Raw genomic sequence first — 225,000 nt, 5'->3', positions numbered from 1 at the left:
TCAGCTCGTTCTGTATGTTACAGAAGCACAGAGACACAAGACCAGGCGGAAAGAGACAATCGTTCGGTGAAAATGAGAATCTGCGGATGCAACATGTGGAACACGGAGAGTGGAATATTTAAACAAACCGGTTAATGTAAAAAACCAAACAAACAAAAAACCGTTACAATGGAACACCGGGGCTGTGAGCTCGGTGCACTCTGTCAGCTAACTGTTAGCAGAGCTAGTGACATCTCTGAAAACATCTGACCACTTTTGCAAACATGTTCTATGTTGACAACCTGACCAGACATGTAAAGATTAGGCCACGACATTCGCGGCTAAAACACTATTAAAAGTGTAGTTGGTGACAGAAAAATGGGAGGACAAGAGCTTCCTCAGCAAAACCCCTTAGTGATCCCTTATGTGTATCAGAACAGCTGAGATGCATTTTCTCTTAACACCGGAAACACGCTGCGTCAAAAATTGGTCCACCCCAAGGATCGGATCTCCCAACACAGAGCAGTATAGTGTACGCTGTTAAGTGCCAGGAGGATAGCCATGATTTATGCATTGGAAAAACCAAACAACCTCTGGCTAAGCGGATGGCACAACACAGAAAAGCTAACTCGTCAGGCCAGGGGTCTACTCACACCTACAGGCCAGTGGCCACTCTTTCAATGATCCTCGACAGGGAGGAACACTGGTTTGAGCAGGGAGTCAAGGAGACCATTTACTTGAAAAGGGAAAGGCCATCTCTTAAATTGAGGAGGTGGACTATGGGTGCATCTTTCACCATCTTACAATGCTGTGACTGCAGCCGTTTCCCAACTCTCTGTGAATGGTACTCATAGCAACCACTGATCAATGGGCTTTGATCAGTGGTTGTTGATTAGTGGTGATGAAAATTTGGATATTAATGATCAAGAAAGTGACCTCACGCCCATTGTTCGTCAGTGGTGCTAGTTTCAGTTATTGTGCAAATGTACTGTTTAAAAGGATGAGACTAAAGAAGTCACTTGGATGAATCAACTTTTTGGGGCTCTTGGGCAATAGTTCTCCAGGTTCTCTGAAGGCCTTTCAAAGCTTTTCTTTGGATATTAGCTGCTTTTTCACTCAACTATTAATTTAGTCCAGTCCTTGTACCTGTCCATTTTCAAAGGATTTTTTTTGTTGTTGTTTCTTGTCCACTTAACACTGACCTATGAATCATTGAAGCATAAAAAAAGTACCCAAGTCAAGGGATGACCCAGTGTTGTGTCTACATATAACAGACAACTTAAAGAAAAAGAAAAAAACAAAGCAAAAGCAGCCTGTCACAAAAAACACATAATTTATTTCTACTTCCTTCACTGGCCCTAGCTGTCAGGAAGGCATTCTCAAGCAAGAAAAATAGAGAGAAAAAAGCTGATTTATCCCAAATTAGACATGAACTGAAATGAAATATGTGGTAAGAGGTCTTATGGAACGATTAATCCAAATTTCAAATTTTTTGTTCAAATCATCACTTTCATGGTCAGAAGAGGTACAAAAATGAGTACCTACAGCCATTTGTAAAACTCGGTGAGGCTCTGGTATGGTTTGAGGCTACATTTCAGCCAATGGTGCTGGGAATTGTGTCGATGAATGATGGAATTATGAATGCAGAAAAACACTGGCAGATTTTGATCCACCATGCAATATGAACTGAAAGATGACTGACAGCTTTATTTCTCAGCATAACAATGATCCCAAACACACTGCCAATGAAGTAAAAACTTAACTGGATAGAGAAACCAAAAGTGCAACATTATCAGTTAGTGTTGTGCGATATGACCAAAAATCTCCTGATATAACCCATCTGTTATCCCGATAATGACACATATCACAATATAGTACATTTTCTGTAGATTTTGTGATTATATGTGTTGATTATATAAACAGAAGTAATATTTCTTGTTACATTTAAATTAAATCAAAAGTGAAACAAATATGAACCTCACATGGCGTTAACCACATGGCGTATTGACACAAACTAGATGACCCGTTGCACTCATGAAAGCGCTTCCCTGAGCCCTCCAGCTATCATTACTGTCCCTGTATGGTTGTCAAGAAACTAACCTCTGCAGACACTGACTGCAGAGTGTTCGGTTTCGGATGCAGTGCACCATTAAACTCTTACAAGGATGTGTTGTTCGGCTCATCCACATATCTGTTGTTCCAGCGTAGTATGCTACGTTGCTGATTTCCTCCAATACTTACCCGACACTCGTAATATAAAACAGGCAAATCGACTCATGGTGAAGTGTTTTCGGCTGGGAGTTATGTACCTGGAATCGAATGTTTTGACCAGTGCCCAAAATCATATAACGAGCTTCTAAAATTTTTTTGGCTGGTTCTTGTGTGGTGCCAATGAAAGAATATTTCAGTTAATACTGTGTTTTGTGATAGAGTATAAATATGAAACAATAAGCGTTTCAATATCATCCTCTAATATAATTCATCATATCGCACAGCCCAACTGTCAGTCATAGATTGGCCTCCCCAGTGCCCAGATCTCAACCTTATTGAAGCAATGTGGGATCATTTTGCCAGAGAATGGAACAAAAGTCAGCCAAAGAAGAGCTTTGAATGTCCTTCAAGAAGCCTGGAGAACTATTCCTGAAGACTACTTAAATAAATGGTAAGAAGGTTTGCCTAAGGGAGTTCAGACAGTGTTAAAAAATAAAAATGGTTATACAAATTCATTATACCATATTGATATTACCATATATACACACGATATAGATTTTCAAGCTTTTGAGAACTGCACAAACTCTATTTTTGCCTTGTATACTGCATTGCATATTGCAAATATGCGAGACAATATATAAAGAAAATAATTTGCTGCCCCTACTTTCAATTTCCCTCGAAAATTATAAAGAAATGAGGGTTGGTTCAAAATCTTTTTTGCACAGTAGTATACACACAAACACCTGCAAGAAAATGTCTAAACCTGCTCCATTACACTTACACAAATAGCTTTGATTAAATACCAATATTTCTTTTTAACCTGCTATCAAAATGGCTGCCATTAAACAAGTCAATTATTACATATTTTAAATTGTGCTGAAATGCTAGGCACTTTTTACTGTTCATAACATTACACACATACTTTTAGATCAGTTTGATGAGTCAACAGAGGCTAGCTTTAGCAGCTTTCTTTCCTTACAGATTAAGATCCACTTTGATTACAGTACATGCCACAGTAACATTTAAATCTTACTGGACAGTCCGTTGCCTACCATTATCTCTTACTGTTTTTAAATGAATTTTCTGCTCTTCTCACTCATTTTTCTGTACTTTCTCCAAATCTGATCATTGCTGGTGACTTCAATATTCATATGGACAATAATAAAATCCCTCTTTCCAGAGAATTTACCTCCTGCCTGGAAAGTTTTGGGCTTCTACAGTACATAAAATTTCCTACCCATTCCAAAGGTCATATCCTGGATTTGTTCTGTTGTTCTGGCATTACCCCCACCCATTGTAAAGCCACATTGTTTCCCCAGTCTTATCATATGTTTATTTCTTTTGATGCAAACATAACCGCTTCCAAAACCTGTATCTCTTGTAATATCACTTTTAGGAAAATTAGTAATATCAACCCAGCTGTTTTTTCATCTGCCGTCCATGACCTTCCATCTATCCACAGCTCCTCAACCCCTCATGAACTCGTTTGTCATTATAATGTCAACCTTCATAGCCTTCTTAACATATTTGCTCCCCTTAAACATCCAACTGTCTCATTTTCCCGTTCAGCTCCATGGTTTACCTCCGACCTGCGTCACCTTAAAGCTAAAGGACGCCAACTCGAACGTCTATTCAAGAAAACCGGACTTACTGTACATAAAGAAATGCACAATGATCATGTTTTGTTCTATAAGGACTGCATTGCCTCAGCCAAATCTGCTTACTACTCTGGTTTAATTAGTTCTAATGAAGGTAACTCCAGGTCCCTCTATTCATTATTCAGTAAAATTACAAAACCTCCAGACACATTCCCCTCCCACATGTATTCTGTTGATTTTTGCAACTCTCTTATCTCTTTTTTCACTTCTAAAATCTCAGACATTCACCGTCAACTTAACTCTTCAGGAGCTCCTGACTCTGAAGTAGACTTCCTGGTTCCCCCACTGTCTTCCTGTCAGTTATTTTCAAGCTTTACTCTTCCCTCCATAACTGATGTATCTAATCTCATTAAAAAATCCAAGTCATCCACCTGTCAACTTGACCCTCTCCCCACTGTGTTAGTTAAAGCCTGTCTTCCCTCGTTAGCACCTCTCATAACCAATATTATTCATTCCTCCCCGAACACTGGAATTGTTCCTGAAGCACTGAAAACGGCTTCCGTTATCCCAATTCTCAAAAAGCCTGGTGCAGACCCCAATAACTTTGATAATCTTTGCCCTATATCAAATCTCCCCTTTATTTCAAAAATTCTTGAAAAATTTGTCGCCGCCCAGCTTCATTTACATCTCAATGACCATAATCTCTATGATCAATTTCAATGTGGTTTCCGCCCCAATCATAGCACAGAAACTGCTCTGTTAAGAATTACCAATGACCTTCTGATGGCAGCTGATTCTGGTCTCCTATCCATCCTCATCCTTCTTGATCTTAGTGCGGCGTTTGATACCATTTCTCACAATATTCTCCTGAACCAGTTAGCTTCCATTGGTATTAGTCACACCCCCCTTGCCTGGTTTACCTCCTATCTCTCAGACCGCACTCAGTTTATCCAACTTAAATCCCATTCTTCAACTCTCTATCCTGTTTCTGCTGGTGTGCCCCAGGGTTCAGTATTGGGGCCTCTTTTATTCATTATTTATATGCTTCCTCTTGGTTATATATTCCGAAAATATAATATAAACTTTCACTGTTATGCCGATGACACCCAGCTCTACCTTTCTTCTAAACCCAATTCATCCCTCCCACCTACCTCCCTCTCAGACTGTCTTATTGAGATTAGATCCTGGTTCTCCTCCAATTTCCTCAAACTCAACAGTAATAAAACTGAAGTTTTACTTGTTGGCACACCATCTATCCTAACCAAATCCCACAGCTTTTCCATTAACATTGAAAATTCTCCCACCCTTCCCTCCCCTCAGGTTAAGAGTTTGGGTGTCATACTTGATAATACTCTCCCATTCCAGTCTCACATTAATTACATAACCCGGTCTGCTTACTTCCACTTACGTAATATTAACCGACTACGCCCCTTCCTTACTCCCCATGCTGCTGCCATCCTTGTCCATAGTCTTATTACATCCTGTATTGATTACTGTAATTCCCTCCTATTTGGTCTCCCTAAAAAATCCCTTCATAAACTCCAACTTTTTCTGCAGCTCGGATCATAACCCGTACTCCGTTAAGTGCTCATATTACCCCAGTTCTTCAGCAGCTTCATTGGTTGCCCATAGAAGCCAGGATAAACTTTAAAATCTTTCTTCTCACGTTCAAATGTATCCATAAATCTGCTCCTTCATATTTGTGTGACCTGCTCCATATCACCACTGTTTCCAGCCCTCTCAGATCATCATCTGCTACTCATCTTACCGTTCCGTCCTCACATCTTATCACTATGGGGAACAGAGCTTTCAGTCGCTCCACTCCCCGGCTCTGGAACTCTCTTCCTCCTGCACTAAGAAATATTGACACTCTTTCCGTATTTAAGACACAGCTCAAAACACACCTGTTTAGACTGGCTTATTCGCTTTAATGCTGATTTTATCTGTTGTCACGCTCTGTTTTGTAATTTTAACTTATTTTATGTATTTTATGACTATTGTTCCTTTTATTAATTGTGTTTTTTGTAAGGTGACCTTGGGTTTCTGAAAGGCGCCCTCAAATAAAATGTATTATTATTATTATTATTATTATTATTACTATATACCCAAAAGAATATAAAATTGTTTATGCAAACACATTTAAAGAAGAAAAGTACTATAGCCCTTGCTATACATGTTGTTGGCATATAAACCTATGGCTGCATTTTTTGTGTGAAAACAATGCTTTGGAGTTAACTTGTAATTACGCAGGATATGTGCTGTTTTACCTGCATGATGCAGCGATAAATGCTGCAGTGGTGATTGGAGGAATGGCAGGGTACTCTTGGTCATAGTGCTGGATGCCTTTGTACCACTCCAAGTACACAATGCAAAACGTGGCCAGAGACAAGCAGATCCCCAGGAGTAACAGGCCAACGCTGAACCACCAACTGGCAAAACAGGTTAAAATGAGGATCAGTGTCAACACCTAAAGCTAGTCTATTCAAACAGAGAACATGCTGCGTCACGAACACATTCGCACCAGTATCATATAATCACAATGTCATTGAAAGAGAAGAAAAAAAACAAAAACAAAAAAAACACCTCTTGGGTTTTGATTTTCAAGCACCTTTCATAACGACAAAGTAGTGCTTGGTAATACAGTTAAAAAAATAAAGAAAGAAAATGTAATGTTTAAAAAAGGTATTCCTTTATAACACCAACACTACAATTATGTAAGTAATATAAAAAAAATTTAAACTGAAATACTGATTTGACAAAAATTATGTGAAATCAAAAAACAATGTGCACAGAGGTGGTGACGCCTTTAAGAAGATAATCCGTCACTTCTTATTGTGGGAAGTTTTCTGTTATTGCAGTTCTCAGCATCTAGCTATGATTAAGTTACAAAAGTATCTGAGTATGGCATTTGGTGGAATTGGTGCACCCCAGAAAAGAAAAGAAAGACTCTTTTTATACAAGGGTATTGTTGCGTCTATCTGCATCTCCTTATTACTACATCATTAGAGTGCAGAGTAGAGAGCAGTCACTCTATATGAGATAAGCTATAGTAAAGACATTAACAGCAGAAAATATACAAGCTAATGTCTGTGTGCACATGCACCAGCTAGTGAACCAAACAGCAGTACTGTTCTATAGTCCAGGCAAAATGCAACAACTAAGCGGACAGTAACCTGCTTAGCTAATAGAACTCATGTTGAGTATCATCACAAATTATGCATTTTCCACCAAATGCAATGAAATATACTGATGTTGATGATATTCAGAAAGAACTACAGCAAACACTTTAAAAGAACAATGTTTACTGTGATTATCTGAGAAATTTTAATAATAGCATAACGCGGAATGAGTGAGCAACAAAGCACATTCACCTTTTTATATCATCATTTTCCATGATGTGTCGGAGGAAGTCCACGTAGTATGTCACAACTACCGAAGCCACAATCCAGAAAACAGAGTGTTTATTGATGCGGGGGAGTGGTTTGACCTCTTTTTCCTCCTGACCTGAAAGATGAAAAAAACAAAAAACAAACACAAAAGCACAAAAATTATTTGTATTAACTCAAGCCCTTTTTAAGGGCATACTTAATTACAGGACACCTCAGAAGAACAGACCGTACACTGTTCCGATGTTTTACTATAAATTAGATGCTAAGTAAAGTTATTATATTAACACACTGCATTACTCAAAGAAAACTGAAGTTATAGAACCATATGACATAAATCAAATCTAACATTTGTCTCATTAGAAGGCATACGACAAATCTCTGTTGTACAAATTCCAGCGTTTAAGCAGCTTCTGAGGCAAAACTGATAGGTTTCCTTCAGACAATCTTCCCTCTCAGAGGGCTATTAATCTCTATAATTTAATGGTTGATTAAACGTATCAGAGATTGTTGTTGGCCGCTGAAGTGGCTTAGCGTGCTACTCCACTGTACAAAGAGTTCACTATGAACTTGACGCCCTAGATAAGTAGCTGCTGTACATCTTAATCAAAGTTAAGCCTAATGGTTCATCCTTCATGTAACATTGGCATAGTACTATAATACATTATCTTGCCATAGAGACCCAGTGATGATAAGCAGGTATGGGTGTCATATACACAAAGCCATTCATAAGAAATCTCAATCTCGGTTATCTTACAGTTTACACTGGCAAAGGCAAGACCCTTGAATTGATAACTGTGAAGGAGTAGAGTGTCCCCTGTATTATGTTGCTGAGCTGACACAGAGTTTCTTCACAGTCTCACAGTCAAAACAATCAAGAATTGGTGGATTTCTGCCAGCTAGGGCCTCAGAGTTGGACAAGTGTCGGTTGTACAAGCTGCCTACAAGACACCATTACAATAAAAAGGCTGCAGTCACAATGACCAGCCGCTGTGTTACAGCTGAGGGAGTTTGCGTTTAATTACCTGTAGCTTAATACAGGGACGAAGTAATGAAAAGAAAGAAAAACGTTAAATGGTTTAAAGAAAGACCAAAAAAAAGAAAAGAAAGAAGGAAAGGTTACTTTTCTATGAACCTCTGCTCGGGTCAGCAGCTGTACTTGTGGCAGACAACCACCATTTGTACTCAAGTGACAGTTTGACACCTTTAAAGTCACAGACCGGGGTTAACTCTGTGGATAACAGTAACGGTGCCTTCCAGCGTAAATGGTTCGTTCAGAAGAAGAAGATTATTAGTTAAAACTGGCTAATAACGTTAGCCAGCATACATTTTCTAAACCTTACTCTTTTCATCTTCGGTACCCGAATCTGCTGGTCGCATAAGCAATTCTGCATCTCTTCTAAATCGATTCCGTAAGTTTGCAAGTTCATTGTCGTTCAACATTTTACTGACGCTACCATTAACTTAACATGAACATTAAATGTTAGCTAGCTGGGTATCAGAAGGCGCTTCCTGTGACACACTGAGTCGCTTTTTTATGACGCACTTGAACGAGACGGTTGTAGTTTTAAAACCCATTCTATAATAAAATAATAAGAATAACTTAATGTTTAATCATTTGACTTTAAAGCGATTATAAAATAGCTGAAGTAAAACGTAAAAAGGTAAATACTTTCAGAAAGGTTAACGTCAGGTATATATTAAATTGGATCTTTCTAAGATACAATGCTTAATCATAAAGTATTCTCAGTCTCTTCAATCTTTTATATACAGATACGACTGTTTTTTCTTATTCTTTACACGTATAAAAATAGAATTTGGCAAAGAGGAATGGGCCGTTCAGAAATTTTCTGTCGTTTTAAAAGGAATATCTATAAAAAACATTTTGTGCCCGTCTTTTATTAGGGAGCAGCTGGAAAGGTAGAGCAACAACCAAACTGGACCACTGGTCTGGAAAGAAATGCACGTCTAGTGTAACTGAGGATTAGGGGGAGGGTGGTCTGATGGGGTACTTCTGATGCCAACCCTCATAACATTTGCAGAATACATAGTCGCTGGCTTTACTCCAAGCCTAATCTTGAATGTGAATGTATACATTTACATAGCTCTGGCAGCAATCTGACACTTCTCTTATTGTTGCTTGTAATTCTGAACCCTAATTTTTTTCTGTTGAGACTTGAGACAGGTTTTTTTTATACTTAATGGTTTGTCTATCACCCAGTTTAGCAGCTATAAATGCCAGAGTCCAGCTTTTTGTCTTTTTATTATTTTTGTAATATATGACTATTGGACTGACATGTTGCTAAAATTCTAATTATTGAAATCACATAACTGCACAACTCCTGCATTTAATCATCTTTAGGGAAAATGAAATGACTCCTCTTATCAAAATATATTAAAATACCTCACTGAAATAAAACTGTGTAACAGTGCTGAACATCGTATGGATGTGACACTTGTATCACAATTTTATGAACCAAAAATAAATAAGTTTAAAAAAAAAAAAAAACTTAGTTCTGTGCAAAACTCTTGAGCCACCCAATCTGAAGAGGCCAATCCATGACTGATAGTGTTTCACTGTTTGTTTGTTTTTCTTTCCCGGTCTGCTTTTACTGCATTGGCAGTGTGTCTGGGATCATTTTCATGCTGCAAAATGAAACCTTTTCTAATCAGATACTTTCCAAATTGTACTGCCTGGTGGATCAAAATCTGATGGTACTATTCTATGTTCTTAAATCCAATAATTTTAAACGATCTCCAAACAAGGCTGGCTGAAATGGAACCCCAAATCATGACAGAGCCATTTAGTGACCATTTGTGATGAGGCTTCAACAAAAACTACTAGGCCAGATGCATCTTTTCGCTCCTGTGTCAAGTCTTTGCTGGTTTTTTTCTCATTCTTAAGGGTGGCTTTCGCATCTGCAACAGATGCCATTTTCTTTTCTATTCCAGTATATTAAAATCCTTCACCTACATCGCACACCATGTCAATCTATGCCAACTTTTCTTTTTGGCAGACACTTTATTCATGCAAAAATGTTATTTTGTCTTTGAAACCTTGTTATTTTCTGCATTTTGTAGATCACATACCCAGGAATGGATTATACTGGGTTTTTCTGGACAGCCTGCTGATTACAAAGTCCCCAAAAACACAATATAAAAATTGGTTCCTTTTTTAAGCTACCTGTGCAGGAACAACATCTGGAAATTCCTTGAGTTAGGTAGCTTTTCTACGCTTGAATAATTCATAGATCAGTGAAAGAAAATGGAGAGCTATACAGACTAGACTGAAAATAAATGAAATGCAGTAAATGTCCAAAGAAAAACTAAGACTGTAAGAACTATTGCTCAAGACCACTTAAAAGTTTTTTTGAGGAAGTCTGGCTCTTTGTAAGTAAAATATAAATAACATTTTACACAGAGCTGTACGTTTCATAATTTCACTTTGATACCAATGGCATGTTATTAATCATATACAGCAGATTAAGGCTTGAATGAATGCATTTGTTTTGCAGTGAAGATGTAGTTTCAGCATTCTGGGGGGTCTGGATTAAATCAACAGAATTAAGTTCTGCTGAGCCCAGGTGGACCAGAAAACATCATTTTAATACTACCAAACTTCAGTTACAGCTTGACTAAAGCCCAAAGTATGTAATATACAATTACAAGGTAAGCAGTGTGATGAATGAGCATCAGTGTTAAACCTGCTGGGATTAGCTGAGCTTCATAAAGCTGGGCAGATTTCCTCCTGTTTGTGTGTGTGTCTGCGTGTGCGTACAGGGTAAAGAGACTGCTCATTCTAGTCGTGCAAAATCAGACAGCATTAAAACTTCACCTGAGGCTGACACCAAGCGTCTTGCCTCTATGGGGCTTCTGTATCCCTGGCCAAGTGAGCCCCGTTCGGGGTGCCGAGGAATGTGCATTAACTTCGTCCCGTGTGAGAGTCTAATTCACCTCAGGTGCACCTCTCCCGTTACCCTTCCCCCACTCGAACATCCAATCCCACAGATAAGGTGCCATTTCCCAGCCTTACCGCGAGCTTGGAATGCGTAACAGAGGAGCCATCTATCACAATTGTCATACATTAAACAGTACTAAAGTTTTTAAGTCAAACAGGAACCAGACACTTAAATCGGTGGTAAAAACATTTTATCTTCAACATCATGTCAACTGTATTAAAAGACAACAATAAGACAATGATGGCTTTGAAATTAAAAAAAATCTATGCAATATGTCAAAAGGAGAAGATGAAGGAGTCTACTTTACAAGTCTAACTCTATCTTTCAAAACTCTAAGCTTTGGATTTTTGTTGATCTTGTTGTTGAAAAGTGCTAGCACTTCTTCCTCCTTCTTAAAATTCCTATCACCAGTGTAGGAATAGTAGGCAGCCAAAATCTGAAAAACATGAGCAAGCTTTTACTTAAGTGTTAATAAAAGATTATAGATCTTTGAAACTTTAAGAGTTTGATATACAAATAATGTGTGTGTGAATGGGTGGATGACTGAATGTGTAAAGCGCTTTGGGGTCCTGAGGGACTAGTAAAGCGCTATACAATTACAGGCCATTTACCATAAACAACTACATCCTCATTTCATATAGCAATGAAAACACTTCATGGCTCACCTTCTTTCTGAGTTTTTTCACTGACATTTCCTGGTCAGGTGACTCTCTCAGTACTGCCTTGATGTTCCCCTTCCAGTTAAATTTACCTGATGAGAAACAGAAATCAGCTTTCAGTACAGACACTAATCACCAAGGGTCACTTTCTCACTCTGAACAAAAGAGGCAACACTGACCTCTGCTGCCTAATCACTGCCTAATCATTTAATAAAGCAGGGCAATCTTAGTCATTGCTAGCTCCACCATACCTTTAGCAGCAGCTTGATCCTCAGTCTCCTCTTGATCATCAGCATCCTCCGTTTCTTCATCAACTGGAAAAGGATGATAACAGAGTTATCTAATAAATGTTGAAATACACACACACTTTAAAAAAAACAAAAAACAAATCTGATCAGACTTCACAAAGCCGCTGATGTAAACATCCCCAATCTATGCTTGAGTGTTAGAGAATACCTAAACTCAGTTTAACCATGACAGTAACAGATAATGTCCAGCACTTCAGAAATCTTGACTCACCCTTTGTTTTCTTGCTTGATGTCTCATTTTCAGTGCCATAGTTGTTATCATCATCACTGGGTTCTTCAGAGAGCTGTTTTCTCTTTCTGTCCTTTTTCTTTTTGCCCACCATTTCTTTCTCCAGCTCTTGTGCGACTGTATTTTCAGCACCTTTTGTAGCTTTCCCATTCTTCTGCTGTCGGGCCTCTTTGCGTTCCCGTTTGTTCAGTTTTTTCTTCTTCTCTCCCTCATTACTTGGGTGGCCATTCGGCTCTTCTTTTCCATTAGTGTGTACTTTGACTTCAGCCTCTGTCTGCTGAGCTGGCTGTGGGGGCTCTGAAGTCTGTCAGAGAGTGGCAGTTAAAGACAATCACTACAGCTATTGTAAACATGCTAGACTCTTTATTTTTATGGCATACTTGATGTTAAAAGGAGCAGTTTGCTTCCACTCATTTCCTGGTAACATTCAAATTTAATAAGCACACATTCACAGACTAAAAACATGAGAACTAACAAGCCTAACTTACGTTATCCGCTGCAGCAAGTATATTCCACACTTCCTCCTGCAGACTGGGGTTTGGTATTTTGAGACTATTTTTCATCCAGTTCTGATGAGAAAAGAAAAATGTGACAGTGAATCAACATTAACGTGAAAACTGATTACTTTGTACAGTTTTAAGTAATACTAACCTGAAACTTGGCCTTCTTTCTCGGTACGTTATCGTAAGTACTGACTTGTTGGAGGACATCTCTTAGCTTTGCACTGACTCCAGGTTTGTTCATGGCTTCGTGGACTTTCTTCAGTAAAAGGACATAAAGGTAGAACAGTTGGCTTTCCTAAGTGATCCGAAAGCTTTGCAGAGTTTTTATTTTTCTTCCCTGAATCTTACCTGGATCCACTGCTGCTGTTTCACATCTCCTTTGTTTGTTTTCGCCTCGTAGCCTTTGCCTCCATACTTCTGATCTTCACTGATGCATTTAATGTGGGTTTTGTAGTCATCGCCCCTAGTAGACAAACACACACAAATCGTTAGCACCGAGGCTGATCTAGCGCCTGTTAGCCTGGGCTAGCAGTGAACAGTCATTAATTACCAGAAGTCTTTTCCACAGTCGATGCAGGACAGCACCTGGCAGCCCCGGCAGATATTTACATGTTTATCAACCTGAGCTTTTTTCAGGGACTCCCCACAAGCGTTGCAGGTGAAAAACACCATATTCAAAGACTCTCCTGTTTGGCTAGAGTGCAGCGATAACGGTCAAAACTGAACCGGCCTACACTCTGCGGCACCGACCTATAAACCGGAGTCGGTTAAACTCTCATGCAAAAGCTGAACGCATGTGACAGCGCTGATACGAGCTAACGTTAGCCAAAGAACGGCGGCAGACCTGGGTCCCCTAAAACTGTAAAACACTACAAAAACAAACCCTCTCCTGGGAAAAGTGGAGGTCAAAGCGGTGTGAGCCGACGGATTAAATCAGTTGCCTCAAAATCGCATTTGAGCGCAAACGTTCAGCGGCTTCGTTATATTCCAAACTTTTCCAAACACACATTAGGGTACCACTACCCGTACCGGAAACCTGATGGGTACCACGCATGTGCGAAAGGCTACTACTTCCGCTCTAAGCATTTTACGATAGTTACGGGTCAGAATATCTGTTAAGATGTTAACAATAATAATAATCTTTTAAAATGTTTGCAGTGATGAAACATTTCGATATAATGTAAACAAAAACTTAAAAAAAAAGATAGTTACGGATCAGGACTCCCCGATCCATACTGCGCATGTGCAGATGTTCTCTTCTTCTCCTGTTTCGTTTAATGGCAGTTTACTCCCCAGTGTAAGAGGATACCGCCACTTGCTGACCGAGCGAATGAGCACTATTGTAAACTGAACTAGCGTCATTACAAATCGTGTTTGTGTATGCGTTAAATTTGATTTAGTGATAGTCGAGTGTGTTTATGATTGTCTGTGTGGAGAGGATTGATTGGAATAGTGATGATGATATCCGCCATCACTGTCAATTGTCAGTAAACAGTTAATCTGTCTGATTAATCTTCACGTGACATATTATTAAATCTGTATTATTAAGTCTGTAATTAATTGGGCACCATTCTTCTTATTTTACCGCGCTGTTATTCAAGAAAGGGAGAAAAGCATGAATTTGTTTATATACGGAGGTATCCATTGTTTAAATGTCCCGGGCAGTCGAAAAAGAGGCAGAGCTGTCTTTTTCTTTTTCTTTTTTTTAAATGAACTTTATTTATAAACAGCAATATAACATGTGAAGCACCATCGTTAATTCAAACATCTAAATATCCTCCATTGAGCGGTACAACGAGATAAGAGAAAACAATGAAGACAAAATAAAAAAAATTTAAACTGTCATTGTAGGATTTGAAACCAAAGGCACAAATAATATGAATTTAAAAAGGGACAATCATGATCATTAAATAGGGAGGTTTCCTTTTAACATAGATTAAACTTTTTAAATAATACAACAACTTTACAGGCTTACTTGTTATTCACAAGTTTCAGCGACTTAGCTCAAAGTTTAAAGTCACTCAGCCATCCGTTTATACATGGTTTAGTTTTAAAGTATCTGCATTTGTGAATAAAAAAAATTCCCAGTAACAAAACCGTTCTAATCATCAAGTCAAAATCTGCATTCTCAGCAAGCATTTCAAATTTTATTACAGTCACCGTCAAATGGGGTAACTGAATTCCCCTGGACTGCAGCCAGCTCCACATGTCAATCCAGAAGCAGTAACCTGATTCACAGTAGAAAAACAAGTGACCCAGACTTTCAGTGTCATTTCCACAAAATGTACACACATCTAAGTTAAATTTCCGTCTTAAATATTCATTGGGTTGGGTAAATCTCATTTATCAGTTTAAAGTTAACCTCTTTTACTTTAAAATCATAAATGAGATTTACCCAACCCAATGAATATTTAAGACGGAAATTTTACTTAGATGTGTGTACATTTTGTACACCCCTAACCCAATGAAAGTTAACCTCTTTTACTTTAGGGGAAAGAGGAAGTGAGACATACTTTCTTCTTATTGCCTTAACCTCCATGGTCTCAAATTCTTTAAGAATATAATTTCTTTTAACCGGAGTAGGACAACTTTCATTTATCAAAATATTCCTGATTACCTTATTTACAAACCTGCTGTCACCAGATTAAACTCCAGCTATTCAGAGCTGTCTCAGTCCAGGAGAGAACGAGGGATCAGAATCTGGAGTCGTGCACACTATTGTTTCATTTAGTGTGTATCCATAAGATTCGTACAGCAGGTCCAAGTTGTGCCTTGAAAACAAGAAAGTCGTCTTTAATAACTTTAATAGCAGGCTTGTACAAAGTGAGGCTTTGTGCTGACATTTGCTGCAAACACTCGTTTTAATTCTGTCACCCTGTTTTGATGAAGAATTCAGTTAAAATCAGGCAACAACGGGACTTTCTTTTATAATGTGTTCTTGTGAATTGATTGTGTATCACATACATTTGATTTGGGTTGCAGTTCTTATTTCTGCAAGACAACAGTCATCTGCTGGCCAAAAAAGTTTTCCAAATACCTCCACGTGATCAAGCCTGGATTTAGAAAAGAACAGCAAAAAAAATCTGCACCTCCTGCTTCAGATGGAATTTTTGTTTGTGTGTTCAGAGGCTGCGGCGGGAGGCGAGACCTTGGCTCATCCAGCTGGAGATCCTGACCAGGAGGAGTCGAACATTACCCTGGCTCTTCCAGGGCACCATGCAGGCTCGGCTGCTGACATTGTCGAGGGAGTGCAGCCGCTGCTGGGATGATATGAACGCCAAACTGGAGTTCATCACAGGTCGACTGCAGGTATGTGAGTCAGACCTTTTCTCTTTTCTTTTAATTGACTCTTTTTTCTCTCTCTCTCAGCTCCTTGTCTCAAAGTGGGAGGGTTTGAAGCACAAAGGGGGGAGCTTGTTGTTTGGTTGGCTGATATGCATGTCCACCTGAGTGAGGTTGACCAGCTGACAGGAAACACCTGCAAAAAACTGAAACAACTGCAGGCGTGGGGTTGTTTTGATATGACATATGTTTGATATGATACATACGTCAGAGACATTCTCCTAAACTGGCCTAACAAAGAACCATGACTCCAGCACGAAACTTACCTTACATAAGGTGAGGCTGAAGTTCATTGATCATTTTAATCAAAAACTTGTTGTTGAAATATTTTTACTAAATATGCAAACATCTGCTGATGAAAATGTGTTGATTTATTGGTCTGTTATGAAGCTATTGCTATTTCTAAAGTGTTTTTTTATCACTTTCTGATGTTTTATTAATTAAAAATTACATGTATTAATTGTTGTGTTATCTTAGTATAGTTTTTTATATGTATTTATTTATAGTCTAGTAAACATATATTTAATTATTACTGTTTAAATGACTAATATGTGAGATGTATTAGTAGTGATGTTGTGCTGAGGTTTAAAATGCCTTTTTTGGTATACTTCGAAATGGCAATAAACCATTGATATATATGTCTATGTGCTCATATTTATTTTACCCTACTCAAATTTAATTTATCATACATTTTATTTTGAAAGATTTAAAATGGTTCATTAAAATGTTTTTAAAAGAACCATTTTAAAAAAGGTTCTTTGAAAAACCATTAAAGGTTCCCCAAAGAACCATCAAGAAATGGTTCTTTGGGGAACCTTTAAAGGTTCATCAGTGAACCACTGAAAGAAATAGTTGAACAGAGAAAAATGAGAATATAAAAGTAATTTACTTCATGAAAAAACTCAGTGCTGTAGTAAAGACTAAACATAGGAGAGATAAATAAATTGATGGAGTTACAAACTAAATCAGGTGATCTTTACCTTGAGAAAGCCCAGGGTGCCATTATAAGATCGAGAGCCAAATGGATTGAGGCAGGTGAAAAAAACTCATCATATTTTAGTAAGCTGGAAAAATGTCAACAGCAGAGAAATTTAATCACAAGCTTGTTGATAAATGGGACTGAATGTTAAGATTTCAGAGGGATTGAAAGGGAAGTCTTCACTTTCTATTCCAAGCTGTACTCCTCAGAATATTCAGCAGCTGATGCTGATAGTTTCTTTAATAAGATTCATAAGCTTATCCCATGTATTGACAAACCTTTTAAAGATCTGTGTGATGCAGAGCTTAAAATTGAGGAACTGGATTTATGGTCATGAAAATAGCATTAAAAAAGTCCCCAGGGACAGATGGACTCACTGCCAATTTTTATCAATTCTTCTGGAAGGACCTAAGAACCTTATTATTTGATGCATTAAAAGAATCTATAGAGAAGAAAGAACTGATGCCAAGCATGAAACAAGGGTTGATTACCCTGGTCCCTAAATCAGGTAAGGACAAAAGAATTTTAGACAATTTAAGACCCATCACCTTACTAAACACTGACTATAAGATCCTGTCTGGAGCTGTATCTGAGAGGCTAAAGAAAGGCATCTCAAATATTATCAGTGAAACACAATCAGGTCTTTTGAAAGGAAGACTAATTCATAATAACATTAGCCTGGTTTTGGACCTCCTTGAATAAAGTGAAAAAAATCCAAGAGAGGGGATACATCATGTTCTTGGATTTTTATAAAGCATTTGACTCAGTTGAACATATGTTCATATTAAAAACTCTTAAAAGCAGTCTTTTGGTTTTGGAGAGGAATTTATGAATGTTATAGAGATGTTATATAATGACAACAACAGCTCCGTTTTGCTAGAATGGTACGTGTTCAATGTTTGAGGTCAATAGAGGAATAAGGCAGGGATGTAGCAGCTCACCACTTCTGTTCATAATGGTTGCTGAACTGTTGTCTATTCTGATTAAAAACAGTCACATTGATGGGCTAACTGTGATGGGTGAACAGATAATAATCAGTCAGGTGGCAGATGATACCACCCTGTTTTTAAAAAATTAGGACTAGATTCCTTTAGCTTTACAGCTTCTCCAAAGCTTCTGGCCTACAGCTGAATATTTATAAATGTGAAATACTGGCTCTGCATGAGTGTCCCCTGCAGTCAATAAGTAATATACAGATCAAAAAAGAGGTGAAGTATCTGGGCATTGTAATTTCCAAGGAAAATAAGAATATCTGTGCCAATATAGAAAAATGTAAGTCAATTTTAAACAGGTGGTTGCAGAGGGACATAACTTTATTTGGGAGGATTCTGCTAACCAAAATGGACCGTCTATCCAGCCTTTTCTCTGTCCACATCTCCAAAAAAATCTTAATTTTAGGTTCATATGGAGGAACAAATGTCATTATATAAAGAAAAATGATGTGATTAAAAACTATGAAGAGGGTGGGGCTAATGCCATTGACTTTGATGTTATGAATGATGTACTAAAATTGAAATGGTTAAGATCTTTCATTGGGAACAAAAATTCATTTTGGAACATTATTCCCAATATGATTTTTGGCAAAATGGGTGGAACAGACGTTTTGTTACGTTATGACTTTGTTTGCAGTTCGTTACCTGTTAAACTCTCAGCTTTCCTTCAGCAGGTCCTTCTTTATTGGAAATTAATTTATAAACATAACTTTACTCCTCACGATACCCCTATATGGAACAACAGGTATGTCTGTCTGTGTAGGAAATCTGTGTACATGGATGAATGGAGATCTAAAGGGATTTGGGCTGTAGCTCATTTTATGGTTGAGAATGGGGTCTCATTAAAACATGAGACATTCTGTGAGAAGTTTGATGCACTGCTAAGAGATATAAATCACTAATAAAAGCCATCCCAGCCCCTATGAGATCAATGATCAAAGAAGATATTGTGCACTCTAAAATATTTACTGGACTGAGTTGAATTTGGTGACAGCAGGTTTACAAACAAGGTGATCAGGAATGTTTTGATAAATGAAATTTGTCTTAATCCGGTTAAAAGAAATTATATTCTTAAAGAATTTGAGACCATGGAGGTTAAGGCGATAAGAAGAAAGTATGTCTCACTTCCTCTTTCCCCTAAAGCAGGGGTAGGCAACTCCAGGCCTCGAGTGCCAGTGTCCTGCAGGTTTTGGATCTCACCCTGGGTAAACACATCTGAATCAAATGATTAGTTCATTATCAGGCCTCTGGAGAACGTCAAGACATGGGCTGTATCCCAATTCAGGGTCTGCAGCCTTAAAGGCCGCATTTTAAGGCCGATTATGTCACCGCGACGCGACGAAGGCTGTCCCAATTCGAAGGCTGCTCGAAATGCGGCCCTCAAATGTGTCCTTCATTTCCCTGAATTTTAAGGACGTGGCGGTGTAGACTTCGTGGCCCAACATATCCCAGAATGCATAGCGCGGCGGTGGGTGTGGATAATTTTGCCGAAAAAAACGGCGGATGAGGGGCGCCCGAAGAGTAAACTTTAAGTAAGTAATGAATATCATGTCACTTATTTATGTTCAAATGTTTAATAACGAAGAACATTAAAACATTACTGTTGGCCAAAGTTATGTGACATTAGTGACGTTTGTACTAACTTGGTTTTAAAGCCTTTACTTTAAAATATACGCCGTTCAATAGCTGACCTTAATCTTACAGAGAATGATCAAAGCTCATGTAGAAACAAACAAACAAATGAACAAAAGATTTTCTCCTTCATTTCTGTCAAACAAAGCTGTATGAAACGTTTCCAGCTGTCATGGTTGCTAGGCAACCTGGGAAGCTCGACGGAGGCTAGACCGTCCCATTTCACAAGCCTCGCACTTCCGGCCTTAGCGGTCTTTGAGTATGCGGCCCTTGTGGACCGTTAAGGCTGCGTACTTTAAGGCTGCAGACCCTGAATTGGGATACAGCCATGTTGAGGAGTTAGCCATTTAAATCAGCTCTGTTGGATCAAAGACACATCTAAAACCTGCAGGACACCGGCACTCGAGGCCTGGAGTTGCCTACCCCTGCCCTAAAGTAAAAGAGATGTGTGTAAATTTTGTGGAAATAACATTGAAAATCTGGATCACTTGTTTTTCTACTGTGAATCAGTGCACTGCTTCTGGATTGACATGTGGAGCTGGCTACAGTCCTGTCGGTGTGCGGGGCAAGCCATGTGGCGTTGTGAGAAAAGGACCCAAGATGCAGGCACTGGCTGAGATGCGAGTGAGCTTTATTTACAGAAGGTGAAAGAAAACAAAAGCAAGGATGGCGAGGACAGAACTAAGACATTACCTAAACTGGGGCAATTAATAAACAAACCTGAAATGATAACATGCAGGGAGAAACACGGGATGAGAAGCAGGGAGATGCAGAGAACGCCAACTAATGGAGACAGACCGACAACCAGCAAAGGCAACCCAACACTATAAGGCTGTGTCCCAATTCAGGGTCTGCACGCTTGAAGTACGCGCACCAGAAGACTAAAAAGATGGCTAAGGTCCACCAGGAGAGACTGGACAGTATAGATGTAAAACCAATATGCCAGCAGTTTATCTCAGTTAACGAGAGGAGAAGGCATGTGTTTGGCTCCTTCACATAGTGGACATTGAGTTGTTGTCTGGGGCACCAGTAGTCCATGTCTGTTGCTGTAACAGTAGTTCATGTTTAGAGTAAAACATCCCAGCTCACTGACTTGATCGGAACAATAGTGCCTAAAATGTTGCATAATTTTGCTAAGAGATCTGTTACTTTGTGGTAATCTTAGATGAGTAGTTTTATGGACAAAAACCACCAGGTCATTCAGTGTTCCCTTAGTGCTAATGTATAAGAGATGTTGGTGTAGTATAACTGAACTAATGTTGTTAAGTCCTTGAAGTCATATTCTTTTATTCTCATGACTTTATTTGAAGCTATTTTTTATTTTTGTATGATACCTGATTCATATGGATTATGGCTGAAGTAAACTAAAGCCCAAAATACTTAGTCAGTCATTTGTTTAATAGCAATTTAACATTATATAATTCACATATAAAACTATGAATTGTAATTTTTAATGGTTTAAAAGCATGCAAAATAGCATATGTACGCAAGTATATTTCTCCTTTTTTTTTTAAATCAAGAAGCAAAGACAAAAAGGAAAAAAAAAAAAGAAACCGGGCAGGGTTCAGTCCCCACCAATGCCAAAACCAAATCTACACCCTTGTCCTGACTGATGACCTGGCCTGATTCTTTTACAACCCGCATAACAAGTTCTTCCACACAGATTTACACCGAAAATCTGTATATTTTTCTTTCTGTTGATGCGTGATCGATATTAAATTGATTAACCATTTCTTTGTTCACAATGACCGATCCCCCATCTTTCATGTTTTCTGCTGTGATTTCTGTAAAGGTTGCTGTGTCATCACTGCTGATACTGTCTGGATTACTCAAGGCTGTGTTATTGTCTTTTTTGTTTTTTGGTGTTTTCGTATGGAAATCAGGCTCCAGTTGTTAAAGCAGGACAATTTCCTAATGGCCTTATATTTTTGGGGCATTTGTTCCTTGCAGCTGCAAGTTTTAGCAGGGAAGGCCACTGATTTTTGGGGGCTTGTTTCCTGGGCAGGCCTCAGTGCTACACCTGCCAAATCCGAACACAGGTCCAACATGTTGCATATAGACTCTATAGTGGTGCGATCTGGGTGACCTGCCTGAAATCTCTCCCACTATTCTTTTGTAATGTTTTTTTTTTGTACTGTTCAAGGAGTTGCCTCACAGTGTTTGCTGTGGCATTTTTCGGATTATACGTGGCTGTGTAATCTTCTATTATGTTTGAATTTGCATTTCTTTGTTGAGAATTTAGAGTCGCTTTGTTAAAGATAAAGGTTTTTTAACCTCTGTTCATAGCCATATATGCTATCCCAAAGGTGTTTTGCCTTCCTATATGAGAATATAGGCTCCGCCTTGTCTTTTGATCTTAACAGATCTTTACGTGCAGGTGAATGAATTTACCCTGACTAAAAGGACCATCTATTTGTTTTTGTTTTTTTCGGTTTTATACAAATCTTTTGGTTGGATTTTCATGCCTGGCTTCAATCAAGTGAGATTCAAATGACCCCATTTACCTTAAATATGATATTGTTTGGAATGTTTCTGAAGGAAAAGAAAGTCAATTATGGTGTTAATGTTCTATTAATCTTGTGTAAGCAATATATACATAAATGTAATTTTTTAAGACCAAACCAACCTTACTTCACTGGAAAAACTACCTGAACCTGCTGTTTAAATCTTTGACTTTCGTTAAAAAGAAAAAGGCTGCATTTTTTGTTTCCTTTTTGGAAGATTTTGATTTAGTGAGTTAATATTCTGTTAACTTTTATGACCCCGTCTTTATGTCTTCTTTTTCTTCTTACAAAGGTTGAAAATTGTATTTTCTGAATGTATGATATATGGTGCATTTTGTTTGTATGTTGATTTTGCTAATAAAAAAAAATTTTTAAAAAAAAAAAACCGGACCGTTTGGTTGCTACATTATTAGTCTTCCCTGTGCAAATGCAATCAAAGAAAAGTTCCGAGCAGGGTGGAAACGAGCCTCATGTAACATTTTTTTTTTACAAGTATGAACCACGTGGTTACTTTTAGCATGTCCTCTCCTTACAGTGACTTTACCCGTTCCATTATTTAACACGGTATATCTGTATAGTGGTTAACGGTATTTATTAGCTTTTAGCAACTCGAAATTCAAGCTACACCAGGAAGTGACGTATTATCATGCCTGTCGAAAAGTGACCTATCATCCAAATAAAAGTTGGAATCCTTTAATGTAAGTTTAACTCCCATCTTTATGGGCTAAGATAATATATAAGTCACAGTACCGAGGAGCAGTTCTCGGTTGCAAATGTAATGCATTCGGGATTTTGTGCTCAATCGATTTACGCCGCTTAATAACATGGGTGGCTAGCGTAGCTTTGTAGCTAAGCTTAGCAGTTTGTGTCCAATTTTTGCATGGGTGGTCTTGCTGCAGAGGCACACTGGATTCTGCGCGGCTGTTGAATCCCATATGTTCGAAACTGCTCTTAGCGCTTCCTGGCTCGCTGGCAGGAGAAATGACAACTCTGGTTAATCACTCGTTGTTGTTGTTTTTTTAAAACTTGTGTCACCTTAGCTCGCTTTTTGATGAAGACTTGAGTGAGTGGTGGAGCCGCTGAGTAACCATGGACAGTTTGTCCAGCCACAGCTCCTACCTCCTCCAGCAGCTTCAGGAGCAGAGGATTCAGGGTCTGCTCTGTGACTGCATGCTGGTGGTCAAAGGTGTTTGCTTCAAAGCCCACAAAAACGTCCTGGCCGCCTTCAGCTCCTATTTCAGGTGCCATTATCTCTTTTGTAATAAACGTTAATCATACCGAGTTGCTTCAAGGTTTCCAGATGCATTAAGTATTACTCTGATCTTTTCAGGTCCTTGTTCCAAAATTCCCCCAGTCAGAAGAATGACGTGTTCAACCTAGTTATCCAGGATGTCAGTGGCATTGGCCAGATATTGGACTACATGTATACCTCCCATCTTGATATCAACCAAGATAATGTGCAAGCACTCCTAGATATCGCACAGTGTTTGCAGGTTCCGAATGTGCAGAGCATGTGCAATGCTTTCCTCAAGCCCTGTCCTCCACCAGTGGAAATGCCTTCGTTTTCGCTCTCAGGCATGTTGGGTTCAGAGCATGACTGCCTGCTTGGAAGCAATCTTCCTAACGATGTTGACCTGCCCTGTCCCTCTGAATCCCAGAGGCCTGGCTTCAGCAGTGACATGGACCACACCAGAAGGATGCCAATTCCTGTGCCTAACAGCAGCTCACACTGTGAAATGGGTAGCAGCTCTCAGGCACCAGTAGAAAAGCAGCTAGTTCATGGGTACAAGCTCCGCAACTTCTACAGTAAGCAGTACTTTAAACAAAGTGCAATACAGAGCAATAGTGCAAATTCAAGCCAGGGCCCTTCAGTGGTGGAAGAGCAGCAGTGTCAACTTGCGATAAACCAGGCAGGCAACAGCACCCCTGTGAACTCAGGAAACACAGTTCAGCCTAATCAGTCTTCCATATCAGTGAGTGTGGACAGGAACCCTGACTCTTCTCTCACACCCTCAGATAATCTAAACACTCCTAACCCAGACTCCTCAATGAACAAGCCAATGCGCCCAAAGAAGGCCGTCTACCTGAAGAAATATAACTATCTTCGGTCTCAGAAGGCTTTGGAGGAGATGTGCACTGAATCAGTTATTGAACCTGTCCTTAGCTGTTCAAAGGAGAGCCTTCAAGGAGAGACAGTGGTCCAGGTTCAAGCACCAGAAGCTCCTGTAGAAGATAGCACTGCAGCCAGAGATGAGGTTGCAGACACAGCTGCAGATGCACAGCTTCCCAGTCCTCCACCTGTGAATGAAGAGGAGCAAAATCTAAAGCCTGTGCCGGAGCCAGCTCAGCAATCGGGACACAAGCAGTACTGCTGTGAGGTGTGTGGGAAGATCTTCAAACACCCGAGCAACCTGGAGCTGCACAAGCGCTCGCATACCGGTATTTCCTGATTTTAACGGCTCTAGAATCACACATTTAAGGTTGAATTATAGGAATGAGGCATAAACTGATCTGTTCTGTTATAGGCGAGAAGCCCTTTCAGTGCAACGTTTGTGGAAGAAACTTCTCACAGGTATTTTCTTTTGTGCTCTTCTAATTTAATAGTTATTCTTAGATGTTCATATTAAACTCAGATGTCAGACGGATTCTGTCTTACAGGCTGGAAATTTACAGACACATTTGCGGCGTCATTCTGGGGAAAAACCATACATCTGTGAGCTGTGCGGGAAAAGGTAAAGTGAATTGGATTGATTTTCATTTGTCTTCTTTTGCCATCTCCCTGTCTCTACTTTAAGCATTTTCTTGGTTTAACTGAGTTTGCCTTTACTAAGACAAAAAGTGCTTCCAAAGTTTTCCCAGGCTTGTTAATATTATTCTGTCACTTGTTCAACTTCACACATAAATAATTGTAGTTGCATAATAACACACTAATGAGGAACTGCTGTGAGTAATTAACAAAGTGAAAGAAAATAGAATTTTCGTGCGTAGCACATAATATACTATAATATCCAATAAATACATGATATGATATTTTCCACTTACCATATAGAGATATCAAAACTGATGATTTCTTTACTGTCCTTTATTATTCATCTGTGTTTTCCAGCTTTACCGCATCAGGGGATGTCCAACGTCACAAAGTGGTGCACACAGGAGAGAAGCCACATCTGTGTGACATATGTGGCCGAGGTTTGTGGCATCTCTCAGCACGAGCAATAATCTCAGTCAGTCATTTGATAATACAACAATCTGAGAATTTGTAATGTCATGCTGCTAAAGTGAGCTCCTGCTGATGTTTAATAGTAGCTTGAACTGCTTTTATTGAAAAATGCATTTCTTGTTCCCTGTTTATTGTTCAGGATTTAACAACTTGAGCAATCTAAAGGAGCACAAAAGGACTCACGCTACAGACAAGACGTTCACCTGTGACCAGTGTGGAAAGTCCTTCAACACGCACAGAAAGCTTCTGAAGCACAAGGCCCGGCATGCTGGGGAAAAACCTCATAGCTGCGCCACCTGTGGTAAGTTATAATGTCACAATCTATTTAAAAAAATATTTTGAAGAGTCTACAACAGGCCCAGTTATTTAACATAACTTTCAGCAATATTTTAGTAATGGAAAATCAAATCTATTCTCAGGTTGGAATAAAAAAAAGTCCGGACTAGAAACTTCCTAGCAGCCAAACTGTTAGGTGGAGCTCGACACTGGTTGGTTAAATAGTTCCCATTTTTGAAAACAAAAAACAGCAAAATGCACAAAAAAGAAAAAGAATATTCAACTGCTAGTATTGTATTTTGAATACTTTGTAAAGTCACTTTAAGTACTTTTAGTGCAGTTAAATCAACACATTTTAGGGTCAACGTGAAAGAAATCCAGATGTGATATGTGAATGTGAGATCAGAGGTCTAATTTGACACCATATTTGGATGCAAACTTTAATGTGATATTTAGAATCCCCATTTACCCGTATGATTTCCTAAATATCATCAATACAAACAATGGCTGTAAGAAACAGTAGCTCTACATAGCCTTATTATTCTCACTTTGACCTTTGACGTAGATTAATCTTTTGACCTTAAAGAAGAGGTCAGAGGTCAGCTATGATATGATATTTTCAATACTGTTATTGTTCATCTATATGCTGACTATACCCACCAAACTAGTTATAAGGCTTTTTATACATTTTCAAACAACAAATCATTCAGTTGACCTTAAAGACCTTTGTGGAAGTAAGCATAATTTTAATGCATAACATAACATAGGCTCCTTGATGGATGTAATTACCATTAACAATGTACAATTTTGCCACAAAGGTAGACCCAACACCAAAACAGCAGCTGTCTCTGTTCCCTTCACAGACATTGTTTCAGTCTTATAGAGCCATGTTTTACAACAATTTGTACTGACACACTCGAAATCGACACTACAGCCAAAGTTGTTGCAATATTATTACATTAGCTAACAAGTCCAGCTGGTCTTGGAATGCAGTGGAAAGCCAAAAGCGTAAATGGCATTTACCTGCATATTCTTTAAGGCTCTTAAAGCTTGTTTTTCTATGACCGCATTTTTCCCCCCATGTTATCATTGTTTAAACATGATGTGCACACGGTGTTATTCATTTGAGATTTCTTATGAATTAATACAGGGAAGTGTTTCATTGGCTCAGGAGACCTACAGCGTCACATACGGTCACACACTGGCGAGAAACCTTACATCTGCAATACCTGTGGAAAGAGCTTTACCCGGTCTGCCATGTTGAGAAGACATAGCAACATGCACTGCAAGGGACCTCCAGTTGAGAGTCAGGTCACTGTCAACTCTGAGCAGACACATAGCGCAGATGGCGGCACGTCATTACCCAAAGCTGTCAGCCACAGTAAACCTGCTGCTGCCAGTGAGCAGCATTTCTCTGCTATGATGCCCCACACAGAGTTAGAGAAATCCTCAGCGCCGGCTCCTTCGCCACCACAAGCAACACCACATATAGAGACTTCACCTCCCAGCATTCAACTGAGCCCAGGATCTACCCCGCTTCCAGAGCTGCGCTCCCTGGTTCCCCATTACCTCCTTTCATCCGGCCACCAGGAAAGAACTGCAACCCTATCTGCCACAGATCGTACGAAGCTGGCCAAACCCCACGTATTGCAGGAAGCGCCATATGGTCCGTATGTTGAGAACGGGAACATGCCAATGGATAGAGGCCCAGCGGGGAGGCCCTACCTGCCTCCTACAGACAATTACTGCAGTTCCCTCACAGGGACAAGCAGGCCCTATAGGTCCAGTGAAGGCCAGTTTATCTCTAGTGTAACTCTGTGGGGCCTAGCAATGAAAACGCTCCAGAATGATAACGACATGGAGCAGTAAGCATGTCATGTCACACAGCATTGCCGGATCAGCTACCCAGTGTACTTAAGTGACTTTTACTCAACTGATTCATATTTCTACCACCTGGATCATGAGGGACATCAAATCAGAAAGGACGGGGCCTTCTCTCTCACTAGTCTGCTAAGTGGAGTAGACCGGAGAGCAGCTAGAACAGCAGTTTGCTTGAGACAAATGATAAGCTGAGGGGCTGTACAAGACCCAGTATAAGATATTATCCTGAACTCTAAATCATGCAAAACTGAGATCTGCAAGGCACTGACGTCGCAGTGCAGCGGGAATTTTCAGGGCTCTGGGATTCAGTGGGATTTATCGTTTGAAAATTTATTGTTCCAAATCGAAATATCCCAGGATGCATCATGCATCAGCTACATTCTTTCATTTGGTTTGTACTGCGCTGCACTTTAAGATGTAAAGAAATGGGCTTGTTACTGATTAAATATTAGTGCAAGATCTCTCTGTGATATATTTATGTAAGAATTAAAGACCTACCCTTTCTGTATTGTAATGTCTCAGTTTTATTTAAAAGGAAGACATTAACTTACACAGCATTTTAGTTTTTCCAGTGTTCACTGTGTAGCAGGCGAATAGCTATATGGGGAAGATATATTAAATTTAATGTTTAGGGTCAGCTAAGCAAATACTTTTTTTGTTCTTGTTTGTATAAAATGAAATATTAAATTTATATATATATATATATATATATATATATATATATATAAGCAAATTTTAAGCTGCGCTAATATTACTGGAAAACTGAATTTCTAGTGCTGTCAGCATTAGGTTACTCAGTGTGCCACTGGAACACACAATTCAGTTATCATTCACTCATGAATGTTTGCTTTATGATGTAAACTAAACACCAATTAGCAGATCCTCACTGTGATAGAATAATACTTCAGCTGCTCAAGCTTCGACGTCAAACGATAAATGTTTGTAACGGCAATGACAAAAGTCATGTTTCATAGTCATCTGTCCCTATAAATAACCCACTATATATCTGTATATAATTTTTTTTAGATTATAATGTCAACTGTAAAATTTTTGTATAACTAAGCTCTGCCCAAGTAGAAATGTATAAAGGTGCTTCATCCACAGCAGCAGCTTTACTGTGCAGCAAAAGCCTGCAGTTGCAAGGTGCAATGCTTAAAGAGGACAACAGAGGGAGCTGTAAGATATGTAACACCGGTGTTCTGAGAAACCATCCTACTCTGACAAATCGTCCTACCCGTATTATAATTTTACGGTGACTTGTGACTAAACCTAACCCTACCTCTAACCATAACCATAACTATGGGCTCAAATAGAAATATTTTGTACTTGTAAATCAGGATTTGTATGTGTAAAAGTAATTTGTGTGTGTGTAAAAAAGATTTGTGTGTGGACTTAGCCAAAATATACGTGTGAAACTCTGCACTCAAGTTTCAAGTTACAAGTACGAATTTTGACCCAGTTTTTCTTGCTTTCATCTGATTGGCCAATGTCATGTCAATCACAATGTCAATCGGAGGGGCCAAACCTGTCTGCGCAGAAACATTGGGTAGGATGTTTTTTGAGGTAGGATGGATTCCCAGAACACCAGCCCACTCTGCTCTCAGGCACCGAGGTATGGGGTATGCTTAAAGGGACTGATTTGGTGTTATGGATCCTGTCGGTGAATGTTGAAGACGAGGCATTCAAAAAGTGATATTTCCACTCACCACACACCCAGTGAACACCAAGCATCAGTAAACATTGTGCAAACGCACTGCAGCATGTCGGGTAAAAAGTGCACTGAGCTTTCTTTACAAGATAGGCAGCTGATAATTGGCCGTCATTGCCACAGTATACAGCCCCCGTTACTCCATGCCTGCTAGATAGGTTGCCTAGCAACACATAGGATCAATCTGTTATCATGTTGTTCATTCGTTGCCTTTACTCCAACTACGATGGGAAAGGTGGCAGGCACTCTGGGTAGAGAGGTGTGCCTAACCATGATGCACCTCTTACATCCTGAGTGGGGTGTCATGCCACAAAAATTAACACCTCACAGTATCCTTGTATCTCTCATGTAGCTGTGATATTAATAATTAAGCTTAGGATAGTGGTGTTTTTTTAAATAACTCACTTTGCTTTGCTGAAAGCGGTTACATTTCACTACACAGAGAAGTTATTTAAACCATGGTCAGCTTGAGTGCATTCTCCCTTTACAGCAGATACCAAAGTGTGAGAGCGTGAAGAAATCCCGTCTGTCCTTCGCAACAGCAGACTGACCCTTTTTCCTAGACTATCAAAGTCTCCCAAATGGAAATTCTATTTATACAGAAATATTTTATGTTTATAAGCTGAACGGTAAACAATCAGAAAATCTTTACAATGATGATGACTGAGCTCATATAATGCTCATATCCAACATTTTCTGTCACAAGTGCAATTTATTGTCGCTCATGTGTCCTCTGCCTTCAGCAGAAAATTCAACAAAAATGGCACAAAAATATAAAACACGGATTACGTTTTGGATGTTTCTTTTTGCCTGGATGTTTACACAAGGGAAACACTTATGTGCACCTAAACCACCGTTCCCATAGAAACCTTGCTTTTCATATATTCATTATATGGCAATAACTACACCAGTTTGACTCTCTGCCAGCTAAACGAGTGACTTTGAGGGTGAATCCTCTCTGCTCATGACCCCCATTTCTCACTCTGTGTCGCTGCTTCCCTCTCCCCTCGTGCTAAAGTTAATCCTGATTATGTACGCCATCTAACTGGTGCAAAATGAGACCCAGCCTAATGCCATTTTACACAGAAACGCTTCCAAAGCCTGTCTTTTGTTCCAGCATCTAATCACGTTTCACTGCTTTGTGTTGTCACAGGCATATGAGGATAGGTTTAATTAACAAGTGAGTGTGAAATATATAAATCCAACCAAATTTGGCTGACTGGGACATTTCATCGCAGAAACTGAGCAGTCAGCTTTAACCTCAGGCGAACAACTCAGTTTTTTTCTTTTCTTTATTTTGCTGCTTTTTGTCTGTATTTGTAGTGACTGTTATCCCCAAATCTTTAGCATTTTTTGGGGGGGATTTTTTGTTTGTTTAGATTAAAAAAAAAAACCCACCCATATATCTCTTCATACTCTTCAGATGAAAATCAACAAATAGCCTCTATTACCTTTCAAAAGTCATGGATGGTTTCACCTGCTGTGCACCACAGCTTTATTATCGCGCTTATGTCTGCATCAGCACCAGAGATGTGAACGTGTTCTGGCAGCGGTTTCAGCCAAGTAGTAATTGCTGTGGAGCTGCGGCTTGTTGCTGTGTTGGATGAGATGGATAAGTGGCTGACCTAGTCTCTGCGCTATAATTCCTCTGTGTGTCACAATATGAAAGAGGCTTAAGCAGAGGAGAAGAATGGTGATTGTTCCTACTGTTGCTTTGCTGCTTCTCTCTGCTGTTTCTCACTGCTTTTCTCTTCTCCTCAGACAGCAGCTACCTGCTTAGCTCCAACCGTTTCACTCCAACCCGGCCAATACATAACTACACAGGCGTTATCATAGCATAGACCGATGCACACAGTGCTACCAGATTAATGTGAAGTTGTCAGGGTCACCTGTTAAGTGGTGCTGTAACCATCAAATGTGTACAGAAATGTGCAGTCTGTGGTTTTAACACACTCACTTGTTCAGTGAGGTTTGTAGTTAAATGCACACTGTGGATATGCCATTTCACATTTATGCTGTCATACCCCCAATTCTCTCTCTACAATCATTATCTTCCTCCATGTCCTGCTTTCTCTTGCACACACACCCACACACACTAAATACACACACGCTGGCCTTTAGCTACTGTACCCAGGTGTGTTTTCTCTCTGGGTCTGCACAATATACTTCCAGTTTCCTAAGATGCGTTTAGACACCTGTCAGTGTGTGTGACAGGTTATTCTTTGTTTCCCCCCCTCAGGCAATGAAATGAGGTTGTTTCAGCACACATACAGTAAAGCTCATGATGGGAAGGAATGAAGAGCTGATTTTATAACCAACCATGTGGCTGGTTGTCCACGCTAATGCCACCAGTTCTAATTTGTAACTCTATTCCAAATATTACAGTGACATGCTGTGAGAAAATTGAGAGATGATTGGCTACATCTGGGATCCCCTCGGGTACTGTGTGTCTATTTGTAGGTTGTTGTGTCCCTACATGTTTAAAGACAGCAGCAGTTCAGTTCTTCAACATGGGTGTGCTGTCAGTAACTAGAGCTTCAAGAAGACTGAACCGTTCCAGGCAGGTCAAAATGTCTGCTCCAGTTGATGAGAATAGAGAAGTAGTTTCACATTAAAAAAAACCCCAAACACATTTACCAGAAGATTCTGTATAGCAGGGGTTCCCAATCCCAGTCCACGAGGGCCGGTGTCCCTGCAGGTTTTAGATGTGTCCTTGATCCATCACAGATTGATTTAAATGGATAAATTACCTTCTCATCATGTCTTGAAGTTCTCCAGAGGCCTGGTAATGAGCTAATCATTTGATTCAGGTGTGTTGACCCAGGGTGAGATCTAAAACCTGCAGGGACACCGGCCCTCGTGGACTGGGATTGGGGACCCCTGCTGTATAGTAATCAGGGTGAGAAAGCTTGAGATATAAGCGGAGCACAAACACTTACAATAAATACATATACTTGAGATATATGTTGTATAGTGGTGAATTTCAGGGACGTCAGTTTATGAATTTATTTACCTTAGACAGTTTGTCTTTGTGCTTTGCGGAGCTAATCTCAGCAGCTGTGGCCTAATATGGCAATATCTTTCATGTTACTGTAGCAAGACAGCAAAACAGTTTTGTGAAAAAAGACAATACACTATAAGGACTGAATCAAATATCATCTAGTCCTTACCAGGCCTTCCAATTAAGTAAATTTAACAGTGTCACATGGTACTACACAGTTTCATTATTCACTCTATTTATATAGCACCAAATCACAACAGCACACACCTTAAGGTACTTAATATTTTAAAGTAAAGACCCTGCAACTATACAGAGAAAACAACAACAAACCAACGACCCCCCTATGTTCAAGCACTTGGCAACAGTGGGAAGGAAAAACTCTGTGGAGGGAGAACCCTCCACAAAAAAAGTTTTTGTATCTGTTTATGTATTTAACATATGCATAAGAGCTGGGGGGCAATTGCAGTTGCTGCCCCATGCCCCCCTGTAGATCCTCCCCTGCCCCTCCACCACTGCTTGGGTTTCCCTAAATATGCTGCTTTTTGCAGTCAAACATCACCACTTTGGTCTTTTCTGTCCAAATGACATTCTTTCAAAAGTCTTATGGTTTGTGCACATGCAACTTTGCAATCCTAAGACGTGCTGCCATGTTTTTTTTGTTGGTTTGTTGGTTTGAGAAGAGACTTTCTCTTGGCAGTTGTTCCACTTGGCACTTGGCAGTTGTTTTACTGCACAAAAGGACGAGATAAACGGTAAAGTGGAAAACTGCATCCATTGTGCTGCTAACAAAACTTTGGTTCTTTGCAAGCATCCACAGAGAGCATGCTAATGCTAAACTAGTCAAGAACCCAAGGTGAAAGTGTTGGCAATTTCTCAGATTTATATTGTTAAATGATGATTATGAATGTGTTTCAGCTATTTTTTGAGTAATGACTCAAACACTGATCTCAACAAAGAGGAGAAATACCTCAGCAAACAAGCACAAACATTTGACCCAAAGCATACAATTAATTTGCATGAATGTAATTTTTTTTTTATTTCTGCTTAGCACTAGTGGTTAATCTCAAAGAGCCGATGAGAATCTAAAAAAGACTTGATAAGGAATCGATTTGATAAGTGATATCAATAATGGAAATTGAATTGGTAAATCTTATCAATATCCATCCCTAACCCTAACCATGGTCTTTTCCTAAATCTTTCCAAATTATCCTATGTTGTACCAGACTGGAATCCTACACTGAAAAAATGTACTTTATATACTTAATTCAATAGTGGACATTGGTTGCACACAACTGTTTTGCCTTGGCAGAAACTTAAACAACTGAGTTAAATCAACACAACTTTTTCATATTGAAACATGTTTAGATGAAGTAAGTTGAGCTCTTGGAATATTTTAATCCTTCGCAATTTTGTCACTTAATTTCAACACTATTCAATAACTTTTAGCCCAGTACTTCTTGGTCACTTAATTACTACATGTTGTCTTTATATTACATAATGTTCAACAAAGTTTATAGTCCGGTTAACATGAGAATTGAATGGATCTATTGAACAACTACCATCCTCCTATCTTCATAGGGGTTGCAGGGGGGCTGGGGCATAACCCAGAAGTGATAGGTTACGAGGCAGGGTACACCCTGGACAGCTCACCAGTCTATCACATAGAGACAAACAACCATTTGCACTTAGATTCATGGGTAATTTAGAATCACCAATTAACCTAACTTAACTCTAACAACTGCAGGACCTTTAACTGTGGGAGGAAATCAGAATACCCAGAGAGAAACCAGTTCAAACTAGCCAGATTGTGGAACCCAGGACATTCTTGCTGTGAGGCAACAGCGCTAACCACCATGCCACCAATCCAGGCTTAACAAAAGAAGGAAAGCTACGATTTCAAGGCTTGATGCAAATTTGTCTATACATTTTTGTCCTTGACAGATTAAACCACAATAGAAAGCAATAGCATACACGTGGTGTGTGTGTAGTTGTCTGCCTCTTATAACTCCATGCCTTCCTCAAACCACGATCCAAAGCGCGCGAGACCGAAATCCCGTGCGGTGTCGCGAGATTTAACATGGCTATATTATTGACTTACTTCACTCGAACATGATATGAACAATTGAATCTACCCTCTCTGCATATCATGTAGTTTCTACACTATATAGTTGCACTTAACTTTAAAGCATGAGGCACTTGTGTTAAATACACGCCAGATGTTTACATAAATCCAAGAGATGGTCAATCCCTTTTTGTCAGTGTAATCTCCTGGATTTGCAGTAATTTTGCCTCCTTTGACCTGCCTGCCTCATTTTAGGGGGTTTACTGGTTGCAAGGTGTTTTATAGAAGGGAAAATATATTCTCTCACAACATTTAGAAAGCAATATAACTGGATGGGAACATAATTTTTGGGAGACAGGAGTTGATTAAATACCAGAGCATCCTTTTTTCCTGCAGATCTGTTATATTATATTTCATTAAATACTAACATTAAGAACAATAAAGATTATTTAGCTGCTCATGTAATCAGATACTTTGTTGAAGCATGGTAGCAAAATAAAAATTTATGTAAAAAAGTGTAGTTAGCTAGTCTAGGTACATTGTGGGTTAAATCACACTGCCGAAACTGCCTCAAATTGTTGATGTGAGACTCTGTTGCTGTCTTTGTTTAGAGTCCAAGTAATAATTCTGTGATCACACACTCTGCAGTGAAATAGCAAGCCTTCATGAAAGCCCATAGCATTAGCTTGCTATATCAAACAGATCTTAACTACAAGGATAAAGTACACATGGGAGACTTCATTCCTCTTGTTCAGATTTTTTTGATTTCCTATGGTGAGAATATTAGCCAATCAGATCCAGCGATTCCCCAATCGCAAGGACAGAACCCTTGAGGCAGAGTGTGCATGTGCGCGAGTGTGTGTTTAGCTATGTGGATGTGGGTGAGAGAAGAAGAGGGAGAAAGCGACAGTGGAGGGAGAAAATTAAAGGGGAAGGGACGATAGAAGAGATGTTGTAAAATTAGCCACGCTGTCAGAGCAGTTTGCACTTGGTTTCAAAGGAAATGTCATCAGTGTAGCAGACTCAGGGAAGTCCCCCTTGCTCTCGATCATCTTGCCTGCAGTGGGACTCTGGCTTTCTCTCTCTCTTTTCCCTCTCTCTGCTGTGGCAAACTCATTAATGACAAACTGCTCCAGCTTCTCATGGACTTGAACAAAATTGCATTCAGACAGCCGAAGGAAATCGCACAAAGTCACCTGCATGCGGGCGTATGAAAGAAAACTCGCATGAATGATGCCCTGGTTTGTGCCTGGTTATCTCGGATTACATAATGTCCACAATCTCTAAACAGTGAGTCACGTTTCCAGTGGATAAGTGATGTGACTTTATTTTATGGGACTAGAGCTTCTGAACAATTATTCCAAAGTCTGGGAGATATAAAGTGGACCTGCAAACATTTGCATTTGTTTGCTTTTATTTTGTTTTGTTTCAGGACATTATAGTTTTTCATTTCTCTTCAAAGGTTAGACCATGAAATTTTATCTACTGTGCCGGCACACTTAATATTGGTTTCCCCCTATAGACAGCTGGGACAGACTCCAGTCCCCCAATGACCCTGAACTGTATCAGCACTTAAGAAAATGGATGGCATGGAGTTAAAATCAAGCTAGACCTAGAAAAAAAATTAGCCTATTGCATAAGACATCCAGGTGTTAACTACCAGCATTTCAAAGCCAAGCAGCAACCTCCATGTGTGACAAATAAAGCCAATACAGAAGTGCCAAAACCGCAGTTCCTCTACTGGCCACTTGACGCTGGCATTAAATAAGTGCAGCACAAAAAAATGCGCTGCTATGTTGTTTAGCTCATCAAAGGCATGGCTGGTATTTTGTCTGTTACTTAGCACTAATTAGCAGATATTTGTATCTGTGCTGGGCTTCAGTTTATAAATGCAGCGCGGTAACCATGCTCATGGTAGATGGTAGCTTGAGTAACTGAAAACTTCACATCACTTTAAAAACTGTTGCACCTGGTGTAGAAATTAATATTATTACTAGTATTATTATTTATGTCATTATTATTATTATTATTATTATTATTATTATTATTATTATTATTATTATTACTACTACTACTACTACTACTACTACTACTACTAATAATAATAATAATGTGTACCTTTTAATTATGTCAGGTTTGTCAGTTGACAATACTACTGCATACATTAACAATGCACTTTTTGGCGTTTTGTTGTTTGTCTGTATTCTTAAGTCAATTAATTTCATGAACTGTGGATGATTTGTCCCATAAAAGTTTAAAATGACTTTACCTAGACAGCTTTTTTTTTTTTTTTTTTTTTTTTTTTTTTTTTTTTTTAGCTTCTAGCTCTTTATTTAGGAAAAATCGTCTTTCAGCTTGTTCACTGCCCTTGCTGTAATTTATTCCCATTAATGCGCGATTAACGGAAATTCATACATCGAGAGGGATTTGCAAAAATATCGATAAACTTCCAGCCAATGACAAAAACAAAGGAAACGCTCGTCTTTCCGGGGGCCAATCCCTGCTTGTCTCCATGGCAAAAAGAAAAGAAAAATCTTCGACTGTGGGTCGGTTTTTTCCGGTCGGACTCGGAATCAGAGCTCAGAGCGCCTCACTGTTATCGCCACAGACACATCAATCGGGTCCTGGTTCTCGGTTCTCTGTTGCTCATATACTCACGCTAGTAGAAAAACAAAAACAAAAAGAGCCCAAAGTACCCTTCTTTTGAAATGGACACCGCCAACCAGGTGAGTAAATTAAAGACACAGGAATGTGTTTGACTGCTGCTCAGCTGATCACTGTGTGTTTAATTGATGATGGAAATTGGAATCTTTTTTTTATTCTCCCGCCTTGTCTTCGCGCAGCTCGTTTCTGCGGGGACGTTTCAAGTACTTAAATTACCTCTGGGATTTATCCGTGTTTTGGAATGGGTGAGTTGGATCCATTTTTTTTTTTGCACTACTTACATTAACCCCATTTTGGCCATTTCAATTAGAAAAAATAGGAAAAAAAACATGATTAGTTACATAATGTAGGGTTTGTGAGCTTTATCGCTGAAGCCCACATTTTTCTACACTCAGTAAACATCTGGTTGTGAAGAAATTCTTGCATCTGTAGGACGGAACTTAAACTTCACCGCATTTGTTAAGTGTTCCTGTGTGAATGGTGCTGTTTTTCATGTCTCCCACACCTTACCCGCAATCTACTCTGCTATGATGCTTTCCACTGTGACTAAAGGGCTTAAGTTTATGTGAGGATTTATAGCTCCGTGAGAACTACACGCCAGGGGAAACCACTATCTTTTCAATTATGCCTACTTGGTGCCAGCCCTGTGCTTTTTGCGCTAGTCCCTGCAAAAAACCAACCAAACAAAAAATGCCCCATTTTACCCAAAGTGAGATGATATAACAGAAATCCACAATACCAATGGGGTGTCCTAGCTCTGACTGAATTAAAGCTTTACCCTTTTCTGTCTAGGCGCCGGTTGTAGCTTCTTTTATTTGTTGTACAGTGCAGTGAAACCCAGAGCCACAAAGAAAGAAAGGAGAAAAAAAGGATTAAGTGAATTTCTTTGATGTGAGTTTGGAGAAATTACTGTAGCCATAAGGGTATTCAGCTTTTGCTCAGATAGGATATGTGCGTGCGGAAGCTTGTCTTTCTCAATTTTGCAAATGCCATCAAAAGTGCAGAGAGTCCTCGAGCAGCAGTCTTCACTCTGGAAAAAAATAAAATACAAGCTGTTTTTCTTTTGCATGCAAATAAAGTAAACTCACTTTCAAGAGACACTTAAGCTGAGATAACACAGATGTCTGTCAGTGAGGTGAGTTTTCAAGTGCATCCCTTTTGGCTGTTTGTAGTGACCTAACTGTGATATTTGGGGGCCAGAGCCAAAGTACCATCTGTATGATGAAGATAGCGCACTGTCATAGTTCCCTGTGTGGGTCTTTGTGCAACTCTTTGTGTGTGTGGGTGTCTGTGTGTGGAAGGAATCACGTGTTGTTTTGTGAGCATGACTGCACACATTTTTGTTGCATCCATACATGCTGACATATTGATCCACTGGCTACCTGGTTCTGTTTGCTTAGATGTATTAACCACGATCTTACGCAAGCCACAATAAATCTTTGCATTTCACACACACACACATACACACACACATACACACACACATACACCCCATGACAACATTATAAAAGTGACCTTTTCTCTCCTGCACCTTTTTTTTTCTCTTTCTCTTTAGCTGAGCTCTCACATGCTCAGCTAATAAGAGAAGGGCAGTTTTTCCAGTGTTTCTGTTGGCCAGTGGGCTCATAAACATGCAAACAATTCAAATTATGACCTGAGTATTCTGATTTATTCTGCAACACCTACAGTTCAACACCAGGTCTTATTCCCATAGTAAGTTTTTCATCGTACTGCAGGGAGTCCTTATAAATGTGTAAAGATCTTGCCACCCTTTTCCAACTACTCAGAGAAAGTCTTAATATAAAAAAGCCACCACATCATGGTAACCCATAAATATATATACGTATTGTTTAATTAAGTGTATTTATTCTCATACTTTTAAAGAAAATAGTGAATGTATTTGCAAAATATGTAAACTAGTATATGCAACTAGTAGCGATTTATCCGAGGTCCCAGTTGGATGTAAGAAGTGAGAAGCCTGCAGGGACTGTTTCCCACTGTCGCCCACCAAGTGACTTCCAGCTGAGACATGATGCTGCTCAGCATCACTGGATTATACAGGTATAAACAATGGGATGAGTATTATCACATGGAAATAAATAAATAGTGCATTGTGGATGCCTTTCAACCTCTCAGTGTGCTGATATCACACTATATTATTTTAGCAGACCAGCACATTTCTGTTATGGTGTTGCTACTTGGTCATGCTTGGCATTTGTAACAGCAACCGCTAAGGCAGCTGTGCAGTGGAAATGAAGCCATTTATATGTTTGCGCAGGCAAATGCACATCCTTAACGTGTTTGTTTAATATTTCCATGTCTTTGCAAATCACTGTAATGCTCACCAGGCATAGAATTTGAGCAGTTAACCAAGATTTTTTTGTGTGTGTACAACTGTAACCAAAGTACTTAAAGTCTTACTTTCAACAACTGCAATGTTAAGGTCATGTAAAGTCAGTGACGATGGCCACAGTACTGTGGGTGTGTTCGGGGTTGAGTGACTGAAAGCATTTGCTAAGGTTAGGGACGTAGTAACACTGAGGCTCGCTTTAAGTGCAGGTCTGAGATGGGAAGTAAATTCTGGTTTTCCACATATGATAATGCACCCCGTTAGATGCAGCATTGTCCAGTATGCATGGAATTTCTGGATGCTGAGCTGTTTTTCCCTCAGGTTGAAGCATGGAAGCATCTGCAAAACCACAAGAATATTGGCAACCGCAGTACTTTTCTGTGTTTGATAATCATGCGTCATCATCTAAAAGCTTCTTTTAAATTTCTTCCCACACTATTTATGATACCAGCAGAAACATGTGCGTCACTTTGATTTGTTTACACACCCCAAGGCACTGAAGCCATTCTGTTGGGCAGAAATTTACATTTATTTAGTGAATGATAAACCTTTGACAAATAGAGGGTTGTATAAAGGATAAGTTAACCTTAGTTGCAGGACACTCGTAGGTTTACCATATTATTAGTCTGTGCTGGATCTGCACGAGATTAAGCATTTATAATCAGTCATGTCTTCAGGGGATTCCGGAGGATGGTTTTACCACTCTGTGTGCGTCTGTGCATGCAGGCTCTTGGCCCGTTTGGCACACTGTCAGGGGCTGGCATATTCTGCTCCAAACAGCTGTAAGGTCCCCTCCTCTCCACCGTGGACCAACTCATGCAGAAGCTGTCCTTTGAGATGTGCCCAAACTCTTCACTGTGTGCGTCTTCATGCTTATGTGTATGCATTTGGTGGAGAGACGAGAGGATGCCAAGAGAGAGCGAAATTGTACAGTTGCTTGAGCACATGATGTAAATGGTAAATGTGCGTTTTGCAATGCACTGAAGCGTCGATGGGTTGTTGTGCCACTGAACACAGAGCAGTTTTACCAGTATTCTGTTAACTCATTGGTTTCCTTTACTGTAGAAAAAACAAAACTCATGCTGATGAGTAGCCTGCAGCATGATTCTAATTTATTAGGAAGGATTGTCCTCTCATCCAAAAACATTGACAGATTGACAGACCCACTGTTCTATGATGCCATCATTAGTACCTTACAGTAAGGCAGTTTAATTTGCCTTGAGTGGTCAGTGCACGTGTGTGTGTGTGTGTGTGTGTGTGTGCGCGCGCGCAGGAAGAGAACAATTCAATTCAATTCACTTTTATTTATATAGCGCCAAATCACAACAACAGTCGCCTCAAGGCGCTTTGGATTTTTTTTTTTATGTTACAGTTGGCTCAACACTTCACCACTGTCAAGTACTTTATTCACAATAAGGTCATTTTCTTCTTTAAAAAAATCATTTTTAATATACAACACAATTTTTGACAAGACAATTTCATTTACAGCTAAATTTGAGCTTTTGAATTCCAGCTTCTCTCATGACCAAAACAATCACGATGTCAAAGAGAGGAAGTGAAAAGTATACAACAGAGTACCTTCTAAATAAAACAGTAAAAGCTAAAACATATACTGAAAAAACTGGATGACACAAAAAGAGGAACTTAAAAAAAGGAAACAGGCTTGTGGAATCAGTGTTTGTTAAAAAATAAAATACAGCACATAAAATTCTCAAAAAAAGTGGGCATGATTTTCAAGCTTAATTAACTAAAAGTCATTATCCTACTTATGTAATTTAATAGTAATAAGCACTGATAATTAAGGAACATATACATCACATTGGGTCAAAACTGTTGATTCCTTTGTCAGAGCTGGAGATGAATTTAATTACTTGCATATTTTTGAGTATCTTTATGTAAAATAATAATAATAATACAGCATAGAGGAAGACTGACAAATAACAGGTTGCTTAAGGTAAACATACTGTAAGTCATAATTAGGACATATTTTTACAGCAAGTATATAGAAGTTTAGAGCAGTAACAGAAATTAGAGATGGCACGATACCACTTTTTTATGTCCGATACCGATATCATAAATGTGGATATCTGCAGATACCAATATATATATATATATATCTGATATAGTGTGTTTTTTAATCAATAAAACTGTTTTTTTTAATATCTTGCTGGATTTTGTATAAGTTTATACTCAAGTTTAAATAAACAACAACACTAAAGCTATTCTGTTATACCTGTATGTAAAAAATACACTGCGCCCAAAATATTTCATAGTTCAGCAATACTGATCAATCTAATAAACTTAAACCTACTCCATCCTCCCCATTCTGGTACTTTAAAGAGTACTTAGCAGAAATGTTAAGCAACCTAACTAATAGGGTTGCAAACTCCCAGAAAAAAAAAATAGGGAACCCCCCCCCCCCCCCCCCCCCCCCCCACCTATTGATGCTTAATCGACGTAATCAACTTTAATTTGATGCAGGGTGAAAAAAAATGCACAGAAATAAATTATTTTTCAAGAATAATTAAATAGATTCAACATCTTTCTTCAACAGAACTGCAGACTGCACAGATGGTATCTTCCCAAAGGAAAAAGTAGTATAGCTTATAGGGTATATTAGACTTAACAGTTACTATATACAGTAATGGACTTCTATATATTTTACATCAGATTAAAACTTTGGATGTAAGATTCAGATAATTATTTATTAAAAGCTAGATATTTTAAATGAGAACAAGAAAGAAAAGTATGTCTTTGTGTCCCCTTTTCCCTGTTCATGCCCTATCGGCCCCCCTGGCTAAACTTTGCTAGATCCGCCCCTGCACAGTTACCAGCCGTCAGCTGCGTAGAAAAGGATCCTGGTGTTGAAAGTAATAATAAATAAATTCTAACAACAGCTTATCAAGGTTAAACGTGCTGCTGTTGTTCAGCCGCTGGATTCCTCTTTCTGGTGCAAAGTGGGCCAAAAACAAAGAAGAGAGACGGACTCGCGACAGAAAAGCCGAACAGCTGATCATTAAGCAGTTTCATGATTGAAGTAGCAGAGGGAGGGGGAGAGAAGAGGCAGTCGCTCCATATATCGGTTGTTAAGCTTAACGTGGGAATGCTTTACAAACATTCAGAGATGAACTTACACACTTGCTTTACTTCTCTCTGGGATCACTTTCTCGGAGATGAAATGCTGGTCCGCTCTATCACGTGATGCACACTGCTCCGAAGTGCTACGGTTATGAGCCGAGTTACGCCGTGCCGCAAGTTTTGTGAGGTGCTTTTTTGATATTTAATGGATCGGATTACATTTTTTATTTCTCTCCGATATCCGATCCAGTAATTTACGTCAGTATTGGACCGATACCGATACGTAATATCGGATCGGTCCATCTCTAACAGAAATACATCCATTACATTGCACTTCACTGAAGTGTTTGGGTAAATACAACACATTGCATCCACCTGGTCCACTGTAGCCCTGTAGCATTAGTGTTGGGATCACCAGGCATTGCAATCATATTTTGGGGGTCAACAGTACCACCCTGATTTATCCTTTGGACCAACCCAGTATCACAGTAAAGTGTGTAATAGACAGGTCCACTTTGTCCATTTAACACTTCATTCACTCCATATTAGCCACCCAGCTTAATCATTTTTGCCGATTAAGGACCCTGGAATATACTACTTACCTTTCTTGCTCACTACCGAGTTCTCACCTTTAAATATATTATCTCCCCCTGCTGGGAAAGCAACTTCAGCATGTATGTCCATTTCACACTTTGCCTCATTAAAACGTGAAATGGACACTGTTAAGTCAAATTGTTGAATGTTGTCATTGTGTTTCTTAAATTTGTAAAGTCTTAGTTCAAGCAGTAGGATCAAAGCCATTCCTTTGATCCTGACCACCTCTCCAGCCATATTGGTTTTGGGGGAGGCTGACGTGGGTTTTATTGTAGATACACTCTATCTGAAAGATCTGTTTCTTGTGTTGTAAGTGTCCTGCTTTTATGATCCTTGTACTGAGCAGGAGGTCACACAAACGCACCCCCATGACACACACACACACACACACACAGTGCCTTGCCTTTTGTAACCACTGGGGGTTTTTACAGTGGGAGGTGCTTGTGTTCTGTTGTATTGTGTAAACTGTAACTCTCATGGGAATAAATTGCTGCAAGGAGAGCTGCTCTTTGAAATATTTGGGCTAGAGACAGGTGATGAGCATTATGCTCCACCGCCTGGTTCTGACCAAAGCTTCCCTCGTTAGCGAGTAAAAGACCAGTTGAAGATTTTCTGTCTTGGTTTCGTTCTTCATGATGAATACGTCTCTAAACTAGCGGGGCCTGTGGAAACACAGACCCAACAGACACACATGCAGAAATGGTGGCACGGCATGTCTGTTACATGTTTTGCAATGAAATTGTGTTGTTTGGAAACACCCTGTACAACAGAAACCATGACAACATGTAAATAAAGTAGTAGTACTAAAAGGAGGGAGGTATTCTACAGCAGATGGATTATAGATAAACGGTACAATATTTATCTGAAACCAGCCAACATAAATTTAATTGTTGAACTGTCAAAAAGTTGAATTTGACTATAAGAGACAATGCTGATTTGAGTGCAGTGTAGCAAAGGATAACATGCCACAGTCTGGGGGTTTGATTGTTCATACTAACATTTAATACCAAAAACCAAGCAAAAGCAAGTTTTGGTGTTTGTTTAATTGTTAATGCCAGTGCTTGGTTTGTTTCAGCACTGCAGCTGAAAAGCCAAAACCAGCAAGGTGGAAATAGAGGTCATTACGTATAATTACGTTAAATGGAAATTTGCTAATTTACAGGCCAAATTTACCAGAGATATAATTGGTTCCCAATTATCTGAGTCTGAGCTGTCATGTATATACAGTGTGCTGGCCATTGTAAGAATTCTCATCTTCAGATGATGCCAACTGAACACTTGAGATTAGCTAGGATTTATGTTGTAATGCAAATCCCCATATGAGTAAAAAGCATGTGACTAAACAGAGTTGGGACAAAATTAGATGCATTGCACATTTCAGTATCTCTCTTTTTCTCTAATCGTTCATTCTTCGTTGACCTGTCACATCAGTAATATGTCACAAGGAAGGCCTTGACAGACAGTTGTACAATCCTTAGGACAAACATTTTTGCAGGGTCATAAGTTCTCTCACACACTGTGTCTGTAATTTCAGAGAGCATTACAACAACTCAAAGAATGTCCTGGAGACTCAACATTTTCACATTACAATCAAATCATTTACATTGTAAGGACTTGAGAGTATGTCTCCACAATGTTACTGCTAAAAAGCAGTAACATTGTAAAAGCACCCCCCCCCCTTCCACACACACACACACACACACACACACAAACACACACATATATACCTCAAAGGAAAATACATGAATGTGAGATGGGGTGAGATTGGTGACAGCTGCTGACAGTTATCACTAGAGATTTGCCAGGTCAAAGATCTGTTTTTCAGCACTAAAAAACTCAGTTGCTTTTGACAAGGGGACACAAGACCAAGAGAAAAAAATGTGTCCACTTGGATTAAGATGTATAATATAGTAGTAAGAAATGTATGCATGGAAAACTCAGTGGTTCCACACAGATAATTTTATAAGCTGATGACCAACATTAGCCCATAACAGCCACAGTGCGGTTAAATGTGAAAGTTTGTAGGCCACATTTTGCCTGAGGACTTAAAGGTAAGACGGGCCTGACATTTTCATTGGAGTAGATATGCTGTTTGGTAACAGTAAATCTATGAGTGACTGATAACAAGCTGGACTGCTCTTTTGTTGGGTCTGTGTACTCTCTGGAGAAGTGAAATGAGTGAAAATTTCTTAACTTGTGTTGTTTTTTATGTGTGTTGATATGTTGACATAAGATTGGCACCATTAGCATTAAGTAGTTATGCAAAAATAGGTTTCTCTTTTTTTATGTTGGTCAGTGAAGCTATACCTGAGCACCTCATTTCAATTAGGAGAGATCATTTGAAAGAACTGAACATGATTTAATAATGTACAGGCCCCCAGTGGTGATGGGGATTAAAGCAGGACCCCATCAGGGTATCTATAGAAAATGTTTTGTTTTGCTTTTACTTTGGGAAATAAAACTATAAATCTCATCTTTAGTGAAACATCTTCTGTCAAATTCAATATTAAACAGATTTCATAGGGAAAAGGTTTAACCTGAATATTTCATGTGCCGATACATCTACATAGAACAAAACAAGAATAAGAAAAAAAACTGTTTTGACGGTACAACGTATGATTATATCTCAAAGACATTGTAATTATGAAGTGATCTTAATTAAAACTCATTGGGTTGTAAGATTTGGGGAGCTTTTAGATGTGATGTGGCCTTTTTTAACCCATCAGGTCGGAGCTGGACCGCTGTACTCTTTAACCCTGTGAAGGTGGTCTGCCATCTTTGACTCAGACAGGAAAAGGTTAACCTGTCGTCTCCTGTAGCCAGACATGCCTGTTCAAATATGACGTCACACACACACACACACACACACACACACACACACACACACAGTGCATGTAAGATCACAGGTACTGAGACAGTATGGTAACGAATACAAATGTCACAAAGCCACTTTGTATTATATAGACTAACTTCAGCCTCTCTGGGATGCTCTGTTTTTCCTTCCCTTGTAATTAGTGACCTCATGACAATAAACAAAGTAGTTGTGTACAACCAAGTTTTTTTTTCAGCATTGCTTGTCTCTAATGCTGTTGCCAGAAGCCAAAATTAGCATATAATTGAAAAAAGATAGTATGACATTTCACAGTTTTTGATTTGTTGTCTAATTTTTAATGTCCATCCATCCATTCGCTTATCCTTTTCAGGGTCGCGGGGGGCGCTGGAGCCTATCCCAGCTGTCATAGGGCGAGAGGCAGGGTACACCCTGGACAGGTCGCCAGTCTGTCGCAGGGCTAACACACAGGGACAGACAACCATTCGCACTCACATTCATTCGCACATTCACACCTAGTGGCAATTTGGATTATCCAATTAACCTATCCCCACAAGCTGCATGTCTTTGGATGGTGGGAGGAAGCCGGAGTACCCGGAGGGAACCCACGCAAACACGGGGAGAACATGCAAACTCCACACAGAAAGACCCCGGCCTGATGTTGGAATTGAACTCAGGACCTTCTTGCTGTGCGGCAACAGTGCTAACCACCGTGCCACCGTGCTGCCCCTAATTTTTAATGTGACATATTAATTTAAGATGTCCGAGCCACTGCTTTAATTAACATTTTACGTAGTACCAGTGTTCTTTTAAACAGTGCAGTATGCCAAACCATAAACTACTGAACTATGTCTAATGCTTCCTCTGTTCTCCTGATACCTGACCCACCATCGTTTATAGCACTGATCTTCACCTGTAACCTACATTTGTAGGTTGTTGTAATGTCCAGCTGAATCTTATGGCCACCTTCATAATCTATCCTTTGACCATGTTCGACCTGAAGACCACTGCCACAGGCACTTAGACAGCACTGAGGTGCTCTTTGTTTCATAAATTTAGGCTGAAATTGAGCTTGCGTTTCATCAATATCTTTAAAAAAAATCTTATATGGGTCTAACTCTGCATGTTACTCTGTTTGTTGTTGGGAGGGAGGACATCTTGTATAGTGTTGTCCTAACCCCTCAGAAGGGAATAACGTTAACAAAGAAGCTGCCATTACAGTTGTTAGAAGCTAACTACATGTGTTAAGGCTGGACAATATGACTTCAAATCCAAATCATAATTAATTAAACTACATTTTTTATACGCCCACATACACATATAAATATATATTCTTCTTGCCCTAATAGATCACAAGGTTTGCACTGATTGATGATCTGACCCTTATTTCCCCCAACAGGCTTTTCTCTGTGACACGAAGTCTGGCCATTGAAAACATCTCTGCCTTGTAGTGTAATTGGATACTTTGAAGAAGTCAGTTTCATAAGGTGGTAATCCCTGGTCCTACTCATTTTAATCATATAGGGCTATATTTAAAGACAGAATCAAACTGTGGGTTTATGATACATTTTCATTGGGCAACCCCGTCTTCAAAGGGACAGTGTCGCCCTAGGATACAGCACCAGGTTCCAGTTGATCACCTGACTGAGTAGCCATGGAGAGACACGAAGAACACCACGAAGAGACATTGTTAAAAAAAAAAAAAAATGAAATTTTCTTGTGGTCAGTCAAGCTTACAGAGCCGGAGAGGAGAGAGATAAAAAGAAAGATGAATCTGGGTGGATCTGTGGTTGGCACAAAGCACTGCCTGTGCAGGAGGGGGATTGGCCACTGCTAAATGAGCTACTGATTTTGTTCTGTTCTGCTGCTATTGAAGATCAGTGATTCACTGAGGGCTTGCAGTCTTTGCTTCTTAGTGTGACCTGATCCTTAGTAAGTGAAGAAGGTGGGTCTTTTTTGTAATGCAGTGGTGAAAATCACAATAAATGAATTATAATCACGTGTGTTTCTGTTGGTAGAAAAAAAGCATGTATGTATGTAATGTGATAGAAAACCTTCAGCTCTGCTCTGCAGCATCTATAGTGCTCAAGTCACACATCAGTGCCATCAACCGAAAAGTCTTATTAGAGAGAGAGCGAGTCTTTGTTGCCAATTAAAAACAAATAAATCAGAAAAATTCGATTTATATTACCTTTTTGTACTGGAATGTCATTTTGAGTGATAGCCATCATCAAGTGTTGCGTAAAAGTTCACATATGTGTCTGTCTGCTTCCTCAAATGTGCTTCTATTTTTGTTACATGTTTGTTTTGTACTTAACTAGCTGCCATAAAATTGCTCATGTTTGCACACTGGCAAGCTGCAGTACTGAGAGCAAGTGAAAGTGTGTGTGTTTGTGTTGGTGTGTGCGTAGACGCTAACCAATGCTTCTGCCTGACTGGAGAGAGTGAGATATTTTTACTCTGTGTTAACATACATACACATTGCATGCTCACATCTAGACCCATCTAGGCAAACACTCTGACACACATGCGCATGGAGCGATTATGCTAATTTGGAGTCGCATGTGGAGCCATGCACATGCAGACATGGAGTTCTAAATAACTGGAAATACTGTATAAATACACAAGCAAATAGAAAACAGATGAGAAAGTCAGACCTGTGGATAGATTTGGAGACTTCCTGATTGTCTGGGACATTCTGGAACAGGTTACACGATGTAATTGGTGTTTCAGCTCTCAGATCCAAAACATTTTTGCTGCCATCTCTTCAAATGGTCTTTGATCCAGTACATTTTTCCAACTATATTTAAAGAAAAAACCATTAGCTACAATAGCTGAACTAGCTTTTGTACTAGCTAGCTGAACGATAGCTGAACTAGCTAACGCCACTGGGAATAACTTTGAAGGAAACTTGTCACATAAGCAAAAGATGGCTATTCATTTGCTGTTTTGTTTACATGGATGAGGCTAACTTTGGTTTGACTCAAAGATAAGCAAATGATATTATTAGTGAGAAGTATAACTTTTATTTGAAAGTGTTATATTTGTCCCAGATACATTTCTATGATTGAAATATAAAATATAATACTGTAAAAAGATCTTGAGCCACCCCTATTGTTCTTTACATTTTTTCTGGGAAAATGAGAAATAAGTAGTAATTTAATGAAATATGAATAGACCTACACAGAAATTGTACATAAGCAAACGTTCTAAGCAGTGGGAAAGTTGATATTTGGTTTGACCACCTTTGCTCTTCAACACAGCCTGAACTCTCTTAGGCAAACTTTCTTCTTATTTCTTAAAGTAGTCTTCAGGAATAGTTCTGCAGGCTTCTCGAAGGACATTCAAAGCTCTTCTTTGGATGTTGACTGCCTTTTGTTTGGTGCTCTGTCAACATGATCTAACACTTCAATAATGTTGAGGTCTGGGCTCTGGGGACGCTTATCCATGATGGAAACTGTTCCATTTCATTTCAAATCACATGCTTTCCATAAGGTGTATCATGTTGGATTAAAATTGGACTTCCGTGTTCATAATTCCATCAATTTTGATAAGATTTCCAACACCACTGGCTGAAATGCAGCCTCCACTGTGTTTCACAGATGGCTGTAGACACTCACTGTTGTATCTTTCCCCTGGCATTCTCTGCACATAGTTACAATGATCTGAACCAAAAAAAAATCCCTGTTTCCTTTTCTTTTCGACAGCCACCCTACAACTAAGACTATTTCTGTAAATGGAGGGCCAGATGCATTTTTCAGGTTCTGTCAGGTCTTTGGTGGACTATTTATTTTTTCTTAAGGACATGGCTTCCAGCACTGGACTAAAAATAAGTGGAAAAAGCCCCCAAAGAAAGATTTTGAAAGTTCTTATGATATCTTAGAGGAGCAGCGCTCCCCAACCTCCCAACCCACTGGTTCGTGAATCATTTGGTACCGGGCCACGAGAGTTGAGGCTTATGTGTGAAATTTATGGTTTTCAGGGTTTTTATAATTTTTATCGTTAACTCAGTTTCCCTGGGCCTTTTCCCGTGTGTTATGAATAAATCTTCTTTTTTTGGTACTGGTTTTATTTTGTTGTATTTATCTGCGACATCTTAAAGGCCTGAAAATATTGTCAGACATAAACCGGTCCTTGGCGCAAGAAAGGTTGGGGACCGCTGTCTTAGAGAATTACTGTTCAAGACTACTTTAAAAATAAAGTCTGGCTGCTTGAAAGCAAAATTTCAAGAAATGAGTGGTGGCTTAAGACGTTTTTACTGTACTATCTTAGGACGTACTAAACTGTCCCGACTTTGAACCCAAACTCCACTGTATTTTATTTCATCATTTCGTTTTTCCTTCTCCTGAGGCAACCACTTTACACTGCACCAACTCCTATTAACTTGAATGGAGCAGGTGGATTGTGTATGACTGTATGTGTTGCATCTGTGCCGAGGTTTGTGAAAATGTCAAGTGCAGCTCATCAGCGAACTCATATTTCAGCTCATTTTTCTGATCCTCACCTCCCCCACTCAGTGTCACCTCAGTGTCACTTCCTCTGCCGCTCTTATCAGGTCCTTGTGTTGAAGCAGCTCCTCCATTTTCTCACGTGATTCTCCTCATTTTTTTCATTTGCATCCACAGATACCATTCTTTAAAATATTATTCACCCCTGATTTCGTTGCATGTTTGGTTCATATTTTTGCTGCTCCCTAGTTATTTTCCTGTTTTTCACAACAGACAGTGTGTCTACTGGACAGTGGGTCGAATTGCTGGTGGTCAAGCCTGAAGCCAGTGTATCAGTTTCATAATCCTCAGCCAGCCTACGCTCCTTCACAGTGCTTGCTCACATCTCCATTTAAGCCCCCAACACCGCTCGAGCTACACTCTCAGACAAAACCATTGCACTCTTATCCACTACCGCTCGTTTAAAACTGTAGATAATATCACAGTTGCTTTTTCTTAATTCTTATTTGAAGTGCAAATATGTCTTAACACTGGTTTGAATGCAAATTAAAATATTCACATTAGTGCTTTTCAGTACCAGTGTTGGGTAGAGGAGATGGCGGCAAACACGGAGATGTTTAAAGGCTTTGTTTGCATTGCAGGCGGGTTTCATTCCTGCGCCCTGGCTTTTCTCTCTTCTTCTCTTTGTATCTGTCTCTCCCTTTTTGCTTTCCCTCTCTCCCCTCCTCTCTCATTCCCCTTCTCTCTATCTCTTGTTCCCTGAGGAGCCCAGCTGGGAGAGGCAGATAAACACATGGGAGCGCGGAGCTTAGCATCCACCCTACTTCCACAATGCCACGCTCTCCTGTTCAAAGGCCCCAGCCAGAAATGAGAGGGGCTAAACCCGAGCTGAAAATCACAGGCAGGGGAGGCAGCTGTAGGAGTACGTATATACACAAGCAGAGAGACAGGCAGAGAGTGATGTTTATCTGGGGCTGTCTTTGATAATTACGATGGAGCATTTACTCTGTCTCTCCCCTGGTCACTTGTTTTTTCTACTGTTTGTTTACCCAGATATGCACATACGCTACTCAGCAAGTACAATATCTGTCAACACTTTGAGCTGCATATGATTAAGCAGCACATGTACATTAGTTAAACGTGTGTTTGTTTGGTTCGGGGGGGGGGGCATGTTTGTTTATAGGCCGGCAAATTTCAGAACAGAACAAAGCTAAAGACAGTGACGCACTGACAAACACTTCAGTGGAGGGATTTCCAAGAGAGGTTGCAGCTGTGCACCATGACAGCTAGGTAAGCAGCAGTCAGCCATCACCTGAGGCCTGAAGCTGCAAGTGGAAATTGGAGTCCCCTGTTTATCATCTGGCTGTAATTTCGGCTCACCTGAACCTGCCAAACCAAGCTGGGTCCTTTGTGACCCTGATTAGCTTGGCAAAGCAGCATCTAGTATTGTGCAATTATGCCCCTGTGAGCTCACTGTTGCCACTTAGCCTTAAAGATCAGATTATACAGCTGGGGAAACTTGGAGAATAACTTCACTTTTCTGCAATTTCATTGAATCTATTGATGGTCTTCATCAGGAGTGTCAGCATACTAGAAATGTAGTAAATACCATTAAAATAACGGAATTCTCGACATCAAATTTGCTACCAGAAAAAGATGATCCAGTATACTTGTTATACGTAAACATGTTAACGTTTGTTGACAGGTATAAAGGTATAACATTAGATACATTATGTTGGTGTACAGTTATATCAATACATTTATATAAATGATAGTAGAAAGTTTTCTACAGTCAGTGGTTTATTTAATGTTGCCGTGGCAATGGCCGCTTTTTTAAACAAATGATAATGTGTTTTTCAGGATAACACAACAGGGATAACACTTTGGATATTGAACTGAAAACTCAGTCAGACAGTCACTCAGTCATTGAACAGACCTGGATGCTGCTCTTTTGTATTTCCTCGCTTGCTCTGAAAAGCACAATTTGCATATTGCCTTCTGCAAATCAGCTATCACTCTTTTGCCTTAAACAAGCATGTCCGACACATGGATAACAACAAAACAGACAATCCACCAAAGGCTGCAGTGAAGAGAAGACTTTTATACACATCAGAGGGTTGGACACAGGAGCATAACTAGACACAGATGTAAACAATAAGGACAATCAGCCAGGGGCAGAAGTAAAGGTAAATACAAGACACTAAAGATACCTGATTACAAAAATGAGAACTAGCTCGACAGAGGGAAACACTTTTTTTTAGAATTATGAACAGTAATGAGAAGGAAAAGGGACAAGAATTAAATTCAAGTACCAAGTATCAATTACAACATATACATAAAGAATAAAACACAGGTTGTGAATAACAATAGAAACAGAAAAACACTAGAAATGACAAACCACTTGGCAGCAGTTGTGGAGGAACTGCAGCCTTGTTAAGATACACTCCCTACAGTACATACGGTGCTACCAACACTGTGACCATTGCATTTCAGAGTTATGATATCAAAAGGTATCATAACGACTGGTTCTGGTTCTAGTTTACGTTGCTGCCACTGACAGCTGTAATGTTCCTGGACCGGAGAGTGTTAGGGACCTTTTGTAAGAAACTGCCCATTAATGAGTTCCCTCCTATACTACGTACATTAAAGGGCTTATTCCTATTTATTTTCAAACAACCAAACTATAATAATAAAATGATACAGTAATCCAGTGTTTGACATAACAACAGCTATAGCACAACAGCTAAATAGACAACAATGCGATCAGTGGTTTGTAGGGCTATCCACGCAATATCACGCTAGCTGTGTGCCACGTGTCGACAGCGGAGCATTGTCGGTGTAGCTCTTCTCTCACACTGTGTGATCTTTAACTTCCCCATATCCATATTTCCTTTTCCTTTTGATTATGCCGCAACAAAGCTTGTGTCTAAATGACTCACAGTGCACTTATGTCACTCAAAGGTTCTTGTGTTGAAGAATACCTAAACTTAAGTAGATGCTGAAATAGACCCCAAAACAGGTTTCCAGGAACTGTAGCAGTCCACAGTTTTGCTGTGCAGAACCACAGGAAGGACTTCCTCCAAGGACTATGAAAAAAGTTCTTCTTAAGAAAAAGAAGGTGAAGTCTCTCTATATCAGTTTATGATCAGTAAATGTGTTTTTTCATGACTTATAAGTAAATATAACTCCACCTGTAACTGCATTCTGGTGTATAAACAGAAAATTAATGTTAAAAAAATGCAAAAAGAAGAAAATGATACTAAAAATCTTGGTTTTTTTTTAAAGCATTATGACACAAAAATTTAGCCTATCAAACGGTCTCAGTGCTACTCAGTTTTTTTTACTTCAGTTTCTACTGGTAGAAACTGATAAATAGCTGCTTATAAACTACAAACCAAATGAAAGAAATGAAGCTTATGGCTACATTATAAATTTGAACAATAACACAGCAGAAGCAGTGAATGAAGGGTGGGGGTGTAAATGAAATGTAAAATAAAATTCATACAACTTTTCTAGTATTTATAAAGTTAGGGGGACTCAGAAATACTGAAAAAATGACATCAATTAAAACATTTTGACACCTTCATTTAATGTCTACAGTTTCATTTGCAAATATTTGCTGAATTTTAGCGGCTCATATGGGAAGCACTCACTGATTTCTCATTGCATGACCCATAAATCTTTTCTTTGCAAGATGAGAAGATATGTGTGCTTAGCCCCTGTTCCCTTCACGAACATGAAAGCATCCATTCAGTGTGGCATAGTCCAGCTCAGTGATCTGATAGTGCCCTCCAGAGGCTGACATTCTTTCAGACAAGCAGAGATGCTGCATAACCTCCACAGCTGCTGGCAAGCTGCATGTCCAGCTGCCTGTAATATGGGAGAGGGGAGGCTAATGCTAACCAGGCGTCAGGTCTGATTATGGTGATTATGGTTGTGAGAACTCTTGAGGCTATGAGAGCTTTATATGGACAACTGGGCTAGGGGAGGAAAGATGTTAAGGGCAGAGGAAGTGTGTGACTATGATTATGTGCTCGCTGCACATTCATGTTTGGTGACTGTAATGAGCAGCTTGTTTTCACTTCATGTGTGTTTTATGCATTTGGACTTATTCACAATGGAAGCGGTGTCGTGTCAGCAACCTTTTTTAATCCCCAGCCATGAAAGCCCCAGGCACATAGAGCAGAACCACTGAGGTACTGTAGTAAGTGGAATTTGACACAATTCAATTAAATTTTTTTTATAAAGCGCCAAATCACAACCACAGTCACAACCTACAATAATACATAAAGAGAAAAACCCAACAATCATATTACCCCCTATGAGCAAGCACTTTGGCGACAGTGGGAAGGAAAAACTCCCTTTTAACAGGAAGAAACCTCCGGCAGAACCAGGCTCAGGGAGGGGCGGGGCCATCTGCTGCGACCGGTTGGGGTGAGAGAAGGAAGACAGGATAGAAGACATGCTGTGGAAGAAAGACAGAGACTAATAACAAGTATGATTCAATGCAGAGAGGTCTATTAACACATAGTGAGTGAAAAAGGTGACTGGAAAGGAGACGCTGGACATAGAAGAGGGGCCTGAAAACTGAAGGCTCTCCCTCCAATTCTACTTTTAAATACTCTAGGAACAACAAGTAGGCCTGCAGTGCAAGAGCAAAGTGCTCTAATGATATGATACCTTATATGGTACTATAATGTCATTAAGATAAGATGGGGCCTGATTATTTAAGACCTTGTATGTGAGGAGCAGGATTTTGAATTCAATTCTGGATTTAATAGGAAACCAATGAAGGGAAGCCAAAACAGGAGAAATATGCTCTCTCTCTTTCTAGTCCCTGTCAGTACTCTTGCTGCAGCATTTTGGATTAGCTGAAGGCTTTTCAGGGAGTTTTTAGGACTTCCTGATAATAATGAATTGCAGTCGTCCAGCCTGGAAGTAATAAATGCATGAACTAGTTTTTCAGCGTCACTCTGAGACAGGATATTTCTAATTTTAGAGATGTTGCGCAAATGGAAGAACGCAGTCTTACATATTTGTTTAATATGTGCGTTGAAGGACATATCCTGGTCAAAAATGACTCCAAGGTTCCTCACAGCGTTACTGGAGGCCAAGGTAATGCCATCCAGTGTAAGAATCTTGTTAGATACCATATTTCTAAGCTTTTCAGCGCCGAGTACAATGACCTCAGTTTTATCTGAGCTAAGGAGCAGAAAGTTAGAATGTCTTTAAGACATTCCTGCAGTTTAACTAATTGGTGTGTGTTATCGGGCTTCATAGATAGATAGAGCTGGGTGTCATCTGCATAGCAGTGAAAATGTATACAATGTCTTCTGATGATACTGCCTAAGGTAAGCATGTATAATGTAAACAGAATTGGTCCTAGCACTGAACCCTGTGGAACTCCATAATTAACCTCAGTGTATGAAGAAGACTCTTCATTTATATGAACAAATTGGAGTCTATTAGATAGATATGATGCAAACCATTGCAGTGCAGTACCTGTAATACCTATAGCATGTTCTAATCGCTCTAATAGGATATTATGGTCGACAGTATTGAACGCTGCACTGAGGTCTAGCAGGACAAGCACAGAGATGAGTCCACTGTCAGAGGCCATAAGAAGATCATTTATAACCTTCACTAAAGCTGTTTCTGTGCTGTGATGAGCTCTGAAACCTGACTGGACCTCTTCAGGAGTATTTAGTGAAAGAAACTTGTAAGAAAGACTAGCCCCTCAAATATTCAAGATGATAAATTGTAGTATTATCCATCCATTTATTCATTTCTTTAGCCTTTTATTGATCTCATTGTACGCAAGGGACTTGAGCTGGTCCCAGCTGGTCCCAGCTGACATAGTGCGAGAGTTTGCCAGTTCTATGGCTTCCTAAAAATATCAGTATGACTTGTGGTTTAACATTTTCGTAGTAAATTTTTTTGTCAAGTACCACATTTGCTTCTTGTTAATTCTGTATCCTTTCGAGAGGGCCATTCCTTATAAAATTGTCCCTTCCTTGTACAAAAGTTGGACATTTCGGAATATTGTTTTCCACCATCATCTAGAGAAAAGTGGAGGAAACTTACATACTTTATTTTTGCTATAATGACTTATAACTCACAAATACTTTTTCTGCACAGAAATATAACTTTAGGTTTAGATTAGGTTTAGCGAAACATCTGGGTTTAGATTTAAAAAGAAAACTTGTTAGTCTGATTTTTTTTCCCTCTCTATGCATGTTTTGTGACTACATATGTATAACTATATATGTATCACTCTGTCACAATTTTCTTGTGTTTCTCAGGGCATAATGCCATTCAACACCTGTTCCTGTCATGCTGTTAACACAAGTGTCCAGCCAACTACAGATTTTTTCTTATGTCACTACCACTAAAAGATCAAAGGGCTGCCAGCACAATTATGCTGCTAATCTGTTTGCTAGACAGGACAAAAGAAAATGTTATATATGACTCATATATACATATCCATAAGACAAAGTCATTTGCACTGATCAACTACTTTTCTGTTTTTGAGGGTCAAATTTCACACACAATAGCATTTCACTATGTGATATGTACTCAAATGCTTCCCAAACCATCTTTGAGTAGATTTTCCTTTGTCCACTTGTTTGTATGCATGCAGTTTTTTTTTTGTTTTATTTTTTTCCCCCAGTGACCAGTGGAATTAAAGTTCATTTAGATTATGCTTCTTCTAATCCTGATGTCCCAGGTAGGTATCTGCAGGCATTATGAGATAGTGGTGAGATTATAAAATATGTCTAAACAGACAGCAGACCATAAAGTGATGATACAGTCTCTGGTACTTAAATGGTGTTCTGCTGCCCCCAAATGGCAAACAAATTAAAAATAAAATCCTAAAAAATCTGCAATGTGGCTTTTCCCCAGCCATGATTTCAATTACTGCTAATCAGTGTTAACCTGTGTAAAGTTTAGCTGGACTTGAGTCACACAATAGCCTGCAAAGTAAAAACAACAGTAGTGTGGAGTGAGGGAATGCAGCAGATGAGTCAAACTGAGTCTCCTTCACATTGGAACTTTCTTCTATGTAAAACTGTAACTTTAAGTTTTTGGTAAATGATTGTTATCGAGCTGAGAAGGAAAAAGTAAACTTTACCCAACCGTCCATCCATTTTCTACTGCTTGGGGGGTTGGGCCGTGGTGGCAGCACCCTAAGTGGAGCCCAGATCTCCCTCTCCTAAGCCACTTCCTCCAGCTCATCCGGGTGAGCCTGCTCATCTGCCCAACCCTGTACTGAGGCCTTTGTTAATGTGTTTGAAGAAAACTGATTGTTCTCTTCTCAGAGTGTCCCCTTTATATTACTTGTAGTATCTTTTTTGGATGAGCATGTGATGCTTTTTTCTTTGTGTCTCTGCAGCTCTTTTCCATCTTCGCATTTGCAACATGTGGCGGTTATACTGGGCAGCTGCAGGTTAGCGTGGACTGCATGGAGAAGGCCAGCAGCAACCTCAGCATTGGCATTGACTTTGGTTATCCTTTCAGGTGATTGGCCTTCATGTGTCTGACAGCCTGCTGACATTTCGGGATCTAAGAGCTTTACATGAAATGTATGAACTGCTGACAGTGAAAGTTAATTGTTCATTGCTTTTGTACTTGACCCTTGCGTGCGTGCGTGCGTGCGTGCGTGCGTGCGTGCGTGCGTGTGTTGGTGTGTGCACCAGGTTGCACCAGGTGTCCTTTGAAGCACCCATGTGTGAAGCCATGAGGAGGGAGCGTGTTTTCCTGACCGGAGACTATTCATCCTCTGCTGAGTTCTTTGTCACCATTGCAGTCTTCGCCTTCCTTTATTCCCTCGTGGCTGCCATTATCTACATCTTCTTTTTAAACAAGTACCGCGAAAACAGCCGAGCACCACTCATTGTGAGTACAGTCGATGAAACACTTTCTCAGTCCTTATTAGGTAGTTTATCAAGAGTACGTTATGCACATAGTCTGACCCTCTATTCGTCCAGGTTGACGTCTTCCATTGACTCACAAACTAACTATTCACTCATTTAAAGTAAGCATTTAAAGTAATGCTATAGTTTTATTGCGCTGAATTCTTATGGACATGATCTCTCTCGTTTCTTCCAGGACTTTGTAGTGACAGTAGTGTTCTCCTTCTTGTGGCTGGTCAGTTCCTCCGCTTGGGCCAAGGCCCTGTCCGATGTCAAAGTGGCCACCGATCCAGATGAGGTGCAGCTCCTCATCTCTGCCTGCAAAGACCAGACCAACAAATGTGGATCTTTGCATGGACCTCGCTGGTCTGGACTCAACACCTCAGTGGTAGGTACAAAAGATGTGGAAATGCATGAAAAGATCAACTAGAAAAGTTCAGTTTTCTGAACATGTTTAAACTGATGTGTGGAAACTGAAATAGCTGAACAGTGTGAACGACTGATGTTATGGTAGTGTATGGGAGATGTAACCAGTGAAAACAGCAAAAATTGTTGTTCAAGCTGAATGAATATGTGGGGGCAGTTATGCCAAGATTATTTGAATGTTTTGATGTTTATTGTAAATTTCTTTCTTTCACTGTCTCTTCAGGTTTTTGGGTTTCTCAACTTTGTTCTATGGGCTGGGAACATCTGGTTTGTCTTCAAGGAGACCGGCTGGCACAAGGGTGCTTCAAAATTTGCAGCCGGGGCGTCTGAGAAGCAGGGCGGCACATTTAGCCAGCAGTCATACAACCAGGGAAGTTTTGACCAGTCAGGGAGCTACAACACCCAGGGCAATATGGGTCAGCCATCTGAGTATAGCCAGGTGGGAGGGCCCACTTCCTACCCCAGTCAAATGTAATTGTCTCTTTTCATTTTGCAATAGCACCTCAGCGTCTTTAAGCAGGGCAATCAGGCGCGATAGAAGAAGACGGAAGTGAAGTTTGTCTGAGCAGAATGCAAAACGGTGGTCATAAAACCAATGTCGGTGTGTCCCAGTACACTCATTGTAGATACAAGTGTTGTTGGGTAAAGTTATTAGATATAGTCTTTTACTCCTTCTCTTACAGAGGTGTTGTTTGCTGAATGCTGTATTTCTTGTAGTCTGAAACACATTAGTAACAGTTTCTCTCTCTCTCTGTGCTCAGTAATTGACATACAATGTTTTGATTGGATGTCTTTTCCAAAGTGGTTTGCATTCTGTCGTGGAAGGAAAAAGTACTCCGTGTTTGTATACTCCAAAGTTTCCAAGTGCATGATGTTTTATGTGTTGTTAATACGCTTTCTGTGAAACAAAGGGGGGTGGGGGAGACATGCATTTTATCTCTGAAAGTTTACACCCTGACTGATTACTAGACGTTCATCAGTTAAGTATTACTACAAGTGTAATTTCTTTTTAATCTAATAAGAAATATATTTTGATAATGGGAATTCACATATCAATTCAGAATAAATTCAGTGATTTGTCTGTGACACAAACGCATTCCAGCTTCATTCTAACACTGGCTATTGACGATGTCAAAAAGTCTTCAAAAACTAAGGCAATAACTTCATTCTGCAAAACATACAGGGAATGTGCAAGAAAACCAAATTGTATATGCAACCATTGCAGCATGTAGTTTCTGTTCCTTTCATTTTCATTTCTTCTGCACAGGCAGCATCACATTGGCATTTTATTTGTAAAGAGGGAGTTGGTCTCCCCTTATTGTTTGCAAGTGGCTGCTCCTGCTACAAATGCCTGGGACTGCTTCCTATGCCATCGTCAGACTGATGAGTAATTCCAGATCCAAGTTCCACCTCTCTAAAGCATGACGAGAGCATCCTCACACACTAATAAAGCCCAGCAAAAAAGCTATAGTGACAACAGAAGACTAGTGAATATTAGATTCATCTGTGTATAACGGCTACTGAGCTATACTTTACTTTAAAAATCACAGTTCCTTTCTGCACCACAGAGGTGTGACTTCATGTATGGTAAAGTCAAAATCAAAGGATAATACGTGGTTGCTGTTTGTTTACATTAATGAGACTTGTGCAACCCTGTTCTTTGAACTTCTAAGCATGTGGCTTGCATCAGTGTAATAAAGTAGACTGAACATCCATGCACTGTATAATAATCTGGCATCCTTGATGACTGTGTACAGGTCAGGAATTCAGGAATTCATCCTAATAAAAATGTATAAATTTGTCCATAAACGACTTCTTCATCTGTTCTGATATCTTGATTTGATCTGTTACCTCTGACCCTTTTCCTTGATTTCCCAAGAACAAAGCAAGGACACACGGCTGTCTTTCTGTTTGATATAAGAAACGCAAACTGAGACACAAATGTATGTGGTGTCTCTGCGTGTAGGTTTTGGAGTGTCACTAGAACAGTTCATCTTTTACCGTACCTTGTTCACTTTCTGAACTACACTATAGAAAATAAAGCAAAGAGCAATAAACACATACATGGATTTCATCATACCACTCTGAAATTCCTAGAAATTGATTTCTGAATGTTTTGGTGTCTTCATAATGTTTACTTAAAAGAAATGTGTATTTAAATAGTTTTATGTACAGTAATAGTACTAACAGTAATGTGTCCTCATGATTTAGTGTGCTTTCCTTTGTAGCACTCAGTGGCCTAAAGTCCAAATCTTAAAATCCAAATGAATACAGAATTATAACATCATAGTCTATGTCTCAGGAATTTGCGCATCAATAATAAAATGAATTGTCTCAAGAGTATTTTGAAATGTAAGCCTGTGCATTTTTAAAGGTCTCTCTCTCTAAAAGGTCACCCACACCCCTCCAAATGATGCAGCAGTTTCCACTAAGACCAGGAATATAATGAAAATTAAAACCACAGTAGTTTGTTTGAACTCTTGCTTTTCTTCATAAGTTATACTCCTAATTCAAGATTTGCAGTATTTGTTTTCTTATTTGTGTGTCTAATATAGTCTGTGTCATCTAAAAACACACTTTACTTTGCTTTTTCTTCCCACGAAGTAACTTTAATTATATGTGAAAAACGGGGCTTTTGCAGTTATCTGCTCTAACATAGCTACAAGTCAGGTGTGACTTGCTTTTCCGCTGCAAGCATGTGGTGCAGAAAACATCGCGTGCGACCAGCAGAGGGAGATATCCCAACAGCTTAACGCTTGTCGCTGACACCAACGAGGAAGCCAACGTCTGGAGCTGATCAGTGAAACCTCCACCGGATCAGACCAGACATGGGCACACTGCACCACCTAAACGCGCTCATCACCGAGCGGCTCACCGCGGCGGCGGTGGAGATTTTCGGGGCTGTGGAGAAAACCTTAATAGACTACCAGGGAGAGATCAGCCGATCCAAGCAGGAGATAAATCAGCTGCGATCACTGCTCTCCTGGCCTGAAGTCAGGCTACACAGATCAGGTGTGTAAATGTAATACTCATTACTTTATGTTAAAGGCTGCAGCTGTTTCACCTCTAGACTTTTCTCGTACCATTCAGCAGATCATCTTTTGAGTGCCTGCAGTGATGAAGAGGCTTCTCCCGAGGGCTCTACCCCACATGTGAGCCCAAAGCCCCAGAGCATCCTGCACATTAAAGAGGAGCATGATCAAAGGGATGCTCAGCAAGGAGCCTCCTGTAGGCAGCAGAGTGATACCACAGTGTCACCTGAGGTTGTGACAAGAGGAGATCACGAGGATCCACCCTTGCACCTATACACTGTATTAACTGTTAAGCAGGCAGCAGCTATCAAAGCTGAGCCACACGGAGATGAGTGTTTAACATCTACCTGCGGAATAAATGCGGAGTCAGAAGTTCAACAACTTAACCCAGAAGGTGAGGAGCACATCCAGGAAAAGCTGGCATCAGTTATTTTGTTCTTATATCAGTCTGAGTGCTGGAATGAGAAAAATTTCCTTTACATTCATGTTGTGTTTCAATGTTAAACAGAAAGGTGAAAGGAAATGTCAAGCAGCCGTCTCTCATGTTCAAATATACTGATAACCGTGGTACTAATTAGATATAAATAATTAAAAATGATGGCAATTTATTATTAATATTTTATTATTAATATTTTAATATAATAACATAATATTTTTTTAGATCCACTGGAGATCACTTATTCTAAGAATCATGGGACTCAACAAGACCAGAGCCAGTATCAGCACCGCTACAACCGTCATACATCTCAGATCATAAAAGTACAGGCGTTTACATCATCTAGACCTCAGGAAGAGGCGGACTGTGACTGTACACTACCTCATCAGCCAGTAGATGATTATAATGAGGCTCCTTCTCTAACCCTGAGCCCCAAATGCAGTCTGAGCAACAATGCATTTACTACAGAAAACAGGACAGATGTTGAAGGCTGTACACTGTCTGGAGAGTCTCAGTCTGTCCACTCTGTAGAGCCAGAGCAGCTTGTTGGTCAGAGTGACCATACTAAAAACATAGAGGGTGTGGGGATTAAGCTGCTCAAACCATCGGGAACAAGACAACAGAAAAGACAAATCTCTGAGTTGAACTCCAAGGACGGAGACAGTATAACAATGGAAGAAGATGGAAATCATTTCATAAGGGAGAGAAGGCACACATGCCCCATTTGTGCTAAGCGTTTTAAAGAGTCGAGTCATTTGAAAGATCACGTGAGAATCCACACAGGAGAGAAGCCTTACCGCTGTAAGGAATGCGGCGTGAACTTCAGGCAGAGCGGAGCCCTGACGTTACACATGAGAATCCACACAGGAGAGCGACCGTACCAGTGCACAGAGTGCGGCAGGCGCTTCAATCGTAAAGGTGACATGGAGACTCACAGGGTGACGCACACAGGGGAGAGGCCTCATTCGTGCTTGTTTTGCGGGAAAACCTTTCAAAGGAAGAGCCAATTAAACACACATCTGAAGATCCATGAAGAGGACAGAACCGATTACACTCACCCACTGTGACTGTTCACAGGAGACAGAAGTGACATGTCTAAAACCCTTTATTTTAATTGCAACTGATGTTACAACTGTAGGACTCAAGGAAGCATGTTAGGATAAAATCATTCCATTTGCAGTCCACAGTTCTCATCATCAGTGTCTTCAACACTTTCACCAATGCAAATCCCTCTCCTAACAACACGTTATTTCTCTGTGTAAAACCAGGTTCTTGGCGAGCCTAGAACCATATATCTTCATTTCATTAGAGACTAACAATATTATTAAACTGTGTCTTATCATTATCATTGTCACATTAGATGTGAGTCATATAACAATCTCTATAAGTAATATGTGCAACTTTTACCCCACAAACTGAAAGAGCTCGTGTGAGCAGATGTCTCTGGGTATCAGTGCAAATGCAAACCAGAAATTCTTTAGTGAAGACAAATTTAATAAAGAAAGCTGCTGTAATGCAAACTGTAGAGTTAAAGGAGATGAACACAATGTCTCAGTTTTAATAGGTAGTTGTCAAAACAAAACTAGCATGTACATTAAAGGGCAAGACAATAAAAATGAATTCATTCAGCTGACAAACATTTTCTACTAGACAATTTTTGTGTCTCCAAAGTAAATAAATTGTCGTTTTTTTGAATATTTTCATTGTGTCTGTTTTTTAAATAAAAACATAAGCATTACATGACAACAGGGGTCTCGAACTCCAATCTCTGAAACCATGTGTGCTTGTTGCAACACACGTAAATATAATTAGTAGGTCATTAGCAAGAGTATAGAACTTGACTGCATGCTGAGGTGGCAATTCAGTCATTTGATTCATATTACAGCAGCTCACGAGTGAATGAACATGGTGCAATAAAGTACTGTTAGAAGTACATTTTTCCAAAAACTTACATACTTAAATTTACTTGAGTACTGTTAGCGGTTGCCACTTTAGCATGTGTAGCATTGTGTAGGTGTCGAAGAAGAGGAATCTGTTGAGAAATTCATGTCAACTATCACAGATGTTTTTTATTATATTTTTAATAAGACGCTATTACACTCCTTGAAAGTTGTTAAATGTGAACAGACTTTTCCTTTAATTTTTGTGGAATATTACAGCAGATATAGATGAAACTTGCCTCAGAGGGACAGTAGGTGGCCCAGAGGAGGAATGTGTTGAAAGTTTGATGTCAACTATCAAGTATGATTTTTAATGATTTTTTGAATATGATGCAACCAGGCTGTCCCAATGCAATGTGTGCGCGCGTGTAAGTGTGCTCGGGTCTGCCATCGGTAAAGAAGGAGAAAAGGCGCTGCCGTAAAGGCTAGTGTAGCAGCGCAAGAAAAGTTAGGCGGCGGCTAAGAGGCGGCTGGCTTCACCGCGGTTTCATCAGTTACACGGGTGACACTAACGGAGAGCAGGTAGGCCTACTGCTCACGCAGTAATCCACGGGAGTTCGTTTTTGGGTTCTTGATTGTCGTTTCTTCAAGTTTTTAAAACTTTGGAAGTCGTTGATGTAGAGTTTTCAAAGCATTGTAAAAGCTCCTGGAAGCGCTCACATGTGAAAGTCACATTCTATTGTTGGCTTCTGCTTTTATACCTGCCGCTCAACACGTCATCCTCATCACCTTGACTTCCAGTGTCACCCAAGCAAAGTGGAGTGATAAACATGTCGGCTTTATTTATTCAGATTAAGTTTCCCGTAAAAAATTATTTCTCATTTAGTTTCACAGTTTCAATTCAAATGGGTTAAAAAAGTATTATTGTAATATTTTATATATATATTTGTATTTTTAATCGTTAATTCATCACTTTATAAACAAGAAGTATCAATAACGAAAACTCATCACGTTAATTAAGTCTGATTATTTCTTTCGTTAAAATGAACTGCGTTAGTCGATCACTTTTTTAAAAATATTTAAAGAAAATATCATCTTCATGCAGAAAAATTAAATAAATAAACGAATAAAAAATGAATATATACAATAAAGTTGCTGTACTGTAAAATATTGTTGCAGCATTTAACTGCGCCTTTGATAAAGACCTTTCGCCTTTTTCCCGTTGTAGTTCAGAGTGAAATTTAGCTGCTTGTGTATAGTGATTTATGCGCAACTTTTGAGGACTCTGAGCACACCTTAAACTATTTTACAAACGCGAATTTCAAACTTCAATCCCCGTACGATCAGGGGTGGTCCTAGCCTGTTTGGTGCCACTCCCTCTGGAGGGTGGTTAGGGTGGTGTCTGAGAGGCAGATGTTGTCCAAGATAAGGACAATCATGGATAATACCTCCCACCCACTCCATGACGTACTGGCTAGCCACAGGAGCACGTTCAGTGAGAGACTGCCAAAAAGCACCACTGAACAACACAGGATATCTGTGGCTTGTGGCCATCTCCCTGGACAACTCCTCCATCTAATGCACTGTAAACATTGCAATAGTTACACCCGTTTTACGCACGCTCTTTTCTACTCTGTAATATTCTTGTCAATTTTCTTGATATTTATTTATAATCGCCTCTGTTCATCTTGATATTTAGAATTGAGTGATCTGTATATATTAGTGCTATTTCTTAAATGTGTAAAATCTGTAACATAATGTATTGTTTGGAGTTAAGTCTGTTACTGTTACTATTTTTACAATTTCGTCTTGGAGCAACTGTAACCCACATAATTTCTTTAGGGATTAATACAGTATTCTGATTCTGATTGTTTCAGGATGACCTGCCATTATCCAATGACACGTCCGCTTACCTGTATCTTTTTCTTGTTTCTCCTCCTCTTGTTTTCTCCTTTTTCTAAACTGAGGACCTGATGGCTTTGAACTTTTCTTGTCCATCATCCATTGGTTTTAATTTTGCACTCCAGTATGAACACCCATCCCCCAACCCGAGGATCACCACAAGATAACCTTTCACATGCTTTGTCTAGGGTTTATTTCTGGGATTTCAAACAAACCAGGATTCAAATCATGAATACATAATGGTCTTGGATTTACAGCATTATGAATGAAATGTGATCCATTTGGCAGCAGTACAGCACTGCTGTAAGCCACGTCGTCTCGTCTCTCTGGACTGTATGTAGCGGAGATGACAATAAAGTTTACTTTGACTTCAGCTGCAAGCAGTCGCACTGAGGGCTCTCGCGCTCACTTTTCGCGTATAGAATTTAGAAAAAACATTGGTGCAAATTATAAGTCTGTATCATAATGTTTGGTGTTTTCGTGTTTGTCGGTTTGTTTTTATTTTGTTGTATTTTGCGAGCTGGTTATTAGATGCTGCTCCAGCCAGCCAGTGAATCCCCCGCCGCCCCGCCCTCTCCTCCCTGTGCCGCAAGCAGCAGGCGCACCTCGCAAACGGAGGGCGCCGTTACTCCCAGCAAATGGGCGATAGAAAACCGATTGGTTTCTATGCCATCCCTAAATTGCGCTGGCAGGATGTCGGGGCAGCATGAGTATGAGCACCTTTTTTTTGCCGATGCCCATGATGCCGCCCTGGGCAACCGTGCAAAAACCGCTACTGGTTACGATTTTACAATAACCTATAAAGGTTAGTATTTAAACTAAATAAGCTGCTGCGTTTATTGAAAATTTCTCTCAGTAAACGATCCAGTATAGCATCATAAAATCAGACAGATGTGACATTAACCAAAAACACCAAAATGTACCAGAATCACGGGAATAATTGATTAGATTAAATTTCCTGTATTTTTATAGCGCTTTACTTAATCCCTATGGTATGGAGGACCACAAGAGCCATGCGCATCGAAATAAAGAATTCTGTGCTTAAATAATGAATTGCAGAATAAATTCTGCATTTGTAAATTCATTTTTGAATTCCAATTTAATAAACTGCATTTCAAAAACCTTTTCCATTTGCACTTTAATAAACTGCATTTCAAAATCCTTTTTCAATTTGCATTTTAATAAACTGCATTTCAAAATCCTTTTCCCTTTCCTGTTTGCTCTGGGATTAGCTGCTGGATTAGCTCTTCGATTAACAATTTCCTTGCAGCTATTCAAATTAGCCACACCATGGGATGTAAGGAGCTCTCTGATTGGTTGGACAGATACAGGCTGTCTGCCTGGATTTTTCTAGCTCATAGCTTCGCCCTGCTAAGAAGCGTGAGTGCTTGTACAAAGGCCGTTCAGCCACGGGATGTACAGTCGGCTTGACACGGATATGTGAAGAATGAAGGGACCCTGCAGCGAAACGGGGAGCCCAACCTCTGACTGAGTGCCTGTTTTCGCAGTCTGACCACTGTTGAAGGTAACGCGCTAACATGGCTAACGCTAGCATCACTGCACGTAGCCCCGTTATTTTAAGGTCGCAGCTGTACAAGCTAGCTACGTGTTTTGTAAGCTGCTGTGCTCTTCACAAATAAAGCTGGAAGCAGCTCAGACTCTTAGAACCAGCACTGAGGCCTGTTACATTTATACAGTGTTAGAGCAATGGCTGCAGCCTACAGTCTTTAAACTAGCGATTAAAATGCTGACAGTAAACTCGTCAGTCCAGATGTTACCACATTACTCTATGGTACTTAGAGTTAAAACAACTGAGACAGGCTGATTAAAATAACAGCTGTCAGTTCTCTCATTCCTTATATCAAGACTGGAGATCACACTACTGATTTCAGCTCATTTAATATGTGAGTGCACAGAATCATTCTCAACTGGGCATAAACGATGATCAAAGGTTGTATATATGATGAATTCATCAAATCCCAGCCTCTAACACAGTGCGCTGAATCTAAGCTTTCAATGTCCAGTATATTCTAATCAATGCAATTTAAGCATTCACTGAACCTAGAGTATCTACACCTGTGTGGCAAATGTGTGGTAAAGCTACAGATAATGAAATTTAATTATTAATACAATATATATCATGAGAAACGAAAGCTGAAATTGATTCAGTTTAGTACTTTTCTCTGTATGCTCTGTGATTATAAAGGCCTCAAATTCTGTGATATATACTGTAAATGATTTTCACAGAGGTCTTAAAGTACTTAAATCACTGCTGATAGTCTGGTTGTTTATATTTTCACGTTTTTGTGGGGCTGTTTTTTGACGATTTGGACTCCTCTGGGAGATGAGGACACACCCACATCTGTTCCATACTGCAGCCGTTGATGGTGTTACAGCTCTGAGGCAGCCTTGGGCCATCAGACACACACACTGGAAAACCAGCACCTGGACTTCATGCAGGAGACGGCCTCATCCTCTACTTAACCTCCTAATCTCTTTCTCCTTTAACACACAATTAAAATCACTCCAAAAGAGTGTAAACTTACTGAGGAAGTCTCTAACTTGTACACATTTGTACTTTTACTTGTTTCCTGAGTTATATTTAAGAAGAGTAAAGTTATTCACATAAAGTTTTTATTCTTCTGTATTTATTCTTTTGTATCATGTACCACAGTCATACTGAACTTTACAGACCTGGTGAATTGGAGAAAAAAAATCATATATATATATATATATACACACATGAATGAATCATTTAGCTTCAGCAGTATTTCTATTCATCTTATGAATTCCAGTCTAATGTCAATTAACTGTTTGAGTTTGGTCTTAAACTAAGAGAATACCATCTGGTTCAACAATCTTTTTATCTTATTATTTGCAAAACGGTTTTCTTCTGAGAGATGCTCCTGAGGCTGAAATTGAGCCCAGAGAAACAACAACAAAGTTTAGTTCCTCTGGGTTTTCCATGGAAAATTCTTTTATCACTCATCCAGGTGACTTCTCCAGTGTCATGGATGAGTAATGAATATATCTCCCACTGGAAACCATTGTGTCCAGTCAATCGACTTTTTTAAGGAGAGCTGTTAGATGCTGTGCTCATGAGGACAATGAGTTTTAACTTGCAGCACAACACAAAGCTGCCATACTGGATCAACGATCAAAACACTTAATTGAGAAGAATTAAATCAAAATGTAATATCCTCATATGATGACACATCACACATGACCCAGCATTGTTCTAAGAATGCAAACTTTCTTATTGGAAGTTTCCACAGCTGCCAGAAAGGGACAGATTTCTGGCTGGTGTTAATGAGTGGTCGTTGCTCTCTCGTTTTCTCTGGAAGTGCTGCACGGAAGATGTAACACCCAGGATAAGCGCTGAGTTGTGTGACCTTGTCAGGAATTAGCCATCTTCAGCTTTCTGGTAAGGAAAAGTGGAACCAGAAGATATTCAAATACATTTCTCCACAGCTGCTGATGAATTCTACAAAAAACAAAGTTTGTTAAAAACATTTGCAGGTGAATCACCACTGATTTATCACTGACATCCATTTACTCAAAAGGCAAGTTGGCTCAGTTGAAAACCATTTGAGGGGCGTGTTAGCGGTCACGTCCAGCGGGTGTGTGGGCGGGAGCGTTACACAGTCGCTCCACCTCAAGTCACTACTGTGCAGACTCTGGCTCCAAATTTGCAAGATGGCAGCCTCCACAAGCGGGATATTCATTTTTGCACAATGGTAGGAGGCGGTGTCAAGTCGTCCATCTTTTCTACAGTCAATGGTTTATATGCTCACTTGAAAACCATTTTAATACTTGACATAATTTTCAGTATATTTACTATTTTTGTGAGTATTCAGTACTTGAGTATAATTTATTCAATTATTTAGTAATAAATATGAAGTAAAAAGTTTTAATCACAAATGTGATTTTTCCAAAACTAATCTTTGCTTAACACTTCTAACCTGTTACTGTAAGGTTTATAATAAAGTCATAATAACCTGATATTTAGAATCCCCATTTCCTTTATGCGTATATGTAGTCAAACAATGGCAGTAAAAAACATAGTGTTAAAATAGCTCTATATAGCATTATTTCTTTAACCTTACGATTAATCTTGAGAAGAGGTCAAAGGTCAGTTATCGTTATGGGGTCTTGCTATATGTTATGACACAAACATAGCAAAGTTGTAAGTATCATAGTTTCTAGGTTCTAAGGCTTTTTGACAGTTTAATAGTGAGCTTTACAAGATTGATTTTCGTGCCAAAGGCTGGCTCACTTATGACCACTAGAGCTGGAAACAAGACCTCAAGCAATTGCTAAGGCTAATTAGCACGGCTAGCATTTTAAAAACATTTGTTAAATGTTGTCATTGCTAACATATAACTGTTTAAAAGCATGGTGAGTAGCGAGAACGCTAAGTTATTGTTAGCTTTGAAAAGAAAAATGTGAAGATGTAACATTAGCATGAGCTATATGCTAATGTTAGTCACCAGATGTTTGCTTGAGTGATTTGCTGCTTTCTAATATCTGTGTTTATTTCCTGGTATACCTATACCTACGTGGTTAGTATACATGCTACATAAAGGCTGACAAAGGCAGTAAGTATAAATGATCATGAATTAACTGTAAATTACATTGCGGTGAGCTCCATTTATATAGTTGTATCACGTGCACACGCATGTTGCAACCGTAACCATGGCCTGCAGAGGGTATATAAATACTGCACAATGTTCCATTCCTCACTTTACACTTGCTATTGGACTTGTTTTGACTTGCTCCAACCTCAGCCTGTGGAAAGCTAAGTTTTGGAAAATATTTTTCTGAAAGCGGATTTTACTTGCAAGCGACAACAAGTACTTCATCTTTGGATCGTTTGTACTTGTTTTTCATCTCGTGAACCCCGACTCCTCGACAGTCCCCTGGACTTCGCTGCAGGTACTTTTAACATTTCTTAAGTTATTTTAAGAGTCACTAAATGACTGTAATAATTTAATAAGTTCCAGTGTGAATGTCAAGTTTTAATGTTATCAAAATATGTGTATTCCAAGATTTTTCCCCGAAAATTGTTTGTATGCTTTAAATTTTCTGGGAGACGTGTAGAAAATATTAACGACTGATGTATGAATTTGAAAAAAAGGTGTTACTTTGATTTGAAGGCTTCAAATTTGACACTTTTTAAATGGTTAAAAATAGCTTAATGGACAAAAATGTGTAAAATGCCCCAAAATCAGTCTCTTTGGTAACAGCATCTTCAGGATGTCATGAGGTCAGAACACACAGGTGTAAACACACCAGATCCCGGTCTTCTCCTAACATCCTGTTCTTCTCCGGATCAAAGGCTTTATTGAAATAAACTATAACTTTTTCCCTGCTACAAAACGTGATGATAAAAAATAATAAAAATAAAAGAATATAAAAAAGAATATGAGAACAGTAATCATAGTGTAGTAGTAATGATGGTATTAAGACCTATCTTATGTTATGGTAATACTTTATAATATATCTTATTATATAGCTGACAGATATATTGTATTACACAGGGATAGCATGTGGTAAAAAGATTTCATGTATCTGTCCTTATGGCAGATACAGTCCTTGTGCACATTCCTAATAATGCAGATTTTGTGTTAAGAGTTTTTATTTGTTTGTTTTTTGCTTGACCATGGTTTTGAGACATACCTGCACAGCTTTGTGTGTTTGCAATTTTCACTTCTGCCAAGGAATTTATGTTTTTAGTAACTTTTGCTTGCCCGTTATTTTTTTGTAAACATCACAGTTGAAAAAAATTGAATTAATCCTGATCAAACTTTGTAGGGGTGTAGAGTGGGGTTATGTAAAATTAGCTTACATCCACTTCAAGGTTAACTTTATTATTGGTCAAAAATGAACAAAAATCTTTATAATTTAGAAGCTATGATTCTTAAAAGTGTGGAGTCTGTGGTCTATATATAAAAGTACTGTGTAAAGATTTAAAATATCACATTACATCTGACCTCTGACCTCTCCTTCAAGGTCAAATAAAGTCAAACTTGTGCCATTCAGTCTGACATAAATGTAGCCTAAAATGCTTTTCTCTCATCATCTGCTGAAACTAACAGATGGGTATGGTGAGTATATCCTTCTCTCATCCTACCCCTCTTCTGATGAAGAACAGGACACTGATATCCAGCGTGTCAGTGAAGGTGGGTATGGTGAGTATATCCTTCTCTCATCCTCCCCCTCTTCTCACGAAGCTTCTCCTTCAACCTCAGTTCTCACCTCCTCAGCAAAGAGAAGCAGAGAAGACATCTTCACTGCAGAGGTAAGTGCAAAGAGGTGCAAGGTAAGTGATGGCACGTTCTGTGGCCCTTCAACATCATCAGGTTCTTTTGGAGTCAGACGTTTCTGGGAAAGGCCTTTTAACCTTTCACTTGATGACAGTGACTCTGACTAGGTAATGTTAGAACTTGTTTTTAAACTTTAAATGTTTAAGTTGGCCTTTGCGTCTTGCAGTGTTTGTAAGACACTTTCTTGCTTTGAGGACAGCTTCTTGTAAATATCCTTTACTTTTTAATTAACTTTGTAATGTTTAAGTTAAGCCTTTGTGTCTTGTGATGTTTGCAACACAGCTAACTAAGAATATCTGACTTTTAAAGGATATTAACTAACACATGTGAAATGTATTGTTTTTTTCTTAATATGTGACATTGCCTGTGTGACTGTAAGGTGGTGTTTTAGGTGTTGTTACTTCTATTTTTGTTAATATCACAGGTAACTGTTTAAATGACTTACATATTTTTTTTCTTAAGCTCTAGCTCACCATGCAGGACAAAGGTAAGTCCGTACTTAATGTCAACACAAATGAGTAGAAAAGGTTTAAAAATGATGTCGTGAACTGACTGTAGTCTCTTGTTTTTACATAAGGTATAGCCTGTGGCTAAGGGATCAGAGGTAAGGTAAAAACACATAACAGAGGAAAAGTAAATTGAACAAATCAGTGATCTGTGAATTCATCCTTTTGTCTTTGTCTTTTTGTCTTCAGGTGCTTTACACCTGTCCTCTCCCAGCATTCCAGACGGCGCTACACAGAGAGATGCTCCACCCAGAAGACAGCCTTACCCCAACCTGATGAGAAGGATGGATGACCAAATGACAAACTGGAGAGTGGTGCTGTGTTCCAGCTATGTAAGTTATCACCTCACATTGGCTACAAACTGTCTTAAAGACTAAATCCTTCCAATAGCTGGTATAAATCATCGTCCTACAGTACTGTAGGTCTAAGTTTATTTATAGTTATTGTGTGTACATGTTGAGTTTAAAATAGCATTTTAACAACATGCTGCAGCTGCCAACAATGGAAATGCTGTTTTGTGTTAAAATTACGTCTTTCTTGTGTTATTGCTTTGCAGGTCAGCTGAGAGTGGACAGAGCTGCACAGAGGACCAAAGATCCACTCTCAGCACTTCATACCTGACTGGCCACAGCACCGCCCCTCTTCACCCAGGGTGAGGAGGGTCCTGACCCCGCCTGCACAGAGGGAGTTGTGAACATGCACTTCTGTGTCGGTGGGTTTAGGAGCCTCCTCACACTCACACGGATGAAGACTGTCACTGGAAGATGTCTCCATTGCATCAGCAGGACAGGACGTAAGGATTTGTATAATATCACAGTTTGTGATGCTTTATACATGTTTTTATTGCTTCATTTCAAACTAGGAGATATAAAATAAACCAGTTTTTATAATAGTTTCTGTCTCTTTAGTTGTTTTCTTAATAAGTTATTTGGAACATCATTGCAACCTGTCAGCTTTTTATTGAGGATTTAGAAAGTTGCTGGTGGCCCAAGTGTGTACAGTGGGGTGTTGTTTTGGTCACATGGTGAAAGGGACCTCAGGGGGAGCAAAAAGAACAACTGAACAATTTTGGGATTCACAGACTTTGGTAATCGTTAAAAAAATGAAGAAAAATTGTTCTGTGTGAACAAGAAGCTCAAATATAAACCTTGCTGACACAAATGATCTGCTATCTGTAAGCAGGAAAATGTTTTCATGAGCCTGGGTGAAGCTAATTTGTATGAGTTTAACCTCCTGGTCCAAAACTTTTAGAAGATTAATACGTTCACCCGCTGATTCTTACTTGGCCTGAATGTTTGAATGTTTGCAGTTTCAGGTCCTAAGTAAGTAAGTACTGTAGAAAGTGAGAAGCAATTTAATCGAGTCCTGGGATGAATTGGGACAAAAGGGTAATGTGACAGACACATTACTTCCCTTCCCTCGTTTAACAACGTGTAAGCAGACTGGTTTAACCTGCAATTTACTGCATGTTGTTAGGCTGCATGGTACAACCACAGTCTGCTAACCACCCGTGGTGAGCGAAGGTTTTGAGGTCTTGCTCGAGCTACTGATGAAGTTTTATTAATGCTTGTTAAGTTTCCCAACCACATTTCATCTCGATGGTCCAAGGCTTACATCTTTAAGCTCACAAATATACTTCTGTAATTAATCAGTAACCAATTTATTACTTTAAGTTGCAGTGTGAGGGGCATTGATGAACATAAATTTGATTTAACTGGATTATGTGTTTAGGTCAAGAGACACAGACCTTCATCTTCAAGAGGCTCTTCTTAAATGTCTGATCACGATGTTTGTGTTTGTCTGCAGCATCACTGCAGCAGAGAGGGTATAACACAAGGCCACAGTCATGTGGTATTCTGTCCTGCTATTAAGTGAATAAAATACTGAAGAAATATCTAGACACTAAATACAGTCACTGGCCACTTCATTAGTTACACCTTGCCAGTACTGTTTTGGACCTTCTTTCACCTTCAGAACTGCCCTAATTCTTTGTGGCGCAGATTCAACAAAGACCTGGAAACATTCCTCACAGATTTAGTTTCATATTGACATGATAGCATCACACAGTTGCTTCAGATTTGTCGGCTGTGCATCCATGTTGCAAATCCCCTGGTCCACCACATGCCAAAGATAATCTGCTGGATTGACATCTGTTATAAGATGAGTATACTGTGGTCATAAAATGATAGGCATGGTCAGCAGCACGGCTCAGGGAGGTTGTACCTCTGGAGAGGCCCCTTCCTACACCTGAAGTTTTTACCAGTAAAAAGAACAGAGGTATCCTCACAGTGTTTCCTAGTGAGAAGGAGAATTTATTCCTTAGACTGTGCAAAATTTCTTTCATGGTTATCCTGCTGCAAGGGTGAGCTCTGAGATGGGCCCAAGCCATGCTTGCTCCTCAGCAGTCTTTATTTAACCTGATATGTCAAACCCAATTATTGTGGAAGACTGCTCCGACTCTGGAGAAGGCGTTATGCTTTCTGTTTTTTTAAATGAGCAGTAATGATACTTGTAATAAATGTAGCCTTTATGCAGCTCTGGAGGCCTGGATTGCTGAATTGGACACTTGAAATCCCACCCTTGAAAACCCCGTAGCTGGTCAGGCCCCTGTAGCCGGAGCAGCAGAAGGTGGCGTAGGCCCTGCTAACTGTCTCCCAGCAGGTTATCCTGAGCAGATGGGAAAACATGATGGCTGGGTGACGGTGAGGAGGGAGCATAGTCTTAAACAGAAGCCCTGGTACACCACCACCGTGTTCACTATTTCCTCCACTCGGCGACACACCCGCCAGGGATCAAACTCTGGTAATTGCTGATTCTGTTCTGAGACACGTGAAGACAGCAGCAACCATAGTCAATTGTCTTCCAGGGGCCAGAGCAGGCAACACTGAGGGAAATAAAACATGCTGGCTGAGGGTAAACCTGAATTCAGTAAAAGTATAATTCACATCAGCAATAATGACACCCGGTTACATCAATCAGATGTCACTAAAATCAATATTCAATCAGTGTGTAACTTTGCCAAAACAATGTCAGACTCTGTAGTCCCCTCCCCAATCAGACCAGGAGTGTCATGTTTAGCCGCATGTTCTCCTTAAATTGCTGGCTGTCTGACTGGTGTCCAAGAAACGATGTGGGCTTTATAGATAATTGGGAAACTTTCTGGAGAAAATCTGGTCTTGTTGGGAGACAATCCCACTTTGGATGAAGCAGCTCTTATTTCGCTATGATGTTAAATTGGGGTGAAACATCATCGTAGCAGCTTTGACTGGCAGCTGCGGTCACGGAGAAACTTGTGTATCTCTGTTCGGGAATAGCAGATAGAGCGTAGGCTATGAGAGGAGGGCCAGGGTTTACGTAGCCAGCGTTTAGTACATATTAAAGTGCAAATGGGAAAAAGGTTTTTGAAATGCAGTTTATTAAATTGGAATTGAAAAATTAATTTACAAATGCAGAATTTATTCTACAATTCATTATTTAAAGCACAGAATTCTTTGTTTCGATGCGCGTGGCTCTTATGGTCCTCCACACTATGGACCCCAAAGCGCTTTACACTACATTCAGTCATCCACCCATTAACACACATTCACACGCTGGTGATGCCGGGTCCTCTGACCACCACCAGTACGCAACCGGTGTCTTGTTCAAGTACACAACGACCGAGACTGTCGGAGCCGGGGTTCGAACCGGCAACCTTTCGATTACGAGACGAACTGCTAATGCTTAAGATTAGATTAACCTTTATTAGTCCCACATGTGGGAAATTTGTTGTGCCCCAGCAGAAAGTGGAAACAGAAGTGCGAATGTCAAGTATGGAGAAGGATACAAACAGCTCATAATCTAAAGCATATTCCACATTATCTGTCAAACATCATGGAAGCAATGTTATACCATACTGCCTGCAGTGGAATCAGGGCACTGGTCAGCATTTAGACTTCAGTCAGCCACTGACTGCCAAGCATTTTCATCAAAGTTTTAAACACAATGATTTCATTTAAAATCATATCAGGGTGTCAAAGGTACTTTTGAGCCTCTGAAATTGGGGGACAGTGCATGAAAATGGCTGTCGTTTCTGAACGGTTAATGCACTTTGTGAAAGTCCTGGAATTAAAGGAAGAAGTGTGACAGCTTAATAAGGGACATGCCATCTGTTGCTGCTTCCTGTATTTTTGAATGAAACAGACACCACGAGGTACAGAAAGTGAAACAAAACACATCACTTTTTCTTTCTCTTCGAACCCACGGTCTGCTTTTCACGAAGCATGTTATCACTTTGTCCATTTTTAATTTTTATTTTTGTCGTAAGACAAGCTGAGACCAGCATGAGCACTCTGAACCAGCAGTATGATGAGAAGGTCCGTCCCCTCATCGACCTCATTGACTCTCTCCGCTCTCTCGGTGTAGAGAAGGACCTGGCGCTGCCTGCTATCGCCGTGATTGGAGACCAAAGCTCGGGGAAGAGCTCTGTGTTGGAGGCGCTGTCCGGGGTGGCACTGCCGAGAGGCAGCGGTGAGCTCAGAAACTTTCCGTACATTAGCAGTGTGAAAGTGAAGCTTAAAACGGAACTGTGTCAAGACTGGCAGAGAGGTGGGGGTGGTGCAGGGCATGTATCATGCAGCAAAACACATTCTTTGGCGACTAGCCTGTTCCTTAAAATCTATATTTAATGACTTGATTAATTTAATGACACGCTATTTTACTTTATTTCATTAAAATAACTAGAACACGGTTTGAACTTTGAGTTGACAATTTCATGACTTTGTTTTGTTATTTTGATTTTTTTTAATGTACCTAATGGTACATTTAAACTAAAATTACAAATGTGACAGATTTTCAGCTGAAGTGTTGCTGGTGATCCGTAAGAACAAATATCAATTGGATCAAATAAACCATCGTTACTAAGATATGAAAACATATGTGTGTGCGTGTGTGTATGAGTTGTAGAGGAAGGAGGTTGGTCTGGGTTTGGGGCCTATTTCCTATAAATTGAAGTTTCAAACAAGTCAAAGGAGGGAAGGAACTGGAGAGCACAGAAAAAACTAGTCTGAACCTGCCAACTCGTTAATGCTGAACAAAGTGCAGCTCTGTTTCAAGCTAACCTTGTTCAGTTTCACCTTTGGTAGAGAAACTCCTCTGCTTCAGACTAATGGAAAAGGTTTAGCCTAGGAGCTTTCTGCCAGAAACTTTAAGCTTTCTTTTCAGTTACATTTATGATTTTAGTTTTAGGAATCTAAACTACCTGGTTAGATTAGGAGCTGCTTGCTGTTAAAGCAGCTCCTCCCTTCTGTCCATGACCTCCCCTCTGTTGTTAAAAACGGTTTATTTTAAAGGGTGAAGCATGGCTGGAAAACAGAATGCTCACAGGAAGCTGATTAGTCCAAATCACTCTGGCTGAAAGCATTTCGGCAAGATGGATTCTCCCCTGATCTTGTACAAATCAAACCGTCTATCAGAGCAGAGTTACTCAAACATAGCATTACACTCCAACTAGAAAAAAAACAACTTTTTACATATTTGTATCACCAAAATCATGGGAGACTAAATGTCATAATAGAAAACATCGGAAATCGTTCCTTAATTTGTCCAAAAGAGAGAGAGAAATTGTCTGACACTCAGTGTTTTAAAACACAGGTATTGTGACAAGATGTCCACTGGAACTGAAGATGATGAGAAAGAAGAAAGGAGAGGCGTGGTATGGAAAGATAAGCTACCGCGACTTTGAAGAAAAGATAAAAAAGCCTGCACTCGTCGAGAAAATGATTCGAGAAGGTGAGTCTACATAATTCTTTCATGTCACTACTAAAAACCACGTAAAACGTGGAAGCACAAAGTAGGCAAGTTAAATCTGTTGCTTAGGCATACGTGACATCATATTCTCTCTTTAGCTCAACTTAAATTGATCGGGAATGAGGTGGGGATCAGCAGTGAGCTCATCAGTCTGGAGATTGCCTCCCCGGATGTTCCAGACCTTACTCTCATCGACCTGCCTGGCATTGCCCGGGTGGCTGTAGATGGGCAGTTGGCAGACATTGGTGATAAGGTATGATACCCTAGTCTCCCTCACAATTTTAAGGCCATTTCTTTGGTAGAAATTTCATCCAATGAAACACAAACCCAGAGTTTGATAGTCATTGGCATGTTACTAATAGTGTTAAAAAGGGACAACACTGACACACCAGTGTGACTGCTGGTTTTTGGTATTATATGTATTTATTGTTATGAGTTTGCTACTTTATCTGGACATTCGTGCTTACATCAGTTAGTTGGTTGTATAGTTCATAACTGCATTTATGCAATTTATGAAATAATATTTTTAATCTTTATACTTTATTTTGAATGGATACTTTCAGATTAAAACTATGATCCAGACTGTAATCAGTAAACAAGAAACTATCAACCTGGTGGTTGTTCCATGCAACGTGGACATTGCAACTACAGAGGCTTTGAATATGGCTAAGCTGGTGGATCCTGATGGAGAGAGGACTTTGGGTAAGCAAGTGTCTCTCTTAAGTCATTTAGTTTCTCTACTGTGGATTCTGTTTCTGCTGCCAAGTGATTAACATCATATGGATGCAGTGAACTACAAATGCAACACATCAGCCTGGAAGTTGGAGATGGGCAACAGATTGCTTTTCCACACAGGCAATCACCCCATGCACATTTCCAAAGTTGTGGCCAAATCACTTTAGCACAAGTTGTAGTGGTCATGGCAAAGCCCTGTTGGTAATTCAATAGAAAATTTGGGCAGAAAAGAAAAAGCAGGTATAAAAAACTGAGCCTACAAATTTGACTCAGGTACACTAATATTTGAGAGGAACAAGTTAAAAACAGGACAGCAACTTCTTGAGAGAGATTTTCAGAAGGAAATACATGTTTTTCCTATTGGTCATTCCATCTTTAGTCAATACAGGCCTCCTGTTTGACCATCTCTGATTTGCATGAAGATTTTGTGGTCCAAATCTTGAACCTACATTACCGGTCAAATGTTTTAGGACACCCCACTTTTTCCAATTGATAATTATGAAAGATATTTATTAAAAATTATGCAGTTTAATGTGTCATTGCACCCTGAAATGAAAACTTAGTCCAAATATGCAATTGGAGAAGAAATCATGGCATAAATTTATAGAAAATCATTTATTCTAAACCGTTGACTCATCAAAGTAGCCACCTTTGGCAGATATAAGATCCATGACTTTCTTTCTACAATAGAAATCAAATAATCTTTAGAAAGCTCTTCCCATATCTGTTGCAGAAGCTCCCATAAATGTGTGGCACTTGTAGGTTGCGTTTCCTTGACTGTTCTGTCCAGTTCATCCCAAACCAGCTCGATGGGGTTTAAGTCTGGAGACTGTGCTGGCCACTCCATGTTTTGAAGCTTACCATGTTTGGTTTTTTTTTCCTGAGGTAGTTATGGCATAGTTTGGACTTATGTTTTGGGTCATGATCTTGCTGTAGTATGAACCCCTGACCAACTGGACACATACAAAAGGGTACTGCATGGTACTGAAGAATGCTAAGGTAGCTGTTTTAGTTCAGGGTACCTCTCAGTCTGTACAAGTCACCAACCCTGGATCCATCAAAACAGCCCAAGACCGTCACACTTCCTCCTCCATGTTTGGCAGTTGATGCCACACACTGTGGAACCATCCTTTCACCTACTCGACGGCGTACAAGGTTCCTGCGTGATGAGCAACAGATTTCAAATTTTGATTCATCAGTCTATAATACCATCTTCCTGTCTACAGTAGTCCAATGGTGGTGTTTCATGGCCCAGGCAAGCCTCTTTGTCTTATTCTGATGTCTTAGCAAAGTTATGCAAGCTAACTCTCAGAAACCTGTCCTCAAATTCAGTTGGCTTTGGGTCTGCCAGACCTCTTCCTATAACAGTTTGCCCCACTTTCAGAGTGCCTTTTGATGGCGAAGGAAACTGGAATCACTGACACCTTGACATGCTCCAACACTGCTTTTATGCAGACAGATTGGGTTGTTGTTGTTAATCCAGAAAAGGTGGAACACCTGTAGGAATTAGTAGCTTTCAAGGCTTGAAATTTGTTAACCCATTTTGTGTTCCCTGAAAAAGACCTTTTTGTATGATTCTGAAATGTACTTTTTTCCTTTTTGGCTAACCTTACTCTTTTTTATTTATTTATTTTTTACCTCTGGCCTTTCTAACCATTCATCAGACCTGAACTACTTGAATTGCAAAAAATAACTGGGAAAATGGGGGTGTTCTAAAACTTTTGACCAATTTGTTAAAAACCCGTTGGATCCACTTACTTTAATCCCTGTAAAATGATATCGGAGGCAGTGTTTTAACATGTACATCTGAATTACTATTAAAGATAAAAGCATAAATGAATGGAGTGACAGCTATATATAAACAATTTTAAGGTAACATGTCAACTGACAGTAAAATGAAAGAAGGAATGCACTGTTAAATAAACAGTGCATTCCTGATGGATTTTAACTGACTGAGTACAAGCAATCACTGCATGACAAACATGTCCAGTAATGTGAAACGCTGCATTTATATGTATCCAAAATGTCTGTACATTTCTGTCATCCACTGGATTTCTTTTGCAAACATCTGTGATCATGTTAAAGATCCCTTTCCTGCTGAGCAAACAATGTTGGCAACATTTGATGACTGGCACCAAGCTCTGACTGGAGCTTGCAGTGATCAATACAAATTATCAGTCTTTTCATAAGGTGGGGAATCCAACACTATCTCTCTCTGTCAGGTGTCTTGACTAAACCTGACCTGGTGGACAAAGGCACAGAAGGGAACGTGGTTAAAATTGTCCATAATGAAGTCATCCCGCTGAAGAAGGGCTACACGGTGGTCAAATGCAGGGGTCAGAAGGAGATCACAGAGAAGGTTTCACTTTCTGAAGCACTAAAAAATGAGGAAGCCTTCTTCGAAGAGCATGCCCATTTCCAGTAAGTTTGCTCTTTTTGGAAATTATGCAGACAAGTGTTTGTGGTGTGTTAGGCTGTGTTGCTTATACTCTAACCTTTTGTTTGTGCTGTAGGACTCTCTTTGATGAGGGTCAGGCCACTGTTCCTAAACTGGCAGAAAAACTCACTCTTGAACTGGTGCATCATATTCAGGTGAGTACTTATTACTGTTTTACCTTTGTAGGTCACTGGGGAGAGCTTTAACCCACTCCAGCTTTGATGTGATTTGTCCATGTGATTTGTAGAAATCTCTGCCACGGCTTGATGAGCAGACACAGAAGAAACTGGAACAGACTCAGGAAAAGCTAAAAAAATTCAGGACTGGACCCCCATCTGATGCAACTCAGAGACAAAAGTTTCTCAGTGATGTGAGTAAAAGTGTAAGCGAAATCAATACGAGCTTCTGGAAACACACGTCCTGTTCATTTAATTGAACCTGTTCTATCGTAGCTTGTGTTAGCATTCGCACAGGATGCTATCAGTCTGACCAAAGGTGAAGAATTAAAATGTGGATACAACTCCAGCATCTTTTTCACACTCAGAAATAAGTTTGAAGCATGGGAGAAAATCATAAAAGACTCTGGATCATCATGTAAGTCAATTAACAACTTTTTCATTCATCAGTTTTTAAGATTCCCTCTGTTGCTTACAAGCTACTATATAAAGTAACTCTAACATTTAAAGTAAAAAACAAATTACTGTCATTAAAAAAACATATTTTACATCATCACTTAACTTTCATTGCACTGCAGTCAAAGAGCACATTCTGAGAGAAGAGTCTCAGTTTGAGCGCATGTACCGTGGAAGAGAACTGCCATTCCTCGTGAGCTACAGTACTTTTGAGTCCATAATCCAGAAGCAGATCAAACAGCTGGAGGAGCCTGCTATCCAGAAACTCAAGGAAGTGTCAGGCATGTTTTTTTTTTCTCATAATACTTGAATCTTACTTTGCAGGTAATCTTTCATTTGGTACATTTTTTGACTAACTTATTATAGTTTTATTGCTTTTAGAGGTTGTGAGGAAAGAGCTGATTGAATTGTCACAAAACAGCTTTGTGGGCTTTCCGAACCTCATCAATACAGCGAAGGTATCGTCTTCTTTATAATGTATTGCTGTGCACATATTACTAAACACTAATGAATATTTATTGACATTTTTTGTGTGATTTAGATGAACATTGAAACCATCAGGAATGAAAGGGAAGAGGAAGCAAAGTCCATTCTGGGGATGCAGTTTAAGATGGAGATGCTTGTTTACACTCAGGACAGCAAATACATCACGGAGATACAAAATGGAATTCCCAAAAATGGCCAGTTGTGCTTTGGTGGGATGACCTCGAAGGAGACGATGAGACATTTTGAAGCATATTACAATGTAAATGTCACTCAATTGCTTTTTTAATGCTTTTGTTTAAAGCATGTGATTCATTGTATCCACATGTAACCCATTGAAATAGTTGACTTTAGTTTTTTTTTTTAACATATTAAGAAAAGCAAACACTGAAACCTCTTTGAGAAAAAAATAATACCTAAAACTTACATCTTTTATATTTAATCACACTTTTAGATCCATAAAATAAGATCTATTATTTTATGGTGTGATTAAATATGCCTAGAGTGATCTGAAATATTTTTTGATAATTACATGTAATTTGCAATAAAACCTTAAGGAACGTTTTAATAAGCGCACTAGAAAATGTCTCAAATTCAGTCCTAAAGCAGTGAGCTCTTTAGTACATCTTATTTTTGTCTTCTCTGCTTACAGATTGCTGGTCAGCGTCTTGCTGACCAGATCCCCCTGGTGATCCGGTATCAGATGCTGCAGGAGTTTGCCAGCGAGCTGCAGAGTAAGATGCTGGACACATTTACGGACAAGGAAAGAAAAGAGTACCTGCTTGAAGAGGATAGTGGCACAAAAAATAAAAGAGAAGATCTTAAGATGCGCCTTGAGCGTCTCTCGCGAGCTCACATTCTGCTGTCTGACTTTCAAAACTTTCAACCAGATTCCTAACCTGGCAGCACAAAGCACCAGGTTGGACCTCACTGCAATCTCTCCAAGTATTACTAGAATTGAAAGGGTTGAGTTTTGCACCTATAATCATTTATAAGAAACACTGAAGAAATAGGAATATTTCTATACAGGTATCATAAAAAACAGATACAGTTGCACAAGGAAGTCTTAAGTGCTAGAATAAGAAAAACAGAAAAACAACACACATCCAGAGTTTTCAGATTTCTGCTCAACTAAATCAGAATCTGTGTTTTGGACAGGAATATTTTTGCATTATTATGTGCTCTGTATCTTCATGTGTTTTATCATCTGTTATAGGTTTCCTATTCATCTTCAGTTGTATTAAATACATAAATTAATAAAATGCAGTGAAACAATAAAACTGATGTTTCTGACAGTATTCATTTTTGCTGAGGCTCCACATAACTGCACTGAACCACAGCTGTGTACATACAGATGTCACATTGCTTCTGGACAAAAATCAGGCCATGCAGTCAAAGGAACTCTGTAAACTTCAATAATGTGGTCATGTTCCTAGAATCGATAAACATGAACTAACAAAAGTTTGAATTAGCCGTCATCTTTCAAGATAAAGTGTCACATTCCCTCTTGACATCTGATTTTCCTCTAACTTTGACCCATTCCCTTTGTGGCTGGTTGAACCCTTACATAGTGAAACTTAGCTGAAATGTATTACAAACGCTTGTGTGCAGTGATTTATGCACAGCTTTTGAGGACTCTGACCACACTAAACTATTTTACAAACGCAAATTTCAAATTTGAATACATAGTGATCTCTCACGGTTTCACAATAGCCCATAAAGGTTAGTATTTAAACTACATAAGCTGCTGCGTTTCTAACACGATTTATTGAAAATTTCTCTCCGTAAATGTTGTAAAGTCAAACAAAACTGGCAAATTAAAGTAAATCTCTACACCACACCAGCCTCTTTTATCCAGTATAGCCTCATAAAATCAGACAGCTGTGACATTAACCAAAAACACCAAGATGTACCAGAATAACAGGAAGAGTATATGTAACCGGTGTGTTCCTGCATTATGTCTGACAATGAAAGGTAAAAAGAAAGACTTCCAAGTAAATAACTTGCCCGCACCAGCTCCTCTCCCACGTGAGAATTGTAGAAAAGGGGAGAGGCCAAAGGGGTACCTCAAATTTATAGGGTTGAACCAAAGAAGAAGAAAGGGATGAGGAAGGGCTCTAACTTATAATCAACATAACTACAGGCTTAGAGGTCCTAAAAGTCAGATATACCAGGGACAGCTTGGGGTTTCAAACACATTTTGTGTAATTATAACAATATGTCATTTATGACCTGATTACATTCACCCCTCAAGAATTACATAAAATCCTGAAGAGCACACACACACACACACAAATACAAAAAATATATGTATAAATACACCCACATTAACAAATAACACATGTGATAATAATAACAATACATGTGATGTCAAACAAATTCACATCACATATACAATGAATTAGATCAGCAACATAACTACCTCCAAAGATTATAAATGATCTGAGACCTGCTCGGCGTCTAGAAAGATCCCAGGACACACTATAGACAAAATGAGGTGCAGTTTACACCACACAAAACAGACCATAATATCTATGGGCATCACCATAAAGCAATCAGACCTCACAGAGGTGCAGACAACTCTGTGATGTGATTTTCCTTTAACAAGAACAATACCAATTGGCAACATACAGTAATAAACAAATTCACACATCAATAACCGCTGCTCGAACAGGTTCAAGCCCAAGAAGTGTTTCAGGTTGAGCCATTGATTCAATCAAGCGACAAACTGGTTTAATGATTCTACCAAAACGTGTGGTAAGTCCCTGATCAATGTCCACTTTTCAGGTTCAAGAGAACGAAAACTGTGTGACAGGAAAGCAGCAAGGGAGTCTGGGGAGGCCCCATCACCAGCCAACCCACCAAGGTCAGAAGCACCTATCATAGGAGGGGTTTGCTGAATGCTATCTATGCCTGGGTCCGCAGCGGACTGCTGATGGTCATCACACTCACCAATGCGGGAGATGGAATCCACAGTACAGGCGGCGGTAGCTCCTGCCATTACCAGTGGTGAGGCATACTTGCTGGTGGATGGTGCCTTTCATCTCCATGTCTGACAGCACCTCTCTCAACTTATGATAGTGAGCCATGGCACTCTGTGATACAGAAAGGATGGTCGTCAGTGAGGTGCATACGATGGAGATATTATCATATAACAAAAAAGCCTGACGCGCAGTTGTGCAAAACTTGACAAAACAATGAAATCTGGGGGGAACGAGATTAAAGTAGCCTAATAAAAACATCATGGAAAAGAAAAGAAAACATAGATGTCTCCTCTTAATTAAAACAGGCTGTAAAAGACATCAGTTGCTCAACAAAACTCTGGCTGAAAACTACCATTAAGCCAATATCACTGGAAAGAAAATGTGTGCATCTCAGTACTATAATCTCTGCTGAAATTCAGAGATTTGGCTGATGCCAGTTGATTGGAAAGCATTTAACAGTACAACTCCATAAGGAACCAAAGTGTACTGCAGAAACAACCCAAAATATCCCAAGGCAAAGAAATGGGATATTCTTAAATGTTCAAACCAATCACATGATCTGAGGCCAACAGAGCTCCTCTTCAGTTACTAAAAACAAAACTGAAGGCAGAGACACACACACACACAAGCCCAAAAGTCCAGCAGAGCATTTAGACTTCAGTCAGCCACTGACTGCCAAGGATTTTCATCAACGTTTTAAACACAATGATTTCATTTAAAATCATATCAGGGTGTCCAGGTACTTTTGAGCCTCTGAAATTGGGGGACAGTGCATGAAAATGGCTGTCGTTTCTGAACGGTTAATGCACTTTGTGAAAGTCCTGGAATTAAAGGAAGAAGTGTGACAGCTTAATGAGGGACATTCCATCTGTTGCTGCTTCCTGTATTTTTGAATGAAACAGACACCACGAGGTGCAGAAAGTGAAACAAAACACATCACTTTTTCTTTCTCTTCCAACCCACGGTCTGCTTTTCACAGAACACGTTATCACTTTTTCCATTTTTAATTTTTATTTTTGTCAAAAGACAAGCCGAGACCAGCATGAGCACTCTGAACCACCAGTATGATGAGAAGGTCCGTCCCCTCATCGACCTCATTGACTCTCTCCGCTCTCTCGGTGTAGAGAAGGACCTGGCGCTGCCTGCTATCGCTGTGATTGGAGACCAAAGCTCGGGGAAGAGCTCTGTGTTGGAGGCGCTGTCCGGGGTGGCACTGCCGAGAGGCAGCGGTGAGTTGTCTTTTTTCCAGCTCAGAACCTTTCCGTACATTAGAAGTGTCAAAGTGAAGCATACAATGGAACTGTATGAGAAATCAAGGCTGGCAGAGAGGTGTGGGTGGTGCAGGGCACGGATGAGGCAGCAAAACACATTCTTTGGCGACTAGCCTGTTCCTTAAAATCTATATTTAATGATTTATTAATTTAATGACAGCTTACTCATTTTATTTTGACGTGACCATTCCATGACTTTGTTTTATTTTTTGAATTTTTTTAATGTACTCAATGGGAATTTTAAACTAAAATTACAAATCTGACACATTTTCAGCTGAAGTGTTGCTGGTCATCCATAGAAACAAACATGGGATCAAAAGATCAATCATGTCTGTGTTATAAAATGTGGCACACAGAGGAAAAAATGACAGACTGTCACATCCTGGGTTGGAGCCAATTCTGTTTCTTTTTTTAAATAATGGATTTTTGGGGGGTTCTTTTTCTTTGTGTGTGTGTGTGTGTGTGTGCGTGCGTGCGTGCGTGTGTGCGTGCGTGCAAGTTCAGTTATAGAGGAGGGTGGTTGGTCTGGGTTTGGGGACTATTTCCTATAAAACAAAGTTTCGAACAAGTCAAAGGAGGGAAGGAACTGGAGAGCACAGAAAATAACTGAAATAGATGGATTCTCCCCTGATCTTGTGAGAATCAAAATGTCTGTCAAAGCAGAGTTACTCAAACATAGCATTACACTCCAACTAGAAAAAAAAACCTTGTTTCAATCTCTTACAATTCAGTTAAAATCTGAAATCGTTCATTAATTTGTCCAAAACAATGGTAAATGGACTGATTCTTATATAGCGCTTTTCTACTCTCTCGGAGCACTCAAAGCGCTCTATACAACATGCCACATTCACCCAATCACACCCATTCTCACAAGCACTTTATCTATACTTAGTGCTATTTTAACTACATTCACACTCCGATGGACGCATCGGAGAGCAACTTGGGGTTAATATCTTGCCCAAGGATACTTGACATGCAGACTGGAGGAGCCAAGGATCGAACCACCAACCTTCCGATCAGTAGGTGACCTGCTCTACCTCCTGAGCTACAGCCACCCCACAATGAGCAACGGTCAGAGAAATTGTCTGACACTCAGTGTTTTAAAACACAGGTATTGTGACAAGATGTCCACTGGAACTGAAGATGACAAAAACAAAGGAAGGAGAGGCGTGGTATGGAAAGATAAGCTACCGCGACTTTGAAGAAAAGATAAAAGAGCCTGCACTCGTCGAGAAAATGATTCGAGAAGGTGAGTCTACATAATTCTTTCATGTCACTACTAAAAACCACGTAAAACGTGGAAGCACAAAGTAGGCAAGTTAAATCTGTTGCTTAGGCATACGTGACATCATATTCTCTCTTTAGCTCAACTTAAATTGATCGGGAATGAGGTGGGGATCAGCAGTGAGCTCATCAGTCTGGAGATTGCCTCCCCGGATGTTCCAGACCTTACTCTCATCGACCTGCCTGGCATTGCCCGGGTGGCTGTAGGTGGGCAGTCGGCAGACATTGGTGATAAGGTATGATACCTTAGTCTCCCTCACAATTTTAAGGCCATTTCTTTGGTAGAAATTTCATCCAATGAAACACAAACCCAGAGTTTGATAGGCATTGGCATGTTACTAATAGTGTTAAAAAGGGACAACACTGACACACCAGTGTGACTGCTGGTTTTTGGTATTATATGTATTTATTGTTATGAGTTTGCTACTTTATCTGGACATTCGTGCTTACATCAGTTAGTTGGTTGTATTGTTCATAACTGCATTTATGCAATTTATGAAATAATATTTTTAATCTTTATACTTTATTTTGAATGGATACTTTCAGATTAAAACTATGATCCAGACGGTCATCAGTAAACAAGAAACTATCAACCTGGTGGTTGTTCCATGCAACGTGGACATTGCAACTACAGAGGCTTTGAATATGGCTAAGCTGGTGGATCCTGATGGAGAGAGGACTTTGGGTAAGCAAGTGTCTCTCTTAAGTCATTTAGTTTCTCTACTGTGGATTCTGTTTCTGCTGCCAAGTGATTAACATCATATGGATGCAGTGAACCACAAACGAAACACATCAGCCTGGAAGTTGGAGAAGGGCCACAGATTCCTCTTCCACACAGGCAATCACCCCATGCACATTTCCAAAGTTGTGGCCAAATCACTTTAGTACAAGTTGTAGTGGTCATGGCAAAGCCCTGTTGGTAATTCAATAGAAAATTTGGGCAGAAAAGAAAAAACTGGTATAAAAAACTGAGCCTACAAATTTGAGTCAGCAGTTTGACCCACTTTCTGAGTGCCTTTTCATGGTGAGGGAAACTGTAATCACTGACACCTTGATGTTCTTTGAAATTTCTCCGTATGAAAGACCTACATTTAAGTGTTATGATGGTCTGTCTCTCTTAAATATTAATTGCCCTTTTCAAGCCATTTTTGTAAAGGGGGTTGTAAGTAATCCAGAAAAGTGGGAACAACGGTTCTGGAATGTACATTATTTTCAGTTTTGGTTAACTTTACCTTCTTTTTTTTTTAACATGTCCTTTCTAAACTTTGTACCATTTCAAACTATTTATTGGACTTGAACAACTTGAATTTTCTTCTGCACACTGATATCTGTGGCAATGTTTGAATATGAACATCTCAAGAACTTTTAAAGATAAAAGCATAAATGAATGGAGTGACAGCTTTATTAAACAATTTGAAGGTAACTGACATTAAAATAAAAGAAACAAAACCATAAATAAACACTGCATTCTTGGTGGATTTTAACTGACTGAATACAATCAATCACTGCCAGACAAACATGTCCAGTAATGTGAAATGCTGCATTTAAATGTACTTTGTCAAAATGTCTGTACATTTCTGTCATCCACTGGATTTCTTTTGCAAACATCTGTGATCATGTTAAAGATCCCTTTCCTGCTGAGCAAACAATGTTGGCAACATTTGATGACTGGCACCAAGCTCTGACTGCAGCTTGCAGTGATCAATACAAATTATCAGTCTTTTCATAAGGTGGGGAATCCAACACTATCTCTCTCTGTCAGGTGTCTTGACTAAACCTGACCTGGTGGACAAAGGCACAGAAGAGAACGTGGTTAAAATTGTCCATAATGAAGTCATCCCGCTGAAGAAGGGCTACATGGTGGTCAAATGCAGGGGTCAGAAGGAGATCACAGAGAAGGTTTCACTTTCTGAAGCACTAAAAAATGAGGAAGCCTTCTTCAAAGAACATGCCCATTTCCAGTAAGTTTGCTCTTTTTGGAAATTATGCAGACAAGTGTTTGTGGTGTGTTAGGCTGTGTTGCTTATACTCTAACCTTTTGTTTGTGCTGTAGGACTCTCTTTGATGAGGGTCAGGCCACTGTTCCTAACCTGGCAGAAAAACTCACTCTTGAACTGGTGCATCATATTCAGGTGAGTACTTATTACTGTTTTACCTTTGTAGGTCACTGGGGAGAGCTTTAACCCACTCCAGCTTTGATGTGATTTGTCCATGTGATTTGTAGAAATCTCTGCCACGGCTTGATGAGCAGATACAGAAGAAACTGGAACAGACTCAGGAAAAGCTAAAAAAATTCAGGACTGGACCCCCATCTGATTCAACTGAAAGACAAAAGTTTCTCAGTGATGTGAGTAAAAGAGTAAGCAAAATCAATACGAGCTTCTGGAAACACACGTCCTGTTCATTTAATTGAACCTGTTCTATCGTAGCTTGTGTTAGCATTCGCACAGGATGCTATCAGTCTGACCAAAGGTGAAGAATTTAAATGTGGATACAACTCCAGCATCTTTTTCACAATCAGAAATAAGTTTGAAGCATGGGAGAAAATCATAAAAGACTCTGGATCATCATGTAAGTCAATTAACAACTTTTTCATTCATCAGTTTTTAAGATTCCCTCTGTTGCTTACAAGCTACTACATAAAGTAACTCTAACATTTAAAGTAAAAAACAAATTACTGTCATTAAAAAAACATATTTTACATCATCACTTAACTTTCATTGCACTGCAGTCAAAGAGCACATTCTGAGAGAAGAGTCTCAGTTTGAGCGCATGTACCGTGGAAGAGAACTGCCATTGTTTGTCAGCTACAGTACTTTTGAGTCCATAATCCAGAAGCAGATCAAACAGCTGGAGGAGCCTGCTATCCAGAAAATCAAGGAAGTGTCAGGCATGTTTTTGTTTTTTTTCTCATAATACTTGAATCTTACTTTGCAGGTAATCTTTCATTTGGTACATTTTTTGACTAACTTATTATCGTTTTATTGCTTTTAGAGGTTGTGAGGAAAGAGCTGTTTGAACTGGCACAAAACAGCTTTGTGGGCTTTCCGAACCTCATCAATACAGCGAAGGTATCGTCTTCTTTATAATGTATTGCTGTGCACATATTACTAAACACTAATGAATATTTATTGACATTTTTTGTGTGATTTAGATGAACATTGAAACCATCAGGAATGAAAGGGAAGAGGAAGCAAAGTCCATTCTGGGGATGCAGTTTAAGATGGAGATGCTTGTTTACACTCAGGACAGCAAATACATCACGGAGATAAAAAATGGAATTGCCAAAAATGGCCAGTTGTACTTTGGTGGGATGACCTCGAAGGAGATGATGAGACATTTTGAAGCATATTACAATGTAAATGTCACTCAATTGCTTTTTTAATGCTTTTGTTTAAAGCATGTGATTCATTGTATCCACATGTATCCCATTGAAATAGTTGACTTTAGTTTTTTTTTTTTTTAACATATTAAGAAAAGCAAACACTGAAACCTCTTTGAGAAAAAAATAATACCTAAAACTTACATCTTTTATATTGAATCACACTTTTAGATCCATAAAATAAGATCTATTATTTTATGGTGTGATTAAATATGTCTAGAGTGATCTGAAATATTTTTTGATAATTACATGTAATTTGCAATAAAACCTTAAGGAACGTTTTAATAAGCGCACTAGAAAATGTCTCAAATTCAGTCCTAAAGCAGTGAGCTCTTTAGTACATCTTATTTTTGTCTTCTCTGCTTACAGATTGCTGGTCAGCGTCTTGCTGACCAGATCCCCCTGGTGATCCGGTATCAGATGCTGCAGGAGTTTGCCAGCGAGCTGCAGAGTAAGATGCTGGACACATTTACGGACAAGGAAAGAAAAGAGTACCTGCTTGAAGAGGATAGTGGCACAAAAAATAAAAGAGAAGATCTTAAGATGCGCCTTGAGCGTCTCTCAAGAGCTCACATTCTGCTGTCTGACTTTCAAAACTTTCAACCAGATTCCTAACCTGGCAGCACAAAGCACGAGGTTGGACCTCACTGCAATGTCTCCAAGTATTACTAGAATTGAAAGGGTTGAGTTTTGCACCTATAATCATTTATAAGAAACACTGAAGAAATAGGAATATTTCTATACAGGTATCATAAAAACAGATACAGTTGCACAAGGAAGTCTTAAGTGCTAGAAGAAGAAAAACAGAAAAACAACACACATCCAGAGTTTTCAGATTTCTGCTCAACTAAATCAGAATCTGTGTTTTGGACAGGAATATTTTTGCATTATTATGTGCTCTGTATCTTCATGTGTTTTATCATCTGTTATAGGTTTCCTATTCATCTTCAGTTGTATTAAATACATAAATTAATAAAATGCAGTGAAACAATAAAACTGATGTTTCTGACAGTATTCATTTTTGCTGAGGCTCCACATAACTGCACTGAACCACCATGCAGTCAAAGGAACTCTGTAAACTTCAATAATGTGGTCATGTTCCTAGAATCGATAAACATGAACTAACAAAAGTTTGAATTAGCCGTCATCTTTCAAGATAAAGTGTCACATTCCCTCTTGACATCTGATTTTCCTCTAACTTTGACCCATTCCCTTTGTGGCTGGTTGAACCCTTACATAGTGAAACTTAGCTGAAATGTATTACAAACGCTTGTGTGCAGTGATTTATGCACAGCTTTTGAGGACTCTGACCACACTAAACTATTTTACAAACGCAAATTTCAAATTTGAATACATAGTGATCTCTCACGGTTTCACAATAGCCCATAAAGGTTAGTATTTAAACTACATAAGCTGCTGCGTTTCTAACACGATTTATTGAAAATTTCTCTCCGTAAATGTTGTAAAGTCAAACAAAACTGGCAAATTAAAGTAAATCTCTACACCACACCAGCCTCTTTTATCCAGTATAGCCTCATAAAATCAGACAGCTGTGACATTAACCAAAAACACCAAGATGTACCAGAATAACAGGAAGAGTATATGTAACCGCTGTGTTCCTGCATTATGTCTGACAATGAAAGGTAAAAAGAAAGACTTCCAAGTAAATAACTTGCCCGCACCAGCTCCTCTCCCACGTGAGAATTGTAGAAAAGGGGAGAGGCCAAAGGGGTACCTCAAATTTATAGGGTTGAACCAAAGAAGAAGAAAGGGATGAGGAAGGGCTCTAACTTATAATCAACATAACTACAGGCTTAGAGGTCCTAAAAGTCAGGTATACCAGGGACAGCTTGGGGTTTCAAACACATTTTGTGTAATTATAACAATATGTCATTTATGACCTGATTACATTCACCCCTCAAGAATTACATAAAATCCTGAAGAGCACACACACACACAAATACAAAAAATATATGTATAAATACACGCACATTAACAAATAACACATGTGATAATAATAATACATGTGATGTCACACAAATTCACATCACATATACAATGAATTAGATCAGCAACATAAGTACCTCCAAAGATTATAAATGATCTGAGACCTGCTCGGCGTCTAGAAAGATCCCAGGACACACTATAGACAAAATGAGGTGCAGTTTACACCACACAAAACAGACCATAATATCTATGGGCATCACCATAAAGCAATCAGACCTCACAGAGGTGCAGACAACTCTGTGATGTGATTTTCCTTTAACAAGAACCAGGGGCGATTCTAGAATTAGAGCTTTGGGGGTGCTGAGCACCCAGAGAGCTGCCCAGCCAGGCAAGATAAATCATATGATTCTTAAATTCATCAAGTCTCTCTGTGCCTGGGTCCTCGTCTTAAAACATGGCATCACTGTTTTGTACATTTTAACACAATTTGATCCCCACATTTGTGAAAGAAAAGCAAAACACTTTTTTGAAAATTCTGTAACAAAACCATCAAATCTGATAAAGGTTATTTAAATGCTGCAAAAGAAGAATGGATTGGAATAAAACAAATATATATCCTAACCTTAATTACTGGGGAGAATAATGAATGATGCTCATAGTAAAAAGTAAACTGAGTGCATTTTTTGGACAGAGATTCACTTTTAATGTGTATGTATAATATACAACAGATACATAAAAACACTCCCAAAACAGAATAAATTATTACAAATAAAAATCTTTACTGCAGACACTAATTTTACTAATTTAATAATACTAATTTTGTGTTGTAAGATTTATGGGTTTCATGCTTTCATAGTGGTATTTGGGAGAGCTTGACATTTTATCAGGTGGTACACACTGTAAAAAGTTTAAGAAACACTGATAAGTTAAGTGTATGTGTGCTTTTGGAAAACATTTAAAGCTGCAGTACAGAATCTTTGAAACAAGCTTAAAACATTTTTAGACACATAGCACTCTTCTCTTTACAGCTCCTCACGTACGTACTGTGGCAGTCATACAGACAACTGGACAGTCCAAATGTTGGCCTACCTGTTACTGGCTGAGGTTTTAGTAGAGTTGTGGCTGAACCACATAAAAATATATTATTAATTTTAATCTCCCCAATCAATTATAATGTTATGTTGGAATGTTGTTAAAGAGGCTCAAAAATGTTTCAAACCAGCTTGTTTTGCAGATTCTGTATAGCAGCTTTAATATAGGGAGAACACAACTTCCTGATTGTGTGAATAAAATCAGTTTTTTTCTCTTTGTCAGTTTAACAGTTTCTGTTGTGCCTGTCACTGTTCCCTGTCTGTTTTCTTACCTGGTTCTTCCTGATCTTGTACTTTCTCCTCACGTTCCCCTCTTTCCTCTCTCCCTCTTTGGACTGACAATCATACACAAATAGATTGTATTCAATTAGTTGATAAATTACATTAATATGAAAAAATACTATTAAGATCACTAACAAAAAGTCCTCTCTCAGTGTACTTTCAACCAAAAGGCAAATAACCAAACCACATGAACATCTAATAAAAGATATAAATATTGAAACACTGATCCAACATTATTCTTGATTGACGGATCATTTGATTTTACACTTTTACCTGAATGTGGCTCCTTTTAAAAAAAAACAAACAACTTCCTTATATCCATTATGAACCTGGCTGTCTGTCTGTACAAAAAAAATGGTAAATGGCCTGTATTTGTATAGCGCTTTACTAGTCCCTAAGGACCCCAAACCGCTTTACACATCCAGTCATCCACCCATTCACACACTGGTGCTGACAAACTACATTGTAGCCACAGCCACCCTGGGGCGTGGCCCCAAAACACACACGCACACACGACAGGAGTTATAAGGTTAATGGGCATTCGGTCAGTTAGCTAGTTAGTATCGATTTAAAACAGGGTGGTAACAACAGTAGGCTACGGAATATTTTAAGTTTTAGGTTTTAAATAGGCTATATGAATTTCAATGGGAGCAACAGGACGGTCAAATGTTGCTGATTTTACTGCAGTGTAGGACGAATTGTAGTGTAGCAAACATCACCGGAAAACAAGTTGTTTTTTTTTACACCCAGGTTACCTGGTGTAATGCTTTTCAGCTAAAAAGAAACATGGTCTGACTCCTACCTAACTGAAGGTTAAATGCAGCTAATATGTCCTGTTTTAAGACAGGCACTTACACCTCCGCTTCCCTGCGTCTCAGCCAGCATCGCTCTGGCAGCAACGGCGCTACAGCCAGAGCAGGGGAGAGTGGAGCTGGAACAAACCATTTTGGGAGGGGGGGAGGGGGGTATCTATACTTTTGTTGTTAAAATGTTATGTCTCAACCAAGTACTGTATGCTTTTTATATTTTTAGCAGTGTGTCACACAAACAGCAAATATTGTCAAAAAAGTAAGAAGTCTTTGGGGGTGCTTTGATTCATTTTGGGGGTGCTTCAGCACCCCCAAAAATGGGCTAAAATCGCCCCTGATTTAAATTTATTTTTTTTCACAAATCATGGTCACAATACATAATGGAAACGTTGCCATTATACACAAAAAAACAAAAGAAACAAAACAAAACAAACAAACAAAAAAAAAAAAGAAACCCCCCCTCCCTCCCCACCCGAGGCTCATGTAAAGAGAAACAAAACAAAACAAACAAAAAAATGTATGTCACACATCTGGAAAATACGTTTTTATATAGTCAATAAATGGGTTCCAAGTCGCAGAGAATTTTTGTTGTGATGGGAGAACTCTGTATCTAAGTTTTTCCAGTGGTAAAAAGAAAAGCACTTCCTTTAACCATTGTATGTATGAAGGAGCCTTATCAGACTTCCAGTGGAATAGAATAAGTCTACGGGCAAGCAATGTAGCAAATGCTATGGCATTTTCCTGAGATTTACTCATTTTGTATTGAGATGGCATAACTCCAAAAATGCCAATGCGGAAATCAAGCACTAAGTTCTGCGCACTGATATGAGATAATGCTTTAAATATATTTCCCCAGTAATTATCCAGGTTCGGACAAGACCACATCATGTGACCCTCATCGCTGGATTATGTCCACACCTGGGACAGGCAGGATCGACTTCTGGGAAGAATTTTGAAAGCCTCTCTCTTGTATAATGAAGACGATGAAGAATTTTAAACTGAATTAAACCATGGCGAATGCAAAGGGAGGAAGTATGTATACGATTTAGACAAGATCTCCACTCATCATCAGATAAATCCACCCCAATGTCTTTTTCCCAATTATTTTTAGTTTTTTCCCAAGTAATAGGCCTTAAGCTCTGTATCAGTTTGTATATGACGGAGATTCTCCTTTTGCCAAAAGGATCTATTTCCAAAATGGTATCCACTTGATTTTTAGGAGGTAGGTACGGGAAAGAAGGAAACAATGTTTTTGCAAAACTTCGTATTTGCAAGTATCTAAACATATGTGAGGTTGGTATATTGTAATCTCTCATCAGAGCGTCAAAGGTGTTAAAAGTTTCTCCTGAAAATAAATTGTAAAAAAAACTTCAAACCATTATTATGCCAAATTTGGAATGCTTTATCTGAAATGGAAGGCAGAAAAAAAGGGTTATAAGCAACAGGGAAAAAATTACTAACTTGTTGCAAACAGAAGTGCCTTCTGAATTGAAGCCATATTTTAATACATGTTCTTACAACTGGATTTGTTATTTTCTGTTTTTGATTTAAAGCTAGGGATGAGGTTAGGAGGGGAAGTGGATTAGACATCAGTTCCATTTTTACCCAAGCCTCACCCTCGCTGTTCTCATAAACATATTTCCAGTGCAATAATTTGGAAATATTAGCCGCCCAGTAGTAAAAGATAAAATTTGGCAACCCTAGCCCACCAGCCTCTTTTGGTACTTCCAAATATGTTTTTTCTATTCTGGGATTTGAATTTTTCCAAATAATTGTTGCTATTAATCTGTCTAAATCTTTGAAACTTGATTTGGTTATAAAAACAGGAACCATTTGGAAAACATAGAGAAATTTTGGTAAGACTGCCATTTTAACTATATTTATTCTGCCTGCCAATGAGATTGGAAGTGTTGCCCATTTTTTAAAATCTTGCAATGTTTGTTCTAACAAAGTGTCAAAATTATAAATCCGCAACTCGTTCATTGTGCGGGTTATATTTATTCCCAAATATTTAAACGTTTCTTTTTCTAATTTAAAAGGGAAGGCAGAGAAATCTTGCTCTATGTTATTAATAGGGAACAGTAGGCTTTTTGAATAGTTCAATTTGTATCCAGATATGCATCCGAAGTGGTCTAATATCTTAAACAATTTAGGGATTGATGCCGTTGGATTAGATATATAAAGCAATAAATCATCTGCATACAATGATACTTTGTGCACTGTCCCGTCCCTAGAGATTCCGGCAACCTGACTGTCCTCCCTAAGAGCGATAGCTAAGGGTTTAATTACTAAGTTGAGAAGATAGGGGGATAAACTACAGCCTTGCCTGCAGCCTCTGCCAAGCTGAAAAATGTCAGAGGTTACATTATTTGTCCTCACTGCTGCAACTGGAGAGGAATACAGTATTTTAATCCATTTTCGAAACAATGGGCCAAATTCAAATTTATTTAGGACCGCATGAAGATATGGCCATTCTATACGGTCGAAGGCCTTTTCTGCATCAAGAGAAATTATTATTTCTGATTTTTCTTTTGGTTCTGATGCATATAAAATATTAAATAGGCGGCGCATATTATAAAATGACTGTCGCCCTGGTATAAAGCCGGTTTGATCAGGATTAATAATTTTTGGCAGTATAAGATCAATTCTATTAGCTAAGATTTTTGTGAGAATTTTGTAATCGCAATTTAAGAGGCTCACCGGTCTGTAGGAGCTGCATTGTGAGGGATCCTTACCCTTTTTGTACAGCACAGAAATTATGGCTTGTTTCATAGTATCTGGTAATTTCTCTTGAAAGAATATTTCCTGGTATACATCTTTGAGTATTGGAGCTAGTTTGTCTATAAACATTTTATATAGTTCAATAGGGAAACCATCAGGTCCCGGTGCCTTGTTACTTTGCATTGATTTAATTACTTTGACAATTTCACTAATGGTTATCTCTCTATCAATTTCTGTTCTGTCATTTACAGATATTTGTGGAATTGGTAATCTATCAAGCATTTCAGCAACCTTTTTTTCATCAACCGGATCTGAAGTATAAAGATTGGAATAGAACATTTTAAACTGGTCATTAATGGTTTTCGGATCGGACGTCTTTTCTCCAGAGGTTTTACAGATTTCAGAAATCGTGTTAGCTGATATGGATTGCTTAATTTGAAGTGCCAAAAGTTTTCCGGCTCTTTCCCCATGTTCACAGAACTTTTGCCTTGATTTGAAAAATAAACGTTCTGTTTGCTGAATGGACAGAATTTTGTATTCTGAATTTAGTAATAATTTTCTCTTATAGAGGTCTGGTGTTGGATTTTCTGCATATAAGCCATCAATCTCTTTTATACTGTTGGCTAGGTTGTTCATTTGTTGTAAGTTTTTCTTTTTTTGAAATGAAACATATGAAATTATCTGGCCTCTAAGATAGGCCTTTAATGCCTCCCATACAACGGTCATCCCTTGGGTTTGATTTGTCTCTAAGAAAAACTGTATTTGCTCAGAGACCATTTTTTTAAATGAGTCTTTAGTTTGGAGTAAAGGATCAAGTCGCCAGGCCATTTTTTGACTTGAGCGTTCATAAAAATTTACATCTAATTGTACTGGACTATGGTCTGAAATAACAATAGAATTGTATTGGCAATCTAAAACCTTGGGAAGAATTCTATTATCTACAACAAAAAAATCTATCCGTGAGTATGACCGGTGCACTGGTGAAAAAAAAGAGAATTGTTTAGATGTTGGATTTTTGTTCCTCCAGGGGTCAAAAAAAGCATAAGATTGCATAAAGGATTTTAGAACATTACCCGCTTTTGAAATTTTGCTATCAGGTTTAGGATTAGATCTGTCAAGTTGAGGATTAAGCACGCAGTTAAAGTCACCACCCAGAATCAAACTCTGTTAAATCTGGCAGGTGCTTTAAAAAGGTACAATAAAAATTTGGGTCGTCCCAGTTTGGTCCATATACATTTGCAAAACTTACTTGTTTCCCATACAACCTACCCTGTATAATAATATATCTACCTCTGGTATCCGCCACAGTTGATAGTGGAATAAATGGAATCCCCTTCCTAATTAGAATAGCCACACCCCGTGATCTATCCTCAAATTTTGAGCTAAATATTTGGCTTATCCATGTTTTTTTTAGTTTAATTTGTTCACTTGATCGGAGGTGTGTTTCCTGCAGATATACAACGTCGGATCTCAATGATTTTAAATGAGTAAAAACCCTTGTGCGTTTAACCGGATTATTTATACCTTTAACATTCCAGTTTATAAAACGAAGAGGCAGATGACTTTGCGAGCTTGCCATTCAGGTACCAAAATGCAGGTGCAGAAAAAAATATGTCCCAACCTCTGGAACCCCCCCCCCCCCCAAAAAAAAAAAGGGGGGGGAGAAAGAGAAGAAAGAAAGAAAAGGGGGGGGGGGGGGGGGAATAAATAAATAAAACGAGCCTCAAAACCCCATGCTGATCTACTATTATCCCTGAGATCGCAACCCTCCAGGCTAGGATAGCACAGTGACTAAACATACTGTTAACCCTCAAACAGCCCCTCACCTGGGCAAATATATAACATTTAATAACTAAACAAAACTCCAAAACTTATATTTTCCACTTTCCCCGTGTTTATTCTAATCAAATGCCCCAGAATAACAGCAATATCTCGAACATATCGAAAAATCGGAACAAAGGAGGAAGGCAGAGTATTCATAATAAATTAAATCAAAATCATTATACCTTCCGGCCTTTTTTGAGTATGGCCCAATTAATTACTTGACTTCTCCCCAACACCGACGTAAAATTATGTCCCTTGAGTTCAAACAATCGCACATATGAAGTCCAACTTATCTCTTCTCACTCGGCTGTACCTCTCACGGCCGTAGTAAGTCTTTTTTGATAAAGTCTATTGCAGCCGCTGGGTCGGTGGTGAAGTGATGCAGAGAACAGCTGGAAACAAAAGTCCAAACTTAACGCCAGTGCAGCCTCGGAGCAAACGTTTTTTTTATTTTTTAATTCAGCTGTGTACATCTACACAGAGCAGCAGTAGCCCAGATCAGCTTATCACAGCCTGTCAAAAATCTACTGGAGTTCTCAATAGAAAGTTTTTGTGAGTTGTGATTCTTTTCCCTACACTCAGCCATTACAGACAGTTTTAGGGTTCCCACACATGCTCAATCCAATTTTAACCGTTTCTGGACTCATTTTCCTGTTTAGAGGAAAAGTCAACTTTCTACAATGTAGGCAAAAGAAAACAGAGCTTTTTTTTCTTTCTCTTTTTAATCCTTCTTTTTCTTTGCTCATGTTCTGCTTACCTAATTCAAGCTGAATACCTATATTAGAATGAAAATTTAGACTAAAATTTTATTCGTATTCCCATCTGCTAGGTAACTTTGCTCAAAAATCGCTAGTAGAAACAAAGAGCTGCTTTTTACTTACTACAGTAAAGTGCAGGTTCAAAAATGAGTACATTTTTGAACCTGCACTTTTTCACTTGAACCACACTGTTAGCCTTTGCAGTAATTTCCATAGCTTAGTACTGCAAAATCAACAGTAAAAAAAACTCTAAAGGATGTTAGCAGTTTACTACTGTAATTTGCATGTAATTGTGGGAAAATTCCATGAGATTACATTATTTTTACGGTAACTCACCGTACTCATGGAAACAGCTGTAAAATACAGCAAATGTAACAATTGGTGATGTTACTGAGATTATACTATTACACCATCCGGATTTCTGTTGTTTTCTACTGTAGATCTAAGAGTAATTACTTAAATTCTCATTCAGAGTGTATTACTGTAAAATACGATTCACTGTGAAAGTAGTATAACATATAAACTACAATATACAGCATAATTTTTAACTTAAGGAGTAAGTTGCAGCCACACTAAAATTTAATTTCTTGAACTGAATGGAACCTCATATATTAATAAATGTATTTGTTTATTCAAACAATGTGAAACATTATTAATACTATTAATTAATAGTATACTTGTAAGGTTAGTATTGTGATAAAGTCGAGTATATTTTAATTATACTCTTGTAGACATTATGACATTATGCTAGTACAATTATGGTGAACAAAAAGTACATCTAAAAATTAATTTCAAGAATACTGTTATGTACTAAAACGGGGGCCAATATAGTCACAAGAAACATTATTAGTATACGTAGGTAAGGTATACTTAGGAAATATAATTGAAGTATACTTATTTTTTGTATGGCCAGCAACAAAAACTAATGGCTACATTTAGAGTAATGTTTAAAAATGACTTCATTTAGCAGGGTGTTCCTTTTTTTCTCTTCTTATTCTTTCTTATACTGGACCTTCATTTGGTTTGTATAAGGTGGTACTTTTTAAGACACCTCTGCCTAACTACAGTGAACTAACCTAATAATATGCTCTGCTATTTTACACAAGTTAAGGTGTCACATCCATGAAACCTACACCACTAACCAGCATCAGTACTACAACTTCACTCTCAAAATTAATAAATTCTGGGACAAGCAGAAATTGTATTTTTAGCAGTGCATTTTGTTGCAGGCCAGACTGCTATTAAATGCACTCTCCTAAAGAAATAATTCCTTTGTAGCACCACTTCGTCTTGGTTCAGAAGAGATGTCCTGATATACGTGATAATGTCACACATTATCACAGTTTAGCGCGTTGGGTTGTGTTTTTAAAGCGATTGTTACGTTTTTAAAGCTTTTTAATGCGACAGGTGCGATAGCCGACACCACACCTTCACCTGACGTACAACGTGACGTATGACGCACACGTCGGGTATTCACTTTCTAAACAACAATGGGGATAGAATATATTGCTCGAGTGGTTAATGCTCCTTTCGCTGGTTGCCAACCACCATTAAATAACAACAAGAAGAAAATATTGATCTGCTTCTCTTAGTTTTGCACGTTTAAGCCGCAAGTCAGACTCAAACAAAGCTGCAAAGCAGGAGAACAACATGACCATCAACTATTCTGTGCCACAGATCCAGTTCGCTGCAGCACAGAGTGATGATGAGACCGTTAACATGTGCAACTTAGAAGTAGTCAGAGGTAACTGGATGTTCAATCGGGTTAAATGCAAGGTTGATTGGATTATATCTGAAGATCATATGCTATTCGTGATAACTCTGCTAGACTCCAAATTGCTCATCCATGCAGGAGTATCTTAAAATTAAATGAAACCACTTAACACTTTTTCCCTAAAACGGACTGACATGGGACACATTAAAGTTGGATCGGAACCAGCTAATCAGTCTGAAGGTAAGTGTTTGTTGTTGTTTTTTTTCACTTATTCGAGAGAAGTCCGAAATGCGTTCTTATTACTGTTTGTTTTGACTTTTAAACTACCCTACCAGGATATTTTTATTCAAATGCTAAGACAAAATGTCAATATCTATGAATGTGGAGACTCAAAAGACTAGTTAGGTAATAGTTGCCGATGGATTTATGAGACTTGATAGAAACTTGGACGTTTGCAACAGGTGAATCGGTGAACTACCGAGGTTGCGCCCAAATGCTTAAAGCTGTTAGCTGGTCCGTGTTTTCAGGTGTGCTTGTACTACCTGTACGGTGCGGAGTGCTGACTAAGTCATGTTAAACCCATAAAAACGTCGAGCTCAAATATCTTTTCATTATTGTGCACTGTTCTCTTGTCGGCACACATTTTCTGTTTATTGAAGCCTTTTGTGAATAATTTTGATGATGTAAAAACTGGGAATTGGTCCCTATTGACAATACTCTTATTTTTTGCATTGCATATGTCATTTAGGAAAGGTAATTGGTCACTGAACTTTTTGCAACTATGTGTATTCCTAAATTTTGTGGCTTCAGTGCACGCAAATTTATATTGTTCAGTTTGCATGTTAAAAGCCTGCCAAGCACCCCAAGGCTGATTATGCTTGGTAAGAAGTCATTTATAAAATAGAGCTGATTAGACCATATTAAAATTCCTGTTTGGCACAGGAGCTTTTCGTGGACACAGGTATCCAGTCTCTGTTTTGTTAGCTCAAATTTCTGTAATTTCCTTTACAAACCAAGGTTGTTGGACATGTGTCTCAGTGAATCCAGCAAAGTAACAATATCAAATTTCACATTACATATTACTGATCAACATAGTAGTCTAGCTACACCAACAGCAGAAATACTGAAGTCAATACTGTAAAGTTTAACAGCAGCACAAACTATAAACTCCAAAATAACCATACGGTTGATTCATCTCCGGTAATTTAATTGGGCTGACTCTTTGTTAGGTGTGTTTAATGTTCAGAATAATTCCCAATTATGTCCAATTATAATATGTTAAAACGGACTTATGTACATAAGGCCATTAATAATTAACTGTACATGGCTATTTGCTTTATGACTATCTAGACAATGTGAAGAAGTGAAGTATTGAAATTATTTTATGTTGCATAATGACAATGACAATGTTGCCCCTATACATTTAAGGACAAAGTTCAATAACCACCACCTGCTGGATGGTGAGTGCAAAGGGGCGTGTAATTGTTGAGCTGGACAAAGAGAACATCTTTGCTGATGCAATGTCAGTCTTCTTTGGTTCATTCTATGTATTGAACCTGGAATACCAGGAGTCAGTGTGTGCAAAGTTTTTTGTAAGGATACACCCTGAAGAGGGAACAAAATGTACCTCCAAGGTTGGGACAAGCAGAAAGACTGGGACCACTGTGAAGCGAAAGGTTGTTCACATTAACCCTCATGTCACAACTTTCCCCGAGCGGCTTACTGAATTTGAGTGGAGAACTTCAAATTAGGTAACTGTTTTTGCCATTTTTAGTGAATTCCTTGTATAATTTAAGTGACCAATGTGTTGTTACCTGTGTCTCCACAGATGATCCATGGCCCATGCTTTCTGGACATTTACACAAGACGAACAACAATGAAGACAAGACAAATTACGACCTGTTAAACAGTAAATGACCGCCTGTTGGGACACGGTGTCCTCTAGCAGCCAGAGATGAATATTTTTGGTACTGATGATGCGTGATAACGGTAAGTTACTGGTTAATATATTGCAGTTTATTACCTTGCAGCGGGCTTAGAGTGACATACCGTGAATAAACGGTAGTATACCAATTTCTTAATCACAGTATGATGTTACTTTGACGTAATTTACGACATAACGACATAACGGTATCTCACTGGCGTCACTGTCGCCAGTGAGATACCGTAAAAAAGGCTACGGTGCGTTACCATAATTTGTCCAAGAGTATTATACCACACCAGCAAAAAACGGTATCATCCTGCAGAACAGTAAGCTACCGTAACACGGCGTCACAGTATGACGCTGGCAACAGTGACGCCAGTATGTTACCGTAAAGTGGCGATGAAAAGTCTAACAGTGCAGTACTTCAACTTTTGCTCAAGTATTTTTAACACTTGTATATATACTGAACACCTGGTCAGATGTGTTCTTTTGCCATCTCTGACCAGTCTGCTGTGGTGAAAAGAAAGCTGAACAAGGCTATCGATCAATATCTGTCACTGATTTACGTCTTATAGTAATAGGGTGAGGAGCCTCGTCATTTGGAAGGGACTCGGAGCAGAGTTGCAACTCCTACACATTAAAATAGCCTGTTGAATTGGTTCAAGCATATTTGGGTCCGTTCTGGACACCACATAGATGAGGTGCTTTGGGCATGAGGGGACACACAAGTACACACTGGAGAGATTATGTCTTTGGGCTGGCTTGGGAGTGTCTTGATGTCTCTGTTATGACTGCTATGTTTAAATTTAGTGAAAAAATAATATGAATAAAATCAGTGAGTGTACATTTACAAAGAGTGTATTTTTTTTAAATGATTAACAACTGTTTTTTTCTGCTTCCTCCCTCAGATTGCTGGTGGCCAGGTTGATGGCTGATGGAACCCCACTGGTGATTTATGCTGCAAGAGTCATCCAGCAATCCTACTGCAGAGCGAGATACTACAGATGCTTCAGGACAAGGAAAAGTTGGAGTTGTTGCTGATGGAGGATTCTGACACTTGCACCAAGAGGGCTGCTCTGCAGAGTCGCTTCAAGGTTTAGATGTGGAGGCTTTGCAGTTAGTGGTGATGGGAAGATGTATTATATGTACTATAAAATGGAGTCTTTTCATTCACATTCATTAAGATAATAAATCTGAGGCCATCAGTCCAAAATGTTACATATCTGTTCTTTGCTTAAACAGGAAATAGACCTAATAATAGACCTATAAGAGCTCATAGGTGCTATATATAGGTTATAATATATAGGTTTATGCTTAGATTATTTCCTTGCAGGAACTTAAACTGAATCACATTTTGTTGAAACTGTTTAAACTACACATTATCTAAATGAGTTTAAATAAAGAGTCTTTTTTGTCTTAATTTACCAGTCCGTCTTAATTGTATCTGTAATATTACTTAATTGAACAATCTGACTTCTTTATTTATTTTTTGAAGAATTTTTTAAATGATCAGCTCATACTAAATTGCTCTACTTTCTTTTGGCTGAGATATAATGTTTATCTGTTCCAACTCCAAACAAAATTAAGTAAATCACTGACATTCTATTTATATTATTGTATCTGCTTTCATCTCTCATGCACTTGTTGAAATACTGGAAACTTTTTAACTATTCAAACACTTGTGCACTTTAGCTCCCCCTTGTGGTTTTACACAAATTTAAAATACAATATTATCAGGACCTTGGTCTTTCAAAGAAGGTTAACTTGGATTTTGGATTCTGTGAAACCATCACTTTGCATTGATTAGACTGTTTATGTGCCTACTATATGAGAAGCTCTAAAGAAAATATCAGTGCCGCATAGATGCAAAACTGTGGTTCGGGGAAATTTAGCAGCTATTATTATATGTTAGTTTAAGCTAAACTCCTGAGAGTGTGTATTCACGTAGTACCAGATACTGATCCTAAAAAAATTGTGGTTTTTTAGGTTTGTTTATTTGCCATTTTTAAGTGATGACAGTAGGGGCAAGAAATTATCTGTATTGTTTTTTTCTCTACTAAGAAGCACATCTCTGCACTGAAATGTTTTGTCTGTGTCAAATCTGAAGTGGTGTTTGCCCCGCATCAGGCTGGTCACACACACACACACACACACACACACACACACCCTCCGGCGACCCTGATAATGATAAGCAGAAGAGGATGGATGGATATGAAATGTCCACTGTGTGTTTAAATCAAGTGTAAAAAAAACAAACAAAAAAACAAAACACGTACATATCATGCGTGCACATTACTATGTCCTGCTTCGTGTGGACACTGTGATATGCAGTTTCCTGATGTCCCAAATCACATTTCCCACACAGCTGCTGCAAAAACCAAAGATGTTGTCCCTTTTCAGCTTTAGAAAGTACAACCAATGAGTGATGTATTGATTTGATGCAGTTCAAGTATTTATTTGAAAATCACCACAGCCATTTAACTTTAAATAGTAGCCTTTGTCAGTCAATTATCAATTATCATTTCATGATTGATCAATGATTGATCTGTTATAAATAATACAAAAGATGGATATGACATCATTCACTGTTTTGTGATTTCCCATTTTGACCCCTCAAGCTGAGCATCATGTCTGCTGACATCAGTTACATAGTTTCAACACCATGGGCATGGGCTTTCTTGTTTCCCTCTACGGAGGACTATAATACAGAAACGGAACATTGTGCCAAAGTAAATACCTCTGAAAATGATTAAGGTATCAAACTCATCAGCAAAGCATTTACTGAAGTTAGAAATCATGAGCTTCACGGTACTTCTCTCATAGATTTACACACACGCATACATACATCGAGAGAAAAACATGCTCAGGATAAGACTTAAGAATAAATATTTTTCCTCTTCCGTGGACAGGATGCTGGATGACCCAAATCACTGTGGTTTAGCAACAGGAACTTTGTGTTTTGCCCAGCTTAAGGCTATCTCCCGTGATCTTGCAAGAAGTAGGGTAAAGTAACAGGAGAAATGAAAGAAATGAAACCTAACCGAACTCACTTAATTGCTGATTTAGGAAAAAATAATTAAAGTGAAGAATTGTAATGCCGCTAGGATAGGCTCCAAACCCCCTTATGCAGAAACCTGAAAAGGATAAGTGGAAGAGGATGGATGGACTCTATGTGCACACTGCACAGTCAAATAACCGCGAGTTAAAGAAAGTATCACTTTAAGAAGAAGCTGCCTCCTCTCTGTATGTTGGAATAAACAATGCGACAACAGGTGCGAAGAAACGAAACTTATAGCAAACTCTTTTCCGGGCTTTTCCGGGTTAAACCAACAATTTTGATAGAGCAGGTTACAGTTCACACTGTCATTTTTACCTTTTCTACAAAATCATTTTTCAGGAGACAAACATTAGCTACCATGAACTCTTTGAACCAGCAGTATGAGGAAAAGGTCCGTCCCTGCATTGACCTCATTGATAAACTCCGCTCTCTTGGTGTAGAGAAGGACCTGGCGCTGCCTGCTATCGCCGTGATAGGGGACCAAAGCTCGGGGAAGAGCTCTGTGTTGGAGGCGCTGTCCGGGGTGGCACTGCCGAGAGGAGTTGGTAAGAAGACACTTATTTCCAGCTGAGCAAACTCACTGTTCATTAGAATCGTGAGTCCAGTATATAAGTAATCCTTTCATACCTTACTTAAATAATATACCAAGGGCGTAGATTTGGCATGGACGGAAGGGACATGTCCCCACCAATATCCAGCGATTATTGAATTGTCCCCACCAATAATTTGTTCTCTTCGAGTAAAGAAAAACAAAACCGAGAGAAATAATTAAAAAAAAAAAACGATCTGTCAACGTCTCATTCACCCAGCGGTGCAGAAAGTGTTAAATTACGTTCTCTGCTGGAATCCTACGTCATGTGACAAATATGGCCAATGTGACTGGCTGTGCCTTTCACGGAGCTCTGTTTAGTTTTAGCAGCGGCAATCCTGCGCTGCGAGGAGGAGAGGAGGATGGCAGCAAAAAAGAACCTGGATATAAGAAAGTATTTTTCAAAGAAACCTGTAAGTCACTTAAAGTCAAGTTCACTCATAAAATCTGCTGTCCATCATAATAACGTTACAGGCTGTGCAAGGCAATACATGCCAACCCTCCCGTTTTTTCTCGGACAATCCCGAATTTCAGTGTCCCTCTTATTACTCTTTCTGGGTTGCAAAATAAACTTTTTTTTAAAAAAATTGCAGGCGAGAATGTAGCTGTGCAAACTTCAAATATCTGAACCGGGGAGAACAGCAAACTCCCAGCACATCGTTTTAGGCTTTGGCCCACATCAGTCTAAAATTGTATGTAACCATGAATAACGTGTTGCCATGTCCACCAGGAGAGACTGGACAGTATAGATGTAAAACAAATAATCTCAAATTATCTCAGTTAACGAGAGGAGCAGGCATGTGTTTGGCTCCTTCACATAGTAGACATTGAGTTGTTGTGTGGGGCACCAGTAGTCCATGTCTGTTGCTGTAACAGTAGTTCATGTTTAGAGTAAAACATCCCAGCTCACTGACTTGATCGGAACAATAGTGCCTAAAATGTTGCATAATTTTGCTAAGAGATCTTTTACTTTGTGGTAATCTTAGATGAGTAGTTTTATGGACAAAAACCACCAGGTCATTCAGTGTTCCCTTAGTGCTAATGTATAAGAGATGTTGGTGTAGTATAACTGAAGTGATGTTGTTAAGTCCTTAAAGTCATATTCTTTCATGACTTAATTGAAGCTATTTTTATTTTTGTATGATATCTGATTTATAGGGAATATGGTTGAAGTAAACTAAAGTATAAAATACTTAGTCAGTCATTTGTTTAATAGTAACTTAACATTATATAATTCACATATAAAACTATGAATTATAATTTTAAATGGTTTAAAAGCATGTAGAATAGCATATGTTGGCAAGTATATTTCTCCTTTTTTTATCAAGAAGCAAAGACAAAAAGGAAAAAAAGAAACAGGGCAGGGTTCGGTGGCTGAATCATCCGTCCCCACCAATGCCAAAACCAAATCTACGCCCTTGTATATACACTACCGGTCAAATGTTTTAGAACACCCTAATTTTTCCAGTTATTATTTGTAATACAAGTCGTTCAAGTCCAATGAATAGTTTGAAATGGCACAAACGTTAGAAAGGCCAGAGGTTAAAAAAGTTAATGTTACCCAAAAATGAAAAAAAAAAGTACATTTTAGAATTATATGTTACTCTGCCGAAATGGTGGGCCAACTCATCTCCCGTGCAACATATTTATTGGCCTTACCAAAAGAAAGTGTCTTTGAGTATAAAATAAAATGGGGGGCGGCTATTTTCATGTCTTTATCTTTATCATAGTGCCACATATACAAAAAGGCCTTTTTCAGGGAACACAAAATGGGTTAACAATTTAAAGATGTTCTGCAGCAATGGAAGTAGATCAAGTCTTGAAAGCTGGTGCTACTAATTCCTACAGGTGTTCCATCTTTTCTGGATTACTTACAATCCCCTCTGTCTGCATAAGGGCAGTGTTGGAACACACTGTGGTACCATACTGTTATAGGCCGTCTCGGGGTGGCCAGACCATAAGGGTGATCCATCCCCGTCCGACCCCAAGCAGCACATCACACAATTAGTAGAATAGAATAGAATAGAATAGAATTCAACTTTATTGTCATTGCACATGCACAGGTACAGGGCAACGAAATGCAGTTTGCATCCATCCAGAAGTGCTTTAGTGATATAGATATATTACAATATATATTAGCAATAATATAGATATGTAAGTATGTTACAGAAATGGGTCTATTATGGTATGTTATAATGTACACAGTATGAAGTATGTTATGAATATTCTATAACTATAAGTATGTACAGGCTGTAGTGAGTACAAGCTATGTACAGGCTATGAACAGGATATAAATATGAAATAAAAAAAAATAAAAAAAAAAACTATACAGAAATCTGAGATATACAGTTATACAGAAATGTGAACTATGCAAGTTATAAACAGTTGTAGGATTAAAAATTATCATATGTACAGAATGATTATTTATACAGAGCTATACAGTAGTGCAGTTAAGATAAGTGAGATATGTGGACAATTTCTACAGAGGTATATAAAGTGCTAGTACAGTTTGATGGTGATTTATTTAGAATGAGTGGATTTAAAACAAAGGAAAGGAGCGGACTATAACTTTGGGGTGGACCTAACAAAAAAACAACAAACAAAAGGAGCCTATCTCAAGGATATATCAAACTTGCCTACTCAAAAGAATTAAACCAAACGACAGGAACTTACCTCTACAACTAACATGTCTGTGAAGGTTCTCAGTCATCCAGGTCATCGTAGTCAAAGGAGCTTGCAAAGAAAAGCGTCTGGACTTCTTTAAGTTACTTGAAGACGTTTCACCTCTCATCCGAGAGGCTTCTTCAGTTCTAAGGTCAAATGGTGGAGAGTCCCAGATATAACCCTAGTGGGAGTGTCCCCCCACAGAGGGACAAAAGGACCCCCTGATGATCCTCTAATCGCCTGAGCCAAGGTGTGGAACTGGGTGTGGGTCCCAATCAGCCAGAGTTTAAGGATAAAGGACACTCTTTCGAGGATGCCAATGTTCACATTTTGGACAGAGAGGACAGATGGTTTGAAAGAGGAGTGAAAGAAGCCATCTATGTCCACTGTGAGCGACCATCTTTGAACAGAGGCGGTGGTTTACGACACCAACTGTCTGCCATCTATAATCCAGTTTTGAGATCCCTTCCCAGACGCCTTAACGCCCACTCACACCCTGGGCCATCTGACCTCAGGAATTCGCATGATAAGGTGGGGCCAGGTTTCACAATGAACCCACCCGAAACTCTGGCTGATTGGGACCCACACCCAGTTCCACACCTTGGCTCAGGCGATTAGAGGATCATCAGGGGGTCCTTTTGTCCCTCTGTGGGGGGACACTCCCACTAGGGTTATAAGAGAGTGATATTATACCCCTTATGTCAAACTCAGTGATTTATGACCCCCTAGAGTGATTTATGGCCCTAGGAAGTAATAAAGTAATAAAGGAAGTAATAAAAATATGATATTCATAAAAATATGATATTCATAAAAATATGATATTCATAAAAATATGATATTCATAAAATATGATATTCATAAAAATATGCTAGTTCATAGCTCATTGCTTTTCCCCCTAACCCTAACTAATTGATTATTTAAGTTTCTTATATATCAAATAGCATTCTTTTATTTTTTTTAATCCAATAAAAAAAAAAGGTTTTAATTTTTTATGCTTAAAAAACGCCATCTGGTGGTGGCTCAGCGTGTGTGCGAGGGCGCGTGCCCGAGGCTGTGTGTCAGGGCGCACGTGCGCGCGCCTGTGTCCCGGACTTTGTGTTTTTTCGAGCTCAGTGCTTATGTGTGAAAACCTGTTAATACATAGTAAAAAGTGAAAATGTTTAGTTAAAACTTGTGCTTTGTAACGTTCAGTATGGCCAGAACTACAGGCTGCATGCCTTGGGGGAAAACTTTATTTCAATTTATATGCATTTGTTTAATCCGAACAAGGCGATTTTGAATTAAACTCAGAATCGTTAAAAAAACTAAAAAGTCTCGCGATCCCCCAAAAACGCACCCCTGCTCCCAACATAAAAACTCTTTTTTTCTCCAAAAAACCCCCGCTAGGGTTCCCCTCTAGTCCCAAATTCCTTATATTCGAAAACAGGGGAAAAATCCTGGAAAAATCCTTAGTCTTTTGTCCCTCCACGGATCCTACCCCATCCCGCACCCCCGCTCCCAACATAAAAAACTCTTTTTCTCCAAAAACCCCCGATAGGCTACCCCTCTATTCCCAAAAAACCTTCCTTATGTTCGAAAACAGGGGAAAAATCCTGAAGCAAAAACTCCTTAAAAAAATCCTCTGCGTTTTCTCCAAAAACACCTCAAAAAAACCCTTCGTCCTTTGTCTCAAATTCACCCTGATCCTTAGACTAAATAACCAGGGGAAAACTCCTGAAAACCCTGCTACCCCTTTTATTCCCAAAAACCTTATATTTCGGAAACAGGGGAAAAATCCTGCTTAGTCTCTTTTCTTCAAAACGATCCCTCTTACCAGCTAAGTTCTCCCTTTCCTCTTAATCGATCCGCTACCAGAGCACAATTTTTCCCTGCCTGTTCTCTCCTCGCTCAAATGGCGAATACTGCTTACCTAGTTTGAAAATTTCCGCCAGAGACCAACTCCGCCTAACTTAGCCCCGCTGCCAATCACAGAACAATGGGGCGGCTCCCTTCGCACCCCGGTTAGCCAATCGGCTCCAGGTCTGATTTACCTTCTCAGCGATAGGTTTATTCTCTTACTGGCATTCAGGATAAATAATCTAACATTTCACCTTAAATTTAACTGTTTTTTTCTCTCAGAAAAAACAAACAAGCTTTTCGTTCACAAAAAACAACCAAGTTTTCTCTCTTTTTCGCAAAGAATCATGGCCGCCAGACCTACCAACCTCAATGTGGTCTCTCAAACTCCCGTCACCAGCTACAGATCCTCTGCCACGCCAGAACTCACCCGAATGCACCTTTGCAGAGTGCAGCCCACAGCAGATGCCAGCCGTTTGGAGGAGAGATTCGGGCTCAACAATGGCGGGTTTTGGGGCTATGCCTTCAGCCTTCCAGAGGGTGAAATATTTTTCTATCAACTCAAAGCGGGTGAAAGTTTTGGTCCACTCACACCGCGGATCGCTTTTACTTGTTCTGACTGGGCTGTTCTCACTCTCATCACGACCCCGGAAATACAGAGAAGCGTGCGGGAAACGAGCTCGCAGCAACCGCGAACCAGAGACCAGCAAACACAGACCCATCGAGTGTTCAGTGAGGCCTGCTCATTCCCGCCATTCACCCAGGAGCCCAGCAGGCATCGGACTGCGAATATTGTCGCGAAAACGGTTACATTTACCCAATGGGAGACAAAGAGCACCCCATTTTGCAAGTGGATATGTAGAGCCAGTCGCCAAACATGCGATCGAGCCTACAAAGATGATTTTGTGCTGGACCTCACAAACACCAACTCCGGTGTTTTCAGCACATTGCTGAGAATTCCGACTCAGGACTGGCTGAAGATGGTGGCTGAGAAGAATACCAGAATATTAGAGCTGTTTAAGCTGAGTAAAACAACAACTCAGTTGGTGTTAGTTGGAAAAAACCAGCCACGCTCTACATAGCCCCCGCCCCTCATCCGGTCCCCCTTACCCCGCCTCCTCCTCACCCTATCCTTTTAAAAACTGCAACCGCTCTCTCCTTCACATCGTGTTAAATCAAGCATGCCTCACCACAGCTTTGGAACCCTCAGCGGTCTATCTCCATCATCCCTCCGACCATCAGCTGCTTCTACACCGCCGCCCAGCCCTCCAATGGACCTGGCCACACCACCGCCCAGCCCTCCATTGGACCTGGCTACTCCACCAGCGAGTCTATCTCCATCATCCCTCCGACCATCAGCTGCCTCTACACCGCCGCCCAGCCCTCCAATGGACCTGGCCACACCACCGCCCAGCCCTCCATTGGACCTGGCTACTCCACCAGCGAGTCCGTTGATGGAGAGCCCGCATCAGGCCTCAGCATCGCCGGCCGCTATGTCTCCACCTCAGCCCTCCTCACCTCAAGGATGGAACTCGCCAAGCCACCCGCAACTCGGTTGGGAATCACCCGACCAGACCCCTTCAACCACCGCAGTCTCCGGTGCATCGCTGTGGGCCTTGGGCGACCCTGTGTGCCGGGCTCTTTTCCGAGAGCCTCAAGACAACGACCCCGCCCTCAGCGAATGCCACGGAGATCATACGGAGAACGATGAGGCCGGGACTCTACTCCCTACTGCTGTGTTTGAAATTATAAAATTAACTGTCAAGTACCTAGTTAACTCTTTGGTAAACAAACACAGGGAGGATGTCTGTCAAGGCTGCCAGATCTCACACCCTTCGCAAATTCGCCATTCCTGTATTTTCCCGCTGGAAAAATATTACTTTTTCAAGCACTATGATGAACTCTGTAGAAGATTATGGAATGGACATTTCACAAACACGTTGTTACAAATTTTGCGGTTAGAGGGTTTTTCACCGCCAGCGGCTCAAGTCAGAGGCGTGGCCCAAGCGTATCTCTTTGAACTCCGAGATGCCAGCGATTTAGAGAGTGCGCTGCAACAAATTGAGTCAAGCATTACCGAAATTACACGCACAATGATTGATAAGGTTCTATACGAGAATTACGCCCTCTGGCTCCCCTAGTTTTCGTTTTATTTTTTATTTATTTATTTTTTTCTTCATAACATGTTTTATTTTTCTTGTTTTCAGCTTTAATGTTTTCCTCTGTTAGTTTTCCTTACTTCCAGTTTTCTTGTTCATGTGTATTGTTTGTTCATTAAATAGTTTTGTGGAAAACCTTTACATCAAATAAAACTTTCTTGGAAAAACTTTACAAGAATCAAATGTAATTATTTCTCTTACTTGAATCAAAAGTGTATTGTTACATCAAATAAAACTAGCCGCTCATCATGAAATAAAACCATAGTTAAACATAACCTCAAAGATCACACATGGCAGAGCAGATTCTATTGAAACGTGCATATTATGACCCATCTCACCCTGGTAGTTTTTGCGGTGTGGAAAAACTGATTAAAAGCATACAGGATGAAACTGGTACAAGGATTAACGCGCAAACAGCCCAAAAATTCCTCTCTGGACAAGACGCTTACACCTTACATAGGGCTGCACGCCTGCGCTTTCCGAGAAACCGTGTGTTTGTCCCCAGACCTCTTAATCAATACCAAGCAGACCTTTGTGATATGAGGGCGTTATCCGAGCATAATGATGGCTATCAATATTTACTTACAGTTATAGATGTTTTCTCTAAAAAAGCCTATGCAAGAGTGTTGAAAAACAAAACAGGTGTTCAAGTCACTAAGGCTTTTGAGTCTGTCTTAAAAGATAGCCAAATCCCTCAAAAGCTACAAACAGATAGTGGTAAGGAATTTTTTAATTCTAGTTTTCAATCTTTAATGAAAAAGCACGGTATAAATCATTTTGCTACAGGGAGCGATCTAAAAGCCTCAGTCTGTGAAAGGTTTAATCGAACTCTTAAAAGTAAAATGTATAGATACTTCACTGCTCAAAATACACGTAGATATATCGATGTGTTACAAGATTTATTACACAGCTATAACACTAGCTATCATCGCTCCATTAAAATGGCCCCGAACCAAGTAAATCCAGACAACACAGAGTTAGTATTTCAAAACCTATATGGCACTTCTTCTCGCTCTAGAAAAAAGCCCATGAAATTTAAAAAGGGAGATCATGTTAGGCTCTCCAAAGTCAGAGGTGTGTTTGATAAGCGGTATGAGCAAACATTCACAAGCGAGGTGTTTACTATTGACCAATGCATACCTAGAGATCCTCCTGTTTATAAAATAAAAGATTATGATGGGGAAGAAATTATCGGTAGTTTTTACGAGCATGAGCTACAGAAAATCGCTCTTGTCAAGGATAAGCTCTATCACATAGACAAAATTCTCGCAAAACGTAAAGAGAGGGGAAAACTTTATTTACTGGTAAAATGGCGAAATTGGCCTGAAAAATTTAATAGCTGGGTTAAAGCCAGTGAGCTTAAAAACATTGCTTAACAAACGTGGGACCACACACGCATCTTGGTAACCTTGGTAACGGGTCAGCAATGACTGTCAGGTCGCAGGGTTTTTACGTCACGCTTCCATCAAACGCAAGTTTGAATGTATTTAAAAATAACACCAGCAGCTGCTTTCGTGTGGATCTCGCCAAGCATCTCGATCTCGATGGGGCATGGGAGGTGGCTCTCGCTGAAATTTCATATCCCTATACATGGCTTAATCTCCCGAATGATAAGGCTTATTTTGAATGGAGGAAAAAGGGTGATGCTGACCAGAGCTCTGATGACGTTGTTAAAACGAAAATACGCTCTGGCTTTTATGAGGATGCTAACACGTTGAGAACAGAGATTGAAGCCTGCCTTAGACGTATAGATTCTGATATTTATCTAAAATATCATCCCATTGTTAAAAAGTTTGAATTCACAGCTGGGGGCATATATCAGCTCAGGTTTTTTCCGCCTCTCGCATATATGCTTGGTCTCCCAGCAGGTGTCTGGCAACGATTCGAGCGTAAATTTGCCCCTTATCCTGCAGATATAAAGGCGGGGTGTTACCATTTATTCTGTTATTCTGATATAGCCGCCTTGCAGCTCGTGGGTGATAGCTACTCCCCCCTGCTGCGTACTGTCAAAATAGAGGGTAATTACGGAGATATTATCACACAGAGCTTTAACAAACCTGACTATATTTCTGTAGCGCGCAAACACATTGAAAATATCCATATTGAGATCAAAACCGATCAGAACGAGCCTGTAAACTTTACCTACGGTAAAACGATAGTAAAACTACACTTCCGACCTGTCAAGGATCTCGCATAACTCATAACAAAAAAGAAATGGATAATAATAGATTTATACGGTATTATGAAACCCAGGCTGGTAACGGTCTCCCCGGCTTTTCAGGTGCACCTGTTATTTACGGCCGCGGAATAGCATCTATTTTTTCTAAATTATTTAGATTTGTAACCCCGTTCATAAAGAGGGGTGTGAGCATTGCAAAACCTCACCTCAAATCTGCTGTCAAAGGCTTTGCTTCAGATATTGTCACATCCTCACTCTCAAATTTGACTCGTTCAAACACACAAGAACAGCAAGAGGGTTCGGGATTGAGCCTAATTTCACGCAGACCCTTGAAGCGGCCCCCTGGCCAAAGGTTAGGAGAGTTTAAAAAGCGGAGGAAAACGGTGAAAAAGAGACAGAGTGGGAAAACCATCAGACGGACAGCACGCAAGCCTAAGACTGATATATTCTAAAAACAAGAACAACTAAGAAGCAAACAGCAATGTCTTTACTTCATGAGAGATCAAGCGAATGCACCTTGAGCGAGTTGGATCTGTTTACAGCTCCACTGACCCAAATGTCAATTGAGGACAAATGTTATTCAGAAATTCTACCAGTAACAGCGCTCACAGATCGGGGCCCCCTGGAATTTTATGTGCCTGGAAATGGCTTACATTACTTAGATCTGAATGATACACTGCTGAGTTTAAGGCTGAAAATAACAAACCCTGATGGTAGTGATATTGAAGCAGACGCTAATGTTGGAATTATAAATTACCCTTTAAACACCATTTTCTCCCAATGTGACGTCACATTGGGTGACAGACTGATTTCACAAGCGAGTTCGACACATGCGTATAGAGCGATAATTGAAACATATTTAAATTACTCAGAGGAAAGTCTGAAAACTCAATTTAGTGCAGGTCTTTTTTACAAAGATACTGCTGGTTCACACGACTCCCATGTTGTGAATAACGGTCCGAATAGGGGCTTAGTCCGCAGGGCTGTTTACAGTGCACGCTCGCGAGAGTTCCATGTTATGGGCCCGCTACATTCAGACATATTTTTCTGCGAAAGACTCTTATTAAATAATGTGGATCTGCGGATTAAACTCACAAGAGCTAACGATGCTTTCACCCTAATGGCGCTTCAAAATGCCAATTACCATCTCAATATTGTCGGGGCCTCATTGTTCGTAAGAAAAGTCACGGTCTCCCCCGCTGTGCGCCTTGGCCATGCCTCCGCTCTGATGCGCGCAAACGCGCTTTACCCAATCTCCCGGATTAATGTAAAGACATTTTCAATACCTGAGAACTCGCGGATATCACATCATGAGAATCTGTTTCTAGGGTCACTTCCCCGTTACCTAGTGATAGGCATGGTTAACCATGAGGCTTTTACAGGTCGATATGATTTATGCCCTTTCAATTTCCAACACAACAATCTAGAGTTTTTGGCTTTGTGTCATGAGAGTAAGCAAATACCAGCCAAAGCGTTTCAACCTAATTTTGCTGACAATCAGTCCGTAAGAGAGTTTTACAGCCTGTACACTGCTACCGGGAGAAACCTGAAAGATCTGTCTTTGTGCATTGACAGACAGGAGTTTGAACAGGGATATACATTGTTTGTTTTCAATCTGAATCCTTCCGATGATACCCAAGCATTGTCACCTGTGATAAATGGCAACTTGAGACTTGAAATGCGCTTCAGAGTGCCGCTGCCTCACACTACTACACTGATCGTTTACGCATGTTATGATTCCATTCTCGAGATCAATTCCAAAAGACAAGTTTTGGTTGATTATTACTGAGGTTTTCACTTTTTGAATCATGAACAATCACCAATTGGACAGTATTATGAGACTCCTGGTGGGCGATAGTTTTTTTGGAGTATATGCAGAAGATGAATTATTAACATTACTCAAACGCTCGTTTAAACGCCCTACATATATGATCATAAATACAGATCCTAGGAACAAACCTGGAACTCACTGGCTAGCTATTTCTTTAGATCAAGATGGAGGTGCTAGTTTTTATGATTCGTTTGGATTCCCACCGGATTATCCTTTTTACCCCAAAAGCATTGTAACATTTTTGAAAAAGCATGCTAAACGAGTATCTTTTCATCAAAGACAGCTACAAGCCACGCTTTCCACCGTATGTGGCCAACACTGTATATTTTTCCTGGCTAACAAATCGCATGGAAAGAGTTATGAGGATATACTTGCTTTATATAGCTCTGACCAAATCAAAAATGATAGCATGGTTTCGTGTTTTGTAAAACGATTTATCAGATGTGTATTGATATGTAAGGCTAGCAATTTTAATCAAACTTCGTGTTCTCTGAAAGCTTTTAATGATTGTCATTTGTGCTAAAAACTATTTCAATAAAAACGTTTCTGGGGAATAAAAAAGTGGTGTATTGTGCTTTTTTTAATTTTGTTAAATAAAAAAACATGAGTGAGAATTAACTTTTTAAAAAATAATAATGGTTTATTTTCAAATACATCAGAAATTCACCCATTTGGGTGACAATACAAATTTCCTGCTTTTCTTGTTTTTTTTCTTAACAATAACATCATCCTCAGATGATGTCTGGTATTGTCCTGTTTGTCTTGAATCTTTTAACGCTGCTATTTCCCTTCTGGCCGACAAGTTTGTAATAGTGGATAGAGGTATTTTTAGATCCGCCAAGGTTCGTGCGAGCAAGCTCCAGCCTGTTGGTTTCACACTTGCACGGGAGCTTGCTAAAAATTTCATCAAGTCCAACATATGACTTCCTGGTATGGGGTTTTGTCTATGCATCAATTCGCCTTCGTCACTCCATCCGATGTTACCTTTTGATGCTAATATTCTACGCATTAGATATTCAGTGTTTCTCTTTGAACGTGGATTTATATGGGTTAAAACATCGTGTAAAACCTTATTCACACCTCCCATGTTCCCCCCCTCTTCGCTTTGTCCCTGCTGATAATCATCAGGTCTCTCACTCTGGCTTCCTTGACGCTCTGCGGGGAGTCTTAGGGTAATCTCTCTGCTTTCATCTGACTTCTGTCTCTCAAGTACTAGGTATTTTTGTAAAAGCACGTTATACCTTTTAATTTTCTCATCGGGGGTTAGACCTTGAGTCTCCAATACACGTCTCATTTGACTATCCAGATCATCCTCAGCCTTGTCTCTGATGCTTACTCGAGAAGCATTTGAATGTGTCTCATTTAAGCGTTTGATCTGCTCAGGCGAGATCAGATACATTTTCTGCATTTTTTATTTGCGAATGGCTCCTATAGCTAAATCTGCTACCATGGGTAACACCGTTGTGAGGAGAGGCAGGAGGAAACCACCTTTTTGAGTGATTAGCTTTCTCTTCTTGCTAACACGCTCCCTTCTGTTGGCCATCTGTCTGATTTTCTCTCTGTGCCGTTTCAACTTCTTATGCTGGCATTGTGTGACTGGAATATTTCCTTTTAAAAGGTTCATACAGATCTCACAAACAGACTGAATAAAATCGGGTGAGCATTCTTGCAAAATAACCTTACGAATTTTAGGGGAGCTTGTGGTTAGTGTTTTCAGCAAAGCAAAGTTTCTTCTCAATCTTGCAGACATTGTTTCTCTTATTTTTTCCTGGGTAGGAAAACACACAGCTGTTCTGAGGGTAGTATCCCTGTTCTCAGTCTTAGTTGCTCTGGACAGGTGGGGGTTAAATCTAACAATAAATATCCGTGTGGCTCTCTCGTTGCTTCTTCAAAACTTTCCAAAAAGTATTGCACACGGCCTGGGCAAATTTGTCTAGCAAGTGTATTAACTTGTAATTTATCACGAGGGTTTTTAAATAACACCATATAAGTACTATTCAGACTGATCGTCCTGCTGTGTTTACCTTGTAAGAACACGTTCTGGGTCAACATCATGACACTCATATTTTTATGGTGTCTGTATTGAGTGAAAATCCGGACCACTTCTGGATGATTAGCTGCTTGAAAAATAACATCGTCCAGTACAATGAGATGACTTTGTTGTGAGGGAAACAGGCTCTCATCTTCAAAAGATTCAGGGAGACCTTCAATGAATTTAATGTTTTTATTTTTCTCCTGAAGCTCAGAATACAGAGGTTGAAAAGATGTATAAACCCACACAACATTGTCAATATGCTTGTTCAAAACATGTACACAGTTTTCCAATACAGATTTCACAAAAAAGGTCTTTCCAGAGCCACTTGGCCCGACAACCATACAGGAAAATGGCACATGAAGTCTGGGATCAAACTCAATTAAAGCAGGCTGAAACATTTTAAAAACAAAACAAAAACAAAAACAAAAAAGAAAAATAATCAATAACCAAAGGGTAAAGTCAGACCCCCTGGCAGCAATCTGCGCTTGTCATAAACAACTCGGAATTTTTTAGGAAATGATGAATTTTGTAGTGAAAATGCTGCTTTATTACGTACGATACTGTGCTGAGGGGCCTCAAGTGTAGACCCCCCTTCACAGTTATCAATGTAATTGTCAACAAGAATCTTTACAGATTCAAAGTTGACCTTCTCGCAGACATCATGTGTTTGTGTGATTCCTTTTGCTTTCAAAACTACTTTGCCTTTTCTGGTCATGTAACCATAACTTTTTGGTCCAGCTGCAACAAACTCTGTAATGAAATCATCCTGGTCTAACTCATTTGTTAGATCACCTAAATACCTGCCTAATTCTAGTTGCGATTGGTTTTCTTTTGTGAGATAAACAACACTATCAGTATCGTAGTAAATAGCTCTTTCTTGTAGCTGATCCAAGTAACTATAGAGTTTGATACGCCCATATGAAGTAGTGAAGGCCGCAATGAAGATGTTATCTGTCGAGTTTGGGAGTGGAGTGCAGAGATCACCGTAACACCATTGAATAAGAGCCACATCATCGCTGACAAAAGAGAAATAGCTCACTTTGTATTTTGGAGAGAACATGAGGTTAAAGAATTCCTCGGGGTCACTCACCAGTTTGCTTTGTGTGAGATTATTTCTCTGGCCAAATTTTCCCCAAAAAGAGTTTAAACACAGTTTGGCCATTTGTCTTTTAGCAGGGTTAAGTTTTATGTTTTCATGGTTTAAAGTGATGCCTTGCTTAGCCTGGTACTCTTTAATGTAAACCTGTTTAGCCTCCTCAGTTACAGCATCTGATGGGTAGCCTGAAGCTTCTTGTTTTTTGCGAAGAAAATGATGTACATACTCTGTGAATATTGTGTTACTCTGTTTCTCAAAGTGCCATACCTCAGTGATTCTACTTATTTTATAGCCCTTTTCTAATGCGAGGTTAAATTCGGGAGTGGTCCAAACCCCTCTGAGTGCTCTCTCATGGTTGCTATGGTTACAAGAACCCTGTTGATTGTTTATTTCGGCACAAGTGCGACAGAGAGTAAAGAGAAGCTTTCCTGACTTTGTTTTATAAGGCAAAACGGGAAAATAGAGCCCTCTGGGTGGGTAAACAACCGCTTTGATAAACCCAAAATAGTTTTTAGGGTCCTGAAAATCTCGAAAGATTATTTTAGGATGACCTAAGGGGTAACTACAGGTGCTGTTTACAAATGGGTAAAGAGATGTGACGTCAACATAATTAATTTTTTCACCGGTTCCAGCGCTACAACGGAGTTGTGCTGGGCTTGTACGGCCTCCAAAGAGGGCGTGGCGAGGGTTCAGAGGTTCTGGTGGATCATAACGTTTCAGAAAGCTGATTACACTGTCATCACTACGTTTTAACTCGGTCCACTCATGCTCCCGAATTGTCACAAGACACACATTATGCTCAGCTCTCAATCTAGCGAGCCTGTCTTGAGTGGCGCTGTTTATGTCTGCAAAGGAGGAACCTAGCAGGGGATTAATATCGGTTTGATTCGAAAAACACTTAACACATCCATGGAAGTAGCAGCCTAAAAATTCCCATGCGTATGTTTTACCATTATTTTCGGAATATCCATCTACATAATAGCTACCGAGCTGTTTTTCTCCTTGATTGAGCGCATGCCTGATAAAAACACCTTGCGTGTATGAGAGATATTCGAGCCATTGAATTGAGGATGAGGAAAATGATTTGACCTGATTACTGTAATTTAGAGGGCACGGTAATGCTAAAGAATTTGCTGGCATGAAGTTTGTTAAATAAGTTTTAAGACAAGCGCTTGCAAGAGTGTTGCGGCTGAAAGGGTCTACTCCTGTCTCTTCAATAAACCCGTTCCTAAACAATGCGCAACCCTGAGCTAGAATTTCAACATCGTTTTCACAGTATAAAAGTGCCTCTTTCATGAAATTGAAGGTACCGGAGCTGACTGAATCATACCACTCATAAAATTGCTGTCTGCCATTGCTTGTCATACGTTCCAGGCTGTAAGCGGAGGGGGGAGGGTAAGGGCCTGAATAAGCAAGGTTTTGTTTCGAACTGAAACAATGGGGGAAAAAACCTTTAATGCTGTCTGGAAACCCCATGGCGTTAGGTATAGCGGAGAGCGGCATGGGGAGGAAGCAGGATGAGTCAATATAACGATGATTAAAGTCTGGGTCGGTAAAACTTATCACTTTGGAGCCTTGCATGATCAAGTTTGGTTTTAAACCCTGCTTAACCATAACCCTGAGAATAATGTATGCGTCAAACCCCTTAGCATTATGAGCGATAAAGATAGAACCCTTAAAGAGGGGGCGTCTAAAATGAGCGAGAAACTTTTCAGCACAATCCTCACCCTGACAGCTCCAAGATTTACCATCTGATGTTTTTGTACACACCAGAAAAGGAGCGTGTTCGCCGTGATCGTTTACAAACGTTTCAAAATCATAAAAAATCAACTTGTTGTTATGTTCTGTTTCGCGTTCTAAAACCTGCATGTAGCACTCATGTGTTTGATGATCACTAGAGATTTCCTGGCGACAGATTGGGCATTTGCGCTTTTGGCATTTGTGAGCTTTTTCATGTGATGCTAAACAATACAGCCTCGAACACTTGACACATTTTTTATACAGGTCGCAGTTACTGGCGGACCTTTCACGCCTCTCAACGATTTTTTTATGGCTCTCAAAACAATAAGGAGATCTACAGGTGCGATTACAATCGGTACATAAGATAGGAGAGAGTAAATACTCATTGCAGTTAGGCTGCATACATACTGAGCAGCGAGCAGGGCAGAAATGGGATAACACATGGTTAAACCCTGTGTAACAGTTATTACACAGAAAGTTTGTGCCCAAAAAGCCTTTTAAATTTTTAATAGCGTAGTAATGATTGTCAAATAAAAATAAGCACCGGGTTTTTTCTGTATTTGGTGTACTAGTTTGAAATTTACAAAGGCTACGATCATACTCGTTACGATAAAATACTACAATCTTACAATTGAGCAGGTTTTCAAATGTAATGATTTGATCAAAGCCCACAGGCGTTTGATCGTTTAGCCCAGCTTTTTCTTGAATTTCTCTAGCGAACGCTTCAGCCTGCCGGTCATTAAAATCTGGGTACAGAAGGTGCGCTAGACTTATTGCAAAACATAACTTGTTCGCTGGGTTATGCACCACGTATAAAAAACGTCTTTTCTTTTTCACAATTTCGCTGTTGAGTATGTGTTTAAGCATTCTCTTACCACTACCGGCTGGTGGTCTAACAATCTGAGCTACGAGCTCAAGTGAGCCATCACACATCACTGCCCAATTGGACTGTACCGCTCTCAAGAATAAGTTTTCAAATTCACTCAAATTACGATTGTCCTGTAAAATCACTGAAACATTACTTTGTAACTGGGGCCCTCTCAATTCTATCTGTAATAGATCACCTGGGCGTGCGTGGGCGGAGACACTGTTTGATATTTCACGTGCACTTGCCATTACGCCTTGATAATAATGTGCATAATCAGGGATATCGTTTGGAGGAGGGAAATTCAAAATTTGTCTAATTTCAACGTTATTAAATTTATTTCTAACAACTAAAGAGGGTTCTGGTGAATTACCAGAGCAAGTATTCTCAGGATTACCCCCTTGCTGAAAGGGCTGATGATTGCTTACAGGGTTGAGCGGGTCATTCGCACAGATGTCTGGGGAACAGACTAGCGAATGCTGGCTTTGATCATCAGCGAAACGATTTTGATTTAACCTGTTTATTTGGCTCAATAACTCTGGCGGTATTTGAACCTCATTGTGTGTTTGGGCCAAAGCTTCTAAAGCTCTATTAATGGCTAAAAACGGATCAGAAGAGGAGATGTTTTGTGTCAGACTCATTTGAGAATGAGCCGCGTCTGCCTCTGTTTGAATTTCATCTTGATCCACTCCCAAACTGAGGGAATTATTTTGAAAGGCACTTTCACTAGGCGCTAATCGGGCAAGAGCTAAATTTAGCAATTCTAGAGGGTCATTATTATTGATCACCTCAGGTTGCTCACTCTCTTGTGAATGTGTATTCTGAGAATGGTATGTATTTTCATTTAATCTAGCTAACGCTGTTTCTATAGCAAGAAATGGGTCTGTAATGTCTTGTTCCTGGTTATCCATTTTTTATTGTTTTTAACAATTATATATATTAAAATAACAAAAAACAAAACACAGTTCGTTTGAAAAAAAAAGGAAAAATTAAAAAAACAGATACACAAAAAATAAAAAATAAAAAATAAAAAACCTTTATAAGATGAGCTGAACTAGTTCAGCGAAAAGGGAAACCAGACGGATACCAACTGAAGCTAGCTTCCGTCTGCGCGTATCCCTTGTCCTTGTTCTCCTCGAGGTCCTAACGCTCCTTCTCCTCCTCATGAAATGCCCTAAGGATTTTAGGGTAAGATACAAAACAGTTAGTAATGTTAAATAGAAAAGGGATAGTTTTTATAAAATGAGAAAAAAGCGAGAAACTAGAGAGAGACTAACCGTGATTGGATCTCAAACGGAGGCGCAGTGCATCTCGTGCGCGTGATTGCGGAGAAGAGGAAGGGGTTGTGCTGGGTCGATTCGCCGTAGCACGGGGACCGAGTAAATCGTGCCTCTCCGTGGCGGGGATAGGAAAGTTTTTCCCAGAGGCTCTGGGGAGAGCAGAAGCTCCGGCGGGGTTGGAACTGGGTCCGGTAGAACAACAAGCAGGGCGACCCAGCGTAGAAAGCAGTTCTTGTCTTTCACGGGTCGATAGCCGTATATTCTTTCCAGTCGAGCGTTGGAGCACTGGCGGAGACAAACTCGGCGAACTGGAAAAAAGAAACCTCTCAAAGTCTGCTAGATCTGGAAAGTTTGAGAAAAACGGGAAAGAGGGTAAATGTTTTGTTTTTCTAGCAAAAATAGCTGTTAAGAGTGAGAACAAGAATGAACCATACCATTTTGATCGAGAGAGTCAAAAAGAGAGGCGTTGAGCACACTTATTTCAGAGTCTAAAAAGAAATAACAACGAGTATTTAAAAACAGGAAAAACAGTCAAATATAAACATTATATGAGCAAGAGTAAGAACAACAAGGTACCTGAGGAGGACATGTTTGGCTGGTAATGTGTACTAAAGCACTTTTTAGCTCCGAGTGTTACACTCTCAGAAATAGAGGTACGAGAGAAGAACATTTTTGTACCTATAGGTACATTATTTTTAAATGTTCCCTTAAAAGTACAATACTGGTCTTTAAAAGTCCAGAAATGCCCCTTTAAAGGTTCAATTTGATATAAAGTACAAATCTGTACCATTTTGACCTGTACTGCAGTGACAGTGGCAGAATGTGGTAATGGGTCAGCATGGGCAAATCTGGATGGGCCTGGTTAATTGTAAAATTCATATGAGATGTGAGTGTGCTCATAAAAGCTACATGGTATAATCAAATCTGTTGGTCCTCTCCTCTGTAAATTTTCCTATGATGCAAAGAATATCTGTAACCTACCTTTGTGTAAGTTATGTTAAATTATATTTAAAAAAAAAACCCCACACACACAATGACATGCAGGCACAACCAAATGATGTTAAAAAAAACTGGTCCATTTCCATTTCATTAAGTTCCAGTTATAATTTTTAATGTTTTAAATCTTGGTTGTAGCCTTCAAAAACGTGAAATCATTTTACTGTTATGTTTGGCCATTTACTTTTTCGCTTTTACTACATCCTAGAATTGTTCATTAATTGTGAGGTTTTTATGGAATTTGCAACATCAAGTTAAACCGAGGTTCTTTGGAAGTTAAAATGTCAAGCAGATTTTTATGTTACGGTAACTACATTTTGTAAGTTACAAATATAGTTCGCCAAGACAGCATAACGGTTTCTAAACAACTGCGCATTAATACCACAATGTTGTATTTTCATGTGTCAAGTTCGCAATGCGCATTAATCCCAAAGGCTGAAAAACCAGCAGCGATAAGTGCTCCGCCTCCGCGCCGACTAGCGTTGACGCAGAAAATGACTCTCAGGGGTTATCGACGGAGGAGCCCCTCAAAAAGTTGATGGAAGAAGGCATTGATGTGTCAGACGACGAGGCGCAAAGGTTTTGAGGTAAGTCGGGTGTGATTTTGTGTTTTTATAAAAATTACAACGTGTAATTTTACAGTGGAGTTAGCAAAAGTCCGAAGAGCTAGATTTAAAATGGGTGAAAGCTAGCAGTTAGCTAAGTTTTAAACAAAGAAAGGTACAAATGTGGACTATTTAGACTGTTGGTGGAATGTTCAACGTCTGTCTGCCCGCCGTATTCGAGTGTTTTATCAATAAATAGTGACTAACCGTGTACAACAATGTAAAAAAATCAATAATTTCTCAAAACATGCTAGTATGTAAATATAGCTATTAACAAAATCGTTTTCTAAGCCAAATATATCGCATCTAACTTGTTTCCCGCTCAAAGGGATTTTAAACAATGGAAGGTACACATTTGTACCATTCCACCTACTTAGTGGGATTTTCGAATATGAGAGCTGTAAGCTCTGCACAGGGACAGTGTCTGCAAACACCTGTGATGCCAGCTAGCTGCTCGATCAGGGATCGATTTATAATTTCAAATAAACAAAATCAAGGAGGCAAATTGTGGGCAGCAAAAACAGACAAGATAGCCTAGGATTCTATTCTCCCGCAGAGTCGCTTGGATCTCAAAGAACCAGTCCAGAAAGAACAGAAGTACCGAAACAAAATAATTGGGACTCTTTATGAAATGCTGTCACAGTACACAATGTAAGGGTTCCTTTCTGAATAATTACATTAATTTCTTAATATTAATATTGCTGTTGTACGAGAGGCAGAGAACAAATGGTTAGCCCATCTGCCTCCCAATCTGGAGACCAGCGTTCGAGTCTGGCGTGACACATGGTTCCAATGAACTGGCAATAGTGGTAAAACCATACATCCTGTGTCTCCAGACCTTGTCTGGACTATGATATCCAAAGTGTTCATTTTCGAATTTGCTCAAGAGTAAATTAATAATTCAGGACTGCAGTCAATTAATTAATGAAGTTTGGGAGAGGTGTGGCTTTTTGTCCATGCCCATTTTTTCTAAAATTAAAATCAACTTTAGCTACATTGATTTGACATTGGTCTATAACATACTATTTACAGTAATAACAATATGATTAGAAGAATTGAAGAACATAAAAGCCCCCAGGAAAGGATAAGAGTAATCAGTGTGCTGTGGGTTGTTTTTCTTATGTTTGAAACAGGTACCCAACCCACTCAGACTACATCCAGGTCATCAAAGCCCATCAAAGATTGTGAAGTATCCTTTCTTAAGAGATGTACACGGAAATGGTTATGTGAGTACCTCTCCTTTTTTGTTTCTTTTATAGATTATATTAATATAAAGTAAGCATAATTAACTACTTATATACATTTGAAACAACTAGGACACCTGGCACGGCCAACTCAAGAGAAAGTTCAAAGCAGAACGGGCTCCCCTAATCAGCAACGAAGAAGTGAACCGGGTTAAAGAAAATTTTGGACGCACGCAGAAACATCGGACCACAGAGGAATCCAGCAGCTCCTATCTGAAGAGACTGAAGCCCTCTCTCGTAAGTCCTCACACCCTCAGCCTCTAAGAGCTAAGGTAACATATGTAGTCTTATTATGTTCACTGTAAAGCTAAAAGTAAACATTAATTGAAAGAAACATGTTAACAGATAACATTAACATAGAAAAAGGAACTTCACAGTTGATTTAACAAAAGTCTGCTCAACTTGCAATTCCTATTCAACATTATTGCATTTTTTTCCAAAGCATTTGGTGTACAAATTACTGCATTTCGAGTAACATTAACTTATCAGATTTTACTTATGATAATACTGATATCTGCTTTGACAAAGGATTCGTGCTTTGTGGGGGAAGATGCAGCCTTCATTGATGCTCATATCAAGGTGCTAAATGATCAGCACAAGAAGCTACATCCTGACACAGCACTGGTGAAAGACCGCATGACAAAAACCTTTGCATGGAGACGTCGAGAGGTAGCTGAAGGAATGTGTACTGTGGACCTATTAAAGAGATATCCATTCCTGGGGACATCTGCAGGGGTAAGAATTGTTAAGATGATTGGGGAAACAGCTAATGATTTTTTTGTCTCTAAATCTGATTATTTTTTTCTGTACTAACTGATTAATCAATCTGTTCATTATCTTTAGAATTTTTGTTCAAGGGTTAAAGCACTTTACATTTATCTCCAGTCTGTGTCTTTAAACATGTCAAAAGTTTAAATCCTCAATGTAAAATGTCATTCTTTTGTCTATTCTGCTCTTTTCATTTCCAGTTGTGTGATGAGGTTGATTTAATGCATCCCTGCCAAGACAACATCTGTCGCCGCTTTAGCGAAAACTTCACTGCTGTTCTTCAAAATGTTCTTCAAATGACCAAGGATTTGCCACTGAAGAAGGTCTACATGGAGGCAAGAGAGAATGCACTGGCTGAAGACATTACAGGTGCTAATTTGACCTCATACAAATAGTAAATTTTGTGACAATTCATTTGCTGTCAGTGCTGGGAGTTTTCTTCAGATAGGTTGCTTGTTGACTTTGAACATTCACTCAGCACAAGTGTCAGTGTGCCATTTTCATCTCTGCCAGGTGACTTACAGAATGCTCTGGAAATGAACAAAAGTTTTACAGATGTGCATTTACAGGATAAAGTGCTTCAGCGTCTGTCTGCTATATCTGTCAGCAGTGTCAAATATGAACTTGAGGATGTTTTTGTAGTTGGCCATGTGCACACTGAAGCCATACCTATATTCTTTAAAATCAAGTATATTTTGAATGTTGATACTTGTTGGGTATTGTGTGGGAAACTGTTACTTCCTTGCACTTTATGAATGTCATTTCCATGCTTACCAAGTGGCAGTTGACAATGACTGGATCCTGTTCAATCCAGGAAATGAATTAGACTTTCAAGCTCTAGACACCTATTTAGTTTATGATAGGCTGTTTGTGTCCTTGAGGTATTCTGTGTGACGTGATTGCAAGCACATTTTCCACTTTGTCTATATATATGGCATATATGTATATATATATATTCTGGCTTGATGAAGTAGAGCAAAACATTTGTGTGCACAGTTTTTTTTTTTAAGTACATGCCATCTCTGTGATCCGTCAAAACATTGTGTTCAGGTGTTTAATGTCTTTTTGTGATTGTTTACTTTTTTTAAATGAATGTATTTTTCTTGACATGTCCTATGGCAATATACGAATGTAATCAAGGATGTATTCCTGTGGTTGTTTAAATGCTTTGATGTGATTCTTTTATCGAAAATAAATGGTTAAATAACCAAATATTTTGGACTATTGGGGGTACATTTTTGTCTCTTTAGGTACGAAATAGGTTGTCGCTGGGGGGGTACCCTCATAGGTACCCTATTGTACCCTTTTCAAGGGAACATTTCTGTACTATAGTTTGAAGGTACATTTATGTCTTAGGAAAGTACATGATTGTACTTCAGATGGTACAACTTCATAAGGTACAAAAATGTACCAAGCCTAAAGGGTACAGAGATGTCCCACAAAAAGGAACACCCCCAGCGACAAGCATTTGTACCCTTTTTGGTACACTTTGGTACCCCTATTTCTGAGAGTGTAGAGGCTAGCTTATATATATTTTAAAAAGTGTATTACAGGTGTTACAGAGCCTATTTGCATGTCTTTTGAAGATGAAAAAGCTTTTTGAGAGAAATCGTTAAAAGGAAAGTGTAAAACTTACCGTTTTGATATGGATATAAGGAAAAAGGCGCAAGCTGTTGTCGAAATCGGTGGGTCCTTTGCGAATTCGCAAGCAGCCTAAGCGGCGCCAGTTGTTAGTATGCCTGAAGTCAGAAGTCTTGTGGGAGAGCGCCGGCAGTCTTAACCTCAGCGGGAGATCGTAAAAATCAGACCTGGAGCCGATTGGCTAACCGGGGTGCGAAGGGAGCCGCACCATTGTTCTGTGATTGGCAGCGGGGCTAAGTTAGGCGGAGTTGGTCTCTGGCGGAAATTTTCAAACTAGGTAAGCAGTATTCGCCATTTGAGCGAGGAGAGAACAGGCAGGGAAAAATTGTGCTCTGGTAGCGGATCGATTAAGAGGAAAGGGAGAACTTAGCTGGTAAGAGGGATCGTTTTGAAGAAAAGAGACTAAGCAGGATTTTTCCCCTGTTTCCGAAATATAAGGTTTTTGGGAATAAAAGGGGTAGCAGGGTTTTCAGGAGTTTTCCCCTGGTTATTTAGTCTAAGGATCAGGGTGAATTTGAGACAAAGGACGAAGGGTTTTTTTGAGGTGTTTTTGGAGAAAACGCAGAGGATTTTTTTAAGGAGTTTTTGCTTCAGGATTTTTCCCCTGTTTTCGAACATAAGGAAGGTTTTTTGGGAATAGAGGGGTAGCCTATCGGGGGTTTTTGGAGAAAAAGAGTTTTTTATGTTGGGAGCGGGGGTGCGGGATGGGGTAGGATCCGTGGAGGGACAAAAGACTAAGGATTTTTCCAGGATTTTTCCCCTGTTTTCGAATATAAGGAATTTGGGACTAGAGGGGAACCCTAGCGGGGGTTTTTTGGAGAAAAAAAGAGTTTTTATGTTGGGAGCAGGGGTGCGTTTTTGGGGGATCGCGAGACTTTTTAGTTTTTTTAACGATTCTGAGTTTAATTCAAAATCGCCTTGTTCGGATTAAACAAATGCATATAAATTGAAATAAAGTTTTCCCCCAAGGCATGCAGCCTGTAGTTCTGGCCATACTGAACGTTACAAAGCACAAGTTTTAACTAAACATTTTCACTTTTTACTATGTATTAACAGGTTTTCACACATAAGCACTGAGCTCGAAAAAACACAAAGTCCGGGACACAGGCGCGCGCACGTGCGCCCTGACACACAGCCTCGGGCACGCGCCCTCGCACACACGCTGAGCCACCACCAGATGGCGTTTTTTAAGCATAAAAAATTAAAACCTTTTTTTTTTATTGGATTAAAAAAAATAAAAGAATGCTATTTGATATATAAGAAACTTAAATAATCAATTAGTTAGGGTTAGGGGGAAAAGCAATGAGCTATGAACTAGCATATTTTTATGAATATCATATTTTATGAATATCATATTTTTATGAATATCATATTTTTATGAATATCATATTTTTATGAATATCATATTTTTATTACTTCCTTTATTACTTTATTACTTCCTAGGGCCATAAATCACTCTAGGGGGTCATAAATCACTGAGTTTGACATAAGGGGTATAATATCACTCTCTGTTATATCTGGGACTCTCCACCATTTGACCTTAGAACTGAAGAAGCCTCTCGGATGAGAGGTGAAACGTCTTCAAGTAACTTAAAGAAGTCCAGACGCTTTTCTTTGCAAGCTCCTTTGACCTCTACAACTAACAAAAACATGAGAAAACTGTAATCAAAGAAAAAGGCAGTCCACCCCTACATGCTCATGTGTAAAACAAACATCACTAGACAGGTAACATAAAGTCTGCCAGTTAGGATGGGCCGAGGATGAATGGCTGGCCGTCCATGGCGGTGTCATCAAATACGTTGTCTCCCGGTATTTAGCCAATCCGCAGGAACTGTCCCCTGGATCCACCAATGACGAGAAGGCACCTGCACACTTAAATTTGCATATGAGAAACAACATTAAGACAGCAGATATTCATATGAGAAAAGAAAATGTGTTTGGCAATATAGTATAATGACTGCTTTTTTATGATCTTATCAAATACTCTGGGTATTCACTCAAATGTTTTCCTCTCTGTCTCACTATTCACTCATAAAAAACACAGGTATTGTGACAAGATGTCCACTAGAACTGAAGATGACAAGAAAGAAGAAAGGAGAGGCGTGGTATGGAAATATAAGCTACCGTGACTATAAAGAAGAGCTAAAAAAGCCTTCACTTGTGGAGAAAAAGATTCGGGAAGGTACAGCGTGAAGTATTCTTAAATGTCACTGTTATTGATGGGAGCAGAAGATAGGCTAGTTAAACTTATTGTTTAGGTGTGACTCAAACCAAATCCTCTTTTCAGCACAAGATAAACTGGTGGGGAATGGGAATGGGATCAGCAATGACCTCATCAGTCTGGAGATTGCTTCCCCTAATGTCCCAGATCTGACACTCATCGACCTGCCTGGCATCACCAGGGTGGCTGTCAGTGGACAATCAGAGGACATTGGTGAACAGGTAGCATTTGGAGCTCTGGTGGTAGAATGCATCAAGTCAGATTAAAATACAGCTCAATTCATCCCTGTCACATGTTTGCTGTTTTACTTTTGATTTTTAGAAAAGCAAGAAAGACCCCATCATAAATATATGCATGATTGCTATCAGTACAGCCCACAGAACACTATCCAAACCACAGCTCAATAATATAATCATATGATATATTTCTCTTGTGAAAAAAATGAAAAGTATGGCTGCGATCTTTAATGGGTATTATATTCATTCACAACTTGATTTGAACAATCCTAATTTGGGCACTCCATTTCGTAGATTGATATTTGTTAGTTACAAGCTAATACTTTCAGATAAAACAACTGATCCAGAATAACATCAGAAAACAAGAAACCATAAGCTTGGTGGTTGTTCCATGCAACGTGGACATTGCAACCACAGAGGCTTTGAGGATGGCACAGCAGGTGGATCCTGAAGGAGAGAGGACGTTGGGTAACTAAAACTGATTTTAAAAAGCGCCACCTGGCTTATAAGCAAATGTCTCTCTTAGGTCATTTATTCTCTATCCACTGAATAAATATAGTTACTATGTATGCTTACTGCATACATTTATCATGTTGGTTCTGTTTTCACTGGTGAGGAAACTGTTGAATCTCATTTAATATTTTTATTAGTTTGTCACAAGTTTGTTGCATGTTGTATATAGCGCTTTGAGTACTCTGTGAGAGTAGAAAAGCGCTATATAAGAATCAGTCCATTTACCATTTACAATGTGAGCAATATTTAATGGCTGGCACCAAGCTCTGACTGGAGCTCATTAATGATTACTATCATCATCATTATCCAGCTGGTTTTCTCATAAGGTGGGGAATCCAACACTATCTCTCTGTGTCAGGTATCTTGACTAAACCTGACCTGGTGGACAAAGGCACAGAAGAGAACGTGGTTAAAATTGTCCATAATGAAGTCATCCCGCTGAAGAAGGGCTACATGGTGGTCAAATGCAGGGGTCAGAAGGAGATCACAGAGAAGGTTTCACTTTCTGAAGCACTAAAAAATGAGGAAGCCTTCTTCGAAGAGCATGCCCATTTCCAGTAAGTTTGCTCTTTTTGGAAATTATGCAAACAAGTGTTTGTGGTGTGTTAGGCTGTGTTGCTTATACTCTAACCTTTTGTTTGTGCTATAGGACTCTCTTTGATGAGGGTCAGGCCACTGTTCCTAAACTGGCAGAAAAACTCACTCTTGAACTGGTGCATCATATTCAGGTGAGTACTTATTACTGTTTTACCTTTGTAGGTCACTGGGGAGAGCTTTAACCCACTCCAGCTTTGATGTGATTTGTCCATGTGATTTGTAGAAATCTCTGCCACGGCTTGATGACCAGATACAAAAGAAACTTAAACAAACTCGGGCAAACCTGGACAAATTAAGCAATGGACCCCCATCTGATGCAATTGAGAGGCTTGGTTTCCTCATTGATGTAAGTTCACCAGTTTTTTTAGGAGACAAAAAAATGCCAGCTGCAGGTTTTGCACCTCCTAAACAAAAGTGTAAGAAAAATGAATATGAGCTTCTGGAAACAACATGTCCTGTTCTTTGAAACCATTCCTTGTTAGAGAGTGTCAGCATTCACACAGGATGCTATCAGTCTCACCAAAGGTGAAGAATTAAAATGTGGATACAAGTCCAGCATCTTTTCCATACTGAGAACTCAGTTTGCAGTATGGAAGGAAGCCATAGAGACCTCTGGAACAAATTGTAAGTTAATTTAAAAGTTGTTAATTAGTTACCTCTAATATACCTACTGTTAAAAGATGAAATTATTAATACTATTATTTTTTCCCACCACAACTACAACCATATTATAGTCAACCGGAATATTCAGAGAGAGGTTTCTCAATATGAACGAAAGTACCGTGGAAGAGAGCTCCCAGGGTTTATCAACTACAAGACGTTTGAGGCCATGATCCAGGAACAGATCAAACAGCTGGAGGAGCCTGCTGTCCAGAAACTCAAAGATGTGTCAGGCATGTTTTTTATGATACCACAATCATTGAAAGTCATCACAGAACATGTTACTTTGCAGGTATTCTTTCATTTTCTAATTTTATATATTGATAATTTTCTCTTTTTAGAGCTTGTGAAGAAGGAGCTCTTTGAGTTGGCACAGAGCAGCCTGGTTGGCTTTCCTAACCTCATCAGAACAGCAATGGTAACATCTCCTTTGCTGCTTGTTGTATATTTATTACTAAACACTGATAAATATGTACTGACATTTTCTGTGTGATTTAGCTGAAGATTGAAGACATCAGAACTAAACGGGAAGCTGAAGCAGAGGCCATACTGAGGATGCAGTTTCAGATGGAGCTGATCGTTTACACTCAGGACACAACATACAGCAAGATGTTAGCAAAGGGGAAGAGGGAAGAAAAAGAGGAGGCTGTAAATTCCCTGGTGAACAATAATAGCAGTGGGGCCACCCTGAAAGAGATGCTGAAACACCTTAAATCCTATTACCAAGTAAATGTTACTGAAACTCTGTTTTTTATGTTTGCATTTAAAAACATGATATAGTACATAAACTCTTGCCATGTCAAAAGATACATCCCACTGACGTTTTCAATATAAGAGAAAAAGTAGACTCTTTGAAACTGTGACTACAGATAAGCAACAACAAAAAGAAAAGAACAAAACTAAAACTAAAGCTGAAATTTAGAATTTATACAGTTAAATGAAATGAACACCTGTTCTATTTATGACACAGTCACATAAAGCAACAAACAGGAAATTTGGGTTAGAGCCTGAATTTGCTCACTGCCCCAACAAATTCAGCTTGATGGGACAAAAATGGGCCACAAAGTAGAAACAAATCCAGTTTATCTGCCCATGGACATCGGTACAGAAGCAAATCTCTTACTTAGAGATGTTTGGCCTCAGTAACAGTAACAATGTTAGTTTGTTCCGCCTAATAATTTATTAATACAGAATAAATGTTTTAATGTCTTCTCAAAGCCAGGTCCAAATTCAGGTCTGACAGTATTAGAGACACCAACAATATTTTTGTGATGGCGGCACATGAAGGATTTAGCTTTTTAGCGCATCCCTATTATCTGCTGGGAGGGTGGTTTTAGTCTTTGTTTTATTTTGTTTTAAGAATATTACTCAACTTTATTAAGTCTTAGTCTGGTATGACTTTTTTTCTGTTTTTCCTTAGATGTGAACACAATGGTTACAAAATATCGAAATGTTCTATTATTTTGTTCACAGCTAATAATTTAATACAAAACAACAACCATGTTCAAATTCTGACATATTACAGACCGTAACAAACAAAAGCTTTTTACATCCTTATTTCTGTCTTCTCCACTCACAGATTGCTGGTCAGCGTCTTGCTGACCAGATCCCCCTGGTGATCCGCTATCAGATGCTGCAGCAGTTTGCCAACCAGCTGCAGAGGGAGATGCTGCAGATGCTTCAGGATAAGGAGAGAAAAGAGTCCCTGCTTCAAGAGGACATTGGGACAAAAATTCAAAGGGAACGACTTCAGAACGGCCTTAAACGCCTCTCAAACGGCCGCCTTTTGTTGACTGAGTTTAGTATGAACACATTCAACTTCAGCTCAGCACAAGGGCAAAGCTTAAAACCAGATTTCTAACCTGACAAACAAAATGATGGACGTCACTTCATAGAATCATAGAAATATTTCCCCAGCATTCGCTTTGCTATACATTTTGAGTGCCTTTATTATAGATTGTAATTGTTTAGTGTGTGTGTACATGTATATATATATATAATATACCATCTTAAAGGATCATACGCATGTATGTTGCTGTTGCAGAAGGATATTTTTTGTTTATTAAAAAGGTTTTAAATGTGTGAGAAAAATCACTGGTAATAGTATGCACTCCATGTGCTATTTTGTTATATTGTGTGTTACAGTTTGCGTATACATTAACGGGGGAAATGAATAACTAAAATAAAGTGAGACATATACTAAAAGGCTGAATTTTTTGAAAGTGACATTTTTTTCTGCAGAAATATGATCAGAATGTATTAAAAGAACATTTCTCAACAACAGATTCATCTTCAAACTGGTACAGCCCCCAAATAAATTAGATTAGTTATACCACTGTACAAAAAATGGAAACAGATACCAATTCACAATGACAGGCTTGGTATTATTTGCCTTCCACCCTCTAACCTTTGTGCCATCCTTAAAGTTTTTTGGTCATATGAATGAAACTGTTGCCAGAAATTATGGGGAGGATAAAGTTGTTCTGAGCCCCCTTTTTAAAAATATTTTCTACTCATTAAAACATCACCATGAACTACATAATGTTAATAAAATATGCAGCAAAGGCTAGATAGAAAACAATACCTTAAATCCTGACAAGTGGCCTGATCCTCAAATGCCTCAGAGTGGTTATTCCACTGCCTACGGTTCTCTTAATCCTTTACTTTGCAAAGGTGAACTGAAAACCAAGCATGTGTTGGACATTATCCTTTACTTCTACTCAAAAAGAACAAATTGTGTTTACAGCTGTAATCAGTCTGCAGTTTTTGTTACTTTCAATACCTTGAAAACTGAATCTTGTCCTTCAATGCAGTTGCCATACATAAAACAAGAGACCAACATTTCCTAACGCATGTTTATGTTCATGGTTTCAGGATTTTGTGCATTTGTGTGACTTACACAATATCTGCACAATAAACATGTGATTCCAAAACCCTGCAGGTTTTTCTGGTTTGGTGACAATCTATTTCAGTAGATGTTTACAGATTACAAACTCAGATCCCAACTTTAATTTATGCTGCATTTATATTATTTCAGGATGAGATCAGTTATTAATTTGAGAAATAAAACTTTGGATTTATCTATTTCAGTTGCATTTGACTCAAAATAATTGGTTTATTTTTTATGAGAGCCAAGAATCTTTTTTTCTCCTTTTTTGTGTATTTCCATGGCATTGCTAAACGACATAAAATTAGTGTACTTCAGTTTGCTTTGCAACATTTTTCACAAAAACATCATTCAGCATCTCATCAATACCTGGTTTAAGAACTCTAAAACATATTGGAGCATTGTACATTTAAGCTTTAAATTTCCAGTCTAGTATTTGAAATAATAATAATAATAATGGATTGGATTTATATAGCTCTTTTCAAGGCACCCAAAGCACTTTACAATGCCACTATTCATTCACTCTCACATTCACACACTGGTGGAGGCAAGCTACAGTTGTAGCCACAGCTGACAGAAGCGAGGCTGCCATATCGTGCCATCGGCCCCTCTGGCCAACACCAGTAGGCGGTAGGTTAAGTGTCTTGCCCAAGGACACAACGACCAGGGAGTCCAGGGATCGAACCGGCGACCTTCCGGTTACAGATACGCTTCCCAACCCCCTGAGCCACGGTCGCCCTTGTTTAATTCCTTCCAGCTAAAAATCTAAAAAACATTGTTGGTGCTTCATGGCAAGCAAAAATCATATACAAATAATTTTGTCCATATTTGTTAAAGTTATTTTAAGTTAAGTTACAGCCTGTGGGTAGAAACTTTTATTGAGGCTGCTTTTGACCTGATCGACCTGTAAGGAGGGTAAAAAGTGAGTGTCCAGGGTGCGAGGGGTCCTTGATGATGATGCTGGCATTCCGCTCGAGTCTGCCAGCATAAATGTCTCTGAGGGGAGTGAAGCACCAGTTGCCCACTCTGCCACCCTCACTACCCACTGCAGTTTTCTCTTGACCTCCACAGTACAGCAGTTGAACCAGAGTGTACAGCAGTAGGTCAGAGGGCTCTTGATGGTGGAGCTGTAGAAGTTGATTAGCAGTTTTTCGGGTAATTGTGCCTGACGCAACTTCCTGAGAAAGTAAAGCCTTTGTTGTGCTTTTCCTACCTGGTGGGAAATGTTTATGGACTAGGTAAGGTCGGCTGAGATATGGACACTGAGGAACTTAAAGCTTTCTACCTTTTCTACTTCCTCCCTGTCAATGTAGAGGGAGGAGTGCTCAGATCGCTTTGTTCTTCTTGTGTCGATTACTATCTCCTTGGTCTTGGCTGTGTTCAGATGTAGGTTGTTGTTGTCACACTATCACTTCAGATGCTCTCTGTAGACTAAATCTTTGTACTCGATTTTATAATGGTGTTACTGGTATGAATTGGAGAAAAAGTAAATGGGTAAAAAGTGAATATAACAGGGGACTGAGGACACATCCCTGTGGAACGCCTACATTCAGAATGAGGGTGGAGGTGGTGTGCTCTCCCATCCTGACGATCTAGGGTCTATCGCTCAGGAAATCCAAAATCCAGGTGCACAAAGAGCGGAGTCCTCAGTTCCTTAGTTTTTTAACCAGTTGTGGGGTTGAACTGTAATGAAAGCAGAGATGGAGTTCACAAACAGCATTCTCACATAAGTGTTACGGCTGTCCAGATGTGTGAGGCTAAACGTACTAAACCCCTTAAAATAGTAAAACTTATACTGAAGTAAAAATCTGAGATTAATGAAATAGTACAAAAATAATATACAATCTGGTCCTTCTGAAGGCAGGAGAAACGAAAGACTAGGAAACAAAACCTGTATTATACTTTCGATTTAGCCCAGTCTCCATCAGTGCTTGCTCTATCTTTAACATATACATCCGGCATGTGACCGCTAGGTCTCCAGAAAGTCTTCTGCCTTTTTGTTTTCTGCAGCGTAAACTGTTGGCTAACGTTCATCATCGCTCAGTTTGACACGCCTTATTAAATGCATGCTCCGTCACTGAAACGACGGGATGGGCCAGTCTCTCTCTCATCATTTTTACATACCTATAACATACACGAAACTGAGGGAAAACGAAACTTACAGCCAGGCTGACGATTTCAGAACTTCTCCGGTTCAGTCCGTCTTCTTCCGACACAACAGCTCACAAGCCACAGCGACTTTGTCACTTTAATTTTAGCTGCATTTATTTGTTCTTTCGGGGAGAAAAGCAATCACCATCATGAGCACTCTGAACCAGCAGTACGAGGAGAAAGTCCGACCCTGCATCGACCTCATTGACTCTCTCCGCTCTCTCGGTGTAGAGAAGGACCTGGCGCTGCCTGCTATCGCCGTGATTGGAGACCAAAGCTCGGGGAAGAGCTCTGTGTTGGAGGCGCTGTCCGGGGTGGCACTGCCGAGAGGCAGCGGTGAGTAAGAAAGAAGTAAATAAGGAATAATTATAAAGGTTCAAATGAAGAAATAAATGATAATAAGGGATTCTGAAGCAGCATTCAGAGATTTTTTTAACCATGTCAAAAGACACACCGAGCTGATACATCATACTCCAGTGTAGACTGGGAATAATCAGGGAAATGAATAATCCTGGCTTTTAAAACGTTTACTCTGTTGTGCCTTCACTCAAGGTTCCAATATGCTTGAAACAAACTAGGTTTTGCAATGTCATCATGCAATGTGTTAGAGGTGGAAATAAAGAGCCACACTACAACAATGGCCTCATTTACATTTGGAAACATTTATAATTGCTTCTCTTCCCTATTCATACTGTTACCAAATATTAAGATGTGCTATTGACAGAGTATCAAATAACTCTTGTGCTGTCTGACACAGACTACTGTTTTTCATAATTTCATCAGATTATCTTAAATTATTCCCCTCTTTTCTTATTCACATTTCATTAATCTAGGCATTGTAACAAGATGCCCTCTTGAACTCAAGATGAAGAGAAAGAAAGAAGGAGAAGAATGGACTGGAAGGATAAGTTACCAGGGCCACGAGGAGGAAATAGAAGATCCTACAACTGTGGATAAAAAGATTGAAGAAGGTACAATATACAAACACATAATTACTAAATCTGGTTGACTGAGCTACCGGATCTTTAAAGGTTTCACTGATCAGTCCTGCAATCATTAGTTATATCATGTTATGTTTGTCTGTTTGTACCTTCAGCTCAAAATGAAATGGCTGGGGTCGGAGTGGGGATCAGCGATGAGCTCATCAGTCTGGAGATCGCTTCCCCTGATGTCCCGGACCTGACCCTCATTGACCTGCCCGGCATTGCCAGGGTGGCTGTAAAAGGACAGCCAGAGAACATCGGCGATCAGGTATCATAATTGAGGGTCCCCCTGAAAAACTTCATAGGGACTTCTTTGGTTTTCAAAGCACCTTAGGCAAATAACAGGTAAATAAGGCAGATGTGGTTTGCTCCATAAGTCTCTGGACGGTGACATTTTTGTAGTTTTGTCTCTGCACACTAACTACAATGCATATTAAGTCAAGCATGCAAGTGCAAACTTTCAGTTTTAATTCAAGGAGTAAACAAAAGTATTGTTTAATAATTACAATCCCTCATTTTCAACGGTTCAAAAATAATTGGACAAACTAACATAATTTTAAATATAAGGATTATTTTTAATGCAAAGGTGAAAATCGTTTGCAGTCAACGACTGCCTGAATTCTAAAAGTTTGTGTGAGTTTAGGTTTAGATGGGTGTTTTCACTTTAAGAATAGGAAGTACCGTATAAAGAACTACATGCATGGTGTGAATATATGCTTTCAGATAAAAAGACTGATCCAGAAGTTTATCACAAAACAAGAAACCATCAGCTTGGTGGTTGTTCCGTGTAATGTGGACATTGCAACCACAGAGGCTTTGAAAATGGCGCAGCAGGTGGATCCTGAAGGAGAGAGGACTTTGGGTAAAAGGACCCCAGTTATAATGTTTCATAAAGCTATAAAACTTTATTCCACAATCATACTGGCTTCGTTTTTGAACATATTTGCAAACTGCAACTCAGTCTTTTAGATGTGACAGGTCTAAGTTCACTTTAAAGTTGTCTTCTCTCTCTCGTTATCTCCCTCTCTCACTCAGGTATCTTGACTAAGCCTGACCTGGTGGACAAAGGCACAGAAGAGAACGTGCTTGAAATCGTCCATAATGAAGTCATCCACCTGAATAAGGGCTACATGATTGTCAGGTGCAGGGGTCAGAAGGAGATCACAGAGAAAGTGTCTCTGACTGAAGCCCTAGAAAAAGAGGAGATGTTCTTCAAAGATCATCCCTATTTCCAGTAAGTTTTTTTGTTTTGTTTTGTTCTTTTTTTGTTGTAGGTTTGTTTGGGTGGGAATCATCTAGTAAAGTACTGAGAACCTGTTTTATTCTTGCTCCAGCACTCTTTACAGTGAAGGTCACGCCACTGTTCCTAAACTAGCTGAAAAACTCACCCTTGAGCTGGTGAATCACATTGAGGTGATTTTTTTTCTGATTTTGCGTTCTTATAACAAACATCCTGTACAACCGAGTGATTAGCTGTAAGGTGTGTGACCCTGCCGTTTGATTTACAGAGATCTCTGCCAAGACTGGAAGAGCAGATAGAGGATAAACTGGCTCAGACTCAGGCAGAGCTGGACAGATATGGTAACGGACCTCCTTCTGATATGGCTGAGAGACTCATCTTCCTCATCGATGTGAGCTTCCTTACCAGCCATAACATTTATGTGACTACGTTCATTTCTGCTTAACAAACATCAAATACCTCTAACACGTGTGTGCTGCAGAAAGTTACCGCATTCACTCACGATGCCATCAACCTGACTTCAGGAGAGGAGCTCAACTGTGGAGAGAGCTTGAATGTTTTTTCTACTCTCAGGCGAGAGTTTGGGAAGTGGAATGCCCACCTGGACCGCTCAGGACAAAACTGTGAGTCATTTTATTTTTACTGAGCTGGTGTATAGCAGTCCATTTTCACATCTCTGATGTATACCATTCGTGTTGCAGTTAACAGGAAAATTGAAAAAGAGGTGGAGGTATATGAAGACAAGTACCGTGGAAGAGAACTACCAGGCTTTATCAACTACAAGACCTTTGAGGTCATGGTGAAGGAGCAGATCAAACAGCTGGAAGAACCAGCTGTCAAGAAACTCAAGGACATAGCAGGTGATGTTACAGTCTAGGCAGTACATATTGGATAATTACTCACTTTTTGTCCTAGTTTTGTGATTTTCTGAGTAGATGCTACATTGAATAACCATCCAATGAGTTTTGATGCATTTGGCTAAATTTGAGCACACAGAATGCTTTTACATACCTCTGAATTTAGCCTGCTGCTTCAGACAGATATGAGATGGTCATTAAAGAGCAGCGTGTCAAATTCACAGTATACAGGTTCAGGCAAAAGTAGAGGCACTGCTGTGTTTTAACGGATTAGGTGGTGAACTTGAGACATTTCTATATAGAATGACTTTTGTTTCACAGCTTAATAAAACTTTGTTCCATAGATCTAATGGCTCATTTCCACGTTTTTACAAAATGTAGATGTTTGCCAGATTTGGAATAAGCGGTCATGTATGCCTTCAATCTGAAAAGTGATCTCCACGGTTATAAAAACATTTTTCTTCACTGTTCAATGTTCAATGTTTTTAGTGCTGTCTATGTTTAACACTTACACTTACTACATTTTGTTGGTTTTGGCAAAGCAACTGACTTTGATATCTTGCACTTTTGCTTGTTGGACCTCTTTTTCTTTTTAATAATCCTCTCTCTAAAACTGAGGGTTGGCTGAAACGGAAACTATTGAAGTAGCCTGGATTACACAATAGATTTACCCAGAAATATGCTGCACCCATGATGCGATCACTTCAAGTTCAGTGGTTTTATTGTTTATATCTGTTTTCTCTAGATGCTATTAAAAGGGTGTTCCTACAGCTGGCCCAGAGAAGCTTCACTGGATTTCCTAACCTAATAAAAACAGCCAAGGTAGCAATCGTCTGAGATTGTCTCTGTTTTACTGTTTAATCATTATCAGCACTATGTCAAAGTATCATTTTTGTTTGTTTTTCCAGGCAAAGATCGAAGCCATTAAGCAGGATAAAGAGGCCACTGCTGAATCAACGCTAAGAACTCAGTTCAAGATGGAGCTGCTGGTTTACTCCCAGGACAGGACATACAGCAACAGCTTGAGTGAAAGCAAGCAAGAAGATGAGGAGGAGGAAGAACACAATCACAAAGGCAAGCTGCGGACACATGTGTACACCAAGGATAACCATGCTACACTTCAGGAACTGATGCTACACCTTAAATCATATTACAAAGTAAGTTTTCTTTATGTTTAGCGGAAAAATATATGGACAAAATCAGTGAGCGTTTACACAGAGGCTATTTTTGAAATTATTCATAACTGTCTTTTCTACTTCCTCTTTCAGATTGCTGGGCAGCGTCTGGCTGATCAAATCCCACTGGTGATCCGCTACCACATGCTGCAAGAGACTGCCATCCAGCTGCAGAGGGAGATGCTGCAGATGCTTCAAGACAAGGAAAAGTTGGAGTTCTTGCTGAAGGAGGATTCTGACATTGGCACCAAGAGGGCTGCTCTGCAGAATCGCGTCACACGCCTCATGAAGGCCCGTGCATACCTGGTCGAGTTCTAGATGTGAATGCTCTGCAGTCAGTGGTGCCAGGTGATGGGAGACCATTTATATGTACACATGTAGTGTAACATGTAGCACTCCATCCTAAATTATAAATGTCTTTTAGGGCTTAAGGGCTCTGTTAACTCTCTGGTTTACTAGTGTGAGTAAATTCTACTAAAGTGCTTTTTGTTCTTATTTGTTTAGATGATTTTGACATCACATCACACAAATTTGTTTAAATAAAGAGTTTTTTTCTAACTTGACCTTTCTGATTATATTTCAAGTGTCAGATACTTAATGACACGTTCTAATTTCTGAGAATTCTATTTATTAAAAAAAAAACCATATCAAATCAAACTGAACTGCTCTGCTTCTGTTTGGCTGAGATGTTGAATTTATCCATTTTAACTCAAAACCTGAGTAAATAACTGGGGTGGCTGTGACTCAGGAGGCAGAGCAGGTAAGTTGCTTAAAAGTGCTTTGATTGTTCAGTAGAAAAACGAGATTTAAGAACCAGTCCATTACCTTTACACTTTGTAACTACTTAAATAACTTTAGCTCCCTCTTGTGGTTTCCCACAGTAAATTAAAAACAGCAAAACAAAGTTATAATCCGAAAATTATTATAATATATTATTTAAGTTGAAGTAAACAGTTCTTTACTTCAACTTACATAAATATAGATCAACAATGTTAATATGAATCTAAAATTTGGTGAATAAATTAAACAAAGCAGCTGTGGACAAGTCAGCTTTATTCAAAATACATTTTAAAAAAGTATCAGAGACAACAAAATCAATTAAAATCAAGTTGTTTTAAATTCAGGATCTCCACATATTCACTCTCCGTTCTCTGCAGGGCTCTCCTGACTGTTGTCATCATTGTCTGATTTCTCATCGTCTAGAAAACAGAAAGTTGATCAGTGAGGTGAGGTGACACCAAATGTGCTAAGATGCACACTTTAACAGCTACTGAGACTAAAAAGCACTCACTCTCAAGGGTCTGCTGAAGCTCCTGTATGGTACTGAGCAGCACATGGAACTGCTTCTTTCGCAACTCCAACTGAGCGGAACAAATGCAAGATTTTAACAAGTAGGAATTTTTACTGCTAACTAAAAAATATTCAACGTTAAAACTAAAGCATTTAAGAGATATTTTGGTTTTACCTTGGCATCCACATTCTCCTTAATGTGCGACAGCTGTTGGAGTTCTTTATCAAGCGCCTCAAGCTGCCTGCAAAGAACAAAGTAAAACAGAGCTCATAGCCAGATCATCACAAAAGCTGAAAGCACATACAGTTGTGGTCAAACGTTTGTAAAAAACATAATATCATGGCTCTCTCGAGTTTCCCGTTATTTCTACAACTCTGATTTTTCTCTGATAGAGTAATTGGATCAGATACTTCTTTGTCACAAAAAACATTCATGAAGTTTGGTTCTTTTATAACTATATTATGGGTTAACAGAAAAAAAGTGATTACATCTGCTGGGTCAAAAATATACATACAGCAGTGCTAATATTTGGTTATACAGTGGGGCAAAAAAGTATTTAGTCAGCCACCGATTGTGCAAGTTCCCCCACTTAAAATGATGACAGAGGTCAGTAATTTGCACCAGAGGTACACTTCAACTGTGAGAGACAGAATGTGAAAAAAAAATCCATGAATTCACATGGTAGGATTTGTAAAGAATTTATTCGTAAATCAGGGTGGAAAATAAGTATTTGGTCAATAACAAAAATACAACTCAATACTTTGTAACATAACCTTTGTTGGCAATAACAGAGGTCAAACGTTTACTATAGGTCTTTACCAGGTTTGCACACACAGTAGCTGGTATTTTGGCCCATTCCTCCATGCAGATCTTCTCAAGAGCAGTGATGTTTTGGGGCTGTCGTCGAGCAACACGGACTTTCAACTCCCGCCACAGATTTTCTATGGGGTTGAGGTCTGGAGACTGGCTAGGCCACTCCAGGACTTTCAAATGCTTCTTACGGAGCCACTCCTTTGTTGCCTGGGCGGTGTGTTTTGGATCATTGTCATGTTGGAAGACCCAGCCTCGTTTCATCTTCAAAGTTCTCACTGATGGAAGGAGGTTTTGGCTCAAAATCTCACGATACTTGGCCCCATTCATTCTGTCCTTAACACGGATCAGTCGTCCTGTCCCCTTGGCAGAAAAACAGCCCCATAGCATGATGTTTCCACCCCCATGCTTCACAGTAGGTATGGTGTTCTTGGGATGCAACTCAGTATTCTTCTTCCTCCAAACACGACGAGTTGAGTTTATACCAAAAAGTTCTACTTTGGTTTCATCTGACCACATGACATTCTCCCAATCCTCTGCTGTATCATCCATGTGCTCTCTGGCAAACTTCAGACGGGCCTGGACATGCACTGGCTTCAGCAGCGGAACACGTCTGGCACTGCGGGATTTGATTCCCTGCCGTTGTAGTGTGTTACTGATGGTGACCTTTGTTACTTTGGTCCCAGCTCTCTGCAGGTCATTCACCAGGTCCCCCCGTGTGGTTCTGGGATCTTTGCTCACCGTTCCCATGATCATTTTGACCCCACGGGATGAGATCTTGCGTGGAGCCCCAGATCGAGGGAGATTATCAGTGGTCTTGTATGTCTTCCATTTTCTGATGATTGCTCCCACAGTTGATTTTTTTCACACCAAGCTGCTTGCCTATTGTAGATTCACTCTTCCCAGTCTGGTGCAGGTCTACAATTCTTTTCCTGGTGTCCTTCGAAAGCTCTTTGGTCTTGGCCATGGTGGAGTTTGGAGTCTGACTGGTTGAGGCTGTGGACAGGTGTCTTTTATACAGATGATGAGGTCAAACAGGTGCCATTCATACAGGTAACGAGTGGGGGACAGAAAAGCTTCTTACAGAAGACGTTACAGGTCTGTGAGAGCCAGGGATTTTCCTTGTTTGAGGTGACCAAATACTTATTTTCCACCCTGATTTACGAATAAATTCTTTACAAATCCTACCATGTGAATTCATGGATTTTTTTTTCACATTCTGTCTCTCACAGTTGAAGTGTACCTCTGGTGCAAATTACTGACCTCTGTCATCATTTTAAGTGGGGGAACTTGCACAATCGGTGGCTGACTAAATACTTTTTTGCCCCACTGTATGTCCCTTAGCTATTTTCACTGCAATTAGACGCTTTTGGTAGCCATCCACAAGCTTCTGGTTGAATCTTTGACCACTCCTCTTGACAGAATTGGTGCAGTTCAGTTAAATTTAATGGCTTTCTGACATCGTTTTTTCAGCATTGTCCACATGTTTTCAATGGGGTTTAAGTCAAGACTTTGGGAAGGCCATTCTAAAACCCTTATTCTAGCCTGATTTAGCCATTCCTTTACCACTTGTGATGTGGGTTTGGGATCATTGTCCTGGAACACTCAACTGCGCCCAAGACCCAAACTTTGGGCTGATGATTTTAGGTTATGTTGAAGAATGTGAAGGTAATCCTCCTTCTTCATTATCCCATTTACTCTCTGTAAAGCACCAGTTCCATTGGCAACAAAACAGCCCCACAGCATAATACTACCACCACCATGCTTGATGGTAGGCATGGTGTTCTTTGGGTTAAAGGCCTCACCTTTTCACCTCCAAACATATTGCTGGGCATTGTGGCCAAAAAGCTTGATTTTTTGTTTCGTCTGACCACAGAACTTTCCTCCAGAAGGTCTTATCTTTGTCCATCAGCAGCAAACTTCCGTTGAGCCTTAAGGTGCCGCTTTTGGAGCAAGGGCTTCCTTCTTGCACGGGAGCCTCTCAGTCCATGGAGATGCAAAACATGTTTGACTGTGGACAATGACACCTGTGTTCCAGCAGCTTCTAATTCTTGGCAGATCTGCTTTTTGGTGATTCTCGGTTGACTCTTCATCCTCCTGAGCAATTTTCTCTCAGCAGCAGGTGGTAGCTTGTGTTTTCTTCCTGATCGTGGCAGTGACGAAACAGTGCCATGCACTTTATACTTACAAACAATTGTTTGCACTGTTGCTCTTGGGACCTGCAGCTGCTTTGAAATGGCCCCAAGTGACTTTCCTGACTTGTTCAAGTCAATAATTCTCTTTTTCAGATCCATGCTGAGCACCTTTGATTTCCCCATTGTACCATTTGTGGGCGTTTGTATCCAATGAGCCCTATTTAACTGGCCTCAGAGAAGTCACCAGCTGTATCACTCATAATTACTCACAAGAAGTTAAGAGGCCATGCTAAGAAGCTCATTTCACTGACAACATTCTAAGTCACCATAATTGCTAATTCATGTTGCTGTATGTATATTTTTGACCCAGCAGACATGATCACTTTTTTCTCTTAACACATAATATAGTCATAAGAGAACCAAACTTCATGAATGTTTTTGTGACAAAGAAGTATCTGTTCCAATCACTCTATAGGAGAAAAATCAGAGTTGTAGAATTAACGGGAAACTTAAGAAAGCCATGATATTATGTTCTTTACAAGTGTATGTAAACTTTCGACCACAACTGTAAACTGGATGCATTTTATTTAATGCAAAGATCTGACTAGCCAGAAGGCAAGGACTGACTTACTTTAGTGTTTCATGTCGGTCTGGGTGCTGCTGGATAACCTTAGCTAGAGCATCATACTCTGGAAAAAGTAAGGAAAGAGAGAAGTTGGACAAGTTACATCTTATACACATAATGTACTGGTGAGTGAAACAGAGTTTTGTGAAATAATAGAAGAATTTTAAGGTAATTTTATATTGTAATGGGAGCCAATGAAGTTCCTTCATCACTGGGGTAAAGTGGTCAAATTTCCACACACCAATAAGGACAGTAGCTGCTACATTTTGAATCATCTAAAGACATCCTGATGATTGCAATAATCTGACAAACTTGACATAAACACATGGATCAAACACATGAGTCATTTTGAGATAAGAATTTTCTAACCTTTGATATATTTTTAAGTGATAGAAAGAAGTTCTGGTAACCTCACTCATGTGGTTATCAAAACTGAAACCACCAAGATGATGCCAAGGTCCCTGATTTGCTCACTCTGTTTCAGAGAAACTATTTTTATGTCCATGACTTTTGGGACCAACAAAAAGTGTTTTGGTTTGAGCTCTGTTCCATTCTAAAAAGCTTTGAGACACCCAGCAGTTAATATCATCAACATAGCTCATTAGTTTTTGTGAACAGATGTTAGATCATCAGAGGAAAGTGATAAGTACAAACGTGCATCATCCGCATAACAATGGTAGGCTTTATTATGGTTCTTTAAGACAGCACCAAGTGGGAGCATGTAAAAGTTAAATAGTAATGGACCAAGGATAGACTCTTGAGGAACCTCTGATTGAATATGTATTTGTGCAGATCTAAAACTGCTAACTGAAACATTAAACTTCTACCATTTAGATATGATGAGAGCCAATCAAGAGCCCGACCTGTTAAACCAACTTTGTCCTGAAGCCTATGAATTAGAATGTCATGGTCAACTGTGTTGAAAGCAGCAGTGAGATCAAGAAAAACTAAAACTTAAACTTTCAGGGAATCATTATTGATCCTCGAGTCTTTGATGACTTTAGTAAGAGCTGTTGCTGTGCTATGACTGGTTCTCAACCTTGATTGGTACTTATAAAAACTATGATTTGAAAGGTATTTATTCAGTTGTTTGTAAACTTTTTTCCCCCAAATGCTTTGCTGAAGAATGAAAGATTACAATTAAGGCTAGAATTATTAACGATCAATAGAGCCAGGTTTTTTTCTCTCGAGTAGCAGTGTGATTACAGCACATTTAAGGGAAAAGGTGAAACACACATTTAAATAGTTTGGTGGGGATAGGGTCAAGTAAATAGGTGTAAGGCTTTAACTGATGTCAAGATCTTTAGAATTTACAGGTGAGAATTGACAACAGCTGGAGGTATAGCTTGTAGAAGGGGTACATAACAAAACGGGAGTCTTTTGTGAATAGGACAGCTGACTGAATAGCTTTCTTACCTTGGCGATTCTTTCGTATCCTCTTTGCCCTCTGAATTTCTTTTTTGCATTCTGCTATCTTCTCATGTGCAGATGCAATGTTTTGTTCTGTAGTATGGGGACAAATTAACGAGTTGGAAAAGCAGGTAATACAAAATGTGACTTGTAAACAGTTGCGAAGATAAACGGACAGTCTCACAAAACCCAGTCCTACCGATGTTGGAGTAGATTTTCTCATAATTCTCCATTTCCCGAAGATTCATGTCGTAAACCATCAACGTCTTCCCCATGGAAAATTCACACTGAGCCAGAATGCCCAGCATCCTCTGATACTGTGTGAATCTGAACAGAATTACAGCACTTTTTATGACTCAGACCAAATTCTTCTAGGCGATTTTAGAGAAACGCGTGGCAACCGAGTTGGGTATGTAGAGCTCGCTTACCCTTCCTCCGGGGTCCCGGGAGAGTTGCACCATTTCGTGAAACTCTTCAGGAGCAAATTGATTCGGCGGTCATCTCCGGCTCCATCACCGTCAATGAGAAGGCGTTTCCGTATAACTTCATCTGGAATACGGGCGAAATAACAGCCATTCAGGTACAGCAGGTAAAGAGAATACACCGGCTAACAAGGCTACTTGATGTTAGCTGTATCCAAAATAACCCCTGTCTCCATGCACAACTGGTTCGTTTTTGACGGGTATGGGTATGTGCCTTGGTATAGTAGTATTTCTAAAGGTTTAGATAATTGTTACTACTCATAGGTGGTATGAATAGCTAATATAAATGAAGAGAACGGTTACTTACCATCCGTAACTGCCCCCATGTTTGTGTTGCGGCTTTGCAAAACTTTATTGAGCAGCAGGAAGTGGACGGTCTCCTGCTCTTCTTCTGTGGTTTAGTCCTCGGTTGGCAAGCTAGTTTGAAGAATTACCGCCACCAACTGGACTGGAGGGGCAAAAATAGATTGCCATTGGATATTTTATGAGACAAGTGAAACCTTTAGTTGGAAAAAAAATGCAGAGCGTTTTCTTTTTGATAAAACTTTATATGATTAGATTTTTTTAACTTTGGGAAGAGCAGAACAACACGGAAGTATATTGTTAAAACCATGTTTTGGTGATGACATGATGACTGATGACATTTATAGAGTGTCTTAATTTGTGTCATGAACCATCGCACTAAACTGATTTTTTTTTTTTCAAACAGACGTATAGTTTTCTTATATGTTTTGGAATAAATTCTGCAAAGTGCTATAAGTGTGAGCTATTTTTCTTAATTAGCTTCCATATAATACTGTGCGAAACTCCTAAACCACCCCTCATTTATTTATATTGTGCTAGAGAAATGAGAAATCGCTACAGTTGTTTATTGAAATGTGTGCAAACATCCATGGAAATATAGTATATAAGGCAAACACTGAGTTTTAAAACGCCAATTCCAATTTTACAGTTGCAGTTGGCTTGTCTGTCAGTGTATGTATTCTTCAAAATAGCCTGAACTCTCTAAGGTAAGGTTTCCTCTGAATTTCTTTTAGAAGTCTTCAGGAATAGTTCTCCAGGTTTCTTCAGAGCTCTTCTTTGGATGTTGGCTTCCTTTCTTTCTGTTCTCTGTCCAAATGATATCACACTGCGTCAATAATGTTGAGGTATGGACTCTGGGGAGGCCAGTGTAAGACATGATGGTGTTTCATTTTGTGTTTTTCTATCCAGGTATACTTTTCCTGCACTGAAAGTGTGTTTGGGATCAATGTCATGCCGGGAAAAAAAAGTTGTTTGCCAATCAGACCCTTTCCATATGGTGGTGCATGGTGAATCAAAATTTGACAGTACTTTTATGTTTTCATATTTCCCTCGGTTTTAACAAGATTCTTGACACCACAGTCTGAAATGCAGCACCAAACCATAACATTCTCCAATGTGTTTTACTGATGGCTGTAGGCACTCGCTGTTTTAACTCTCTCCTGGCCTCCTCCTTACATAGTGATGATTTGAACCAAAAATGTCAACTTTGGGTTCATGACTCCATAATATCCATGCCACTGCTTTTTCAATTCAGTTCTTGTGTAATTTGGCATATATCATCTTATGTCAGGTCTTTGCATTTTTTCCTATTTCTGCAGAACATGTCTCTTGTCCAGTTCTCTCTACTTTTTTAAGGACACTGCACGTTTTGACACCCTGCAGCCATGTTCAAATTCCCAGAGACTCTTATTTGGGCAGGTAGTTTGAAGCATTCGCTGATATGAAAACTGCAAATAGAATCATCAATCAAACCTTGTAATATAAAACTCCTTTAGGAGTGTGCTGACTTTGCCCCAAAACTAGGTTTTAACTCTAGTTTTAACTCTCTCTCACACACACACACACACACACACACACACTCCACCACCATTGCTTCTGTCATAGGTTTTAGTTCAGGATTCTTTCATTCCCATATAATAGTTATCTCTGTTTTAGATAATCAATTTAAATCGTCTAAATCGAATTAAACATATGTTTGGTGAACATGTTGTAGTATTTTTTTTTTATTTTTTTATATTTTTTAAATTGCAGATGTTAATTGTCATGTTTCTCCCTATCACATATCTCCCAGGCTTCATGCAATTGTAAATACTGCATTTCACAGGGGAATAAAATAAAATAATAAATAAATAAATTTAAATAAATAAATAAATAAAATCTCCTGGTGGAGAAGTTCGGCGGTGCCATGCAGTCATTGGTCAGTTCGCGCTTGCGTCGTGGCGCGGTGACGTTTTTCTCTGTCCCAGAATGCAGTCTGGTAAACAGACATGGAAGCACCAGGTGAAGACCTCCACAGAGGCTGAGCACTAAACTCGCTCTTTTCCACCGTCTTCTGTCTCCTTCACCCTGTGCATCCAGTTGATATATATCAGCCAGGTGTCAGACTTACGTCTACAGGATCCAGAGCCTTGGTAAGAGTGAAGTTGTTGTCGATATGTGACCGCGGCTAATGACTTCTGCTGGGCTGTCAGGCTGCTGTCAGCTTCCTCGCTGGCGCTAGTCATGGCTGGCTAACGTTAGCCATCTAGCAGGCTAACGTTAGCCATCAGTGCTGTTTAGTAACGTTTGTACCAGTCACAGACCCACACTAGATTGAGCTTAATGTCATGACACAACGGCTTATAGACATTTGGTCTGTTTTCAAATACCGTATTTCCGGTGAAGGTTAATGTTGTCTTTTTTATTCAAAAAAATAATAACTACGATAGTGTAATTAGTGTCGAGTAGAAGTGGCAGCAATTCTAGCCAATACGAATTCTGGTTCCTGTGTTCTCTCTTATCTGTGTGTCAGAGTTGCACCTGTCTGCCAATGACAACAACAGTTTTTCTAAAGAAGTGACATAATGCTGTGTTCTTCCACTCATGGCCTTTAACATACTCATTTCATAAAGTCAAAACCACAACCGAACTAAGGCTAAGCTACGGGTACTCGTATGTTTATATTCCGTAAGAATGTTATTAACATTGTTCTTAACCGGTATAGGCCTTTTCAGTGAATCTATATAAAGGTGGAAATCCAGCATAACCAGTTCCCCATTCCAATCATTGTGATAATTGGATCATATCTTTTCTGTCTGAATCTCATTTTATTTCTCATGTTTTTATGTAGCTTTTGTTATTTAGCCACCCAATTGAGAAAGATAAAACAACAAAAAAGAATAAATAAATTAAGCAGATAACACAACAGATGACATCGGCTGCTGGCACCGTAAACATAATCTTACATGCTGGTCAGAAGTCAGTGTTACTGATGTTCAGATGATATATTAGTGTATTCGAGGCAATTTTTCTGATATAATGATAAACATGTTATAAGCCCGTATTAATACTGTGACACCGTAGAGGCCAACGGCTATAATGGTGGCACTAGCTCTTTGCCACTTTATCAGTGTTGGCATTTATGACAAAGATGTGAGAATTGTCTGTTAGTATTGTTTGACAGCACATGCATACAGAATCAAATATAATACTAATATTTTAGTTCTGCTGAAACTTTTCCCTTCTGCATTGTCACAAGTCAGAATTTTTGTTGCTGTCGAAAGGTTAAATAGCATGTTCCACAGACACCCATATGCCAGCGTTTACATAATACTCTGTAATTGTTTCCCACTCTAACTTATTGAAAGTTAACAGGAAAGTATTGACTTCTAGATGTCTATACATATAGATAGATAGTCTATATGTATTACGTGTTGTCGAATGTGAGAATAGCGCAGATAGTACTGTGGTGAATTTACACTGAGTGACTGTGTCCTGTGTCCTCAACCTTCCAGCCAGGCAGCTTGTTCACCTAAACCACACTAACTATTAACAATTAATAATCTTCTGCTGTGAGCTAGATGTGAGAAGAGAAAACACTGGACAGTCTCCCGACCTGACTCTCTGAACATTTTCCAGACTTGATGTGTGAAAATAGTTTCGGACTGCTACTTTTGCAGCAGTAAGATTCTTATTTTTCTTTCTGCTTTTGCTAAAAGTTGTTGTGTATATTAGCAATACACTTTTTTTTTTAACCTGTAGCACCAGTAAATCCTGGAATTCAGGTCGCCTGCAGTGAATTTATTTTGATTTCATGCTCATTATAACAAATTTTTGACATTAGATAACTTAAAGTTAAGAAGTGTGGTTTAGTTCTGACTTAGTTAGGTTGTAAGTTTTAAAGGGTTGCATCAAAACAAGCAAAGCAACATTCGATTAACAGATGTAAAGTTGGTGGAATCCATATGGTACAGTACACCACTGAATAAACAGCAATATGCCTTAAATGTGTGAAGACGACAAAAAATATAAAAATGTCTACATGTCTTTAAAATGGATTCCTGTAGATGTATGTGTTGCTTTATGTTGACTAAGTTGATCACTAAGGGGGCAGTGTTTTTTTGTGTTACACATAATTCAAAAATTCCACCTACTAACTATAGAAAGGAAAAGGTGTGGTATAGTTACATCTTCCCTCAATGCATGTCTGTGTATGTCTCCAGATTTCCTATCCAGTGTGTGTGTGCCAGCCAGGAATCCACCCAAACTGATGTGGATCATCTGATTGAGTTTAAAGATAAATTCCTTGTTTCTTGTTTTGCCAAGGTAAGATCTTGCTGCTGTTCATTTCAAAACTGTATTGACATGTGGTGGGTTTTTTGTTTCCTCATAGCTGCAGAATAATCATACCTAGTCATGTAGTACTTCCATCACAACGGCCCAACACCGAATACAGTTTCTATTGTAAAGTATTCAGTATCAAGGAAGTGTTGCTTAATGAGACTACAGCATCAGTGAGTTGCATCTGAGGATATGCTTTATACTACTTGTTGTACTGGGCTTTAAGATTAGGTTTTTCTTTTTACTATATGCGTATGAATTGTTTGAATTTAAAAAAAGACCAACAGTGCAGCTGCCCCTCAGTAAGTATCAAGGAAATTACAGAAATTGTGTAATTTCAAGACTTCTGTGTTGGACTACTTAATGTTACAGAGGTCTTCGTTATTACAGCATCTGTTCTCGGTATGTTGCTTAAAATGTTGGCTGATGCAGCGCCCGCTAATCTGCTTTGTTCTGTTCTTTGAACTCACAATAGATTTTGATTAGACTCACTGGATTAAATCATCTGAGATGATTACACGCTTCTGCTGTGTTTGACCAAGTGGCAAATTTTGGGCTAGAAAATGAATCCAACATGGATGTGCTAGACAAGTCAATCTTTACAGGCTGTTATGTTAAAATGTCCAAGTAAATGACGCTAAGACATCTTTATAGCCTGGTACAAATAAACAATTTATGCCTCATAGACAGGTAAGCCTCTTTCATAATGCATGGTCACTTTGATTTGTCAGGTGTGTGGTACAGCCTAATCTAGATGTTTGTGGTTCAGTTTTGGTGAGTGAAATTCTAGTGTTTTATTAGTCTTTTACTTAGTAGTAATAAGCAGATATCTTTGTCTGTGTGCTCCATCTGTACAGCAGGGCTGTTCCTCGTAATACCAGTAGAAATCTTCGTATGACCAAAAAAAAAAGTGTCAAAACATCAGCAATATAGCAACACCATGCATTTGCATCCTCCAGCATGCACAATAACAAAGAAAGGCCAGGCCTATCTGAGAGTGAGAGCTGTATATCAGTCTCTGATGGTGATTTTAGTCCAGGTAGTTAAAATCTATATGTCAGGAAAAGCAAACAGTGGATGAGGATTACTGATGTAGCTATGTTGTAGCTGGTACAAGGTCTCTTGGTGACAATATTGGTCAGGCTCTTGATGCTTTACAAGGTTAAGTTAATTGAGTTATTGTTAAATTAAGGTATTAAGCAGTTCTTTTATGATTTAAATTTTCTTTTGGCTAGCTTTGGTTTACATTTGGACTAGAGTGCTACTGTTGCTGGCACCTTGTTTCAACATATTAGCACTTCAATTAGGCAGTCTGTCATCAGTGACAGTAACTCATTAAAAAAGGGTGGAAAGTACTCTTCGTTTCGTTTAAAATAATAATAATAATAATGGCACTGCGTGCAAACGGCAGTAATTAAAAAGAAAAAAGTATTCAGTATTTTTTTTACAATGTCATAAATATTATCTCAGATTTCCTGGAAGTATTCTGAAATAATACTGAGTCCAGCTAGCTTTAGCTGATAACTTATCACTTTACCCTTTCATTCACCTATGGGAGTTTCTGTCTCTAAAAACAATGATGACATCATGATTGCTTGTTCCATCTTTATATACAGTCTTACAGTCTGGACATGGGTATTGATTCTGAAAACAAAGATAAACTCAAAAGCTTGATGCGACTTGAGGACCAGTGGGAGTGTTCAATTTTTCACCTTACTAGAGCAAAATTTTCTGTGAGAGGGCAATCTGGAATTAACTAAGAGTATTTACTTAAAGGTGATTTCATAAAAACGGCAAGAACATGAGGAGGGGGTCAAACTGAGATTGTTTTTGGTTTTTAAATGTGCTTACAGAGCAAAGTAAAGCATAAGGTAATGTAGCCAAGTAGAGTAGAAATGTCTGCTGTGAATCATGGTGTAAAACTGAAAGGGACAGGAAAAAAAAATCCTAAAGAACATAAAACTAGGGAAGACCAGCTGGGCTGGACTAGGCTCCAGTTGAAGAGTTGGCTCTCTACCAAAATATCAATCACCATATACTGGAGTGTATAGAAAGGGGAATCTCTTCCTCCAAGCCACAGGAAAGATGCAGCCGTTATGACCTCTTTCAGGTATAGTAAGCTTGACGTTCTTCTGTGTGTCAGAGGCATGTTGTCACTACCTTTGTGATGTTATTGCTTTTACTCAGCTACTAACATATGGTGCTAATAAGTTACATATGCAAATTATTTCCTCTCCAGTGAAGCATAGTTCTCTAAAATTAATGAGTGAGGGTACGTGAAAGGATGACGGTAATCACACAGTCCTCCTCCTCTTGAAATGCTCTTGTTATGATCAGTGCACTAATTGTTAACTGGTTCCTCCCACAAGAATGTCACAGCTATGCTGGGCACAGTTCCTGAAACTACACTATTGCGATCATTTTGCTTTGACCTTACAGATATGATGCTATGGCAATAAAGGCAACAGATGTTTTGAAGAAATGAAAAATCTGAGGGCATGTCAAATAACTATATCCAGTTAAAACATTAAACCAACTGGCATCAAGGTTGTTAAATTGACATTATTGTAGTTTCAGTGTTTAAAAATGCTCTTCATCACAGTGTTTGAGCACACACACAGCCAGCATATTCAGGATGATGTTTTTAATTTGCATTTAAATACATGATGGTAAAATTGTACTTTCAAACAGATTTTTGAGATCACAATTTACTAATACTGTTTTTTTCCTTCCTTTGTTTGCTCATTTTGTCTTTTCTTTTATTTATTACCATTTTGTGCTAAAAGCAAAGAGAAGTTTTAAATGTACTTGAACTATTTAAGCTCTTCATCACACAGTGTGATCACCTGATTTATTTGACGCAGCAGAACTCAATCAGCATTTGGTAGGTGATAGCAGTCAGGAAGACTGACACCAGTTGATACTGATGTTCATCTGATAATATCAGTGCATTCCTACACTAAACTCTGTACTTGAGAGGGCCAAGGCTTTTTGGAGTACTTGCCAAATTGGAGTAAGAATTTCAGGTAGAGGGGTAAAATGGGTACACAGCGTCCAACACTGCATGATTAATATTAAAGATTAAACGCCACAACAGATGAGATGTGCCATTTCTAAGTAATTTCAGTCAGTGTGTTACACCGTCTTTATAAGACATCTGTACTTTTCTAGGTTTTGTTTCTGGCAAGAATGTAAAAGGATCCCAGTTCTAGTTTTGTTTCTTTTTTTTCTCTCCTTGTTCAGCTTTACTTAGGCGAGCACATGCTGTCTGGGTAGAATGAGAAATGTTTCATTTTGAAAGTGAAAGTAAACTTGGTAGATTATAACAGACTTTGTAAATCTGAAATGCTTAGAAATTAAAAGGTTTGTGCATGTCATTCAAAAAATCTCTGAAGTCTTGCATTAATACATCTTAGACACGTGTTTAATAGTAACATGACCCTGTCTTTATTTTAAATGGAATCTAATGTAACTGACCGTAATCCTTTTATACAAAGTCAATATCTCTAAATGTATTTCTCTCATATTTTTCAAAATATTGGGAAGCTAATGCATACATTCTAAACATAAAGCCATTATAATATAGTATTTCACTCATAAGTCACCAGTAGAAAGTCTATATATTGATATCAGCTTTATGGCTCACATATTTCAGATGTTAAAGCTCACATTTTCTTAGTATGGGAAGAAAACAAAGAATCAATAATAAATTATAAATATGTTATGGTCAGTCATCTTCTAATGTCACACCCACAATTACTAAAAAAGTATTTAGTATATCTTACAACTGTTTATATGGAGTCAAATCTCAAAAGCGATCTTTATTAACTAATAACTTGTGCATTAAATTGGTATTATTACTGTTGTTGTTCATTTATAACCAATCACAAATTTGCCTCAAAGCACTGTATTTGATAGCATCGTTATTCTTAAGTATAGTTTACAATTATTAAATGTAATTTAAATTTCTAAATGATAGCTAGCGAGTGAGCCACAGCCAAGGAAACCAGCAACCTTCAGCTGAATCGCCAGCCGGCCTATTTATTCGACGTTAAACAGTATGTTGTGTAAGCTTTGTACTTGTAACGTCAAGTTACCACACAGGGCGATTTTTTTTTTTTTTTGAGAGGCGGGTTTGCTGAAAACAACACGCGTATGCCCATGTCAATCAGTATAAAAGTCCTCCTATCCCGAGCTCTACCAGCGCTGACTCTCGTGTTGTTACATTGTAGCGGAAAGAATGTCGGAAAGGGCCGAGGATGACGTCAGGGGGGAGCAGCGCCGAGCGGCCAGGCAGCAGCTGAAGCAGCAGCAGATCCAGCGGGGAGAAGGCTCCACAGCAATGGCGACTGTTGCAGAGCGGAGATCGTTGCCTAGTCCAGAAATAATGCTGGGACAGCCTTGGAGCAGCTGGGTCGACGCCGCCAAACTCCACGGCAACGACGGTGAGTTCCCCAGCGCGCCGTATGTTTGCGAGGAAGCGAGGTAGAGCGCGACAGTTGCCAGTCCTGTCTTTTTTTTTTTTTTTTTTTTTTTTTTTGGCCGAGTGCATGCAGTTTTCGGTTGAATATGAAGAAACGCTACTGGTAGCAACAGCACGGGCAGGGAAGCAAGTGCAACTATTCATTTGTGTGTTTCGGATCGCCTCATTTTTTAGGTGCTGAATCGGAGGAAAGTTTTAAAGACTTCGGGAAAAATCGAGAAGCCATGCGTTTGTGCAGAGAAGGTGAGTGGTTTTTTTTCCCTCTAGGGCCAAAGGTGTATTTTGGTTATGGGGGTTAACACGCATACATACATTCACTCACGCTAACATGGATTCAAACACTTTACTCGCGTCGTTCTGCAAAACTTATAGTAAAACAAGCGCACCCGGATATAATCAGTCAGACGTGTCGGTAATTCATGTGGTGACATTTGCACATGAACCTAAAATAACTTAACGATTAGCAACTTGGACTTGCTGACTAAAGTGATAATGCGTATTTCATAGGATGGTGTGGTTAAAGGACTTTGTTTCGCATCCATATTTCTCCCATTTTGCAAAACTTCCACCATGTTTCACATCTCTCCCCTTACCTTAAGACAACATTGATGTTTGTTGCTAAGAGAAATGCAAAGTATAAAGAAGTTAAAAAGTTACTTCGTAGGCATAGCTCTGATTTTTCAAAGCAAAAGCCAGCATAATAATGTTAAACTACTGCTGTTAAAAGAGCAAGTTGGACTATTTGTACAATATATTTAAGTTAAAATGTTAAGTTATGTTTTTGCTTACTTCAGTTTAACAACCAACATATGATGTTAACCAATGGTAATAGTTTTACTGTTTATTTAGAAAAATACTTAAAAATATTTATTTATTATTTATTGGCCTTTTAAACCACCAACCAGTATGTATGAGCTATTCATGTATGAAACATATAAAACCCTGAAAAGGATAAAAACAATCAATCAGGCTACACTGATTAAAATCTTGATATGACTGTTGTTCTGCTAGTAGGTGTGGTTATTCCAGGGTTAAAACATAGTAGGTTTAACTAATAAACTCTTGAAGGACAATTGTAAAATCATGTCAGAGGGCATCATCTTAAACAGCAGCTAAAACTCAATGTACAACACACACATTGCCTGGCTTCTGAGCTAGAGAGAGGTGTTTCAAAGCAGTTTGTACTGCAGTTTTATTTTTGGAAACACCTCGATTAGCTTTAGCTGATTGGGCCTGCTGGCAGGCCTTGATTTAGAATGAATTTCATCACAAAGGTAAATCGTTATAAAAGAAAAATTGCATTTTGTTTACTTAAGACTAATGTGATGCTTAAGTTTCCAAGCTGAAATATAACACGCCAGACCTCAAGATTGAAATAAGGATAAGTCTGCTGGCGAAATGAGCTGAGGACTAACCTGTTCATTTGAGGCACAAGTAAATCAAGTGATGAATCAACTTGGTCACTGTGGTGATTGTAAGCTTAGCTTGTTCTATGAAAGGCGTTATGCCGAGCTAATGATGTGCATTGTCTTGAGTTATTAATTAGGCAGTCTACTTAAAAGTGTATACCTATGGAGAGGACATGTTTGTTCTTGTGTTTTATACGTTTCACCACGATGTAGTTACTTTCTAAAAAGGAATTTTATCTCCTGCTGATGGAGAAACAAGCAGGGCATGTCATGTATGACCTTGCTGTTAAGGAGCAGTTACTGCAGTAGGTAGGCCAACAAGATTAAAATGCATTCTTTTGTTTAAGCTTCTTTTCAGAACTAAATGTGGACTAAAAATAATAATCTCTGTTTTGAAATTGTTTTTACATGGATCATTTTGGTCAAGAGAAAACTGTGTCAATCAAGCAAAAACCACAAGAAGCTCCTTTAGACGTCAACACCATCAATAATTCTCCGGCCAGCTATGAATCATTCGCTGTGGTGTGCTTAATCATCAAAATAATTTAACAGGTTTCTGACCTAAGTGCTTCACATTGTGAAGGCACAAATGTTAAATTTTAGTAGTTCGCATTCTCATCGTTGTTGTTAAAGCATTGATCGACATATTGGATGGACAGTATTTTGAAGTCATGTCACATACGCCTACGACGTAACCTATAAAAGTGGCAATTGCTGTTGCCAGCATTTGAACTTGCATGTGATGGGTTGTTATTTGCCTTGCGGTACAAGGCATGATGGTGACAGATAAGACAGCTCGGACGTTTTTTCCCTCCTTGGGTCAAACATATTTGTCTGTCAAGTTTTTCCACTTATTTGAACATTTCCTCACATCTATAGTAATAGTTTCAGAAGTCTCCATCCAGGAATTTGCTAAAATCTGCGATTTCCTATATTGAGGCGATGATGATTATTCTGTCACTGATAAATTCAAAAACTGGAGTGAAAAAGTGCCCAGAAACACATTGGCCTGTTTACTACTGTCAACTCTTCCAATCACTGTAATTGTTGGCTGCATCAGTTTGACGTGCAGTTACATTTCTCAGGAAGTGATCATCAGGAAATGGTGTAGGTTACATCATGACATTGAAGATTTAAGACAGAAGTATAAATTCGTCTTAAGGCCCAGGGTTTGAGCCCTCACAGATTGATGATGTTACCTTTTTTAGTGGTTGTGTGCGAGAGGTTGGGCACTCAAAATGGTATATACAGGAGTAGGACGGCAGGTTTGGGCTTACCATGTGATATTACATTGATGGCTCAAAAACATATTTGTTGTTTGGGGCATTTTATGTTACACTGTTTACTTTCTGCATGGCCAAGGCTGAGCCATTCATGTGAATTGAACATCTTCTCGGCAGTGGCTTTAAGAAGTACTAATTCACTTGCTTTTGACAAGCAGCAACAAAAACGAACACAGTATGAACAGGTGACGAATAGATGAACACATATAGCATTTGGTTCATGTTAGTGTTTTTTTTCCTCTTTCCTTCCTTTGTTTATTTACTTTTTTAATGTTTTCAGGCTTTCCCCCTTAACCCACAGTTTAACGTCACAACACTATGAACTGTGGGTAATTCCCTAAGGGAGTGTTTGCAGAAATGCAGTGTGAGCATAAAGGGCTCACAAAACCTGAGCGAGCCCTTGTGTGTTTGAGAGTTTAACAGTGAGACAGCCCTAAGGCCTCACTGTCTTAGTAGTAATGCACTTTGAAGTCACACTTTGAATGAGTGAGGAGATTGGCGGTTCAGCCTCTCTTTGTTTTTGGCACAATAGTTTGTCCCACACTTGTGTCATCATTGCCTATCCAACTTTATTTGGTTTTCCTCCTTATGTGTTGAATAAAGGAGGGGGTTTATTGCAGACTGCTTCACAGAGGACTTATCTAATATTGCCTTTTTTGTGTGTGTGTGTGGTCAGCAGTGTGTCCTATGTGCTTGATGCTATGATGCTCACATGCGTTGGGCAGATAAGGGAATAGTTTGAGTAGGAAAATGAAGTAAGTCGTATGCTTGGTTACCTACCAGCTTAAACCGAGTTAAACTCTTACGGGAGATAGTTAGATGCTGCTCTCTATCGCTGTCAACAAAACACAAAATGATAGATTATGTCTCGGAAAATTTCTGTCCTGTGTAGAGTTCATGAAACTTGGAGAATCAGCGCCAACGTGCAATGGAGCGGTGTTGATGGTACGAGACGTAGGACACCACTAAGTCACTGTATCTTTTCATTTGTCAACCATTTAGAACATTTTTCTGCATAAAGGACAGAGACAAAATGCTCATCTGAAATTCAAGGATGCGGGGTCAGTTGACATTTGGCTGTCATGAAACATGTCTTTATCATGTTGCGGCGTCTGTCAGTGACTGTTGTTTGTGTCATGGGGCTCATCAACACATGCTGCTCGTGGCAGAAGTTTGTCTTCATAGAAAGCTGTGTGTGCGCGTGCGTCTGGTAGGGGTATTACAAGTGGATGACTACATCGCTCTGCCATGACTCACCACCAGATTCCTCCTGTGGCGTTACTGCCATTCTACCACACGCAGATGAATAACATGCACGCACACAGATTGTAATAATGTATGGTACTGGATGACTGATGAATTCATCATTCTGTCACGCTGTTGATAAATTTTACAGTGGTGCTGTCACAGTCAGGGAAGCTGGGAAATGTAGTGCCACTGTCAGCCACAGGTCAGATGCAGCCAGCATGTGTGCTACTCAGCAGCAGCCAGAGCTGCTACGATTGCACCTAGATCGTTCATCACTGCCACGGATGAGGATGCTGAAATTAACTGGACTCTCATTCTCTTCCCCTGCCTCGTGCTCTCAGGCTCTCTTTTCCTCCTCCTTCAAGCGTATGTCCTTTGCTCACTGCCTCTTTGTCTCGCAGAGGCCTCAGACGGCTTCTCTGTTCGTTTACTGCGACTTTGTTCCCGTTTTGCGCTTTTTTTTCTTTCCTTTTGGCTTAAATTCACCGTTCTGTCTTATTTCTTGTCTAGAGTGACTTTCTTTCTCTCTGTCTTTAACACCTCATGTTTGAAAAAGAAGAAAATGGAGGTTGAGACGAGGGCAGACGAGGGCAGACACAGTGGCGTTAGACCACTTTTGAAGTCGGACAGTTTTAGCAGTAAAGGCCATTTAGTGCTACGGCACTGAACGTGGAGTAGCAAAGCTGTATAGCATGTCTACTTTCATAGTTGAGCATCCCATTAGGAAAATACTAATGAAAAATACTGCACGTGAACTGCTGCAGCAGTTTGGAAACGAGTCTTGTTTGACCTTGCTATTGATCCAGTGAGGAAATGTGGTTGGATGCTGCAGTTCCTGTCCTGTTTCAGTAGATTTGAGAGAAAGGCAGTTTTAATGAAAAATACACAGGAAGTTATTGATTTGGCAAATATGTTTGCTCTCTCATTATATCTGCAATTTGCTACTTGGATAAGCAAATTGGGTATAGACAGAATAGAATTAAAGTAGATGCGTTGAACATAGAAGTTGCCTACGCTAGCATTTAACTATTGTTTTGATGGCTTGTCCTTTTGCAACTGCCAACGAGTGAATACTCCATGTCACATTTTACCACTCGTAATTCACATGCCTTTGTCCATTAAGTGAGGATATTTTCCTTCCTCTTTGTAGCAAGCAGATACTTTTAAAGCAAGCCCATTGCTGTTGAAGGAGACACTTGGCAAAATAGCTTCAGACAATTGACACACATTAAGTAGCATTGGACTTGTCAATTCATCCACACACAATTGCCTCTGACCTCCTTGAGAGAGAATCTGCAGGTACATCTTTTATACGGTCTTTGCTTAGTGGCCCTCATCCCTTCAAGACTTGGCCAGTGATGTTTGGAGAACCCTTGACGGTCCTGGCGGAGTACATATTGGAGAGGGGCTCCACTTCTCTGCTCTTGTATCCTCTCCTCTGCTCATCTCATCATAACGCCCCAGGCAATCTCTTAATTAGCCTCCTTAATTAGGTGGTTTCTGGTTCTCTCCGCCAGGGTAAATTTTGATCACATTCTGCTGAGAAGCAGCACTTCCCTCTGATTCGCCTTGGAGTGCCTTTAAAGCGTGAGGTTTGTCATTGGGCAGAGGTTCTCCAGCTGAAGACACCTTTGCATTCTTGCTTTTTATGGTTTTCTTTGTATTTGCCTATTTACTATAGGGAAATTCTCGTTTTTACAGTTTTATCCAGGAAGAAATGCATCACGATCCATGATGTTGTGTGCGTCAGCATTTTAATTTTAACCCTATACTGTCATCTTCATGGAAATATGACCTGACTTTAGGGATCAGGTTTCACAAGGTGGTAACCTACATGACTAGTTTAGTCAAGTTGGATTTTAAGCATTTCTGTACACCTGGGACAGCCAGCTTTTACATCTTGAAAAACACCATAAATAACTCCATTTAGTCTGCCCAACTGCAAAAGTAATTCATTCTTTATAGGTTAATTTCATAATTACTTTTACCAATTAAATCAATCAATTAAATATTAAAGCCATGTTTGACAGAGAAAACCTCAAACAAGCGTTGCAACCTGGGCAAGATTCAGAATTTCATTTGGACCTTTTGCAAAACTGCCCCTTCTCAGAATATCTGGTAGTTTCCTTTGGTAGCTCAGAGTAGGGCTGCTCGATTATGGCAAAAATGATAATCACGATTATTTTCACTGAAATTGAGATCTCGATTATTTGACGATATTTATTTAACAATAACAATGTATTGAATAATGGCTTTAAAGATTGTCAAAAAATAATATAAAATAGTGTGCAAATACTGATAACAGTGCAAATGTTTGCAATATAAAAAATAAATGAAAAATGTAAACATCTATGTTTAGTGAACTTTGCAGTGTTGCTCTGTGGTGCAGCTACGTAGCAAAGTTTACACACTATGTCTACTTGATCCACGTCTGACTCCGCGAACCCATAATGTTTCCACACCACTGAAGTTTTTTTTACCTCTCTTTTCAACCAACGGCAGTCACTCTCCTCTCCAAATAACTTCTGCTTAGCTTTCCGAGCTTCTCTCGGGTCCTCTTAATCAGCGGTCCCCAACCCCCGGGCCTCGTACCGGTCCGTGAGTCGTTTGGTACCAGGCCGCGAGAGTTGAGGCTCAGGTGTGAAATGTATAGTTTTCAGGGGTTTTATCGGTTTTCAGCGTGATTTTGTTAACGTTTTTATCGTTTACTCGGTTTTCCTTGATCTTTTCACGTGTGTTATGAATAAATTTTATTTTTTTTTGGTACCGGTACTAGTTTTATTTTGTTGTATTTATCCGTGACACCTTAAAGGCCGGTCCATGAAAATATTGTCGGGCATAAACCGGTCCGTGGCGCAAAAAAGGTTGGAGACCGCTGCTCTTAATTGTTGTGACACATGTTCAAAATGCAGAGAGGTGCGCTCGATTTGCCACACGGAACAGCGCGAGAGCAAAGCACGAGGGAGGGGCTAATAATCGGCTCAGTCATTTTTAATGATCGTTGAAAGCCCAGATCGTAATCGAGATTAAAATTTGATTAATTGAGCAGCCCTAGCTCAGAGTGTGGCATTCCAAACGGCAAACTTTCTTTGTTTCTTAATAACAACATAGAAAGCACTAAGGAAATGGCACCCACCTTATTAAACCTGATTCCTTGGTGATATCTCCTAATTATTGAGTCAGAAATGTTGCACGCTCTAAGCCAGTCCTGGGTTTGTTTATATCTTGGAAAGGCAACCTTTGGATTGGTGCTTATCACCAGTACTTGTTCTCCATGGTGAATAAGGGCTCACAAGTGATCTATATTTACAAATCACGCCTGGGTTGCATGTGTAGACTTTACTTGGCCAAACTGCTTTCCTGAGCTTGTTAATTTTTTAAAAATTCCTATAATGGGTTGTGTTACAAATTTATTTTGTCTAAGCTGTTGAACAAAAGCACAGTTTCCGAACTTTGCCTCTGTAAACCACCACAGTGGATTTCTAATAAAGCAGCACTGTGTGATATATTGTGTAGGCTCTTGCTACAGCAGTGCTTTACATAGTTCATCTATTTCAAAGGTTCAAAAGAAATTCGACAGTTAACTGATATGCAGTTTCATGGCCAGGTGTGGCCTGTTGAATCATTTTAAATTAAGAAGATAAAAGGTTGGAGTTGTTTTCAAGTGTTAAATTAGCATTTAGTAGTTGTTCATGAGTATTCTGACCAGCGAGGCGTCATTTAGGAATGAATGTTGATAAGATTTTGTTCACACCTGCTTCAGTCTTTATCGGTTTCAGTTTTCTGTGTGCAGAAAAAGCAGGTTTACACAGGTTTTTATTATCTCAGTCACTAAACCAATACTGCCTCCTACTGTCTGTACTGGAGGACATTGAGGGTACAAAGGACCCCCTGACTCTTAAAGGCCAAACAGAGCAGTTTCTTCAGGTCACTGCCTTCAATGCAGATTAGTAGAACACAAGCCACTGCACACAGCCTCAATATGGAAAGTATGTAGCTCCAGAAGCACCTCAACTCTGGCTACTTTATAGGTTCTCTCACTGACTGGCTGAAAAGCAGATATTGACTTTGTAAAAGCTTTGTAAAGCTTTGTAAAAGAATATCTACCATTGCTAAATGGGTGGGGCAGTATTTTGTACCACTTGAATTTAACTTGAGTCTACATTTATGACACTGTGATTGCTAAATTTCCTTTTCTGATGCGATGGAGTAGAAAAGGACAATTCTGAAAATTATGGCCTTGTTCACACACTTATGGATCCTACTGTATGTGTTAGGCAATAATTCAGAATTGCTGTTAGGGCTCAGCCAAGAATGCATTTTCTTGTGGTCTGCTGCGTTTGTCTATTTACCCCTCGGCCCACTCCCCAACAAATGCACATTAAATATAAAACAAAGTAAGCAGTTGATGTTTGGTTGCACATTGAACATTGTGTATTTTGCAGAGTCTGCTGCCAACTATGCCATCGGTCACGCTTTTATTTATTCTCCTTGAGTTGAGCCCCATCTGCTTCTATCTTCCCATTTACAGACATGTCCATATTTGGCCAGTGTCCCGCACAGGACGACTTCTACCTGGTGATGTGCAGCCACTGTGGTCAGGTAGTCAAGCCACAAGCCTTTCAAGCACACTTTGGTAAGTGATACACACGCACACACGCGCCTTGATGTATCTATATATTCAGTTATTTTTTATGCAGCTGGGGTGCAGAGCTAGATTTCCTAGATTCAAGTAGTAGCAATAATCCACTACAACAAGGAGGTGGCTGTTACTGCAGATACTCAGCAAGGTTTGGGGATAAAGAATTGGGGGGGACTCTATATCCATACCCCCCCCCCCCCCCCCCCCCCATACCAAGAGTAATGTGATGTTTCTTTGATTAACACACTCCTAGTAGTGCTTCTTCTCTCTGTGTACCCACCCACCCAGTTTTCTACTCCACTCAGTAGCCTATTTATTTACTGGTTGTGTGTTAAAAATTCCTGTGTTAATATTTGACAGGTCTCTCTCGAGTCTTTCCAGTAGTGGGCTGTTTTAACAGATACAGCTCAGATAAGATTTCTAGTACTGTTAAGACATTAAACTGGGGATGTTTCAATGGCCACTAAATACCTGGAAGTGCCTGGTGTTCTCTGAAGTGCAGCAGCAATTACACTTATCAAGGTCAACCACAAGAGGGAGGTATAGGAGCACATGGCTTCTAGGGTAAAACTGTCCTTGGAACTGTGTGAACACCACTCAGAGGCTTCTCCATCATTGTTAAACAGTATAGATATATGGGTGTGTCTGAAATACAGCCTCTATTTTGAGGTGTCAGGGGGTTTTGAAGGAACTGTAGATAAACACTGGATGGCAGTACCAGTGTAAAGTAAAACAATCATTATCAGAACATGTGGCTTTACTTCATATACAGGGGTTGCTTTGTTAATGCAGACTGTGCTCGGCTTGGTCCATGGTGTAGAAGCACCCAGAGATTTACATCATGTTTCTTGATATTTGTTTTTTCAGCTGTTTGCTGCTGCTGATTCTTTGTGTGAACAGATTGTCTGTAGTGTGTTTATCATAATGAATGCACCAGTCTCTTTTTCGTCTTTTGCAACATCTTTAAGTTCTGTTCTCAAAATCAGGCGGTGAAGCTAAACCCAAAGATTCCCCATCACAGTAAATCTTCCGATTTGAGCCGCTGAATGCAAAGAATTACTTTTTTTTTAAAAGAAGCTTTTAAACCATGCAATATCAAAATTATTTTTTAAACAAAGTTTCACTTAATGAGCTTATTGCATCAGCTGTAACCACACAGTCTAAATCTAAGTGAAACTCTGTAGCCATGTATGTGTGGCCATACAGAGCAGCAGTGCTCTTGCTGTGTTTTACCCCATGTCCTCTCTGTGATGTCATTATGGGAGGACCCCGTGCAGCGTTAACGTGGGGAAAAGGCACTGATCTCAGCACCATTGAGATGGTCTCAATATGATATTAGCGTGCTTCTTTGAGCCCATCTGTCTCCCTTTAGGTGTCTGTGCTTCTCGGCTGAGGCTGAGCCCAGCAGGGGTGACACTCACCACGGAACGGGAAGCTGCTGCTTTGCCTGGCGTTTTATGCATTTGTTTATGAACTTGTCTAACAAAGACTCCTCAGAGATCGAGACATACAGAATTTTGCATTCAGTGTCTTGAGCTCAAATGGTAAAAGAAGGGAACCACGGTGGATTTGAGTTTCTTGTTAACTCAAGGTTTTAGTTTTACCTTCTTTTTTAAAAAAAAAAAAAAAAAAAGGTTACACTTTGTCTTTACTTAAACATGATGCCTGTGGAGTTTGTAGTAAGACATTACACTTCTTGATTTTCTTTCTTTTTTTCACTTCTGCAGGCTGGGTTTCCCCCATGCCACTGAGCCAGCTGTTTGATAATATGAAACATGATATTAAGGCTCCTCCTATGTCTTGTGTCTGTCTGTCCTTTTTTTTCCCTTACCCTTTTTCCTCCCCTACATCAGTTATGACTACCATTGGTGCTGCTGTTGGCTTTTGTTGTTTTGTAGACAGAGCACCACTGTCTCACTTGGATATCTTGTTGTGAGTTTGTGTGCAGAGGTTCGCTGTTGACTGGGACAGGACAAGACAGTGAGAGGAAGTGGGAGGGAGGCAGTGAAAGAAAAGCTTTTGGGTTGTTTGGCTTCTTAGAAGTGGGAGGGGAAAATATCTGGAGTGTAGGTTGAATGGATGTGCAGGAGAGACCCCTGGTGTGGAGAGGGCACGCTTAAAAGCAATTTTTTTCCCCTTTTCTTTCAGAAAGCAGAAGTTTAAGAGTTAGGTGTGTGTGCGTGTGTGTGTGTGTGTGTTCTTAAAGAATATAGCTGAAGGCAAATGGGAGTGGTACCTTTTTTGAGCATTCGTATTCTTTGTAGCCACTCCACTTTTTTTGTTACCTGATGACAGTGAGTTTTGTCCCACAACCCACTCCCCAACTTTACCATATAGTTAGCTATAATCACACAAAATGGGACTAAATCAAAAGACAGTTGAGAGATGACTGCACACATAAGCATGATAAGTTTGGGGCAGAGGGTCTAGGTGACCATATTTGGCAGAAGATCTTTCATGTTACATTTATTTATTTATTTATTTATTTATTTATACCATTTAAGAACCTTTGAAAAAAAGTTAAAATACTATAATCCTGGTGGTTTTCCTTTGGCCAAAACCTCTTTCATGGAGGTGCCTGTTTTTATTTATTTATTAATCATGCAGGAAAAACACTGGTGACAGTAGCCAGCTGACACAGATTCTTGGTAGAAAATTACTAATGCTTCTGGTGCTGATGCACCTTTATCTCTCATTTTTTTTAAGCATACAGTTATTTTCTGTCCTGTCTTTTGTTGCTGCTTCTCAGAGCTGACTATGAGTGTTTAGTCAAATGTTTATTTGCCGTCTCTCTTCTGAAATTCTCGTTAGTCACCTTTGTCTGTCTTGTGCAGCTGCTTTTGCTCACATGCAGCTTCCAGCAGGAGATTCTCTCCATGTCAGATGTTGATGCTGAAAATTCTCAGTTTGGTTTAGGTGAGGGAGCTCCCTGGATTGAGCGTGATCGAGGCAGGGCGTATGACACCCACGCTCACGTCTGTCAGTCTCTCTTTCTCTACATGTAATCAGAGCAGCAGGAGTGTATGTCGGTCTGTGTCACCCAGAGCGCCCACTATTTCTGTTAGAGAGCTGCTGCTTTTGCCAAGATTCAGATCTCTCTGCTTCATGCTTCCAGTCATTTCTGAATTAAAACAAAAATCCTTCATGATGTTTTTGTCTATCTTTTTCTTTTTAATTGTTTATGCAGTGGCAGCTAATCAACCTTAAACTATGAAGTGCTTGTGTAGTGGTGACATTGGGACAGCAGCTTTTGTTGTACGCTGTTACTAAAAATAGGATGTGATGTGAGCCTTCTTTGAAAGTAGATCTGTAATTGTCTTGTGTAAATGTGTAATTGGTGCAATTTGTGTTCACACAGAGTTTGTTCATCTTGGAAAGCAGTGTGCTTAAAGACAGCTAGTTTTGGATTTAAGCAGATGAGCATTTCCCCCCCCCTCCAAGTTCTATTTTTGTCTTTCCATCCACAACTAAGCATCACTCTAACCTTTTCTGCTGTCTTACTGACTTTCATCAGTTTGCACAGCAGCTGTTATAAGAAGCTCAGGCAAGAAAGAAAGCTCTTGACCTGTTGGCCAGTTCTATTTCAAGATGCAGCGGATGAATCACCAATACTGCTTATTAGCTGTTCAGCTAACATGCTCACAGCTGTTAGAGGGAGATTTTTAATGTTTCCATTTCTCTTTTTTTTATGAGTCACAACTATGTTTAGTCCTATAGTAGTGTTGGATTATAATTAGTGTGTTAACTATTATGTTTTAATGCCTTTCTGGTTTGTTTGTTATCATTTTAGAGAGAAGACACAGTTCGGCTAGCAAACCAGTGTCCACCTCGCCGTTTCCTGCGTCTGCCAGGAACCGGAGCAGCGGCAGTGGGATTGGGCCCGGGGTGGGCTCGGTGTCCGTAGCTGCAGTGGCTACCGGAGGCATCCTTGGTCGACCTTCAGCTGCTAGCTCAAGCTTACCCTCCTCTTCATTGTCGTCCTCCAATCCCAAACTTGTCAAACCAGCCAAAGAGAAGCTGCCAGGCATTCAGCGAAGACCCCCCTTTGCCCCCTTCAGGATGAACCAGCCAGAAAAGATGTAAGTTTCACTTTGCACAGGTGCAGGGTTTTTACAACCACATTTCTGGCAGACATACTAAAGGCTAATTTAAAAAAAACAACAATTTTGAAATGGAGACTACTTGTAATAGTTTTTGTAGCAATACTAGTACTTGAAAATAAGGTACTACTGCTTATTGATGGTTTATGTGGCAGTCAGAGCTATTTGCCTTTACTGCTTGTTTCTCGGTAGAAATCTGATTCAGTCATTTATACGCGAGTATTGATTTTGACCTTTTTCTTCTTTTGAAGGTGTTTGATATATAGCGGAACATATTAGTAGTGATTGTCCTCGCAGGGCCATCCATATGTCCACATCTGTCTCTTACCATACGCTTGTCACTGGCTCACTGTTTCTAACTCTCAGCTTCCTCGTCACCACCCTTTTCATTGCTGTCATCTTCTCTTCCAGCCTTCCAGCTGTCAAGATGGACAAGATGCATCCGAAGTCGGACACACCAGCTAAGCCAGCGCAAGCTCCATCTGCCCCCGCCACCACCTCGTCCTCCTCTACATCCTCCTCTAGCACCACTGTGAGCTCCAACACTACCGCCATCACGACCTCCTCATCAGCCCTAAAAGCAGGCCTTAACTGTCCCTCCATACCAAAGCCTCCATTACTGGCCCCAGGCCAGATTCCCAATGGCAAGGGCCACCTCACTGTCCTCTCGGAGAAGAAGCAGGACAGCAGCAGTGGAAGTAGCAGACGTCACGTTAACAAGAAAGTCACAGGTCAGCTGGAATGTGGAATGAGGGGGGACTAGTTACATTTTGTCATTTTTTCAGAGTATTTAAAAGTCTCATACCGCATTACATGCTTAGCCTAAATGTTTTTGTTTTTTATAACCTTGCTTTTTAATCTATTAGACGAACCTCCCATAAGGTTCCTATTTTATTGCCTATAAAAGAGTGTAACTAGCAGACATCATTTCAGAATGTTGTCTGCAGCTTAAACAAAATGTCCCATACATTACCTTAGAGGGGAAAGGATTATGTAATGTTAATGTTTTGCATAACACAACTTGTCCCAAATTATAAAGGTAACAAATGTTTTTCTCCTCCCCCTTTGCTCTGCCATCAGAACGTGAGTTTAATCCAGATATCCACTGTGGCGTTATAGATGTGACATCTCGAAAACCCTGCACAAGATCCCTAACATGCAAGGTAACAAAGTCCCTGCTTTGCATGCTGCTACTGAGCTGTATAAATGCATTTATTTTTTTTTAAGAGAATTGGGCTGGTAATGCTCAGCAGTTTTTCTTGTTGTCAGCAATGAGGATCAAAGCACACTTGCTAGATTCACAAGATGATCTAACGTGTTCTTGACATACTTGTGGAGGCAGCAAGCTTCAAACCTCTGGATGAGCGTTTCCCACGGCAGCCACAGGCTGACAATTGAGGGCCGGTGTTTCTAGGACACATGCTGTCAGCTCAGATGGTTTGCCACAAAGAGGAGCACAGCGTAACTCTGAGGAGCCTGTAATGATGAACTCTACTGTGAAATATAGGAAACTACAATGTCTGTGTTTAATGAAACAGCACAATGCCGTCACTCGTTTTAATATAAGTGGAGCACTTTGGCATACAGTTCAATTATGTCGTATTATTCTATTTAATGTGTAGAATATTACCTAAGTTATTTTTTGCATTTCAAAGGATGGTTGTGATTGATGTTGTAAAAATTTGTTAGAGCCAGAGCTGCCAAGTATAAACAGCAATAAAAAAAGGAAATTAAGAGCCGTTCTAAGGAGAACTCTCTCCACCTCTTTCCATAATGAAAATTCTATTGACTTGATAATGTCTCAACAGACACATTCCTTAAGCCAGCGGAGGGCGGTGCCAGGGCGGAGGAAGCGCTTTGACACATTGCTGGCAGAGCACAAGAACAGAACAAGGGAGCGGGAGAGGGAGCGAGAACTCCACCAAAATCATTCCCAGCAAAACCCCCCTCTCAGGGACCCACACCCCTCTTCCCACCTCACCTCTGGCCATGATGCCCACCAGGTGGCTCATGGAAACGGCCCAGCCCTTGATGCCACTAAGCCTTTGCCAATTGGAAAGCCCAAATTTCACAGCCCTGGTCTTCCACGGTAATTGCTGTGCCACACTTTGATTTTTTGCTATGCTTGTATTGTGCCTGTGTGTAGCTTTGCTCACACAGGCGTAAAACAGACAGTTTTAATTTGATTCAGCTTTGATGAATATGGTGAAAGTGACCGGGCACATTTTCTCTCCATTAGACTAAACAGCAGTCACGGAGGTGGTATTTCTGGAGACTCTGCAGCAGTCCACGAGTCGCTACACCATCCCCAAACGACTCCCGATGGCTTTTCTAGACCATCCAGTGATGAGGGAGAGAATGAGGAGCGTGAGGACAATGCTGAGAAACTGGACTGTCACTATTCAGGTTATCATCCACGACCGGCAGCTGTAAGTGCACTTCATCTGCTGTTACCCCCAAGGAACTTTCTTTTTTTTATTACACTGGTCAAGCCATTAAAGATTACAGTTCTCATCTGTTCTTCCCTTCTATTCCCAGTACTGTACTTTTGGGAGTCGACTGTTTGGGAGAGGCTATTATTCCTTTGACCGGCGATGGGACAAAGTGCGATGTACCATCACCACAATGATGGAAAAGCATGTCAACTCCCAAATGTGGAAGTAAGTCAGTCTTGGACTCATCCTTTTTTCCTTTTTTTTTTTTTTTTTTTTTTTTAAATTTATGAGTCAAATTAATAATTGGCTCATTTCTGATATTCTTTGCTTTAGGAAAATCCCCTTAGCCTTGGAGAACTCCTCCTCTGTTGCACCCACCCATAGGACAAGCACAAATTCCCACTGTAGCACTCCCTCTTCAGGCTTCCTGGGCCCTCCTGCCACCTTGCCCCAGACTCCTTACAGCCAATCCTACGAGGGCAAGTCAGTGCTCTCCTATGGGACCACCTTAAATGCCCGCAGCTCGCCGCAGGGTGGGGCTGAGCACCCGGCCTATGGCACCACACAAGCCCGACAAGTGTCTTCGTCGCCGCAGATGCCTTCAGCCCACTTGTCCTCATCCTCTTCTTCTTCAGCTCCTTCCCTAACCTCAGGCCGGGTGCCTAAGTCCCGTTCCTCTGGCAGCAGCACTACCAAATCGTCATCATCTTTTAAGCCCAAGGAGAGCTCGTCTGGCTCCTCCATAACCGTCATCCCCAACGCCACCAGTGGAGGAAGCACTGGAGCCAACAATACCAGTAGCGGCGCTAGCTTCAGCTCGGGGAAGAAGAGGAAGAACAGTTCTATCCTCTCTTCATCCCATGGCTCCACTGAATCTTCCTCTTCCAATGCCAACTTCTCTTCCTCCTCTTTTAAGAAGAACTGTGCAAATGTCGGCAGCTCAGGGAGCACCTACCACCACAGCTCATTAGGTCCTTCGTCCTCATCGTCATCCTCCTCCCATAGTGGGGTTCACAGTGTGGGGCTTAACTGTGGGCCTACTGTGCGAACAAACTCCCTTAGCCTCAAGGCCGAGCTCTCTGGCAGTTCCGCCGGTGGCTCCTCTGGGCCACCAGCACGAGGTCCTCCCTCGGGCAGCCCCGCAGAGTCCATCAAGCGTATGAGTGTGGTAATGAACAGCAGTGACTCAACCCTTTCCTTGGGACCTTTTGTCCACCACCAATCCTCATCTGACCACCACACCAGCTTTAGTCACCACTCCTCAGACGGGCGCCTGGAGGCCAAGAAGCGCAAAAGCGCTTCTGCCTCCAGTGTCGTAAATAGCGGAGGTGGGGAAGGTGGGCTCGGAGTAGGAGGTGGGGGGCCAGGACCAGGTAGACCCAAAGTGGCCAAGTCACCAGCCATTAACAACATCCATGGGAAGCATGGGCGGAGTATACCAGGGACACCGGGTCTACCCAACAACTCTCATTTACATCAGGTTGGTTTTTGAGACACATTCAGGATGTGTTTTTGTTTTCACTGATTGCATCTTGTGAAAGATTTTGTTTTTTTCTCAGGTCACTGCACTTAAAATTTGGGGATGTGGGTCATCTTAGGCTAAGGATGGATATTATTAAGATTTTAAGGATACCACATTAAACCATGATTACAGTTCCACATTTTTCAGATATATATTAGGTCATGGCAATTTTCTTATTCTGAACACAGACTAATAAAAGTGTAGTGTATTACTTCAAAATAAATGAATAAAGTATGACTATGAACACCTTACAGTTCTGAGCTATCATGCACATAAACTGCATCCTCCAAGCAAAGTGCCCAAGTGGTATTCAGCCATAATCCTTTTTAAAAACTTTTTTCTTTTGTTTTTCATGTGAATTATCAAAATGAATGAAATTAAATATTAAAGAACCTGAAGGGCTGATATAAACTGAGTAAAGATGAGGAAATGAGGTATTCATAGTATTTGATATATAATGCCAAAAGTATCAGGTGATAAGACATTTCTGATTACATTCAATGATCTTGCCCGACATTTGAATCCCCCGATTTAAAAAAATAAAAAATAAAAAATACAGAAAGAAAGACATAATTGTTGCTAGAAATTAAAGCCTCATATTAAACTACAAAACTAGTTTATAGACTAATGACTTTACGGCCATTTTAAGATGATGTTTTTCTCCTCTCCTTTTCCAGCCAAAGGCTCGTCCCTGACAGTGGTGTCCGGCTTCAGTGTATGAAACTGGCAGGCGGGCGGGAAATAATCCAGAGTGGTCCGCATACTGCTCTGGAATGCATGAGGCCTTCTGAAATCAAATCCACATTACTCTCAGCTTCCCACAATCCTCAGGGTGGAGATAATTTGGACTGCCCAATGATGTATATGTGGTCCTTACCGTTTCTCCCAAAGCCATGTGTGTGTGAGGTGCGGGCAGGGGGAACTGAATGGGGGATAGCGTGGAGCGCCAGGGATCTAATGCGCAAGCCAAGGATCCCCCCCACGCCACTGTTGTCCCAGTATTCTGAGAGGTCTTCCTGTTTGGTCGGAGGAACAATTGCAACAGCCATCGGTCTCTTGTCCTGTAGTTCAAAGGTCATTGGGTTCAGGTTAAGGGCTGCTGCAACAAGCCGTCATGACACTGAGCAACTGGGGAGACAACGAGCAGATCTCTTCCGTGTTTGTTTAAAAAAAAAAAAAAAGAAGAAAAAAAAAAAGACTGTGTGAGAGTGTGTGTGTGCTTATGTGTGTGTACGAGTAATGTTTTTTCTCATGTCAAATTCTGCTGGACTACTGGAATTTCCAACTTAATTACACCCCCAGCGCCTGATCTCAGAAGCCTTGCAAGCAAAGCAGTAGGAGAAGCAAACTGTTACTTGCAAAAACCTTAAGAAAAATACACACAATCACCTTGTTTCACTTCTTGTTAGTGTGATTCTCCCTGGCGACATGTTGAGTTACCTCGGGTAACATGCAGTAGCCTGAGACGAGCCCGTAGGGATGATCTGGTCACTTCTTTTATTACCCGGAATAATTATGCAAGTGTTACCTTTCTATGATTTCTTATGATCTTTTTACACTGAACTACAAAGGGGCTTTGTAGACCTGGTGAAGACGGTTGTGCTTTTAAATGTGAAAAGGACACCTGATGTGCCCATTCGATTGGATCTTTTGTCAGAGAGGGAGAGCTCGGTCTCGAAGAAGCCTGTTAATTTTCGGAATCTTTTCAGCGTGCAAAATGATAGCCACAGTAGACCTACCCCCAACTGTGAACAGCACTAAATAACTACTTTCTCCACAGGCACTGCTTTAGTTGTCCACAAAGCAAGCCAAAAAGCTGCTATCAGCTTTGCCAACTACTTTTATTTTATTTTATTTTTTTAAGTAAAAGGTGGGCAGTCTTGCTTATGAAGCAGTGATGGCGCATTTGTGGATTGAAGAAAATCTGTGCAAGCTGTATAACTATAGCCACAAGTTACTTATACCGCTGAGTGAATTCCACAGCTGTACGTGGGCAGATGTGAATTGTATTTTATTTTATTTTTAAACATAGGGAATCAGGTATGGTACGTCTTAACTGGAGCAAACTTGCACGTCACCTGTCTTCTGTGGGTATGATTGTCCCTCCTGTGTGTAACCACTACCCAAGCTCTGGACGTTACAGTTTGAATGCCTCGCAGTAACACTATGTTCAGAAGAGATTTGTCACAGTAGACGAGGCATTGTACTCTTGTTCCGCTGTCAAAATAGTCTTAAATCAGGCAATACTTGCCCCACTCGTTGGGAAATAGCTTAGGTCAAGAGGTCTCGGGGACGAGCGTTACAGTGTGAGATTCATGGAGATGGCTTCACTGGATATAGATCTTAGATCTTTTGGCAACACCTGTTTTATGGAACCTCCACTGATGTCAATTAGTGTGGAAAACCTAGACTTTTTTTTTTTTTTTTTTTTTAAATCTTCAGTTAGCTTTTTTTTTTCCTTGTAGCCTATGTATCAAACAAGTATTGAAGTATCCCTATTTGAGAAAACATATTTTGTTAACAAATTGTACATAGTTCAAATATGTATTTTTGCACAGGCATTTTTTTGTACACGCAGAATTTTTGGTACAATTTTGAAAACTCATTATTTATTTAGTAAAAAACAAAAAACAAAAAAAGATAAAGTCAGAGAACATGACTATTTGAAGTGGTTCACTGCCAAGTCTATATAATGCAATATGCCTATATGTGGAAGCTGAAGCATCTCATGAATCGTGTACTGGGATCCTTTAGGGAAAGAAGTGTTGTCACTGTAGCATGTGTCTGTATGACAGGAAACCTTTATTCACTTTTCAAGGTCTCAATCACATGTGCTTTTACAACACATTTTATGTTGCCTACGAATTAACAAAATAAGTTACTCTGCGACCCAATTAGCCTGTGATTCTGCGATGTCGTGCAGGCTCGAAGCTGTGCCCCCGCTGTCTAACCATCTCTCGTGGACTCTTCAGTCGTAACACTTTGTAAACCTTAAACACATTTCATGATTGAAACACGTTCTTTTATTCAAAAAAAAAAAAAGAAAATAGGCTGAAGGGACTGCAGAAATTATTGCAAGGAATAGGAACATTTTTACGGTCCAACTGCTTGCGTCGTTGTTGCCAAACGAGTAATTTGAATCACAGCTTTTAAAGAACGCGTTGAGCAGCTCTTAAAAGAAATATCAAATTAAGAAAGTGCCTGAATTTGTTTCATCCCAACTGTTTGAAGACAGTATTCGTTGGGTTGTTTTTCCCTTACTTGAATGTTCAAAGTATTTAGGGGATTTGGCTTTAAGTCTGCCTCTGAACCCTAAATGTAGTGGAACTTGAGCTTGTCAGCTGCCCATTGCGAAACACTTCTGTTTTTGTTTTCCATTGAGATTTTCTTAGCATCGGTGTGTGGCCTAAGCCCCCTCCGGGTTATTAGGGTTTGTATTTAAAAACTTCACTCAAGTGTTTTGTTTACCCTCAATCTCTACTGACATCTCGACTTTGTTTCCAGTACAAGGAAACATTACGAGGATGTTTTCTTTCTTAGCACCGTAGACTTGGAATGTGAAAGTGAGAGAAAATACAGCTTGTCTGGGAAGAAAAAAATAAAACCACCATTCATACTATGTAAAAGCGTGTATAGATTTTTTTTTTTTTTTTGTTTTTTGTTTTTGGGGTATACATTATCAGAATCATTTTCAGCTGGACTTATGTATTGGCTGCTATGTAATTCATGAACAAAACATAGGTTAGAATTAATATTTAAAGTAAAGATTGTATAGTATATTTGTTTTGTAACAAGTTTCTGTAAATAAAATAATTTATACTGCTATTTATAAGAAACGATGTGTCTGCCTCTTTCTTAAAACAAACAGGTGATGCAATGTCAACAGTTAAACAAGTTTTATTATGTACACAACAGAAGAGTTACTTTGACAAACAAAAGGTCTCAGTATGCCAAAAAAGAATAATACAAGCCCCTTGCTTTAATGAAGATGGCGGCCTCCGTGGTTACATGTTAATAACTCTTGACAGCTTCTGGACTCGGTTGAGAAGCAAGTCGCCCTTCTTGATGGTCTCCTGGTACTGCCAGTTTTTGCTATCCGGTCTGCATGCAAGAACAGGACAACATTTTAGTGCTCTGGGAATTACTCGAAGTATTGTGGGTTCAATGATAGTTTCATTACCTGTTAGTTTCCACAATTTCATTAACTTTGTCAATTTTACAGTGGAGGCGGCCAGCAGCTATGAATCGGGACAGTTCCCTGTGGGAAGGAGATGGGCATATGTTGCGTTAGCCAGGACCAAAAAAACCCAACACCAGCATTCCCTAAAATCTGAACAGGGAATTTGGACAATTTTATTTTGACAAATGGTTTCTGTGAATTATTTAGGAACTTAATGGTGACACAAATGTCCAAGAAATACTACAAGAACCAACTGCTTCCCTGTACCTTTATCATATGTAACAGGCATTAAATATTTCTCATGGTCAAAATATTCCTCCAACACTGAAATGAAGGCTTGGCTCATTTTACTGGTTCACTGTGATGCAATTCTCAGACTGCTTTGGTAAAACCTCTTCTGAAAAGATAACTTAGAATGACTTAGAACAAGCCACCAGTAAAATTTTAGACAATTATTCTCAGTTATAGGTCTTCAATTTTAGTGCTGCCTGATTTAAGGGCAACTTTTGATTCGGTGAACCACTCCCACCCTTTTAAAGAGACTTCAGTTTTATTGGCCGTTCTGGTTTAGATTTAAAATGGCTTCATTCATGTTGTTAATTAAGAATTCTTCGTATGGAGGATCAATCATGCAACAGCTATAGAATTAACTGGGGTGTCCCTCAAGGTTTAATTTTAGATCCCTTTTTTCTTTTTTAAAACAATTTTCAAATACTATCCCTACGAAATGTCATCAGGAAACATAGCATTAACTCCCACATTTATGCTGATAACACCCAGTTCTACATGATGACCATCGGCCTATAGACTCCTAATTATATTCCTGAGCAGAAGTAATTCGGATTTAGTAAGTTTCCAATGTACCATCCTGATAACTGTTCTAGACAGATGGTCCAGTTTGAATGTAACAATTTATAGCACAAGTTATGCCAAGACACTAAACCTCATCTATATACATATACATATTTTCAAGCATGTATATTATGTGATATGTACTTTGTTTTCTGTTTACAGTGTAATTTGTGCTTACTTTATATTTACGTGTTCAAAATAAAACAATCAAAGCATACCAAGAAAAATAAACTTGCACACTCAAAGACACCACAGTTAAGTTTTTCAGTGTTGCCTTCTTGGCTGTATTGGCACTCAATAATATTTTCCAAATCTTGCAGAGTTACATAGTATATGCACAGGTGTTTAAAAACAAACAAACTCACTGGTCAATGAACTCTGTGCTGACACCAAATGCCTCAGCCATGTATCCCAAGGTAAGAGATCGGTAGGACTCTAGCAGCTGGCTGTAAGCCTGAATCCTCATCTCCCTCACGTAGTAGCGGTAGTGTGGGGCAAAGAGCCAGTCCTTCTTCATCTCCTGCTCCACCGTGGCTGTGGCACAAAGTTTCACATTTAATATTTACGTTTTCAGAATATGGCAAAGCACCAACACAAGCATAAATAATGGCTGTAAGTACAGTCCCTTCGCATTCAGATGTTTTTCTTGAGAATACACACACACACACAACAACAACAACAAAAAAAAACCTCACCCAGGGACTGAAAGAAGACTGAGTAACGGCACTCGTAGAGCGAGAAAAGGTACTGGCGAACAGAGGGCAGACTATGGAGCACCTCTAAGATCTCTGCTCCCTTTATAACCTACAGAGAAACATATTTAGTACATTTACCAGCAGACATGTTGCCAAGTTACACATCTTGTGAGCAGACACAAGCCTCTCTCCTACCTTTTCACGTAGGTCAGGCCTCTTGAGAGCAATCATGCAAACATAAACGGTGTAGGTAACAAACGTCTTGTAGTCCATGAGTTCGTAGGAAGTGAAGGTGGAGACTGTGTCGAGGAAGAGCTCAGCAGCTTGCTTGAAATCCCTGATGGCCACACAGTACAGGCCCTGGTAAACCTTCAGACGATTTCTCCTGTCCCAGTCTCCCCCCTCCTCGATAAGGCTGCGGTGAACAGAGATGCGCAGACAGATGAGTATTAAATAGGGGAAAAAAAGCGCCGACAGATTTGTTTCAGAACAAAGCTTTAAGAGCCTTTACCTCTTGGCTTTCTCCGAGTTGCGTGTGATGAGATCACTATCCATATAAAAGAGGCCAATCCTCAGGAGGTAGAAGACGATGTCTAGTCTGTGACCCAGAGCCACAGTTTTGTCATAAGTCTTCCTGAATGCAGTTAGGGCGCCCTCCTGTGGTGACATCAGACAAGATCAGGCAATAGCCAATCTGTTACTTTTTGTACATATAACTTTGAAGTGGGCAACTGTGATAACCTTCATGCAAACAGCTCTAAGAGAATAAAGAGAAAACAAAATTAAAAACTGTCATTTCCAGCAATTTAACTGCTGTAAACTTAGTGTTGACATCAAAGGGAAATGTCAACCCCTTTGCTGTGATATCTGGGAACTCCAAGGAGCAGCTATTGTTGGAGAAATTCTGAAAACTAAACTTTATTCAGTATGTTTCACCCAAAACACTTAGAAGCAGATATGTGTTGTAGAGTGTCAAAATTAAAAAGATATTCCAACATGCACAGGCATTAACAGTGTTCATTTTCCTACCTGGAAACTTGAATATTCTGACTGCTCTGAAAACATACCTTGTCTCCAATTCTGATGAGATACTCTGCCTTGGCCATCATCGCGTCTCGGATCTCACTCTCTCCCAGGTTCTTCTCTGCATCCTCCAGCACATCATCCAGGCGCTTCAGCTCCTCCTCGTTGGCCTTTTTCATTTTACTCAGCAGGTCACTATCCAGTTGCCACTTCAGCTCCTTGCACAGACTCTCGTAATACGGCGCCATATCTGAAACACAGAAAGCACGGTGGTGTAAAACGTGAAACATCGCTAACATGGCTAACTTATGTGACTGGAGTTTGTTTTAGAACTTTTATGCTATTTGTGGCTTTTTTGCTGCACTTTTTGAAACTTATTCTTTTTAAACTGTATTGCTTATTGCACTGTAGAGGCTGGTGAGAAACAGTATTTCGTTTCAGGCTGGGTAACACCAAAATGACAATAAACGTCTTGAGTCTTAACACGTAGCGTACACCTTTTACGTCTCATATTAACGAAGCGGGAAAGGATTTTAACATGACATCGCAAAGGTTGTCACATTAGCTTAAGGGAAATGTAAAGGCTTAAAATACTGCATAGTTAATGTAAACTCTCTAACTTGATAATGCTATGCAAAATAGACTACACAGTGAGTTTCCCAGTTGATGTCTTCTGTTATCGTTAGCTAGCATGCTAACTTTCCTGCGCTGCCCGTCATTTATAAGTTATTATTTTATACATTAGTCACATCTATGGAGCATTTATGTGCCCAGTGTCTTGATGAAGAGACAAAATCGTGCACTATGAGACTCGTGTTTCCAATGAAACAGCTTTTACTGGATGAAATGCTAACTCACTGTTAGCTTTGATAGCGTCCATGAGCTCCGTCTTCACTTTAGCATCCTGTCGGTGACCGTCCATTGTGAGCAGGAACTTCAGCTGTGCTATCCTCAGGTCGGGGTTCTTGGGAAGACCCTCTTCCTCTAGATTCTCTAACGGCATTTTCGGGCTAAATTATATAAACAAATGAACAAACTCAAGCCTTTCTTTGAGTAGACAAAGCCTACAACTACTCGCCTTTACGCTAGTGAACGATGACTACGGAAAACACTGGATTTTGCTGTTTCCGCAGCAGCAGCTGTCAGCAAGGGGAGAAAAGAGCGGTGACAGACTGAAAGCTAACAAGAGACTTAGAGAAGTGCTGCCCTCTGTTGGAGATTAGTGTGAACAACGCCACTGTTAATGTGCGATTCGTTAATAATATATCTAAATATTAAAGCTATATACACCATTCTTGAAAGTACTGACCATTTTCATCACTGTATTCACAATTTTGCTCTCACTGTAAACAAAATCCAAGTCAAAGTCAAAGTCAGCTTTATTTAAAAAAAAAAAACCATGTGTACAGATCCTCCACAGGAATTTTAAATTGCAATGCTCCCACAGCCCTCAGTGTACACTAAAACAACATAAAGATAAAAAGCTAAAAATAAAATAAAAGTCTAAAGCGGGTGCAATAGGTGTCCTGGAGGGAGGGAAAAAGAAACACCCACGATCCTCTCCGCTGCTCTCACTTCTCGTTTTATCAGCACGTATAGCTTCCACAAACAGGAAGGGATACAGTGTAAACGTGAAGGGGTGTGTTGTCAAGTTATATTACTTGTTAAGGCAAATATCTAATCAGCAACAGCTCAAGATGGAAGAAAGGTGATTTAAGTGACTTTGGTCTTGTTCGGGCCAGACATCAGAGGAGAATGGCCAGACTTGTTCAAGCTGATAAACAAGCAACAGCATCTCAAATAACTTCTCATTTCAACCAAGGTATGTGGAAGAGCTTAACAGTATGCACACTACACATACTGAAGTTTAAACACCACACGGGGTGCCACTCCAGTCAACTTAGAACAGGAAATCATCTGGTCTTCATTTCTGCTTCAACATTCAGATAGTAGGCTCAAAATCTGGTGCAAACAACATTAAAATGTGCATTTGGACATGGGCAGGACCCCTTAGTAACAAAAGAGCATTGTTTAAATGCCACAACCTACCTGTAAAATGGTAATGACCATGTCCGTCCCTTTATGACCACAGTGTACCCATCTTCTGATGGTTGTTTCCAGAATCATCTCAAACTGAACATGACACAGTCACCAGATCAGGCCAACAGAGCACCTTTGGGGTTTAGTGAAACATCATAAAGTGAGCCTTCCTTTCACTACGACGTTTTCTCTGAAGCGCTCCTTTTCTCCAACTTTGCTGTTGGCTAAACTAGTGGCATTTAAGAGCATAAAAGAAAAACTTTATGCATGTTCTCATTACTAGGATATGTATTTATGTTGGTGTTTGGGCATATGGAAAATTGCATAATGATATTATGCTATTACCTGATGATTACTTAATACTGCATCTTAGAATTGTAATGGAAGCCCATTATGCAGGTTAGTTGTTGTCAGAGGTGGGCAGTAACGTGTTACAAGTAACGCGTCACTGTAATCCGATTACTTTTTTCAAGTAACGAGTAAAGTAAGGGATTACTATTGAAAAAACGGTAATTAGATTACCGTTACTTTCCCGTATTAATGCTGCGTTACTGCGTTACTAAAACCGTGATTTTTTTGTGAGAATGTCTCATGACAGTGACGTAAGCAAGTGCGACTTTCGTGACAACAGCTGTGTGCAGATCAACAATGGATAATATATTGAGTGCGGGAGAGAGTATGAGCGTGCAGCGTTTAAAGCGTGGAAGTACTGACCTTACTTTAAGTTTGATTCCTTAAAAAGTGACAAAAACATTAGCGTCAGTTGTGCGTGGGAAGAAAACTTTTTTTACAGCAAAAAAAACCCCCTAAACTTCCAAGCAAGCACCGAGTGCGCTGCAACGTAATGGGAAAATTCACAGAGAAACTCGCGGATTTTTCAACTGACAGCTGCGGCTCACCTGCACCAGGATAAACCTCCACCTACCCTACTCCTGCTTTACAGGTGAAGATAGAGCAAAAGGACCGCTAGTCTTTAACTTTATTTATTTTCTGCGGTGTTTTACTTACATCTATTTGAAAGAGTGAGTGTAAACACACACAAAAAATTCTTTTATGTGCTGGCATGTGCAGAAAATAGGTTTAAATATTAACAAATTTCTTCCAGTCAGAGAATGTTGCATATAATAAAATGTTTGCTTGATGCATAAAGTTAAAAGATTAAAACTAATAAAACAAGTTTTAAAAAGGGACTTTTCCATTTGATTACATTTTGTATGATGGATTATGTAGAAAAAGTAGAATTGGGCTGAAAGATCTATTGCTTTATCTCCTATTCAGGTTGTAAATCATGTTTTTAAAAAGTAACTAAGTAACCAAGTAATTAATTACTTTTGAAAATAAGTAATCACTAAAGTAACGGGATTACTTTTTTGGGGAAGTAATCAGTAATTAGTTACTGATTACTTTTTTCAAGTAACTTGACCAACACTGGTTGTTGTTAGTTGTAAAGAAACGTGGGCCAAGAAAAAACTTCATACAGGATCTGATTGCACAACAGTCACCATTTATGGACGAACAGAAAATAGCAGAAGCAACTAAAAAGCAAAAGCTGAAGTTGGAAAGATTCCAAATTTTGGGAATTGTAACATTGTTTAATGTCATTGAGAGTTATTTTTTTTGGAAAGCATGTTTTTTCCACAGTCATTCAATCTTGTCCTGAAAGAAAAAAAAAAAATTTCCTCATGTTTTTTGCTGTAGCTATACGTGGTCCTCATCACAACCTGGTCTCTGTTCTCGTTTCCTCTGCAAAGGATTTCCCACAGACAGTGATGGCTTTAAACTCCTCTGAGATCTCCAGCAAGGTCTTGCCTTTAGTCTCAGGCAAAAGGAAGAAGGTATAAAGACTACCCAGCATGCAGGCAGAGGCAAACAGCAAAAATAAGTATGAGCTGAGAGCATCCTGGGAAAGAAACGACATTCATGATTTCAGCATAACATATAGATCCCTGTGGGTGTTATAGTGTAATGCGCTGCTTATTTTCAGTTTGGTCGTACGTACAATGAGAAATGGAAAGACCAGGCCCATCACTGCAAACATAAACCACTGCAGCAGCCCTGTGAGGACGAGTGATGCCATTCGATTAGACTGAATGAAGAGCTCACTGTTGAGCGTTGGTGTGGCTCCTCCTGTGAGAATCAGAGAAAGAACAGGGAATTGATTTTGTTATCTTTGCATATAGACACGTTTTCCATAACCGCTACAGGTGTGATGTACTGGATACTAAAAAATTTAAGCTACATATGTATAAGTGCTTTACCCTTACCAGGTCCTCCACAAAAGAACATGATGAAGACAACCATCAAACTCACAGTAATGTATGGAACCCAGTAGCTGGAATCCTGTGTGAAAGACAGTTTTAAATGCATATATTTGATTTTGCATCAGATTAATTTCTATATTTCTGCCTTTTATCACCACAGCAGTGATAGCTTATACACATTTTCCCCTTTATGAAACAGGTCATCTTCAGTCATATTGCCAATATTGTTACTAGTGTACTTTCCAGTGAAGGCCACACAGACAGTTGTTGTCCCAACTGTCACAGACATATATACATCCAGATGCAGGAAGAGGCCTACCTGTATCATGAAGGACCTCACTCATCAAGCACACACACTCTTTGTCCTGCTCCCCTCAGGCAGGAGGCTGAGGAGCATTAAATGCAAAACTACTAGACAGAGAAACAGCTTCATTCCAGAAGCTGTGAGACTTCTCAATGCATAAATGGACAAGAACTGTTATACTACTGATACTTTACTGACACCATCACTTTATTAATGCTGGTCATCATGCCCTCTTGCTGCTAAAAGATTTATACCTATATTTCTATATTTATACTCCATACTGGTATGCAGGTTGTTGCACTCTACTTGTATTATTTCATTACTTGCTATTTGTTAGTTGTGTTTTTTTAGTTTCTTCATTATTCTGTTTCTTTTCCCTTCTATGGATAACCGGGATCGTGTGTACGTAATTTCATTCCACCTCATGTAAACATGTGTTGCAAATGAAAATAAAAGGGGAGAGGAGGGAAGTGACGGAAAAGGTAAGCGACTCATGTTGTAACTGACGTCAGACGCCGGAGATTTTGGCGGAAAATTAAAGCGAATGGTAGTTTAGATTTGAACAAATTCCTTTAAGCTTCAGTATTACCAAATACACTTATCAATTGTCTTATAACTAACAACATTTGTCTAAATCATCTCCAACACCCTGGAGAACAACAGGGAGAGTTTGGAGGCTCTCCAAGATTACATTGATCAGTGCTTCCAGGATCTCGTGATGAAGAAGGCCCAGAGTGCAGCTTCCCTGGCCAAATCTGAGACGCCGTCGTCGAAAAGACTTCGCCCGGCAGATTCCCCCGGCACAACATCGCCAGCTGGCAAAGATATTGTCGACATACTGGAGTCAATCGACCAACGATTGTCCAGTTTCGATGCAAGGCTGTCCTTGGTGGAGATTCTTCACCGGGAATTTAAATCCTTGCGAGAATCCCTGGAGTTCAGCCAGCAGCAGGTGGAAACGCTCACTGCCACGCTAAGGGAGTCGGTGAAATGTCTCACAGACAATGTTACTCAGCTAAATAGAGAAAATAAAAAAATAAAAGAAACAGTTATTGATCTACAAGCTCGTAGCATGCGTGATAATCTGATATTTTCTGGTATTCCAGAAGCCACTGGAGAGGACGCGGAGACTACAGTAAAAAGCTTCATCAAAACCCACCTGAAGCTGCCGGAGGACACGATGAAGAACATCGTCTTTGATAGGGTACATCGCCTCGGCCCCATGCGGGCTGCGACCGGGAGACCACGTCCTATTGTGGCCAAATTCGGCCACTTCAAACAAAAGGAACATGTGAAAAGCCGCGGCAGGAAATTAAAAGGAACTTCAGCGTGAACGACCAGTTCCCCAAAGAGATCCTGGAACGACGCAGGGTCCTCTTCCCAATCTGATACGGCTTCATCCAGAAGGGCTCCCGCGCTGTCATCGCTGTGGACCGGCTGTACGTGGACGGACAGCTCCACCGCAACCCCAACATCACTCCGTGGCTGTATTAACTTCACACCAGATAAGAATCCGCTACGCCCTTTCCCTATCCACTCACACTAACTTGCCTTAACATCTGTTTAACTTACCGGTATCAAATTGCATCTTAAGTGTGATATGATAGCAGAATTAACACCGTCACTCTCCGTCAATGGTTTGATTGGAATGTTTCTGTTTTTTTTTCTTTTCCTTCTCGTTTTTTTTTCTCTCTTTTCCCCCTCTTGTTTTTATGCTGCTCACCCTTGTCCTTGGTTTCTTTCTTTATTTCTTTCACTGCTTCGATCACCTGCTTCCACACTCATCCACAAACAACATCCTTTATTTCGACACATACGCACTGCACGATCACGCACAGTCATGCGCTCAACGGCAGCACATTTACATCAATCAGACAGTGCACACAGTTATATAGGATACACACACTTAAGCCAAGCCTACTCATATTAGTAAATATGCACACACATAGTCAGACTCAGGGAGCATCTCGCCACACATTTTTTCTCTCTATCCTTCTCTTTATTTATGAACAAGTGATGTATTCTCTCCACCTGTCTAAGCGACACACACAGCATACACCCCTAGTTATACACAGACATCTATGGGTGCACTAAGGTTTGTTACATGGAATATAAATGGAGCTGGCTCCAGAGAAAAGAGGTTAAAAATATTTAACCAACTCAAAAAACTACAGGCAGATGTTTACAAGAGACCCACAGACCTCTTAGAGGTACGAATGAACTTAAAACACCTGAGTTTCCTAATGTGTTCTCAGCTTGTTATAATTCTAGACAAAGGGGAGTAGCAATTCTAATACATAAAAATATTAATTTCACAGTACTCGATATAGTTATAGATCCAGAGGGCAGATTCTTAATCATTAAACTATCTATACTTGATAAAAAGCTATGTATTGTGAGTGTATATGGTCCAAATGTTGATGATCCCTCATTCTTTCACGTTTTTTCAGTGCACTCTCTGAACACTTAGATGGCACACTTGTTCTTGGAGGCGACCTCAACCTTGGACTAAATGAAGAAATGGATAGGCTCAATACAGCAGTCACTCAGCGTAATTGGCAGTCCACAAATATAATCAAACAGTATATGAGCGACTTTGGTCTTTGCAATCCATGGCGCTCCCTTCACCCCACCAGTAAGGAATATACTTTTTTTTCTCACATGTTCATCACTCCTACTCTCGTCTGGATTATTTTTTAGTCAGCAGCTCACTGCTGAGCGACATTTCGAACACTGAGATTCACCCTATAGCTGTCAGCGATCATGGTCCTGTATCTTTAACACTAATGCACAAGAATAATACTACGCCAAGTAAAAACTGGAGATTTAATACATCACTACTTAAAGATGAAGACTTTATTAAATATTTTAAAAAAGAGTGGACTTCATATTTAGACTATAATGACACTCCCGGAACATCAGCTTCTGTTCTATGGGAAGCAGGGAAAGCTGTGATGAGAGGTAAAATAATTTCTTTCTCATCACATAAAAAGAAAACAAAAATATTCAGGAATTAGAAAAAAACATCAAATCACTAGAAGAAGCCTACGCGTCCCACCAAGATCAGGAAACATTGAACAAAATACGCAAAACAAAACTAGAATTAAATGAGATAATTGATTAAAAAAACCCCAAATTCTTAGTACAAAGACTACGCTTACAAGATTATGAACATGATAATAAATCCGGTCAATTTCTAGCAAACCACCTAAAAATAAATAAAGAAAAAACAACTATATGTGCTGTTCAAGATTCATCTGGGAACACAATATATGACCCGAAACAAATAAACAACATTTTCAGGGATTTCTATAAAACGTTGTATTCACCACAAATAAACCCATCTAAAAAGGAAATTGATCAGTTTTTGGACAACATAACTCTTCCAAAATTATTAGACACTCAAGCAATGGCATTGGATTCGCCACTGACATCAGGTGAACTCCAGGAAGCCCTGATAAGTATGCCCAATAATAAGGCTCCAGGTCCAGACGGCTTTCCTGCAGAATTCTACAAAGAATTCTGGACGATTCTAGCACCAGTTTTCTACAGAACGTTGTTGGAAATCAAAGAAAAGGGCAGACTTCCATCAAATATGAACTCTGCAAACATTAATCTCCTGCTAAAACCAGGCAAAGACCCTGTATATCCCTCAAGCTATCGTCCAATATCCCTTATAAATGTAGACCTTAAAATAATCTGCAAAGCTCTCTCAAAGAGACTGGAGAAAATAACCCCCCTCTTAATTCATCCTGACCAAACTGGTTTCATAAAAGGTAGGCACTCATCAACAAATACACGTAGATTACTTAATTTGATAGACTACTCATACAGTAAAAACCTTGAAACTACAATATTTTCTTTAGATGCAGAAAAAGCATTTGACAGAGTTAACTGGAAATTTCTATTTGCAACTTTACACAAATTTGGTTTTGGATCCTCTTTCATTAACTGGTTAAAAATATTATATAATTCCCCAACAGCTTGTGTCAGAACAAATGACCAGATGTCCTCCTGCTTCTGTCTCCTGAGGGGCACAAGGCAGGGATGCCCACTCTCCCCTTCACTGTTTGCAATTTTTATTGAACCACTAGCAGAAGCAATTAGACAGAATTCAGTAATTAAGGGCATAAAATGCAAGAACATGGAACATAAAATCAGCCTTTATGCGGATGATGTGTTACTCTTTCTCCAAAATTCACAAACCAATATCTCTGGGGTGATTGAATTGATAAACTCTTTTGCAAGAATATCAGATTACTCAATTAACTGGTCAAAATCTACAGTCCTTCCGATTAATTGCTCCTTCCATAATTCCTCTTCTACACCACTGCAATCGGGAAACATAAAATATTTAGGTATTAATGTTTCTCCCAAGCTTGCAGATCTAACTAAATTAAACCATATCCCACTTTTTAAAGAAAGTAGAAGGTGATCTGGCTAGGTGGAAATGTCTACCCATATCACTTATGGGAAGGGTTGCCGCTATAAAAATGATGGTCTTACCAAAAATAAATTATTTATTCTCAATGATCCCAACTAAACCGCCACAAGATTGGTTCAGATCTCTAGATTCATGTATGTCCAAATTCCTTTGGAAAAATAAACCCCCACGTATAAGCTTAAAAACACTACAAAAGACCAAGGATAAAGGAGGATTAGAACTACCTAACTTTCAGCACTACTTCTTAGCCAACAGGCTTCAATTTATCTCAGGATGGCTAAAACATACCCTCTTAGATGAACCTTGGCTAGATGTAGAACATGCACTTTGCAATAATCTAGAGATTTCAGATCTACCATTTATCAGCTCAAACATCCAATGACATGAATGCTTCAAAAGCATCAGCATCAGCTCTTCTCTGACAGCATGGTGGGAGTTTCTAATATTGACGGAGTCTTCATTAATCCCATGCAAACGTACACCTATCTGGAACAACCCTGACATATTACAAAACAATAATATGATAAACATTTCAGATTGGAGTGGTAAAGGAATCAAATATTTAGAACATATACTAGAAGGAACAGAATTTATTTCATTTGACAGACTAGTTACACAATATGGGATCAACAAGAAAATATTTTAGAATATCAACAAATTAAATCCATAGTAAAAAAGAAATTTAAACCGGGTCAAGTTGAACTACAAACACCACCAAGTGTGGTTCAATTTCTTACTCTTAAAACCCCCAAATTACTATCCAAAATATACAGAATGCTTTCTAAAACGGATAAATCAATGTCACTTCTTATTGCAAAATGGGAAGTGGATTTATCAGTTAACTTAGACCAAAACTTCTGCTCTCAGATTTGCTTAAAAACCTTTCATCTAATTAGAAATCCCAGTCTTCAATTAATTCAATACAAAATACTACATAGAGTGCACTATACAGGTCATCGGATGTTCAAGATGGGTTATACGTCTACCAACAACTGCTCACACTGTCAAACCAATACACCGGACAATTATATCCACGCTCTTTGATTCTGTCCACCAGTTCAGAAGTTTTGGCGCGAGATATGTGAAAACTTATCAAAGTGTCTGAAATGTAACATTCCAACTTCCCCTTTAGTGTGTTTGTTGGGCAGCTTAGATAATGTCACTACAGATAACAATATAGCCCATATGGTTTTCACTGCCTTGTGCATAGCTAAGAAAACAGTCCTCATGAACTGGAAAAATAAAAATAATCTTAATTCTAACCAATATAGAAATTATCTATTAGATTACATTAGTCTCGATACAGCCTCTGCCACAACATCAGATCAATTGCTCTGGGCTCCTTTGATTAACTCCATCACCTAGTGGGGGTGGGGGGTCATAGTTTGGTCCCATCTTCACTGTTGTGATTGGTTTGGGGGTAGGGACAGGCTTAGGGCGTCGGGGGGTTCCCCAGGAGCATCTTCCTTGGGGGGCTCAACCCGGGGTAGCGGTCATGGCCTATTAAGGGCTCTGTTGGCTCTTAGGTGACGGTTTCCTCGTGGCTGCATGCAGCGGGGCTAGGGAAGGGTCTGTGCTGATGGACGTGGGTTACTGACCTGGTAGCCTGGCTGCCCCGGGTTGGGCGTGAGGTTCTGGGGGCGCTCCGTCTCTGGGCTGGGGCCCTGGCCGGGCCTCAGGGGCTTGGGTCCTGGTTAGTATGTTGCTGGGGTTTTGGGCAGGTGGGTGTATGGCGGCCCGGCTCTGGCGCAGGGTGCCGCCAGTGCATCGAGCCACCAGTGCATCGAGCCACCTGCGGGGCTCTTCAACTGGTGGGAGAGGTTGTTACACCTTGCAGGAGCTCTCCACTCTGCAGGAGGGGGAGATACAGGAGAGGTGGAGGAAGATCTCAGCCTGGGCATCTATTGTCTTGTGTAGTCTGGAAGATGAGTGGATGACGGGGTGGGTGCAGTTTTCTCTGTGGTGGGGTCAGGTGGGCTGTCCCGGGCTCTGCGGGGCCGGACGGCGCTGCTGTTCTGGGGCCCGGTCCGGATGGGCCTGGGCCCCCTTTCCCTGGCGGGTTGTGGAGTATGGGGGTGCCTACTGGGGTCAGCGGGGAGGGGTCACTTGCCCCTCCCTTCCTTCCCTCCCCATCTCCAGCTGCCTCCCTCCTCCCGCTCCACCACGATCACACACACATGCAGGGCCTTGGGGTAAAGGTGTGTCACCAGGGTGCAGGGGAGGCATCCCCCCCCCGTCCCCTTCTGGCTGCCTGTGCCTCAATTTTATCTCACAACTTAGACATTCACATTACTCACACTCTCATAACACATACATATAGGATCTTGGGGGTGGGCATGCTACACGGACTCCAAATTACCATCAGGGTGTACACCTCACCTCTGGCGTTGTTGTCCACCTCTCAATTTTAAATACACGTAGACACTGAGGGCTATCAGGAGGGGCTATGCACTTACCTGCTGCTCTCTGGCAGGTAGCTCCAAGTTTTAAATGCACCTTAGAACACACATGCATCAACACTACATATTAGCGGGCGGAGGGAGGTTTGGAGTCTTCTCACAACCCCGTTCTCTGCGACCTGCTGGAGCGGGGGGGGGCCAGGAGGAGGAGTTGGCCGTCCAACTGGGGTCTGGAATGTGGGGCCTCCCTGCTGCTGCGGAGTCGGGGCAGTCTGCATCTCCCCACCGCAGGGAAAAGGGTAACACCACCTGGGTGTGGGTGCTGGCTGCCGGCGGAGCTCATGGGCACGTCACTGCAACCCCCTTGGCTTCTGCTCCGCGGCTGCTGAGTGACCCCTCATCTGGGACTCTCCTCAGCTCTTTCTGGGATAGTGGCACGGTTGCCCCTCTGTTGGTCTTCCTTGGTCTCTTGTGTTCTGCGGGCCTCTGGATGTCTGGAGTCTTGATCTCCTCCATACCTGCTTCATGCCCTGGAGGACGGGGCTGTGGCTCCCCACACCCTCTAACAGATCATTACATGTAGGAACCTTTTAAAAACAAGCGCGTTCATGCTCACAGGTGTACACACGGGTGCTCACACACACAAACTACACCCTTTTTGGCTCCTACTTCAAAGCACACTGTGCGCTGTCGCATGTTTAATATTTAGTATTTACTGTTATATTCCCATATATCATCGTGATGTTGTTTATTGTATTGCTCTCGTTTACTTCTGCTTGTTTTCTTTTTTCTTTCTCAACAGGTGATCCAGGTGATTGATATATATATTTTTTGTCTGCTTATTTAGTTGGTTTTTGTTTTTTTGCCCTTTATCCCCGTCCCTCTTCTCCGCTGTTTTTCCCCCCTCTTCCTTTCTCCCTTTTCTTTTCCTCATTCAAGTCTTTCCCGTATCTAGCAAGTGAAAATAAAAAATAAATAAATAAACAATAAAAGGTGAATCAAATAGACCATTAGACCAAGGCTGGGATGGTCAATTTGGTAAAGTATATCCGTTGGGCATCTGTCTTCGCCTTTAGACAATAATTCTGATGGCAAAAGAACCAAACGGGATAGGCAAAAAAAAAAAAAAAAAAAAGATCAAATGAAAATAAAGGTTTTGTTTATGTGCCTCCCCTGTGTTACGTGTTATATACCCACTCTGTGCCTTCCCGTGCCAACGTTTCAGGTCTCTGTGTTCTCTGCCTTCTTTGTTATCCTTGCGTCTGTGTTCTTGTATCTCCTGTTTTACTTTGAAAGTCTTTGTCCTATGTCAGTGTATTCTGTTTTGCTTCCTCCCTGTCTCATCACTTCTAATTAGGTTCAGCTGTATCTCCCTCCTATTCAATTTAATTCAATTCAATTTTATTTATATTGCACCAAATTACAAAAACAGTCAACTCAAGGAACATCCTGTTTGCATTTCCATCGTTACCTTGTGTGTATTTATTGTGTGTGCTTCCCTTTGTCGCTTGTTGGTCCGTCTGCTTGTTTTCTTCCATGTTGCCTCTGTATTTCTTCCGTCAGCTTTACCCGCGTTTCCTGGTCTCTCTTTTCTGGCCTCTGGTTTCCACCCTCAGGTTATATGTTTATGCATAGTTATTCCCAGTTTAGGTTTTGCTTAGTTTTCTCTGTTCCACTTGTTTGTAGTTTTTGTTCAGCTGTCCATAAAGGCTCATTTTTTGTTATCATCCACCCTCATCTCCGTTTGCCTGCACTTGGGTCCTCAATCTCCTTACACACCTGACATTTGTTGTCTTTAACAAATCAACTGTTTTTGTTTTGCTTTGTTTACATTGCTTTTACTTTTATTAATATTATGTTGCCCACCACTGGTAATGGTTTACCTGCAGGTTGAGTGTGACAGTGACAAAAATCAAGCAAGCAGACATGACACCGTAACCGCCGAACACCAATGGTCTTCTCCCTGTGAGGTCAATGAGAAGACCCTGAAATTGAGGAAGGGAGAAAATAATGACAGACTTGTCATAAGGAGCTTGTCTCTAATAGTGGAAATAAAAGGATGTATACACTTAAAATGCTCATTTACACAGATGAGCTCAGGCACAGACTGAGTGTTTGCTTACACAGGTGAGCGAGGTGAGAATTTCAGCCACTCCAAGACCGAGAGTGATATAGCGGATCTTCTTCTTTGGTATACCTGCCTCCAGGAAGATGTCATAAGTAAAGGTACTAATCTGGGAAGAAAAGAGGCACTATTAGGCTATAAACAGTCAGCATGAAATCTGATTTATATATTAGTCTATTCTGTTGATAGAAACTTGATATGGAAGGAACAATGAAGTCTCATACATACAGATATCAATAGATATATTGATCTGTAGTTATACAGATATATCATGTATGCATGTGTGTGAACCTCCAAAAGTCACAAAATTGTTGTAATGTATCATTTTGCAATTTAGCAATCCTATATCATATTGTATCATATGGTATTATACTAATACTATATGGTATTGTTCATACTGTAGACATGCCCGACAGCTGGTTGCAACAGCAGATGATGGAGATGGTGATGACCTGCCACCGGACAGTCCTGTCTCTCAGCAGCTGCAGAAGGCTCACTGGTGGGGCTGCTTCAATGGCTGCCTGCTCAGTCAACATCTCATCCATTTCTTGTTGGTAGTCACCTTGGCCCCACAGACTCTGGAGAGCTGAAACCAGAAAATCCCAAATCACGGAGGGGATAAGAACTGAAAAATGTGCAACTTTGCTCAAGTACAAAACACACAGGGACTGATTGACTTGTAATTTCACAAGACTATCATTTATCTTTAACTAGTATGTGTTTGTAGAACACATTTTCATAAACATCTGGGGTCGTGTTTGATACATAAACTGCGCAAAGCTACTAACCTTTTTTGCATGCCTTATCATCACCTTTCTCTATGAGTAAATATCTTGGCGTCTCAGGAAAAAAAGGCAACATCACAATCTGAACAAAGGAGAAAAGTGCAGCGACACTAAGGAGAATGTTCCACGTGTCCTCACGGCCAAGGATCTCGCTGAAAAATCAAAATGAAATGTTGTGTTTAATTTGTAATCTATTGTCATAATATGCTGCAGTAGCTTTTGACAATGGGATACTCTCCTGAGACCCAGTAATTCATTTTTGTGCACTGTAGTACACATTTAGTTTTTGCTTGTACCTCTCATACTCTACTTGCCACTCTTCTAAGTCCTGATGTTTCTTAGAGAGGACAACAGTACCTTTAAAATGATATCACATGTGTGGGGGTGTGGCCTTGCCAATTGTCTTTTTCCCACCTTTTCAAAATGGCTGGCATGCCCACAAGCACATTTTATGGGAGAAAGAAAGGTAAGCATGATATTTACATTTAAAATGTTTTTTAAAATCAGATTGATTAATTTTCAAAAATAAACATCTAGTAAATAATTTGAGGGTTTTTTAAGAATTAAGCTTATTTAGTTTCACAGAGTAAATGATTAATTTATTAATGTGTACTCTAGTGCACGTCGGGACTTTGTACTTATATTTATTTCACTTTTTCCTAGTAGACAACTCTTTGACAAAGGCAGAGAGAATTCTTAACAGAATAATTGAGGGAGATTCAAACATAGATTTTTCAGAAGATGAGAGTCATGTGAGCCAGATAGGAGAGGGTGAGAACCCAGGAGGAGCCACACAAAGATTATCGAGATGCAGTGGCAGATGTAATAGAGAAAAACACAGGGCCACCTGAAATCTGTCGTCCTATCTGGTCCAAAACTAACATGTAGGAGAATGTGGAATTTTTGATTTTGAGTTAAAAATAAAATATGGGTAAAATGCAGAAATGTTTTCCAGTAAAGTAAAAAAACAAGAGTCGCAATTATAGCTGAATCCATGACACCTGATTGTTTCTACAAGATCACGTCTTTGCTGAAAGTTGTCAATGATCTCAATGTGCCAAAAGAACTCACAGTATCTGGAGTTCAAGCTCCTCTTGGCTGAGAAACCAGGGACAAACATGTGAACAAGACCTGAATAATACCAGTAATGAAGAGTTCTCTCCAAAAATCAAGAAAAGGAAGCCCCAACCATGAGAGTGTAACAAAATATGGTTCACTCCACTTGCCTGAATTGGTTAACAGTCCAAGGCGTTTCAGTTGTAGAATGGTTGGGTGCAACAGTAAAACATATGTGAGATGTGGGAAGTGCCAAATGTTCTTTTGTGTCTCCAAATAAAAAAAATCACAGTACTTCCTCAGATATCATAAATGAAATGACTTTTGTGAAATAGAGAGCCCAATGGAATCACTTGTTCCCGAACCAATGGCTTACAACTAGTGAAGTGTCAGTGACTTCTAAGTTGACCCATGATCTACATTTTTATGATATTGTTATATAAATAAGTTTTAATATCCTGCTTACAAAAATTTCAGTGGAGCATTTAATTTTCTTAAATAGCTTTTGAATTTTGTTAGTTTCACATTCGTGATCAATTAAGTCCCCTTGTGCACTGAAGTGCACATGTTGTAAAATTTAAATAAAATTTGTTAAAAACAATTTTGTTTTTGTAATGTGTTTTTTACAATCCCAACACTTGATTTATCTGAAAAAAATCAAAATCAAAATACTTTTTTTTCCCGGGGTCTCAGGAGGTTAAAGCCCATTTTACTTTTTCATATCAACTTCAGGTGCTTACCTTAACCCAAACATCTGTCCAGACACTTTCCCGAGTGACATAAAAGTGGCTGAGGTCAGAGTCACCATCCCTCTTATCTTTCTGGGTGAAATCTCCCCAAGATATATTAAGTGAGCGTTCATTCCCAAGCCTGCAGGTCACATAAGGCAAGCATGGTGAGTATAGGTGGTGAAAACATATTAATAAGGAGTCTGTAGAACATGGCAACTTACCTGCTGAGTAACCAAACAGAAATCTTGCCACAATGATCATTTCGAAAGAGTTGACATTTTTACTTGCCAGCATGAATCCTGCTGCAAGAACAGCAATGAAGCTGTTGCAGATCATTGCCTTTTTTCTGAAGAAGGAAAACTCATGACTTCAAGTCTCCTGAGGCTATACAGCTTGGTACAACATCTGTCTTCATACTCACCTTCCCAGCAAGTCTGACATAAATTTGACACTGATGGCACCTAAGAGTCCCCCGACAGCAAACATGGAAACAATAAGAGACCAGATCATTGTGACCGTCTGCGGATGTGGAGGCTCTCCGTATCTGTCATACCAGCTGCTGTTGATGAAGCGCTGGATGTACTGTGGAGATAGATCTAAACTGTTATTAAATGTGATCCAGATAATCGAGACAGAATGGAGAAGAAATGATAAAGGCGACGTGTCTCACCGGCGAAGGAGAACTCAGTCCAGTGACATGGAAGCCGACCTGAAAGCTTCCTCCTAATCCCAAAACAAGGATGAGGAATAGAGCGTTGCCATGGGTCTGAAGTAAAGGAGAGAAATCCGATGAATCACTTTTATAAATGTGTTTACTATCACCTGTAAAGATGCTGCCTAAAGTCACAGTCAAACTTTTGGAGAACGGGTATTAACAAAGATTTCAAACATGTTTAAATGAGTGAGAAAATCTAGATTTTAAAATTGGATTTACTGATTTTTTTTTAAACACAATTTGTGAATAAAACAAAGATTAGATTAGACTTAGGTTTTCCCTGTCTGATTAATAAACTGTAACTGTTTCATTTCTAGATGTAGCTGTGTCTGAAAATTCACAGAAAAACAATAATAATCACCTTTTTTTGAATCTTTTCATGATCACACCTGAGTCATGGATTGTAATCATGTAAATTTTAGCTCAGTGTCATGTTAGTTGTACCAGCGAAATAGTTTAATAATTGAGAGAGTAGTGTGACTCAGCTGAAACTGTGGTTTAGATAACTTTAGATAACAGTAGATAACTCCTACTGAGTTCAGGAAATAAAAAAATTGTATATAATAAATAAATAAAATTTAAAAAGAAAATGAACAGCATTACGCATAAAATTAGACGTGGAATGTGACAGATTTGTCACGAAACATTTTAACAGAAACGTAATTTTTTTATACATTTTTATATATATATATATATACACACACTATATTTAAAATCCACATGTAAATATTTACAATACATGTATTAACTTTTATGGCGCAAATATAGGAAAAATCTTACCAGCTGCTGAAACAAAGTTTCCATTCTCTTGATACACGGACCTTAACAGCACATATGTCCTAACAGTGGGGACACAGTTCAGTGTTTCACCCTGCTTATTATTAACTTTTCAGAAATAAAGTAACTTGGTGTCATCACACCACCCTGACAATCACTGGATCATTTCTAACTTGCAGCTATTTCACACTGAAAACAATATAAACTGAATGAGTTCACAGTCACACGCAAGCTAATGTATAGATTTAACCATAATGTCAAATAAGGACAATATCAGTACATTTTGTGCACAACACTGGTGCTGCATATGTTTTTATAAGTGATTCGTCCTATTGCCAGTAGCTTGATTTATGTTTTTCTCTCTGTTCCTGTTTCTTCTTATTCTTCTTATTTAAATCACGTGGAAAGATAAACTCTATTATTATCAGACCAGCAGAGTTTAGACGTAGACTAAGAACTGTGGCTGTCTATGAACATTTGAAAAAGGAATACACTCAATAAATAAAAGCAAACACTGCTAGCTATGATTAGCACTGGAAAAACTGTTGAATCTCCATCCTATAGAAGAAGAAACTACTTTTGGGTCTTCCTGTAATAATAACAGGCCACCATGGCAGGTAGCGTTGCGCACTTTGACACAATCCCAAAGAGATCCGTATATCCTCCTAGAATCAATGCTTGGAGCTTTTACATGTTAGTTACATGTGTACACCACTACCAGTGTTTGGGAGTAACGGAATACATGTACTGCCGTTACGTATTTAAAATACAAAATATGAGTTACTGTATTCCGTTACAGTTACTGTTTAAAAAGGTTGTATTTAGAATACAGTTACTTTGTTGAAATAAATGGATTACACGGCAGTATTTTCCTGTTTCATGTTGTGGTGGGTCAGGACTGTTTGGGTTTTGTTTGACAGCTATGTTCTGTAGAATCAATGCTGGGAGCTTTTACATGTTAGTTACATGTGTACACCACTACACTATGGAGCAAATGTTGAATCTCCAGCTTATACTTAAGCAGTTTGTATTTTTCATTTTAAAATCTACAGTTTTGTGTCAACTAACAAGCAGATTTGTCATTTACATTTAAAAAAATCCAGGTAGCCAAATGTGCAAAATATTCTTTAAGGCAGGCTGACATTGTGACTGACATGTTGGTTTTCTATGAGTTTGCAGTGTCTCACACTTTCATAGTCAGACTCAGCCACTCAATCTATTATGCCTGGTTTCAAAGCACCAATATGGCTACTTCATGATGTCCATCCTTTATGTACAGTCTACAGCTGGCATAAGAATACTTCAATGACATTACCTGTCACAATAGTTGCATGGTGGTGGCTGTAGCTCACGTGGTAGAGCGGTCGCCTGCTAATCGGAAGCTTGGTGGTGCGATCCCTCCAGTCTGCATGCCAAATATCCTTGGGCATGAGAGCCACCCCAAGCTGGTCTCCAATGCTTCTATCAGATGATAAATAGCAAGAGTTTAGAAAAAAAAGTGCTTTTGTGAATGAGGCAAGTCCATTTAGCACTACCATTTGAATTTTAATGAAATACTCCATCATGGACTATTGAAACAAGACGCTGCAGCTCATTACAGGAATAGATTCTTTAGTTATTTAGCAAAATATTTTGGAGATTATTGTGAACAATGCCACTGTTATTGTGCGATTCGTTAATAATATATCTAAATATTAAAGCTATATACACCATTCTTGAAAGCACTGACCATTTTCATAACTGTATTCACAGTTTTGCTCTCACTGTAAACAAAATCCAAGTCAAAGTCAAAGTCAGCTTTATTTAAAAAAAATAAACATGTGTACAGATCATCCACAGGAATTTTAAATTGCAATGCTCCCACGGCCCTCAGTGTACACTAAAACAACATAAAGATAAAAAGCTAAAAATAAAATAAAAGTCTAAAGCGGGTGCAATAGGTGTCCTGGAGGGAGGGAAAAGAAACACCCACGATCCTCTCCGCTGCTCTCACTTCTCGTTTTATCAGCTTGTGTAGCTTCCACAAACAGGAAGGGATACAGTGTAAACGTGAAGGGGTGTGTTGTCAAGTTATATTACTTGTTAAGGCAAATATCTAATCAGCAACAGCTCAAGATGGAAGAAAGGTGATTTAAGTGACTTTGGTCTTGTTCGTGCCAGACATCAGAGGAGAATGGCCAGACTTGTTCAAGCTGATAAACAAGCAACAGCATCTCAAATAACTACTCATTTCAACCAAGGTATGTGGAAGAGCTTAACAGTATGCACACTACACATACTGACGTTTAAACACCACACGGGGTGCCACTCCAGTCAACCTAGAACAGGAAATCACCTGGTCTTGATTTCTGCTTCAACACTCAGATAGTAGGCTCAAAATCTGGTGTAAACAACATAAAAGTGTGCATTTGGACATGGGCAGGACCCCTTAGTAACAAAAGAGCATTGTTTAAATGCCACAACCTACCTGCAAAATGGTAATGACCATGTCCGTCCCTTTATGGCCACAGTGTACCCATCTTCTGATGGTTGTTTCCAGAATCATCTCAAACTGAACATGACACAGTCACCAGATCAGGCCAACAGAGCACCTTTGGGGTTTAGTGAAACATCATAAAGTGAGCCTTCCTTTCACTACGACGTTTTCTCTGAAGCGCTCCTTTTCTCCAACTTTGCTGTTGGCTAAACTAGTGGCATTTAAGAGCATAAAAGAAAAACTTTATGCATGTTCTCATTACTAGGATATGCATTTATGTTGGTGTTTGGGCATATGGAAAATTGCATAATGATATTATGCTATTACCTGATGATTACTGTGGAGATGAGAATATTATTTTACTGTTACTATTCATAACTATTATCATTACTGTTGTATTACTCATCATTTATCATTATCATTTCATCAGAGCATTTATTGAAGCTGTTGATGTTACATTAAAGTCTGTATTTCAGCTGTTAGCTCAATTACATAATAATCTTTCATTGCAGGTGCAACTGTAATCATGTTATACACATATTGCATTTTTGTGCTAATTAAAGAGTTGAAGCTCGGTCAGTTAATTGATAATGGTCTGAAGCTTCGGTCAGCGCGATGTCTGGCCGATCTATTGATTAATATAAGGTGACCCAAGCTAAGGATATGATTGCATACATGCTTACAATACACCATATATAACCTGTAAACAGAATACAGGCCTGTGTGCACTCAGCAGCCTGCTTTATTGGAGTCTGCCTGGTAACAGAAGACTCAGAATGGGTCATGCACTGAGGTCAAGACACATAGGCTGCCTGTACACATACACAGGATCTAGACTTGTTTTGCTTGAAACTGCGAAGTTGTTTTACCTGCATACGTGACAGTTTAGTTCCACAGATATGTGAAGTGCAGTAAATGAAATAACAGGAAGCATCTGGCGGTGGCGGAGGAACAGAGGAAGGAACTGTTCTTTTTTAGAATGTGTCCAAGCTTGGAATTACTGGAACTGATGCATGTTTATTATCTGCTATGACGCATGTTGCTCGTCATCAACTATGTTATATATATGACTGCTCATTTATTGTTCGGAGAAGATCGATGCTATTTTGGGTGATCGTGCTCGGCTTCCCACATATATGTGTGTAAATAAAATCATTCTTTTGATGCACAATGGACCTCCAGTCGTTTGTCTTTTACCTCAAATCAAGAATCAGGATATTACTTAATACTGCATCTTAGAATTGTAATGGAAGCCCATTATGCAGGTTGGTTGTTGTTAGTTGTAAAGAAACGTGGGCCAAGAAAAAACTTCGTACAGGATCTGATTGTCCATAAATGGTGACTGTTGTGCAAATAGAAAATAGCAGAAGCAACTAAAAAGCAAAAATTGAAGTTAGAAAGATTCCAAATTTTGGGAATTGTAACATTGTTTAATGTCATTGTGAGTCATTTATTTGCAAAGCATGTTTTTTCCACAGTCATTCAATCTTGTCCTGAAAGAAAAATTGTTTTTTTTCCCTCATGTTTTTTGCTGTAGCTATACGTGGTCCTCATCACAACCTGGTCTCTGTTCTCGTTTCCTCTGCAAAGGATTTCCCACAGACAGTGATGGCTTTAAACTCCGCTGAGATCTCCAGCAAGGTCTTGCCTTTAGTCTCAGGCAAAAGAAAGAAGGTATAAAGACTACCCAGCATGCAGGCAGAGGCAAACAGCAAAAATAAGTACGAGCTGAGAGCATCCTGGGAAAGAAACGACATGCATGATTTCAACATAACATATAGATCCCTGTGGGTGTTATAGTGTAATGCGCGGCTTATTTTCAGTTTGGTCGTACGTACAATGAGGAATGGAAAGACCAGGCCCATCACTGCAAACATAAACCAACGCTGCAGCCCTGTGAGGACGAGTGATGCCATTCGATTAGACTGAATGAAGAGCTCACTGTTGAGCATTGCTGTGGCTCCTCCTGTGAGAATCAGAGAAAGAACAGGGAATTGATTTTGTTATCTTTGCATATAGACACGTTTTCCATAACCGCTACAGGTGTGATGTACTGGATACTAAAAAATTTAAGCTACATATGTATAAGTGCTTTACCCTTACCAGGTCCTCCACAAAAGAACATGATGAAGACAACCATCAAACTCACAGTAATGTATGGAACCCAGTAGCTGGAATCCTGTGTGAAAGATAGTTTTAAATGCATATATTTGATTTTGCATCAGATTAATTTCTATATTTCTGCCTTTTATCATCACAGCAGTGATAGCTTATACACATTTTCCCCTTTATGAAACAGGTCATCTTCAGTCATATTGCCAATATTGTTACTAGTGTACTTTCCAGTGAAGGCCACACAGACAGTTGTTGTCCCAACCGTCACAGACATATACACCTCCAGATGCAGGAAGAGGCCTACCTGTATCATGAAGGACCCCACTTATCAAGCACACACACTCTTTGTCCTGCTCCCCTCAGGCAGGAGGCTGAGGAGCATTAAATGCAAAACTACTAGACAGAGAAACAGCTTCATTCCAGAAGCTGTGAGACTTCTCAATGCATAAATGGAAAAGAACTGTTATACTACTGATACTTTACTGACACCATCACTTTATTAATGCTGGTCATCATGCCCTCTTGCTGCTAAAAGATTTATACCTATATTTCAATATTTATACTCCATAATGGTACTCAGGTTGTTGCACTCTACTTGTATTATTTCATTACTTGCTATTTGTTAGTTGTTTTTTTTTAGTTTCTTTGTTATTCTGTTTCTTTTCGCTTCTATGGATAAAAGGGACCGTGTGTATGTAATTTCATTCCACCTCATGTAAACATGTGTTGCAAATGAAAATAAAACTTCCTTGATCCTTGATCTTGACGAGTAGAAACGGTGTCATCTGTGATTTTCCAGTCTTTAGGTTTTGTTTATGTGCCTCCCCTGTGTTCCGTGTTATACCCACTCTGTGTCCTTCCTGTGCCAATGTTTCAGGTCTCTGTGTTCTCTGTCTTCTTTGTTATCCTTGCTTCTGTGTTCATGTATTTCCTGTTTTACTTTGAAAGTCTGTGTCCTATGTCAGTGTATTCTGTTTTGCTTCCTCCCTGTCTCATCACTTCTAATTAGGTTCAGCTGTATCTCCCTCCTATTCAATTTAATTCAATTCAATTTTATTTATATTGCACCAAATTACAACAACAGTCAACTCAAGGAACATCCTGTTTGCATTTCCATCGTTACCTTATGTGTATTTATTGTGTGTGCTTCCCTTTGTCCCTTGTTGGTCCGTCTGCTTGTTTTCTTCCATGTTGCCTCTGTATTTCTTCCGTCAGCTTTACCCGCGTTTCCTGGTCTCTCTTTTCTGGCCTCTGGTTTCCACCCTCAGGTTATATGTTTATGCATAGTTATTCCCAGTTTAGGTTTTGCTTAGTTTTCTCTGTTCCACTTGTTTGTAGTTTTTGTTCAGCTGTCCATAAAGGCTCATTTTTTGTTATCATCCACCCTCATCTCCGTTTGCCTGCACTTGGGTCCTCAATCTCCTTACACACCTGACATTTGTTGTCTTTAACAAATCAACTGTTTTTGTTTTGCTTTGTTTACATTGCTTTTACTTTTATTAATATTATGTTGCCCACCACTGGTAATGGTTTACCTGCAGGTTGAGTGTGACAGTGACAAAAATCAAGCAAGCAGACATGACACCGTAACCGCCGAACACCAATGGTCTTCTCCCTGTGAGGTCAATGAGAAGACCCTGAAATTGAGGAAGGGAGAAAATAATGACAGACTTGTCATAAGGAGCTTGTCTCTAATAGTGGAAATGAAAGGATGTATACACTTAAAATGCTCATTTACACAGATGAGCTCAGGCACAGACTGAGTGTTTGCTTACACAGGTGAGCGAGGTGAGAATTTCAACCACTCCAAGACCGAGAGTGATATAGCGGATCTTCTTCTTTGGTATACCTGCCTCCAGGAAGATGTCATAAGTAAAGGTACTAATCTGGGAAGAAAAGAGGCACTATTAGGCTATAAACAGTCAGCATGAAATCTGATTTATATATTAGTCTATTCTGTTGATAGAAACTTGATAGGGAAGGAACAATGAAGTCTCATATATACAGATATCAATAGATATATTGATCTGTAGTTATACAGATTTATCATGTATGCATGTGTGTGAACCTCCAAAAGTCACAAAATTGTTGTAATGTATCATTTTGCAATTTAGCAATCCTATATCATATTGTATCATATGGTATTATACTAATACTATATGGTATTGTTCATACTGTAGACATGCCCGACAGCTGGTTGCAACAGCAGATGATGGAGATGGTGATGACCTGCCACCGGACAGTCCTGTCTCTCAGCAGCTGTAGAAGGCTCACTGGTGGGGCTGCTTCAATGGCTGCCTGCTCAGTCAACATCTCATCCATTTCTTGTTGGTAGTCACCTTGGCCCCACAGACTCTGGAGAGCTGAAACCAGAAAATCCCAAATCACGGAGGGGATAAGAACTGAAAAATGTGCAACTTTGCTCAAATACAAAACACACAGGGACTGATTGACTTGTAATTTCGCAAGACTATCATTTATCTTTAACTAGTATGTGTTTGTAGAACACATTTTCATAAACATCTGGGGTCGTGTTTGATACATAAACTGCGCAAAGCTACTAACCTTTTTTGCATGCCTTATCATCACCTTTCTCTATGAGTAAATATCTTGGCGTCTTAGGAAAAAAAGACAACATCACAATCTGAACAAAGGAGAAAAGTGCAGCGACACTAAGGAGAATGTTCCACGTGTCCTCGCGGCCAAGGATCTCGCTGAAAAATCAAAATGAAATGTTGTGTTTAATTTGTAATCTATTGTCATAATATGCTGCAGTAGCTTTTGACAATGGGTTAAAGCCCATTTTACTTTTTCATATCAACTTCAGGTGCTTACCTTAACCCAAACGTCTGTCCAGACACTTTCCCGAGTGACATAAAAGTGGCTGAGGTCAGAGTCACCATCCCTCTTATCTTTCTGGGTGAAATCTCCCCGAGATATATTAAGTGAGCGTTCATTCCCAAGCCTGCAGGTCACATAAGGCAAGCATGGTGAGTATAGGTGGTGAAAACATATTAATAAGGAGTCTGTAGAATATGGCAACTTACCTGCTGAGTAACCAAACAGAAATCTTGCCACAATGATCATTTCGAAAGAGTTGACATTTTTACTTGCCAGCATGAATCCTGCTGCAAGAACAGCAATGAAGCTGTTGCAGATCATTGCCTTTTTTCTGAAGAAGGAAAACTCATGACTTCAAGTCTCCTGAGGCTATACAGCTTGGTACAACATCTGTCTTCATACTCACCTTCCCAGCAAGTCTGACATAAATTTGACACTGATGGCACCTAAGAGTCCCCCGACAGCAAACATGGAAACAATAAGAGACCAGATCATTGTGACCGTCTGCGGATGTGGAGGCTCTCCGTATCTGTCATACCAGCTGCTGTTGATGAAGCGCTGGATGTACTGTGGAGATAGATCTAAACTGTTATTAAATGTGATCCAGATAATCGAGACAGAATGGAGAAGAAATGATAAAGGCGACGTGTCTCACCGGCGAAGGAGAACTCAGTCCAGTGACATGGAAGCCGACCTGAAAGCTTCCTCCTAATCCCAAAACAAGGATGAGGAATAGAGCGTTGCCATGGGTCTGAAGTAAAGGAGAGAAATCCGATGAATCACTTTTATAAATGTGTTTACTATCACCTGTAAAGATGCTGCCTAAAGTCACAGTCAAACTTTTGGAGAACGGGTATTAACAAAGATTTCAAACATGTTTAAATGAGTGAGAAAATCTAGATTTTAAAATTGGATTTACTGATTTTTTTTTAAACACAATTTGTGAATAAAACAAAGATTAGATTAGACTTAGGTTTTCCCTGTCTGATTAATAAACTGTAACTGTTTCATTTCTAGATGTAGCTGTGTCTGAAAATTCACAGAAAAACAATAATAATCACCTTTTTTTTGAATCTTTTCATGATCACACCTGAGTCATGGATTGTAATCATGTAAATTTTAGCTCAGTGTCATGTTAGTTGTACCAGCGAAATAGTTTAATAATTGAGAGAGTAGTGTGACTCAGCTGAAACTGTGGTTTAGATAACTTTAGATAACAGTAGATAACTCCTACTGAGTTCAGGAAATAAAAAAATTGTATATAATAAATAAATAAAATTTAAAAAGAAAATGAACAGCATTACGCATAAAATTAGACGTGGAATGTGACAGATTTGTCACGAAACATTTTAACAGAAACGTAAAAAAAAAATGAATACATTTATATATATACACTATATTTAAAATCCACATGTACGTATTTACAATACATGTATTAACTTTTATGGTGCAAATATAGGAAAAATCTTACCAGCTGCTGAAACAAAGTTTCCATTCTCTTGATACACGGACCTTAACAGCACATATGTCCTAACAGTGGGGACACAGTTCAGTGTTTCACCCTGCTTATTATTAACTTTTCAGGAATAAAGTAACTTGGTGTCATCACACCACCCTGACAATCACTGGATCATTTCTAACTTGCAGCTATTTCAGACTGAAAACAATATAAACTGAATGAGTTCACAGTCACACGCAAGCTAATGTATAGATTTAACCATAATGTCAAATAAGGACATTATCAGTACATTTTGTGCACAACACTGGTGCTGCATATGTTTTTATAAGTGATTTGTCCTATTGCCAGTAGCTTGATTTATGTTTTTCTCTCTGTTCCTGTTTCTTCTTATTCTTCTTATTTAAATCACGTGGAAAGATAAACTCTATTATTATCAGACCAGCAGAGTTTAGACGTAGACTAAGAACTGTGGCTGTCTATGAACATTTGAAAAAGGAATACACTCAATAAATAAAAGCAAACACTGCTAGCTATGATTAGCACTGGAAAAACTGTTGAATCTCCATCCTATAGAAGAAGAAACTACTTATGGGTCTTCCTGTAATAATAACAGGCCACCATGGCAGGTAGCGTTGCGCACTTTGACACAATCCCAAAGAGATCCGTATATCCTCCAGCTTATACTTAAGCAGTTTGTATTTTTCATTTTAAAATCTACAGTTTTGTGTCAACTAACAAGCAGATTTGTCATCTGCATTTACATTTTAAAAAAATCCATGTAGCCAAATGTGCAAAATATTCTTTAAGGCAGGCTGACATTGTGACTGACATGTTGGTTTTCTATGAGTTTGCAGTGTCTCACACTTTCATAGTCAGACTCAGCCACTCAATCTATTATGCCTGGTTTCAAAGCACCAATATGGCTACTTCATGATGTCCATCCTTTATGTACAATCTACAGCTGGCATAAGAATACTTCAGTGACATTACCTGTCACAATAGTTGCATGGTGGTGGCTGTAGCTCAGGTGGTAGAGCGGTCGCCTGCTAATCGGAAGCTTGGTGGTGCGATCCCTCCAGTCTGCATGCCAAATATCCTTGGGCATGAGAGCCACCCCAAGCTGGTCTCCAATGCTTCTATCAGATGATAAATAGCAAGAGTTTAGAAAAAAAAGTGCTTTTGTGAATGAGGCAAGTCCATTTACCACTACCATTTGAATTTTAATGAAATACTCCATCATGGACTATTGAAACAAGACGCTGCAGCTCATTACAGGAATAGATTCTTTGGTTATTTAGGAAAAGATTTTATGTTATATCCTGTAATGTAAAAGTACAGTTTTTAACAACATTTACATATCATATTAGTAATGAATTCTTATTTAAACTTGCAAAAAAACAAACAAACCCCAAAACAAAAGCCATCAGTGCAATCCAGCTATTATGGAATATCATATCATGGCTCCAGCAATAAGTCATCCAATACTTTTCTCAGTCCACTGAGGCATAAATGATTGAAAGATGTACCACAAAGTCTTACACAATGTTCAAACATTTTTTGTTCTGTTGGTCACTGTTACGTCCCTCTGCAGCCCCTAATCTCTTCAGTGGGTTCAACTGTTGCTAATTGACCACACCTAGTCAGGTGTGGATAAAAGGATACCTGAGGCAGCTGTGATGCTGTGATTTTGTTTCCACGGGCTTCTTTAGACACGTCAATTTTTGTCAAACTTGCTATCAGGCTTGGCTGGGTTTATACACCTCAGAGTATATATAATATAACCTCAAAGGGACTATTTTGTTTAAAAGAAACTTCAGCTGCTCTGACAATAAGAGACAATTAGGATAAAAGTAGTTTGTTTTTTGTTTTGTTTTTGTTTTTTTGAAGAAAGAAGAGCCATATACAGCAACAGCTCTTGGTGTTATGGCAGCGTGTTAAGTGCAGCAAGCATAATAGCATCCAGACTATTTTGTCCTTTTCTTATATGTTTTGTCCTTTTTTCTGTTTCTGATTGAAGACAGTGATCAGATTGTTTTTACATGTGGCTCTGCTGCCACCAACAGATCAAGAATTGAGGCATTTTTATGCATGATACTTTTGACCACATGCTGTATAACCAAGATGGACATGACCTCCTGGTCTGAAAAAAACCTTCCTCTGGTCGCAATTTATAGAAGTCTATTATAAAACCACCAACCTCATTTTGGCTTCTCCCTTATTCACAAGTGGTCGCCACAGTTGGTAGCTCCCCATATTTAATTTGGCAGATTTCAATGATGGATGCCCTTCCTGACACAACCCCAGGTATATTTGTCTCTTTCTGGGGTTGGATTAGGGATCTTTCGTCTGTTGGTCAAATGTGTAAGTTGTTAAAATGTCAATTATGGCTAAAGTAGTAAAATATATGATAAAACAGGATATGCTCCAGGGTTTGTGATCGACAGGTTGCTATTCATACTGTATGTCTGTGATTTTTCTAAACTTTATATGCCACGTAAAGATCAAGAGAAACTTATTCATGCATTCATCACTTCAAGACTAGATTATTGTAACTCTCTTTACTTGGGCATCCAATCTTCCCTCCTTCAGCAATTGCAGTTGGTCCACTAGAAGGTATGAATCTTATTGTTTACTTATAAAATCCTAAATAATATGGCACCTGATTACTTAGCGGATCTCCTCTGTCTGTTCGCCTACACTGTAAAATGTAATATTGTGTTTAATTAAAAATATTAAATAGGCTGAACTCAATTTTTATCAATTTGTTATTAGAAGTTACAAGTACTTTTTATGCAAAAACGCTGATAAACTCAATTTATTTGAGTTGTCTTAACTTAGAAAAACTAAATAAGCTGGAAGTTTTGCTTCTCAGTGCAGAAGGATGAAAGATGTGTTTTGAAAATGCAACGTGACTCCCGTCCTCCTCCCTCTTGGATCAGTCCGCATGTTCATGGTGCCAGCATTTGTTATGGAATATGTTGAGCAAACCTGGAGAAGCGTCAGCTCAAGAGATTATTGTCATTGCTGTGAATCTTTACCTGATACACTGACTTGGTGAGTAAATGTTTACTCTTATTCAAACTGATTTTGTGGCTTCTCTTAGTTTAGCACCAGGTTTATAATCTTGCTAGCTAGTTAGTGTTAACCTAGCGTTGCTGCTGCCGCTGGGCTCATGTTACTTAAAAATTAACACCACAGCCTTAAAAACCTTACATAACACTATGTCTGTGAATTTTTCTGTTGATTGTTTGAAATAAAAAAGTGAGATACGAGCCCAGACAAAATTCTTCAGGGGTGTGGTGTGGTGTGGGGGGTATTTTCAATCCATAGCCATAACTAACTAAATAACTATATATATCATGTTTAACCTGAGTAGCAAAAGACCGCAGGGGGTTGAAAACAATAAGCCAGGAGTTAGCTGTGCTCCCGGACTCTATCGAGCCTTGACCTCCCGGTCAGCTATCGCGCTGGTGGATAACAGAGCTCTCCGAAAACGTGCGCTGTGTCCCAATTCAGGGTATGCACGCTTGAAGTACGCATTTTAAGTGCGATTACGTCACCGCCACGCGACGACGGCTGTCCCAATTCCAAGTGTACTTCAAAGGCATACTCCAAATGCACCGTGGCCCTTTCTCAATTCTCAAGTACGCGAGTACGTACTCGCGTTCTCGGCGAGTACGTACTCACTGAGAACACACGGGAGTACGGACTCGCTGAGAATGCGAGCACGGACTCGCGATTTGTACAATTGGAACACCAGCGTACTTCATGGTGTCACAGGTCCGGAGTTTTTACTGCCGTTGTTCTGACAAAACGTCCTACCCATCAAGCTGCCCTACTTGTTGTTACTGCGCATGCGCACAATTCAAAACGGCCATGTTTCCGGTGTAAATAGTACATGCCTATTATTTCATCCTACCCCGATCTTGTGCCAATCTCGTTGCTTTTCTCGTTGCTTGTTGGTTTGTATTATAAGTTTTACTTCTTTATTACAGATGATAATTGTTTACCTTAAGCTGCTCACTCGAAGTCATATTCCAAGTGTTTATTTTGTGCTTTTAAACTTCTGCAAACCTTCTCAATTTATTTTAGTCCTCCTGCAGTTACTGGACACCACGCTCCGTTGTTATGTTGAAGAAAGTACTACTGTACCACATACTTGTTAATTGCGTGATAACGTCGTGTAGTCGTTTTATTTACTGTATGGATTCCGAAGCCACGTTGAAATTGTCCAATTTTCTCCTTAGTTATGGAGAACAAATACGAGGAACTGCTCATGTTTCTGTCTGCTGGGTCCTACCCATCGGAATACGATAAGTCCAGAGGCAAACCCTTAGGAGATACGCCGCAAAATTCAGGCTGAAGGGTCAGTATTGTAATGTAAATAAACAACTAAGTGTAATTATTGGTTAAATACATGTTATAATTAATTTTACATTTTTTAAATATAGGCGGAATGCTCTTGTTTGGAAACAGGAGAGTGATAAAAACAAAAGAAGCCATGGGACTATTCCAAGAGTTTCATTCAAGTCCCATTGGTGGACACACTGGTGTACTCAAGACTCGAACTGCAATTTGTTCCAGATTTTACTGGTATGGCATGTCGGTTGACATTGGGAATTGGGTATGTATTTTTAAAGTTGTTATTTATATATAGTATGTTAATAGTGCACCAATAGAATGCATAGTTATCCTGAAGACACGTACCAGATTTCAGGATGATGTACAGTAATTAACACTGTTTCGCCACTTGATCGAGTATTTTTTATAGAACATTTGCAATTTTGTTGTTTAATTAATTGCGATTGTTGGATAATATAAAGATCGTTCAATATGTTTAAGGTCCTGGCTTGTGACCAGTGTCAAAAAATGGGAAAACCATTGGCTGCTGTGCAACCACTGCAGTGTATAAAGGTAAATATCAGTAGCATTTTAGTAGAAAATAGTAATGTTATCATGTACATTACATATTAATTGTGATTCTTTTATCATTGACAGGTGTCACATGTCTGGGAGCTAATCGGAATATATCTAACTGGACCTCTTCCAAAAACGTCTAGTGGCTTCCAGTACATTATGACTGCAACAGACTATTTTTCAAAATGGGTTGAGGCTTTTCCATTAAAAAGCAAAAGTGCTGCTGAGGTAGCTCATCAGTTGTGCTCACTCATATATAGACATGGCTGCCCAAAACAAATTTTATCCGACCAAGGAAGAGAATTTGTTAACGAGGTAAGTGTTAAGTTTACTTTTCCATACCTCTTTAGGTAAATACGTATCCTTCTGAAGTTTCTGTTGAAGTCCCAGTAAGTGTTATTAAGGAATTCTATTTATGCAACAACTATGATAATGCATAAATTAAATGTAATCTTAATTGGAAATTGTGCATATTGATATTGGCTGCAGCTGTAATCTTCTCTGCTTAACTTCTATATGCAAGATACATTTAAAAGATAAAGTAAGTGACTAGTTACTTCTTTATTCTTGTGGCATGTGTTCATTTAGTTATTAATTTGTTGTGAAGCAGTTTCTTGCTCAAAGTGTTATTCTTAAATAGGTTTTCAGTGGCAAAAACTATAGTAATTTTTAATTTATTAACTTTTTCTTTAGATTGTCAACATTTCTGCACAGAAAATACTGCTCATAGACCCCATGGGGAATGAAGGTGTTTATGACAGGAAAAGTCTGCGCAACTGGAGGTATGCATGATACTGAGGTATTATTCTTAGATAAAACATTTCTTGTTTCATTACAAACATTTTTGTTCAACTAGGAATTTTCTGAGGATGAGAGGGCATGAAGACACCATGGAGTGGCAGTTACAGACTATGCAACACAACAAGCAACAGGATTCCAGCAGTTGCGGAGATTTGCTGTTAAAGGTAACCCTTATTCAAATGATTCCATTTATTGTTAGCCTCAATTAGGACTTTACATTATAATAATGAGAAATCTCACAGTTTGCAGAACACTACCTTGCTTTTGGAGAGGTCAGTGAAGTATTAACCACTACAGAAGCAGTTGTGCTGGAGCGAATGCAGATAGCTTGCACCCTACTTGAACATCGAGGTAAGTCCAGTAAAGTCCTTATCACGTTAGAGTGTGTACTTCCAATTTAAATAGTGCTTTTTAAACAGCACAGTACAAATAGTGCTTTTCAAACACTTTCAGATAAGACTCTTCTTTAAGTCTAATTAAAAAAATTCAGGGGACTAATTTGCCATTAAGTATTTGTGGAAAAAATGTACTATTATTTTTTAATTAATCAATAAATAATGTTTGATTAAAACCTAACCATGAATGTGTTTCAGGGAACGCTGAGGATTACTGCATTGTTTGCTCTATGTTAGATGCTAACACTGACCGCAGCATGATTGAAATGGTAAAACAAAACAAAAGAAACACGTAAGTCTTAGCATCATTACTTGCTAATCATGTTTAAAATGTTGACTAATAGTATTCACCAAACATAATATGAGCTATTTATTTTTCCTTTCCAGGTGCAGTGTGAATCTTGCCAAAGATGGGCACATTTTGCATGTGCAAAATATAAAGAGAACAACCAAGAATATAAATGCAAAAAAGGTAAGGAAAACACATAACAACTTCAAATAAAAACAGCTGTCTTTTCCTCTCCATGTCTCTTTGCATTCTTTGTCAACATTAGATGATTGTGTGCTGGACGCATGTTTTAATAGTGTGATTTGGCCATCTGAACATGCTACCTAAATAAATCCCAGCAGGAAGCATGTTTTGATAGTGTGATTTGGCCATCTGAACATGCTACCTAAATAAATCCATGCAGGAAGCATGTTTTAATAGTGTGATTTGGCCATCTGAACATACTACCTAAATAAATCCCAGCAGGAAGCATGTTTTAATAGTGTGATTTGGCCATCTGAACATGCTACCTAAATAAATCCATGCAGGAAGCATGTTTTAATAGTGTGATTTGGCCATCTGAACATACTACCTAAATAAATCCATGCAGGAAGCATGTTTTAATAGTGTGATTTGGCCATCTGAACATACTACCTAAATAAATCCATGCAGGAAGCATGTTTTAATAGTGTGATTTGGCCATCTGAACATGCTACCTAAATAAATCCATGCAGGAAGCATGTTTTAATAGTGTGATTTGGCCATCAGAACATGCTACCTAAATAAATCCATGCAGGAAGCATGTTTTAATAGTGTGATTTGGCCATCTGAACATGCTACCTAAATAAATCCCAGCAGGAAGCATGTTTTAATAGTGTGATTTGGCCATCTGAACATGCTACCTAAATAAATCCATGCAGGAAGCATGTTATTAACGTCCTAGCGACATAACTCAAAGTATTGAAGTGTGATTTGGCCATCTGAATGTCCGACCTATACGACGGAGCCATTAACCACTTAAGGTAGCATATTCTGATTAGGTAGCACGGATTGATAGACAAGACCATAAATTTACGCTACGGTAGGATGTTTTGACAAGGTAGGACGTTTTGTCAGAACACCGTCCCCTCTTAATTTAACTGTGAGTAATATGTTATGAAGCTTAACTTTAATCACATCAAGCGAGAACACATCCGGGACTTTTTTGCGTTCTCGGCTTGATGCTTACTTCGAATTGGAACAGTACTTGGTCTCCGACTGATGACGTATCACGAGTACACTTTTTTTTTTTTTTTTTTTTTTTTTTTTTTTTTTTTTTTTTTATTGAAATAAATTTTCATATACAAAACAAGTTAAGGAAACAGACCAGGATTGTAACAATTTACATTATAAAGATGGTGAAGCAAGTCATTGTAACTTTACAGGAAAACTTATAAAAAGAAAATAAAAATTAAATAAGGTAAATAAAGTAGTAAGGAACATAGACCATTTGACACAGGCAGGAAAATTAGAATAGCAAGTATTTTGTGATTTTACAGTATAGTACAGCAGTTTTTTTATTCATATTCAAAATAAGCTTAAGTGACTTAAAATACTGACAAAAGTAATTCAAGAAGACGGCAAACATAGGAGAGGCATTCTTCCACTTACATAAATGAATAAAAAATTTACATAGCACTATTACAAAATTGACAACATCTGAGATTTCAGAATCCAGATTGTCCATAAAGTAAAGAACATCCTTAGATGTGAAGGAAGGTATATTGGAAATTCTGAGTGAAACCCAACAGTGTATTTCAAACCAAAAAGCAGTAACATACTGACAAGTGAAAAATAGATGCTCTAGTGTTTCTGGATTGGAAGAACAGAAAGCACAAGAGTCGGCCTCAAAATTAAATCTTTTGTACAGGAATTCTCCAACTGGATAAATGCCAGATATGATTCTGAAGTGTGTTTCTTTCATTTTAGGCGCAAGTGGGTATTTTAGGTAAAAAGAAAATGACTTTTCTTTCAACATGCTATCAAGATCATGTCTGACATTGACATTGTAGTTGCAGAATACTATTTGCTTAAAGGTATTAGAGATTAACTTATTATTAAATTGTTTGTCCTTTATTGAGGTATTACCTATCGTCAGTGAAGGTAAGCATGTTCTTATTAATGAATACTTTAAAGTATTTACGATAAGATTTAACAACGGTGTGGGTAGTGCTTTACAAACCTTATTATAATTATTAGATGAAACGTTTATTTTATACTTATCAATAAATTCTTCATAAGATAGCAAGTTTCCGTTTGTATCAAGCAGATCAACAACAAAACATACACCGCTATCATACCAGTCTGATTTAAATAAGGACTTCTTATTGATGACTATAACCCTATTATTCCACAACACAGAATTGTGAGGTGAAAAATTGTGGGTGAAAATTAGTTTCCCAAAATTCAAAGCTTGCTTATAGAAACTAGACAACTTAAGAGGAATCTTAGATATTTCATAATCACATCTGAGCAAAAAATCTAAACCCCCGACCTTATTAAAGAGCTTGTTTGGAATATGGTACCACATAGATTGAGGATAGGAAATGCAGTCTTTTATCCATCTGAGCCTGAATGCAGCAATAATGGATTCAAAGTCTAAAGCTTTCAAGCCCCCATTTTCATAGTCTTTAACTAATTGTGATTTGCGTATATAATGTGTTTTATTCTTCCAGATAAAGCTGAATATAGTAGAATTTGACAGTTTAATCATTTTAGGAGATGTAAAAATTGAATAACAGGGGTATATGAGTCTTGAAAGTCCTTCTGCTTTAGACAGTAAGATACGGCCTAATATGGATAAATCACGTGTTAACCAATGATTAAATATTTTTTTAACTACATTTAATCTAGGAGTTATGTTATTATTCTCTTGATCATTAGTATTTTTACTGATTATTAAACCAAGGTATTTTACCTCCTCTTTTACTGGAATATTGTTAATAATACTTTGATTACAGCTGTGCACAGCTAGGATTTCACATTTTTTAAGGTTTAGTGTTAAGCCGGATGCTTTTGAGAATGAAAGGATTTTATTAATTGCAGTAGAGACCATATTTACATTCCTTAGAAATAAGGCAGTGTCATCAGCAAATTGACTAATTTTAAATTCTTTATCAAGAATGTTTATGCCTTCCAGATCTGAAGAGAGTTTGATATAAATGGCAAGCATTTCTGCTGCAACAATAAACAATAACGGGCTAATAGGGCATCCCTGCCGAATGCCACGGTTAATTTTAAAACTATTAGAAAACCCTTGATTGAGAGCAATACTACTTGTTATATCTCTGTACAACATTTTCACTACACTAACAAATCTGGGACCAAAACCCACAGCCTCCAGAGCTTTAAATAAAAAATTATGCTCCAAAGAATCAAAAGCTTTAAAGAAATCAAGAAATAAAATAAGGCTATCATGAGGAATTAAATGATTGTAATCCAACATATCTAATACTAAACGGGTATGATGATGGATATGACGTCCTTTTATAAAGGCTGACTGTGTCTCATCTATTATTTGAGTTATTCCTGTTTTTAATCTGTTGGCATAGACGTGAGCTAATAATTTATAATCACAGCAAAGAAGTGTGATAGGTCTCCAGTTATCCAAAAAGATAGAATCCTTGTTTGGTTTAGGAAGTAAAGAAATGATTCCTCGTTTCATAGTTGGAGATAGCATCTGATCATTTATGCATTCATGAAATACCTCTAGTAATAAATCTTTAATGTCACTCCAGAAATATCTGTAAAATTCAATCGTGATTCCATCGGGACCTGGTGATTTACCACTCGCCATCTGGGAAACAGCAGTATCCAATTCAGCTAAAGTGATTTCAGACTCATTGAGATTTTTAAAGTGTGTGTCAATTTGAGGAATTTTTTCATGGATAGAGCTAAAAAAAGAATTAGTCTCCGAACTGGAATAATTTGTAGTGTAGAGGGCTGAATAGAACTCTGTAATATAGTTGTTTATAGTCTGTTGGTCTTCAGTCAGGGTATTGTTAATTTGTAACTTCATTATAGTTTTTTTTGTTTGTCTAGTTTTCTCCAGGTTAAAGAAATAAGAAGAATTCTTTTCCCCCTCCTCAATCCATTTAGCCCTTGAACGAATGAAGGCACCTTTTGCTTTGTCTATATAAAGTTCATCTAGTTTGTACTGCAACTGGTTTAGTTCTATAGAGTTTTCCTCTGTTAGATGTGATAAATTGCACAATGAACTTATTTTTGCAGTGATTTCTGCCTGTTTCTGTCTCCTTTTATTCGCCATTAATTTTCCTTCTTCACTGGCAATTTTTCTGACATTAAACTTCAACCATTCCCATTTACTAATAGAGGAAAACTCCTCCATTGCTTTAACCTCTCCTATTAAGGATTTAATTTTTATACAAAAAGATGAGCTTCTTAAGAGGTTACTGTTAAACTTCCAGTGAGAGTTCTTCGGTTCTGATAATCTATTATCCGGGGAGATTGAAAGTGTTATGGCACAATGATCAGTAACAGGGGAGTGAAGAATCTTACAGTTGGATGATAGGGGGAAGAGACTACCAGTTATTAAGCAATAATCTAGTCTTGAGCATTGAGAGCGCTCAGAATTACTCCAGGTGTAATGCAGTTTTTCTGGGTTTAAGTTACGCCAGATATCGATTAGGTTGAGGGTGCAGGAGAAATCCATTATTATTTGGTTAAAATGAGAAGAGTTATATTTAGTTGGAAATCTATCCAGGTTTTCATCTGGTACCATATTAAAATCACCTGCAACAACAACTTTTTCAATTGAATAAATGATTTTCCATTCTTCTATCATTTTTTTCAAATCAGAAATTAATTTCCGGTTTTTAGCTCTATTGTTGAACCCATAAACATTTACTAAAATGTACTTAGTATCATCCAACTCTATGTTAACCATTAACCAATGACCTTCCTCATCACCTTTATGATCAATAACTCTTCCATTAAAACGATGTAGAAAAATAGCCACTCCTGCTGAATGAGAGGTACCGTGAGATAAATAAATATCACCGCTTCCCCACTGCTTTCTCCAAAATATATGATCATCTTTACTGCTGTGTGTCTCTTGAAATAAAAAACAATTAGTGTTAGGCTGTTCCTTACAAAAAAGAAAAATCGCTTTACGCTTTATGTTATTTCTTAAACCTCGAACATTTAAAGAAAATATTGAAAGAACCATTGAATATAGCTTAAGAGTGCTTTAATAACTAGAGTAGGGCAATTGAACGTTTTACCTCCTATTAACTAATAAACCCAGTCAAAGTTAAGGACCATTGAACAAGTTACCGGCTTAAATTTAGTTGAACAGTCATACCTTCTTAATTAGGTCGTTATAAAGTTCTTTCATTCTTTGATTTGACGACCATCGATGACAGCATATCCATCCTTCAGGAAAGCTTTGAGCCCTCTGCTTCTTGCCTCCTCCACCCTCGGCCACAGACGTTTGCGGGCGTCTCTGTCTTCTTTACAAAAGTCCTCTCTAAACCGAATCTTCATCTCCTTGCAGAACTTCGCGTCCTTGGACATCTTCCACACTAGGTCTCGAACGGTTCTCATGGCAAACTGTATGACGATCAGCCTGGGTTTGTCACCAACTCGTCCCTTCTGACCCAACCGGTGCACTGTATCCACTGTGTTGTACAGCTGCTCGGCGTTCGCAGGAATTATCTTGGTCAGAATTCTGATTATCTCTTCTCTTGTGTTCTCCCCCTCCTTTTCGGGAACGCCAGTTAGCAGCAAAGACCATCTCCGTTTGTATCTAGCATGCTCCAGACACATTTCACGAAGAGCCTCATTCTCTTTTTTCAGCGTCGCCATTTGCGTTTTAACACGTTTCACATCTTCCACCACAGATTTAACAGCTTCCGTATTAGCATCCACGGACTCCTTTACTTTTCTTACAGCGTCGGTGTTTTCTTGCAGCTGGAATTCATAATTCTTTAAATGTTCACTTTGGGCGTCGAATTTACATACCAGTTTTTGGATAGCGTTCAGGAGAACTGTGTTTGAAACTTCGTTTTGCGTCTGTGATTCGTTAGCCTTCATTTTCTTAGGATTTGGACTTTTAACCGGTGTGTGGTGACGATCATCTTGCGGTCTGTCTTGTGATAAGTCGTGTTGCTGTTCCATCCATTCAATATCTTCTTCGTCGCACGCCTGTCGAAGAGCCGCTAGGTGGTAACCATGATCGTTGTTAATGTTAGCCATTTCGCCGCTTCGGAGAAGGTGGCCGAGAATGACGGAGAGAAATACAAGGAGGAAGTTTTTGAGTTTTAGAGATGAAGTATAACTAGTCTGCTTCTAATTCCGGTTCACTTGATTGCGGTCAAGACATAAAGGAGGTTCTTTTCAGGAAACGTCTCGGAGCCCACTCAAGTTGAACTGCTCACTCCGCCATCTTCCTTTTCACACCCCCAAATATCGTATCACGAGTACACGAGAACGCAAGTACGCACAAGTACGCATATTGAGAAAGGCCTGTCACTACCCGATCCGTACCGGATACCCGATCCGTACCGGAAACCCGATCGGTACCCCGCATGCGCGAAAGGTGTCTACTTCCGGTTGTAGCGTTTTACGATAGTTATGGGTCAGAGTATCTGTTAAAATGTTTAGAATAATAAGTATATCTTAAAATGTTTGCAATAATGAAACATTTCAGTACAATGTAGACAAAAACGAAAAATAAAAAGATAGTTACGGATCGGGACTCCCCGATCTGTACCGCGCATGTGCAGATGTTTTCTTCTTCTTCTGTTCGTTTACTCCCCAGTGTACGAGGATACTGCCACCTGCTGACCGAGCGAATGAACCCTATTGTAAACTGAATTGGCGTCATTACAAACGTGTGTTAAATTTGATTTAGTGATAGTCGAGTGTGTTTATGCTTGTCTGTGTGGAGAGGATTGACTGGAATAGTGATGATGATGTCCGCTATCACTGTCAATTGTCAGTAAACACTTAATCTGGCTGCTGAATCTTCACGTGACACATTGCTAAGTCAATATTATTAAGTCTGTAATTAGGCGCCATTCTTCTTATTTTACGGCGCTGTTGTTCAATCGGGGAACGCTCTCTGTTGAGGAGAAAAGCATGAATTTGTTTGTATACGGATTATCCATAGTTTAAATGTCCCGGGCAGTCGAAAAGGAGGCAGAGCTGTTGAGAAATGCTAGGAGCTAACTGGGCGCTAACCGTATTTTTTTTTTTTTTTTTTTAAACTTTATTTGGGCGCTAACCGTATTGTCACTACCCGATCCATACCGGAAACCCGATCGGTATCCCGCATGCGCGAAAGGTGTCTACTTCCGGTCGAAATGTTTTACGATAGTTACGGAGCAGAGTATCTGTTAAGATGTTAAGAATAATAAGTATCTCTTAAAATGTTTCCAATAATGAAACATTTCAATATAATGTAGACAAAAACGAAAAATAAAAAGATAGTTACGGATCAGTACTCCCCGATCCTTACTGCGCATGTGCAAAGTTGGACCGTACAAATCGGGTCTACCCGATCCATACCGCGCATGTGCAGGGGTTTTCTTCTTCTTCTGTTCATTTAATGGCAGTTTACTCCCCAGTGTACGAGGACACTGCCACCTGCTGACTGAGCGAATGAACCCTATTGTAAACTGAATTAGCGTCATTACAAACATGTGTTAAATTTGATTTAGTGATAGTGGAGTGTGTTTATGCTTGTCTGTTTGGGGAGGATTGTTGGAATAGTGATGATGATGTCCGCTATCACTGTCAATTGTCAGTAAACACTTAATCTGGCTGATGAATCTTCACGTGACATATTACAAAGTCTGTA

General features: G+C 39.4%; 16 protein-coding genes and 3 long non-coding RNA genes across 23 annotated transcripts in view; 11 read left to right on the top strand and 8 right to left on the bottom strand.

Moving 5' to 3' along the window:
* The window catches only part of tmem128 (transmembrane protein 128), a 14,877-nt gene extending 6,190 nt beyond the window's left edge, over positions 1 to 8,687 (bottom strand). Inside the window, exons 1-3 of the mRNA XM_087840611.1 lie at positions 8,518 to 8,687; positions 7,160 to 7,292; positions 6,056 to 6,217 (exon numbers count right to left, since the gene is read on the bottom strand). Coding sequence (XP_087696737.1) covers positions 6,056 to 6,217; positions 7,160 to 7,292; positions 8,518 to 8,617 — 395 coding nt within the window. The 5' untranslated portion in view covers positions 8,618 to 8,687. The remainder of the gene's footprint in view (positions 1 to 6,055; positions 6,218 to 7,159; positions 7,293 to 8,517) is intronic.
* A 2,619-nt stretch (positions 8,688 to 11,306) lies between these two features.
* On the bottom strand, positions 11,307 to 13,898 carry lyar (Ly1 antibody reactive homolog (mouse)). Its single transcript, XM_006784593.3, has 8 exons — positions 13,383 to 13,898; positions 13,181 to 13,295; positions 12,981 to 13,088; positions 12,818 to 12,898; positions 12,312 to 12,633; positions 12,044 to 12,106; positions 11,799 to 11,884; positions 11,307 to 11,569 (listed from the first exon to the last, which is right to left on the bottom strand). The coding sequence occupies exons 1-8, from the start codon at positions 13,502 to 13,504 to the stop codon at positions 11,432 to 11,434; spliced, it is 1,035 nt and encodes a 344-aa protein (XP_006784656.2). The 5' UTR covers positions 13,505 to 13,898; the 3' UTR covers positions 11,307 to 11,431.
* Positions 13,899 to 22,843: 8,945 nt separating this feature from the next.
* zbtb49 (zinc finger and BTB domain containing 49) lies at positions 22,844 to 28,167 on the top strand. Of its 2 annotated transcripts, none has more exons than XM_006784595.3 (8): positions 22,844 to 22,979; positions 23,322 to 23,522; positions 23,612 to 24,720; positions 24,807 to 24,853; positions 24,940 to 25,013; positions 25,388 to 25,470; positions 25,641 to 25,802; positions 26,928 to 28,167. In XM_006784595.3, exons 2-8 carry the CDS (start codon positions 23,371 to 23,373, stop codon positions 27,644 to 27,646), a joined length of 2,346 nt encoding a protein of 781 aa, XP_006784658.2. In that variant the 5' UTR covers positions 22,844 to 22,979; positions 23,322 to 23,370; the 3' UTR covers positions 27,647 to 28,167. The 2 variants fall into 2 exon arrangements, with proteins under 2 accessions (XP_006784658.2, XP_006784657.2); XM_006784594.3 differs by having other exon boundaries at positions 24,922 to 25,013.
* An 8,863-nt stretch (positions 28,168 to 37,030) lies between these two features.
* Positions 37,031 to 60,541, top strand: synpra (synaptoporin a). Of its 2 annotated transcripts, XM_006784596.2 has the most exons (6): positions 37,031 to 37,155; positions 37,273 to 37,338; positions 57,787 to 57,911; positions 58,091 to 58,289; positions 58,503 to 58,694; positions 58,956 to 60,541. In XM_006784596.2, the coding sequence occupies exons 1-6, from the start codon at positions 37,138 to 37,140 to the stop codon at positions 59,205 to 59,207; spliced, it is 852 nt and encodes a 283-aa protein (XP_006784659.1). In that variant the 5' UTR covers positions 37,031 to 37,137; the 3' UTR covers positions 59,208 to 60,541. The 2 variants fall into 2 exon arrangements, with proteins under 2 accessions (XP_006784659.1, XP_087697405.1); XM_087841279.1 differs by lacking the exon at positions 37,031 to 37,155 and having other exon boundaries at positions 37,222 to 37,338.
* Positions 60,542 to 61,533: 992 nt separating this feature from the next.
* Positions 61,534 to 63,861, top strand: LOC102794301 (uncharacterized). Of its 2 annotated transcripts, none has more exons than XM_006784598.2 (3): positions 61,534 to 61,744; positions 61,826 to 62,158; positions 62,426 to 63,861. In XM_006784598.2, the coding sequence occupies exons 1-3, from the start codon at positions 61,561 to 61,563 to the stop codon at positions 63,265 to 63,267; spliced, it is 1,359 nt and encodes a 452-aa protein (XP_006784661.1). In that variant the 5' UTR covers positions 61,534 to 61,560; the 3' UTR covers positions 63,268 to 63,861. The 2 variants fall into 2 exon arrangements, with proteins under 2 accessions (XP_006784661.1, XP_006784660.1); XM_006784597.2 differs by having other exon boundaries at positions 61,823 to 62,158.
* Positions 63,862 to 77,057: 13,196 nt separating this feature from the next.
* LOC148102723 (interferon-induced GTP-binding protein Mx-like) lies at positions 77,058 to 84,146 on the top strand. Its single transcript, XM_087841278.1, has 12 exons — positions 77,058 to 77,320; positions 78,443 to 78,580; positions 78,697 to 78,851; positions 79,162 to 79,300; positions 81,556 to 81,754; positions 81,847 to 81,925; positions 82,018 to 82,140; positions 82,223 to 82,364; positions 82,525 to 82,683; positions 82,784 to 82,860; positions 82,944 to 83,147; positions 83,538 to 84,146. The coding sequence occupies exons 1-12, from the start codon at positions 77,074 to 77,076 to the stop codon at positions 83,781 to 83,783; spliced, it is 1,908 nt and encodes a 635-aa protein (XP_087697404.1). The 5' UTR covers positions 77,058 to 77,073; the 3' UTR covers positions 83,784 to 84,146.
* A 2,695-nt stretch (positions 84,147 to 86,841) lies between these two features.
* Positions 86,842 to 92,687, top strand: LOC148102722 (interferon-induced GTP-binding protein Mx-like). Its single transcript, XM_087840610.1, has 12 exons — positions 86,842 to 87,098; positions 88,252 to 88,389; positions 88,506 to 88,660; positions 88,971 to 89,109; positions 90,187 to 90,385; positions 90,478 to 90,556; positions 90,649 to 90,771; positions 90,854 to 90,995; positions 91,156 to 91,314; positions 91,419 to 91,495; positions 91,579 to 91,782; positions 92,176 to 92,687. The coding sequence occupies exons 1-12, from the start codon at positions 86,912 to 86,914 to the stop codon at positions 92,419 to 92,421; spliced, it is 1,848 nt and encodes a 615-aa protein (XP_087696736.1). The 5' UTR covers positions 86,842 to 86,911; the 3' UTR covers positions 92,422 to 92,687.
* Positions 92,688 to 104,575: 11,888 nt separating this feature from the next.
* LOC118453761 (uncharacterized) lies at positions 104,576 to 105,883 on the top strand. The gene is made up of 3 exons (XR_004843442.2): positions 104,576 to 104,703; positions 104,781 to 104,941; positions 105,785 to 105,883. It is a non-coding gene; the product is annotated as an uncharacterized LOC118453761 (long non-coding RNA).
* A 2,253-nt stretch (positions 105,884 to 108,136) lies between these two features.
* Positions 108,137 to 137,592, top strand: LOC102794957 (interferon-induced GTP-binding protein Mx-like). Its single transcript, XM_087840608.1, has 12 exons — positions 108,137 to 108,479; positions 133,507 to 133,644; positions 133,750 to 133,904; positions 134,249 to 134,387; positions 134,791 to 134,989; positions 135,082 to 135,160; positions 135,253 to 135,375; positions 135,512 to 135,653; positions 135,764 to 135,922; positions 136,031 to 136,107; positions 136,188 to 136,415; positions 137,269 to 137,592. The coding sequence occupies exons 1-12, from the start codon at positions 108,137 to 108,139 to the stop codon at positions 137,548 to 137,550; spliced, it is 2,064 nt and encodes a 687-aa protein (XP_087696734.1). The 3' UTR covers positions 137,551 to 137,592.
* Positions 125,941 to 132,996, bottom strand: LOC148102719 (uncharacterized). Its single transcript, XM_087841178.1, has 5 exons — positions 132,968 to 132,996; positions 131,458 to 131,534; positions 126,643 to 126,696; positions 126,206 to 126,550; positions 125,941 to 126,102 (listed from the first exon to the last, which is right to left on the bottom strand). The coding sequence occupies exons 1-5, from the start codon at positions 132,994 to 132,996 to the stop codon at positions 125,966 to 125,968; spliced, it is 642 nt and encodes a 213-aa protein (XP_087697304.1). The 3' UTR covers positions 125,941 to 125,965.
* LOC148102721 (uncharacterized) lies at positions 127,691 to 129,205 on the top strand. The gene is made up of 3 exons (XR_015719031.1): positions 127,691 to 127,791; positions 128,943 to 129,035; positions 129,126 to 129,205. It is a non-coding gene; the product is annotated as an uncharacterized LOC148102721 (long non-coding RNA).
* Positions 129,226 to 130,368, top strand: LOC148102720 (uncharacterized). Its single transcript, XR_015719030.1, has 3 exons — positions 129,226 to 129,290; positions 129,582 to 129,788; positions 130,022 to 130,368. It is a non-coding gene; the product is annotated as an uncharacterized LOC148102720 (long non-coding RNA).
* A 3,164-nt stretch (positions 137,593 to 140,756) lies between the features above and the next one.
* Positions 140,757 to 145,540, top strand: LOC102795429 (interferon-induced GTP-binding protein Mx-like). The gene is made up of 12 exons (XM_035905148.2): positions 140,757 to 141,063; positions 141,561 to 141,698; positions 141,824 to 141,978; positions 142,434 to 142,572; positions 142,746 to 142,944; positions 143,045 to 143,123; positions 143,219 to 143,341; positions 143,432 to 143,573; positions 143,652 to 143,810; positions 144,553 to 144,629; positions 144,716 to 144,964; positions 145,076 to 145,540. Exons 1-12 carry the CDS (start codon positions 140,877 to 140,879, stop codon positions 145,298 to 145,300), a joined length of 1,872 nt encoding a protein of 623 aa, XP_035761041.2. The 5' UTR covers positions 140,757 to 140,876; the 3' UTR covers positions 145,301 to 145,540.
* A 478-nt stretch (positions 145,541 to 146,018) lies between these two features.
* Positions 146,019 to 152,115, bottom strand: thoc7 (THO complex 7). The gene is made up of 8 exons (XM_006784601.2): positions 152,043 to 152,115; positions 151,682 to 151,802; positions 151,453 to 151,580; positions 151,260 to 151,346; positions 149,850 to 149,907; positions 146,448 to 146,514; positions 146,274 to 146,343; positions 146,019 to 146,181 (listed from the first exon to the last, which is right to left on the bottom strand). Exons 1-8 carry the CDS (start codon positions 152,059 to 152,061, stop codon positions 146,120 to 146,122), a joined length of 612 nt encoding a protein of 203 aa, XP_006784664.1. The 5' UTR covers positions 152,062 to 152,115; the 3' UTR covers positions 146,019 to 146,119.
* A 1,906-nt stretch (positions 152,116 to 154,021) lies between these two features.
* On the top strand, positions 154,022 to 181,316 carry atxn7 (ataxin 7). 2 transcript variants are annotated; one of them, XM_006784602.3, is made up of 13 exons: positions 154,022 to 154,170; positions 156,241 to 156,343; positions 160,591 to 160,803; positions 161,016 to 161,084; positions 169,313 to 169,417; positions 173,214 to 173,502; positions 173,935 to 174,254; positions 174,604 to 174,686; positions 175,332 to 175,612; positions 175,763 to 175,952; positions 176,062 to 176,183; positions 176,292 to 177,438; positions 178,158 to 181,316. In XM_006784602.3, the coding sequence occupies exons 3-13, from the start codon at positions 160,599 to 160,601 to the stop codon at positions 178,173 to 178,175; spliced, it is 2,829 nt and encodes a 942-aa protein (XP_006784665.2). In that variant the 5' UTR covers positions 154,022 to 154,170; positions 156,241 to 156,343; positions 160,591 to 160,598; the 3' UTR covers positions 178,176 to 181,316. The 2 variants fall into 2 exon arrangements, with proteins under 2 accessions (XP_006784665.2, XP_035760908.2); XM_035905015.2 differs by lacking the exon at positions 154,022 to 154,170 and adding an exon at positions 155,468 to 155,699.
* Positions 181,317 to 181,361: 45 nt separating this feature from the next.
* psmd6 (proteasome 26S subunit, non-ATPase 6) lies at positions 181,362 to 185,383 on the bottom strand. Its single transcript, XM_006784603.3, has 8 exons — positions 185,089 to 185,383; positions 184,275 to 184,480; positions 183,719 to 183,864; positions 183,403 to 183,622; positions 183,208 to 183,316; positions 182,878 to 183,046; positions 181,661 to 181,738; positions 181,362 to 181,581 (listed from the first exon to the last, which is right to left on the bottom strand). The coding sequence occupies exons 1-8, from the start codon at positions 185,231 to 185,233 to the stop codon at positions 181,485 to 181,487; spliced, it is 1,170 nt and encodes a 389-aa protein (XP_006784666.1). The 5' UTR covers positions 185,234 to 185,383; the 3' UTR covers positions 181,362 to 181,484.
* A 2,571-nt stretch (positions 185,384 to 187,954) lies between these two features.
* On the bottom strand, positions 187,955 to 201,138 carry LOC102779132 (solute carrier family 2, facilitated glucose transporter member 9). Its single transcript, XM_087841276.1, has 11 exons — positions 201,046 to 201,138; positions 200,797 to 200,957; positions 200,597 to 200,721; positions 200,385 to 200,514; positions 198,592 to 198,740; positions 198,202 to 198,389; positions 197,802 to 197,912; positions 197,562 to 197,663; positions 188,535 to 188,610; positions 188,270 to 188,397; positions 187,955 to 188,170 (listed from the first exon to the last, which is right to left on the bottom strand). Exons 2-11 carry the CDS (start codon positions 200,883 to 200,885, stop codon positions 187,985 to 187,987), a joined length of 1,284 nt encoding a protein of 427 aa, XP_087697402.1. The 5' UTR covers positions 200,886 to 200,957; positions 201,046 to 201,138; the 3' UTR covers positions 187,955 to 187,984.
* Positions 201,139 to 205,811: 4,673 nt separating this feature from the next.
* LOC148102718 (solute carrier family 2, facilitated glucose transporter member 9-like) lies at positions 205,812 to 210,794 on the bottom strand. Its single transcript, XM_087841275.1, has 12 exons — positions 210,771 to 210,794; positions 209,955 to 210,050; positions 209,706 to 209,866; positions 209,506 to 209,630; positions 209,294 to 209,423; positions 209,024 to 209,172; positions 208,634 to 208,821; positions 208,234 to 208,344; positions 207,994 to 208,095; positions 206,447 to 206,522; positions 206,182 to 206,309; positions 205,812 to 206,082 (listed from the first exon to the last, which is right to left on the bottom strand). Exons 1-12 carry the CDS (start codon positions 210,792 to 210,794, stop codon positions 205,897 to 205,899), a joined length of 1,476 nt encoding a protein of 491 aa, XP_087697401.1. The 3' UTR covers positions 205,812 to 205,896.
* Positions 210,795 to 222,429: 11,635 nt separating this feature from the next.
* Positions 222,430 to 223,585, bottom strand: LOC148102717 (uncharacterized). Its single transcript, XM_087841274.1, has one exon. It carries the CDS (start codon positions 223,392 to 223,394, stop codon positions 222,531 to 222,533), a length of 864 nt encoding a protein of 287 aa, XP_087697400.1. The 5' UTR covers positions 223,395 to 223,585; the 3' UTR covers positions 222,430 to 222,530.
* Positions 223,586 to 225,000: the final 1,415 nt, after the last annotated feature.

The sequence above is a fragment of the Neolamprologus brichardi genome, chromosome 5 (genome assembly GCF_056152115.1).
Source record: "Neolamprologus brichardi isolate AB-2024 chromosome 5, ASM5615211v1, whole genome shotgun sequence".
NCBI classification, from domain to species: Eukaryota; Metazoa; Chordata; class Actinopteri; order Cichliformes; family Cichlidae; genus Neolamprologus; species Neolamprologus brichardi.
The sequence above is the reverse complement of the archived record's forward strand: the minus strand, read 5'-3'. Positions and strand labels throughout refer to the sequence as shown.

What these genes read in the sequence shown, in the direction of transcription:
- LOC102794957 (XM_087840608.1), top strand. Translation starts at nt 108,137, where the DNA reads ATGCGACAACAGGTGCGAAGAAACGAAACTTATAGCAAACTCTTTTCC. An exon ending in AACTGGTGCATCATATTCAG is followed by an intron (nt 135,161 to 135,252) that starts GTGAGTACTTAT and finishes TGTGATTTGTAG; the next exon opens with AAATCTCTGCCACGGCTTGA. An exon ending in GAAACTCAAAGATGTGTCAG is followed by an intron (nt 135,923 to 136,030) that starts GCATGTTTTTTA and finishes TTCTCTTTTTAG; the next exon opens with AGCTTGTGAAGAAGGAGCTC.
- LOC102779132 (XM_087841276.1), bottom strand. Translation starts at nt 200,885, where the DNA reads ATGATCTGGTCTCTTATTGTTTCCATGTTTGCTGTCGGGGGACTCTTA. An exon ending in TCTGTTTGGTTACTCAGCAG is followed by an intron (nt 200,515 to 200,596) that starts GTAAGTTGCCAT and finishes TGTGACCTGCAG; the next exon opens with GCTTGGGAATGAACGCTCAC. An exon ending in GTTCTTTTGTGGAGGACCTG is followed by an intron (nt 188,398 to 188,534) that starts GTAAGGGTAAAG and finishes TGATTCTCACAG; the next exon opens with GAGGAGCCACACCAACGCTC.
- lyar (XM_006784593.3), bottom strand. Translation starts at nt 13,504, where the DNA reads ATGGTGTTTTTCACCTGCAACGCTTGTGGGGAGTCCCTGAAAAAAGCT. An exon ending in GACTGTGGAAAAGACTTCTG is followed by an intron (nt 13,296 to 13,382) that starts GTAATTAATGAC and finishes TTTGTCTACTAG; the next exon opens with GGGCGATGACTACAAAACCC. An exon ending in AACAGCAGCAGTGGATCCAG is followed by an intron (nt 13,089 to 13,180) that starts GTAAGATTCAGG and finishes CTTTTACTGAAG; the next exon opens with AAAGTCCACGAAGCCATGAA.
- psmd6 (XM_006784603.3), bottom strand. Translation starts at nt 185,233, where the DNA reads ATGCCGTTAGAGAATCTAGAGGAAGAGGGTCTTCCCAAGAACCCCGAC. An exon ending in GGCCTGACCTACGTGAAAAG is followed by an intron (nt 183,317 to 183,402) that starts GTAGGAGAGAGG and finishes GTTTCTCTGTAG; the next exon opens with GTTATAAAGGGAGCAGAGAT. An exon ending in AGCACAGAGTTCATTGACCA is followed by an intron (nt 181,739 to 182,877) that starts GTGAGTTTGTTT and finishes TCCTTCCCACAG; the next exon opens with GGAACTGTCCCGATTCATAG.
- LOC148102717 (XM_087841274.1), bottom strand. Translation starts at nt 223,394, where the DNA reads ATGGCTAACATTAACAACGATCATGGTTACCACCTAGCGGCTCTTCGA.
- atxn7 (XM_006784602.3), top strand. Translation starts at nt 160,599, where the DNA reads ATGTCGGAAAGGGCCGAGGATGACGTCAGGGGGGAGCAGCGCCGAGCG. An exon ending in CGTTAACAAGAAAGTCACAG is followed by an intron (nt 174,255 to 174,603) that starts GTCAGCTGGAAT and finishes CTCTGCCATCAG; the next exon opens with AACGTGAGTTTAATCCAGAT. An exon ending in ATCATCCACGACCGGCAGCT is followed by an intron (nt 175,953 to 176,061) that starts GTAAGTGCACTT and finishes TTCTATTCCCAG; the next exon opens with TACTGTACTTTTGGGAGTCG.
- LOC148102723 (XM_087841278.1), top strand. Translation starts at nt 77,074, where the DNA reads ATGTTATCACTTTGTCCATTTTTAATTTTTATTTTTGTCGTAAGACAA. An exon ending in CGAGAAAATGATTCGAGAAG is followed by an intron (nt 78,581 to 78,696) that starts GTGAGTCTACAT and finishes TTCTCTCTTTAG; the next exon opens with CTCAACTTAAATTGATCGGG. An exon ending in TGATGGAGAGAGGACTTTGG is followed by an intron (nt 79,301 to 81,555) that starts GTAAGCAAGTGT and finishes TCTCTCTGTCAG; the next exon opens with GTGTCTTGACTAAACCTGAC.
- LOC148102718 (XM_087841275.1), bottom strand. Translation starts at nt 210,794, where the DNA reads ATGGAAACTTTGTTTCAGCAGCTG. An exon ending in GACTGAGTTCTCCTTCGCCG is followed by an intron (nt 209,867 to 209,954) that starts GTGAGACACGTC and finishes CTATCTCCACAG; the next exon opens with TACATCCAGCGCTTCATCAA. An exon ending in GTTCTTTTGTGGAGGACCTG is followed by an intron (nt 206,310 to 206,446) that starts GTAAGGGTAAAG and finishes TGATTCTCACAG; the next exon opens with GAGGAGCCACAGCAATGCTC.
- LOC148102719 (XM_087841178.1), bottom strand. Translation starts at nt 132,996, where the DNA reads ATGGTGGAGAGTCCCAGATATAACAGAGA. An exon ending in CTTATATCCATATCAAAACG is followed by an intron (nt 126,697 to 131,457) that starts GTAAGTTTTACA and finishes ATTTCTTTTTAG; the next exon opens with ACTCTGAAATAAGTGTGCTC. An exon ending in TGACTCTCTCGATCAAAATG is followed by an intron (nt 126,551 to 126,642) that starts GTATGGTTCATT and finishes CAAACTTTCCAG; the next exon opens with ATCTAGCAGACTTTGAGAGG.
- LOC102794301 (XM_006784597.2), top strand. Translation starts at nt 61,561, where the DNA reads ATGGGCACACTGCACCACCTAAACGCGCTCATCACCGAGCGGCTCACC. An exon ending in AGTCAGGCTACACAGATCAG is followed by an intron (nt 61,745 to 61,822) that starts GTGTGTAAATGT and finishes CGTACCATTCAG; the next exon opens with CAGATCATCTTTTGAGTGCC. An exon ending in TCAACAACTTAACCCAGAAG is followed by an intron (nt 62,159 to 62,425) that starts GTGAGGAGCACA and finishes ATATTTTTTTAG; the next exon opens with ATCCACTGGAGATCACTTAT.
- synpra (XM_087841279.1), top strand. Translation starts at nt 37,222, where the DNA reads ATGATGGAAATTGGAATCTTTTTTTTATTCTCCCGCCTTGTCTTCGCG. An exon ending in ACAGCCGAGCACCACTCATT is followed by an intron (nt 58,290 to 58,502) that starts GTGAGTACAGTC and finishes CGTTTCTTCCAG; the next exon opens with GACTTTGTAGTGACAGTAGT. An exon ending in CTGGACTCAACACCTCAGTG is followed by an intron (nt 58,695 to 58,955) that starts GTAGGTACAAAA and finishes CTGTCTCTTCAG; the next exon opens with GTTTTTGGGTTTCTCAACTT.
- LOC102795429 (XM_035905148.2), top strand. Translation starts at nt 140,877, where the DNA reads ATGAGCACTCTGAACCAGCAGTACGAGGAGAAAGTCCGACCCTGCATC. An exon ending in TGAAGGAGAGAGGACTTTGG is followed by an intron (nt 142,573 to 142,745) that starts GTAAAAGGACCC and finishes TCTCTCACTCAG; the next exon opens with GTATCTTGACTAAGCCTGAC. An exon ending in ACCTTAAATCATATTACAAA is followed by an intron (nt 144,965 to 145,075) that starts GTAAGTTTTCTT and finishes TTCCTCTTTCAG; the next exon opens with ATTGCTGGGCAGCGTCTGGC.
- thoc7 (XM_006784601.2), bottom strand. An exon ending in GATACGAAAGAATCGCCAAG is followed by an intron (nt 149,908 to 151,259) that starts GTAAGAAAGCTA and finishes TACTTTTTCCAG; the next exon opens with AGTATGATGCTCTAGCTAAG. An exon ending in GACCGACATGAAACACTAAA is followed by an intron (nt 146,515 to 149,849) that starts GTAAGTCAGTCC and finishes TGTTCTTTGCAG; the next exon opens with GCAGCTTGAGGCGCTTGATA.
- zbtb49 (XM_006784594.3), top strand. Translation starts at nt 23,371, where the DNA reads ATGGACAGTTTGTCCAGCCACAGCTCCTACCTCCTCCAGCAGCTTCAG. An exon ending in GCACAAGCGCTCGCATACCG is followed by an intron (nt 24,721 to 24,806) that starts GTATTTCCTGAT and finishes GTTCTGTTATAG; the next exon opens with GCGAGAAGCCCTTTCAGTGC. An exon ending in TGTGAGCTGTGCGGGAAAAG is followed by an intron (nt 25,014 to 25,387) that starts GTAAAGTGAATT and finishes TGTGTTTTCCAG; the next exon opens with CTTTACCGCATCAGGGGATG.
- LOC148102722 (XM_087840610.1), top strand. Translation starts at nt 86,912, where the DNA reads ATGAGCACTCTGAACCACCAGTATGATGAGAAGGTCCGTCCCCTCATC. An exon ending in CGAGAAAATGATTCGAGAAG is followed by an intron (nt 88,390 to 88,505) that starts GTGAGTCTACAT and finishes TTCTCTCTTTAG; the next exon opens with CTCAACTTAAATTGATCGGG. An exon ending in ACCTCATCAATACAGCGAAG is followed by an intron (nt 91,496 to 91,578) that starts GTATCGTCTTCT and finishes TGTGTGATTTAG; the next exon opens with ATGAACATTGAAACCATCAG.